The following is a 243,793-nucleotide window of genomic DNA, read 5'->3' as shown; positions in this document are numbered from 1 at the left end:
CGTGCTCTGCGGCCAGCCGGGCCCCGGTGGGCAGCGGGCCCCGGCGGGCAACGAGCCCTGGCGGGCAGCGGGCCCCGGCGGACAGCGGGCCCCGGTGGGCAACAGGCCCCGGCGGACAGCGGGCTCTGGCGGGCAGCGGGCCCCGGTGGGCAACGAGCCCTGGCGGGCAGCGGGCCCCAGCGGACAGCGGGCCCCGGTGGGCAACGAGCCCCGGTGGGCAACAGGCCCCGGCAGACAGCGGGCCCTGGTGGGCAACAGGCCCCGGCAGACAGCGGGCTCCGGCAGAAAGGCAAAGGTGCAGGGCTGTGGGCTGGCGGGTTTTGCAGTTTAAACGCAGTCACTGTGTAAACCTCGGCTTGAGCCGCTGTACACCAAATAGGTAGGTCAGGAAGATTCACAAAACGTGTCTTCTGTGAATTAAGATCAGACTGAATGTAGAGGAATGCTCCCGATCAGACACAGAAATGAGGTTCTCAAAACGTTTTGTACTAAAAGTAGCTGAGTAGCTGGAGCAAAATGTCTACACGGCTTTAAAATGCGCATTGACCTATGAAGGTAATTATATCTCCACATTAACGTCTGGGGACTACCAAAATGGGATTTAAATTATGCTTAAAATAGGATCTCCACAGACAGAGCGAAAAAGGGAAAGGCCTTTCAGACACCTAATTTAATTGTCTAGATTTTAAAGTGCCCAAGAGTTCCCTCTCCCATTTCTGTTCTTGGTGAAAGGCTGCATCAGTCACACCTCCACTGGGAATTAACGTTCACATTGCTGTTACTTCTGTTGATTTCATTTTTCCTCTGCATTTTGTGTAGAAATACCCTCATATTCTGTCTTTATATGGATTGCTGCACACTTCTTTTTACTTTCCAAAGATAGTATTTTTTCATAAAATAAAATTATGTTCCAAAAGTAGTAGAGATTCTCTGTTAACGTGGCCTCCACAGCTTCTACTGCTCGTACTGTGCAATGCAAACCCATGCCCCATATAGAAAAAATGCTGCATCAGAAATTAACTGCAACTGTAAAACACCAGTTTACTTTTTTGACAAGAGTAATGGTTTGGGCATACTTAAAATTAAAAGTAGGCTTTTTCCAAGCTGTCTCATTTTAGAGATCACGTGACAGGAGAAGATCAGTACCCAGGACTGCAGAGGAATATATTTGCACTTGAATTTGGTTCTTGGGGAATTACAAAGATGTTTTCTGAGCAATGCTGGAAGAAACCTGTAATGTTAGTAGGCAGAAGTATAAGATTCCCTTATCAATAAAGGGTAGGCAGAAATTTGTTGCATATATATTTTTTAAATTTTGTAAATAAACTGGGATTGTGGGAAATAGACTTCTGGGAAAACATCGATGCTGAATTATTGTAAGGAAAGTAGGAGAAACTCTGCCAAATAGCAAAAAGCTTTTGCATCTCTTAGGGCATTAATGCTGTAACACTGTTTATGGCTACTGAATATTTTGTCACTTTGCTGTTTTTCATATATGTGAATTCAAACAGAACCTCCTGGCCAAAAGGCAGATTCTTTTCCGTTTGATCTGGCAAAACTTCTCTCTCATCTGTTCACAGTTTTGGCTCTGTAACTAGACAGTATCTTAACAGTCCACACAGCTGATTGAACAGTCAGATTTATGTTTGTTTATGTCCTTGCATATTTTTATAAGGCTCAGAAAGTATCAGGCTTGTCACAGAACTAATAACATTTATGGACTGCAAAGAGGAAAGTTTATTTCATATTAAATTCGTTTTTCAGTTTCAAACATATTTCAAATGTTACACAGCTAAGAGTTGTGAACACAAAGAAAAGGAAGGTATGAAAAAGGGCAGACATAATAATATTACATGACTACTCAACTAAGCTGTATACGTCAAAACAGTTTGGTTTAGACTTACTTCTTTTTCCAGCAGGGCTAACTTAGGCAGGCATGATATTCTGATTCATTTGTATCTCTGCTTATCTGGGCTGTGGATCAGCCATACAGACTATACGTGTGTATCACCATGCTTGAACTAAGGCAAACGCACATCAGGCAATCACTATATGCAATTTGCTAGGTTCTGCTGCTTAACATCAGACAGACCATAGCATTTTATTTTAAGCAAAACAAAGAATGGTGCCTTCAGAAGAGAGGTAGTAAAGCACACAGTACCAACTAAAGCTGTTCCATGAAATACCACATATATCGATTAAAGCCTTTCAGCATGGAAAACCTTCATTGATGCTGTAAAGAGCAGCTTTGCTGTGTCATCCTTTTGAGATGAAGACAATGCTGCAGAGTGCAATGGCTTCATCTAGCCGAGTTCAGGAGTCCAGAGACCTCCTGGAAAACTTGTACAGTAGATTTTTATCTCTTGCTCAGTTGAACACAAACTGAGCAACTAAAATTAAGTAGAAAAGGGGGCAACAGTAAAATCTACGAGCTTGTCAGCAGTGAGAGGAAAGGGAAAGCAGGGGCCCATTACTGAATGGGAAAGGGAGCGAATAACAGATGATGTGTAATCGATTGAAGGATACAACACCCTCTTTTTGTTTCAGTAGAACAATAAAGTTTAACAACGAAGATAATTAATATGATTCTTTTTAACAAGATGATAGTAGCACACAGAATTTGAGTTAAAACCCTTAGCAGTGTTAAATTCTGCATGGCCAGGCAGCATTTGCCCTAAAGTATTTTTTACAAAAAAAAAAACAACAAAAAAACCTCAAGTGAACCGTAACAACTACCTGAAGCAGTCTCTGCCATGTTGAAAGTCATTTCTGAGAAGCTGTGCTGAACAAGAAACCTAGAGGACTTCTGAAAGATTAACAGTCTCCTCTTCAAATGTAGGAAAAATACAGCCCAAAATAATGATAAACCAATTAGCATGACTTCATTCTTTAAAAGGATTCTGGCATAAAAATACATATTTTTAAAATATCTAAAGGATTAAAAAGTGAGAAACAACATAAATTGATGAATCAACTTCTGTCTTTGACTACAGAATTTACTTGATGAAGATGGGGAAGAAGCAGATAATAATTTGACTTTGGTTAATATTTTTGACAGAGTTCGATTTTAAAGGAATACTAAGGAAGCTAGTTGGCTTAAACGATACCAGCTAGACTTATGAATGAACGATTAGACTTTTTGAAAATGCACTGGAGTAATCATTATTAGTTCCTCATTAAATGGCATTTCAGGTGGTGTTCCAGGAGCCTATCCTGGCTCAGTCTTGGTCCTATTCAGTATTTTCATTAATTTTGGTGATGAAATAGGAACTATGCATACAAGATTTGTGACATTGTTCTGGGAAGGATTTTAGTCATGTTGGGAGATGAAAATGAGGGGAAAAAAAATTTTGACAAATTCCGAGTGCGGTCTAAATAACGTGAATTTTCATAAAGTGCAAAGGATTACACTTCAAAAGAGAAAGCAAAAGCATCACTATAAACTGAGAAATAATTTATTATTTAATAATGTATTATTAAATAATATATTATTATTTAATAAATTGAAATAGGATTTGAGAGTTGCAGAGTACCGCAATATAAATAATGAATTAACAGTGAGATGTTACTGTAAATGGACAAATACTACTATAGCACATAAAGAGAGACATGTAATTTGAGAATGGTAGGAAGTACTTATTTGGTTCTACTTTTAATAAATGAGTTCGCAGCTGAATAGTGTATCGAAGTCTAGGTATGATACCTTCAGGAAGACACGTATCAATTGGAAAGACTCTGGGGAAGGAGACGCTATGAGGGAGGCCACGAATTTTGATACAGTCTGAAAAAAAAAAAAAAAAGGTATACCTAAAAACCCACACCCCCACGTACACATTCACCCAACAACTGGTTATGATCAATTGATCTACTCGCCTGCTGAGGAAAAGGAAGTGAAAATCATCATGCAGGAAAGCCGATTTACTTACTTGGCAAAAATCTTTCCAGAGAAAGCAGTTCAAGAGCAGGACCCTGCGGCTGCCCTGGCCCTGCGCCCCATCCCCCGCTCGGCGCCGAGTGCCGGTGTTGCGGGTTCCGATGCAGTTCAGTGATATAGATGATCCTTTCCTGCATCGTCTTTTTGAGTAATCCCTCACAATTCAAAAATCCTTTGAGAAATTCGTTTGCTTCAAAGCGCGGCGGCCCCAGCCCGGCAGCGCCCGCGGCGGCCGGTGGGCAGGGCCGCGCCCCCCCGCGTACCTGGAGAACGCTCGTGACCGCGGCCGACGGCGATTCAGCTCTCGGCCTGCAAAGCGCGGCCGCGCGCCGAGAGCAGCGCTCGGACCCGGTGAGTCCCGACGCAGGGGACAGGGGCACGGGCGCTTCTCCCCGAGCAGGCGGGACTCCGCAGCGAACGCCCGCGCCGACGCGGCGTTTCCGACGCACCTGAGCCCGCGGCCGTGGCGGGGGCCGGGAGCTCCCAATGGCCCTTCCCCAGTGGGGTTCGGTTGCCGCGGCCACCAGGCCAGCGCTCAGGCCCGGCCGGCCCCCAACCCCGCCCGGCCGCCCTGACGTCACCGCGCCGCCGCGCTCGCGGCGCTCTTGCGTCGTGGCACGAGCCCGGGCACGGGCGCGGGGCGGAGGCCGCGCCGCCCTGCCCGCCCCCTCCGGACGGGAGCGCAAAGCCGACCGCGCACGCGCGACCCGGCCGCGGCCGCTGGGGCTGACGAGGGACGCTCCGCCGGGGCCCTCGCGTGAGTAGCGGGTGGCGCCTCCAATGACCGGGTGGGCTGCGCGGAAGTCCCGCCCACTGCTGGGGGGGTATTGTTGTGGGTGACGTCACGGACGGAGGATGCGGGCGCCCCATTGGCTCGGGCTCGGCGGCCGTGCGCTGGGATCTTAAAGGGCGACCGGAGCGCGGGCCGCGCCGGCCGGGCGGGGCCCATGGCCAGCACCAGCAGCCACCTGGTGAGTCCGGACCGTGGGGCCGTGGCTGCCCACCGGCCGCCCCGCGCTGCGGCAAGAAGTAGGCCCGGGGGTGGCCACCCGCTCCCCTCATGCTGCCGGGCGGCGGCGCGGTTTCGCGGGTGGCCCCGTCGCTTGCCGCCCGCTTGGGCGTGGAGGGCGGCCGGGCGAGCGCCTCTCTCTGCGGGGTCGGCCTTGGCGCTGCAGCTCTCGGTGCGCCTTCCATCCCCGTCGTCGTCGTCCCCCCGCCTCCTGGGTCGTCGCGGGCCTGGCGGGAGGGCCCTGCGCCTGCCCTGGCTCCGGCGGGACCCTAAGCTGAAGGTGGGCGGCGGCCCGGGCTGGGCGCGGCGGCGCGGAGAAGCCAGGCTGGGGCCGAGCCGAGGCGGCCGCCCCATAGCCTCTCGCTCTCGGTTCCGGGTGCGGGGCGTTGGCGCGGCGCTGGCGGGCCGCTTGCCCCCGGAGAGCCGGCGCCGCTGCCGGCGGCCCTGCTGCTCTGCCGTGGGAACGGACGCGTGAGGAGGGTCGGGGGGGTCGCGGAAGGGCGCCGTCCCGGTTGTTTACGTTCGTCTGGCAGAGAGAAACTAGGGTTTTGCGAGCAGGGACTAACGTCAGGTGAAGTTGTAGGCGATACGGAGAAGTGGCAATGGTGAAACTTGCCTGGCGCTGTAGATTCCCCGGTTTAGTTAGTGTAGAAATTCCCCTACGGAAAGAGCGTTTCTCACGGAGCTGCCTGCCAGCTCTGCCGGGTGTCGGTGCGGCTGGCTGGAGGCGCGGTGCCTGCTGCCGTGCCCTGGCGTCTCGCGTGCCTCCCGTCAGCCGCGAGCTGCCGAGCCCTTGAAACTTTTTCATCGGTTGGAATTGGCTAAGGAGGGTCTTCCTCGTAGAGACTGGCATGGCTGCGTTGATTCCTGGAGCCCTGTTTTGGTGTGCTCTCCTCCTCGTGCTCAGTGCTTTTTTTCATCAGGGTGTTAACACATGATCGTGTTTGTCGTCTTGAGGATGAGAATCATTATATGGAGTAGCCCTACGGGTGGGGACAACGGGGACACACATGAAATACTGCACTGAGGATTGTGAAATAAAGCAATGTTTGATTATTAAAGGAATTAGTTTTGCTTTCCTGCTGCTCATTGGCATCAGAGATGACTTCTGTTCACTTGGACTCTCTTAAAGTGGGAGTATGCTTCTCTTTGTGCTTCTGTCCTTTCTTGTTGCCTCTCTTTTCAGATTTTTCTTTCCAAAATACTTCAGATTCTGTTCCTTTCCTATATATAGTTTAAGTGCCTGTCTGTAAGAGAAACAGAGAGAGAATGAATGAAGAACAAAGTTGACAACCATTTTTGTTAAAACCAAAATATTTTTTCAGGGTAGCTTATTTTTAATTCCTTCTCTTCCATCCTGTTTAGTAATTCTTGGTTGGTTGAGTGCACTGACTGGCAGTAGTGTATAGACGTGGCTTGATTGAGCAAACCTTTTTGTAATTCAGAAGATATCAAATATTGGAAATTCAGTATTTCTAAGGCTCTGACCAAGTTACTGTTAACATTTGTGTAATGGAGATAATTACATTAATGAGTTCTGTGATTATTTTACTGTAAATGCAAAAGAATGGGGGAGGGGGGGCAGAGCACAGCTTTGAAAAGAGTATTCTAGCATTCCTTTGTCAAAACAGTTAATTTTTATATTCTTGTATGTGGGAACAATTCCTAAAACATTCTGCTATTTTCTGAACACATGGTACCGAAGAGGGAATTGTGCTTTCAAGAAGGAGACCGCTTTAGTGTTGCTTTAGTTGCAGGTGTTAGTGTAGTCTTAGTATTTGCTGTTAATGCCTTCATTATAAGCATATTTGGTCTCATATCAAGAAGTGATCTTCCTCTCAAAATCAAAGAGTTTGGAAGAATGGTTGTTTACAGCTTCATTTTCAGCAACATCTTCACTGAAAGGTGTAGGTACTCGAGTGATTATTAGATTCGATCAGTGTTTCTGACCTGACAAGAGCTATAGTACAGTCACGGGATCTGTCTGAACAAAACTGCCAGCTTTCCCCTCCACCCCCTACCATGGAACTAATATAAACTATGCTTCTTAAATAATTGGATACTTAATAGAGTAAGTTCTGCATCTGTGCTAGGAATTAGACTAACCTGTGGTAAGAGTTCTATTTGTAGTCATTTGTAGTTATAAAACTTCCAGACAGGCTTGAGGAGTTTTCCCTGCATGCCTATCTACTTAATATTCTCTTCTGTTGGGTTTCCAGCATAAAGCAATGACTAATCTTTATCACTTGTGCATAGGCTTTTAACTGCGATATGTTTTCTGTAAATCTCTTCCTAAAGCAGGCTGCAGGAATAGTAAATAGTTAAAGACACGAGTATTGAGAAGGTGCTTAAAGGTGAAAAAATGGAAGAAGATTAAGAGGAGTAACTTTGTATGCATTCATATTTCTAACGTGGGAAGTGCTGGTAGCTAGCGGAAAGGAGAAGATCCAGAGAATAATCTGGGTATAATAGCGATGTTCAACTAAACAATCAATCCACTGTGTGGATAGGCTTTTCTTTTTTTAAAGCAAATTATTCTTTGGGTTATTGGTCTGTTGCTTAGAGTGCTAGAAGTAATGTCTGTTTCATATAGCTCTTGAAACTTTCAAGTAGATTACCGTAGCTGGACACTGAAAGACAACCTGCAAACTCAGGCTCATCTCACTTCCCTAAAGCAAATCAGTTGGAGGGCAGCATTGCAGGGAAAACTCAGAAAGGGATGCTGACTACTGAAGTACTTGCAGGAGTTTTGGTACAGAAGGCATGAAACAAGGAGCACAGTCACTTTGATAGGCTGAAAAAGGTAATAAACTTGCAAAGTAATAAAAATAGGTTTGGTAGATGAGGATGTGAAATGTTTTAGTAATACCTGTGTTTTAATATCTATTTTATCTAATATTTTTTTCCTAGAAAAGCTGTATGGATTTCTGTAGAACTAGTACATTTTTGCCATCCTAAAATATACAAGTGAGAAATTCCTTTTTAATATGGAAAGCTAAAAACTTAGTTCAGAAAACACTATGTTTGAAAGATAAAAATCTTTCTCTAAGTTCCTCATATTGGAGCTTCCTGAAAAATTTGTATGAAGCCAAGGAATTACTGGTATTTCAAATGGGAAAACTTTTTTTGCAGGTGGCTAAGTTAGATTATGTGTTAGATTAATTAAGAAGCAAAAAAGGGGAAGGAGGTGATTTTTCTCCCTCCTGACTTCCCTTTCTGACATCTTACAGGTAAGCTTGTGGAAGGTTGCTAAGGTCTAACTAAATTGCGTGAAAGGACTGAACACAGCATGCACAAAGTTAGCTGTTTGTTTGGTCTAGAACCTTATTTTTTGCACCTTATGGATTCTGCTCAGCAGCGCTGTAGGAAATAACTGGTTTGTTGTGTGACTGAATATTGAAGCTGCTTCCTGCTTTAAAAGACAAGCTGTGAATACTTCAACTGGCAAATATTCTTTAATTCATTATGGTGAAAAATTGCAAGGTATAACTTGCTTAGCACATTCTTCTGGAAGGAAAGTATACATTTGATGTTCATATTTTTTTTAGTGATCCTGCAGGAATTTAATTTACAGCTCTTGACTGTGCTGTCCAGCCTTTGTACACTCCATCTACGTACAGCCACTTTTGTGTAGCTGCTTCTTTGCTCTTCACCCGAAACTGTTCTTTTTGCCTCCTAGAACTGCTGGCATAGGAAGTCCTTTAGTGTTTGTTAGTGTGAGCCCTCATCCATGGTGCACAGAAACCTCTTAATATTGGTGTGCTTCATGTGATGACTGACAGTGTAGAATGTGATCTAGACTCTTGCCATTACAGATGGCTTTTGTTTTCTTGTGAGCTGGCCTAGATCTGTTTGTGTGAAATGAATTCTCAATGGCTTGTTTACATATATAGCTTTTTGGGCCATAGGCTGACTTTAGGTTCTTAGAGATTTTTTTTTTTGTGGTTTCCTGTTTCTGATCTGTTTTGAGGCTCGGGGTGGCAGCAGGTGGGGAGGAGTAGGAGTGGAAGGAGGCCTTAAATAGTCTCTGCTCCTGAAGGTGCTTACAAGTTAAGTGCTTTGCTTAGTGGTAAAGGAGGTTAGAGGGTAACTGGCTGATATGCAGGTTCTTACAAATCCTTTCATTAGCTTTAATCCCTACCTGAATTTGGAATTAGAGTCCTGGAAACTATTGGCAGGAAATAGCACTGTATGGGTAAGGTTGTCAAATTTAGAAAAGAGCATTTGCATTAACTGAAATGTTTGGGTCAACACTGCTCTGTATGTGAGAAATTAATTTCTGTAGAAACAAAATCAGTCTTGTGGATAAAATACCTTTATTCCCTAATGAAGAGTCAAAACTTTCTAACGATGTAGAGTTGTTCTCTGTGCTTCCATTTCCTTGAGACTATTGGTTATATTTTTGCTAATATAACACAGATCTAATTTCCTCATTACTCATGGATTAACTGTTACAGGTTTACTGCAGAAAAGTAAGGAACTGGTGGTAGTGATCAGATATGAAGGAGGTAAAGTCTCAGAGCTGAGCTTTGTTTCTGGTGTTTTGAGATTATTTTATGTGAACAGTACATATGTCTCCCCAAACTTTAAAACACTTCTTTGTATACCATGAACTTAATGACTATGTACATCCAGAAAGCTGAAGAAGAAAAATCAATTAATTTTGATTCTTCTTCAGAGTTAATCTTCTTGATTATATTTTGAAGATAGGACATGTATCTTCCAAAACTGGTCTCAAACATAAGGCAAACAACTGCCAACTAGATAGTAGAGTCATCTTTAACAGCCTACTTGTGCCTTACAGTAATATAAAGAAAAGTCCCTGGAAAAAAAAAAGTCAAATTCTCTTAGGCTATTAGAGCATGGCATTGTCAGGCTTAGCCAGGGCTTTTTTTGTGTGTGTATATATATATTTGGGTTCCCCCCCCCGAAATAATAACTGTGTCTTATGGTGATTTATTGTATTTTCAACATTACCTTCCTATTACGGTAACTCTTCTTTAAAATTTGTTAGGGCTATTAATATATTAAGCAGACTACATCAACCTAAATTCTTTTCATACTTCTGTTTCCCACTATTGCAGAGGTCCCAGCCAGATTAGGTAGAATAGTGTCTCTGAAGAATTATCTGCTCCAAACTTTTCCTTTCCATTAACACTTACAGTCTTTATTCTTGAAATGTATTACCAGGACATTATTTTAAAATGTCTTCTTCTCTTTTAAATAGTGGTCATTTCTATCAAGATGCTTTGCTAAGAGATTTTTTGGGGAACAGTTTTATGCAGTGCTCAATGAATGCTTACCTTCCAGTGTTTGAGAGGTTTCAAATGACACTGTGCGAAGGTGAGCATAGTTGTTTTGGTGGGTCAGAGCCTAAACTTCTTTAATCAGCATGGCAGTCTGTTGAAACAACAAAGTAGCCCTTTTATATGACCAAATGCTTTTGAAATTGGCATGGCTTATTCATAAAAATGGTCTGTTAAGCAACAGTATTTTCATGTGGCAGCTTCCAAGATCAAAAAATTGCACTCCAGATAGGTGTATGACTTCAGATTCTTTTGCAAAACAAATTTATATTTAAATAGCTTTTGTAATTGAAATATGATATTTCAGTCTGTTCTTTTAAATGTAGTAATCGGTAACGATTTATGAATCTTTATCAGAGTATAGATTGTGACAAGTTTTTTGGCTTCAGACTGTTTTGCTGGCTGTAATGGTTGGCTTCTTCAAGACATGGAGTTGATGGGCAATTTGTTGGGTTATGAGCTAGATCTTAAGTTCTCTACTGTAATCTTTGCATACCATTTGATGATGAGGTTTGAAAGAGTGCTGATGCAGCTCTACACAACGTAAACACAAACTACTGCTACAGAAGATTAGTGTTTCATGTTAATGCTTTTTTAATATCTACAAATAACTAATACTTGGAGTAGGGTTTGTTTACTGCAGTTTGAAGAAAATGGCTTACTATGGTCTTCAAAGAAGTTCTCTGTAGAAAAAAAACATTCTGTTGTCCCAGGAAAGTAACTTTGGCATCTTTGTAACCTAGTACGTTTTTTACTAAGTGCCTCATTTGTTTTTTTGGAAAGGAGTGTTTGTGCTTGGAAATACCTGTTGATTTTATGTGTTTGGATTTTCTCTTAGCCATTTGAATTATCTGCCTTAAAGGTTGAATGAAATCTGTCATTTCAATATAAACTTTACTTCTTGTGATAGGTTGAAGATTAATCAGCTTGTTTAATTAACTTAAAAACAGGAGTTGAAAAAAAAAAAGCCTTAATATCACCCCCTTTGATCAGTTTTTTTTACTAGGTTTTTTTAACTCTACGTTTTGCACTCTGCTGCACAGATAAGTCGTTGAAGTATGACTTAACTAGTCTTCTCTCAGATGGAAACATTATTTGCCAATGTCGTATTCAGTTAGAATTATTACTATTTTTAATATATTCCTTCTTTTCAATGGGTGAATGTTGAGTGTGATTCTTTAAAGCCTTTGGCAATGTTTTCCTCCCTCAGATTTCATAATCTGAAAGCGTACTTCTAAGTCAGTTTCCTTACTGTTTTGGTCTAGTGGTATTCCTTCCTGATTAGGGAGATATGTAATCTTCTGTAAAGCTAAAAGTGTGACCAGAGAACATGGTTTTTAAATACCTCCCAATTACTATGGTGCTGTAAGTTAGGGTTTCTTTAACATGGCTGTATGTATTTGAGTGTCAAAGTTAACCTGTTAGTTGGGCAAACATTTTACTGTACTGCTGAGGCTTAATCTGAGTTTTGTCCTGCTCATTACATGCTTGATTTTGTTATAAGACAGTCTGACAGCATCTAGTGGCACTTTAAGGCATATGAATGGTTTTTCTTTTGTTCTTCAGGCAAATATTTAGATTCCTTAAAGGTAATAATAGTGTTGGAAAGTAGATGTTTTATTAAATTATTTAAATTATCTGACAAACTTCTAAGCGTATATTAGTGGAAACTGGCATACAGTGGAGTTTCATAAATTGAGTATATTGTTTCTATATCCACACATATGTACAATTAGTTAATAGAGACAGGATGCTGTTGGTCACTTTAGTAGTCTTGACAGTCCGTTTTTAGACAGAAGTCCAGGCCTTAAATAGGTATGAGCATATAAGGTATGAGAATTTGTTTACTGCAGTTTACGAAGACACACCATCTGTTATTGTTCTGGGTTGCCATTATTTGTGGCAGTCACCCTGATGTAGCAGTGTACAGAGTTTATGAACTGTTGTTGAATATTGATTGGAATCACATGATAATAATTAAACTTCCTGCAAGCCACTCCTGGATGGGGTTAGTGCATAATGGGAAGTGCCACCTGTACTGGAAGGTGAGGCTGAGGCTTCTAGATTTATTTTTGTTGTTCTGAATTAGTGTTTCTTTGTATCTTTAATTTTTTGTAGCTGAGCTACCCTGCTTTTGCCTACATTCTCTTTTTAGGTACTCTGTGAGGAATAGTTTGAGGACATATATTCAGGCCCATCTTAGTATATGACCTGATGAGTTGCTTTTTTCTTTTGGAATATGCTGGGACTTCCAGGGTGTGTTGCACTCTAGCCTTTGAAGCAGAGGCTGTCACAAGTAGGTGTTGGAGAACCTGGAGAAGGTAAACATTTTCAGTGTTGGATATTAAGTGGGAGGAGGCCAATGGAAAAGCTGTGCAAATACCTGTTAATTGCCCCTTATTATGTTCTCTTTCAGATACAAGATGTCAGGTGCAGTTGCTCCATCTTTGTCAACCCTCTGAAACACCAGTGTGCCATGGAAAGTATATACTAAATACAACTGCCTAGCTGTTCATTTTCTTCCCTTTGCATTTTGCAGATAAATCCTTAGGAGACCCCAGGTTGTCAATGTTTAAATTATAAGCAATAAAAAATACATTTCAGTTTCAGATTTTTTGGCTTGTGTGACAATATCATAATGATTTACAAAACCTTTCAGGCCAAGCCTATCTTAACTTAAACTGTCTAGCAAAATCTCAGTGTTGAGAAGTAGTAGCAAGTCAGCTTTATCTCTAAAACTACAAAACACCTGGCTGATGAAAGCAATGACCTTCTCTCAATGTGAAATAAAGGACTTTATTCCTCCTTAATTGCACAGATAAATAGATGGATGTAGAGGAATTATAGGGTAATGAAGCTGGGTTAATTAACATTAATATACAGCTGTGGACTGGCTTCAAGGGGGTGGGTTGGCTGATGTGCATCAGGTGCAGCTGTGGCTGGTTCCTGCTAAGCAGTTAAATAGCTCTAAGGGGTGTATGGAAGAGGAGCAGGTAATGGAGAGAGACCTGGAAGAAGCAGAGGGAGGAGAGAGAGCATCCCAGACACAGCAGAGGCGAGAAGCAGGGTGGACTGGCTTGAAAAGGATGAAGAAACAGCACGGACAGTAGATGAACTTTTGAAACCTTGTGGGGGGTTGGTAGCTGTGCCAGGGCAAGGTGCAGGAACTACTTATTGAAGTTAACTTGGTATAGGGTGGTAAAGCCTTGTTGCAGCCAGCTAGTTTTGGTAGTGCTGTGACAGATGGACTCTATACTTTCACTTGAAGACAAGTGTATTAAATTTGGACATTGAATCTTAGATTCATAGATTTTGGAAGATCTTCCTGTTTCTGTACTAAAAGGGCTATATTTGGCAGAGAGGTAAAAGCTGAGACTGGATACTCGGACAGCTGGGGAGGGTATCTTACACTATATCATGTGGTATCTGCTTGGAAAGCCTCTCAGATTCTATTTGTATATGAAAAGATTAATTCATAGATACCCTAGAGTGCTATGTTGCTTTCTGAATCCTGTAATTTCTTAAGCGGACTTTGTTGATGTAGGGCATAGATGTTTGTGTTGGTTTTCTCCATGATAGCCTGTGACCTTATTATAATTTAGCCTAACACATGACGTACACCACTCAGTAATTCTTAAATCCAGTAAGACTTGTGCTGAATTGCAGGTGACCCTAATTTTTTGAGTTCTGTATTCTCTGATACCACAAAGCTAAAGCAGTCAGATTCTTTAATAAACAGATTTCAGGAGCTTAATCTAGCCAGATGATTAGATGTTTTCACAGGAGTTCGGTGTCTTAATTTTCACCTGAAACTGTTTTGGTTTTGTTCTTAAAGGTTGCACAGTACTAGTGGCAGTAAGACTTTACTTACTCTAGCTGATACTTCCTGGTTTTGTATATTCAGGTGTAGAATAGCTTCAGTTCTTTGTCCACTTGTTTCCCGCCATTATGCATAATTTCTTGAACCATATTTTAATTTGTAGTAATGTTTTGGTAGAAACAAAAGTAAAGTCTCACTGTTTGTCTAATTTACCAAAAGCTGTAGATTGCTTTGTTACACACTTTTGTTGCCAATTGGTGTGTGGTTTTTGTTTTGGGGGTTTTTTGCCCCCTCAGTCTTAGATTTGTGCAATTACTCTTCTTCTTTCAGGCTTTTTGGTCGATCCTGGTGTGAACTGCAATAGATCCTTGTTTGGGCGTGACTATTAAAGTTGTTTAGAATTTAACCAGTGTCACTTAGAATATGTCGTCCTACATTCATTTTTCTCAACAGTATTCTGTATTTCAGACATTATGTAATGTCAGGTCAAATCTTTTGTGTATGTCTGTCTGCATTATTTCATTTAGTAGACCTGTAATACATTTTATCATAAAAAACGTTTATAAGAGGATTGTGGCAATGTCCTAGCTTATACAGTCTCATCATCAGTATTTATAATCAAAACATATATACCAGTTGAGGTGTAGAGCTCATGTTGCTTTGTGTAAATAGTACTTCCTGTTAGCAAGGAAAAAAATTCCCTTATAGGTAAGCTTTTCTGATCATGTCTGCCCTGTATCTTCATGCAGCTAAAGATTCAGTAATAAAGTCAGCAGTTAGACTCAGTGTTACCAGACAAGTGGCAGGTTAGGACCCTATTCACACTGACTTGCTTTGTAACAGAAATGAGATCATGCTAGTAGAGTTTCAGTGGTAGCAAAGATAGTCTGTCATCTTCAGGGTTCAGTATCATGTCAGGACAGAAGTAAAAGATACTAGAAGCTTTGGAACACAGAGTCTCTACAAGTATTTCTTGCTGCTGTTGATAAAACTGTATCAGGAAGCTGTGTTGCATATTTTGCTGTGAGAAAAAAACTAGTAGAGCTGCAGTTTTTGTGGTTGTACTTGCTTTAAAGCAGTGTGTGGTATTTGTGTGATGCATGCTATGTGCTTAGATATATTAAAAATTGTATTAGTAGTGCTTTTGTCAAAAAGCTGAATTGCATTTTTGCAAAAAGGTATTGCAAGAGGTATAGGTCCTTCTAGGCAGCAGGGAGCTTTGCCTGTGACTGGCTTTTCATGCAGAGGGGAGCGAGGAGAGTATAAAAGGAAAAATGTAGTGATATGTAGTGGGCTTTTTGCAGTGATTCAAGTTTCCTTAAAATTTATTTCAGCTGTTTGCAGGCAAGAGGGTAAAAGAACAATGTAAGGACTTCATGTCATGTAAATAAAAAGAAGCCTGACTCTAGTGACAGTGAAAATGAGTTAATGAAGATTTTGATGCATCTGATCTACAATTCCACTTACCTTCCACAGATTTGTTACTTTCATACTTACTAGGTTTTCAACTTCACAGTATGTTGCACTAAGAAGGAAAAAAATTCTATAAATTGGAAACAGCACCCTTGGGAAAGTGCTTGGGAAAGTAGGTAGCATTAGAGATTAGTTTTTAAAAGCGGATGTAGAATTAATAGATTAGTAGTGACCAGTGTGGTCCACAGTGATCCATGTCGTGCAATAGGTAAGTCTGTTTTCACTGTGTGAGGGTCTCTGCTTTCACTGGCTTGCCAACTGAGAAATGTAGATAATTGCTGCAAGTAGAGCATCCTCAAGCTTCTGAGAACTGCAGGTGCAGTTCAGAAGGTTTTTAAAATCTTCAGTGATTGACTTTGTATTTCACTAAAAAAGTCTGTATCTAACAGAAGCAGAATTTTAAATCTGATTTTTGCAAAAGAGTGCTTATATGAGATTAGACTGGATGAGCTAGGCTGTGCTCTCTGGCATATGTGAAAACATATGCAGAAATACGTATAGTCTCTGCAGACATGTTTTTTTGGAGTCTTTCAAAGTAAAACTGACAAGGTAAATAATACAGGATACAAAATACTAAATAAGATTATGTGAAGTGTGGAAAGAAAAGTGTAGTGGTGATCTTTTCTATAAATGTTTGGATTCAACATACCTAATCGTGCATAGTTCTGGCACTTCTTGGGTAACTGATTCTTGAAATCTATTGCATATTCCTCTGTCCTTCTTGTTCTTAATCTTGACTTTCCTTTGCAAAAGTCAGGGGACTAATTGACGTTATACCTTGGCTGGAAATAACCTTCTCTTCCTACAGAGTCCTGTCTGTTCTTCCCTTAGGACTTCTCTATACTGGATATTCATTGTGATTTAGTTTCAGATACTGTGCAAGGAAATATACTGCATTCAACATCTTTTTCACCCTTTCTCTCAGTGCTCTCTGATGCTTTTGTGGTGGGTTTTTTGCTTGATTGTTTGTTTTTTTTCAAGGTGATCTTGCTAGCTGCAGAATCTAATCAGATCTGCCACAATGCTGCTGCTTTATTTACCTGTAAACCCTCAGTTGCTGTAGAATAGCCTGACTGGAAGCCAGTTTGTCATTGAAATGCTAATATTTCATCTGTGTGCATGTGTGTTATTTACTGTATTTCAATTAATAGGATGTTTCTCACATTGTCATCACCTCAGCTGTTGAGCAGTCATGCTTGTGTTGGCCTTGCTGCACGCTTAATAGGAAAGAGTACAATGTTTTTAGTTCTAGTTACTGTTTATACAGGTTGCTGTTTGAAGGAAAGATTCAGTTGAGCTATGAGGATGCTGGTGACAGCAACTAGTTTGGGGAAAGTGTCAGCTACAATATCTGCATAAAAGGAACCGTGACCTACAGCACACATGCTGTAACATGCAGTTTTCACAATAGCAGCATCAATATACTTTCTTCTCCTCAAAGGGAAGAGTGCTGCATAACTGATTCTGAGTAGGGGATGTGCTACTGTCTGGGGGAGTTAATGAACTTTTCAAAAAGCAAAATTCTGCCATCTGTCTCCAAGTCTGCCCTCAGCCTGTCCTCCCTTCTGTCCTCACAAAAGCTGTACAAAATATAGCAAATAGCTATCATTAGAGGCAGATTCCTCATAAGTCTCCCTTGTATCACAAAGCTTGGACACAGGTCTAATAAAAGCTGTTACCTGTTCTTGATCAGCTTGTCCTATTGGTGTAGTCAGTTCTTGGAAAAAGCCCTAAGGAGCAATAGAGATCCTGAAGCAGGTAGGCTGCACTCGGGTTGGAAAGGTGATACTCCCTTAGGCTTCTTGAAAGCTATTGTTTAGAGTAGTTGCTTAATAATAGTTGATTTTCTATCTTGTGGGAATGGGTATTTGCATATAATTTATGGTGAGTGGAGAAAATGAAGAGTTTTAACAGTATCCCTTTTGACCTTGTTATCTTTGTCTTAATTTAGAAGGTATACGTTTGCATGTTTAGAAATATGTTCATATCTCATTGTTCTGTAGTGCCACTAAATGTGTAAGTGAAGTGTATTTCTGAATTGTATCTTACTTGTGAAAGATGTTTAGCAGTAAATGAAAGCTATTTTCTCCTACTGCATAGAGCACAGCCAAATGAGTAATTGCTAATGTGGGACCTAGGTGCTTTAAGCCCATGTGCATGATTGAATGCAAGTCCAATTCCCTTCTAAAGCGGTTTCTGATAGAAATGCAGAAAATTCTTCTGAATCAGATTGAAATTCATGAGATAAAAATTTGTGTCAGAAGCAATGTTTATTTGAATATCAACATGAACTATGTTACAGACTAGGTCAGGGCTGTATAATACATCTGTTTGGAGGTTAGGATATTTTCATTGTCATATAGTTTCATTCTGCTGGACATACTTTAGAATACTGAGATTAAAAAATATTCAGATACAGTGTTAACTTTCTTAAATATTCCCACTGTTTGTGTACCAGTTTTTATTGTCAGAAGTAGTTCAGCAGAGCTCTCCTACTGTCTGTGTTTTCTGGCCAATTTCAGGTAAAACATTTGAAGTAGAATAGAGTAATGGAGGGTGTTACCAACAGGGAGGGAAACAGCTTGACATGTTTCCTTGGTCTTACTTGGGAAAAATTGATAAAAGTATACCAAATGATGGTTTGATTTGTATATTATAAGAATAGGTATTTGGAGTCTTATCTTCATGTACTTGCTGTTTTCTGGGCAATATCTGGTTCTTTGTTTTGGAATCGGGATGTCTTTATGTGATCATATATACAATATAAATAGTATAATCTTCCTTGTTTTGAAAGGTCATGAACCAGAGCATTCCTCAAAAAAAGAACTGAATATTGCTGATTAGTAAACCCTCCAGCTGACCTGCCTTTTCTATGTTGTTCCTGCTTTTCTTCATGTCCTTTCCCAATGTGTATTAAAGAGAAATACTACTGGAGAAAGTGGGATTCCAAGTAAAAATGTAGGAATATATCCTTGGTCTCCATTAAAGTTTTCATGCTTTACTTGCTCATTTGCAGTTCACTGTAACTTGGATCTCTAAACTAATGTCACCTGTGAATACAGGTGTTGATTGCATAACTAGATAATTCTTTTAATTTCAGGAAAACTGCTACTTGTTAAGATTGGACGGATGGCTTTGTCTCCGAGCATGAAATAAAGTTTAATAGATCATGTTACTCACAGGAGAATGTACTGTGAAATTTGATACCTTGGTGTCAGGGAGCATTTGAGTGTGGGGAAAAAAAAAGCATTCTTAAAAGTGTTCAGACTTTTGACTTATGGCTATTTGTGTGTGCACAGCATGACCTAAACAGAGTTGTTTATTTTGGAAATGGCAGCTCTTAATTTGTGAAATACTAACACTCCCTCCTAAAGACATTTTAGTGATAACCCTTTCAAATAGAAGTTTGTGCTGATTGTATGGAAACAAGGTGCAGATGTGTGTGGTAATTACTTGAAGGTATGGGAATAAAGTTTCATTTCTCTTTTGCAGTATGATGCTGTTCCACTCCAGTCTAGTGTGGTGTTATGCTCCTGCTCATCCCCATCAATGGTGAGGAACCAAGCAGATTCCAGCACTCCGTCTGTCATTTCCACCTGTGGCAGCAGACAGGGATCTAACATGGAGGGCACTGCAGCTGAATCAAGATCTAGTTCAAACTCCTTGCAGCAGCATACAGGACAGCAGCCTCCACAGCCTCGAAAGAAACGACCTGATGACTTCAAATTTGGGAAAATTCTGGGTGAAGGATCTTTTTCAACGGTAATTTTACTTTCTATAAAAAGTGCTGAATTTCTTGGATAAACTTCAAAACTTGCTGTGAAAGTAATATTGCTGAGATTTAAATCTGGAGGGAACAGCTTGAAGAGTAGATGGGTGGGACATAGTGATTTTAACTGTTAAAATTAAGTGTTGCAGTAAATATGGGTGCTGATTTTTCAAGTACCTTTTAAACTCCTCAGAAGTTCCATTGTGTCCTGCTGACTTGATGCTTGGATTTTTAGGAGACATTGCTTTCTAATGTAAGTTTGATGTTATAATGGGTCATGTTAAAATTTTATGATAGAAAGGATTGGAGCTGGGCTAGGATTTTGTCATGGTAAGAACTTCTACAGCATGTCTTATCTGTGGCAGGAGCTACTGCCACATGCTTAGGGAAGAAAGTAAGAACAGTGATAGTTCTCCAATACTTTCTCAACCTCTAGTGTCATGGCCCTCAAGGACTCAATGAGCCACAGTTAGTATCTTTGTATTCAGGAGCCTAATATGATTGTTTCTAAGTAGCCTTAAATGGATTGTTTCTAACTTGTCACATCCAAGGCATTGCACAAGAATTAATTACTTGTTATCCTAAAGAACCCATGAAACAATTAATACTTTAATTTGATGCTTTTGTAGTTGCCACATTGTAAGGCAAGTAGTATAATATTTCTGTATCTTTTTCACATGTTGCTTCTTGTATATATTTTTTGGTTGTTATCTCTAAATACTGGGTTTTTCTGGTTCTTCCTGTACAGTCTACTGTGGTGTTCAGGAATCAGGCCTCTCGCAGTCATCAAGAGTAATCTGCGCTTAAGTACATAGTTTGTAATTTGCAGGTTTCCCTAAAGAATCCAAAAGAGTTGCTACCTCTTGGGTATATCAGAACGCTTTTGCTTCAGTGAGACACTTTGTTTCTGTTTGTGGTCTCTGAAAATTAGTACCATGTTCCTTGTAAACAGAGGCATCCATAGCGCCTAGCCAGACTCCAAATAAACTTCTGGTCCAGCATTCTGCTACCTGTTCACTGGTAGATGGTTTTTTTGGACCCAGGTCTAGGTAGCACAAATGCATTTAGATGGGCAGCAGGAGAGAGACAGAATACTGTGAAAATGTTAATCCCTATGTAGCTTTATTCTTTTGAGTTTTACAAGTAGACTTTCAGTTACTGTAATCATCTGAGCCTCAGTGCTAGAGAGAGCATGTTCAGGAGTGAGTTCTTCCTGCTTGTCACCACCTCTGTCAGCTTAGCAGTTCTGGTCTGTTACTGTGGAGCTATGGCTTTAGAAACTGACCAGTAGTTTTAGGGATACCTTTTGTAGTGATTAGACTTCACTGGAAATGCATGCTTGTCTGCTTTCCTTGGCCACTGAACAGGTCACAAACTGTTGCTGAGGGGGGCCTTAACAGTACCTGCTAATTTTTTTAAAAAAAGTAATGCAGTCTTCAGCAATATCTTTTTTTATTATTATTTGAAACCCTTAAGCTCAGGATAATGACTGTAGCCTTCACCCTATAGACTGCATCCTTAAAGAAGGAAACTTGCTTGCTGTTCTTACAGAATCACAAAAGGACTGAGGTTGCAAAGGGCCTCTAGAGGTGATCTCATTCAATTCCTATGCTCAAGCTGGATCACCTAGAGCCAGTTGCCCAGGACCATGTGTGGCTGGCTTTTGAGTATCTCCAAGGATGGAGATTCCACAGCCTCTCTGGGCAACCTGTGCCAGTTACCCTCACAGTAAAAAAGCATTTCCTGATGTTCAGATAGAACCTCCTGTGTTTCAGTTTGTCCCACTGCTGAAAAGAACCTGACTCCATGTTTACACTTCCCCTTCAGATATTTATGTACATTGGTGAGATTTTCCCAGAGTCTTTTATCTAGGCTGAATAATCCCGTCTTTCTCAGCCTTTCCTCAAATGAGAGATTATCTGTTAATAATATTTGAGGTCCTCCTATGGACAGTCTCCAGTAGCTCCATGTCTCTGTTTTACTGAGGAGCTCAGAACTGGACACAGTACTCCAGGTGTGATTTTACCAGTGTTGAATAGAGGGGAAAGGATCACCTCCATCAGCATACTGGCAGCACTCCTCCTAATGGAGCCCAGAATACCATTTGCTGCCTTTGCAGTAAGGGCACATTGCTGGCTCATGTTCAAATTGGTCTCCAACAGGTCCTCTGAGTCCTCTTCTGCAAAGCTGCTTTCCAGCCTGTCAGCCCCCAGCATATACAGTTTCATGGGATTATTCCTCCCTAGGAGGAGGAGTTTGCAGTTCAAAAAAGGGAACTGCATGAGAATCCTGCCTGCTCATTTCTCTAGTCTGTTGAGGTCCCTCTGGATGGCAGCAAAACCCTCTGATGTATCAGCTCAGCACTAGAGCTCTTGTTCTGTGGGGCATGTATCTTTGAGTTGTTATCAAAACATATTTTTAAAATGCGTATACTTTGTTTTTGTTAAATGTGGTTGTAGATTCAGAGATCTGGTTGTACTCCCCAAGATCTTTACTGATATCCTGACTGAAAAGCGTTCATCTCAAAAAAGCAGGGGCCTTTGTGCCTCCTGTGACAGCATCTGTTATGTGGTGGCAGAATAATTCTGATATTTGGGTGGCAGGCATGTTGTCCTGCTCACCGCCTTTTATATGACTGGTACGTATTCCTCACCATCATTCCTTGGTTTTGTCTCCACCTGTAAGTAAAGCTCTTCTTTTTAAGAAGAGGAGTTCTAAGAAGTGTGAGGGTCTGGGCAAAATCAGTTTTTAAATGCAGATTTAATCTCTGGCAACCTGAAGTATTTGTTGACCATGTCAGCTAATTATGTTGGCAATTATTTCTGCTTTGTAGTCTTCTGTTGAGGATTGTCTGCTCTTGCCATTTTACCTTCCTCCAGTTTGAGACATTTAACTACACTTCTTGCCTTGCTGTTGTCTGAATTAGCAAGTTAACACATTTATATGTTCTGTGAATGTTTTTGTGTTTGTTTTGGTTTTGGGGGCTTTTTTTAAGCTGTTGAGGTCTAATTCCTTTCTATAGAATCTACATTCCTTATTGATGTTACTGCTTCTCATAGGTGCATAGGATTCAGGCCCCTGATAGCAGAGATGTGGTATTAACATGTACCTCTGTGGGATTTTCTTTTTTTGTGTGATTCTGCTGGTTTTTTTGTGGATTATTAGTTAGGAAGAAGTTAGGATATATGGTGTACTTGTATTTGTTCAGCGAGAAAGGGACTTGAGCATACCCAAGGTATGCTAGGAGGTAAATACTCAATCCTGTGTACTTAGAACACTGCTGTTCAATATCAGTGTGACTATGTGGGTAATACATCTGAAATCTAATGGTAAAAAAATTTGATACTGCGCAAGGCTGGAGGAGAGTCAGTCTTGGGAGTTGTACAGCTTAATTCAAGTTTCAGCGTTATTAGCCAAGGTATATTTTCACCTGTATCAATTGATCCCTTCTGCCATCTGTGGACTCTATGTGTGTATAAACGGGCAAGATTGCCTCTTGGATTTTTTTGTTTACTGATGGCACTGAGTTGTTTTATGAAAATGTATAAGGATCAATTTCCAAAATGCAGAAAGTGAGCACTATATATCTGGATATTTATTTAACTGACTTTCTGTGACCTGCTGCTGGACCATCTGGTGGTTACCCAGTCAGATGTACATGTCTTTTAACAAAACAGCTGGTGTTAGGCTGAACCAAATTTCTGCAGATGTTTTGCTGAAGCCAGCATAATATGAACACATGATGAAATATTTTGTTGATTGGAGTTGTGATAGCTTATTTTGTACTGTCAGTATTCTAAATACCTACTGGAAGATCAAAATCAATGTTAGTGTATGTCTTTAATGAATGGTTAACAATTTTTTTTTCTCTTCTCTGGCAACAGGTTGTCTTGGCTCGAGAATTGGCAAGTTCTAGAGAATATGCCAGTAAGTATTGACTCCTTCAACATGAACTTTTAAAAAATACAGTATCAGCATAGTTATGTTACCAAACACTTGTTCAAAAGACAGAATCAGTGGTTTTATGGTAATTTTCTTACCTAAACAAAAAAAAAAGACCCAAAATTACTTAGATGGACTTCATTTGGTTGTACCCTCCGCATTTTTTTCACTCTGTCTCTCTTTTTCATTAAGTTAAAATTCTAGAAAAACGTCATATCATAAAAGAAAACAAGGTGCCATATGTGACACGAGAGAGAGATGTAATGTCCCGTCTGGATCACCCTTTTTTTGTGAAACTCTACTTCACCTTTCAGGATGATGAAAAGCTGTGTATCCTTTGTGTTTTTAAAACTTGCTGTAACACTTCCTTAAAAGCAACAATTCCCAGTTTTGCTTCCTTTGAAATATTGTCTAACAGGAATGATGAAAATAGCTTGGGGTATTTAAGATATCTTAATGTTTCTGATGCAGTTTTTGCATTGATGCTTTCAATAGGAATTAAGCAAAGAGAATGAGTGTGCCCCCTCAAAGAGAAGAGTGGGTGGCTTGCAGGATAGGGGAGACTAAAAACAATAACTTATATTGGCCATGTGGTAGATACTGAAGGGCAGCTTGCAACCAATCTAAACTTAAAATAATTTCGAAAAAATAATAATTGGGCGGTGTATGGAGAAACATTTTATAAATGTTTTATTTCTGATATATACAGTAAAACACTGCAGTTCCTGTGTTTAAAATATGGGCAACCAGCTGTATTTACTACTGTTCCTTATTTGAACAATTACATCTATTCATTTTTTTTCTTATGGAAAAAAGTACTTGCAGAATAATCTGAGATGGGAAGCTGAAACTCTTCTGTTTAGGCTATTGTTCCCCAAATTCACTGCGTAGCAGTAATTGCCGAGTGCAGTTTCATCTTGGAAGCTCATTGGTTTGCAGTTAGCTTTTTTTTTCTTGTGAAGAAAACGTTAATCGTGTGCATTTCCTAAACTTTGGTTTGACAGTGTCAAGGGTAAAAGAATAGATCAGTCTGCTTCTGGGGTCAGTAAGAAGTTGTGTTTTTCACAGAGTCTGCTGGCAGTGCTAACAGGCGCTGTATATGTGTCTGTGTACACCCATGTGCAGGCATGCATTAAATAGAACTTACAGGGGCTCTCCTTTATAATGTAAACATTTGCTCATTGAACACTAGGCTGACTTTGGAACTTTGCAGATGATGGGGCAGTTTTACACTTAGGTTGAATGCTTATAATGACTGTATATAGTTTTCTTTGAGGGCAGTTATGTATACAGTTCAAATGAATTATTCAGGTGACTGTGTGGAAGAAGTACAAATTTAACCCTTTATGTTGTTGTTGCTATGCTGAGAGATCGGACCAGAGCCTGTGTCCTGGATTGTTAACATATTTAAGAAATTGTTTTGGATTGCTACCATGTGGAGTTTCAAATTAACCAACTTCACTTCTTTCACCATTGTTCATGTATTTTTAGTAGTATTCTTGTCTTTGGAATGAGGTGTGGGGATTTTAGTTGTAGAATGGTTTAGTCATAGACCTTAACTAACATTCAGATTTTGGGCTTAGCTATGCCAAAAACGGAGAGCTGCTAAAGTATATACGCAAAATTGGCTCATTTGATGAGACCTGTACAAGGTTTTATACTGCTGAAATTGTATCAGCCCTGGAGTATTTGCATGGGAAAGGAATAATTCACAGGTAATACAAAGTTGAAACCAACATGTATTTGACTATGTACAAGGTGTTTTTTCTAGAAATATTCTTTGTGAAGTCTAAAGCAAGTGTGGATTTTGTAGAAAGCTAATGAGAGCATAATAGCATTTGTTAGCATTAGTGCTGCTGTTAACATAGGGAGCTAAACAAAGAAAACTTTAGGAGGATAGTCAATTTCTGTCACTAGACCAACTGTTCTAGCAGGAAAAAGTAAGAAAACTTTTTGGCCTAGAATTAATATTACCAAAAGCTCATTTTTTTTCAAGCTTGATCAGCTGGTGTAAGAACAGAAACTGACTTTTTGTTTAAATAATTTTTTTCTGTTGTCATGTACCAAAAGTAACTAGAATTCTGTTGGTGTATGAATTCATGTGCAGTATGTCATCAAGGAAAGTAAAATTAATGTATGCCAGTTTTCACTGATGAACAGTTGCCACAGAGCCGAACAATAACTAGGTAAACAGTGAAATTTAGCAAAGTTTTTAATAGGACCTTCACATTTGTTCTTGATGTAATTATATTGTCTGGATAAGCATGTTTTGTCATACATGTTTGTTAAAAACCTAAAGCTGTAAGTGTGAGAAGGCTGAGCTGCAGAGTTTTTTGGGTAAGAAATCTATTTTGTCTTTTGGTTCCCAAGCAGTTGTTACAGAACGGTAGATGCTAATTGGCAGAAGCCTGGCTGGTTGTAATTCTGGTAGCATTATTTCTTCTTTCAGTTATATTTAAAAGGACAAAGTATTTTCCTAATACTTTTCTGTGAGGTAATTTGGAAAATAATGTAAGGGGGCTGGACGTGGGGAGTACTAAAAGTATAAAATTTTCTACAGTGAGGAAGGAAGTTCAAGAAGTCCCAGTTTCACATTGATTATATAGGCCATGTGTTAGGCTGGGAGAATACTTATGAAATGAGTATAGCATCATTGTCACTATTACTAAACCTGTATTGGAAATCTTGGTTTGTAAAATAGCAGCTTTGTATTATGTCTTCGTATGTTCACTAAGAGAACAGTGAAATTGTGCAGTTAGAGAACTTATTATAAAGTTTGTTTAATTGTAGACCTATAGCTTTAGCAGTGCCTGAAAGTTCTTGGGGTTTTCTGCTACCTTTAAAGAAATATGACACGAGATAGAATCATTTTAAGATGCCAGGCTACTCTGGAAAAGTTACTGCAGATACATCTTGATACATAGAGAGATATATAGCTATATCCCAGATCCATCATGCAATATTAATATATAAACTGTACGTATATGTGTGCATGGAGTACGGTATATATGCATACAGATGTATATGTAAAAAAGAAAAACAACCCTGCACAGAACTGTTAAAAAAGTTCCATTCCATTCATGAACTTTCTACTTCTCTCCAAGAATAGTTACAGAAAAATGAATGGGATTTTTATGGCTTGTGTGTCATAATTAGTTAATTGCAATTGCTTTCTATGGTACTGCACAGACTTTAAATTGTGCAACTTTTCAATGATGGTTTTCAACAATAGGAGGCGGTATTCTGAGGGATATAATGCTGCACAGTGGTTGATGGAAACAGCTTTGAATTTGCACTGATTTTTCTTAACAGTTAATCAAAACAATTCCCATGCTTCCAGATTGCTTTATGAGCATCCAAAGATACTTCTTAGGAGGGAAGTATGTAGTCTTTTCTTGTCAGTTGAGGAAACTTGGTGCAAAGGAAACTATATCATAGCAGTGTAACTCAATGCTATTTTTTATTTGTTGCTAATGAACCTCTTGACATCTAATTCTGTATTGCTGTATATTGTGTATGTGTTACCGTGAGGTCTGGTTTTATTCAGAATAGGAGGCAGTTTGAAATACAGATTATACATGGATTTGTGTGTGACAAATGTAAACATGCCATTTACAGTTCTTACCTGTTGTGGACGTGTGGGGTGGGGGTGGGATGGAAGGTGGTTGCCATTGTTTGACTGAAATTTTGCACTGAGTAAACAGGCCTAGAAGATCTTACTGCTGTATCAATTTGTCAAATGTTATTTAAATTAAGGCTTGTGAGCAAAGGGTGGGGTGTTTTGTTTTTTTATGGAGGTGGTTGTTGTAGTTGTTGAACAAGTGAGATGCACAGTAGCTTAGGTTTAAGATTATTCTTCATGCCTTTTTATAAAAATGTTAATAGTCTTTCCAAAATCTTAGCAGCGTGCATGATGACAGCTACAAGTCAGAGCAAAGTGGACACAACAATGTTTATAGAATGTCTGCATAATTTATGATAGCATTGTGTGCATAAGTCACTAGGCAGTTTTGCAACTTTAATTTGTGTGCTGTTTAAATATAAAAATCTGCCTTTTCCAGGGATCTTAAGCCAGAGAACATCTTGCTAAATGAAGACATGCACATTCAAATAACAGACTTTGGAACAGCAAAAGTATTACCTGCAGACAGCAGACAAGGTATGCCATTACATACTATATGTGATACAGGTAACTGTAGCAACTGGTCCTTTGAAAGTGTATGTATGTTGTATTTACCAAATTGTAACCTTCAAATATCATTACCTCTTCTCTAACAAATTCACAGAGATCTTGAAATTGTTTTGACTGTCACTGCTTAGATTATGTCAGAAGAGATAATACTTGGTGTAGTGGTATAACCAGCTAGATCACCAAATATAGTGGGTAGTTAAAGTCTTGCAAATTAAAATAATTTGAAGTAGAAGAACACAAACAAATAGTTACTGTGGCTCTGCTGAAACAGTAAGTTTTTACACTGCTTATGTATTTAACCACAGTGACTATCAGAGTTGCTCAAATGTGGAGGTATAGAATTCTTGTGTCACTAGTTGCTTTGTATTAACCTGTGAACCCATGGTGCAGCAAAGAATGCCTAAATAAAATCACTAGGCTTAACTGATTTTGATAAACTTAATTTTTAACTTGAATCTAGTAAGCTTGTGTTGGTAGATTTTATACCTAAAAGTGCCTAGATGCCTAGTTTCTTGAACCAAATAGATATCACTGAGATTGTTTTGTCTTTTCTGAGCAGGTTTTGCATATGGGTAGAGAAATGAAATTCCCATAGGTTCTTTGTAGTGTTACATAACTTGCAATAGTTCACCTTTGAAATTTTTTTTAATTGGGTGTGGGTTCAGGGGTGGAAGGGGAAGGCTGGTTTCTGCATGAGTATGTATTTGCTTATTTCTTTTAATTTTCTTATCAGCACGGGCAAACTCATTTGTGGGGACAGCACAGTATGTTTCTCCAGAACTGCTAACAGAGAAATCTGCCTGCAAAAGGTGAGGACTCGGTTGTCTTTCAGGACTTTACCAACTCTGTCAGGATACTGTCAAATGGTGGGGAGCGGATAAATAAAGCAAGCAAGCTTAGTATTTCAAAGAAACAAGACACTTGAGTATAAATGTTTTTTTAAGGGTTTGAAATATTTTTTTCTTAAACAAGTACTGCTTCTTGTCTGAGTGCTGGCTTCCTCAGTTCATCTACCTTAAGTTCTACAGGCAGGATTAGATGTTGTCAGGAGAAGGCGGTGTGTAATGTGAAGTTGGATTTCTCCTACCTTTAAATAAATCAGAAAAGTTTTTTCTGTTATTGAAGTGATATAATTATTTTAATTCTGGTTTATGTAATCTTGCTCTAATATGGTAACTCCTGCTGTAAAAGCAACAAAATACTGCATTCTGTCAGGGGAAAAGCTACAGTTTTCTTTAACTTGTATTTGGATCAACTTGCAGTTATCTTTGCTAAGCTTTGCTTGGGATTTGCAATGGTTTAAAGCTTATCTCTGTTCCAGGTATGGATGATAACCCTTAAGGGATTTTTTATTGTTTTAATTGGTTCTTAATGGTAACCTACAGACTATATTGTATATCTATTTTATTACAATGATGGAAAAATAATCGTTGACAGATCATTGGGAAAAAAGATCACTTATATGAATAACTGGTAATTTGTGCTAGCATTTCACAAAATGATAGAAATGCCATTAGGCTTTCCACTTTTGTTTCTAGTAAAGAGGTTTTGACTGGTCTGACTAATGGAAAGACTTCATCAGGCTGTCATCTCTTTTTAGAAGTTTCATAATTCTTCAGCTTTATAGAAAACTCTTGTGTAGTTTGATAGTATTTTAGCCTTCCATTAGAATTTCTAAGCATTAATCAAATCTATGTATACTTTACCTCCAGGTGAAATGTTAAAAATACTCTTTCAGGCCAACACATTAAAACTTAATTTTTCTCACCTACATACAACATAGCCTACCTTTTAGTTTGTGTCTTAAGAAAAACTTTAACTCAAAAAGCTGTATTGTGGCTTATTATGCATAAAACATTTAGAGGAAAGGATTTTAATTATGAAGAGCATATGTTACCTTAAGTTGGATGCATCTTTGAATTGCTGTAGTGGATAATTCTTTTTAGTCTCTTTACATAGCCATTAATTACTTTGACTGAGAATTCAGCTGTCTTGCACATGTGCTTGTAGTCAGTTATTGTGGGCTGATTACTACACACTTTTTCTATTCCCTGAAAGTTGTGTTGTTAGCCTACTCTTCTGTCAAGGAATGAAGTGAAAATAATGTGGAAATTATGCTAGGCAGGTTTGTCCAATGTGTTCATGGTATGTTCTAACTAGCAGAAGCTTAAGAACTCTTTTTAAAATTACAGCTTAAAGACTTCTTATAGGGAAACATGCTATATGTTTTTTCCTCTTTCTCTTGCAGCTCTGACCTCTGGGCTCTGGGATGTATAATATATCAGCTTGTAGCTGGATTGCCGCCATTTAGAGCTGGGTAAGAAATTTAAACTAATTCTCTATATGTAGATCGTAAATATACTGACTTCGTTTTGACTTTTACCTTACTACCGGTTCTGAAGTACAACTTCTTATGGTGTAGTGTTGGTGTTAATGTCATGCCTGCTTTTATTTGTCCTTTCGGATGTCATGAAGATGCTTAGACAGCTATAACTAGAGTTCCTGAGATTCCTTAATTTATCCTAGGATTTCACATGTAATATATACTGTAAAGGTTTATGAGGGTATGAGGCACCTCTGTATTGAGCCATTTGAACTTTTCTTGTTATTATTCAAGTATCTGATGCTTACAGGATACTTGGAAAGCTCTGTCCCTTTACCTAGAAAGATTTATGGGAATGTGACTTAACTTGTAGATCTCCTGTTGAATGTTTGTCCACGTTATGCACTGTTAAGGTGAAAGAATGATGGAGAACTAATAATAAAAGCTAATATTATTCTCTTTTGCAGAAATGAATATCTTATATTCCAGAAGATAATAAAGTTGGAATATGACTTCCCAGAAAAATTTTTTCCCAAGGCAAAAGACCTTGTTGAAAAGCTCTTGGTAAATATTTGCTGCTGTTAAATGAGTTGATGACATTGGAAACATTCAGCTTATCCTGAAGTTCCTATGCACTCTATTGCAAACCTTATAACAAGAACAACTGTGAGCATTATTGACTGTATAGGGGAGTGTCTTGAAAATGAACATCCATTATTAAACAGGAATAAATTGGAATTCTAAAGTGTGGGCAAGGAATGTCTCTCAGTGAAATGGAAGCAAATGGTTCAGAGTACTGTGTGTTACAGGCAGAAATTAAGATTCAAGTGTTTAGTATTACATAGTACTCAGATTAATTCTTGTTAAATTGTATAATGCATAGTTTAGGTCAGGGGTCCTTGAACTACGGCCCATGGGCCGTGCGTGTCTGGCCCCCCAGTGTCCTCAGTTTGGCCCCCGGTATTTACAGCCCCCCCCTGCCGGGGGTTGGGGGGGGAAGCCAAGCAGCTGCAGATGACCTCCTGCCCCTTCATCCGTGTGCCGGCCCCCTGTTTAAAAAGTTTGAGGACCCCTGGTTTAGGTGAAAAGTGTTCTGTGCATCATGGGGAGATACATTCATTACAATGTACATGAACTTTGCTTGCATTTTAGCATGCATTTACCTTGAACTTCATGCATGTCTCGGTATCAGCCAAAAAATTACTCGCGTGTGATGTTTGACAGATAAGAAGAAAAAATAGTTCTGTCTCATCAGTGAGATATCCATGACACTTAAATGAATATGCAGAGAACATTTCGGGTGGTATAAGCTTTTTGAAGTTCAGTAGTCTAGCATATTAGCATGGGGCAGGAGGAAACTGTTTTATGTTTGTGAGTGCGTGTAACCATTGTAAAAGACCTAGCAGCATGTTCCTGTGTCAAGGCCAGCCAGTGCCTGTCGAATAGTAAGGTCCAGGTTATGTCAACATTCTGATACTGGTGTAGTTTTAGGGTGCTTGAGAGGTTGATGTTTGACACCAACTATAGCTTCCGCAGCTTCTTGCATCAATAGAATGTTGTGCTGGGCTCTGCTTAAATCAGCTATGCTCAATCAAACTTTTCTGTATATTTACTTGGTTTTGTTTCCGTCTTTAGGAAGAAACAAAGCCAAAAAATTGTGGGGACACAAAGAAGTGCTCCTTTCTCTAGATCTGTGAGCTCTAATACAAAATGTTGCTGGCAAGACATAATGACAAATAACATCTCGTAGTCTCCTTAGATTCTAGATATGTATGCTTAGGGCAGTGAGACCAACTGGTTTTAAGTTTTTGTGTGCTGCTGTGCAAATGTGAGTGGTGTCTTGCACTTCCCTTGTCATTATTTTATGTGTGTTAATTTAATTGTAATCTACTTAGGTTCTAGATGCTACCAACAGATTAGGTTGTGAAGAAATGGGAGGATATGGACCTCTTAAGGCTCATCCCTTCTTTGAATCCATTGTGTGGGAGAACCTACATCTTCAGACACCCCCAAAACTTACAGCGTATTTACCTGCCATGTCGGAGGATGATGAAGACTGTTATGGAAATGTATGTCTATTGATATATTTAGCTCTGCTGCCTGAGGCTTTGATTAAAGCATAATTGCATATTAAATATTTTTATTGAAACTACTGATTAGTTATATTTTATGAAGACTCAATTATTAAAAGTATCATGTAAAATTGCTGGTTAAAATTTGAACTATTCAGCATTCATTTTCTGATACCATTTAGTTTTTGGAAAAAATACTGTTTGGCTTGCTTTTGGCCAAGCATACTTTTTTGGATAAGTGCCTGTTAATCTATAGAAAGTAGGCTGTCTTTTTGCTCAAAAGCATGCTTAAATTTAATTTTGGATTTTAGTGCAAATTAAGATTTTTAATCAAAGAAATTTCACTACTTCATTTTGTTTCCTCCTTTAGTATGACAATCTCCTGAGTCAGTTTGGTTGCATGCAAGTTTCTGGTTCTGCCTCTTCCCATTCACTGTCTGCTCCAGAGACGAGTACACCACAGACATCAGGAGGAAATATTGAACAGTATATTCATGATCTTGACAACAATTCCTTTGAGCTGGACCTACAGTTTTCTGAAGATGAAAAGAGGTTACTTCTGGCAAAACAAGCTGGTGGAAATCCTTGGTAAGGTCTTTGAATATAGCTCATCTGTTACTTGCACAGCAGTAAGGAATCTAGAAGAATAAGTTGATACAAATTAATATTTGTCAAAATCTTCAAGCAAACAATTAGCAACCAGATTTTTCTTCTATTTTTAAAGCAATAGCAGGGGAAAACCTAATACTATGTTTCTAAAATTTACAAGGTCTAGAAGATAGGCAGAAATGATGCTATACCAGTGCTGAGATGTCTTTCCTCTGGAGCCCTAGAACTAGAAAAGGTTCCTTCTTTGTTACAGTTGCTGTTAGGTGGGTTTTTTTGAATGATAATATTCTGTTGATATCTACCCAAAATGCCTATAGACCATTTACTTACTAGTGTTTCTCTTCACTCTTTAGAGGAGTTTCTCATCTGTCACTTTCCCCACCCCTGTCAGATTTCAGAAAAAAGTCTGGCTTGGAATGAGTATGAGTCCCAAACTCATCTAGTTAAAGGTGTTCAGGACGCTTTGGAAAAAGGAGATACTAGGGAGAGACGTAGAAAATTGCTTGATGAAGATAAAAACTGTTTCTGTGGAAGAATTACTTCTGAAGTAATAGTGTGGGGTTTTTGTTGTTTGTTTTTTTTAAGGCACCAGTTTGTAGAAAATAACTTAATTCTAAAAATGGGTCCAGTGGACAAAAGAAAGGTAAGAACTTTTCTGAATTCCCTGTAACAAGATTTGGCTGTCACATTTTTGCATAGTTGCAGCATGGATAAGGAATCTGTTTTAGAGCTTCCTTGCTTAACTTACTTGGAACTGTCAAATTCTTTTGTTTATTTTTTAACAGGTAGTGTTTTCTTGTGAATGGATTGGCTTTTCTTAGTTTAGTGGTGTGCTCTTGATTTTTGAAAAAGGCTAAAAGTAAATGTGCTATTGATGCTTTCATTTTGAGACTGTAGTAAACGAGGTTTTGTTCCCCCTTCTCCTCCCAACCTGATATAGCCCACTAAATGCTTTGTCTTGATGCATGTCTTCATGTGGATCAAGCCACAAATACTGGAAAATAAAATACAAGCCCATATTGTCCTTAACTGTGGTGTTTTTCCTGGATCCAATAAATGCCTGTATCCTGAGAGAGGCAGTGGTGATATTAGAACAGCTTTAATTATTAATTTTAATGTGGTACAGATGAGCAACGATAGTGTGTCAGCTTTGTAGGAATGTAGGTTCTCTTTCATTTAAGTTACTACCTGCTTGTTCCTAGTTTTCTCCACAAAATCATGAGTATTGAATTCTGTGCTGGAATCTTTGACAAATAGATTTTGCTTTGTTCTAGAGCTAGTTGTTTTACGTTTTGTTAGAACTTGGAGATGCTTTCTTAAATTACTACATGGCAGAACACAACTAGTAGGGGTGCACTGCAAACCCCTAAAAAAGGAGTGAAGCAAAGGAAAACAAACAACAACAGTCCCCCAGACTCAAACATCCTATCCTATCACTGAGCTGTTTTACTTCTACCTCTGTTGTTAAATTCAGATATACACATTCAATTTTTCTTCATGGTTTTTTTTGTATTGTTGCTTCTACTTTTCTTGTTAGGGTTTGTTTGCACGTCGGCGCCAGTTGCTACTCACAGAAGGACCCCACCTGTATTATGTGGATCCTGTCAACAAGGTTCTAAAAGGAGAAATTCCATGGTCTTTAGAGTTGCGACCAGAAGCAAAGAATTTTAAGACATTTTTTGTTCACACAGTAAGCAACTTTCATTTCTTTGTAAGTTGTGCTAAGGTCCTTGGACAATTTTTGTAAACTCTTAACAAATAATGTTTCCTGGAGAAGATATAATTCCTTAAATACAAGTGTTGGTAGCCTTAATTAAAAAAAAAAAAATCCTCAAAGAAACAAACCAATGACAAAACCCAAACCTCCAAAAACCAAACCAAAAAATTTATGAAACCCCCAGTATACACATTTCCCACAAAAATACAAGTGTATTTTTTAATATTTGCATGTCAATAAACTATAGGTGGGTTTGGGGATTTGAAGGAAGTTCTTAAGAAGGACTCTTAAAATTTAGCCCTCTTTGTATATAGTGGATCACAAGGATCAACAATATATTATCAGTTGACTGCTTAACAGTATTGAGATGCCAGACGTATGGCTATTCAGTAATACATAATGTTATATAACTGTAATTTAACTTTCAGAAAGTTTAGGAATAGAATTTGAATAATTATTTTATTGGTGGATGTAGAGTAATTACTGCTTTTTTTGTTAAACTGTTTGTGGTACTCATTAAAATGTTGTTCACTTACAGCCAAACAGGACATATTACCTGATGGACCCGAGTGGGAATGCTCATAAATGGTGCAAAAAGATACATGAAGTTTGGCGGCACAGATACCACCAGAATGCTGCTAAATAGTAAAGCTCATCCAAACTTTCCCGGTTTCCCTACTTGCTGCTAGAACTCCGTGTGCAGCCGATCAGAGGAATCTTTTCAACCCACCTATTACCATCTCAAGGGGAAGCATATGTCTGAAATGTTCTGGGTTTTTTTGTTTTTGTTTTTTTACTAAGAAAGAAAAAAAGAAAAGCAAAAACCTAATGGAATTCAGGGTCGCTTTGCTCGCTCTTTGTGCTTCTGTTGAGGCTTCCACATGCATATCACTGCAGTGAAGATCTTGCTTTTGTGCACTTCAGCTCAATTTCTGCTGCAGACTAGAGGATAGACCTTGCATTACCAGCTTCACTTAAGATGAGTTAAAACCAATCCACACGCACACATGCTGAATCATGTACCAGCCTTGCATTTTATGGGGCTGGAGTTTTCTGTGACTTTCAGATTATCATTAAACTGTATTTCATCAGGGAGCTTTTATATGCCTCTCCTAAGCACCACCTCTTTGTTTTCTCTTCCTTTCCTCACAGTCCCCCAGCTTATTGGTATATGGCATTTGTAGCCTGGTCAGTTGCACCCATGTGTAATTCCTAATATAGTTCTGGTTGCAGGATTTATGTGGTACTTTAGTAATTATGTGAATGAATCAGATGTATGTGTCTGGCAGACAGGCTCCAGTGATACAGGTTTTGAGAGAGTGAAATGCTGAGCATGGCACTGAAAGTTCTCTAAAATTGTAATGTTGGCTTCTGAAGCATATAAGATCTTAAACATTCAATTTAAATTTTAATGAATCATGTGTGTTTAATCAAGGGACAATAAACTTAATTAGCATGCTTTTAACTAATGCTAACTAAAGACTTAGCTAGTTAGTATTGGGGGGAAAAAGGTTACTATTGAAGTAGTAAATAGTTTTTCACCTTTTCAGGAGGTGAGGGCTAGAAGCTTTCTTTCCAGGTTGTGCATGTATTGTGCATTTTAGTGGGGCCAGCCTGTTTACCTGGGTAGAGAAGGAAGTGTGAAAGCTTTGTAGAATTGATTACTTGACTTTTTTTGTCTCATTGAATGATGAGATGTACAAAATCCTGTTTTTGGTCCATGGCCAAATATTTAGTAGCTCTGAAAAAAATTTAAGCAATTGAAAAATCAGATCCATAAAGCAATCTAGTTAAAATTTCAAAGGAAAGATATTGATAAAAGGAGAAAATATATGATACTTAAGGCATATCTAGAAAATGAAAATATTTTTCATATCGATATCCTTTATCCTCTTCAAATTAAGGCTTTTTTTGTGGTCAAACATTTCTTGTAATGCTGCAAAGACAAAACTTTCTATGTGCTAAAAACAACTTACCTAATGTTTTTTTCAACATGCTTGTGTTCCTGAACCTTGCAGAGAGGAATGACCTAGGTCTGTACAAAGGCATTCCTTGTTTTAAAAGTGGTATAAACATCACACCTATTTATTTGCCTTCTATGTATACCATCTCTTGGCATTTTGAAGTATCATATTATGATGTGCTTTTCCTTCCACCAAAGAAAGAAATGTTCTCCTGCAATGCTGAAAAACTCATGGGCTACTGTTCTAGAAGCAGTATTTCTAAAAGCAATGGCTTACCAGGATTTTACGTGAATGTTAGGTATTTTGTTGTTGTACAGGATGAAGGCAAGGTATTATTGATCTCTTAAAAACTGTTGTGTGGTTGGACTTGATGCCAGTTCAGCTTTTCCAGTATCTTTCAGTCTTTAAAGAAGAGAGTGCAGTTGTCTTTTCTTTTGGAGGATCTACATTCTTGTAATCTTCTATTATCCCACCACGTACACAGACTTGACAGAAGTAAATCACTGTCTTACAGTGCCTGGTGTTAAGGAAGCTAAGGTGCCCTGTAAATGGCTGAGACAAGACAGACAGAACACCATCCCTTTTGTGTCACGAAAAACTTCATCACGTACAAGTTGCACTCCTTTTCACTAAAATTTTAATAGCACAGTACATCACCTCTCTGTGCCTGTGTTAATCCTGTATTTACCATTCCAAACAAGATGACGTGTACTCAGTTTGTTGCAGTGCTATCCATTTGTTCTCTGGTTGTCAAATTCCAGCTGTACATTGGGTTCCCTGGAGGCAACCCTACTGCTTTTGGACTTAGTCTTTGGTATGGAGATGTCAGTGTACCAGTTTCCAACTTTATACAGGAGAGTTTTGCGGTGTCATGGTGCCACTGCTGTTCAATGTGACAAAACTTGGCCATATGTAAAAAGTCTGGCAAAGTTGTTCTGCTAATACTGAACACCTCAGCTTCATTAGGAGGTGGAGTGACCTCCATTGGCTTGGTCACTAGGTGGAAATCTAGGAATGCTTAAGCATGTTTTCTGTGATATTTAGGCTTGTGATTATTTTGCCATTACAAAGGAATTTTTGCTCTTTCACACCCTGAAAATTCTCTCTCAGAGCACTTCTGTCCTGCCCACCAAAAGCGTTCAGCCAAAGGAATCTTGATAGTGGTAAGCTCTCAAGAAGTTGTCTGGAAGGCTGATGTCTACATTCCGGTATTACATCTTTACTTTGATAATGCTGTCATTAGGAAACCGCGATCATCTCTTGCAGGCATCCCTCTCCTTAGAACTTCAGTGTTCCAAATCAAGCTTTCTTTAGCTGCTGTGTTTTTGGGAAGGGACCAGAACTTTTCTGGAAGAGGTATTTGTCGGTCTTGGACTGTAAGTTGAATCCGTGGTTTTGAAAGATGGCAGAATAGAGTGAGGCAAGACAAAACAATCATGTGCATTTAAGTATGTTTCACTGGGTTTTCTACTTAAATGTGCATTGCCAGGTGTGATATGCTATGAAGGGCTGGTTCCTGTTCTAAATGCTTATATCCAGAAGCAGGGTAGCTTCAGACCTTTGTCCTGAAGATCACTCGTGTGGTTCATGGGAATTCACGGAATTAAATGTACAAGGGAGGTTCTTCAGAGCTGCAGATAAGTCAGTTAATTTCTCTGCTTTTTTTCAAGGTCTTTCAAAGCACAAAAAGGGTTGTTAGGCACTTGAAGACTCTTCTTCAGACTCCTCACTGCAAACCTACTGAAAATCCAATCTGTTGTTTCATTCCATCTTTTGTATTTTGAACAATTGCCAATCACTTATAAAGAATCTGGTCAGTAATTGATTTTGTTTTGCTTGGGATTTGAACTGGAGACATGAGTTATTGCCATTGCCCTTAAAGACTGGTTTTGAGAAGGATTTATATTAAGGCAGGCTTGCTTCAGATGTGATGTGGAGGCATTGTGAGCAGACTGACATTACCTATTAAGATCTCATTTGCTAAGCATTTAGATACTGAAGACATCAAGCCATTGGATAGTAGTACTGTGCTCTGCTTGTCTCCTTCTGGCATGATTTATTTGTGAGGTATCTGCCATATATAAGCCCAGAAAAAACACAGCTCTGTAGGTCAAAACAAAAATTTGGTAATTGTAATGCCTTTTCATAGTTCAAGATGCTTAATGTACTTGGTATTACTATGTTTTGTGCTGGGAACTTTGAAGAATCCTGAGGGATTCCCACATGTACACTTAACAGTTTCCTTTGAATGATGTAGTAAAGCGGAGATAGCTGCTTCGTTTGGCCGGTGGACAAAAATCTGATTTCAACACCTTGCTGAGGAGAGAACTTTATATTAATAGTTGCCTAAAGATGTGGTCTGTGGATTCTGATCATCCTTTCTACTAGTGAATTACATGAATAGGTGTGGTATTTATATCTGAAATTTTGCTGAATGCCTGTAATATTTTATGCAGATATTTTATTAATCAAATGGAAGTGCTCCTGCAAAGCTTCATGACACGGATTGTCCATCAGCTGATCAAGCAAGCTTACAGACAAGTAATTCTCTGACCCAAAATGGCATGCTTTCAGTTAAGACTGGTGATTTAAGAATGTTTCCTCTTTCTTAAAAGAAATGTGACTTCTAACAGCAAACAATTGGAGAGGTCCTTAAGCGCCCCATGACCTGGTCTGTCTGTTCGCATGGCAGTGAATGTAGATGGTTGCCATTTGACAAAGCTTCCTATGACCATGTACTGACTCTGACTGGATGTGGCAAATGTTCTAAATTGTAGCAGAACTTACAATTACTGTATCTGACAAAAGAGAAGAAATAGGAACCAGGAACTATAATCAGTTTTGATAGTTGTATGCTAGCTGTTTTCAGGTTGGTGGCAGTCAGTTACGTGTGTATATTCTCTACCTGGTTTGTAGCTGTAACTGTGATGTACAGATAAAAAAAAAAAAGAAAGAAAACCCCCACCCCCCTCAACAAACACCGAAAAACAATCTCCCCTCCTCCAAGAACTTACGAAAACAGAAGCAAATAATGCAATGATATAAGATACACACTTTTGTATTTTTATTCTTATAAGATTATTTGCTGGCTCTTGTTGGCCTCTAGTTCAGTCTGTGTTATTTAAATTCTAATATATGAATTATTTGGATTGAATTCATGTTCGGGGCCATGGTGTTGTATGTATTGATGTACAGCCTTGAATGTGAATAATTATTGTAAACTATATTTTACACCTTTTTTCTGGCTTTATTATATAAATTTTCTATTGGTCGATGATTTAATCATATCTCATAATTTAATGACTGTTTATTCTCCTCTCGACAGATTTCTGTGCTGTAGATGTGTAGTTAGTGACTGGATGACGGATTTCACTTATGCTTGGTAGTCTGTAATAAAGGCATGTAGGGTCCTGGCCCGGCCTCCGCCTCGTCCTTCCGCGGGGGGGGGGGACCTCCGGGCCAGGGGCGGCGCTGTGGGCGCCATCGGCGGCGGGGCGGGGCAGGGGGGGGCAGTCTCGGCTAGCCGTTTCCGGTGGGAGGCGCGCCCGGGGACCTGTAGCTGGGGCGGACCCTTCCGGCGGCGGCGAGGATGGCGGCGGAGAGCCACTGCGATTTCCCGGTGCCCCCGAGCGGCGGCCTGGGCCCGGGCGGGCCCTGCCGCCGCTGCAGCTCGGCGCCGCCGCCGGGCACCGTGCCCGGCAAGTGGGTGCGGCTGAACGTGGGGGGCACCTGCTTCCTGACCACTCGGCAGACGCTCTGCAGGGACCCCAAGTCCTTCCTCTTCCGCCTCTGCCAGGCCGACCCCGACCTGGACTCGGACAAGGTGAGCGCGGGCCCCGCCGCGCCGCTCCCTGGGCTGGGCCGCCTCCCCGCCGCGCCAGGGAGCGTTGCGGGCGGTGCCGCGGTTCCGCGTGGGAGCCAGGGCTCGGCGTGCCGTGTCCCCTCCCTGCGGGGCGCGACCGCGGGGCCGGGGCCGCTCGCCGGGGCACGGGCGGCCGCGCTGCCTCAGGGGCGCGTGTGCGGGGCGGCGGGGGCGGGCTGGCCCCCCGGCCGGCGGAGCCGTCGCCTTCCGAGTAACGCAGCTGCTCGTAAACACAGCGGAGGGCGTGCAGGGTCGCTCGATTGTCTGCTTGCGTCTTCATGTTGTCTGACCGGGTTGAGTTTTAACGTTTTAATGGAGTGTCTGCCCGCGCTGTCTGTTATTTCTGCACTGTCATCATCCTCTTGTTTAATTTCAAGAAGCAGATCAAAGTACTTCGGGTAATAATCTCTCTCACTTAACCGTAGAGTTCTGTGTTCCACCAGTTCTTTGAGAAAAGTATCATTTATTCGGCATGGACTGCAAATGGGGAGTGATGCTGAGTATTCCGGTATTCATTCTGACTCATTTTTTAGTAGGGAAAGAAAAATTACTGATTAAAATTTTATTTATGGAGTGGTATGCAGCAATGGATGTAAAGTATTTGTATCTAATGCTGACTCTGAAAGAGATTTTGGAACAAAACTGCCAAAAATGGTTTCCCAGTACAATACACTTAAGGAAAAGAAGGGAACAGCTTATAACTCTTGAACATATAGCCAACAGGTGGAAAATAAAAGAGCTGATTTTTATATGTCAACTAATTACTTTTTTTTCAGTGAGACTGATAGTAAATTTTCTCATGCATAACTTCCAGAAAGGATGTTTAAACGCCTAAGAAGATAGGGAACAGAACCTGAATAAAAAAAGTGTTCCAGAATTAGAGAAAATACCTTAAAGCGTGGTGGTGGTGTGGGGATTGGCTTTTGTTGTCTTTGCTTTGGTTTGGATTCTTTTGAAGAGGATTAGCTCAAACTGACCTATAAAAGTCATTTTTAAAATGTAGGTAGTTTGCTGATGTGTCAGAAGCTGGTTTTACTTGGGCAGGAGTAGGAAAGCTTTCTTCTAAGGTTTCTTAAATAAAAGGCACATGTTTCAGGTGTTCTACTGCAAAAAAGGACTTGTTTGCTTGTTCTCTCAATATCATCAGAGACAGCGAGAAGGCATATTTTTAGAAGCAATGCTTTAGTTCTAATTAAGGCATTTGGCTGCCTTTTTTCACCAGTTGATGAAATCATCTTTCACAAGCGCAGTCAGTGAGGTGTTGCTATCTTGCAAAAATTTCATGAGGCTACTAATCTAAACATTTTCTTTTTTACTGTACTTACCTTTTTGGGAATCATAAATTTATGCTCAGATTATTTAGCTATTTGGTAGAATATGGAGAGACGATGAATTCTTTTTCCACATTGGTAGACCTAACGTAGTTATAGTCTTTAATAGCATACATGACAACTTAAAGCTAGCTGCAGTCACAGCTATAGAAATATATCCTTTGCTTACAAGGAACACGCCTGTATTTTATTTGAGCTGCTTAGTTATGACTGTCATCTTCTTTTGCCGTTGTAGAAGTCTATTGAAACCCCTTTAGTAAGCACAAACAAATTGCATTGCCCTTTTGTTCCAAGTAGCCTTTTTTAGAAAATTGTAGCTGGTATAGTTATCTTTAATAGATTATTGTGCAGATCAGTAGCATGAGGCAAGCAGATTTAGAGAAAATCCTGTTATTTAAAGAAGTATTCTCTAGGCTTACAAACCTGGATGTCTTCAATTTGATGTACAAAAAGCAAAGTCTTTCGTGGTTAAATATGGGCTATGGTCTTCTTTTCAGTACACTGTTTGTCAGAGTTTCATGTTCCATTGTCTTGACCGTCTGTGGTCATTGATTTTTCACTTCATTCAGAGCCTGGTTCCTGCAGTCACTTGTCATCTTGGATTTTGTAGAAGTGACCTACCTCTTAGAGTACTGTACCCAAGATCACTTAAACACATAGAGCCTTTCTTCCAAGGATTTGATTCTGAATCTTTAGAATCTTCATCTCCGTAATCTGAGCAGTGCCTTTTTTTCCCCCTCTGAATAACAAATATCATTCCTTTCAAGAGGAAAAAAAGACTTCCCTGACGTCTCACGAGTTTGTGAATGTACCATCTGGTTATGATAGCATATCAATAGATTGTATGGTTTAGTTTTGAAATATCAGATGCCTTTAACTGATGAGCACAGATACGACAAGGGAATAATTGATGGTATTTGTGTTATCATCCTGGACTCTGGTTCTTCTCCTTTGCTACGTGCATGTAAATCAAAATCTCATAGTAACAGATTTGTTTTTTCCCTCATGGTGTTGCTTCTGGGAGTGCAATTATGAGCTGTAACCTGATAGTAAGTTGATATATCTTTCTCAGTCATATGCTAAAGATTACTTACAATGACTACCACATAGCGCAATTTTGTGCGCATAAATCAGTCGTTCTTACAAGGTGCAGCTAACAGATAAAGATACTGCCCTCTTAAAGCTTGGAGCATTAGATCTGGTCTTTGACCTGTAATTCCCTGGGTTTGATTCCAAATTGTGTTTTCTTCCTAAAAATCCCATGGGTTTTAGACACCTAGTTTTAAACTTTAAAGTGAGGATGTGTATTTGAGCTCGTATGTAGGCTGATGCCTGTTAACACCCACCCCAGACATACTTGCCTGTGCCTCCAGATGAGGTTGTCGAGTAGGTGGGGCAGGGAGAATCCTGAGGGATGGGCCAGCAGATGACGTTATCGAAACCAATAGCCACAGCCCTCTGTTTGGAAGAACTAGCCTTAACAATGTATATCATGTTTCCCGTGTGGGGAATTTGTCTGGGATGCACTTCAGTAACTTACTTTGGGAAGTTTTAGGTGTATTTTCAAGAGGTTAATACTGAATCGTGCTCATAATACAAAACACGTTTTATAGTTCATAGGCACGTTTCATAGTCCCCTGATCATGCTCCATGTGATATGTAGCTCGGGAAAAATGAAAGAGGAGGTATAATTTTTTAAGTTAAACCAGCTTGTGGAGACCTCTAATGTTGTCCCAGCTGACAAAAGGGTGTGGGCAGACTGCATATAGAAGCAAGACCAAGCAGAAGAGCCAGTAATTAAACTAACTCGTACAGCAGCAAATATATGTCTGTGAAGATAAAAGTTTGGTTCACACTCTTGTTTTGCAAGATTGCCTAATCAGAATCTTTAGAAAACAAAGCCATGAGAAATGCTTATCTCAGATAAGAACAGACCTGTAAGCAAACCCAAAAATTAATAATAGAGCTGTTTCTGCCTAAACTCAACCAGTGAGGCATATCAAAATTAATCATGTTGATATACTAAGAAGTTCCAAAAGAGGTTGAATGGGTGAGTTTATTAGAAATGAGAACAAGAAACTGAAATAGTTCATGGGTTGCACTTCAGAAGTATCAGTTGCATACATAGTGATTTTCCTCTACTGGAATTTCTACACCAACATGGGGGTTTTTGTTGTTTGCATAAATCATAGGATTTCCTTAATGCTTGCTGTTAAAAAGAATTGAAAGGCTTCAAGAAAGGTGGCACGTTTGCCTTTACATTATCTTCACGTGCTAATGTTGAACAAAGCTGTGCAGCCTGTCTTGCAATCAGGTATGTTTTCAGTTGCAACAGAAGAAAGATAAACCTTGGCACACCCTATGGCAAAACTGGTGTTGAATGGAATGAGGTAGTGATGTTGATTCTATGAATTCGGTACGTTTCACAATGTCGTACGTATCTTTCTATTTAAGACTTCTTTGTATTTAAGACTATTTGAGAATTATTTGAGCAAATGAATGAGTGGTAGTGGTCATCCTGCTGTTCAAAATAGGTTTTGTTTTCTGGAGTATTTAAATCTTGCTTTAGAGATGAGTACGTAAAAATAAGACAAGCAGAGTCTTGCTCACTTGTTCATCCTTGTTTAACTTACTTGATGCTTGTACTGTAAGTTTTACTGCCAGGTATTTCATGGTGTCAGCATCTGCCTATTTTATCTATATACCAGTTTTTCTTTTATAAACTGTTCTATCATTCTTTAAACTTCCCCCTAAGTGAGAAGACTGTCAGCCTTTCTTAATAAGGTTTTTGGCAACAGTATTCACACTTGATTTTTGATGCATTTTTTAAGTTAAGTGTAATTCTACTGAGGTGGAATCTGTTAAAGAAGGAAGAAAGCAAGCACTGAGTGTTTTAGAAGAATCTTACTGGCAGCACTAAAAAGTAACTTAATTGTAGTCATTATTCAAAGATACAACTGAGGTAAACTTATTTGTGCACAAGACTTCTGACTAGTTAGGTGGGTTTTGTTATTAGTGTAGTTTTGATTAGTACTGGCCGTCTGCTGATGCTCAAAGTTTTTAGGTGACGGGAAAGTTTTTAGGAGGGGAGATAATTATTTCTAAACCTAGATTTAGTGCCAGATACTGTTGTATTTCTGTGCATGTTGCTGCCTTTAGTAGAACTTCGGCTTGCTCAGTATGTGTAAGTCATGTCAGTTTTTTAGATACCCACATATCTAAAAGCACACGGCTTTGAGCCAAGAGTTGGCAGTGTGGTTTCGGAGTGTGTCCATTCTGGAAAAGTATTTGAGAAGTCTTTGGACCAGTTTTGACCTCAACGAAGATAATTAACTAGAAATACACTTTTGACATTTCAGCTAGTGTATTAATGCAGTTCTCAGGAAGAAGGTTAAATGGGATTAGGGAGATGTATGTATTTGGTCCTCCTTCTGAGTCCTACTGGGGTCCTGTGCCTGATTCTAGTATTCACAATTCAAGTTCACTGCAGAAATTGGAGAACTTGGAGGGTAGTCACAAGATGTAATACAATTTGGTGGAAGGTTACAAAGAGCAAAACTGGGGATTTTTGTGGCAAGGAGTTTAAGGAGTGACATCTCAGTCCAGAAGTACATACATGGAGACTAGAAATCTTAAAAGTGAAGACTGTGCAGTCTAGCAAAGGTATTGTAAGATCCAGCTAGTGAAGCGTGAAGCTATAGGTGTGCAGGCTAGAAAGTACGTATTTTTAACAGTGACAGTAATTAGTTACCAGAATGGCTTGCACAAAATGGCTAGGTTTCATCATTGCTTTCTAAAGGTTAAATTTCACTGTAAATAAATTGAGTGCTGTGTATGTTTTAAATGAAGATCAGACGTAAGTATTCATTATGGGTTTTTTGAGCCTCAGTCTCTATAAAGGCTGAAGTAGAAATGTTTGAGACTGGAATACATGATCATTTACATGTTTTGGCAATATTTTTCAAATTCTTTGAAAATACATGTGCATTTTGAGTCTCCTGTCTCCATGAATGCTGGACTGTAGATACACAATAGGGTTAATTCTTAAGGGAGAAAGAATATGATTCTGAGCTACGCTGACTTTTCATTGGTATGCTGAACCAGGTGATTGAAAATTTAAGAGCAAGTTATTAGACTTCCTCTAAAATTCCATAGTATTTGTAACTTGGACTAAACATTGGTGTTGGAGAGTGACAATAAACAAATACGGTCTTCACTGTAGCTCAGCAATGTTGTCTTTTAAATGATGTCCTTGTAAAAAGGAGCAGGTATGGGAAAGGTTTAGTACTTATGGACAAGGAAGGAAAAACTCTTGGTAGAGGGAAGAATTTAGTACAAAAATAGAGCTGGGTAAAGATACGAACACCCATGTGGTTAATTACTGCTTTTGTGTTGGATGCACAAAGATGACTGGAGCATTTGCTTTGAGCATCCTTACAAAGAGTAGCACAATTTGTATGGAACACCTATGAGGTTGAAACGTGAGGTGATGTGACTATACTGAAGAGAGAGGAAACTTGAGTTTCAGCTGCTGTTCTGGTAAACATTAATGCCTGTTTGTATAGAATACATCTACAAGAGGGAAAACCGAGATGTTATTAGAATATGGATTTATCTGGCGTTTGTAGTATTCACCTGAAACCTGGGAAATGGCTTCAAAATACCTACACTGGTTGTGTCAGTCAAGATTCAAACTTGCTCAAAGCTTGTAAAAACCTAATTAACTAGTTAGCAGAGGAAGTAGCATAGCTGGGGCAACACAGTCTATTAACATTCAAGCTAGTTTAGGGCTAGTTCAGTTACATTGGCACAAACTGTAGCTACACATTTAAACTGTCTAAATCACATTTGAAGTGCAATTTATTATTCATACCGTACAATAAAACAAAAACGTTTCCTTAGAAAGAGTGTCCAAAAAGCGAATTACAATGAGAATACAGTGTGTTTTCATGTATGTGTGGATGAAGCCAATCCTGACAATATCCCGAAATTGTGCAAAGATTTATAACCCATATTTTGAGTTCTAAGTGGAGCAGATGACTACATTACTATGTCAGCTTTTATTGGATTTATGTTTACATAAACATCTTTAAAGATCTAGCATAATCGGCTTGTCTTGGTGATTTCAGATTGAAGGATAATCAGGCAGCTTACTGTAAAGGAGTGAGAAGGCATTTTCTATAGGAAGATGCCTAGGCAGTCAATTTTGTGTCTCTTTTGCTTGTGCATTCTTTGCATATTTTTAAAATGTTCTTTACATTTTGGGGCTTGACTCTCAGGCTCTAGTCTGCAGGATACCTGAGTTGTAAGGTCCAAAGTCCAAAACACATCATTCTCTTTGGAAGAATGTTAATTAGTGCATGTTTTCCATATCTGTAATATGGGTATGCAAGTGCCCAGTTACTCTGAATTGTTCAGTCTACTCGTAATTCTGCGTGGAATTTACATACTGAAGCGAATGCTGTTGACAGAATTTGGATTGCTCACTGTAAGAACTTAGCCAGAGCTCTTAAACTTTAACTATTGATAATTACTAATGTAAAAAAGAAGTTACTATTACACCATAAATTGTAAGACTTTTGGGTTCCTTTTTTCTTCTTTTTTAATACTTTTTGAAGACATGTTGTTGCTGGAGAGGCTTCACAGAGTAAACTATGACACTAGTGAGATGGCGCTTGATTCGCGTGGTGTAGTACACGTGTTTGGTATAGCATTTGTGTTTATCGATGTGAAGATTAAACATTTTTATAGATTCTAGATGGTAATTTGGTGAGGAAGAAAATTTGAGTGGTCAGGAAAGGAATAGTGTAACAGGAAAAAAAAGGTGAGGAACAATAGCATGGAAAAAAAGAAAGTTTGTGGATGATGAGGAAAATGATTAAAGATAGGTAGAAAACATGCAATTCTTATATTTCATAGAGTGGATGTCATCAGTATGTGTAAAGCATTTTTGGTACAAGTGCTAATAATAAACTCTGATGTGCATGCTAGGCTAAGGAGTTCAGGTAATGCAGTCTGCTGATGACCTCATTAGGCAGAATTTGAAAGAGAAGACCTGACATAGCTTGTTCCCTTTGTGGTTTTGTTGGGAGCTTGTGTAATATACAGAAATCTACTCAGTTAAGAGTAATTTCAGGCACTGTAGTCTGTAAACAGACAAAAAAAAAAATCTGCTTTTTTTATTTGGCCCTTTCGTGTAAGGAGTGAAGTAACCATTGTTACTTGAGATTTCCTGTAGAGCTTTTTAGTTATTTTGCTTCTGTGACCTACCTGTCTGTCTCTGTAATGGCGTAGGGCTGGTGGCCGGCATGACTTTAGAGAGTGATGTGAGAAAACACTGTAGTGTAAAAGATTACAATAATCTTATTGAAGAAGCTTGTTTCTAGAGACTTTATTTCCCTTAACTGAGAGGAATTCCAGTTTTGTAAGCCTGTATGCTTCTTAATTCAGTTCAACTGATGACCAAAGACTGCTGTTTTCTTTAAAACAGTGTTTCATCAGGTTTAGATCTTCCTTTCCAACTTCACTGGTTTCTGTTCCTGTATTAAATAATACTTTTCAGCTTATAATTCATACACTTGTCAGCTAATTTAATTTCTTTGGGTTGTATCTGTAGGTTGTTCATTCTTGAAGTGTTTTGGTACTGTAAATATATTTAAATGTCAACCCTTAAAAGTACACCATTTTATGTACTTCATCTGTCTACTGGGTTTGGTGCATAGTCTTGCTTCTGTGAGACTATGAGTTTAGGTCAGAAGAAATTGTGATTAGACTTCCTGAAGCACTGTATGCTCTGAGTGTAGGTTAACTGACAGCATGTTTTAATATATTACCATTTTCTTGAACAGTTAATTTTATATAAACTATGACACCCCTTCATTTCTAAAATGGCAGTGTGTCTTGAGTGTGTAAAGCATTTAGCTTTTAACTATAGAAGGATGTCTATGTTGTTTGTAGTTCAGGCTGTGGTCTTTCTACGTTCTACCAACTCTGGTTAGACAAGCACTTTTATTCAGAAACTAAATCCATGTGCCTGAAAAGACATCTACCATCCTTTTTCCAATAAAACATTTTAGGAACTTTAGATACTGTTAAGTAGAGAGAGTCTTCAGGTATCATGGTTCAAATCGTACCTATCCACATTAATGCCCAGATGCAAAGGATTGGGTCAGTAGAATGTTTTTTCATGTGGAAGAGAAGGTATTACTATCACATGTAGTTTTGGGGGAGAATGATTCAAATTTAACTAGGATTTGTTGGTAGTACTGATGCTTTTTTAGTATCTTCTGTAAACTACTATAATATTAGAAATAAGAATAAATAAAAACAATATTTGGGGTGCTGCCACATCTCTCCAGCGTGTATCTGTAGGATATCTACTGCACCAAAACTTTAGGTACTAAAGGATTAATGCTGGCAGTGATCCACTGGACAGTAGAAAGGAGGAGCAGCGGATCTATGAGATATCTGTCTTACCAGTCTTCCTTAGACCTCTGGCTAGCACAAAGTATGTCAGTACTGCACTGATCACAAGTGTTCACACACAGTGATCCTAAATTATGTAGGAAATAATCAATTTTGCTTCTTTATCTCTTTGTCAAGAATATCATCTATGCAGGTGAATTTCTTGAACTGTATTTTGTGTTCCACAAAATGCTGTGCAGTGTTCAGTAAACTGAGCATCAGTTAGTTTGATCTATCTCTCTTTGTCTGCGTGAGGTAGGTAGGAACTGCATCTTCAGTATACTTTTGGGTTTTTTAGAAGATGCACATACAACCCTTGCTTGGTACACAGCCATTCTCAGTGGCCTGTGAGTATTTGTACATCTGAGCTAAGACAAAACCAAATGTTTTTAGAACAACCTGTTGAGCTAAGAGAAGATAGGTTTGTTTGCCTTTAATGGAGTTGGACTTGATGATCCTTATGGGTCCCTTCCAACTTGAGATATTCTGTGATTCTATGAAATTAAAAAAAAAAAAAAAAAAAAAAAAGAAGAAAGAAAAGCTGGTATTTGAACCTCACTGGAATACAGCCTTTGTTCTGATTCTTCAGGTTTCCAAACAAAACGATAGTTTCCTGTTTTTAAGTGTTACTTTTAACTTTAATTTTCGGTGTTCTCACTTACTACTTAGATCTTTCATGCTAACAATGTTATTAATCTTTTTATGAGGGCTTGGGGGGAATTGATCAGGTAAGAGAAGTTGTGTAGTACATGATTGAATCAAGTGATCAGTCTGATACAATTACAACTTTGTCGTTAAATTCCTTATAATGTGTTTAATAAATTTGGCTTTAAGGAATGTGACTGTGTCTGAATACCTAATTGCTATTCAGATGCAAAGCTGAATATTAGCTTGAATTCCTGCTTGGATGTTCAAATCATTGTGGGGTTTTTGGCTTTGTTTGTTTGTTTGCTTGGGGGGTTTTTTTGTGTGTTTTGGGTTTTGTTTGGTTTGTTTTTGTTTGGTTGGTGTTTTTTTTTCTCTAATCTAGGATGAAACGGGTGCCTATTTAATAGACAGAGACCCAACCTACTTTGGGCCAGTGCTGAACTATCTCAGACATGGGAAGCTGGTTATTAACAAGGACCTGGCTGAGGAAGGTAAGATGTTACTAAATCTCCTGCTTTCTTGTCACTTGCTTATTATTTTCATTGCTTTTGAGTCACCAAAATTAACTTACAAGTAAATGGTAAATTTTAGTCAGTGTAGCATTTCGATCTGTTTCAAGTGAAGCTGGTGAGTATCATGCAGTTATAGTATATGCTGTAATTTGAGTGTTTTGAGTATGATTCCTGACTTCACAACCCCCATCCCCAGTTAGAAAGAGAGCATAAATATTCAAATATGAGGAGAGATGCCCATTATTGTATAATCTTGTATCTTTTCTGCATGACTGTGTGAAATACTTGGATTCAAGCAAAAGAATACTGGCTGCAAAACAAGATTTAGAAAACGTAAAGCGAAGTAAGAGTGCAGTTCTGGGTTGTTCAGATGTGTGGAATATGCTTTTGAAGAGTAAATTCTGACCCCAGCTTCTCCCTCCCTGTCCCAAACTGATGATCTACTTTACACTAATGGAGGATGACTGTTTTAAACCATGTAGTATTAAAACTGTATTAATAAAGTATTGAAGAAATTGGACAAAGAGAAACACAGTCTAACAATACTAGCAGGAAATAATGTGAAACATAATTTCCATGTGCATTGTTAAACACATAGTATGTGTGGAGAACAGGTAAGGCTTGAACGTGTGAGTGGGAGCAGTCTGCAGTATGTATCTTTAAGCTTTTGTTTCAGGGTTTGATATCTCAAACGACAGGAAGAAAAATTTTCTGCACGCTTGGAGCTGCAGAGCTTTCCAGTGGGATTGTTTTAATTTCTGTTTCTTATTCCAGCCTGAGGCAGGGGCTGAGCTGTGGCGATCAATCGGTCTGCTCTGGAATGGCATTTGTGCTCCTTTTTTTTGTGTCCAGCCTCTCATTCTGTATGTGAAATGGCATCAGTTTTCTTCGGGGTTTTTTTAGGACAGTTTGTCAGAATGAGCTAAACTTTGAACTACATGTGCCTGAACAAAGCCAGAATTGTTAGGCTGGTAAACAAACTTTTACTAGGGCAAGAGAAATCATTTTCTATAGCCATAGAGAAGATAATCTTAGGAATTGGTTGGGGTTTTGGCCTGGAATCTTTGGTTACACTGTCTTTCCAAAAAATGTTCTCATACTAGGTGTACTGGAAGAGGCTGAATTCTACAATATCACATCACTAATAAAATTGGTAAAGGACAAAATAAGAGAAAGAGACAGCAAGATCTCACAGGTGAGGCTGTTTTCTAGTGTGGTTTTGATTATTTGTTCTATGGCAAGTAGTGGGTGGGTTCCATTTTTTTTTTCCTTAACTGCTCCTTTCCCCAGTAAGGTACTGCATGGCTTCCATCACTGGCTGAGCTGGAACTATTAGGATGCAAAGACTAATATTCTAAATTGCCAGTACCTGCTAGTCTGCTTACAAAGGACACAGACGTATGGTTCTAGTTCTTGTTCAAAAACAGAAAACATTCTAAAGAATTGATCAAAAATGTCTGGTAGGAGCAGAATTTGTCATAATATAATTTCTGGAAATAGTTATTTTAGAAAACAGCTTTTGCAGAATATATTTTTCTCATGTTTAAATACTCTGAATATGATGAGATTGCCTACCTACAGTACAACTGTTACTTATACTGTATGTTTATACAGTGTGTTTATACAGCATATGTACTGATGCTGTTCAGCTCCTGTGATACGCTTTTGTAGCAAAGTTAGTTTCTTTATTTGTAGTGCTAGGTAACTACGAAGAATCTGCCTCTTCTCATAGCAGCTCATGATTATTTCTTCATGGAAGTGAATATGATAGGGGAATTGTTAAGTAAAGAAAGTATTCAAGTTTGTTCTTTAGCTCTGCCACTCTGGCCTTCCCTGATAACTGAGCGCTCATGGAGACATTACAAAATCATGTTGCAGATTTCTCTTGAAGTCAGGTTGTGGGATAGCAGAGTTGCTCTCATAGCATTTTCTAAAGGGTTTCAGCTGAAATGGTCCTACTTATTTGTTGCTCTGCATGGGAAACTTTGATAGGGAAAGAAAAGACTTTTGAATCTGGTCAGACATTCCATAAAGTTAGCCTCTGCAGAACCTCAGCCTTGATTTTGAATGATGTGGTTTGCTACCACATGGAATGATAGGTAAGTCTTAAGAATATTTTGTTGTAACTGTTAAGTAGCACTTTTAGTCCCTGAAACATTTGTTAAGCATTGAGTCTTCTGCAAGGTGATTCTGAACAGATGAGATTTCTTTTGAAAGGCAGAGTGTTCAAGGTGTTGTTGTTTACTGTTTCTAAAGAGGAAGGGCAACTTTAGACAAGTCACAAACACAGTGAAGTCCATGTTGTATTGAGCATCTTATGTTTCTTCTTGAAGGTGCCAGTCAAACACGTGTACAGGGTGCTGCAGTGCCAGGAAGAGGAACTCACTCAAATGGTTTCCACAATGTCTGATGGCTGGAAATTTGAACAGGTAAAAAAAACCATACAGGATATAGTTACAAACTCTTCTAAAAATTCCATTATGTGAAAGAGTCACATAAAGTCAATTCTATGCATCTTTTTTAAGTCCAGTCATTTTCAGAAATTGGATAGATAAAGATACATAGTTAAGTTAAAATTTTATATTTGTATTATTGTCAGAGAACAACAAAATTGTAGCTTTCCAGGACGTACATTGTGCTAACTTTCTATAAAAACATCTACATCATGTTTGAAGCTTAATTCTTCAGTGGTTACACACGAGCATTTGAAAGGTGAATAAATTAAAATTAACTACTACAAGTTTATACAAATGGTAGGTCAGATATAAAGAGCTCTGGGTAAAAGAGATTAGCTTGGGAGATGAATGTTTGTCAGGCCCAAACAAGGGTTCTTCAGATAAAGGACGGATACACGTAGGAGGGTGAATGTAACCAGCATGAATGTGAAGCTGGATAGGTGTGAGCTACATGAATGTTTTCATTCTTTGCCCTGCATAAAAGTCAGTTTGTGTGTACATTCAAGAATGTATTGTAAAATTGCAAGATCTCTGTTACCTTTGCTAATCTCTGTAGGTAAGAAACTAAGTGGCCGCTTCATCCTTCACATTTCTAACCTACCAGAATATTTAAACTGCATTGGAGCAAGGAATCTGTTAACTCTTGAGCGAGACACAAGTGCTCGGCTACCAGCACTTTTTGCAGCATCTGGTGCTGGCTGTAGGAGAGGCTGGAGTAAGCACAAAGCTCTTGTCATGTGCAGTCTCGCTCTAATAACACAACAAAACAACGTTTTAAAAAAGTATGGCACACAAAGGTAAAAGAGAATGTTCTGTTTATATTTGATGAAATGTGTAAGCTGCTGGTGTCATGGAGATGGCCATGATCAAATAAACTAAACCAGCACAGAAAAAGCTCCTTACGCTTCAGTCCTCTGGCTCAGGTGTTAGCAGGTCTGTTTAGCATGCCAGAAGCTGAATGTAAGTCCCTAGGAAAAGCTGTCATGTAATACACATGACTATTTCTTGACCAGTACATTGACAAAAATTTTTTTTACGCTCTTCATTGTCATGAGAAACTCGCTTTCATTACAAATACAGATTCTTTACTTTTTAACAGATTAAATGATACTATGGCTTTTACCTGTCCTAAAGCCTTGTATTCCTTGGGGATATTGTATTTGGGAGCAGTACTGCTGTGACAGTGCAACTGCTGAAAAAACTATTACAATCTCTTTTAGAATTTAGAATCTTTTAGAACTGGAAAATTTCAAGTGGTTTTCTTGAACATTATGTCCTTGTTTCATCAGCTTTCTTTTTACATCTTCCGTCCCCCATGTTGCTTTCTCTTGGACGCCCAGTTTGAGGTACATAAACACAACAGCTGTATGGTCTCATAATACTCAGCTTCTCGTTACCTCAGACTAGTCCATCCTTTCTTTTGGTTGTATTGCAGACCTGCTTTTAGCAGACACCATTCATGTGAAACATGATTAGAATATTCTGTATAATCTAAACAGTTTTATTGTTAGGATCTGAGAACACTGTAGCATTTTGGTAACTTTTTATCTTTTCTAAACCTGGGTTGCACAGCAGCATGCTTCCTTCAGAAGCAGACTTTGGGGTGGCACCTACCACACTTCGTACATATTATCATTGGTGGGGTAGAAATCATCAGCTTTTTCAGAGGCGTAATATTACTATGGGTTGAGAGTCCTTGTGCTCTGTGCCACATATAGTATCTTTTAGTGGTTGGTTTTGGTCAGAAATATGTCTTTCCCCTTAACATTTCAAAATTTTCTTGTAAAATACAATTGGATGTGGTGATTAAATAGGACTGGAAGATGTTAATCTTCTGGTGCACTTAGGTGGATGTAATGATGCACTTTTACAAAGAGTAGGAGTGAAAGTGCTGCTAGGATACTGCAGTCATGTATCAGTCCAAGTTCAAAAATTACTGGCAATAGTTGTGCTGCCCCACTTCTGTGATTTCGGTGGGTTATTTTTTAGATGATCTTTTACTTCAATTGTTACCTCTTCAGGCAATCAGAAAAAACAATGTTTTGGCAATACTGCACAAAGAGAAACTTTGGGCTTTACAAAGTTGCTTCATACAAAGGCTTTAGATGCCAGTCATGTAAATTTTAATGCTGAGTGTAACCTGAGTGTTGCACCATAGTGCTGTCTTAAATACATTTACTGTATAGAAGGATGGTATTTAGCTGCTGCCTTCAAAATGATTCACATAACAACAACAGGATAAAAAAAGTAATAATTCATTCTTCATGAGCCTTCTCATCAATAGTAATCTCCAGTTTACTCAAATAGGCAATTTTTTTCTGGTTGTTCACACTTAATTTAAAGTTCTGATCTTTCTCAAGTGCACTGACAGGCTATGCTTTAATTTAAATGAGCTAGGAATTACCATGCATTATTAAGTTAAAATGATTTTTGTAATAAGAAGTTGAGAAATTCAGCTGTGGTTCTGAACTTCTGAGTTATTAGAAATTTGGCAAGTGTGAACAGAGTTCTTGGTACTGATTTTTATGGGAACAAGACAGACAGCTTTTCCCACTCCAGGTATTTTCTTGGATTTTCTGTAAATTGCATCTTCTAAAACCAACTTAGAGCACCAAACTTTTTTCCTCCAGTTGACTTCATATGTTTCCTGAGCTGTATTTTATCAATATCTGGAACAAGATTAAGCTCTTTCATACCCAGCCTTGATATATATATCAGCTTTATATAACACCTTCCAGTCTTATATCCACGTTACCTTCTGCAACATGGCAACTATGACAGGAAAATAATGCTAACTTTCATAATGCACCAAACTGTTTATGTTTTACAGAGTAGTTGGCTACACCACAGTGATGTGGGGAGTTTTCTGACTTACCAGTAATTCTTAACTTCCCTTGAAATTGCAAAGGGCTTTGCAACTGCCTCCATAAATTTGAAGTATGTTGAAATTAAAGTTGTACCTTGATAGCAACCTGTTCTAGTGGCAAGTAAATGTTACCTGAACGTTTCAGCTCATCTGTTATTTGTATGATTTGGACAACAGTATGTGCTTCAGCTTTACAAAGGTTTCTTTTTGTGTTTTGCTTTGATTGGTTATTTCAGCTTGTCAGTATAGGTTCCCAGTACAGCTGTGGCCGGGCCCAGCAGTCAGAGTATCTGCTCATAGTGTCACGGGAAGTGAAAGGGGAAGAGAGATGCTTCCAGAAATGCTGCAGTGAGGTGTGTCACACCTTTCTTTTTGCCCTCACACTGATATGCTTGGCCTCCTTGCGTTTCTGCTGCTTTCAAATCATTCCACTTTATTCCTGGATGTACAGCACATAGTAATTTGTGTGTATTTGTGACTAGCTTTTATTCACAGTATTTCATTATACATTATGAATGTTTATATTGTAAAAATAATAAAACAGCAATCAACAAACCCACCCACCCCCAGTTACTTAGTTAAGTGTTTTCCTTAAGAAAAGTTCTTACTTTCTCAATAAGTGACTTTTCCTTAAATCTTCCTCCAAAGTTAGCAGCCTTTGATCCAAACATTAGGAGCCCTGTAAACAAAGCTTCGAGTTCACTGGGTTCAGAAAGGGACATTTCTTTGTTAATCATTGCCCCAGTTCGAGTGTATTTCATCCACCTAATAGCCAGTTTTGTTCTGAGTTCAAACCCTTTATTTCTGCTAACTCAGAAGTTAACCGCTTTTTTAGGCAGATGAAATATTTTTAAACTGGAACGTCAAATAACAGAATTTTTCAGAAATAAAATGTGGAAGAATGAGGGGAGAACAAAACCAGCAGTTTTAAATCTTGTCTCAAGTGGGAAGAAAGTCCTGGGGGGGGGTTGGCTTTATTTTTTGTTGTTTTGGGTTTTTCCCCCTTGGGAAATTTTCTCAAAACCCAAATGAAGGATCATAGCTTCACTTACTGGCTTTTTGGGTTGTCTCATCCTTCCCCTCACCCTCAGGTCACGGCTTTTTAAATTGCTGTGTCACTTCCCAGTGTTCAAGAGTCTGGGAGGGATTTTTTGCTAACAAGTAACATTGGAGGCAGTTTCCAGTTCTTTAAGTAGCTGTGCTCTGTTTTGAAGTGTCATATATGAATTGGTTTGGGAACCTGGTGTTCTGTGGTATTTTTCATTAGTAAAATACTCTGAGTACTTGTTCTTTTCCTTGCTATATGTATGCTCACTCAGTCTGAAAGATCTGTATAACGTCATGAAGGTAACATGACAGTAAAGTGGCTTGATATGAGCCGAATCTTGCCTATGAGTTCACATGGGCACTTAGCCATGCAATTCCAGATTTTAAACCTGGAATGTTGCCTAGTTGTATTCCAGAATCTGCTTTCAATGTACCAACAATGTAACTGTTTCTTAAAGTTGTAGAGGTAACATTCAAAATGTGGAATTAATGCACTGGGTTTGCAGACTTTCTGGAACTGAGTAGGAAATGTGACCTGTTGTTAAGGATGTGTAGGGTGCAGGCAGCATGATGTTATTCATGCGCTGATGTCCTAGGTAGTTGAAAGTAAAATTCAGCATAATTAAATGGGAGATGAGGAAAGGCGGGTATAAAATTTAAAAAAAAAAACACAAACAAAAAAAAACACAAAAAAAAGCAACTGGAAGGGAATTACTTTCCTTCCTCCTCAATTTGATGTCTGACAATTGCATTAAGAGACCTGAAATAAATATGCTAAATATGCTTGTGATCCTGGTTTCACTCTTCAGTGCTCAGCTTAACAACTGATGTGTATGTATCTCTATAGCCTTTTGCAAATCCTTTGAGAAGGCAGCAGAATGAACTCTAAAAGCCATAGAGTCATTCTTACATGCATATAACCTGTTTCTGTAAAAAAAATGAGGAGAGGACTTTCTTTTTTTCTATCTAAAACCAAGAAAAAGACAAACTTTCTAGTGTACAAGGAATTCACCATGTCTGAAAAAGAACTAATATTCAAATATAAGAATATTTGAATAGAATTTGAGAATAATTGTTATGAACTTTACTTGATTTTGAGAATCAGACCATCACACAAAGAGAAGGAAGTTGGTAGTCATGAAGTAGAAGAGTTAGTTGATATGAGTAACTCCGGTGAGAAGCCAAGAAAGACAGGGATGCTGTTTGTGCAAGTTGGAGTGGTTATCTGTGATGGTAACACTATTGCTAATTTGTCCTGTAAATGTGCTGTATAGATTCTGAATCAATATTGTTAAACTAGTATAGCAAATCTGCATAGGCAGGTTATGGAAATAGCGGCCAATTTTGAGATCTCTCTCAATTCAGTTAGGCATGAAATTTGTTCACTTCAAAACCAACATTCCTAGAATTGATGCACCAACCATTTTGCCTATTCGTAGGGATATTTTTAGGTGTACAGTCATTGATTCAAGACAGGAAGCGATTCATATATTTTGCTGCCATTGAGTAACTTGATGCAGGAATCATTTGACCTGTTCTCTCAGCTATACTACTTTTATCATCTGTTTTTCTTAAATAGTCTATTTTGAAATTTTTGAAATGGAAAGTTATACTCTCACAGAGCTGCAGACTTAGGAAAAGTTTCTCAGAAAGTTACCTCATTATTGTCCCTGAAATCATTCTTAAATCTTTCCTCTTTGAAAAAAAAGCCTAACCATAGCTAGGCATCAGGTAGTCACCATCCACTTTATGTATGCCAGACTGTTTGTGGTTTTTAACTTTGCTCTATCTGATTGTCAGCTTTTATCTTACTTAGAAGTTCAATCTTTATGAGACAGGAACTTCCCTGTTATTTCTTAGTCTTTTCAGGAAAATCCTGACCTGTACTGGCACATAAAGTAATATAATGCAAATAAATATATTTCTGTTGATCTAATTATGATGATAATGATTATAATAATAATTAATATTAGTATTAATTAATGATTATTATAATAATAATACTTCTTTCCATTCCTGTCTTTTTTTAGTTACAGCTGACAGCCTACTAGTGTCAGCACCCTTACTCAGTGCAGTGAATGGATCATGATCTAATAAATTTTCTTTGATAAGTAACATTGGCATTTTTCTGTGCTTGGTTATGACACTGTTGGTGCTCCTGGACGCTCAAGCAGGATCACACTGCTTTAATAAGGAGTGTAATGAAACAGGTCATGGAAGGAAAAAAAACATGAGGAGAAATACATACACACATGTATACAAATTTATATAGAATCAGAAAAATCTACAAAATTCAGAGTTTCCAAATGTTCTTTTTTTCCTCCTTAAGTTCTTGGTCACTAAAACTCTCTACTGGTTAAGCCCCGTGAGCCAAAAAGAGTTTGTCCTTTCCAGAAGTCTGAGAAACAGTAGGCTGGATAATCTGATATCCTTTTCCTGTGCATTGTAACGAATGTTTTGCAGACCTCAGATTACTCTGATTTGTTGTAGGTTCTTTTTTTGGGGGGATGGGGAGGCATGGCAGGGACAGACAGACATGGGGTCAGGGAGTTTAGCAATTCCTTCCAGTTTATCAGCATCCTTCTTAAAGTGTTGCCACCAATACTGGGAACAGTGGGGTGACTTTTGGAATACAAGTGCTAAAATATTACTTTATTTCTGATCAGACTTTCAGACACAACAGTTCAGTTCTAATCTGCAGTAATTTTCCATGGTTTCTTTTTCTGCCATCACCCTTATTACTGCTGATTCTTCGCAAAAAGCTACAATGAAGTTTCTAGCATGCTATTGATACTATGCCAATAATACATTCTTAGTTGCACGTATGTGGAACTGCTTACAAGAGTTATCACATGTTGGAGTTTCAAAGAACTTGTGTTTAATGTTGCAAGAGTGACTATCTTGAAATGCACCAGCTGAGTAGTAATGGCAAAAAGTCATCCAGATGTTTTGCAGTCAGCTAAATTGATAGTGCTGTCCAACTGGCTAATAAGTAATTGGTCTGCCACATCTCTTAGAAAGACATAGGTGCAAAAGGTCAGCTTTTTTAGATTATGAAGCATTAGTGAGGGATGTGAGCAGCTATCAGCCGAGGACCTATCAACCTTCTTGGTCTAGGATTGATGGTTTGGGTCTGGCAGCATATCAACTTTCAGAGAGGTAATTTATTTATTTTGACTGTCAATGAGTAAAGAATTCTATTTCCTTCTGGTAGTTGTTATCATAGCTTATCTGATATCAGATTCTTGCCATTTTGCAAGAAGAAAAGTTGGCTGTATACTAAATCAAAATTTTTCTTCAAACTTCTCTTCAGAGAAGGTAGATTGTGTGGCCTTATTTAAACATGTATCCAGCTTTTTGAATGTTTTCTAGCCTTTAAGTAGGTTAAAATTACTGTTTAAAGTAGTCTTACATTTTATATCAGTAATTGAAGCAGTTACTGTATTTGAATTATATGGTTTGTAATTGCTATATAATATATAGGATAAACTTTACACCACTTCAGCAGACTTAGAGGCAGCTTAACTGCTTTTCTTCTGAAAATTTGTGCATGATGTTTTTTGCTGATAGGGAAGAGAATCAACAAATCTCTCTATATGAAGTAAGTCTGGGTTGATTTTCCAGCTTTTCAGTGGAGTTTCTTAGCCCATTTTGTGCAACTAAGCAACTAGTTACTTTTTGGGGTTTATGATTCTATGTTATACAAACATGCTATGGTGCAGACTACAGAGTATCCCTTGTGAAAGATTAATAGACTTAATGTCTCAAGATAAACGGTGTCTTTGTATTCCAGTGAGGATGTATTGGTGCTTCTAAAAAACCTGGGAGTTTGTATCTTCATTACATGGTTTTGGTGGAAAAAACATCTTTATCGCATTCATTTTTGATCTGCCTGTGTTCGTTACTGACTATGTATGCATTTTGCGAAATTAGAGTGATGTTAGGAGTGGAGGAGGGAGGGAAATGCTTCTGGTGATCACACCCAGACAGTGTAGTTAAAGTAGGCAGGTTGAGAGCACTGAATTCTGCTTGCCAGTGCTGTTCATTGGACGCTGAGCCTTGTATGCTGTAATACCATCAGGGTCCAAAAACTTTGACATTGCCTAGGCCTGGCATCAGGTTGGTTCATTGTGCAGACATACTGCCTGCTGCTCTTTGTCTGTGGAGGTGCTTGCTTGGCTGTCTTACCACAGTGCTGGAACATCTGCACATCTCTCCTCTCTCCTTAAAAGTACTATGAGGCTTTACTTTCTCCCAACAGTGCTATATGGAAGCTGTGTTTAACTTTGGTGTATTTCCACTTTTGTTGGGGGAATAATCTTATCACTGAAGTACGGGTTCTGAACCAAGATTTCATCTTGGCTGCATCTTCCCTGCTTTAAAAAGGCTTTTACTCTGTTTGGTGCTCTGCTAGACTAATGACAGTACAGAGTTTGGATTTAGACAGGTAACTATGGTGTTGCAAATGCTGTTGCCCTAAAAAACAAGTGAATCCATTTCTATGGGGCCATTACCAGAATATTTTAATGATATAAGTAAGAGAGATTGGGGAATAGGACAGCCTGATAACGTGTGGTGACTTGGTAGGTAGATTTACTATAGTTTTGGTAATAACATGTAGATAGAATGTACCTGTGCAATAGGTTGATTTTTAGGGCTTTGATCTGTGTCAATAGTAATAGCCCCATACATTATCTTGTCAGACTTTTGAAGTAAACCTTTAAAATATGTGAACCAGCTACATCTGAATTGATTCAGACTTGGAAAGACAGGCTATGTAAAGCTTCTAGCATTAGTAAGTGTGTAAGGTAAGACAAGTTACATGAAATTTCTGCCATTTGATAAATGTACTGATGATCATACTGATGTTGAGTGTATCCTTCTTTCTCAGTAAATTGTCATTTATGATTCAATACTGAGACTTGTAGAAGCTTGTAAATACATCATGTCTCATTATACATGGCTTCTGCTTGTAGTGCTTCCTTAACTTCCCTGTAGCAGTAGGTATGAACTTCAGATGTTAAGCTTGGTGTCCCACCATGCTGTGTCTTGCTCTTTTCCAACCAAATGAAAATTTTGTCTTTGTCTACTCAAACTGTGCTTTAATAGAAGTACCATTACTCTAGGTAAGGTGGTGGGTATCCCTTCAGGCTAAAGTGTTTCCTGCATGCATCCATTTACATGTTAAATCACGCCACATTTAAGATACCACATACAAACTTTTTAAAAATTAACTTTGGAGGATGGGAAAGTTTCCAGTAAATAACAGAAACAGGGAACAGGCTACTTCTCTACTGGCCTGCCTCTGTAGCCTTTTCTTTCACGGTATAATCATAACCATAAATCATTAATTATGTAAATGTTTAAAAAGAAAAACTATGTTTATCTCATCATCAGAGTGTCAGTGTATTTGTCAACATCAAAATGTGTTTGCATTGAAGTGGAGAATCATGCTTCAGGCACAACCAACAGTCTGAAGGTTGAGGAGTGTTTGTACTAATGACAAGTATTTATGGAATTTTTTTAATGTGGAAATGCAATTGACTTTTTTTTTTTTTTTTTTCTCCCCCCATCTTTCAGCTGGTCAGTATTGGTTCGTCCTATAACTATGGCAATGAAGATCAGGCTGAGTTTCTGTGTGTTGTCTCAAAGGAATTGCATAACACTCCCTATGGCACAACCAGTGAACCCAGTGAAAAAGCAAAGGTAATTTACTAAACGTTGGACTGAAGAAATGGTGTCAAATTGGGTGGGCTTCACTAAGTTGTGCTAGGCCTACCTTTGTTCTGGACCATTATTTAATTGCCTTTTTTCCCTTTCACTTATGATTAATAATGGTTCCCTGTCCATTGTATGAGAGACTGTAAATGGTACAGCCACCTTGCATTTCTTATACCAAATGGGTTCTTTACATGCAATACTCTGTACTGTTCCTGATACCTGTCCTGTTTTTTTGAGTATTGGCAAATGTTTGGTGTTACAGCTGAGAATCTAGGTTTTGTTTCTAACGCATTTGAATGGTTCCTTATTCTGCCACTGTTCAGTCAAAACCTGTTTTTCTTGCTTGAGTTCAGCTGAAGAAGTCTTACCATCAGGAATGGAGGTTGTAATATGCTGTCTCTGAAAAACATACCCATGTAATATGTTATAAAATGAAGGTATTTGTTAGGTTAATATTTTCAGGTTTCTACCTAGTTCTCTACTTTTCTTTAACTGGCTTTATAAAAAGATTGTAATGGGCACAATATCTTAGCATTTTACTCGGTTGTCTTTCAGAGTTTGTACAAGGGAAAATGTAAATACACAACTGAATAGTAGTAAGGCAGACTGCTTACGTACTTAAGTGTACTCTTCAGTGCATATTGAACAGTTTTTATCATTGTATCTACTTTGTATGAGGAGGTGACTACAGATGACTAGATACTTCTGTAGTTGGCTTAAAAGCTTTTGATTTAGTATATGTAGATGGAAAACAATTGGTAAAACATCAAAGATTCCATTTTCAAGAATCTCCTTCAATGAAATTTTTTTAATAGTGCTAAGAATTGATCTGGGTCTTGGCACTGAGGCCTCAAATAGGTAAAACTTCACTGCTTTCTGTGCCTTGTCACTTGGTTATCCAGCTACACATATGGAGACATTTTTGTAAATTGCGCTATAAAAACACTCCATACTTTCTTTTGGATTCTTATTGAAATGATTAATTTATGCTAATGGTTGAGATAAAACTTCCAAAGAGCTGTAAGGGATTAATGTAGTCAAGGGTAAACAGTAAACCTGGGAAAGCCACACTCACTCTTTCCAAAACCCTAGTCAAGGTCTGCTTTTGCCAGAGTGCTTCAGAAAACTTTAGCAGTAGACAAGTTAAAGAAGTGTGTGGTAATAATTTAGGGCTGAGATATGTACCTGAAATAAAACATGGAATTCTAGAACCTAATAAACATTTTCATAAGGAATGGTAGTACATCTTCAGGCAACTTCATAAGTTGCCAGAGTTACACTGCATCCTTAATGTAAAAGAAAATACGGACCAAATGAAACTATTAAATCCTAAATACAGAAGTTCACTGTGCAGTACAGCTCTGTAGATTCAGTCGCTCTGAGAGAAGCAGAATCATTGAAGTGCTTCTTTGTCATTGTTTCAGAGAAGAGAACACAGCATAATTTGACCAGGGTGATGAATAATAATTACTTTATTTTTGGTTGCAGTTATAAACAGTCAGTCTTTCTGCCCTGGAAGAATTGAGCTGTTGCTAGTAATTAATGACAATACTTGAAGAATTATTTTTTATATATTGTGTTTCTAATAGATCAATTTTTTTCTACATATATTGTGCCTGGAAAAAAAAAAAACAAACCAAAAACAAACTTTTTGCTGAGAAGTTTCTGGCAGCTGTGTTCAGGAATCTTGACTGGATAGACCTTGGGAACTCTTGTCTCAGTATTTCCCTCTTAGCCAATGTTGATCCTCTAGTCTGCAATCTGTTCATTAGTGTCAGAGTTGGTCTTTGTGAAGTTCATATGATTGAAAATCTGGTATCCAGTGATATATACAGAACGTATTCATGTACTGGCACTGACTTCTAGAAGCCATGAGAAAGTCTTCCTATCACTTTTACAGCAAGTTAGGTTAAAGAAAACAAAAATCTACCAGTATGTAATTTTTATTGACAAGCACTTCAATTTTAATTTATAATACTGGACTTTCAGAACAGGAAAAAACACTTTCTGATAGCCCATTTAATCAATCTTCACCTTCATTCCTTCTTAGAGATTTTTTTTCTTGTGTTTTCTTTTTTTGGAAAACAATGTGCATAGTAAGTTAGTAGTTGACTTCCACATAACCTTCTAATACAGCTAAGCAAAAGAAGTTAACGGCATTGGGGACATTGACTTAAATGGTTCCAGTGGCTTTTACTGGTAAGCATGGCACTACTGAAAGATAACCTGTATTCACATGAGCATTCTTCCCTTTTATACCACTTTATTGATCTGTCACTCTTGGGACAAATGACCAAAGCTTATTCATAACATCTGCATCCAGAGTTAGATTCTCAAGTGCTATCCTTTCCCTTCCATGGTGAAGAGTTACATGGATTTAAAGTACCAGCTTTGCAGTTTTATTTAAATTTTCTCTATACTTCTGGTCCTTATTGTTTTGTTGCATGGCACTGTTGACTTCTATCTGCTGATTTTAGGACATTTGAAAAAGGAAATTTTAATGAAATCTGTAATGTTCCTCATTGAAATTGCTTGCTGTCATACTTTCTTACAAAGAGAGGGAGTCCCAGATAAAAGTAAATAAATGTCGTTCCCAGATGCTTCAAGTATAAATGGACTGTACTTTGTTGCAGCTCTGACTCACTTGCAATCTCTTCTTTTCCCTTCCTTTCTCTATACTTGCTGCATGCTGCATGCCACTCAGAGTGAGGATGAAGAAACGGATTACGATATGAATGACTCAGATTAAGTGTAAATGTCATGGTGAGCACTAGCTGCCCTAGGATTTTACCCAGATGCTTTTCTGCCCCATCCAATTCCTACCCCCAGTAGTGGTGCCCTTTGGCTAGCCCTGGTGGTGTGTGTGTTTGTGGTTATAGTTGTGGCACGGTTAGCAAAGGTAGTTTTCCTGTTCTGGATATTATTTCTTCAACAGAATAATTAGTGTTACTGTTACAAGCTGTATTGTGATTGGTTCCTTTGAACCAATCTCTTTGCTGAGAAGGAGAGCTCTTCATGTAGATTCCAGGGTCAGAATTGCTTTTCATTTTTATTTTCCATGCACCAGCTTTTCTGTTCAAATGTTGGGGTTTTTTACGTGTTGGGTCATCTGATACAAACTTACAATATACATTTCTGGTAAATGTCTGATTTGGCAAAAAGTTAGCGAACTTGACTGAAGTGCAACATAGTCAAAAGATGGTCTTCTGATAATTTTGGAACTGACAACTTTTGAATCAAGACTTGGCAAATATAAGTAAATATTGTGATCTTGGTGCTACAGTTATATTTGTCGTAGGAAACAACTCTCTCTGAGGAGGGATCAGGTCCTTTCCACTCTAGTATGACATCTTATTGAAGTCACAAGTGGGAGAACACAAAGTTGCATCACAAAGAACAACTGTTTCAACCTTTTTCCGATGTGTCTGCAAGCACTGGTCATATTTATTCTACTATCCAATTTCTAGAAGGTAACTTATCATTGAATGTTCGGTGATACAGTGTGCGGGTAGTCATTTGAGCCTGTATAAATTGAAGATACTTACCATTGCATGAGATGGAACTCCAGCTTCTCATGTATACACCTGAACTTTTTAGTTGTAAAACAACCTTACACTTCTTCTTTCTCAAGTGTTGCTTCCACATGGCTGAAGAGGAACCTATGTTATTTTCTTAACTGATGCTAACAGAAACTACTGCTCAGGTAGAATAAGGTATTTTGCCAAGTCTTCAGGAATGGCTGTAAGGAATGGATCAGATCTGAAGCTTTTTTGAAAAAAATAAACTGGCACTGTGCTGGTATTGAATGCAAGCTTCTTAAGCTGCCTGAGAGACAAACAGTCCTTAAAACGCTATTCTATATGCACCAGATTTATTTTGAGTGGGTGGAAATAGTTATTCTGTTCTGCTTCCCTAAGAAGCAATCACACTCGGGGCCCCTACGATATGAGAGTTCATTCAACATGGTTTAGAGTTTGTCAACTTTGGATGTGGTGCACCTGGAGCAAAAATGGAACAGAAACATGAAAATAAAGAATCTTTTTGTCAGATCTGCGCTAGGGTCAGGTCAGTCCCCAGTATCAGTACAGACCATGTGATGAATGGATTGAGAGCAGCACTGCAGAGAAGGACTTCAGGATATTGGTGGGTAAAAAAACTGGATATGAGCCAGCAACATAAACTTGTAGCCCAGAAAGCCAATTATCTAGGACTGCATCACCAGCGGCATGGCCAGCAGGTCAAGGGAGGTGATTCTTCCCCTCTACTCTGCTCTGGTGAGACCCCCACCTGCAGCACTGTGTCCAGCTCTGGGGTCCCCAGTACAAAAAAGACATGTTAAAGTGGGTCCAGAGGAGGGACACAAAAATGGTCTGAGGACTGGAGCACCTCTGCAATGAAAACAGGCTGAGAGAGTTAGAATTGTTTGGCCTGGAGAAGATAAGGCTCCAGGGAGACCTTATTGCGGCCTTCCAATGCTTAAAAGGGGCTTACAAGAAAGATGGAGAAAGACATTTTACCAGGGCCTGTAGTGACAAGACAAAGGGCAATGTTTTTAAACTGAAAGAGGGTAGATTCAGATTGGATATAATGACAGAATCTTTACTGTGAGGGTGGTGAGGCACAGGAACAGGTTGCCCAGGGAAGGTGTGGATGCCCCATCCCTGGAAGTGTTCAAGGTTGGGTTGGGGTGGGGGGAGCTTTGAGCATCATTTCAAGCATTTCACCTTGTGAAAGATGTCCCTGCCCATGGATGAAGGGGTTGGACTAGATGATCTTTAAAGGTTCCTTCCAACCCAAACCATTTGGTGATTCTGTATTCTAAAGTGTACAGACAAAGGAGCATTATCAGTGAAGTCACCTGTTTAGCTAGTAAAGCACGTTCTCAAATGAAAACTTCGTCTGTGCCTGGTTCTGCTCCAGACATACTCCTCAATCCTAGCTATTAACAGTTTGTGAGAAGACCTGACATAACTGTTTCAAATTTTATTGACCTCTATTAGTGCTGAGCTGTCTTCTTTTGACAGTTTTGCTCAGTAAGCCACCAAAGTTTTTAGGAATAGTCTTATTACAGGGCTTTTCAGGAAAAAAAGGAGGAATTTTGAATTGTAGAACAGAGTCAAGTCACCATTTCAATATTTAGTAAGTACGTACAATTTTGATAGAATTCCTGATAATTGGAATTCAGTTTCTTCTTTTGACAAAGTCACTGTCCATGACTAGTACTCTTTCACACAGTTTCTGAGCAGAGGTGGATGGAACACCTCTCATGGGAGCTTGCTGATTGGAAATCATTTCCCCTTTAGTAAAGGTAGGGGTTACAGAAGAATTACCAAGAAAACTGGGTTAAAATATTGCCTGATCTGATAGAATTTTCTGCTTTACATTGGGTTTACTGGCTCAGTGAAGTGTGCAAAGTTCAGCATCCAGATCTGGCTTAGCTTTATCTTATTGTATATATTCTTGAAGCTACAGAAAATAGTTCTAACTCTTAATCTTAGAAGTACTTTTTGTCTTCTATGAGAGAATAAACTAAGATGTTTCATTTTAAATTGAAAAGATTCACGGAATTAATAGATCCAGTATTATCTTCTCACTGCAGAGGTGCTTGTTTCAGCCGTATTTTTCTCTGTTGGAGATTGTTTCACTTACGTGTTGGCTGCGTCAGACCATTACCCACTGTGGGGACATCTACTCCAGCACTTTGTTCTCAGCTGTGAGCAACAGCAACTACTTGAGGAAAGTATTTTAAGTATGAAGCATATTTATAAAATTAACTCTTGATATATTTCCCCACCTTCCAGTAAGTCTCAGTTTAGGAATTTTGCCTTCAAGCCTGCATCCAGATCATTGTATGAAAGCTACAGTGACACTATGATGCTGTGAGCAGGTATCAGTGACCCTGTGTTCTGTAAGTTTGTCTGATGCCTTTTGGATGTATTATACCAGCAGCTGCTGAGCAATTTTCAGGGCCTGGCGTTTCCTCACAGAATTCACTTACATCTTTCCTACAGTTTCATATGAAATGCTTTTTGCTTAGTACACATAGTAAATTATCTTAATGGAATACACGATGTTTGCATATAAAATATACCCTAAAGCATGTCATGGCCGGCAGGAAACATCTTTCTTTATTTTGGAAATTTGTCAAAGTAGCTACAGTGACAACTGGCTTCCTAACTTCAAAATAATAATACAGAATTTGAAATTAAAAATAACTTTGTATGTACAGAGTGAGATCCAGGTACTGCAGGAAGTGCAGTGAGCAAGTGATAAAATGGATTTTTTAATTATTTTTTTTAAGCTAACACTGAACTGTCTCTGAACTGTCCCTGAGGCACACAAATGGTGACAGGTTCTTTATGAACTCCAGTCCTTAAAAAAAATCCTATGGAGTTGTGGAAAGCAGGTGAGACCCTACTTGACTACAGTCACTGAGAGAGGCGTATTAGGCTTGATGACTGCTAGAGGCTACAATGTTATCAACATTTTAACAATATTTAAAAGAAACCAAATATCTGTACTTTGAATAAAAAAAGCATACATGAAACTACTGTGCTGTGTTAAGCGGTTGCCAATGTTTAACTGACAAGCACAAAGACTGAAGGGTTGGTGTGTGCTGTCAGATTTTGTGGGTCCTCTGGGATGGAATATGCTACTGAGTACTAGCATCAGGTGTTTGCCTTAGTATCAGACTACAGTGAAATCATTGTAGAAGGGAGTTCTTTTTTGAAGACAGCTATGCCATTATCCAGGGATTGTGCCTTTGCTTGCTTCCAGCTTTGGAAATCAAGAGCCCTTGCCAGTACTAGAAAAACTGTCAAGAAGCGAAAGAAAATGAAGTATCATTAGAGATACTTTTACTTTAGAAATTAACATGGTTAAGTACTTGTGCTGGGTGTATTTGAAGCTTTGCTTAATGCTTTATTTGGCTGCTGTCACAATTGGTTCTAGAGTTTGCTTAGGCAGTTAGCTCTACTGTGCAGCCTGAGAGCCGACCTCGTTATTCCTGATTGCCATTCCATTTAGAGTAGCAACATGAGAAACATTGTTGCTTGGACAGTCAATCCTAAGACTTGGATCCTTTCCTCAGGGGAGGAGCCAAAGAGAATTGAAACAGAAAAGGGAAAAAGGAGTCAAATTGGAAGTAGAATAGGCAGTCTTCATGTTGTAAGATGCTATAGTCTAGGGTGCCTAGGTTTTTCAGGGGCAGATGTTTTGTTTCCATTAGACTGAAGTCCCTATATTTAATATATGCCTTTTGAAGTGAATATTAAACAAACCAACTGCTTTTAGGGGAAAAAATCCTTTATTCACTGTAATGGGGATCTCGGTTCCTTGGTAACAGTGGGAGAATCAAATTTCTTAGAGTTCTTAAGAAATACATTCCTCATGAAGTCAGAGCCTGTGTTGCCTCTCAGCTGCCTGGCTTGGTGTTTCAAAGGATAATGATGAACAATGTAATGAATGAAAAGTTCAATGCACTGTGTCCTGTGTCCACATAAATAATTTTCATGGGGGCAAGGATGCCTAAAAAACTTGTGAGATCTTGCATGAACCAATATTATTACTGTAAAAATATTTTTAAACTGCTGTCAGAGTAATACTTATTTTCATATAGCGGGTCAGTCCAACTGATAAGCTTTGTGTGTCTAAACAGCATAGTAAAAGGCTGTGAAGGAATGTAGTTCGTTGACTTTAATTCATGCAAAAGACCAAGCCTGGGCATCTATTTCACATTTTGAATCAGTCTGTTGATGCAAATCTTGCCAGCTCGTAGTCTTGGCCTTTGAAAACTTCCTGTGTCCTCTCATCCAGTGCCTCATTTGTGCACATTTTGAGTTGATAGTTCATGTTTTCAGTGCTAATTTATGGGACACAATTTGCAGCTGAAACTTCAGAGAGCTGAAGACATTTTACTGGAACAAGAAAAATGAAGATTAAAACTGATTTCTAATCAAGTACCCATGTTCATTTACCATACAGGACCTAAGCATCTTCAGAACTAGGATGAGGTGCAATGGCTTAATTTTTACGTCTACCAACCCTTAACCTTTGGTTGTATTAATCGTACTCAATTCCTAGCAGTAATTTACATCTGTTTTAATGATGTTTGATAGTAGATATTGTATGTATCAATCTGTCTTTTTCTAGCCTTGAAGCACAGACTTCAGCAATGTCCTTGAACCAGCTCCCTGACGCTTCATCAGTTATTTGAAATAGTCATTATGTTGCTCTTTGACCTCCGTGCTGTAGGAATGGCATTGAGCGAATTTTCATTTATAGAATTTTTATTGGTCTGTTTCAGATTTTGCAAGAACGAGGTTCCAGGATGTGAAGACAGTATTGAATGGTGACAATTTTTTCTCTTTTATTCCAAGACACAGTGAATTGTCACACTGAAGAGGCTCAGCTGCAAAAGAAAATACCTGATTTTAGACAATTTTCTGTTGATCTGGGTTCAACCATTTTTGCCTATAAGCTGGTGTCAACTGGCTGAAAGCATTGCAAGATTACGCAATGGGAATAGGTGGTGTGGGAGTGTGTGTTAAGTTTTGGTTGTAGTGCATGGTTGTACTCTCTTGTGGGCTGACTGACACTGGTCATTTGAAAAGAAATGACCATGCACGCATATTTTCCTCCGAGACATGTAGCACTTAATGCCTGGTGCTGGATGACCCAATGTTGATCAGTTTGGAGACATTTTCCTACTAATCATTGTAAACGTTTAAAGGACAATGTAATTGGTGCTACACACACACACACTCTACAGCCCACAAATGCAAATAATTGGGCCTACTTTGTTTCAGAATCAGCGGCAGCCCCAGTTGACTGTGTTATACTGCACATTCCTTATGGCTCTGTGACATGCTCTTATATAAGAACAGCCTAGGAGATCAACTGAAATTAGCACGTAAAAAGTTACACAACAGACAAAAGGTTTCTCAAATGGAAGGTTGTATATATTGACTGGATTTATAGCATATTTTAATACCCAAAGGGAAGACTAAACTCAGAGAAAATGGCTTTCATCTGAGTTATTCTTGATGTTCCTTCTGTTAAAACAGTCTCTTCCTGCGAAAGTTATGCTCCAGTCTTAGCCAGATGTTTGGAAGGGGAATCAAAATTCACTTAAACATTCTGTTTCTTTTGAGATATTTGTACTCATATGTGTGTTTGTGCTTTTATAACATGCCTATAAGCATTGAACTCTGTGGATTACAGCAGAGATTTTTCAAGAGCTGAAGGCTGTACAGAAATATGGCTGGCTAGTCCTAGATGCCTATATCTGTGACTGGGATTAAAATCAACCGTGAGTGTGAACACAAGCTCATCCAATTGAAAAACTTAATTACTCAGACATTCAGGATACCTGTAATCAACCTTTCTCTTTCTGTACTGTTTCATCTATGCAGTTAAAGAACACTGACTGAAAACATCTGGTGCAGCTTTATTAGTTTGTCGCTGATGAAGGCTAATACATAAGACTGGAGCTTTTTAATACACTATGTTTTGAGCAAAATCTTTAGCACATCTTTAAAACACTTAATTGACAGTATAAAACTCAGCTTCGTTGACTTATGAAAACAGTGGAAGGGAATTTCAAAAGGCTACAAGATTGTTTTGAATTCTAAAGACATGACCGTTTTCGTTCTCAGTAACTTCAGAATTTATGCATATACTCTAGGTAATCCTTGACACAAAAGCCTGATATTCAAACACCCAGGGTCTACTTTTTTTTTTTTTTTAAAGGACTTATTATACATTGGTAAAAGTTTGGCAGAAACAATTTGTAAAAAACCATTTCTACTAAGCAAGTTAAGTAATGGGCTAAATGTTTTGTCCATGCATCTAATGCTTGAAAGGGTTTGTAATGCATTTTGTGACTTGGATGTGGTCTGCACAGGAAGCTGCTGGCCCCTGCGCAACAACACATAAAAAGTTTGTCTTTTTTTAAGATGTTAAAACTGAATTGAATTTACTAAAAATGTAATTGTGTAGGGGAAAATGTTTATACTTTTATACTTTTTTAGACACCCCTATTTTATCAGCTTAAATTTAGCACCCAAATTTCCCCTAAATAGTAACAGATTATCTTGTGTATCTGAAAATAACTTTAACAGTTGTCTGTGTTAACTGCATATTAAAACATTTCCTCTGCTGCAGTAGTTACTGTGTTTTTAAACAGTATGACTCCACGGAATTCTCTGAGCTCCCTAGCTCATGGAATTGCAGCTAACGATGTTTCTTGTTGTTTTCTTTATGTGTCCTACAGAAGAATTCGGCATTGGTCTAAGTGGATTTTAATGCCTAGAATACCTGTTTTACAATGATCCTTATGAATCGGCATTTCTGTTGTCTTTCTTATTTAACCCAAAAAAGATAAAGTATTTCATAAAGTGAAAATTTCAAGAATGACAGCAGCAAAGCATGAGTAACAAACTGAGCAAACTGAACAAATTTAGAATATGTAAAAGGGTGGGTTTCTCCAAGTATGTTTTTTCACTGGAGTATTTTCAGTTTAAAAGCATGCTTTTATGGTGAGATTTCCTACAATCTAATTTACATTGTATCCTTGTTGTAGGAAATTTTGGGGAAATGAGTGGTTAATCATTTTGCACTTTGTTTCCAGTACCTCACAAAGATTTTAAGGGGGGGGAAAAAAAGGCAAAAAAAAAAAAGATAACTTTAATAGGCAGGTACCTTGTAAATTATTTTAAATATGATGTTGTTTGAGACCACCTGAAATAACTACTTTCCTGTTCTTGCTAACGTCATTATTGCTTTAATTTTTGTGAACATGTGAGGCTTTCAGATAGATGGAAGTGCTACTGTATGCCTTTTTTGAGGCATTAAGAATGGATCCCTATGTTAAGTTTGGTTTCTTTTTATTTGGCTCTTGTAATTTCAAATAAAATTAGCTACGGTAACAAGGTAATTGCATTAGAGTCCAATCTACATCACCAGGTTTTGCAAGCATTGCTTCGTCTGTTACGATCTTGCAGGATGAGGTAATGTACTGGTAGTTTAAGCGGGAGTCCTTTGGTTCTTCTCTGTCATTTGGGGAGTGTTTACCTCAGGAGAACTGCCTGTGACTGTGTAAAGCCGGGGGGGTCACTGGGGAGCTGTAGTTGGATAGCCATGCTGCAAAAAGCCTTTGACGTTAACTCTGGATTTACACAGCTTCTCTGTTCTTAAATCAGAATAGTATTCCAGGTTAGAATTTAAGATCCTGAGCACAGAGAGATGATAGCAGAAAGAAGTGAAGCAGGAAAGTAGAGATACCAAAACATAAGAGTTAATCAAGGTGATCTGTCATGAAAATGTAAATTCTATGAAATATTTAACTTTCAACCCTTCTGCTATACAAATAGTCAGTGAAGTTGTTTGGTGTGTTGTCCATGGAACAGGAGGTTACTTCAGCAGATGATTAGTGGATTTTCAGTGAAATTGTTTAAAGGCTTTTACACAACAAATTTTTGCAGAACTTGTTTAAAAACTGAGAAGTTCAGTTTTACCATAGAAATTTTGTGCTTTGAGTTAGGAAACAGAGAGCATACTGTTGGCCTTAAGTTTTGTCAGCGGCTAATTTTCTGTATTGAAGGTAACATTTTTATATTAAAGGTTTTTGACTTCTTCAAGTGGCAATTATATCAGAGCTTATCTGCAATGAATAAGTCATTCCGAGGCCTCTTAAGATGTGAATGTCACCTGGTCCATAATAACAGTCCAAAAGTGTAGTCTGACTCAGCAGCTCCCACAGAAAATGTGAAATGGATTATTTTGATTTTTTTTTCAAATTAACAAAAGACACAAGTTTACTGGGAATTCTCTCCCACTTACTGTGGGGTTCCTATGGATTATGGCTAATTGCAGTTTGTTACCCCACAGTAACTGAATTGTGTGTCAAAGGCCTGATAGTATTTAGAAGCTTGTATTGATTACCTACTAAAGTTTCTGCCCTCAGAATCATATACTCATAAAATTTGGGAAGTGTACTGTCTTGTTTTTCAAATTCAGCTATGTTTCTTGTAATGATAAAAGTTCCTTTGTAAAATCTTTGATTTGATAAATTTGATAAATCTTCCATTTAGCATTAGTAAAAGAGATTTCTTAAGAAATTGAACTTGGTGTATCCATCCAACTCTTTTGTCTACAGATTTTCTTTAGACAATAGCTGTGTACCTCCATTTCTAGCAGTGTGGTTGCACAGTTATGTTTGATTAGAAACAGGAGTATTTCCTGAAGATACCAAAACTGAATGAATCTCTTCTTTCTCTGAGAGGGGGGCTTTTTTCAGGAGAAGTATGAAAACTAGCAGAATAGCTAAAAGAAAACTTGATTGCAAGCATGCTTAGGGAACAGGTTTGGTGAGTAGCATGATGGTGTTTTCAGAAGACTGCTTCTCAGAGCAGACCACTGTATTCTGTGAACATCTGTTGAGGTTGTTGAGTGTTGTCCGTCTCTTTTTGAGCTGTAGAGAGCTACCACCAGCAAGTTAACACACTAATTACAAATTACAGTTACAAAAATGAACTTGGAGTGTAAAAATACAATAGTATCTGATTGAACAAAATGACCTAGAAAATGGATTATAAAGCTTATTGTCCAGTCATTCAGGTATACTGGAATACTTTGCTTGAGAAGTGAAGTACTGGGCTTTTAATGAAGATCAAAGTCAAGTGAAAGAGAGTCTGGAGATGAAGCTTGGGATTTTGTTCACCTGAGGTGCGATAAAATCATAAATTATTATTCTCCTATTTTATTCTCTCTGTCACCACATCAAAAGTATCTTTGAAGTTTTTTAAATTAACTTCTTCAATCAGCCCTGAAAGGTTGGGGCTTTTGAAAAGGGGATGAGATTTTGTTGTGCTGTTAACGGTACCTGTTAGCTCAGGGCAGTTGGATTAGAACTTCCAGTGGTCATTGGAGAGGTATCTTTTCTAAGACAACAATTTTGAAATACATGCAGTCTGAGGATGCTACCTGTTACTTTGTTATAGTTTAGACTCCAGCTTTAAGGGCAATCTCAGGACGTTACCTGGGTTTGTATGTAGAATTATTCTTAAAATAGTATAAATATTAATTTTAAAAACAATGTGGAAGGCTCTCTAGGGAACTCATTGTCATATAGCCTTTCTTTCTTTTGGCTCACAACAGTTCAGGAGCTGTAAAGGCTTCTTGCAGAACTGATGCTTTAAAGGGCTAAATAGATCTTACTGTTCAGTTTGCCTATAAATGACTGTCAGAGAGAAGGAACTCTCCATTTTCAGTGCAGAAATGCTAAGGGCTAAAATCCTTTCCAGGGCTAATTTGAGGTTTTGAAAGACACATAATGTTTAAGAAGCAGCTTATCTGTTTTTCTTTCAGCTCATGGACTCTAAAAAAATTTTTTACAAATTGCTGAACCAATTGCAGATCGAAGCATTCATATATGGCTGGAATTTCAGTATCCAGCTTGCAAGGAGTACACTAGAGAAGACAGTACACTTGTCCACCACTTTGTTATTGCCTACGCTGAAATGTAACAACTTTTCTGAACGGCACTGGCAATAGAGAGATTTTGAGGAAGATTCTGCCCCAGGCAAGTGTTGAATATTGCAACTTTGCTGTCCTTTACTTCAGCAAGGTCTGCCAAGGCATAAACTTCTCAAAAGTTTAGTGAACAGATACTGCTGCAAATGCAGCTTTCTAGGCCCATCAAATGGTTCTCTTTAGGATGTTGTGTGTTAATAACTACTATAATGAGAGAAAATTCTAGGAAGTTATTTTGCTCCTTTGGGGATGGGTGGAAAGGGAGGAGGTTCTGTAACAGCGGTCTTCTTGCCTTGGAAAGCTGAGCCTAAGTTTTGACCTGACTTAACACCTGTTGAGATTTCCAGGCCTGGTCATCTGAAATGTAAGAGTTAATGTATTTACGTACATGATCATTGCTCCTTTTGAAGATTTTCCAAAAGCTTATGCACAATTTTACTCAAACTTACCTTGGCTCACATGTGCTTGCTAGGATGAAGCAAGTGCCAAGGCACTGTAAGAGAAACATTGCCGACCTGTCTACCTGGACCTGAAGCAAGATCACCAAACTGAAGGAGTATCAAATGGCACCTATTTCTACCTGCTTCTGCCCTGAGCCTCATCTGAGGCTAGCTATGAAAGATCTGTTTCCTATGGACTCTCTTGACCCTCCTACCCAACTCAACAGGTGTTCTTCCCTCCCCCCCCCCCCCCCCCCCCCCCCAAATCACTGATCTCAAAATCAGTTGTGCATGAGCTGTTTGTGTTGCTATCCAAGTGGCCATACTTGCAACATCTTATTTACTGGATAGTGGATTAGCAATAACACTTTATTTTGTGCCAGTTCATTATCTCTGAAGTGTTCTTACTGCAGCAAAGTTTGAGTTTTGATCTGGTTTTAATGCTATTGCATTAGCCAAAACTCTTAGCACAGACATAGACAAGAAACTGAATCCATGGAATTTCCCTGGACAAAAATCTGCTAGGGCTTCCCAAGTCATTTGAGGATGGTTACAGCTAACCATCATTTTTAAAACAAACATACAATTAAAATGTGTGTGGGTATTTTTTTAACCTTCTTTTCATAACACTAGCATATTGTAAACTGCATGAAATAAACCTGTTTTTTTCCTTTTAAAGTCTGATGTCTTACATCTTTTCTAAATCCATTAATGTTGACACTAACAGTGTAGTATCACTGATATTGCTAGTTCAGCACTTCAGATAGAAAATGTAGTTGCGTTTTTGTGCAGTGATTCAAAGCAGGAATACTTTTTCCTTTGTAAAGGAGACTTAGCCTTTTCTACAGCCCCAAAGACTTTGTCACAAAAAAAAAAAAAAAAGTCATGTTTCTTCACATATATATCCACTGGGACATTAAGGTATTTTTCTTTGCATTTACTATGACTACTGCTCAACATTACAGTAGGAAATAGTATTATATGGATATATAATCACACAAAAAAACACATACCAAGTTTAAACTAATCACTTTGTGTACATTTTCTTTCACACAACTCACAAATCACCCTAACATCACAGATTTTAGAAGCCAGTACTGTGCATTTTATTGTAAATGCTTCTTTTGTTTGAAAAATTAAGCTAACTTAAGTTGATACTTTGTAATAAGGCCAACAAACAGTATAAGAAATGTTAAGAAGAAGCCACATAATACGTGTTTGCTGCAAAAATTTTAAAGCTAGAAATGGCAGAGGGAAGTAAGTAAGTACCAAGTGCAAGTTGCTGAAATTACTTGGGCAGTTTGACAGCTGTGCCCTCTAAAAGTATAGAAAAGTTTGTAATTCAGTATTAATATTGAGAAGAGCACTGGACTGCTCCTCTTTTCCAAACTGCTAGTAAAAATTAAGTATGAGAAGCTAAGACCTGTGAGTTCTAAAATCTTAGAGGCTGTACAGTTACATATGAGGTGAACTTAATCTTAACAGTTTAATCAGTTTTAAATGCAAGGTACATTCTAATCTTTCCTTACTTATGCAGCAACTTCAGCAAAATGGGGTCATTTTACTAAAGTGATTTTGGCATTTTAATTGCATTTGGATTTTGCTAAAGTGAATTTGACTCCTTTCTGTAGGTATCAAAACCAAAATAAATTTAAAACCAAAATAAATTTAAACAAGAATATGAATTGTTCGGGGGGGGGGGGGGGGGGGGTGCGGAGCCAACGCAACCTTAAAAGAGCTCTAAGACCACTCAGCACATCCCCTTGGCTGAATTCAGAGCAGCTGCAATGAAAAGATGTGTTGTCTCCTCTGTAAAGCCCCAAGTGATGAAGATTCCATACCTATGCTCTCCCCAGTAGGCACTCCTCTAGTGTTGTAGTATCTTTTGCAGTAGAAGGATATTTTTAATACCTCTGCTCCTTTTTTTCTTGCTGCAGTTTAAGCTGATGACCCCTTGTTCCCTCCGTTATGGTCCATGAATCGTTGATAGTTGCTTTACCGTTTGCAACAGCCTTTCACTTTCTCAGAGACTGTTTAAAGCTCCGTGGTGAAGTGATACAAAAAGAAAAACAAAAGTTTAAGTGGGAATTTTAAAAGCCAAGTAGAACAAAGCATAAACAGAACGGTGCCGCAGCGCCTGGAGCCGCTGGGGGGGCGCCGGGGGCCTGGGCTGCACGGCCCTGGACTTGGGCACCGAGCTGGGTTAAGGCCGATTGGGATTGCGGCGGTTATTTATTAAAATAGTCAATTCTAGAGTTCCTAAGAAGGGAAACAATGTTGAACTTTAATGCTGGATAGAACGCAGTTCAAGAAACACAAACGCAACCAGTGCGAGGCAGGGCTGAGTGGAGGATCCAGGCCTAGAATGTCTTTAAAATTAGGAAAAAAAAAAAAAAAGTCAGAGGCGAGAACAGAACGCGGTCTGTACCCTGCCGCTGAAGGTGCGTTGTCGGACACCAGCTGCCCGCCCCCCGCAACCCGAGCAAACAACGGGGACACGCTACCCGCGGAGGCCGCGGCGCTGCCCCTCACCGGGCGGATGAAACTGCCGGTACGGCCCAGGGGCGCAGCTGGGGAGCTGGCCCGCGCCTCGGCTGCTGCCGCCCCCCTGCCCCGCGCCCCCTGCCCGCCGTCCCTGCCCGCCGCCCCCTGCCCTGCCCGCCGTCCCTTTCCCGCCACCCCCTGAACGCCGCTCCCTGCCCGCCGCTGCCCCGCCGCCGCGGCGCGCCCCGCCCCGCCCCCTTTGACAGGCTCTCGCGCCTGCCAATCACCCCCGAAGCCCCGCCAGGGGCCGAGTCCCCACCCTCCAATCAGAGGCCCGGCCGGGCACAGTGGGCGGGATCTGGGCAGGCTCCAGAGCGTCCTGGGGCAGGCGCCTCCTGCTAGACCCGCGCCAGCGCCCTGCGAGGGACCAGGCCTGTGGGGCCGCGGGTGACGCTCTCAGCGCCCGGGGTGAGACCTCGCTCGGCTTCTCGGCGGCGGTCCGTGGGGGCGCTGGGTCCGACCCACCGCGCCGCCTTCCCTGCGTCCTGTGCGCAGGCGCTGGCCGGGCGCCGCGGGTCCTGTGGCGCGAGGGAGCGCGCAGCGCGGCGGGCGGCTCGCGGGGGCTCAGGGCGCGCGGCGCGGCGGTACGGACGGGTCGGGACGAGGGACACGCGGCGGCGCCGCGCTCCGCGCCCAGGGGAAAGGGAGGGAGCGGGAAGTGGGGGGTGGATGGGGAGGGGGGGGGGGAGGGAAGGGGAGGGGGAGGGAAACTCCGAAACAGAGACAAAGGGGGGGAGCCGAGCCGGGAACATCCGGGTCACTCGCCGCCGCTTCAATCCGGGACACGCGCGGTTGCTGCGGCCGATCACGGTGAGGCCTGGCCGGGCGCGGGCCCTGGGACGGCGGGGCCTAGTGCGGCGCGTAGGCGGCCCCAGGCCCTGCCGGCGCGGGGGGGCCTGGCCTGGCGCTCGCCGTCTGCGGCGTGAGGGGACGGGCGGCCGTTGGGCGGGCGGGCATATAGTGGCCGCGGCCTCGCGGCTGGGCCCGCCGGCGCGTCGTTGCCTGCCCGAGGTGGCTCCGCAGCCCGCCCCCTAAAGGCCTCGGTTGCCGTGGGCCGAGCTCGCCGCGGGGACCCGGGCACCGCCGGGCCTGCGCGGAGCAGTGCCCGCCCCGCCAGGGACTCGCCCGGGAGCCGGCGGGCGGGCGCCTGGGTGTCCTGTTGAAGGCCGCGGCCGCCAGCCCCGCGCGCAGCGGTCTCGGCGGGGCAGGGCCGCCCGGGCCCGGTGACGGGGCCGCTCGGGCATCGGGGCCCGTCGCCGCGCGGCTCCTTTTGTTGTTCTCCCCGCGGCTCCGGCCGCCGTTCGGGCCGCGCCGCCTCTGCAGCCTCTCGCATGTCGCAGGCAGGAGGAGGCTTTCTGCTCCAGCCGGGAGCTGGCGTGCTGTGACTAGACCTCAGCCCTTGGCCTTCTCCGCCCATTCTGAAAAGTAAAGTTTGTCTAGTTCTGGGGCAGGCTGCTCCAGCTGATAGTTTCTTCTCTCAGCATTTAACCTGCAAAGTGAAAATGTGAGGCTAGCAATAAACGATTATTATTTTTTTACTGTTAGGAATTTAAGAACTGCTGACACTTCTTGAGACTGAAGTAGCATGTTGTTGATGTGTTTGGAGTCTTGTCAGGAGTCAGAATTGTGGATGTGACTGCTGTTCCTGTGGCAGCAGAACACTTCTTTGCAAGGCTGGCTTTTACAGGTTCCCTCCTCCCACCACTCAGAGGTTGCAGATGGGTAAAGTGATCTGTAATGCAACACAGTCTGCATTTGTGATGGGTGTGTCAGTTTTGCTTTGTCCTTTTTTTCCAAAATAGGTGGTAGTAACAGCAGCAGAGGCAGCAGCTACTGAGTAAACTTGGAAGTTTCTGTTAATTTTCTAATGAGCTGATAGCAGTAGAAGGAGCATTACTACCTCTTAATGCCGGTGTGTGTTTGGGGGGACTAAACCCAAACAAAATAGGAAGACCGGTTTCTTAAGCTTGTGTAGCCCCTGCAAGGTAGGGTTGATAAAACTCCCTGGTGCAGAATTTTGTGTTCTTTTCAATGATGTCATGTGTGAATATGTTGAGTCTTCTCATTCTGTTCATTAGCAGTAAATTTCTCAGGTGAAGAAAAGAAATTGGATGTGGGACTAGAAAAAATAAAATCAAAATTCTTCAGAACTGGGGTGTTTGGGGTTTTTTCATTTGTGTGGGTTTGGGTGTTTGGGAGTGTCTTTTTAAAAAAAATTAACAATTTCAGGTTAATAGTTGTCTTGCATTTGTGAGGGGTTTCAAAAGCTTGCAAGAGCTAAACTTTAACATACAGATATTTGGGCAAACAACTATTTGGGGAGGGGGTGGAAGCCAAGCAAACAAACTATGCACATAAATTATTGAAGATAAAAGTAGCAGTGAGAATATCATACCTTCAGGTTTAATACCCACTTAGTATTTCACTTCCTCCTGCTACTCCATAATTTCTGAGACCAAAATATATACAGGGATGATTGGTCTCCATTTATCCTCTCACAGGCTCCAGCAGAACTAAAGTTAAATTATTTTACCAAAGAGCTGCTATAGAGTATGTATCAGCAGTTTGTTGATAGGTTGATTTGCCTTTGGGCAGATGCTTACCTAACGGGAACTTCATTTTTTAAGTGGGCTTCCAGTCTTATTTGTCTCTAATCTGTAGTTGGTAGTAGTTTGTGGTGAGGTTTTAGATGCCTGTCTGCTGTTGTCAGGCCTGTGGAGACTATACATGTGAAGCCTGTGCTCTCTTGTGTACAGTGACGTTTTGGATGTAGTCTTATCAGTGCTTAACCAAGTCAAATGTCTCGAGATTTGAAAAAGTATTTATAGAACATAAGAAAACCTTTAATTTACTAGGGCACAGTATAGTGTATAACTAGTTGCAAAAGCAGGTGGGATACAGGGCCTGAAAACCTGCAGGTTTTTTTCTGTTGAAAAGTTACTTGGTTGGCGATGTTTTGTAGGATGCATGTTGTTTATATGCCCTCTGAGAAGCTGGCATTTCTCTTGAGGTACATGTAATTAATTGGCTGTTAGCCACAGGAAATAAAATTCATGTATCTGGAAGCATCCTGCAATGTTTCTTGGCAGAAGAGGTAGTTGAGTTAGTAAACTATTGAAGTATATTTGAATGGTTAATAAGCACAAATAATTTTCTCAGCTTATTTTGGAAGGCTATTATTATTACAGTGGACCACCAGGTACCAACAGCACAACCAAAAGTCGTATATTCAGTAGTTCATTTACAGCTGTTGCATGGGCATGGGCTCACAAAATACTTAAAATTACTCTTTGTATAATGTAGTTAAGGGAGAGGTTTTTCTTGTTCAGGTGGTATCTTTTCAGTGGCTCTGCATCTTCTGCGTATGAACAGACTAAAATCTGAAGTGGTATGTACAGTTTGTGTTGACCAAGTCCTGCAAATCTTCTGACATAACCAAGATACAGATACCTGTGTTGGGAATACTAGGGGAATATTAGGCTGAATGTAGGATTTCTTTGTGTGCGTGAATGGTCCCTTTTTCAAAAACATTTTTCTGATGTGAATTTAATTGCTAGTTTGAAGTTGAAATTATGGATTATGGGTGTCCATGCAAAACTGACTGGGGGGCAGGGGGAAAGCTAGAAGGAGGAATTTGAAATACCAATTTTCCTAGGAACTACATAGAACTCTTAATCTGCTTTTAAAGACTTTAAGGTGTTTGCGCTGCTAGCCACTTTTGACGATGTGTAAATACTTAAATTGGAAGCGTGCTGTCTTTTAATCTTTAAAGGGTATAGCAGATGAACATGAGATGAACAGATCTACATATCTTACATGGAATAGGTCAGTGCCTGGTAAGTCTTTACAGCATTAGCATCATGCTAAAGGGCATAGCATGAACATGTGAGACTTTCAAATATCTTTCTGAGCTACAATTCATATGGTTATAGTAGTAGACTGCAATACTCTTACAAGTAATCTATGCACTAACAGAACATTAATTTTGCATTAATTCTTAACCAGTGTTTAAACGTTTGTTTTAATAGAGTGGTAACACTCCTTTCATTAGTTCTGTGAGCTTGTTTAGTGGAAGAATTCTACTCTCCTGGCTGTTGTAAGGGCTTGTTAGCTAGGTGTGGAGTTGAGAACAAATTGGTATGACTTAATCAACTGCCAGGTTATCAGCTCTTATTTAAAATGTGTAGAAGTGCAGTAGGGAGAAGGATTAAAACCTTCATTGGAGGTTTTTTTGGGTCATGAAACTCTGAGTTTATGTACAGTTTGACAAGGAAAAATACACTCTTGCTCTGACTGCTCTCCTAGGTGAATGGAGAACCCTTCCTTGAATTTGAAAACATCCCTCTGTTGCAACCATCATGTCTGGAGCTGTTCATACATCATATGCAATAGTGACCTGTGCTCTGAGTGTTTCTTCTGCAGCCTCAGTCACCATGCTTGGGTGGTACTAAGGCAGTGAAGGTGCAGGAAGATCATTCAGTTTATACTGGAACTGGAAACCTGCCTCGTGGAATGAGTGGCTTTTCCTCAGCTCAGTTTTCTATAGCTGTCTGTTTCTGCTGCTGTCAAGAAGTTGTGTAGTGGCATCACTGCAAAACTGAGAAGATTTTGTTAAATTCTGTGCCTGTGTTGCTCTTGTGTAGAATACTGGCTTTCAATGGGAATTTACAGTCTAAAAATTATATTCCTTATTGCTGTTCGGCAGAAACAGGAGCAGTAGAGGTGTTTGCCTACAGAAGAAAGCCATACCTTTTGTGGTGTAGTAAGGAGATAGGTATGTGTTCATCAGTCACACAAGTAGGAAGCACTTTTCCCAATACTGCTAGTGTTTCTGTTGTCAAGCTACTGTCAAAGTTTCTGAGATGTGGTTCAAATATAAAACACAAGGTGGGGATACTATTTAGTAGGTCAAGTCCAGTAACAAAGATGATGTTGATGTGAGAAAATTTAGTATTATTCCTGATCTTAACTTCTACAAGGTGCGCAAAAGCCTGTGTCTTGGCTGTAGTAGTGAAAATCAGAGGCCAGGATATTTCCTGAGTAGGGCTTATAAATAGATGATATAATGTGTTGTTTACACTACAAGTAAAAGATTATACTGAAAGCAATTATTTTTATTTTAGAGGGACTCTGAATATGTCTGGCATAGCTCTTAGCAGACTTGCACAGGAGAGAAAAGCCTGGAGAAAAGATCATCCATTTGTAAGTATGAAAGTTGTCAAACTTCTGACTGCAATTACTATGGTGTTCTAATGATGATTTTTTTACCCTGATGTGATTCTTTTTAAATAAAAAAGCTGCTTAAAACTATGTAGCGCAAAAGGAAATAACTATGTAAAGTTTGAATGTATGTCATGAAGTATTCTAAGTACACCTACTGAAATGCTCACCCTTTGGCTTTTTGCCTTAATTCAGGGATTTGTAGCAGTACCTACAAAAAATCCAGATGGCACAATGAATCTAATGAACTGGGAGTGTGCTATTCCAGGAAAGAAAGGGGTAAGACTTACTGTTGTCCTGACATCTCATCTGTGAAAAGTAACATAATCCTGCTTATGTGGTGCACTGACAATTTGGAGTATAACTTACACATAGTTTAATAGAAATGCTTGGGTCCTGCTGCTACTTTAGAATCCAGGTGGAGTAGCCTAAGAATGATACGGGACAAAATACACAATGAGCCTGTTCAGCTGTTGGCACTGACCACCTTAAGAATAAAAGTTTTCAGAGGAGTGTGTAAGAGTCCTGCATTGAGCAAACTTGAGATTGTCTTATGCTTCATGCCAGGGTTTGACTTCAGTTCTTACTAAATGCTGGTGTAAGCCTTAAAGCTTGAAAATTAATACTACCAGAATGTTTCCTCTTCTGGTTTACTGCCAGTACCTTTTTTTGTCCACAGAACAGTGAGGCCCTTCAGTCCTAGAGAAGTGCTGTAGCCCTGTTTTTAACTTTTTTGATTCCATGGAAAATAATTCTGCATTATCAACGTGGAATGTCATCACCTTCCATTTTATGGAATTCTCTCTTTTTGTATTGGGGAAAGAAAAATAGAACTCCCCAATGTTGTTTCTTTTTATCTGATTTCACATGTGCTTCTGTGTCCCTTTCCTTAAAATAAAGAGGGAAAGGAAAAAGTCTGTAGAGACCAAAATTGGGGTTTTTATCAACTTGATCTAGGGGATAGGACAAATGCAAACTTTCAAGTGGAGAAAATCATTAATGCATGAAGGTTCTTTGATCTTGTACACTGCCATTACAACATCTCATTCTGAGCAGGATCTTCTTTCTATTTTTCAAGATGTTAGTATGTAGACATTATTCTTCAATTCATTGGATGCAGTTGTTTCTTCTGAGATAATAGTATTAATTACTCCATCATTTTCATTCTTCGGATTTTTAGTGTTTTTGCATTGGATATGAGACTTTTGTTGCTTTGCCTGTATTACTGCCTCTTGCTTAAGTCCCCTTCAGATCTTGTTTCCTAGATTCTGAGAAGACAGCATGTGTAGGCAAAACCTGCAGATTCTGTACTACTAAGTTTAACACTGAACATGGCATTGCTGTTACAGTTCTAACTTAGCTCAGTATTTGGTAGTTGTTCGCACAGCTCAAGTTAGTTCTTAAAGAAGCATCTAAAAGTCAGTGTAAGGAAAAACTCATCCCCTTGTGTTCTGCCAAAGCAAGGTTAGCCATCATAATAGCAAGTTAAGGTGTCACCTTTAAATACATGCTATACAAAATCTTTATGCTACTGCTTTAAAGTTTTGTAAACCACAAAATGGAGTGAATAAGACTCTTAAAGCCAACTTCTTGCCTCCTAGAAAATGTGTTGCACCAGGAAAAGATCAGTTATGCTCATGTGATCAGTGATATTTTTAAAAATCAGGGGGTTTAATCAGTAATAATGCCATCTCTTTAACAACCAGCAGCACGCCTCACTCATCTCTGCCAGACCAACCAGTTGCTCTCTATTGCCTCTGTGTTTGAAGGCATGCTGTACTGCAGTTGCTTCCCCTGAGACAGATGAATAGTTGAAACCACCAAAATGCTTTCTTGTCAACCAGATCAAAAATGGAAATGTTGTTAATCCTGGGTTGGATACCTCCTTTCACCTTTTTGACAGCAAATCACTTGTTAACTACCTAGAACTCAACTGGAAGAATATCTGCAACCTGTCTGGTAATGCAATATGATCTTGATGGTACTGCTGTCATACTGTTACCATAGTAAGCCTTTTGAGTGTTGGCTGTCTTTCATCTGTAGCTATGTTGCTCTATCAGAAAGATAGAGTAAAAGTAAGTAAAGTAAGTATGTTAAAACTTTGTGTTGACTGTTCTGGCGTTTTACTTGAAGAAACTATTAAAAGCTATTTGTCTTTCCCTATGACTGAAGGCAAACAAAATGGGAAGAGTTTATTCTTCAAAAGGCTCTTTTCTAAAAATGGACAAGTTGTGTCTTCTGAGAAGGTATGGGGAATAGGTATTGCTAGTTGTTGACAGCTGACTACTGCTGTTCAGAACATTTTCTTTAGATACACTGTAGCAAATGTAATCAAACTCACTTCTTAAGACACAGTTATCTTAGTATTCTGTAGCAGGTTTTTCTCCTGTTCTAGCTTGAGACTCTGCACAGAAAGTCCCAGCAACAATGGAGTGCTTTTGCTCTTCTCGAGTGTGGGGTTTTTTCCCTTGTGCTAAAAATCACACAATTCAGGTAGGAAAGAATAGAGGATTTCCTTCTAAGGTGGTCTTCAAACATACCTGAGGATAAGGTTTGATCATTTATGCTGATGTGAGACCATTGTTACTCCGGTTTGTTTTAAAGAATTAACCCAACACTTACTTCTGTTGCAGTATTTCCATAGCAAGGGCAAGTTAGAGAAGTGGACTGAATTTTACATACGTAATAAGCTTTTCTGTATTTCTGTACTTCTTACCTGAAGTCAGTTTGTCAGAAGGTGGGCTTTTTTCCTTATTTCCAACTAAGATGAACATGAAGTATATATTTGAGACAGGCTTTTCTCTTTTGCTAGACATTTTTCCATATTTATATGACCCTTTTGAGTCATGCTGCCCTATTTGGTCTGTTCTGCAGCATGGAACGTGCTCTTGTTAGTGCTCTTCCCAGTTTCTGATGGGGATAAAAAGCTTCTTGGAATTTCTTTTACACAAAAAGATGAAATCTGTCAGACTCTTTGCTACCAACTACAGACGGAGTTAATTTTAGATTAGTAAACCTTACATTAACTGTAGCAGTACTACAGTGGTGTCCAGATTTTTTGTTTATTTATGGCTTGCTTAGACGCATTCTTGTGAGGCAAAATGGGAGCCATTTACATCCACGTGCTTAAGGGGTGTATCCACATTCTATCTTCTCAGACTTCTTTTCAGCGGGGTATAATGGCCCCTTCCTCATTGCATGTGTGTCATATAAAACTAGATGGTTTTGTCAGCTATGATCCCAACTCTATCGATGACTCAGCAATGCTTGCTAGCTGTAATGAAGTGGAAAAGCAGTTTTTTTTTCCTTCAGCTCCTTATATAGGTAGGATAACTTGTCTCAGTCTAGACAGCATGCTGCAGTGTAGAACAGCTATTTTTTGCTATGTAGCAGAAGGATGCCTTGTACTTTGCCTGAGAAACTGTCACCTTGATAAGCTTTTTTCCACGAGTTTTGACTTTTCTTTAATCTAAACTGTACCCCAACTTTTTATAGACACCATGGGAAGGAGGCTTATTTAAACTACGGATGCTTTTCAAGGATGATTACCCTTCTTCACCCCCAAAATGTAAGTAAAATGTTCTAATAAGCCCGTGGTTTTTAGTCAGTGTTAAACTAGTCCATGATGTTCTACTAATGGTTATTAGTTTCCTAACAGATTTTTTTTTTTTAAGAAAAGTTGCTTTTTTTTCCTTTTCCCACCCACCACTTTGCATTTAGAAAGTTGTGATGAAATGAGTGAAGTGCTCAGTATAACAAAACTGGGAGGCGAGGGGGATTGCTGTGTGGGTTTCCTCAGAGTCTGACAGAAGAACAACTGGAAGTGTTTGCTGCTTGATCAGCACTCTTTGGAAACTAATAGGTAGACATGGTTAAACCAAATCCCTTTGCTTGTTAAGTTAAGTTGGCCTTACTCAGAAGCCAAGAACTTAGGGGGAAAAATAATGTTCCATCAACTTCAACTTTTTCATCGACTTGCTCTAAGACATCAGTCTGTTCCTTTTCTGATACTACGTACAACAAGTATCTTCAGATACCTAGTTTCCTTGTTGAGTTTTTGAATTTTCCTTATCCCGTCTCAAACTTGCCTACTTTAGAAGTCTGAAAACACCTATTGCTTTGCCTAGTTTCTTGGTTCTTGAATTGGCTACCGTATCAAGTCAATGACAGTGATTACAAACTGCTCTTTTGATAGGAATTCTTGTTTCATTTTAGTGTTTCAGCTGTAACAGTTGTCTTGGCTACTCCTTTTGTTTATTACTACCTAAATACATTGTGACACAAGGGGAAACATTTTAACTAGAAAATATTTAACATCAGTATCTGGAGAAATACCAACAGGCACATCCTGCAAGTGTTAAATGAACTGTGGTGCCTTAAAGTAAGCTGTGTATGTGATTCCTAAGATTTCTTACCAATGCAGGTTCTGAATTTCTACTGAACTTCATTCAGCAGCTCATGAGCAAGACTTTACTTGTGATGCCAGATGGATTAGAAAACTGCATTAATATGTAGATATCTTACATATTGCTAAACAGGTGTTCATTACATTACTCAAGATAGTGGCTGTTGCATCTAAGTCCTGATTAAAGAAATGCCAGAATATAGATGGAGTAGCAGAAGGGGAGCTGCACAAGCCTACTACTTCATTCAGTCTTGCAGCTTAAACTTGGTTCTTGTTCAGGGCATCTCAATTATAGACAAAGGAAAAGTATAACTGAAAAATTGCTAGGAACTTTGTCATCTTTTTATGGAATGTTTTAAAGTGAGGAGAGAAGAGATGAGTGAAGGGCAGTATCTTTCCTTTATGTAACAGTATGTGAGTCTAGAAAGATAGGAATGTTTTAAAAAGGTCTTTATTATAGAGCTGCTACAATCTGTCAGTTCTGATCCCTAAACCAAAAGATCACTGGTTACAATGATAGTGTTGTGTTGCCTGGACTGATACCACAGATGTGATGGAGTACTGCTTTAAGTGCAAGATAGGTCCAGCAGTTTGCAAGGTGCTTTTTTTTTTTTTTTTCTTTCTTTGGCGGGGGAAGGAGTGCCGCAGGGATGCTGGGGGTGGACAGGGGCCAGGGGCAGGAGGCTTGTCTTTGGCCAGTTTTGGGTTTGTTTTTCTGTCCTAACTGATACAAACCAACTCTCCGATCTTAGTCTTAGCACTGCATGCAAATAATTCTCTCTTCTTCATCAGGTAAATTTGAACCACCATTATTCCATCCAAACGTGTATCCTTCAGGCACAGTGTGTCTCTCCATCTTAGAGGAGGATAAGGACTGGAGGCCAGCAATCACAATTAAACAGGTCATTAATTGTACTTGGATGTATTCTTAGCCCTTTTTATTTGCTTTGCTTGCTTATCTGATGTGAATGAAAAATGTTTGCTGTGTGTTTCTACAGCTGGTTTTAGAAGGCTTTTTTTTAATTTAATGTCTCTTTAGTAATGCCTGTGTTACTTCTACTCCTTTGTCCACAGATCTTGTTAGGAATACAAGAACTTCTAAATGAACCAAATATTCAAGACCCAGCTCAAGCAGAGGCTTACACAATTTACTGGCAAGTATCTTTGTGTATCAATTTGAAAGCTGTTATATTGGTTGCAGCTGTCTGTTACTTATACCCTGATCATTCCTTCATTTGCATGTTAATTTTCTTGACCTTCATGGCTGTGTCCTGTGGTGATGTCTAGCTTGTGCCAAACCAGTAACTTCATGGTGAATAGACTAGTAGAGCTCTTAATAGCATCACAACAGCAGTAAAGTGTGTGAAGACTGTTTCGTTAAGACCATGATTCTCATCACGATTCTAGCCCGGCACAGAATCCTTTTCCCTAAAGGCTGAGTAGTAGTAATGAGACATAATGATTTCATGAGACCCAGTGATAGAGGAGACCAAATTAGGTGACAAGTCCCATTCATCAGTACAGGAGTAAATTCTGTCCAGTAGTGAGTACCTATAAGCACTTGTGCCTGAAGGATGGAGAGCTGCTGTGATTGCTGGAGGAAATATGTAGCACTTTGTGAAAACTAGATCTTCAAAAAGAATAGGTTAAAAAGTACGGAAAGCTTGTCTTGTGGCTTTAGCAGAATGCATCTTGCATCAGTTGGGAAAGATGATCCTTTGTGAGCTAGGAAGTACTTTTTCTTATAGGCTTAATCTTAAAATTTTCCCACCATTAAAAATGGATGGCTGATCAGTAAACTTTAGGGGAGAAGAGCACTTTAAACAAATGCTTTTGGCACTGACGACTACTGAAATAATGTACAAGATGGAAATGTGGAATTATTATTCTGGACAGATGAACAATTCCAGGATAGTACCATGTTTGAAAAATGGCATTTTGTGAGACTTCACATGCAAGCTGTATCAGAAATGTCTGTTACAGGATCCTAGAGAAAAGGAAACATAGGAATGGGTAGTGTGTCTTTGATTTAATTAAAGGCTTCACTCAATGTTGTTTTTTAAGTATCTGCTGAAGACTTGATGGGACTAAGTGCATATGGAGGACAGGTGGCCACAGTTGCAGGTAGCACCTTTAGGAGCCAGTGATGATGAGGCAGGCCCCCCCCTCCATTTTTTAAAAAAGTACTGAGGGAATATAGGGCAGGAATAATATACTTGTATAAGTAGTCTGTGTGTTTTATTTTTCCATTTCATCCCACATGCTTGTATGTACAAGGATCAGTCTTTGCTGGTCTTGTTCCTGTTTTATTGTGCTTCTAGAAAAAAAACCCAAACCTATTGAGAATAAACTATTACATGCTGGTTTTGTTACTTCAGACATATATAGTCTTCCATTTATTCTCTTATGTCTTGGATGTGTAGTATTTCAGATGGGTTGCTATATTTTCTGTAGTCTGAGAGTGTGACTCATTATGAGCAACAGGTAGAAGCACCTCAACAGAGCAGGATTGTGTATGCATCTGTAATTTGGGATAGTTGATAAAATACTGGTGAAGATGCAGTATTGTTTACATAGATGTCTTTTATTCTTGAAGTTTAACTTGACTAAACTTTGTATTCAAAATAAGAATACTTGTTCTCATTCTCAGGATTGCTTTGGTACTGTCATTCTAACTTTAGCACTCCTGATGTGCTAACCTGCTTCCTCCTCTACTGTAGGCATGCAGAGTCTACTATGGCAGGCATTCTTCGTGCAGATTTTGAGGATGTAAGACTTAACAGCTAGGTTGTGTTCTCATGTGACAGTGCAATATAACTTTAAAAAGAAAAATTCCAGAATACAGTTTGTAAGTTTGTTTATGAGAAGAAGCTCTAGTATTTTCAGTCTGTGTGCTGGTAATTGTTAACTGGTTGTGATCAGAATTGGCATCCCTACTTCTTCCCCTCAAACAGTCAAATTCTGAGGATATAATTTGCTGCCTTTTTTTTTTTTTTTTTTTTCACTGCAGCAAGCCTTCATAGCTGAAAGTAAGTTAAGTTTACTGCAAAGCTGTCTGCAAAATCTAGTCACTGTAAACTACCTTTGGCACAAGAGTAATGGTAACAAATTTTTGTCTAGTTCTTGACTGACACTTCTGACAGCTAATACAAAATATGGTGTTGAATGTAAATGGATGTTCTACTAAGCTACTACCATTCCTTGTTGGCCCAAGAATAGAGAACAAAGAATCTGTCCTTGTATTTGTTGAGTCGGTGGCTTAATGACTGGTGTTAGTTCTCTGAAGGTAGTACTTGCTTGTTTAATCAATCCATAGCAAGTATGCTAGACTTAAGTGAACTATAGTGCTTTTTCAAAATGTTGAGCTAGTTGTTTGGGGTTTTTTTCAACTGAAGGTTCGGATAAACCTAATGCCATGTGTCAGGGTCTGCAGAGATAAAGGCTGAAACTGCCATACCATTATCATTTTCCTGTTTCTTAAAAGTGCTTCTCCTCTCTCCCCAAAGCAGTAAAGATGATGCTTTAAAATCACATAAAGTCCACCAACTGTTAGCGAACTGCTCTCGTCAACCACTTTGTGCTGTTAGGATGCTGCAATTTATTTTTAATGACCTCAGGTCTTAAGGGGTAGTGGAAAGCTTACGTTCAGAGGAGTAAGAATGCTTGCACGTAAGGTACAGCTGGCCTTCAGAAAGAGCAAGCGCAAACCTGTTTACAGACCATATCATATGGTATGAAGTCAGATAGTACAATCATTTAATGACAGATAAGGTTTGGGAAGTAACTAGTTAAAGAGAACAGTGCTTCCCTCCAAAGGAAGTTGCCAGACTAATGGTCCAGAAAGGCCTTTAAAGTAGTTCGGTGAATTCCTTTGTTTTGCCTTCAGCAATGATGTAGTTTCATATTGAAGAGAAACAGAACAGTAACTGTAATATGACCTCTGAATTCTCAAGCTGCAATTACCCTTTCTCTCTCTTCTATACAGCCAAAACAGAGTGGAATATGAAAAGAGGGTTCGAGCACAAGCCAAGAAGTTTGCACCATCATAAGCATCTGTCATGCAGCATCTTAAAAAGGAAGGGATGGCAAGAACTTGTTTACAAAACTTTTGCAAAATCTAATGTTGCTATGTACAATTAATATCCACTTAGGGGAGGGGGTTGTATGTGTGCCATTTTCCATATTCGCCACTTGTATACAGTTCTAAATTTGCTGAATTGCCCCCCGTTTTTTCATACAGGGTCTCTTCCTTCAGTCTTTTGTATTTTTGATTGTTATGTAAAACTTGCTTTTATTTTAATATTGATGTCAGTATTTCAACTGCTGTAAAATTATAAACTTTTATACTTCTATAAATTCACTAGTATCTCTAGTTACTTTGCTATCTGATGCAGGCATGCTTTAAAATGTTAGAACTATATTTAGCCTCTAGCTGGCTGTATGAAAAAAAAACATGCCCTCTACCCCCTTCCCTCCCTGAGTTTGTTTTTCTATCTTTCAGAAACTAGGTTGTTATTGCTTAAGAGCCTCTGAGATCCAAAGTCAGCCAGCATCCTTATTCTGCATCACTTCCTTTGTGTTTATATGGCATTCTGTCTGTGTTGCTGTTTAGAGTAAATAAACTGTTTATATAAAGGGCTTTGTTTCATTTATCTTCATTAAAATACTGCCATTTAAATGGCTTTGAACACAATTCAGTGCAAGTCCTGTGATGCTGCACTTATCTTTTTGTTTAGATGTTGCCTTCCATTTCTTTTCCCTGCCCTACCCCCAACAGTGGCCCTTCTTTGGGCCTCCAGTGGTAACTGCGGCTATTCAACTGTTACCTGCTCCTTAAACAGTCTACAGATTTCTCACTAGCTAGAGACCAACTGCTTACTGTGCGTAACTGGATCAACATAATGCTGTGACAGTGTTAACATAAAATAACGTAATGTTAGATCAGTATGAACAATAATAGAAACTGTCCAAGGAATGCAAGGTGACCTGCAGCAACTGAGGATTTTCAATCGTACTTACCAGAAATTCTTCTGTGCCTTCTTCCTTATGTCAATGTATATAGATTTTTAGGGAAAGGACGTGCTCTATGCAATTACAGTTTCCTTCTGTAAAGGAAATCTGTTAAATTATGTAAGTTATTTTCATGTATGTCAAGCTGATATGCCCTCTATTAAACTTTCACTGCTTTTTTTTTAATTGTATTTTTTAGTCAAAATCATTCTGCAAACCAAATGAAGTGTGAAAAGCTTTGTGCCATACAAGCTGTAGCTTCTTCATTGCTTTTGTGATTAAAAAATGGCAACTGCTAGAGACTTCAGTTATTCTAAGTGTGATACAGCTCTGTTCTCAGATCTGTTTTGCTTGTCTGCATTTGATTACAATAGCTTTGTAACATAAAGGCATTTGCCCAAATCAGAATAGCTAACGCACATTATTCTTAGACCTGTAAAAATTGTTTGTGTAGGATTTCTTCCTTACCTTTCTCTTGAAGTCCATGTTAAAACAGCTGATTTAGGAAAGTCTGTGTGTGCTTGGGGTGGGAAAGTGACTAATTGAGTGAAACTTGAGTTAAAGGAAAGATTCCCTGACAAATTCATTTACTTGGGGTGGTTTGTTTTTTTTTTTAAAGGGAGATGGAATACTTGTACCACTGAAACTGCTGCTGTGACTCCCAATTCTAGCTCCAGTAGGGCTGGCATTTAATATCTCTAGTAGAAGAGGGTTGAGGTAAAAATCTTGCTGTGACTCAAAGGACTCGGTATACATGAAGGTAACACAAAGATTTGTCCTCAATATCTCCAGTTCAGCTGAAGGGTTGCTGAAGTTTAGGCTTAAATAAGTTCCAGTTGGGTGCTGGAAACTCAAAAAGAGCATTCAATTTAAAAGTACAGAAAATAACTGCTAACAGCTGCACTTTCACTATACACAAACTGGCAGTATATGGGAAAGTGAACTAAGATGCAAGTGCTGATGAGAGTCTGACTCACGTGTTGTCTGGCCCTTAAATATTTATCTCCCACTTGGCAGAGTGCCACTACAAGTAAGGAGCATTGCTGAACCTGTTACCTTGAAATTTTATGGTACAGTTCTGAATATACAGTGCTAAAACAGTGTATATTGCTTAGGGCTATCTATCAGAGTAAATAAAAAATAGCAAGTGAAGTTACTGAAAAGACATACTGAGATGATACAACAATTCCAGGAATAATTTTTTACTTTTCAGCTTAGATAGATAGTTTACCCTAAACCAGATGAAGTAGTTGAAATACACATGGCAGGTTCAAGGCTGCAAAAAGTCAGAGGCACCTTCTGTGGCAGGGGCACTGAACAGGGCAGTAACTTGGTCAGGTTTCTCATCTGAAATACAACCCAGAAGTTAGAAGGGTTAGTTAATATAGTATTAGGTAAAAATAATCCCTGTAAAACACTTTCCAGACATTGAATAGAATACAGGGCTTTTTTTTTTTTTTTACCTTGTAACTAAGCTTCAGGCTCTTTACATAGTAATTAGCATTTCATGAACTAAAAATTGAATAACCTAAAGCCTTCATGTGTATAAACAGGCCCATAAATCCACATACAGCCCAAGGTTCACCCAAAGGAAGGCATTTGCTAAGTTACAGGTGAACAAGCCACTTCACTTAACCATTTATAAACAAAGTTTTTATACAAGATGTTGCAACTTTTGGGGATTTTTTTTTTGGGGGGGGAGGTGTTTATTTATGTGGTTTGGTTTGGGTTTAGATTTTGTTGTTGGGGTTTTTTCCACTTTCAAGTAGTTCATTTATTAGTGGTTGTTGCAGAAATGTTACAGTACCATGATCTTCTGGACTGCTCTCATCACTGCTTTCAGTGGCATCATCTGAAGTGCTCACGCTGTCTTCCTCAGATTCTTCATTACCTTGTGCTAGTCTGGAAACATTTTTCAGCATTATAAAAGCAAAGCAACTTAAAATAAAAAAAATCGGTATTTAGATTAAATTCCATTACCCTGGGGAACTGATTGGTCTGTTCAGATTAGAAAATTCTTTTCCTGAGTCAACATCAAATGGATCTAGAAAAAGGAGGAAAAACACACACGTTGATAAAGAAGGCTTATTTTGACGGTCTGTCTTCATTTTCATTGTAAGAGAAGATAATGACAGGGAGGGGAAGGCATAGGAAGTCTGGTTCAGCTTTCTGATAAGTTTATCATAGCTGTTTTGTTCAAAAGCAAGCGAGGTGAGAAACAACTGCCAAGTCCTGCCCTCATTCTAGTCTTTTCACTCTTCCCCATGCTTTTTGCGTCCTGTTTCTGCTGCCCACCCCTCCCTAAGGTTCAGTAGCTCTTTGGGGGTAGTGAGAGTGTACATGGAGGTTCTGGAATCTTTTGGTAAGAAAACATGGGTTTTCTCAGAATGGCTTATTTCTAAAAGGGCTATGTAGTTAGTTTGCATCTATGGAGAAGTGAAGTATAGCTGTCCAGGTTTAGCTCTTGCTGAGTAAGGGCAGGGCTAGATTTACCTTGGCTTATAGAGCTGGGGAGAACTGTTGCCTCGGAAAAGTCAAATAAGGCATGATAGCTTTGGTATTACTGTCCATCCAGAAAATACAGGGTCATGGGTGGAAGCGTGCTTTACTTGGTATAATAGTGTTGCCCCTTAAGAACTGTCTTCAAATTAGTGTAACACTAGTTGTGCTTCCACCACACAACAGGGTGATTCCATTCAGCCTAGCACGTCATGGCAAAGAGATCAAAGTTCAGAGAAACTAAAAGCTGTCTACCATCTCCTTGCAGTGTGATCCCCTGGCCTATTTTTGTGGGACTTAACCACTGTGAAAGGAAAACATTAATTAGGAGCATCTCTCTTCATATATTTTGATAATCTCATTTGGCTTGTTTTGTACTGTTTTGAATAAGACCAAGCACTCACCTGTGAATACAACCTGAAATAATGGGGTATCAAGAAGTTACTAGAAGAATTTGGGAATAAACTGTTGTACTTATTAAAGGCCATTAATTATCTTTACAGGTCTGACTTTAAACATCTTGATTAGGTACTATATAAACATGTCCATTAAAGGTCTTACTTAGGTTTACGTATAACTAACTTGCTGTCAGATGTATCCCTGTATTTCTCTTATAGTCCACCTAAATTACTAGTCTTTTTACTTGTATCTGCTTTTAACATCTGTAGGTAAAATGAAGAAGAATCATGTTTTCTTTTTACTCCGATATCCTTAATTTAATCAGGGTAGCTGCTCCACAGCTCAGCTGTGAATACACAACTATATGCATTAAATTGCTTTAGTTGTTTTCATCTTTCGAAGTTGAAAAAAATAGGCAAATTTGCTTATAAAAAGAATACACAGTGTAAAGACAGAATAACACATATCAACAAAACTCTTATCTCTACCTTGCCAATAGTTTCATGAGATTAACAGAAAAGATTGTAAGGAAACTAGTTAGGAAGAGGATGTATGTGGTGTGTCTCTGGGTTTTCTTACCTATTTCTTCGTCTTTTGTTTCTTGGACACTGGCTAAAAAATCCTGTTCAACTCTCAGCACTTCTTCCTCGCAATGACAGGCTGCATATTTTTCCAAGAGATTTTTGTTTAAGTCAATAAATGCCATACCCCATTTAAATTTCCTTAGAAGAACGGTGGCTAGGTCTGGGAATCCTAAAACAGAAAATAAATCATCAGGTGTTTTTTTCAGTACGAGATTTCACTCAGTTTAAAGATTTCTAAGTTCAGTACATATCTACGTATTGCTACAATAGAGAGATGTTTGCCAGTATTTTTCAGTGTTCGGGGATTCAGATTCTTCAAAAATCTTTTCAAATTTCAGTTTAATGTGAAATACCTACCTGAATCTAAGAAAAGGCCTTTTAGTGAGCGTTATATAAAAATGTTTTGTACAGGTAATGAATGATTCAAGCTCTAGCTCCCACAGTCCTTCAGTAAGAGAGCAGCTGTACATATGCTATTTTCAGAAGACAAGATTTGTCTGCGGTACATTACAGCATGTCTCCAGCTGTCAAGAAAGTTCTGTGATGAGCCTGAAACACACCGCAAGGTTCTGTTCTTAACCAGAACCCACCCCATTAACAGGCAGCTGTTACCTCCCATTAAGACAAAGGGGCCCAGGGATTCATGCTCTGTCTTCTCTAGGTTTTTTTAACAGTTTTTCTAACATTAAGTGCCATCCTGACTAAACCAGAATCATCAGTTTATGTGTCCTGTTTAGTAGCTGACATGAACACCCCACAGATACCTTGATGCTGCCAGACAGAAGTGCTTGGAAGGAAGCTAGACAACGTGATTCCCAACTCAACAAAGTGATGGCCAGTGGGACAGCATTACAGTTCGTTTTATCGCAGATCATCTCATCTGATCTATTAAGGATGTAAGAATTGCTGGCAACACATTTCACATCAGACACATTACAGCCTACCAACAATATAAAAAGCTGCAGCAAAAGCTTCCACGCAGGACAGCTTGCATGGCCGGCCATAGTTCACAGGATTTGCAGCCAACAAGTAAGGCAGCAGCCGTAGGTAACTTCCTCTCATTTTATTAAAGGGAGTTTCTTCTAATTTGGCCCATGAGCAATCTATGACTGCAATTCCACTCTGAGCCACGACATGCCTGGAAAAAGAAACATTGCTTTATTTGAAAAAAAATCTTATCATTGTATTGGTAAAGTGAGAATTACAATTGGCACTTTATACTGGCAACAAATTCACATATAACCCCCCTCCCCTTTGTCAATCAAAAAATCTTTCATAGAGGTGCAACGTGAAAGAATAACATCCTTTTCCTGTGGACATGCATATGGCAAAAAAAGTTTATCCATACATTTCAAACTGAAAGTGAAAAAATCTAGGTATAAAAATGTGACAACAGGGTGGTTAATAGAAACATTCACATTCTTAAAAGTACACCAAAATCTGGATTTATGTTCTCCGCTAGCTTCTGAAGACTAATCTTTTCTCTGAGTAAATACACCTTTATAAAAATTCTGCTGGCACGTTTGAAGGAAATTCTCAGCATTTCGTACAAGTAAGTTTTCTAGGTCACGCATTGTGTTGCCTAGCCTCAGAACTTGCACATGGAATCATAAAAGATGCAGTAGCTGTTGGGCCGTGACCCTGATTAACCTACAAACCACACAGATTTCGCATCGGCAGCTACAGGCGCTTTTTCCACCTGGTACCAGTTTGTGTACAAACGATAACCTGGTTTAATAGGAGGGCTGTGCTTCTCATGTTCATGCATCGGTGTAATGTAACAGGAAGGTCAAGTTTATGCCGTAGCGCATGAATCGCAGCACAAAACATTCTCCCTAAGGCACCGTGGCGGCAGCGAGCGAGCCCAGCGCCCTGCGCCCCGCCGGCGGTTTACCTGTCAGCCGGGGAGACGCACTGGGCGGCCAGGGGGCTGAGGACGAGGCCCGGGAACCGCTGGCGGAGCCGCAGGGTGCGGAGCAGCCCTTTCCGCGCCAGCCTCCTCCCGGTGCATTTCCTGGGGTCGCAGTGCCCGAGCTCCCACATGGCAAGAGGGCACGGGAGCTCCGCCGCCGCGGCCTGGCCCTCCACGCAGGCTGCAAACGGCAGGCGCGGGTTAGCGCCCCGCGGCCGCCCGCCCGTCCCCGGCCCCCCGCCCGTCCCGCAGCGCGCTCCCACCTCTCAGCGCGGCCTCCGCTTCCGCCGCGAAGGTGCGGAGGCCGCCGCCGCTCCGCCTGCCCCGCCGGGAGACCCCGCGCCGGCCGCGCTCCATAGCTCAGTGTCGGGGCGGAGCGGCCGCTCCGTGGCCCCGCGCCCTTCCGCTACCGGCGGAAGAGGCGATGGCGGCCGCCCGGCTGCTGCTGGCGGCGCTGGGCGCGGCGCTGGGTGAGCGCGGGGGCGGGCGGGGGGCAGCGGTGGGGCCGGACCGCCCGCCCGCCGCCGCCAACGGCTCTCTGCCCGGCAGGTCCCTTCGCCTCGGCGGGGAAGATGAAGATCGTGGAGGAGCCGAACACGTTCGGGTACGTGGCCACCTGCCGGCCTTGTCCCGCCAACCCCGGGTCCCTGTGCTGCTCCCGGCCCCGCAGCCGCTCCCGGTCCTGGCCCGAGCCCCGCTGCCGGCCCGCGCTCCCGGTCCCAGCTCCCCGCTCCCGGCCCGCGCTCCCCGCTCCCCGGTCCCGGCCCCCGCTCCCGGCCCGCGCTCCCCGCTCCCGGCCCGCGCTCCCCGCTCCCGGTCCCCGCTCACCCGCTCCCGGCCCCCGCTCCCCGGTCCCGCTCCCCGGTCCCGGCCCCCGCTTCCCGCTCCCGGCCCCCGCTTCTGCTCCCTGTTCCCCGTTTGCGCGGGGCGCTCCGGAGCGGGGGCGCACGCGTGACTCGGCCCTGGCCGTGCCCCTCCCCCCTCGCAAGGCTGAACAACCCGTTCCTGCCCCAGCCCAGCCGGCTGCAGCCGAAGGTGGCCCCGTCCGCCCTGTCAGGTACGTGCCAGCGTCACCCGCTGCCCCCGATTCCGGCCTTTAGTGAAGGCCCCTTGCAGAGCAGCCTGCCTGCACTTCATGCGGGCAAAGACGAATGTCACCTGTCATTTTATGAGCGTCATGGAAAATAAGCATGGGCAAATATGTTTTATTGTGCTTCTGAAATGTTAAAACCTAGATTAACCTCTGCGGAGTTCGTGCCCCAGTGCTGTTCAGATTGCTGCTGCGCTGGTACCCACACCTCCTGCGCTGCACATGCTGAGCCAGCCGCAGATCCTTCTGATCCTTAGTAAAAACTTCTTTCTTCTTGAAACAATCCTGACATCCTTGCAATTGTCATATAAAAGCCATCCCGTCATCTGATAGTACTTGGTACTCACAAACTGTTTTTAAAAAAAGTCCTGAGTGGTCTTGGAACAGGTCATGGGAGCTCAGTTTGACACACAAAGCCTGGGTGCTGCAATGTCAGTCCAGCCCTTTAACAAAATAAACAGGAATCTAAAATATTTTAGATCATGTATAGAGAGAGTAGATAAAATAATGAAAGCAAACTAAAAGAAAAATAAATGACAGCAAAGAGTAAGCAAAAGGAAATAACTCTTGTCTCTCAGCAAGCCTTAGGCACAGACTTAAACCCTGTTTAGGTTCAGCAAATGCATTTTGGTGTGGTGACATTGAATGTGGTCATGCTTAATGTGTTCTGTCATGTTTTGTAAATATTTATTTAGATGTATGTATGTGCATATATACATATGTATTTATAAATTCAAATCAAGTGTGGAAATTCTGCATGTGAAAAGTGAGATAGTTAGAAATGTGGTTAGTAAGAGTTATAATGCTGAATGGAAAGATGCCAAAAATAGCAGGAAAAAAGTTAGGACAGTATGCTGGAAAGCCTTCTTTCCTGCATGTGGGAGCTTATGTGTAGCCAAAAATTGTGTCTATGGAACTGGAATCTAGGAGGTGGAATGCTGTCTTGCACAATTATTTCTTTAGTGCAGAAACCTGACTTGTTCTTCTCTTCTACAAGACAGTTGGGGTAATAGTTCCTATAATGTCTCTTCCAGATCACGTGCCCAAGTGATGGAGGCAAGAGTTCAATGCATTCCTCAGGGACATCCCGATTTGCTTTTCTTCCTCTGCGGGGAGAGCATCCTAATCACTAAGGCACAGACTGCAAGCAGTAGAAGGGGCAAACCCTTTGGCCCAGCCTATGATAATCTCTAGACTGAAATGCAAGATCATACAGTCATACAAATGACATGGGAAGGAACCTGCTGGTGTCCCAGCGATTAGGGCATTCCAGAGGGCATGACTCCGGTGGTCTCATCTTCTACTTTGTAGGATTCCTTGTCTAGATCTTTGGAAGAAGTACATAGGCAGTCCTAATAGTGGGGAATTAGAATCCAGGGTGGGGTCTTATTTTAGTTGCTTTGTAATCTCTTTTCTTCTTTCCTCACAAGTACTGCACTCCATGCAAAGTTACCTTAAGCAAGGGACACTGAAATACCCCTGTAGCACGTGGCTCAGAACTTCTGGCCCTTTTTTGAATGACAAGTCACCTGTCTTAGATTCCTTCTACAGCAAGGTTGGAATGGTTCATTCTACAAAAGTAGAATTGTAACTGCTGACCCGTCTGATGGTACAAGGTTTATCTTGTTGAATACTAACTGGATCAGACTGTGAAGTCTAACTGTGAAAAGGAGTATCTAGTTCAGGAATCTCAGTGGAACTTAAATACACAGCACTGTTGACATTCTGAGCTTTACTAGTATAAACTTGAGGAGTCTGGATGACTTTGGGGACAGACAGCTTCCAAACAAGAGTCCTAGTGATTTCAATGTTAGATTTTGGCGAGATTTGCACTGTTGATTCCTCTTATGCATCTGGCCTCCTCCTATTTGTTTGTATACAGGTTTCTTATTTATGTTGTAGAAAGAGGCTTATCTATTTCACTGAGTATTGAAGATGAAAAATGTTAAAGATGCAGAGTCGCTTAAATTTAATTAAAAAATTATTCTTCCTTGATATCATTTTGTGGTGTTTTTAGGCCCTGCACATCTCTTTAGGCTTGCTGGCAAGTGTTTCAGTTTTGTGGAATCTACGTGAGTAATGGATTTGAAAATTTGATTCTATATATTTATTAGCAATTAACTATTTTTTTGTTTCAGTCTGAAACACTTCTTTTTTTCTTTTTATTTCAAGGTACAAGTATGAGTTTTGTCCTTTCCATAATGTCACTCAGCATGAGCAGACTTTTCGATGGAATGCCTATAGTGGGATTTTGGGGTGAGGCTTTTAGACCTTTTAAATTTTACCTGTGTTGTTAGCAGACTTTTATAGATTGTCAAAAAGGAAGCGGTTTTAAAATTATTTTTCTTTTATTTGTCAGCTTAGTTCATTGTATTTCCCAAGACATTATGCATAAAAATACCACGTCTTGAAAAATTCAGATTTTTTTGTTGATAAATACTGAACTCCTGGTTTAGCTGGAGGCTGATACATAACCAGCGCCAACTGCAGGTGTGATATGCCCATGCGAGAAATTCAGTAATGTCTAACTACAGCTTATACTAACCAAAATTTCATGTCTGTTCACTATTTTCACTTTGAGTTGAATATAACCTTACAAAATGAAATGAGTGCTTTACGCCTAGTGGTTGTGTTAAACTTATTAAATAAAAGGTAGTAAAAGACTCGGTGTAGACCCTAAGAAGTATCCCAAAGTATTCAAAGACACCAGAGTATCCAAATCATAAGACCTAAAGTAAATGTAATTATATTATAAACCAGAGAACTGCTTTAAAATTACTGCCTTTCCAACTGTTTTGTATATAGATGTCTCTTTTTCCCCCCCTGCCTATGCACAATAATTCATTAATAATCTCATTAATGAGATAATGAGAGGAAAAGGTACATCAAGACGCTGAGATTGTCGTTGGCTTTAGGACTAGCAGAAGTAGAGACTAGTTTTTGTGGGTGCTCTCACCAGCACTAAAAATCCTGCAGAGTTCCACAGGGTACTTGGCATCATGGAATTAATGGTGGGATTGATCTATAAGCTGTTATCTTACTGGATTTAAACATGGATTTGTAAGTGCAGAAGGTTTGCAAACTGAAAGCTGATCCAAAACTGTGCTCTCAAAGTAATGTTGATGCGCCTGCCCTATACAGCAGCCTGGATTACATACTACGCTGTTTATAAGGTCTTGGCTGTAAGAAATGGGAATACTAAGACAATGAAAGTGAAGTATATACAATTAAATTGAACATGATATAAGGGTATTCCTGTTTTTCTTCCTGAGTGTTCACCTTTTTCTTTCCACTTACTTAAAATAAAATGGTGTCCTATTTTTTCAGAATCTGGCATGAATGGGAAATTGAGAACAACACATTTGTTGGAATGTGGATGCGGGAAGGAGACTCATGTGAAACTAAGAGCAGACAGACAAAGGTACAATAACCTAGATGATGCTAATTCAGACAGCATGACTCTCTACACACACTCGTGACACTCTACAGACTGAAACATTCCTACCTTGAAGAAGTCATAATTCAAGATATGATATAAAGATGAATTTCTGTAGGAGCTAGGTGAATGAATAGAAGAGGGAAGCTAAAATCAGGATAACGTTTTGAAGATGTTTACTTATGTGTATTCTCACTAGTTACTTTTAACTTTTTTTTTTCTTTGATAGAGTATTCTTTTCTGGTATTGTCACTACTGTGGAAACATAGAGTGCTTTGTAGTTTGTGTCAGGAAAAATAAAGAAACAGAGCTATTTGTTGAATTCAAGATGCCAGCCTGTTGTGCTAGGAACGTCCAGGGAGAAGAATTAGCCAGTTAACAGCAGCATGCTGAGGAGTTAGGTAAGGTGTTAAAACAAGAGCAGAGGCCATGCAAAGAGAATCGGGAAGGAATTGAATATATGGGAGTGACAGAGGAACCAACTCAAAGAGAAGCAGATTCTGGTGTGAGTACGTTTTAAAGCAGAAGTAAAAATTCTTGCTTTGTGGAGTGGTTAAAATGTTTCTTTTCACGTTCTAACAGTCTCTGTGCCAAGTTACTATTTATCTATAAGGGTAAGGAAGGGTGTCTGAGACTTGCCCAATGTGTGGCACATGATTTGCACACATCCTTTATCCTTCTATTCATTAATGTTTTTCCATCTCCCATTTCAGTGTGTGATACAGTTTTACGAGTATAATGTATTAAACTTCACATTCGCTGGTGACATAGATTGCTATAGAGAAGAAGAGTTAAAGATACCGTATAGTTCACAACAGGCCTCTTTTCGTGTAGAAGATGCTTAGCTATTACAATGATGAGTGACAATACAATACTTTAGAGAGAGAGATATATATAGTTGGAGTAATAACTAATATGAAGATGGGATAAGGGACAGAATTTCTTGGCCAAGGTGAAAATACTGTAATGGAGGTGCCTTGTTAACATCTTTATCTCCCATAGGGGCTGCAGAAAGAATTAATAGTCTTGTATGACCTTTGATACTGTGATCCATATCTTTCACTGGCATTTAGTTTTGAACAGACAGAAAATACTGGTGCTCGAAGTTGAGAGATGAAAGCAAATTTCTGCAGGCTAGATGTCTATTGTTCTCTTTATTTAGCACAATGGTCAGAACTAAAACTTAATTGTGCTTGTGTCAGATGAGGTTCTAAATAAAGGGTGTCCTATTCACCCTCCTTTTTACTCTTATTCTTGCTGGAAATACAGTGCTTTGGACTCCAAGGAGCAATGGTGGGTGAGGGGATCATTTCCCATTAAGGGAAGCAGTTTTCACATTTGACAAAATAATTTGCAGATGTGCTTGCTATGATTCTTTTTCTGTGGATAGCAGCACTGGAAACTTTGACATGACAGTATGTACAGAGGTGCATCTGCTAGCATTGAAAGATGGCAAATTGATCTGTCGATGCTGGTCCTGTTTCACATGGAGATGTTTTGCTCATCTTTGTTTTTACTCATGTTTAGGTTCACCTTGTTTGCGGAAAGAGCAATAAATTGGCTTATGTGTCTGAGCCAAGTACTTGTGTTTACTCTCTGACATTTGAGACTCCTCTTGTGTGCCATCCTCACTCTCTTTTAGGTAAGATTAAGAAAATTATTTGTGTGGAGCAGCTGGCATGTTATGCCAACCTAAGAGTTATTTTTTAGGTTCTTTGAGGCTGTAACTTCATATAAATGAGTATTAAATGTAGCATAATATGAAGTGTATTTTAAATCCCAATTATATGATTGGGATATATGAGATATAGGTATTTCTCAAATAAATTGTCATTGCTAGTATAGATCCTGTGACTGATTTGGTTGTTGGTTGTTTTTTTTTTTAACTTGGACTGGTCATAGGAATCAGCCCTGTACTATCTGCTCAATTACTTACATTACGAAAAGGGCAAGCTTAGTTAGAATGACATTCAACAAAGAAATACGAGGCCTTCTAGCTGGAAATAAGAGAAAAAATTTTGGTCAGTGGCATTATCCAGAGACTTTAAATATGTGAAGCAGAATTTAAGCTTAGCCCCAGCTCTTGGCAGCAGTAGAGACAATGTACTGTACAGAAAATACAGAGTTCTTAAGACAAACATGCTCGCATGCTACTAAAGGAACACGTAACTAATGCAGGACAGCTGCTGATTTTTACATGGTTTGAGTTCCATTTTTCAGTTTATCCAACTCTGACTGAAGCACTGCAAAGGAAGTGGGATGAAGCAGAGCAGCTTCTGTATGATGAACTAGTAACTGACCAGGTTTGTTACTTTTTTCCCACCTCTTTTTGGTAAAGAACAATTACTGTCAAATAGCCAAACCTGGCTTCTGCAGTTTCTCTTTTTGGAGTGGATGTGTTTATTCTGCAGCTGGCAAATAGTATTTTTTTATGCTTTGTAACTACTATATCAACTGGTAATTGTAATGTTTTCTACAGTGAAGCTTGAGAAGTTGGAATGGCCAGTGCAAAGTACAGGTGGAGATGAGGGTCAGGTGCACTGACTATTATTGTCTTCTGGAAACTTTCTTTTTTAGGGATACAAAAAAATACTGAAAGAGATTTTTGAGGAAGCAGGACTTCTAAAAGCAACAGAAGAAAAGGAAGTTGAGAAACACAGTAAGAAAACAAGTCTGGAATTTGAAACAGTGGAGAAGTGCAGTAAGGTATAGAGCCTAGTATTTACAATATGGAATTAAATTGCCATCTTTGTACTGTATGACAGTATCAGTGTGATAGCATTATATAAATACTCTTTGGATTCAGCTGAAATCTGTTCATGGGATTATGTTTTCTGATTTCAGTATGTAACAGTCTGCATACAGAGCGATTTGATATCTTTAACTCTTAAGTCAAAACCAAACCAGCACAACTGATTGCCCCCAGTAATGGGGGTTGTGTAGGAATTAGTTTAGGTGCTTGGGTTATGAACACCCTGTAAGTACTCTTGCTAGGGAATATCAGTCTGGCAGTATGAAAGAATTACTAATGAAGATAAATGTGTAACCAGCCTTGGGAATGTTGACACTCCTCTCGGTGGGTAATTACCCAGACTTGTGTCAGAAAGCACCAGCTGTTCCATGAGCAAAGGCAGAATGATCTATGCTGTGTCCATTTCTGAATGACTTTCATGTGTGTGAACAGTACTTCTGTTTCAACAGAATTGAAATGAGGAAGATAGAGGTAGAAGGTGTGCTCAGCCTGAAAGACAGCAAGCTGAACATCAAAAAAAGAGGAAAAAAAAAAAAAAAAAAAAAAGGAAGGGAATTAATTCATCGTAATGCAGAAAAGAAACTGCTGTCATTTTATTTGAAAACATAGCAAATGCAAAACATCGTGTAGTAATTCCTGAATATAACCAGATAAACTGTGGTTAACCTGAGTATAGTTATATAAAGATCACCATTTTGATGTTCTAATAGGAGCTGGAATATTCACCTATTTCTTTTACAGTATAGTTAACAATACAGTATTTATTATTTTTTTTCTGGCTTCATCATAGCTTAATTGACATGAAGTTGGCCATTGTGATAACCACAGAATCTTAAGTTAATCTTTAGCTCTTTCTTGATTCGTGTGAAAACCAAAACACAATAAAAAATCGGGGCTTCTTCAAGATTTCATGTGTGGTTTGGGTCTCTTAGTAGGTCAAGAGCTGAAGAGGGGACGAGTTTCCAGACTGTAGCATTACGATACAAAATAAAATAAGGCTGGTCCTGTAGCAAACTAATGAAAACAATTTTCTGCTATGATAAAATGCTAGTTAGAGGATAGATCAAAAATTATTACAGAAAGCACCTGAAGGCTTGGAAAAAGCTGGCTCCTGTTTTGGCAACATAGAAATCTATCTTTTTATACAATTTGCACCTTGTTCTTGGAATAAGCAGTTTCTTTTTAAGATTTTTTTAAGTCAAAAGCTGTAACAGCAGTGGTCAGTCCCATTGTTTTTTATAAACCCCCATTTTATGGTTGCATTTGGAGACTGGGAGACCATTTAAAAATTATTTTCTTTCTTAGGAATACAAGCTACTTTCTAAAGAAATAAAAAAACTTAAAGATTTATTAAATCAGCACGGTATTGCATACAAAGGAAATTCTGGTGAGTTTTTTTGGTATCGTTCTTTTTCTTTATTGCCTATTCAGAATGTGAATACCCAAATACTGTTTTCAGTTACAGCAAGGATTAAATGACCTGTCATATATGGAGGTAAAATTCAGTAGACATATTTTTTATAAGTACTTAAGGTCTTGATTCCAGCTCAAGAGGACTTGTTTTGTCCCCAGGAAATCTGTTTGAGCTTTATTGGGAAGTTTTGTCTGCTGTTTTAAGTGAAGTTTGTCTGCGGTATTTAAGGTGCCAAAGGAAGTTGGTGTTACAGCATTTGTAGCACATAAGCATGTTTTAAGTAACTCCACTTTCTGCATAGTCAACCACAAGCCCTGACTTCCTCAAGAACACTTGAAATGGTCTCTGTGTTTGTTTGAATTGGTTTTATCTTTCTTAGTCACTTTTTTTTCCTCTCTGATTCTGTTAGGTAAGCACCATATCATATGCAGTTTTTAGAAGGAAAGACTGTTTGGTGCTGTATCTGGATTGATTCCAGACAAATTGTTCTTGCTTTTGTTGTTGGGTTGGGCTTTTTTGTCCCATCCATCCCTACCCCCCTTCCAGCCCATCATGCCCATTATTACATGAGCTGTTTGTCTAAGGGGGATTTAATTTCCCTGAATATATATATTTACACTTTTCATGTTCAGAATTGGCACCTCAAGAGAACAGTGAAACTTAGAACTAATTAAATTAACTTAAAATTAGTGACATATTTATTTTTATCTTTTTTGTTTTGAGAAACTAACTGTTTTTTAAAATTGTCTTCTCTGGGGAAAACTCATCATATTAGCATTTTTGTAAAACATTGTATCTGCATGTTTCAACTATTAACTATGTAATTTGCACAGTATTTCTGCCTGTTTGGTAGTTCATTTTAATTATTGCAGATTAGAACTGTATAATCAAAACCAGAATTCACAGCTTACCGTAGATGACCTATTTCAAAACTATTTAGTGAATTCTGTGACAAAGATGTTATGGTGTTTAAAAGCGGAAATAACTGATGTCTTAAACTAAATATTACAGCTGAAAATACCAGTGTTGAACATGGAAGTCACAAGCTGGCAACTGCAGTGACAACTGTTCTTAATGGCTCAAAGGATGACGAGCACCTGCATGGTGATACAGGAGTTTGGAATGACACAGTATGAAGAAAGTTGAGCAGTAAACAGCAAGTTCATACGGAATGTCAAGCAAGTTGAGTGTGTTTATGGTGTCACCAAGATGATTTACCTTCTGCAAATATGCTTGAGTTTCTGCCCCAAAGCCAAGGGAAGGTGACAGTGTTGAGGGTGTTATAAACGATAACAATTAAAACAATTTTATTTTGGGTTCAATCAATTTAGGTTGAGAAACAATAAGCAAAAACAGCGCTGGGTGCGCGGAGAACTCAATTAGTTCCACCACACGCACACCTGAGTCCTAAAAGCATCGTCTTTTATGCCCGGATCTTGACCAATCCCTTCCCGCCGATGTTTGTCCTGCCCTTTCCCCACCGGGCCGTTGCGGTACGCCTTCTCCTCCTACTGGCTCTCCTTTGGCGCGCTTTTCCAAATCTCAAGGTCCTTATCTCCTTCGGAGGGCCTTCCCTGGCGTGGTTTCGCTTTCCTTATCTCCCTTGGCGTGCTCTTCCAGGCAGCGATTGCCTCAGGGGAAGGGGGAGCCATCACATTGTCTCAAAGGAGAACCACACGTGCCCACTCGCCACGACTGCGATACAGGTCCCAGATTTACACAGGGTACAACAATTACACTTACCACAGTACATTCTGTTTTTGACATGAATTACGACTGCGTTTACCACAAGGGCTCGCCATTACTGAGAGCAGCTGGCTGGTTTCTGACGACATATGTAAACCTTCTTTGCCAAGGCTGGCGTTGGGCACTGGTTTACAGATCCTGTGTCTCCGGTCCCAGATGTGTTACTTACTTTGATCGAGCATGGTAGCAGGTGATAAAAATACAAAATAGTTCAGGACCAACGCTGTAGGAAGTTGTATGAAACGTGGTAAGTACGATATTCAGAACATATTGCTTTGCCTGTAGGCTAAAATGTTTTCTGTGCAGACCTGAGCAGAAAAAGGAATGTTTTCGGCCACCACGGTGCATAACACAGGGCTCCACCTGTGTCAGAGGCTGCTGTCATCTCTGGGGAGCAGAAGTTGTGCTGGGCCTGTTGAAAGGTGCTGTGGAAACACCGGACTGAACAGACGCGGTACGGGAATGCACGGCAATGCCTGTGTGTAGTACGGAATAAAATGGACCCTGTCAGCACAGGCTGCGGAGAGGTGACTGCCGGGGTTGGCGGAGGCCGAGCGCCGCTCCCGTCGTTCTGCCTCCTCCCGTGGCAGGCTCGTGCGGACCCCGAGCGCCTCGGCTGCCCACCCCCCGTCCCGGGCAGGCCCCCCCGCCCCCGTCCCCACCACCCACGCCGGCCCGGGCCATTCCCCCCCCCCCCAGCCCCGCGCCGGCCCAGGGAGGCCGCACCCCTTCCCCCCCGCCCCGGCCCGGGCCGCACACACACACCCCACACCACCCGCGCCGGTCCAGGCAGGCAGCCCCGCGCCGGTCCAGGCGGGCCGCCCGCCGTGTGACCCCGCTGCTGCCGTCACCTCCGGTTCCGGCTGCGGCGGCGGCCGGCGACCGCCATGAGCTGGGCGCTCGGCCGCTGGCGGTGAGGTGGGGGCGTGGGGCCGGGGTGGCGGCCGCCGCTCCGCGCTCTGACCCGTGTGTCTTTGCAGGGTGCGGCGGCCCCTGCGCCTGCCGGACCCCCGGCGGTGGCTGGCGCGGCGGCGGGACCCGGAGGGCGCGGAGGCGGAGGGCGGGGTGGCCATCCCCTTCTCTGCCAGCAAGGCCAGCCCGCGGGTGTGGAGCGTCAGCCAGTCCATGGGGAGCGACCACGAGCGGCCGTGGGTGAAGGTGCTGCCGCTCAGCCTGCTGGGCTCCGCGCTGCTGCTCTGGTGCGCGCTCAGGGAGGAAACCGAGATCGACCAGCGGCTGGAAGCGATTTTCTCCGGTCAGAGCGCGGAGCCGCTGGACGTGGCCCGAGAGAGCCACGCAGCCCCGCAGCCGCGGGGGGGGCAGTGAGGGCGGGAGCGCGGCCGCGGTGCCGGTGCTGCCGGGAGGTGGCTGCCGTTGCCCTCCGCGCTGCCAGCCAGCCCGCCCGCCGCCGTGGCTCGCAGGCGCCAGCCCTGCCGGTGCCGCGTTCGGTGCCGGCCCTAACGCAGCGATTCACACTGGCAGCGCCAGGAGTAGCTTCCTCGTGCGTTGCACGGTGGGGATGAGCGGGATGTACTGCTGCACATCAACGTGCCTTTGAAGATACGTTTCATACAACCCATCTCTTTTCCATGGATCGTGTCTCTTAGATGCACGGTGTATTAAACTATGAAAGCTGTAAGCCTGTAAAATTGCCACTGAGGGTGACCTTCATTTGACATGTTGCGAGGCACAGAGTCTGTTCAGCTTCTATTGAAGACAACTGTAAATGTATGATTCATTAATACAGGATTCTTTTGTGTCCTGATTATTATTATTTTTTAATTCTACTAAATAATGTAGAAATTGCCACCTTCAACCCCTTCTTGCTCATGAGTGATTGCTTTCTGGACTGAAGTTTTTAGGCATGGCTGATCGAGGTGGTCATTGTTGGTAGAGGTTCTTGAAGGGAATCAAAGCAATTGGCTTGCACCGCACTGGGGAACAAACCCCTGGTTTTGCTGAACAATCTAGTATGGAGTTGTTTGTACAGATTCATATATATTCAGACTTGGACGCTTGAGACTTCTTGGAGAGGAAGACTCAAAGCTACTAATACGATTTAGTCCCCTTCAAAGGTAGAGGCATTTTTTTTCTTACTCTGAATTTTCAAGTGTAAAAATGCAAAACTCTGTGCCATTAAAATTCCCAAATTTGGCCGAAAGACAAAACGCCCCACAAAAACGAAGAAACCATGCACGGCAGCTCTATCGCTGCAGGCCGGAGCTGCAGGAGCTGACCTAGCGTGCACCTCTGTGGCTCCCCACCTTGCCGCAGGGCACCTGCGGCTGTGACGTGTGGAATTAAACCCTGTAACTCAGGATAGGTTATAAAGCAGGCATGTGTAATTCACCGGCGGGCATCAGGGTGGATAATTCCAAAAGTACCTGCTGCCCCGACTTCTTTGTGCAGGTGTTATTTAAAGTATACGTTTATACATATTCAATAGATGCCCGAGAATAGGTTGGATTAGGATAATTAGTCTACCGAGAAGTCATTAACATAAATTTCGTCCCATTTGCACTTGCGCACTGTCTCCTGGTGGTGCTCGCGGGGGTCGTTGAGGATGAAGGCATAGGAGTCTCCCTCGCTCAGAACTTTTCACCTTCGCTCTTCGCGCAGACTCAGTCGTGTCTTGAGGTTTTTTTCAAACCATAAAACAGGAGAGGTCCAGTTTTCCTATCTCAAGGTACTGATGTTCGCATACCGGTGTCGTCTTATCGGCACACAGAGCATCCCAGGTTCACCTTATCAGTACAGAGGGCCCCGGGACCGGGCCTAATTTGCAAAGTCATACTGTGAAGCTCCTCACCTCATTTGCCAAGTCACACTATGAAACTCCTTTTTGTACACACAATGAGAGTTTTAATTATTCTAAGTTTTCCATATCCTGTTAATCTAGTTATTTCTAAGCATTCTATCAGCTGTCCCGGATGGTGGCCGGCGAGTGGTCGCCGCTGGGCGGGCGCTGCCGCACGGTGCGTGATTCCCTGGGATTCGGCGCTTGCAGCGCGCTGCGAGCGGGGGGCGGGCGGCGGAGCGGCCCCGGGGTGCGGTGACGGCCCGGCCGAGCCGCCGCCCGGAGCCGCTGTTCCCGCCTTGCCGGAGGGGCTGGAGCTGCCCTTGCGAGGCCGTGACAGGCGGTTAATGAAGAGCCCCCGCCTGCGGAACTGCTCTCGTCGTCCCTTGCTTGTAAGGTGCTGGAAACTCGCAAACGGTTTGTCTGCGGCGTCTCGTTACAGGGCAGGGGGCAGCTCCGCGCGCTGACCCCCCCAGACACACTGACACCTCACCACCACCCTCAGGCCTTGGAGGGGCCATGCCGTGCGGTCCCGCTTCTGGCCGGGACAGGGGGTACGGAGGAGCCCCGCGGGTAGGGGCGGCCGTGCCGGAGCCCCGGAGCGGGGGGGCCCGGGGCCCGTGTCGTACGGCTCGCGCGCTGCTGCCGGGGCGGGCCGGGTCCGCGCCTGCGCCGTGCTGACCGACGGGGAAGATGCCGTCGGTTTCGAAAGCAGTGTCGCGGGGCGGCTGGGCCGGCGGGTCCCCGCAGACCGAGCAGCCGACACATTATACGTAGGTACCGCGTCTCGGCGACGCCCTGCACCCCGAGAACCGGCGCCATGCGGGGGGTGGGGAGCCGCAGGGCCCGGGCTGAGGGCCCGTCCGTGTGCCAGGCCTGCTCCGCGCGGCCTCCTGCGCCAGCGGCTCCGTGCGGGGGCTCCGGGCCGCCCCCGCCGCGGGAAGGAAGGCGCGCTCCGGCCCGGCCAGGCGGAGGGCCCGGGCTCGGCTGGCTGCAGCGCGCCTGCGGCCGGTTGCGCGCCTGCGGCCCGCGCTGTCCCCCGCGGCGTCCCGGGACCGCCTTCCCCGCGCCGTGACAGGGGTCGTTCCGCCTCCGCCGGGTGCTGCACGGCCCGTCTCGGCGCCAGCCTCACCCCCAGGCCGCGGGACGTTGCCGTGGTAATTTTTGCGGCGCCCCCCGTGCGGAAAGACAGCCCTGCGCGCTCGCCATCCCCTGCCGCCCCTCCGCCTTCTGACACGCTCTGTAGGGTCCCTGCCGCTCCCCAGCACTGGTGACAGCCCCTCTCCTGCAGGACCGTGTGCTCCCCGCAAATGCAGAATAATTTATCACGGAACTGTGGCATCCCTTCGCTCACACCGCCTTGTCGTCACTTCTGTAGTGCCAGGTTTCCTGCACTAGAACGCAGCCACTTACCCAGACACTGCTACAGCCCCTCCTGCAGCCCTTAACGGCCAAAAATTCTATACTGTATTATTTATACTTTTTTCCCCTCCCTACTGTCCTGGATAATTCAGAAATTCTTCTCTAAACTCAGATGTGCTCCACAACTCTGTGTAATTACATCCCCTGTGTGCCACTTTCAACACCTGAGAACAAAAATGTGCACTTTATTCTTTAAAGTCCTTCCCTTTGCCTGCACCCTTAGCTCCCCTGCAGCCTGTCACACGTTCCGTGTCCTATTAGAAACCTCTGTGAGCTCTGAAGTTCTGCAGAGCTCCAGTATTGCCCTTCTTTTGCAAATACTCCATGAATTTAGCAATGTAATGAACTTGCTAATTGGCTAATAGACATATAAACTGAGGCAGGGGAGATGCTGGTTTATGTCCTTTGACACCTGCTGCAGCAGTGTCCACCTGGTATGATGTCCATAGCCTGTGGAAAGAAGTACCAGCCTTCCTCAGCAGCCTCTGTGCCCTGCATGCTGCTGGCGAGGGGTGGTCTCACTAGCTCCTAGGTAACCATCAAAGACCACAGACTGTCCCAGCACAAATGTCACAGTTGCTAAAGCAAGTTTGCTGAAGTTCTCTCTTGGCCCTTGGTAATAACCTTCATAAAGCTCTTTTGACCATCTAGCCTTTTATATAGCTTGACCACATTCTGGGAATGTTGTGATTGAGGACTAATGTTTAAATTAGATGTTGTGTTTAGCTAAAATAGCCTGTGTAGGACTATTTGGTGTGGTAGCAAGCAATAGGAATGGTCATTCACGTAACTTGTTGGATTTATAATCTCTGTTGGGTGGTTACTAGCACAATATTCTCAATACTGTGCTTTTTAAATTAATGTATATATTTGACTTTAGTTACAAAACATAGTATAATTTGCCAGGCATTCCACTGTATTTTATTAGTAATGCATCTGTCATAAAAAATAAAGTCACTTGTATTCAACAGCTAAATAGTAAATTGTGCATAGGAGCTAAAACTGTATGCAGGTACAGTTGTACAATTTTTCATGGGCTGTGTGCGCTGAATTGTCAAGTGCCCTGTTAATACTGTAAAAATGTGCCTCCAATAAGATAAACTTGTAACACAGTTTAATTTTTTTAGGTATCTAAAGGAATTTAGGACAGAGCAGTGCCCCCTATTTTTGCAGCACAAGTGTACCCAGCACAGACCATTTACCTGTTTTCATTGGCATTTCCTAAATCAGCGTCGTCGTAGACCTATACGAAGGCGTGATGGGACTTTTAACTACAGTCCAGATGTTTATTGTACAAAATATGATGAGACTACAGGAATCTGCCCAGATGGAGATGAGTAAGTGATTTCTTTCAGTCCTAGGTGTTTATAGTATTATCAATGACATTAAGGAAAAATGCTAATTTCTCCTTAGTGAAAATGATCGATAGAATCCTGCTGCAGTTTATTGGAAAACACATTTCTATAAGTGATTTCTCAATTTTTGGCACATACATTTTTATATAAGCATGTATTCTTTAGGCTATCATAGAGTTAGAAGTATGATTTTGCATTTTGATGATCTTTAAAGCATAACACAAGAAAGTAGTGTTCTGCTAGTATTGTTCCTGCACTTTTGTGCTGGTATTGTTGCTTTTTTTTCTTTTTTTCAGTTGTGCTTCCTTTTTCTCTTGACAGCTAGGTGCAAATTGTACTGTATAGAGGTGGTTTCAAGATTTTAAACTTATGTAAGTTTTCTGAAGAATGATGGGTAGTGGAGGAGAATGACTGTTTCATGATACTTCTAGTGAGAACAAGCAAAGGAGTTTGGTGATAGTTGTATGGCTAGCCTGTCTGTGTGCATTTCCATGTACGTGTGTCTCTTCTAGGTGAGGCCTACAGAGGGTCTTCAGTAAACTTGGGGAGGGGTAGAAGTTTTACAGAGATGGAAATGAGCAAATGGTATGGTTAGCAGGCATACGGAGGGGGACTGGGCATGTTGTGGTCATGTCAGAGGAGCTTCATCTGCACTGATGGAAGCAAGGAAGGACTTCTGACAAAAAATATGCAGGAGAACAGCCAGGAAGTATGTAGTTTCTGCTAGTTACCTGTTTTAAAACATTGAAGATTAATTATTTTGGTTACTATATTGCAGAGCAGAACTTGTCCCAGATCAGGTATCTTTTGTGTTACAGGCTGTAGTAACAGAAGAAAAAAGTGGATTTTTCCCAGAGGCTTCAGAAACTGAACAGAGATAAGGGAAGGTAAACAGCAAAAATGCACTGGGCAGCATGACAATTTTGAGTACCAAGCTTAAGTGATATAAACAGCAAAAAATGACTCTGAGGGATGATTTAAAAGAGAACAATTTAGTTACCTTTCCAGGTGTTTGTAAAGCATTCCTGCCCATCCTGGGGCAGTGTGGGCAGTTCTTTGAAAATCAACAGATGAGGATAATGGATGCTTTTGTATGTCATGGATTGGTTGGCAACAAAAATTGACCTTTCATGATTGAGTGATAGATACTGATTCTAAAGGAGAAAAAAGGAAGCCATGTTTTAAAAGGGTATTAGCTGGACAAGATTGAATCGTTAGAAGCAAGTAGTAAGAGAAAATATTTCAATAACTGAGATGTGAGATGGAAACCTTTTTCCTGCAATTGGATTGGAAGAGTTGTCCCCACCAGCTGCTGAAGGTTAGGAGCCTAATGGTTAGAAGCCTAAATGACAAACAGGGTGGTTGTATTGTCTGGTATAATGGAAGTGCAGAGGACTTGGCAGAAGTAAGACCAGTAGTGGGATTCGTACCTCTGGTTTAGCCTGTTGTGCTTACAGTTTGAATTAAATCAGTAGGTTTAGGAGCTATTGGCAAAGGGGTGGTAGTTTTCAGGTTTGTTTTTTGAGGTGAAATTGCCCAGACATAGAAGAGTAAGAGCAGGGACTGAGGCTGGAGTCCTGTAAGCCCTCACCAGAGGCATAAAAGGATGTTGAAGCTGGAAGATAAAGCTCCAGGAGGGATTGAGAGGAAAGCGTAAAGGTAACTGAATTCCCATAAACAAGGAGAACAGTGTTTCAAGGGGAGAAAACTGAGTAAAACAGACAGTAAATTAAGAAAATGAAGACAGATGCAAGCGGAGAAAATGGAGCCTGATTTCTTTGGCTCAGTTATAAGGTGAAATTATCAGAGACATTTGTGAGAAGAGTTTCAGCTGAACTGTGGAGACCTTGTTTTAGTTCTGATCCTGAGAACTGGTGGCTAGAAATGGCTGTCAGCTCTTGTGAGTTGATAGCTGATTGAAGTTAAGGTGGAAGAGAAGAGGCATACAGGGCAAAGAGTTGGGAGAGGCAAGGGAGGTCAAAGGTAACTTTCTTACTGGTAGGTGATGCTGGAGCATGTTGGTAGTGGCAGGAGAAAAAAAAAGGAGGGAAATGCCAACATTTCTGAGGACATGCTTACAGTGTGGCAGCTTTCCTGTTTCAGAACTCAGCAAAAGATTATTTTTTGACCCTGGTTTGTCTTCTGCCTAAAATTTAGTCTTTTATTTGGAGCAACTTCAGATTCTTGTAGAAATAGGTTATAACCGGTAGTGTCAGGACACCTTTGTTTTAAGCTATCTGTGCAACGTGTTGGTACTTTTTTAGCTTTTATCTATGTCTCTGTTCCTCTGTTTTGCTTGTCTGAATACACCGTTAGGTTAATGCAGCCTGTGAGTTGATACAGCGCTAGTGGGAAAGGTAGAGTGATGACACCCATAAGGGTTCTCAGGAACATACTTTCAAGAAAGTTGAAGTAGAAATTGTTGGTTTCACCAAGGCTTGACTGTGGTATATCTTTCCAAAGTTAAACTTGGAATGAAAGGAAGCCCAAAAAATGTAAAGCTGTTTAGAAAAGGGCTTTTCTAAGGGTAACAAATTACAACAATCTGTTCTAAGGAAAGGCCTGTGAGAAAGAGTAGATTACTTGCAGAGTTAGGAGCATATATTTTGAGCATTGAATAGTGTTCCTCCCAATTTCACAAGGGAGAAGAGAATTGATACTTTTTTAAAATCTGATGTGTTTTTCAGCCATTTCAGTCAACTGCAATGTCAGATTCTAAATTAGAAGATTATTTTGCATATGTTAGTATCTGTAAAGGAAGTCTGCTCTAAGTGAATGAATTACAGAAGCCTACTACAGAAGAGCACTTCAAGTAATCATAGGAAAAAATGTTAGTGCTTCAAGGTTGAGCAGAAGTAGAACTATGTAGTTGTTTTCATACACTTAAGAACATCTAGCATTACCCTTTACACTGGAACTGTTTTATTCTTAAAGGATATTTTTGGAATGTTTATGATGTGAATTAAGAAGAGTGTGAAAAGGAAAAACTACATTTCAGTAACCAGTTAACCTTTTATGTTTTTGTGAATATATGTTCTGTTTCATGATACATACATCTACTGACTTTGAATGATGCTTTTACTTTGTGAGATCTGGATACAGAAAACAAGGGTGATTTTAATAGTTGGATGTTGTGTGTAGACTTCAATAATGGAAAAATACAGAGTAAGTAATGTTGTTTACTGATTCATGTTTACCAAGTCAGGATTCTGTCCAGTTATTTTAAACTGGGAGATGGTGTAGAAATATGGACCATGTAATAGATTTATTATTCTGCCTGGAAAGTTGTGGGTTTTTTTTAATAAAAATATTTGTTCCTAAGAAATAAGTGATGTGTGAACAACCTTAGTACCAAACTGTGGTACATGAGAACAAGTTCATCAGTTTGCTGCCATGTAATCTGATGATAATTAGCCATTTTAAATAAAAGACTAGTCTTGTTTAAAACTGTATTACAATGGTTTATGCTCCATTCCATTAATAAAGTGAAGGTAAGATCTAACAACCCTCTAGTTCAGGGGTCCTCAAACTACGGCCCACAGGCCAGATACGGCCCCCCAGGGTCCTCAATCCGGCCCCTGGTATTTACAGACACCCCCCCACCGGGGGTTGGGGGAGGAAACCAAGCAGCCGCAGATGACCTCCTGCCCCTTCATCCGCACCAGCCCCCTGTTTAAAAAGTTTGAGGACCCCTGGTGTAGTTAATTAAAGGCTAAGTAGAACATCTGTTCTGTGGGTGTTTCAGCGCATTGACTTGGTTTGATAATATGCGTAAGTACTATCTGCTATTCTAAAACCTGCTTTTGTTAGGGGCTTTTGCCTTTCTGACTAATGATTCTGTGATGACCTACAGCTGATCAAGATGTCTGTGGTTAATAGCATATGTATTATTGTGGTACTGTATGATTAACACACTTTTATGTAAAACATACACATGCAAAATTGATGCCATCATTTCTGCTCTTTGAGGTTTGCATGCTGTTTAGTCCCCCTCGGTTACCTTTACAACTAGCCCTTTAGTAGTTCTTTACAAGTCTTAGGCAAAATTCAGCTAACAAACTGTCCCAGTCATGCTAGATCACCTCATTAAAGCACTCTGTTATTTTCTGGATGAGGACTTCACCTCTTACGGGAGTCTTTAGGCAGCTGGCAAAATGTGCAGTAGGAAAACTGTGTTTTCAATAAAATTCAGATTTCATTAGTCATTGATGGCACAAGTATTGAGTCTTAGGGCAAACAAACCTAGGTTTAATTCAGCAGAAGAGTCTGGTGACACAGTTTATATTTCTTCCCCAGCTTGTTTTTGGAATGTGTTGTCTTTTTGTGGGGAAAATTGTGACCTGGGTATTTTTCCCTCTGTCACATTGCATACAAGTTGTGGCTAGCTTGTGTGACAAGCTATGTCTTATTGTCTTATGTTCCATTGAATTGTCTTTTTTTTTTTTGTCTTTCCATTGAACAGTTATTTAAAAAAATGGATGGCTTTAACTTTTTTTTTTTTTTTTGACCTCCACTGATAAGAGGATTTTGTTAGGGAAAAATTGCAGATATTTAAGCAAAAATGTTTGCCCTCTGATAAGGAACCATGGACTTAGAGACAAGCAACGAGATGTAAACACCTGTACAGCTCTTGCATGGAAGATAAAACGTTTAATTCTTGTTTTCAAAAGGAACAAGCAAACAATTAGATGAAAATGGAGGCATGAACTTTATGCATAAGAACATGACAGAGTATTCATTCATCTTTGTGAGATGTGCATGTATGAGTGAAAGATTAGAGTTTGTAATTGAGTCCACTGGGAAAATGGAAACATTTGACCACTGCAAAGATTCTGCTAGTGGTGGGACAGTTAGCAATAACAAAAATACAGCCTCAGATGGCGTTTCCTCTTGTTTAGAGTTCCGTACAGGACTAGTGCTGGCAAAAGTATCTGATTGACTCTTGTGAGTTTTCTCATTTTTTCCATATTGGTAGCAATCCTAGAACAGGAGGGCTGCATCAGTGATATTCACACATCAAAAAGAATTTCTCACAAAGTTCCTATGAGGCACTGTAACGGACCCAGCAAAGACCGCATCCCATGTAGAGCCGAGAAGTGTGGAAGAGCTGCTTTCAGATCCCGACTGCAGACTGTGTTCCATCTTACACTGACAAGATGAGAGATAGCGCTGAATTTGGCATACCTAGTCTTCCCACTAATTAATTCTGTTGGTATTTAAAGAGATAGGTACAAATCACTACCTGCAGCCCATTTGTCATCGTTAACAGAATGCTGGTTTTAGATTCCTACCAGGAAGCTACTTGTTTCTCAGAAATCATAAACAATATCAATTCCTAGAAGTCAGCACAAGCTGCAGGTGTTCAGCACAGCAGGAACAATACATGGTTTTGATGTAAATATGTGAATACCAGACTTGTAAGTATTTGCAAACAGTTGCATTTGTTTAGTCTGGTTTCTAAATAACCTTTTTTGAATATAGTAAATAGTGCTTACGCCAGCATAAAGTCTTGTGAGTGTTAAAGTCTATTTAGTGCTTTGCTATTCTCCCTCCATTCAAATTAGTATTTCTGTGGGACTTTTGATTTGTTGCTCTGTATCATTCACTTAAGCTTTTTGGTGCAGTTTCTTTTTACTTTGGGGTGGGGGAAGGTAGTTTTTGGAGATAAGTATTTTTTCAAAACCAGCAGAGACCAAAATTAATTACACTGAAATAAAGTGGGAGAGAACAGACATCCCTGTGCATATATTTTTGTGTGTTTTTTTAAATTTGTTTACTATTGGTAGTTGGAATTATAATCCACACGTGATGCTAGCCATTTTAAAGTACAGACTGTAACTCACATAGTTCTGTCTGAGAAACAGTTAGTATATATGATCAAAGGTGTACTGCCGATATAAAAGTTGTTCTCTGTCTTTTAATAGAAGAGTCATTTTAGATATCCCCTGAGATTGTTCTGTAAGTTCCATGACAATAAAGAGCAGGCAGGAAAAAAACAATCATGCTTCAAGTACCCCTTGATTTTAGATGATAACATTAAAAAAAACCCAACTTGTACCTATTAGTGTAGAAGTTATTTGAGCTTGTATCAGTATGGAAGATGTTGTTCCTTAGCTCAGCTGGTATTGTTGCTTACAGGGGTGCTTGCTAGATTTATTAATAAAATCTCTGTGAGCCAGCCTGCTATAAATTCTTCTAACTTTAGCAGAGACTAAGAAATAATGTTTTTCATTTTGAAGCTGATTTGTGATGGTGGTGTGTTTGGGACAATTTTTGTTTTACAGTCCTGCAAAGTTACTGTTAAAAGTTAGTAAGAGCTAGAGCATAATTCAGAATTACATTAGTAAAAACAAAACTCAAAGCAGTGGTCTAACTTTCCTCTTTCTATTACGTAGTTGCCCTTACCTGCATCGAACAACAGGGGATACAGAAAGGAAGTACCATCTCAGATATTACAAGACTGGAACATGCATTCATGAAACAGATGCCCGGGGTCACTGTGTGAAGAATGGAATTCACTGTGCCTTTGCTCATGGTCCACATGACCTTAGACCACCAGTGTATGATATAAGGTAGTCTTGTTTCAAATTCTTCAGCCTAATTAACAGGAAATACCATGTCTGTTATCACTGCATACCAGAAAATGAAAAATATACTTGTTTCTGTAACTAAACATAAGAATACAGTTCACTGTGTATCATGATAGCAGATAGAAGCCCACTGGGAAATAAAAATACTAAAGTTTTGTAACTTGCAATTTCAAGAGCTGTATATATAATTCTTATGACTGATAAAAAGACCAGATACTCTGCCTTTTGTCATTTATGCCTTGTAAATTTGTGTGTGGTTTTTACATTCACAAGTTTATGATTTTGTGTAAGCCATCTTTCAGGTTTTCAGCTTGCATGTTTGATATTTTGCCTACTGACGTTGCAGGTTTTTTAATTATGTTGTATTTTTTCATGTATAGGGTATCAGTATTCTGCCTCTGCAACTGTATAATCAAGTTATTGTCAAAAGAAGGTGCTTAGTGAATCAGGGTAGTGGTAGGTATGAGTTTTAGCTGGGGCCGAAGCTGGAAGATAAGCATGTTGTTGCGAGGTATTATAAATGGGTGCAAGGGGAGCTCTTGCTACAGAAAGTGGTCTGTATATACTCAGTAGGAAAGGATTCCAATTTCCAGAGAGCTTTGAAGCCTTGGAGGTTCACAAGTATCACTTACTGGACACTGGAAGAGCATTCTGGGGGAGTATCACTATACACTTGCGCTATTCTTACACTCTTCCCTAGGCATCTGCTATTGGCCACTGTTGGAAACAGGATTCCAGGCTAGATGAACATTTGATCTGAGGTGGTATGGCTGCTATCTTATATCCTTACCTTTGTTATCCCTTATTCCCAACCATCTGTTGGGAGATGAAAACTCTCATTTCACAATACTTGTAGTAAAATTAGTGCCTTTTCATTAGTTTCGTAATCACTTAAAGTCATATTTTGCCACAGAATTCCCTGCTGCATTGTCACATACTGTTTAGTTATATATAGCTTTTCTTTCCAGAAGACTTCCTTCAGTTAGCTAGCTGATGGTTCTTCTGCAAGACATCTGTCCATTTTCTTCTTTTTGACTTTTCTTATTTAGCATTCATGGCATGATGCCACATCAATCTGAATACAGAATGCTTAGTATCTTTGCAATCCTTTTTATTGTATTAGGTAGAGGAGCCAACATATAGCAAGACTGAAACCAAGCTCTGTTCTCTATGTGTCTTTTAATGTGTTACGTGATTGTTTATTGGTGATTGGCTATGTATAGAGCATCAGGAGGAGCTGAAGACATTGTGGCAGGAGTCTGTGTTTAACATCTTGAACCTACAAGTAGGCTGTCTCAAACCTCTTTGATATCTGTGAAAAACAGTCATGTGCCATTGCTTCTCCTGATTTCAGGCATCTGGCATTCATAAGGAAGTCCAAAGTGTTGGATCTTGTTTTTTCTTTAGTGGTCGTTTTGCTTTACAATGGGACACAGGTGTTAGGGTTTCTTTATTGTAAGTAAAGAGCAGAGAAGTAACAGTAGAATCACTGATGCGGGCGTTAACTTTATTCGCCTTAATAACCTTGTTCTTCTACATATCCACCTTAAAGAAAAAACACTCCCCAGGAACTCTTTTCCTTCTCATTGCCTGCACCTTTTCTGAATCTGTAAAGGAAATATTTTGACTGTTTGAAGGGTTTTAGACTTGGCTTTATGTCTGTCTTGTCTTCCTTCCCTTTGAGATATTTTTTTTTGGAGGCTACTTGGGGTCTGGGAAGTTTTTGAAATTATATGTAAATTATATCATAACTAGTTACATTATAAACCACCACACCTTTCAGACTGCTCTTCAGAGATCCTGAGTAGAAATATTTTGGTGTAAGAGGTGAGCTCCTTGAATATTTGTGTCTAGAGAAAGCAGTGCCAATTGAAGATAGAGAGAGGCCTTTGATTCTCATAGATCCACCTCTGGTATTTGATTCCTCACCTTGTTTCTCTTTTGCTGCAAAGTACGTCTAATACAATTATGCTATAGTATCTTTTTTTAAAAAAAATAAGTCTTTTGTACTGATTTGCCATTGTTGAATCTCTGTACAGCTTAATTTTACTAAAATCGTGTAATAAAATTGTCTCAGATTTTTGGTAGAGGTTTCATACTAGTCATACAGTACCTTTTGGTTTGGTAGTAGTTGCTCTGCAGCAAGCTTGTGGTTGCTTACTTGCAAGCCAGTTGTAAATTCTTGCAGAAGAGGTTCCATTTCCTTATAACGCTTGCTGTTTGTTACTAGGTCTCCTGAACATCTCGACACTTTTCTTGCAAAATCTTGTGGTGAGCCAAAAGTAGTTCGGCTACTTTTATATGGTGTTGTAGTCAATAGCTATATTTTGTACCTTCCTTCAGTCATAACTTTTCCAAGGCATATAGTCTTTTGGTATTTAGTTCTCCCTCATAAAGCAGTTCTTCTGTATTTCTGATCACCTTTATTGCCCTTTCTGTGTCTTTTTTAGTTCCACCATGTTCTGCGTGGCAGTGGAATATCAGAAATTAATAGCACATTCAAAATGTTAGCACACCAGCACACAGAGGTACATGTGGGCATTGCTGGTACAAACGTCGTCTGTGTACATAATGCCAGCATTCATTCCTTCATGTGTGCTCTTTGATTTGTATGACATGGCTATTCCTTATGATTGTTTGCCAGCTTCAGTGCAAGTAATGGTTTGAGATTCAGGCAATTTACAATTTGGGCTTGTTAAGAGCTGGATTAAATGACAGAAGTTTGATAGACTTGGACAGGTTTATACTCGGGCAGATAGGATTACTGTAGCTATACAGTTTAGCAGTACTATTTTCTTTCCCCCATTCCAGAGAACTTCAGGCACAGGAAACTTTACAGAATGGGCAGCTAGGATGCGGTGATGGCATTCCAGATCTGCAACCAGGAATTTTAGCAAGCCAGGCAATGATTGAGAAGACCCTTAGTGAAGATCCAAGATGGCAGGGTAATGTTACCTCATCTCCTTTCTCAGTTTCCTTACTGATGCTTCTTCATCCAATTTGTTGATCCTGGGTCTTCACCTGGGAGAAGGTCAAAAACCTTTTTTAACAGAGTAAAGAATCGGTTTATATAAGTAATTTGGGTATTTGTGAACAAATCGTATGTCTGTCACATTTATATTCAGACTGCATTTTACAAATATTTTGTTTTGAAAATGTTTAATAGGTCTTTTTCAGTTTATATGATACAGGTGTTGCTAATCTGTCAATTGAATAAATGTTCTTAAGAGTCAGTAGGAGCTCTGTCTTGTGCTAAGTAGTAGTAATGATTAAAGTCTTCATTTTTGAGTCTAGTGGACTGTTACTCTTTGCTGAGCTTGACTAACAGGAATGAAGTAGAATATTAAACAGAAAATTGGAGCAGAATATTAAAACACAAGAATGTCTTGAAAGTGTGATACTAGATTTCTTAAAGTAAATCCAATTGCCCTAGTTCTCTTAAGGCTTTCAAAGCTAGTTTTCATGTTCTTGGTTTAGACTTGCTTATTATGTAGCCAAAGATATTAGCATCAATCAGATATTCTTAGAGCTCTTGCCCATATTTTACTTTAGAAAAGACTGCCAGTTAACAATTACTTTCACAAAATTCATGTGGGGACAGTAATACAGGAAGAGGTCACGTGAAGATGCTGTCTCTAAGGAATTCAAGGGGAGATAATTGTATGAAACTTGTGGCCTCTATATTTTTAAAGTCTGCAGGTAAGTTCCAACTATTTAAGTACTGATAATGCATAGAGCTTAATTGTCAGCTCTAGATCAAAAAATATTGGATGTTTGACGTAAAAAGACAGCAAAATTGAGTAACTACAAGCACTTTTATTGCATTCCTTGCATTGTGACGGGTCTGTGGTTTATAATGTTGTATGGCTTCTGTCAATCCCTGTAAATCTGGTGAGATTGCACATAGTTTTTGGGGATTGAAAATCATCCAACTAGTGATTTCAGCCTGTTTTCCTAAGTCTTTAATAGAGCTTATTGAAAAGAACTGAACAAAGATAGACTCCGTGTGATACTCTGATTAATAATCTTTGCCATTTGAAAGTACATCATTAATGTTTCTTTGAGGATGTTTCATCAGCTAGTTTTCCACAAAACCTACAGGAGTCTTGTAATATTGTGCAGTTTGTTTTTGAGAACATCTTAGGCTAAAAGGTTTGCTGAAATCAAGATACGTGACATTGACTGCTTCTGTTTTACCTACATCCATTTTCCTACCTTAGGAAGAAGTGTGATTGGTTTAACATGATTTACTTCTCACAAACTCATGCTTGCCATTAGCTAAATTGTACCTTCTGATTTCTTTACTTGCTGCATTGTTTTTCTGAATTTCTCTGTTTCTAGACAGAACCTTGTTTGTCATCTCCTAGTTCCTCCTTCCAGGAATCAAAGATGTAGAGACAGAGGCAAAGCTAGAGAAGAGGCTCTAGAATTTGTCCAGGAAGATTTTACCGAACCACCTTAACATGCCTTAACATGAAAGCAGTTTTAGTGAAATAAGGGCTGTCAACAATAAACTTAAGAGAAATCCAGATAAAAAATTGTATCAGTTTTTAGTGTTTTTCTTACTTAAATAAATAATGTATTTTCAGGTATTCATTTAAAAAAAAAAAAGTTAAATGTGTGTAATGAGAATTGCCAGAGGGTTTCTCAACCAATAGGTTGCTAGTGCTTTATTTGTGTACTTTATTGTAATACTGCTATTGAAGATAAAAGTAATGAAGATTGCTTTGCATGCAAATGTGTTAGATTTTAATTTTTAAAAATGCAGGAGTCTTAAGTTTTATAAGAATGAAGGGGTCTGTGAACCATAATTTTTTTACAAAAAGTAATGTGTTACCTAAGCCTCACTAAAGACACTCTGAATGCAAAACTTAGTTGTTTATTTCTCTTAATTGTTGACCTGTTTGCAGACACAAATTTTGTATTAGCTGGCTACAAGACAGAACAATGTACCAAGCCACCCAGACTCTGCCGCCAGGGTTATGCATGTCCACACTATCACAATAGTCGAGATAGAAGACGGAACCCCAGAAAATTCAAATACAGGTACATAAATACATATTGCAAATAGACTCTTTGGTCAGTCAGTTGTTAATGGACTGATCTGTTTTGATTCTTCTGTAATACAATTGGATATTCCTAATGGAGTAAACCCACATCTTTCCCCATACCTTTGATAAAATATTTTTTTAAAAAATATATCTGTTCAGAATGATTTCAAGAAAGTTCTGAAGACAAAACCTGTGAAGCTGTAATGGAAATACCCTTCTTGTGAAGCATGAAAAAAAAATCTGTAGTTCTTAGTGAAAACTGGAGTCACTAGATCAAACCTTCTTTGTTATGAAAAGATCAATTGTAATTTCAGTCTTTTTTTCTGGTTTTGTTCTATAATTTTCCATTTCTAGGCAATATTTTTAGGACCAAAATTTAATGAGTCTCCTCTCTTACTTTTCATTGTTACATCATTTGTCATTACATCATTTTATATCATTCTCGTACACTGTGGGTGGTTTTTTTGGTGGGTTTTTGTGCAGTGATACAAACGGGCTTTGCTTGACAGTCTCAGGACTGTGAATAAATGTCATTAGACAGAAGATAGATAGAATCCTACTAGCTAATCTTTCTGTCCAAAAATTTCCAAAAAGTTAGAGTCTCTCAGAATTTACAACTTTTTAGGTCCCAGAACCTAAGATTCTGAGAATTAGTAGGAATTTGTTTGAGACTTGTGCGAGGAAGCAGATACAACTATGTTCTGAACATGACTTTTTTCTAGGTCTACTCCTTGCCCCAGTGTAAAACACGCAGATGAATGGGGTGAACCTTCAAGGTGTGAAAGTGGGGACAGCTGTCAATATTGTCATTCTCGCACAGAGCAGCAGTTTCATCCAGAGGTAAGAACTATGTTTCTACTTGGGTTTAGTGATTTCAAATGTATTATGGATTAGATTATTGAAGATATTATTTATGAAAAACATGAACATTTCATTCAACACTTCCAGTCGTTGAGGTATTTGCTTAATCAATACAAAATTTGCTAAGAAATAGTTACTTGTACTGTTGTGGTTTTCACTGTACTGCTTATGAAAAACTAATTAATGTTCTCTGGATTTGGGCATAAATAAGTGTGTTCTCTTTTTTACCTAACATCTTGAGTTGGTGATGAAGTCACAATAGTAATTGCTACTCCATAACTTGGGACGAATTTCAATTTTAAATGTAGTTAAAAAAGCTTTATTGTAAATAATTAAGAGAAATTTAATAGGTCAGGAGGAGGTGGAAAGAGCAGAAAACTCCTAGTGGCTGAAGTAACCAGAAAAACAAGGTGATTTTGGATTCCTCTGTAGGCAAAGTCATTCTCACTTTGTTGGATGCTTGAGCATAAATGCTAGGGAAGAGAGCAGTGCCATACTGAGGTCTGCTAAGATTTAATTCTTACATGACACTATGAAAGTATGTGCCAGTTAGTGGAAACAAACATGATACTGAAAAGACATGTTGTGCTAGAAACTGCCTGTACAACACTGGATGTTTGTTTTCATTTTGGGACCTTTTAATGGACATTAAGAATTCAGAGCAGGATGTAATTTCTTGCATTAGAAAGTTCAGTGCTTCGTAAGGTATAAGCAAAACCTTTCCAGCAATGGCTGATTTCTCTTCCAATTATGAAGATTATTGAAGGCATCTCAAGACCATATTAGGAAAGGAATTCTTAGTATTCTAACTCCAAGATTGTTGCAAACTTCATGCCGTACATTCCCTATCATAAGTTGACCAGCTACATCTTTAATACTAAATAGGTGTCAGCTATCTCTACTCTTGAGATGTTGCTCCAGAATGTCACTGTCCTGATTATCAGAGATTTTATAGTCCAGATTTACTGCAGACCATCTAATTTCCTCTGCATCATATCCCAGCCCTTTTCTGTAGTAAAGGTGTCTTCCTGCTTAGTATTGCTACCATACTTTTTATTTATAACAAAGCTATGAATGGAAGTGCTAAAATACAAGGCAGAACCTTGAGTTCTGCCACTAGTTTTGTCTGTTGCCTTCCTCTTTCATACCATCCATTGTTACCTCTCCACTACTCAATTTAACAGCAGATATGTAACATTAGTAAGAGTCATGTTCTTCATTATCTTAATTAATCATACCGCATCCTTTATTGAAGTCCTTACTACAATGACCACATTTCCATTTTAGAGAAGGACCTTTGATTTATCAAAGTTACATGGTGAGTCTACCATGATGTGCCATTGCGAAGTGTACTTTTAATTTTATCCCATTTCTTTCTGTCTTTAATCTAAATGGTGATAGACTGAATAATTAGTGGACATGCAGTGACCTAAGTCAGCTATTTTTGCTCTTCTCAAGTATCTGAGCTACTTAGATGCTCATATAAATGTATGTGGCCCAACTTAAATGCCTCCATGCAAACGCACATAGCATGGGGAATGAACAAGAGGAGTTAGATGTGTGTGCACCTGTGGGGCATGGGATCTTATTGGCATTACGGAGACAGGGTGATGTGGCTTCTCTGACTGGAGTGTTGGAACGGAAGGCTACAGGCTCTGTAGAAAGGACAGGCAGGGAAGATGAGGAGAGGGTGTTGCCCTCTATGTCAGTGACTACCCGGAGTGCATGGAGCTCCGCCTGGGGATGGCTGAGGAGCTGACTGAGAGCTGGTGGGTCAGGCTTAAAGGGAGGGCAGGGACAGGTGACATTCTAGTGGGGGTCTGCCACAGGCCACTTGACCAGGAATCTTGGTTATCACATTCAGGAACAGCTTGATTCTGCTGTTAATAGATGTCCTGGTTTCAGCTGGAATAGAGTTAATTTTCTTCTTAGTAGCTGGTGCAGTGCTGTGTTTCGGATTTGGTGTGAGGACAGTGTTGATGGCACAAGGATGTTTTTAGTTGTTGCTTGGTAACGTTTGTATTAAATCAAGGGCTTTTCAGTATCTCAGGCTCAGCCAGCAAGAAGGCTGGAGGGGCATGGGAAGTAGGGATGGGACACAGCCAGGACAGCTTCCTTGAACTGGCCAAAGGGATATTCCATACCATGGGACATCATGCTGAGTATATAAGCTGGGGAAAGAAGAAGGAAGTGGGGGGACATCTGGCATTATGGCATTTGTATTCCCAAGTCCCTGTTACGTGTGATGGAGCCTGCTTTCCTGGAGATGGCTGAACACCTGCCTGTCGATGGGACGTGCTGAATTAATTCCTTAGCTTGTGTGCACAGCTTTTGCTTTACCTATTAAATTGTCTTTATCTCAACCCGTGAGTTTTCTCAGTTACTCTTCCAATCCTCTCCCCCATCCGGCTGTAGGAGGAGTGAGCGAGTGGCAGCGTGGGGCTGAGTTACTGAGTGGGCTTAAGGCACGGCAATGGATAGCAGCTGTGTTCTTGGCTGTGACTAGGAAGTTAGTCTTCTGTAAAGATTTAGTTCTTTGAGTTTGCTGTCTGTCTTGTAATACTGTTGTGTGTAGACGATGTGTCCATCTCCAGAATCAGTCTTTGAGGTGCAAGCTCTGTCCCCATAGTATTTTGGTATTAGCTATATTAGCACTTCTTATATCTGTAGCATTTACCAGAAGGTACTCCACACCATCTGGGTAGCTCATAGAATCAGGAAGGCTACTTTTTGACTAGGACCTCAAACCAAGACTGAATTGCCAATCACACATCTTTTGTTGAAATTATTTGGAAGTCAGCTCTTCTGATTTTTTTTTTTTCTTTTGCATCATTAGCGTTGTGTATACAACATTAGGGTTTTATATTTAACCAATAAACAGGAAACAGGAAAGAAAGGAGATGGGCCCAGCTAAATTTCCTAGTTCAGGTGTGGTATCCACAATGATTCCTCCTTTTATTGCAATGCCTATGATAGCTCCCGGTGAAAGTTGTGGAAAGATCAGTCCCATTGCATTGTTTAAGCGTGTCATTTGGGTAAATATTTATCTGCAGTATGGATGTTTTGTTGCTTGTTCAGAGTTCAAGGAAAAATAAATCATGTGTAAAGTGATAAACATAGTTTCTCGGATGATCTTTGAGTTATGCATGACTAGTAGTGAATATAGCAACTAAATTTTCAGCCTCAATTCAAAATCACTTACGAGAGGGAAATTTATATAATATGCTTAAAATAGCTCTAAAATAAAGAGCTTACAGAACCAGTTGTTGATTTTTTTTTAAAATACATAATTTCATTTTGTGTGTTTGCTTCAATGCTTAACTCCAAGGTAAATATTTTTTTACATAGCATATGCAAAAATGCCAACAAAGTGGCATTCTGAACTAAGAATTATTACTTACTGAGTCATGAATCACTCAACTGACACTGAAAGCCAAAGAGCACAATACCAAGGTTTGGGGAACAAAAAGATCCCTCTGCTATTTACCACAGACTTAAAAATCAACAGAATTATTTTTCTAAAGAATCTATGTGATTTTAAATAGGTTCTTAATATTGTTCTAATATGATAATATGTCAGCCCCTCCTCCCAGCCTTGTGAGATCCAAGCATCATCAAAGATCCTGGTAGATCAATAGACTGAATCTGGATCTTAGTAGCAATTTTTATAGTCATTACTGTCATGAACAGGCAGTATCACTTCAGTTCTCATGCACTCAGTCAGGTTAGAGAAGGACATTTGAATGTTAGGGTGATTTTGAATATTAGAGGTGTCCTAATGAAGGAACTGTGTTGAGAAAAACCATGCTGGTTGTTTTTTCAGCTGTGTACACTGCTCTGCTACATAATTTCTCCTGGAAGATTCCTTAAAAGTGACTTTGAAAATTTTGTTCCTGGTGTTTGACTTGTTTCTTTACATGGAAAACCAAAGCAGTCTAAATACCGCTTTTCTAAAATATTACTGTTATTTACTATTTATTATTGTACAAAAGAGAGTTAAGATTCTCTTGTCTCAGATTTGCTTTTCTTAAAATTCTGCTCTTCTATTTGATTTTTTAAAACCATCTGAATTTTCTGAGAAAATGGTGTAATATATTTTGTTAGCAAATATTCAGAATTTTTTATTTAAAGGTTTTAAAATTTTCTGTTTTTTCATTATGTAACAAATGTTTAGGTTAACCACCCTTCTGTTTTGTTTAGATATACAAATCTACAAAGTGCAATGACATGCGCCAAACAGGTTACTGCCCACGTGGTCCATTTTGTGCGTTTGCACATGTTGAAAGTAAGTAAGAGAACGGTTATTTTGTATCAGTGTTCATAAAAATGAACCATCATTTCTAAGCATCAGTAGCAGGAGTGACTTAGCATCATTAATTTTAATGCATAAATGGTATTTGATGTCAGTTGTTTTTAGAAATTCATTCCATGTTTTCTAATACTATACATTACCATGGAAGCTTGCATCATTTGCATCAAATTTGCATCAGCAGTAAAACAGGAGGTGCTTTTCTTTACAAATGCAGCTTGTACCTGTAACTTCTTGAGCTTGATTTAGCAATTGTCTACACACATGCTTGACTTTTCAAAATATATTAGCTGTCATATTGAAACCTATAGTAAACTTCTCAGGTAAAAGTTAAACATCCTTGCAAGTATTTGCAGAACTAGGGCCTTAGCAAAACTGAAAAAAACTGCAGAGAAAATCATGTGAGCTGTCCTCTTTCCTCCATAGCCCAAACACATCTTCACTGTACTCAAAACTGTTATGTACAGAAAAAAGGAAGAGGGACTATTTTTTTTTTTCCAAGAGAGCACTCAGTTCTTCAGTATGCAACTATGCAGATGAATTCTGGGTATGCATCCTCAGATTCTTTTTAACAGTAATATCAATTTAAGTTACCCCTACACAGTTCCGGTACTCCAGAATGTGAAGTGAGCAGTTGCTGCCAGAACTATTCATGCCTCCTTTTCAGTTGTGATGCAAGGCAGAACTTGAAGCATTTCTATGTAACTGGTTTCTTATAGGTTATAAATCTTTTCTTTTTTGATTACGTAGGTTTTGCTTGATTACATGATCAGTAAAAACTCATATTTATTTTTCAAAAATTAAAAAAAAAGTCTGCTCCTTTCCTACTTTTTGCCTTCTGCTTCTAGAGCTGAGAAGAGGTATGAGAGACCCTACCTACTTTGGAAAGCTCCAAATTTCTGCAATTAAGTAGTATTTATCTTATGATTCTCTAATGATAAGTAATGGCAGTCTCCTCTCTCTGTCTAACCTGTCTAGGCAAATGTGATGTTCTAGACAACCGTTGTGTCACTTGCTTACCCAAGAGACTGTCAGTGAATGGAGTCAGTCTTGCTGCCCACAGCTCTTGTTTCTGAGAATCTGTGGTACGGTCAACTTGTCTTTTAACTTCTGTGGGATGTTCAATTTTACTTTTCCATGTTTTTTTTACTCAGAGAAGAGGAAGGGTAAAACACCTCCTGTGTTTATTTCAAGAAGCCCATTATTCTAAGACGTAGCAATTCTTCAAAACATTATGACAATGAAGTCAGTGTTGACTGTTCCTTCATGTCTGAAGCAGCTCACTGCCTTCACTTTCATGTTGTTGGGGCTGTCTCCTTAATCAAGTCCTTCATAGTTTGCCAGTGTTGCCAAGTACTTCTTTGACTCAAGAAAGTCTGAAAATACAAATTTGTTACAGAAGTAATTTATGGCATTGGGTTTGCTGTCTCTTTGTATGATAGATGTTTTTTCTTTCTGAAACAACTGAAAGAGAGTGATTTAAACAAATTCACGGCATACATACGGCATGCTATAATTGTGACATGCTACAAAACTCCTATGAGAGCAGACTACATATTCTCTGTTCTCTTCCTTAGAGCATAATGAATGCTGTCTCCCTTCTTGCCTCTCCAGCGTGGAGAGCGTACAGGATAAACTCAGCAGAGCTCTTGGACATTGCGGTTCTTTTGAGACCTCATCATGATCTACTTCTGGGTGTCTTGGTCATTAGTATCTTTTAACAGTCCAGTTGATGCTTGATTCCTGTGAGAGGAATCATTCTCACAGGCAACTGTCATTGACAATAACCAAGGTTTCCATCTCTAAGGAAAAGTTAAGCATTTCCCAGGCTAAAGATAAAAAGGACTGAAGGAGAGTCCAAACTTTATAAGATAGCATGCTGATCTTATTATCCCTAAGGGATACCTTTCTGATCTGTTTCTAATCCTTCTACTACCCCAGTCCCATTCTTTCTTCTACTATGTAGGATGAATTGTTATATTCTTTAAAAATTTCCAGAGCTCTGATAGAATTCCTGAGACATTGAACATGTTAGCAGTGACAACTGAGAAGCAGCAGCTTAAGTTTCTCCACATAGTTGCATTAGACAGAATTTTAGGTCTATCAGAAGAGACTTGTATGACTCAACCAGCATGCTCTGGAACTCCTTAGGTTGCATCATCTGGAATGAAAACTGTATAAGGGAAATCTTGACAAATGAACTTGTAATCTTACAACAGTACCCACCCCCTGTCTCTGGCAGTCTGAATAGTCCATCAGAATTTAGGGTTTTAATTACTGTCAGCAAGAGTGCCTTTCTGCTGTTGGCAACAGCTTTAAGCTGAGTTCAGCAGCTCTGACATCCTGCCTCCTGCATCTGTAGAATAAAATGATTTATGTCCCTTCCATATGAGGGAAGGGGACAGAATGGTTTCAGAGCTGTAGTTGTCATCATCAGTATAAAAAGTGTGACACTCTTGGTTCATGGATCTCTTTGAATCACAAATTGTGGGTGTTCTCCATACAACTTCAGTGAAGCCCTAGCTATGTGGGATGGGTAAAGGAAGATATCCCGCCATTCATACATGTATCTTACCATTTTTTATCATTCTATGTGAAATAATTTGTGGAAGCACACATTCTTTGTAATAGCGTTCCTGGTCTTCCCTCAGTGACTTCCTCAGAACCAGCTGACCGTTTTTTACACTTCTCTCCCTCCTTTGTGAAGATTATGAGGAGTATTACTATTCCTCCAAGACTGCTTTTTCCTTGAGGCCCTCGCTGCAGATAGTATTGTCTTATAAATGTCACTCATTGCTTTTTTCCCCCACTCACTGAAGCCCTAGGTCCAGTGTACTCCCAAAGACACTTCGTGATGACATGAGGGAGGACACCCAATCCTGAAAGGCAGAGAAGCAGTGCAATCTGACGTATCACCCTGACATCCTTTGCAAAACAGAGAATAGCTGGGGTACATTGGGACACTTCAGTAACAGACTCTTAAAATAATGAACACCTCTCTGTGGCACTCATGTGTCCACTGACTGCCTGACTACAACTGGCACCTTAACAAAAAATAGAAATTTTTTGAAACAGAAGCACGAGCAGGCTCAAATCCGCTGGTAAGAATTTGGAAACACTTCAAAGGACACATCTCCTGTACAAGAGCTTCTGTTACTGAAGACATTTGCTTCCAGACTGTTTGTCTGAAATCTGGTCTCCTATTGGTGCCAAGATTGCAATAATGAAAATCCTTACTCCTGACTTCATGACAGATGGGATTCCCCAGGTCAGACTTAGCCTGACTGTGGTAATTGTTACGTTCATAATACTCAAGCCTTGTTAGTGCACATTCTGAAGAGGCTATGTAGCAGATAAAGTTTTATCTCAGAGAGAGTACAACTCTTAGTTGTACATAGCATCCTAGGCTACTGATGCATAATCCCTGAACCACCACTGCACTGGCACTGGAGAGCTGAAGGGTTTTTGAGGGCTCTATCTTAATCTCCATGAGCTTTAGTGATCTCCATGAGATAGGCCACCATGTGAGACTGTTGCTTTTCTGTCTGTTGCAACCTTCCAGGACAGCCATAGGTCTTGGAGAAAATAGTTAGGCTGGGAGAAGTCTACATGGTAGAGTTTGCAACTTTTTTTGTGCAGCTGGCCATGGTTGTTTTTTGTTTATTCTTGGAACAAATCAGAATGATGTAGAAGCACACATTCTGAATTTTTTGTGTCTGTGTGACTTGCTATTCCGCTTACTGGTAGTAAGAACTAATCACGCTGTTCCCCCTAAATACCTTGGAAAGAGAAAGGAGAGATTATTTCTCTTTGAAATGTTTGGAAGGCAGTTTTATACTACCCTTTTAGGATCGTATGACTACTTACATTTACTTATAGAATATTGGATGTGTATGTGGTTGTGTCAGGGGAAAAAAAGCTAATGAAGATTTAAGGGAGAGCATGAATCAGATAGTACTTCTGTGACAGCGTGAGGGTTGACTGGACATAAAGTGGCTGGCTGTACTGCTCTGGGCAAGCAGCTGTACAATGAGGGGATATGTAGTGAGTGAATTACAAAAGGTCAGTGCATCTGTTTCTACCTTCCCAACTGTTCTTTGCACTCTCATTCTGTAGGCAGAATGGCAGAGGTCTAGTGACACCATTTCTGCAATCCCTATGGTTTCTTTTTTTCTTTTTTTTTTCTTTTTTTTCTTTTTTTTTTTTTTTTTTTTGGTGTGGCTGGACTGGACTTGTGAGTATAGGGGTACTTACTAGTAGCTTTTTCCTTTCTCTTTTGTGAGCCGCGTCCCTGGTTTTGTAATTTATGGAATACTGGAAATGTTTGGTAAAGCATTGGACCATATAGTAAGAAGGCAAACACTAGATACAAAGAACCCCCATTGTCAGAAACAATCTTCAGCTATGCTATCTCCTCTAAAGAGGTGTGTCTATGTATCTCATACTCATTCTGTTTTCTACTGTGGCTTGCACTTTTGTACACTCTGTCAGAGCTACTTACTGTTTCTGCTAGAGAGAAATGTTTAAATCTGATTTTTAGCTGTAGTTTATCATTACTCCTTCAGAAATGCAGTAGTGGCTAGAGATGAAAAAAATCTTGCCGTACCTGTAGAACATATTAAGAGACTTTGTTCTCAGTCCTGACTTCTTTACTTTGATGTCTTGTGTGTGTGGATTATGAGGTGAGGAATGTTATTAACTGTAATTGCTTACTAAAGTAAACATTTTTTTATTAACGCATCATTTGCCTGTAAAACTAGAAGTCTCAATCTTGATATATTGCACAGTTAAAGAATCAAATGTCAAAGATGTTTAATAGTTTAACAAAGTAGCCTTTGGCAAACTGTGAAGTAATTGTTCAGTCACCTTGAGTTGAATTTTCTGGTATGAAAATTAACAAGTCATTGGTCATAATTTACGTATAAGTTAAGAATGAACTTTCTTAAAGGTTATTGTTGCTTTTTAAATTAAGTAGTATGAGTCCCATGTTCTCTTCACATTGTTTTATGATTTAAGTCAGTTGGTTCTAGACTGGAAAAATAAAGAACCTTATAATTATGATACTACTGTTGCATTTCCAGTCAGGAGTTCTAAAAATGTTATCTTTAAGCCCTGGTATGATAGAGATTCTAGAAAATAAAGCAAAATCTAGAATACTTTAAATATATTAATTTCAATCTACTTCCCACCAGTTTTGGTTGAGCAAGTAAATAAGAGTATCATATGTTGGTAGCCGCAAATACGTAATGGTGAATTGTATTATTCTTACCTTGCCTTTATGCTTATATTAAAAGAAAGAGATTTCTTGTGTGTGATTGTTGTTTCCACATGATAGGTGCTGTGTTTGGTACTAGGTATGTAATTGTTAAATTCACACAGCTAAGTATCAAATCTGTGTGTAATTTGTTGGGGATTCCTTCAACAGAGGACACCATGAATGTAGTCATACTGCAAACTGGTTGTCAAACAAAGCCAGGCGCTCACCTGTTTTCAACAGACAGCGTAGGAATTGCAAATGAATGGAGCAGCAGTCTTAACTCCACAAACAGCATTACAAATAGCAGTGGGCAGTCTGGAAATGTAAGTGTAAATAATTCTGGAAAAGTTACTAATAATAATCACTGTGCCAATATACAATGTTTATTTTACTTCTTAAATGTCTGGTTTTTATTTATTTGTACTTCAGCAAAAGAGAAAAAAACAACAGCTATAGCAAATATCAGGCAGTAATATTTAACTAGTACTTTAAGCCTAAACGGAATGTCTGCCTTTGGCACCAGATTTAACTATGTATTATTTGTCTTTTCTGTTCTTGTTTTTTGTCTTTAAATGCAGTATTTTGAATGCTACGGAGAGGAACATAATTGTTAATCAAATGCACAACTGTAGGACAGCTTAATTTACATGTCTCTTTTTTTTCTATAGGAAAGGTTTTATTAATGGAAGATCTTGCCTGATTCCAGCCCTCTTCTCTGCCCTAATTTGTTAACATTAGGAATGAATTGATGTCCTACCTGAACATGCTTTATACCTAAAACGTATTACAATGGTGCAGTATATGCAGTGTGTTTGGTAGTAGAAGGCTGTTTGATTACAAAAGTGATAAATGTAGTTTATATTAGCAAATTTTATCAGTTAAGGATGAGGGAGAGAAAGGACAAAGATACATGGCAGAGCTTTTACTGTCTTCCTTTTAGTATCAATTGAAATGGATACTGTTGTTAGATTTTATGTTTGTTGCAAAATAATACATAGCAATAGTGACATCTCTTTCTTTCCTGACTTGTGTTTTTCTTTACCTCATTTGCAGAGTCATAAGTACATACACATTCTCAGAATTTTCACTTCTAGCTTTCCAAGTCTGTTGATCTATACTGTTTCATTAGAAACTAGATAAAAGGACATATTTTAAACAATGTTTAAAAGGAGTTGCCAATAAATAGTGCAATTGTTAAAACTCCTGGGTTTCTTTCATGCAGCTTCATGTTGCTGTCCCGTAGGTTGAGAATAAAGATACCAATATGCCTGTATTTTATCTTTGGTTCCCAGTGCAGAAGTCTGTTTCTGTATATGAAAGGTTCTGAGAGAGGGTCTGTCTTTTTATCTAGGAAGCTAATTTTGTTGTTGCCAAGGTTCTGAAGCTTTCAGGAGACTCATAAAAGCGTCTCTTCTCCCAGAAGCTTCTTAGCCTTTCGTGAATGTTTTAGATACAGCTGAAAACACTAACTATTCTGATACATCTTCCAGCTATGGGGAATCTTCCATATAGATGCATTTTTCTGTTAGTCATTAGTAGTTTGATGAACATTGTGTATATTTTCCATTCTGTGTTCAGTGAGTCTCTGCCTGCACTAGTGTTCAAGTGTGAAAATGGAAAAGTTGACCCTGCTCCCTTCCCCATATTTTCTTCTTGAAGTTTTATTGCAAGTGGCCACCTTTTTTCTGATATTTGGCAAAATATTCTTTCACTTGACTTACCTGCAGCATTGTTCAATGCACTTCTGTTGTCTGGTTCTTTGAATATTCAGTTCCTGATTTTTCATTAGCAGGTTGGTCTTCTGTATTTCCATGTTTAGTTCTTGAGGTTTTTTTGCTAGCTTGCTTTTACCTTCTGCATCTGCTGTAAACTGCTGAATTTTAGTACTTAAATAATCAGTCTTGTTTCCTTCTTCACCCCATTTTCTCTAACCCAGCAACTTGTTTACATTCATGGTTTGTGTTTTTCTCTCTGTTTCAATAAGCTGTCTGTCCTTCTGTCCCCTCCTTTGTTTTCATTCTCATCACTGTCAGACACTGGCTCCAAGTAAACTTAATTTTAGTGGGGTTTATCATGATGAAATTGAAATTGGACTTCCTATGCCTCTCTTCCTTTATGTCTTAAAAACAAGATCTCCTTCTTCATCTTCCAAAATTTATTTCGCACATTCTGTTACAGTGCACTGGGAGAATACCCTACTATTTTATTTGCTTCTAGGGGAAATGGATGATGTAGAATCATAGAATCAGAATGTTTTGAGTTGGAAGGGACCTTAAAGACCATCTCGTTCCAAGCCCCTGCCACGGGCAGGGACACCTTCCACCAGCCCAGGCTGCTCCAAGCCCCATCCAGCCTGGCCTTGAACACTGCCAGGGATGGGGCATCCTGTGGATGGGCAACTGTGCCAGTGCCTCGCCACCCTCACAGTGAAGAGTTTCTTCCATCTAATCTAAATTTACCCTCTTCCAGTTTAAAGCCATTCCCCCTTGTCCTGTCCCTACGTGTCCTTGTAAAAAGTCCCTCTCCAGCTTTCTTGTAAGACCCCTTTAGGTAGTGGAAGGCTGCTATAAGGTCTCCGCAGAGCCTTCTCCTCTCCAGGCTGAACAACCCCAACTCTCTCAGCCTGTCTTCATAGGAGAGGTGCTCCAGCTATTTTCATGGCCTTCTGTGGGCTCGCTCTAACAGGTAGTGCTTGAGAGACCTAAACTCAGTTCTCTGCTTGATCAAAAGCAAAAAATTCCTCTTTGACTGTGAGCAGGTTGCTTAGGTCCCCATTTCTAGAATGTGGCAATACTATTATTGCCAAATTCTATTATATGTGGCAATCTAACGAATTGCCATATTTATAACAAATTATAGCAAACTTTAAATATTAGAAGAATGAGTCCATTAAGATTCTGTATGATCCAGGTTGATAGTGAGGGAGGCTGTAAAACTGTTTTTAAATACATACCTTCTTATCTCACTGATACTGTGCCCTGACATCTTCATTGAAGTTGCTTTGTCAGTTGGACTGCCATCAGTCATTCTTCTGCTTTATCCTTCGCTTACATTTCAGTCAGGAGATAATCTACTTTTCAGCCTTCTTTGGTAAGTGTCAGTTCAGTTTCCATGAAGACCTTCTACACACATCTGTTTCTTTACCCCCATGTTCTGGCTTCTGGTTTGAAGCATCTAATATTATACTTTTGTCAGTCTCATCTCATCACGTGATCTTTGATAGTACTGTTCTTCTCCAGCCTGAGCTCCCTTTGCTTTGTACTCCACCAGCTGTATCATCTAAATGTACTTTACCTCCACGGTGCAGTTTACACAACGTGGTACAGTATTTCCCTTAACTGTAATTTTTCATTCTGATTAGTACTGCTTGTTTCTCCACACTCGCCATTGCCTCTTTTCTTTCTTTTTGTTCTGTTGCTCTAGCAAGTCCTACATTGGCTTTTGTGGCATACACATTTTTTTCTCATATTGCGTCAGAGCTGTGAAGTGCCTCAAGTGAGATTTGGAGTCGTCTTATGCATTGTAGCAACAAATTCACTCATCCTCTTCCCAGTCCTTTGTGTCCTCTTTAGGAGCTGCATTTGTACCAGCAACCTTCAGTTCTTACTGCTTGTTCTTAACCATTACTACTCTTTTGTGCTGTGCTTGGTGTCATCTAATTGCCAGAAGGAGCACTCCTTCTTACTCCTTTTCCTACTACTCCTGGTTTTATGACATAAATCTTGTTTTTTTCAGCCTTTATTTAACTTTAAGAGGGTCTTCCTTATCATTAATCTGTTGCCCTGGTAAAATTAATGTAGCTGAACTCCTCATTATGGGAAATGACAGTAGATTAGGTTTATTGAATATTTCTGTGCATGTAAGTCTTGAAATAGCGTGATCCACGTTTCAGATGCATTGCTTGCACCATTTAAACTTGGATGCCCTACTTGGTTAGTGAAGTTGGTTGTTACCACTTCTTCATATTTGCTTGTATTTCCATTATTTTTAGCATGTCCTTCCATGAATCTTTACCTGTGTAATGTTTCGTCATCCAGTAATCTTTAAGCACCCGTTCTCCTCAGTCACTTTTACTGTCTACCCCTTTCCTCATTCACCTTTGCTGAAAATACCTCTGGCATGCAGTCCTTTGCATTCCATACAGATGTGTCATACTCTGCCACGAGCTTCTGCCTTACCTGAATTTTATCCCTTCATTTCAAGTGTTCTCATTTATATTCTGCAAATATATTGCAATTTAACATACCCAAATGGTCTTCTATGTTGGTTTTTCTCATAATGCCCTAAGAGTTGAATTAATCAGGCTGCCTCAGTGCGTGCAAGCGTAGTCACAGTTGCTGCTTTATACACTTTCTCTAGCTGATTGATTAGCTTTCCAGTGTTATTACAGCAATAGAAAATATATATGATTTTGAGAGACTTTTCAGCCAAAAAAATTCAAGAATCTTATCACCTCTTTAAAACACACTCAGTCATGGGTTAGGGCTATACTGCTGATCTTCTCCATACATCAGGTCTCTTGGTTACTGGTACCAAACTGCAGTGTACCTAAGTCAGGTGATGATATGCAGCAAAGGCCTAGCTGTATGATAAAATCGGTCTGTAAATATTGTTCAAGTTTGTGGCACTGCAAAATTAATAGGAAAACTTGCTGTTTATTCTGGAGATGAAACAGGAGATACATCAAAGATTAATTGCATTTATCAATTGTAGGATATTTATGTTAGCCATTCTAGTTCAAAGTGATAAATCATAGTTTCCTTTTAAGGAGTAAAAGCACAGAAATGTTGGCCGTGATGTCATTATGCCTGGAGTCTGTGATGTATTTAAAAGATTGAATATTTGCATAGGATATATGTTGATTGCAATGAATGGTGATGGGATAACCAGCACCATCTTTTTTTATCAAAGATGTGTAAGTACTTGATCCTGTGTTCGAGTTAGCACAGTTAAGAAGACAGTGCTTGTCAGCTCAGTTGCAGTAAAGATTGTGTGCCTTCATAGGTCATCCTGATTGCAGACTCAGTGCTAACATTCTGTTGCCTTCATTAAGCCTCAAGTTGTCTGTTTTACTTCATAACTAAGATGGCTTGGCTGTGTGCACAGGATCAGTTACCGCACTCATTTGGTAAAGCATAGTTTATTAAGCTGTGATAATGCAGCTGAGCATGAATATGTGTTTATAGTCTAAGTCTTAACAATGGTGATGAATCATGCTTCCTTTACTGTGGTATTGGTGTTCTGAGACAGTGAGGACATAGGAAGTTAGTTGTTGGAGAGCAAAATTAGTTTTACAGCTTAATTAAAAATACCACGTTTCCTCTTCCTGTTGTCTTCCCCTCCACCCCTGACAAACGTAGGCAACATAACAGACATTTAAAGCCACAAAATTGAACACAAATCAAGAAACTCAAGAAGCTGCTGTTTTCCTAGGAAATATAACTAGTTTTATAGGTGTGTTTCGTCATTTTCTTTGTAGAAGTTCAGCTGCAAGCTAAAGCCTTGAGTAGGCAAGAACCAAGGGAAAGAATGTGTCATTTGTTCTGCATGCTCTTTTTCTAAGCAGTTTAGCTGTGGTGAAGGTGACAAATGATTTCTTTATAAGAATCTAAGAGGCCGAGATCTGTGAAGTTACAACATTGTGAGGATGTGACCCTTGTTAAGGCAAGCTTGACATCTTTTGACTTGTGGTGTGTCAGAAATGTGTAGGCATCCTCCTGTAGCATTGAGCAAAGACATAAAGTTGAAAAAATTCTTTTGTAACCTTTGTGAAAGTGAGAGGTAATCTGAAAGGTTTCAAAATGCAGTGTTAATCTTAAAAATGAATCTGTTAAAATTTACAGCTGAGCCTCTGTAAAGAATGTCACCAAATACTGGTCTTTAATTAAAGTAGACTATATCCTTAGGGCTTGAACCTTCCTGTGCTTATGTCTTTGACGATACAGCAAGCAGATTTCCATTTTTAGTAGGGACGCATTGCTGAAGAGTATTTAAATCTGCTGGGCCCTTATCCCACACTCAGAAAATCAATGCTGCAAATTTGAAGTTACCTTTGTAGAGCAGTTACAAAGATCATGTTGAAGGCTTCCTCCAGAGCTGAGGCAACTGTGTGAATTCTAGCTTCTGTTATTTGTACTTCTGTCTTAATAAAGAAGACACCCTCCTCCAAATTAAAAAAAAAATTAAGACTAACAATTGGCATAGATTTTCCTAGCATCAGCAGTGCAGAGGACATTGCTCTTGTTGCACTGATACCAAAATGCAGGTTCTTCAACATTGAAGAACAAAAAGTAAGCACTGATAGTTTGCCTTCCCCCCTCTTGCACTCTTTTTGTTTCTGATACTAATATCACACTCATTTTATGTTAGTACTGACATTTGACTTCATGTTAACTGTGAATCACAAGTCCCTCTTGATACAAAATACATGTTCACTTACTATCTTGACATAAATACTGCATTAAGTTGTATGGCTTTTTCTAGTGATAGGTTTCCTGACATTTCCCAGGTGTTCTTTGTATCTTACTCTGTGCAACGAGCGTGAGAGATGCAAGAGTGGTATACTGTAGCAAGGCATAAGGGATGAATGAATATTTGAGAATAAATTATTTCTTGCCATGTGATGGCAGTGTGACTTACCATGGTTTCTCTGTGCAGTCCACCTAGCCTTGAGTTATAGAGGAGATGAGCTTAGAAGCCTGGACAAAACCAAAGAGGGTCCTGATCAGTGTTGACATTTTGGGCCAGAGCATCTTCACCAGTCTTGGAGGAGTCTCTGACAGAGGAATGGAGTTGGTCTGGAAAATCCTCCATTTACTTCCTCTGCCTCAAGAATTATCTTTGATGACCGTAGATAATGCCCAGAATCAGGTATTCTCCCGAAATATTACCTCCTCTTGCCTCTTGGTAACAGGATATTAGTCTGTGAACCCAACAGGGTATTTCTTATGTTCTTATTAGAAGGATAAAAATACAGTATAGGGGCAGACAGGAGATGAAATCAAAGAATCATTTAGGTTGGAAAAGACCTTTTAAGTCCATCAAGTCCAGCCATAAACCCAACACTGCTAAGGCCACCACTGGACGTCCCTAAGTACTGCATCCACATGTCTTTCAAATATCTTCAGGGACAGGTGACTCCACCACCTCTCTGGACAGCCTGTGCCAGTGCTTGATAACCCTTTCAGTGAAGAATTCTTTCCTGATATCCAATTTGAAGCTCCCCTGGCACAACTTGAGGCTGTTTCATCTTGTCCTATCACTTCTTACCTGGGAAAATGAGACTGACCCCATATCACTACAACCTCCTCTCAGGCAGCTGTAGGGAGCAATGAGGTCTCCCTCAGCTTCCCCTCCTGCAGACTAACCACCCCCAGCTCCCCCCACCGCTCCTTCACAGGGCTGGTGCCCCCGCCCCTTCCCCAGCCCCGTGCCCGTCCCTGGGGCGCTCCAGCCCCGCGGTGTCGGTCTGGGAGCGGGGGGCCCAGCACCGAACCCAGGGTCCCCGCTGCGGCCGCACCAGTGCCCAGCACAGGGGGACGGGCACTGCCCTGGGCCTGCTGGCCACACGGTTTGGGACACGAGCCAGGGTGCTGTTGGCCACCTGGGCACACTGCTGGCTCATATTCAGCTGGCTGTTGACCAAGACTTCCAGGTCCTTTTCCACCAGGAGGAATAAATTCTAAATAATAACTTCAGACCAAAAAGAGTGACTTTTCTGTAGCTGTCTTGTAAGTTGAGGCTAGGTTTGAAATTGATTTTTTTTTCTTGCTTGTCTGTTTAACCTACCATGGATATTGCATGACCCATTTTCTTTTCCTGCTTTATTTGTGTGGGTTCTTTGTATCTTCTTTGCGTGTTGAGTCACACAAATTTTGTGGTGCTGTGTAATCCAGTTATTAAAACTAAACTAACTTCACTTTTCTGAAAAATATTAATGACGATGTAGAGGCTGTCTCTGTCTATTGTCATCCTGGTGGGCTCTTCAGAGATTAAGACCAAAAGCCCCAACATTCATGTAATCAGATAATGCTGCCTGCATCTTTGGGGGTTGAGCAACTGTTTTAGTTTAATATAGTTTTCCAGAGCAAAACTACACAAATTTGTATTGTAAGCTCTTAATGCTTACAGCTATATATACACATTAATACCACCGTTAATACCTGCTCTAACTAGAAGAATCACGTGAGTGGCACCTTGTGGTCTTACCTAAGTCTACATACCTGATATCATCTGATCTTGAACAGTAACTGTGTGCCTCAAGCCCGGTACTTCTGGGTGAACAAGGGCATCGTTTCCCACTTAAGGCTTTGTTCCTTAACGGCTCTCTTCCCTTCCTCCATCTTCCCCTGATCTTCATTAGGTCACAGTGTAGGAAAGCAACCATGATGTACATGTTCCTGTGTCCGTAAAATAATCTGTGTTGCCTGCCTAGCTGAAAGAGTGGACATCAAATATGCATCCAAGAAATATTCTCTGCAGATCAGGGAACTCATCCTTAAATTGAGTCAGTAGTTTATCTAAATTAGTACCTTTCTTTGGGTGTTAGTTTACCTTTGCTGTCCAGTCATTTTATCTTACTTATTTGTCTGCTGCATTAAGCAGTCTTGTGCTACCAGAAGTGTTAAAGGAGAAATTTACACAGACGTGGGTACCACTAGGTTTGCTTTAATCACAACTCTGAGCTGGGTCACCACCCCAGTGAGTGGCAGAGAACCAAGGGATACAGCACAGCTTATTTACACTTGTCAAATCATTAGTCAGCATCTGAAGTTTTTAGGAGTTTCCTTTGGTCTTGTCAGTTCTACAAATCCATCACCTGACCCATAAAGAAGTTTTCAAAAATCTTCTGGTATAGAACTGAATGCCTTAGCATGGTTTTATTGACGGGAAAAAAAATAATTTAATTTCGCTGAAGAGCAATGGTTTTTTTCCTGGCAGTGTCCTTTTATTTTCTTTTTCCCACTAGCATAAAGAAAGGATTTCAGTATTTTGGAGCTGAAATTATGTGCAAACTTAGCATCGCCCTGGACAAGGGCAATCCTCAGTTTTGCATTTAGAGTAAATGGCAACAGAAAGAGAATGTTGCATGTTGTAAAAAGCTTGTGGTCAAAACATGAGTTCTTCAGCCTTTGAATTCAGAAGGAATTTTGTCAGAGCTTGCTGCGGTACCCACTCTTCTACTTCTGTCAGCTCTCAGGGTATATGTACATTTTAGACTGCTCTGTAGAGAAGCTGTTTTTGGATTTCAGAAGCAACCTAATTCCAGAACTCCACACAGATAAGGTTGTGACAGGAGATGTCCTATAAGGATAGGAGTGAGTGAATGTGTAGGTAATACTCTTCAGTGTTGGAGGTGAGTGTTTTCTCACCCTTTTTTGAGGGTTAAGACCTCATCTAGGTTTATGTCTGTCCTCTACCTGATACACAGGAATTTTTCTGAAGTTCCTGCTCAGGAGGGGCGTTTTGGGGTTATACTGTTCTGGGGAGAGAGGTGTCTCCTGTTAAAATCCTGATTTGCTTCAATACTTCCACATTCCTCAGAGCATAGAGTAAAATTAAGGGTTAGGGTTATACCTAAGGTGAGAGTTTAAAAGTAAACTGTATAGTTATTCTTGTTTAGTCTGTCTGATTCAGTGTGTATTTTGTATTTAAACAAGCCAAAACAGCTTTGGCAGAATTTCACTCCATTGTTGTATTGACTAGTTCAGTTCCTCGAGAGCTGGCAGATTCTGTTCAGAAACAGGCACAGAAGGAGTGAAATGTGTATCATCACCGAGTGTTCTCACCACTGAACTGTTCGGCATAAATGTAGGATGCATCTATGTCCATACTGCCTTTGTGAGTCTACTTACAAATTTAGGTTAAGAAAATTGAACAGTTTACTTAAGAAATGTAGAAACAAGCAATATCCACAGTTTCACTCAAACATATTACTGTAGGATGCTGGCACCTGAGTTCACAAATTTCAGAACTGAACTTTTAGTAAAAAAATTGTCTAGACCTACATACAGGTTGTACTTTCAACTTAAGCCTTCTACTTTAGAAGTTTAAAATTCTCTTAAAAACACGTAGCAGAACTAAAAATTATAAATTCAGTAATGTTTTTAAATGTTTTTAAAATGTTAGTTTATTCATCAGTAAACGTTTTAATATTGAGGAATCTCAGAACAGTCTTTTGAGATTTACAAACAAGCACTGAGATTCTTTTTGCCAAGATTATACTTGTCTTTTTCTTTTTGAACTGCTTGACTTGATCTGGATGAATTCATTTAAAAGAGTAAAATGTTGTATAATGCTTGCATTAAACTGTAAATTAAGAAACAATATTCTGGTGTGTACAGATGCATTATCTTTTGAAGTCTGTATATTTACGATAGCTACTCCATGTTACTTCTGTCATCTGCTACTTTTTTAAGCTAATACCAAAAATATGTACAAATAAACCAGTGTTAGTGTTGTATTGGCATGACTGAAATTAATTTATAATTTCAACTGATCATGTTACAGGGAGACTATAGCTGTAAACAAAAAATATCATAGAGTATATTAGACACTGTTTTCTGTCTTCTACAGATTTCCTGTTCTTCAAGTCCAACTGTAACATCAAGTTCTGGTAGCAGTAGTTCTTTATCACCCCTTGGACCTCTTTGTAGACAGAGATCATTAGGGAATGGCGTTCTGTGTTCTGAGTCTAGCACGTCAGGTGTTTCTTCACCAACATCTAGCTATCCAAAAGCACCAGGCTTTGAACGAGAAGATCAGGTATGTGAATAATATGGGTCTAGAAGTACAAATGTAGCCTTCAGTTAAATTAGATTCAGCAGAAAATGTTGTCTGCCTTATGTATCAGCACTGATTTGGGTAATTTAGAACACAGTTTGGAACCCTTTTCTTCAGTGAGCTAAACTGCATCAAATTACAGTTGTCACAGGCCAGGAACACTCATGCAAACAGTCATTGCAGCTCTCCTGACGTGCAGTAAATTCTAACTTTGCAGGAATTAAGTGACTGTCATTTTGAGCCTGTGTTTCCAAGAACAGAACAAGATAACAATGGAAAAAAATTCATATCTAGACTTGGTAGGATTCAGTTTTAATTGTTGAAAATTGATGGTGAAAGGATGAATTACTTTCTCGCTGTTGATACTATTTATGAGTTCCAATCTTAGATTAATTTCAGTCTGTTTCTTCTCCCACCTGCAGCTGCCTCTCTCCTGGGACAAGTTCATTGTTGAGACAGACATAGATGATAAAATATAACAAGCTTCTTAGAGAGAGATATGTAGCATTAGCAATGAGAGGAGAGTGGTTGAAATATAAGTTGGTGAGGAGTTACAGTCCTTTAGTCTGGAGGTGGGGAGAAAACAAGCAATGCTAGAGACTGTTGGGAGAAGGGAAGACTGATATTTTTCAGGGATATGAAACAGCTCTGATAGCCTGCGAGAAAAAAGATGAAAGCCCAGTATTTACCTGTTAAAGTATTTTTTTCTTTCTGTATTATAATACTAGTTACACTTCTAAATTGTCAGAAAGGACCTATTTTAAAGGAGCTCCAATGACACATTTAAATAAGCTGCAGCCAAGCTGATCAGCCGCCTTGCAAACCTGTGACTTGTTGGAATTGATTTCTGTAACCTGAAATACACAGAGAAGTGCAGAAGTAAAAGACAGAAAAAGCACGGAAGGCAGGGAAGTGGATTTTGTAAATGGTAACTTGTTGCAGATGATGGTGAGATCATTACTCTGAAGTTCTCCAGGCAGGGTTGCTTTCTGACATGTAGATGTTCAGATGGACTATAGGTTGGAGTCATATAGGTTGGTCATTGTGACAGAAAAGATTTCCATCTTCCAATATAGAGAACAAGTAAGTGATCATTGGTCAAATATCATGGAAACAATGCAGTTAGATGTCAGCTGGCTGCTTTCTGAACGTGAGTCAGCCATAACCAGAAAATGGCGTAGCCATTGGTGAAGACCTGTTCTGCTTTTTTGGTCAGTTAATGAGTAATCTACTGCTGCAAATAATGGGTCTCGGCAGCAAAAATGTCATGTGCTTGCATTTTAGTGGCCACATTTAATCTCTTTAGAGAGAAAGCAGTGACAGACTTCACAATAGATAAAAAAGTACCTAGAGTGGTGGGAGGCATATAAAGGAGAGTTGTTACTGCTAGAGAGATTTCACTACAAGACACATTAAGAATATCCCAAAGGAAGTGAGGAACAGACACAAGACTGCTCAAAGGCAGCGGGAAGAACGATTTTTTGCCAAAAGAGACAGCACCTTGCAGAGTTTACTGCAATTTGGGAAGTCACTGAAAATTCCTGGCCTGACAAGAACAGAGATCCTTTGATCCTGCTCTGCAAGGAGCAAGGGGGCAAAGAAAGTGCTTAGAATTCCCTTGTATTTAAGTGCGTTGTCTTAGTTTCAAAAATTACTTTACTATAAAATTGTGTTCACAGAAAATCTGCCCTTTTATTTGAAGGGAATTTTGTGTTTGTTTTTTATTTTTTTATTATTTGTAGCATGATCACTTTAAGGGAAAATCAAGACAGTTCCACTCAAACTTTTGGCTACCTCAGGCTTCTATCCCACCAACCTCTAGCAAGAGTATTCCCCACCCAGTGATTGTTGGGGACATGTTATTTCTGTCACAGCATAATGCTAACATGGATACTTATTTTTTAGACCAGAAATAACTTGCATGTTTTCAGTTATGCATATAAATGGAACAAGTGCAACTTCTGTTCCTTTTCCATGTGGCAATTTACTCTGTGATCATTAAAATTTAATACTCCATATGGGACCACAGTAAGGGAAATTAAGTCAGCCTGTTGAAGATATCATTACAGAGATGCCACTGACCCTTCATAAACTAATAATACATTTTACAGCAATGACTTATTAAGTTCATGTATTACAGAGGTTTTCGTCTTTCAGGCAAAGCATCGAAGCTTTCCAGCTGAGAATCAGCAGAAAATAAATGAACAAGACAACAAGCAGGTATTGCCAAAAGCTAAAGATGATCAGGGGGCTGAAACACCTGTGCTCTGAAGAAATGTTGAGAAAGTTGGGGTTGTTTGGCCTGAGGAAGAGAAGGCTTCAGGGAGACCTTATTGCGGCCTTCCAATGCTTGAAAAGGGCTTATAAGAAAGATGGAGAAAGACTTTTTACCAGGGCCCATAGTGATAGGACAAGGGGCAATGTTTTTAAACCGAAAGAGGTTGGATATAATTTCAAAAATCTTTATAAGGGTGGTGAGGCACAGGAACAGGTTGCCCAGGGAAGGTGTGGATGCCCCATCCCTGGAAGTGTTCAAGGTTGGGTCGGGTGGGGGTTTTGAGCATCATTTCAGGCATTTCATCTAATGAAAGTTGTCCCTGCCCACGGAAGAGGAAGTTGAACTAGATGATCTTTAAAGGTCCCTTCCAACCCAAACCTTTCTGTGATTCTCTGGAGGTGTGTAGTCCGTCTGTCCCCTTGTCAAAATAGGGTCAGCTAGAGCAGGCTGCTCAGTGCCTTCTGTAGTAGTGTGTTGAGTATCTCCAAAACTGAAGACTCCACAGCTTCTTTGGGCAACATGTCCCAGTGTTCGGCCACGATTGCAGTACAGTATTTTTTTATGTGTAAGTGAAACTTTGTGTATTTCAGTTTATGCCCATGTTTAAAGAAAAAAATATTCATTCTCATGGTCATTACTGGCCTCAGTCTTGCACTATATCTAGCTTTGAAATAGAAGGTTTCTGTGGTATTTGTAGAAGTCAATAGCATGGATACTACACAACCACTACTTGTTATACAGAAGGCAATGACATGATGTGTTGATTGATTCAGTTACAGTTAAATGTTTTCATTAACTAAAAGATTGGAAGGAATAAAAAAAAAAAAGCAATAAAGGGAATTGAAATACTGGAAACTCTGCACCAAGTTCCTGTAGACTTTGTGAAGTTATTTTCCAGTTTAGAATGTTACATGGTTACATATTGGTTTAGTTTCTTATATTATATAATTCAAATGTGTGATTTGTATGAAAAAAATGTTCAGCTAGAAACAAGTACCACAGGTACAGGTTGTTCATTATATAACGTGATACATGTGTGCTGTGCGGTCATGTTTCTCAGCTATCTAAAGAGAAGATCAGTTTATGCACCAATCGCATTTAGGTTAAATGAGAAAATTTACAGATAAAAAAAATACGTGTATAAATGCAGAATGAAATTGTACAATTCCTCAGTAGATACTTTCCTTTTGAAAAGATACATCAGGCTTCACCTAAAGAATTGTGTTTGTAGGGTGCATTTGCAAGTATTTAAATTCCTTTTTTCTGAAAGCAGAATTCCCTCATATGGTAGTGATGTCTAGCCACACTGGAGAAATGCACTTGCTGGTAAATGATAATGAAAAATTATCCTAATGTATTAATTCTGAGGGTTCCTCTGGATTTCTTTCTGTTGGAATTAAAGTAACTACTTTAAAAAATACTTTCTGTTCATTTAACATGCTTGTACATACATTGGTGTAAATGTGTTTATGTGTGTATACATATGTGGTTTGTTTTTTTTAACAGAACCATCTCAGTGTTTTTTCAGCAGTTAACCCACTTGCTTCAAGTATAACTTCCAGTCTGGCCTCCAGTGTTGGATCAGATAGTTCATCTCCTACAAGTGTCTCTGCTATCAGTGCCAAAGCTCTCCCGTTCTATTCCAGCAGTAACACAATTGAATCGGTAATAGGTAAGTCTTAACATTTAATCTCCAATTGTACATGTGTTGTTGCATTATTTAAGTTCTTATTGTTGAAGACATTAATGTTGTACACACCTACTTTATTGTATGCAATTAAAAGCAGTATCTGAAATTTTATTTAAATGTTCTCACCCAAAATCATGATTCACAAGGTCTTCAATGGAAGTGTAGGAATGAGTGAATGGGACATTTAAACTGGAATTTTGGCATGAGTATTGGCCAGTGATTTAAAAACAATGTGTAAAATCTTTGTAATGCAACTCACTGTAGCTAGAAGTGCTCTCTCCTCAACTTCTGTTTGTAGGCTTATGAGATTTATTTTTAATGAGATTTGTTTTTAATGTTACCATAGCATGTGCAGTTACGGATCTTAACGTGTTTGTGTGAAAATGGGAGATTTTTCTTCAGCTAACTCTGTATTCTCCAGTCTGTCTAGTTACTTATATGATCAAGGACAAAATCTTTTGTTTACACTATGTGGACCAGATCTGAAAGGACACAGAGAGGGGGAGCCCTTGCTTTCTGGGTGCACAAGACAGATTCTGGGAAATACTCACTTCCAAAATTTCTGTTATTAGCCCAAAGCCTTTCCCATGGTTCCAACCAGCTAGACTGTTTATGTGGAAAATGGTAAAAGGAGATAAATACTTCAGTAATAATTAGACACCGGGAACTTCAAAACTGGTCGTGGTACTCCTGCTGTGGTCTCAGAGGGGCTGGATAGAGGGGAATAATCGCTTCCCCTAACTTGCTGGCTACACTTTTACTAACACAGGCCAATGTGCTGTTAACTTTTATTGCCACAGAACATGCTGAACATGTCATTCATCAGAATTCCTAGGTCTGTTTCTGCAGTCCGCCTTTCTGATTGTTTGGCCCTCAGCCTGTACTGCTGCAAGGGTTTACTCTGTCCCAGGTGCAGCATTATTCTGTTTGCCTTTGTTGAACTTCCTGGGGTTTCTGTCAGTCCAGCTCCCCAGCCTTTTGAGGTCCCTCTGAGCCGCAGTCCTGCCATCAACTGTATCAGCTGCTCCCCATAATTTAGTGTTATTCACAAAGTTGTTGAAATTTCTGGCACTTTTACACTGAAAGTGGATTACTGAGGAGGCCGTGGCAGGAAATGTTACGCTTTGAAAGATACTGTATTTCACATTCTGTGCTGTAAGTCCCATGATTACGGAGTTGATGTGATTAGCTGGTGCACTTGAAGCTTTCTGTGTTTAAATCGATGTGTAGCAGCGACCAGGAGACTGCAGGCAGTGAGTCAGCACTTCAGCATGGTAAGTTAGGCATTTGCTCTCTTAATATTTTCAGGAAAGAAACCTATGCAGAATATTGAGTAATGGGTCTCTTTCTTCAGTCTCACAAGTGTATAGCTTGCTTTCCTTAAAGGTTTGTTTGATGATTTGTGTGTTAGATTTGAAAATAACTTTTAAATTATTTTTAAATTTCAGAATTAGAATGAGCAGAATTTTAGTTTAGAAATGCAAGTAATATAATTTCATCATCTTACAGTTAATATTTTAAGGTATACTATGGAATGAAATCATGTTTTTGTCAAGATAAACATTGCTTCTGGCATAAGTAGAGGCTAGTTGGCTGTGACAAGTTACTCATATAACAATAAAAATCATGATCTAATTTCTGTATACCAGACATGGTGCTAATTCAGTATAATTTTAAAATGGTGATATACTGAACAAGTGTTGCAAAGTTGTTTAAACAGTGATATGCTATGTTTCCTGTGTCTCAGTGTGATTGCATTATTGAGCGTAAGAGACTCTTGATTCCTCTGAGTTAAACTATGCTTCTGCTGTCTACAGATGTTTTTCTAAAACAGTTTTCAGTATCTTATGTTTGTTAACACAATATGAATCATAAAATATGTGCCTCATGTATGTATAAGTTAGTTACTTTATGGTAACTGCATAGATATTTTTTTTCCTTAAAATAATATAATATACATGTAAGTTCTTTTTCCAGAGTTCTGCTTTGTGGATATACAGAATGGCATTGAAAATAAACTGCTGCATGTAATCTGAATAGAGCAGAAAATTAAGACATTATTGTAGAACAGAAAATAACTACATAGTGCCCTTGTAGGAAGTGGTAGATTGAAGAGTTGTGAAAACAGGGATAGAAAAAGAGCTGCAGCAAGGGAAGAGGCTAGGTGATTATGGAAAAAGGGGATGAATGGTCTGGATAAAGGATTAGGGGAAATGCAGGAGGGTTGCATTAGGAAGGACTAAGGAATTTTTGTCAGACAGTAGGGTCTGTAGCCCTTTCTGTGGCCCTTTATGTTATGAGGAGCTCCAAGCCCTCTCTGTCTGTTCCCTGAGTAATAGTCTGCAAGAGCTGGGGAAGAGAAGGGTGCAGCGGATTTGGGTATAGGCATATCAATCAGAACTAGTATTTAGCACTGAGGCTTGGGCAATATGTTGAAAACTGAGGAATGATGGAGTGGAAGAAGGTTTATTGCTGCAGTCTACTTCTGTCAGAGTCAAGGGAGATGGGTTGTCTGGTTTTGTTCTGGTTAAAAAAAAAAAAAAAAAAAAAAAGCAGCAGCCTAATCTAAGAACATAAAAGCTGCAGCATGTTTTAAGTCCTGAAAATGAAAGGGAGGTGGGGAAAAAAGATAAATTAGGTCAGTAAAGTGTCAAAAGGAGACAGATTTGGAGAGGAGTAAACAGGGAATGAGCAACAGTGAAGGGAAATGACTCAAGTGGTAGTAGGGATAAGGTGGGATCTTAACATTAGGGGACATCTGCCACCCTGATACTCAGCCCTGTTGTCTGTGTTAGGTTCTGGCTGGACATCCTGCTGGGATGTTTTGGTTGCTTCCATTGCTTTCTCTTGAATACCAGCATGGAGATTTTGCTTGTCTGGGAGACTTGCCATTCAAGGAAAATGGGTGTCTCTCCATTTGCTTCCCATGTGTGCTGTGATCTTAAGATGCTGTCCATGTTTTCTCCCAGTACTCCAATGACTTTCCACCATGTGTGGTGGAATTTGAGAAAGCTAGAAGGTATCAGAAATTAAGCTTCAAAAATCTAGGTAATAAACAGTAAGGAGACGTGCCAGTCCTTGTGGTAGGGGAGAACACGTGTGGCAGAGTGAGTTAAGACCTCATGTGAGGAGAATATCATAGGTTAATGATTTAGTAAGGGTGCAGGCTTAGATCTGACCTCCTATTTGAGCAGTATGATTTGTGTCAGCCTTGTGCTTTGCTCTGGCTTGTTGTACTTACATAGTGATATACTGAGCCAGACACTGCAAATAACTTTGAATGTTAATAACATCTGGGTGATGTGGGGAATTGCAAGAGCTTGAAAAAAACCTAATTTGTTTCCCTTTTGAAAGCTATTGATGGTGCTGAAGGTGGGATTTTAAAGCATCTCTTTCAATCAATGATTGAGATAATTTTGAATTCTTTGAAAGAAAGTGGAACAGTTTCACTTGGTGAAAGTGAGAGGGATCTCTCCCAGAACATCCTGCAGCTTACTGATGAGAGGTTTGCTCTCACAGGTGTCTGGTAGCTCTGCACAAAGGATGTTGAGACAGGGTTCACATGTGAAGATTTATTATAGGGTTGCATAGCTCATGGCACGTAATGGTGAAAATTATTTCCAGATAAATATAGAAGCATAAGAAAAGAGAGAGCGAAGAAAGAGAATGAGAAAACCGTCCCAGTGGACAAGTGGGAAAAAACGTGACAGGCAGAGCAAACAAGCATCCTTCCTCTCTTGGGCATCCTCTCCAGTGCAGCAGCTGATTCTCTCTCACATAATAATTTTCCCATATTAACTGTATTAACTATAGTTTTTCATCAAGACTGTCCCAAACTCCTTATGGGCTCTTCCTGCTTGCAATGTTTCTGGTGTTAATTGGAGCACACTTTGGTCAGTAGATGGTGCTGCGTGCTAGCTGGTTGGTGAGCTGTGTCCAAAGGTATTACCGGGCCCCTCTAATGCAAATCAAAAGCTACCATCAGGAGTAGGAGAAGAGGAGGAAGTGTGTTCTCACACCAGTGGCAATCCCTGCCCTGTGAACCCATCATGAGAATGCTCTGAAGCTGGCTGGTGCCAGATGGCGAGCATAGCAAGATAGTGAGCACGAGAACAAGGAAGGAGACGTACTGTCCCAGAGACGCTGGAAGGCACTGCCAGAGCAGAGGGGTGGAAGAGCAAGATAGGCAGCTTATGGTGTTGCAAGTGAAAGGCCCTAACACACCTGTGAAAGGTAAAGACAGGGTAAGGCTCACAGCAGCAACGGAGGTCCAGAACCTGGTATTTAATCTGGGTTTCACACAGCACTTGCAGCCTTGAGTCATCAGGTAAAAGGAAACTGTCTCTCCCCACCTTACAGTATTGTACAGAAGGGCTCGCTTAGGCAACTGTCTCCAAGAGAAGGTTATTGTTGGAAAACTGAAAACCCAGGGCATATCCCTTCAGGCTAAATTGCAGATATAGGGGGAGCTTCCTCCCCGACTGCTCGACACCAAGCTGATGTATCAGTTCTGCTGAAAGATCAGGGTTACTGTTTGGGCACAACCCCGTACTGCTGAAGTTGTGTTGCTTTTGAGACCCAGACTAGTAACTCTTCACAAAGAGTTGTGTTAACTCTTCAGCTCTCTTTGTCACAGGCATCACTGTGTAGTATGTGAACTTTATCTCTTGACTGGTATTTTGTTCTGGACAGCTTAGGCAGCTTCCTGAACTGGAAGCTCACAGACTGTGGATTCAGGTAGCCTGGTCAACATTGGAAATGCCTATACGTAATAACACTGCAGTGATCTCATATTAATGATCCACATAGTCCTTTCAGTTTCTGACTTGTAGCACTTTTACAACTGTATAGTACTTCTGCCAAAGATTTTCTGCAGTTGACAGTGCCTAATGTTTAGCACTAGGCCATGAGAGATGAATCAGTCCAATTCCAAAGGAATCAAGAGATTCCTTTTGGACCTTCTGAAAACTTTTACACAAGCTGGTGTGTCTTCTGTTTCTGTTTGTACCTTTTCAACTCATTTAGGCTTTGTGACAATTTTTAATAATTATTTTCAACATAAAATCTAAAAATTCTTTAGAGAGGTGATTGCTATCACTAACCACAGTGACTAGGATCATCACTTTCCTCCCTGTAAAATCAGCGTTTATGCAGACTTGTCTCCTGTCTTCCTGACTGTGCAGTTGTTCAACATTAGTTAAAGTATAGGTACAGAGGGGCAAATTACTTAATTATACCTCTATGTGTGCAGAAAAGAAGTTAAGAGGAAGCAGGGCAAAACCGCCCATCTTCTAACACTTTATAAGCAGTGGACCTAGTAACAAGTATACTGATAAGAACTTTTTCTTGACATTGCTTAGAGACATTGTAGACCAACATAAGCATTAAAAGCAAAGGCAGTCTAACTGCTAAGTCTAAACAAAATATGATTTTTTAATTTTATTTCAAAATATGGCACATTTTCACTTGAATATTCTGACATTCCTTAGATCTGTGTACCCTGATACGTAAATTAGTTACCCCGAGGGCTACCTGTTGAAAGGGGCATTTACAGTGCCTTCCCTCAGGTATAATACCTGGGTTTCTTCAGTAATAATAAAAAAATATATTTACATAGGTATCCAAATTTTATTTTTCTTCTTTCTCTGTTGATGTACATCTAAGCACAGCAGGTGACACGGATTTGTGGAAAATCCAGATAGATAGACACCTCTCCTTTATCCTCTGTTCATCTTATCAGTATAAAGAACTGTAATAGCTTTTATATGGAGGTTTTCCCTTTTAGAAAATAGAGAGGATATCCTTCGCTGTGTGTCAATAGTGTGCTTAAGATGATGACCTAGATGTGAAAGGTTCTGCGATGGAAGCACTCAAACAAATTTTTGTTATGGTTTAACCCCACCTGGTAACTAAGTGCCACACAGCCGCTCGCTTGCTTCATCCTCACCCAGGGGGATGAGACGGAGAATTGGAGAGGAAAGTAAAACTCGAGGGTTGAGATAAGAACAATTTACTAATTGAAATAAAATAAGAACAAAAGAACAATAGTAATGATAACAATAACAGTTGTAATGAAAAGGCGGGAGAAGGGGGGAGGAATGAAATCCAAAGGGAAGGGAGGAAAGAGAACCCGTGACGCACGGCACAGCTGCTCACCCCCCGCTGACCGATGCCCAGCCAGTCCCCGAGCAGCGACCGATCGGCAGCCCCAACCAACCCCCCTCAGTTTATATACCAAGCAGGATGGCCCATGGTATGGAAATGCCCCTCCGGCTGGTTCAGGCCAGCTGACCCCGCTGTGTCCCCTCCCAGCTTCCCGTGCCCCTCCAGCCCCCCAGCAAGGCCTGAGAAACCAAGAAGTCCCTGATGGCACTGTTCCCACACCAGATCCAATACACAGCACTGCACTAACCACCAAGAAGAAAATGAACTCTATCCCAACTGAAACCAGGACAATTTTCCTCATTTCAGGCATGACAGTTTTACGGATAATTCAAGGATAATTCATTGATACAATGTTTTGTTTAACAGGTTCTGCTTTAGATTTGCATTTTAAGGATGTGAACGTCGCATCTATAGATAGAGATTTAGAAGATCAAGAAGGCAGTGACCTTGGATTAGCAAGTAAGAGGTCCAGTTCATAAAATTATGTTCGTTTTAAATACCTTTCTTACCTTTCTGAACTGTTACTCATCCAAATAGTTACAGACAGCAAAGACTTTGAGGAAAAGTCCTCAGTTTTTTGTAACTGAGTTTTTTAACAGTTTTTTTGCAGCTGTTTAACTTTGTGGTGTAAGGGGGTTGCACTGCTACCATCCTGTCTGTATTTTGTAAGAGATCAGTCTATTAAATATTTTTTGAGGGGGTAACATGCTTAATGACTTGGGCCCATGGACATGATAGTTAACGGAAGGACCTACATGCCTGTACTGGAAGGCATTATGCTTGGGCTTGACTGCCTGCGTGTTGAGCACTGCCATGTCTGACAGCAGGCAGTGTGTGCTGTGGGGACCAACAAGTACTTCCATGGTTAGGTGGTTGCTGAGAGGGGGAGTGAGGATAATTCTTGAGGAGAAGGAGCTAGCAACCTTTAGGACTTTAATACTTGCAAGTTAGGGACTGAATATTTCTATGAATCTAACCTGGAACGAGCAATTTAGTTGAAGGTTGGGAAGTATTCAGCCATTTGGCCTCCTCTGGGAAAGGAGAGGAAGAAGCAGCAAAGGAGGTTGGTGCAGGGAAGAGACAGCAGAGAGGAAAGGTGAAGGGTAGGGAACATCAAGAAATTAAAATGTCACCTTCTCTTTGTGAAAGCAGAAAAGGGAAAATAATTGAGAGAAAAAAAAACCAAAACAAACAAACAGAAAAACAGGAGGTGAAAACTGAGGAACTATAATTTCATTATCATATTCCTTTGAGAGTCATAAAGCAAGAGAACAGACACGTTTTTATAATACTTCCATTTACTTCCTGGTATCTGTTTTGCTAGCATTTCTTTGGAGGAGGTCTATGGTGATTCTTAAGTTGGTTGTGGGTATGTGTTAAGCTTCCACTCACACAAACAAAACTGTATTCTTGGAGGGCAAACATGTTCCTCCCATGTTTTTTCTTGCCCTGTGGCTCTAGACACAAAGGGTAAAACAACTATAGCTACATACTGTTTTATTATTGTTGACTGTTGCTCCAGGAAGAAAAACTTGCACTTATTGTCTCTATACATTAGGTTTTTCTTCCTTTAAGTTAACAATTATATTTTTAGTCCACTAGCTTTAATGAATATACAGATATATTTCATGTTGTTGGAGTATGTAAGCTGTCACTGGGAGCACAGTGGATAGGACGATAACCCCCCCAAGCACTACAGATTCAAGACTTTGTCATAAGGCATGGAAGTCATTTTGACCCAAGTGAGTATCAAGTGCCCTCACTCCCTCAGGGGAGCATGTATTACAAACAACTGTAAGTTGCTTCTTTTCAGAAATAACACAGATGTCCAGAGAGATTCTGCTTCAAACTTCTCCTTCTTCAAGTGCTTCCTTTGCAGTGAAAGGGGACAGTCCTAGGCAAGTTCACTGATTAGGGTGTGGATACATGAAGCTTCAGAGCAAATGGAATTCAGGAAATTCACTTGGTTGGAAATGGACTTTTTCACTTCATCAGCTTGCTCATTTGGAGGTGGGCACAACAGAGCGACTGGTGACATGCTTCTGTCTTCAGATCTGAGCAGAGCATTTGGGGAGGCAGTTTACAGTTCTTTTGGTGCTGTTGATGTTTTGGCATGAAGTAGATCTAGGCAGATTGTAGCGGTGGCTTCATTATTGATAGCAAGAGCTAGAAGAAACCAACACTGAATTGCACTGATTAAGAAGTTCCTTACACCAAATTACTAATTTCTGAAATCTTGACAACAGTGATACAGGCTCTGGTGCCCCTCCTGCCTTGACTGTGTTTTCTCCAAAGGTTGTTTTTTTGTTACTAGAGGTCACATTTGTGGTACTTGTATACTTCAGGTTATTAGGGGATCCATACAGAAAGACCCAAGATGTCAGTGTCAATAGGTTGTCATCTAGTTTTATGTAGATTCTCATCAGTAATGTTAGTGGGAATATCTTCAGAGGTTTTAGGGCTTTGTATTTATTTTGGTTGATTGACGACTTAAAATTTTCTGTCCAGTGATGATGCTAACAGGTTGTTCCTTTGCCAGAACAGTTTATGTGTTGTCTAATAATGTTTTCCATTATTGTTCGTGATATCCCCTTTCATACAGGCCTGGAAAGAAACTGATAATGTGTGCAGTTTCAAATGTATTTCTCTGCTAGTGATGTCAGGCTCAGCAATTCTCCTGATGCTATAGTTTGTTTGACCGATATTTCATTTACTGCTGTGTTCTATGCTGAAGGAGTGACTGCGTTTCATTGGAAGTACCATGAAGCGTGGAACAGGAAGAAAGTACTGTAACCAGTTTTATTTGTATGTGCAGGATAGTTCATGCAGTGCAATAGGTTGACCTTAGTGGGTAGCCAGACACCCATCCTGCTGCTCTCTCCCTCTCCTCAATAGGACAGGGGGAGAAAATAAGATGAAAAAGCTCCTGGGTCAAGATGAAGACAGGGAGATCACTCACCAGTTACTGTCATGGGCAAAACACACTTGATTTGGGGAAAATTAATTTATTGCCAATTAAAGTAGGGTTGGATGGTAAGAAACAAAGAGAAAAGGTAAACCAACCCCCTGCCACCTTTTCCCCAGGCTCGACTTCATTCCCAGCTCTTTTACCTCTCCTCGTCCCGAGCGGCACAGAAGGATGGGGAATTGGAGGTAGCAGCCAGTTCATAGTGATTCCTCTCTGTTGCTCCTTCTTCCTCACACTGGTTCCTGCTCCAGCATGGGTCCCCTCCACAGACTGCAGTTCCTGTCAGGCAAACCTGCGCCAGCATGGGCTTTCCATGAGCTGCAATTCATTCTGGCAGTATCCGCCTGCTCTGACCTGGTTCTGTCCACAGGCAGCAGGAAGATTTGTGCTTGTACCATAGCCTCTTCCATGGGGTGCAGTGAAATCTCCTGCACTGTGGTCTCTTCCAAACCTTCCATGGGATTCCACAGGAATCTCCACTCCAGGGAAATCTCCACTCTGGCAACTGGAACACCTCTTCCCCTTTCTTTCCTGAACTTTGTGTTTGCAGGGCTGTTTCTTGCTCCCTCCTTTTCTGCCTGTGAGGCATTTTTTTCACCCTTTCTTAACTGTTCTCCCAAAGGTGATCCCAGAGTGGCTGAAGGGTGCAGCTGTGCCCTGCAGCCAGTCTGCCAGAGCCAACTAGAACTGGCTGTGTCGGGCATGGGGCAGCCCCTGGCCACTTCTGCAAGCCTGCCCCCTGCCAAAACCTTGCCCATGGACTCAAGACATGCAGGCAGATTGTATTTGCCAAAAGTCAACTGGATTTGAAGACTACTTTAAGAACCAGAGAAGAGATGGTTCTTCTGCTACCATTTGATACAGTGCTTGTGTGGGGCTTTACTTTGGGCCTCAAAGAGAATTCCTGTTTGGCCGGGTTTTTTTAACTGAACTCCTGTTAAAGGAGAAATTTACACAGACGTGGGTACCACTAGGTTTGCTTTAATCACAACTCTGAGCTGGGTCACCACCCCAGTGAGTGGCAGAGAACCAAGGGATACAGCACAGCTTATTTACACTTGTCAAATCATTAGTCAATGCCCGAGGTTTTTAGAAGTTTCCTTTGGTCCTGTCAGTCCTGTGAATCCATCACCTGACTCTGTCCGAGTTGATTCATCTGTTCGGTTCCAGTCTCTGCTTCAGTTCCACGCTTCTCCTTGGATCGTGATCTTCTTTCTGCCTGGTTTAACTTACATACTCCTTCAAGCACACTTAGTCTCTGAACAAGCAATTCCTATTAATCTTTATTTATTTTTCTAAAGACATCTGCATTTCAGAAAGCACCTGTGTACACAAATTGATCATCTATTGTTTCTCTATTCTCCTACTATTTAACTGGACTGGATTTTAAACCAGCCTTGGATTAGGGCTATACAAGGGCCAAGGCCTGGTTCTGCCACTTTAGCTGCTTCAGCGTTTTAAATTTCTTAATTCAAAATAAATTTTCTTTAACCCTCCCTTTACTTCGTTGCTTCCTTGCTCCTCTTGTGAAGAGCAGTGTACATTTATTGTCTGATACATAATGTACATCTGTGGTTATGTGTCTTGTCTTATATCTTCCTCATATGTTATCAAGGTCATGAGGCTGACCTTGATAACGTTTGCTGAGTATTTCAAGAGACACATATTTTTAAGCCGTCATGGCAGTGCAGCTTGTAATGAACATCCTTGTCTTTTTGTTTTGAAATACTTCCAGAAAGAATGATGTTTTCTCTGATGACATGAATTCACTTGTTTTAAGCAAAACCAAAAAACTAGAATCACAACCCTTGATTTAGGTATAATAATTTGACTGCTTTATTTTTTTGAAGTAAGGGTGATGTAATTTTTAGTTGCTATTCAAACATATTGATGAGTAAAATCTTCACAGTAAATGTTGAACTGTTTCCTGATCAGGAAAATGCACTGCATCTGTGCATGTTTATTTAAGTAATTGCATGACTGAATATCCTTTTTTTAGTACCTATTTTTAATTATTGTAATTATTTTGGGAAATGACAAACAATGCATTTGTTTGACTGAATTATTGTTATTTTTTACTTTGTTTCAAACTTGGTTTTCATAGAGAGTTAAGTAACTTTGACTTTTAAAATCTGAACAAAAGCAAAAGTACATAGAGGAATGAAATTGAGCTATGTGCTGTGTATGATTTTCAAGGTATGTGGTCTCACTTGCTTAACTCTAATGTATGTATTAAAATAGCAATAAAATTTTTCATAATTCTTTACATTTCAGTCCGTTTCTCCACTTGCGTTAGTTGCTGGCTGTAAAAATGAGTAAGTCAAATAACTTGATCTGAAAAGTGTTTTCTCTTTCTTTGTAGCTGAGGATGAGGCCACTGCTGTGTAAAGCTACAAATTCTCTTTTCAGGCACTTGGAAAACTACTTCCAGGTGTTCCATTTTAAAAAATATTGTTGCAGTAGGAGATAAGGCTTTCTTTTTTTAAAGGAAGATATTTGAATATATAATTTAATTTTCATTTTATATATTTTTCAGAAAAATACTTACAGAGAGCTGTGTGTACTGCTTTGGAATAAATCTTTTTTTTTGGTTTTGTTTTTTCCCTCTAATGTATACATAGGTCAGAGATTACTGGGAAGTTCAGCGCCTGTCAGTATTCCAGGTTCTCTTGTTCGTTCCTCATCTTTACATTCATCATCATCCCTTTCAACCTCTCCACTCAGTTCTCTTTCACAATCACTGTCTCAGTCTTTTGTCTCATCCACCACGGCTTCTCACCACCAGCAGCCTCAGCCTTTGAAGACGGAACATAGTATGTTAGGCACCTCAGCCTGTTCTCACAGCTCTTTAGGTAAGTTGAAGGCTGCACTTCGTGTATTGTAACAGGGAACGAACTCTATGGTAGGTAAGAAATGTCCAGTTCAAGGCTTTGCATGTTTCTAATGACTGAATCTGGACAGCAAAGCCTAGCTGTTGTAATTGATAGCGCTACTGATATTGGAGTTACATGTGGTATGTAGGAGAAAGTTTGAGTGAACTCCATTCCTAGTGAAGGGGAAAAAAAGAATTCCTGGAAGAGGAGATATTTACAGAGGCATTTGAAAGGAATAAAATACAACAGTTGGCATACAGGCAGCAGTAATGCATTTTAGCTGCGGCATTTTGCTAAAGGAAAATACAAAACAGAAAGAAGGGGAATTAAAATGAGGTATGAGCTTCTAGGAAAAAGGTTTTTTGTATATAAATGAATTCCCACTCCTCCTTTTGTGGACTGTAGTGTCTCATATTAAAAGCGGCAAGAAAAAAACCCGTACAGGAACTCTCCTGATTTGCTCTAAATACTGTAAACATTTTCCAGTGAAATAATGTTGTCTTGCAGATAAAAATATAAATTTTGCATATTTGGCACATCTGTTTTGTTCTGCATGTGAAACATTTTGCAGCAGAGTATGCAGAGTGATTATTTTTTCTGCCTTTGTTTTACAGGTTTAAATGGTGTTACAGGGAGCATTTGGGACTTTGTAACTGGGAATTTCTCTCCTAGTCCATCCCCAGTACTAAGCAGTGGCACTACCCCCTCAGTAAGTTCAAACACCAGTGGGAATGAATTAAGTCGAGTTAGACAGGAACTTGATGATGCCAAGAGAAAACTAAAACAATGGGAAGAATCTTGGCAACAAGTAAAACAGGTACACTAATTTATGGTAATTTTTTTTTTTTTTTTAAACAAGCAAGCAGCTCCTACTGCTTTTCCTTTTTACAGATCTTCTTATCCTTGGACCCAGAGTTTTATTACAGTCTGTCAAAGGAATGTTTTTTCCATCCTCAAAATCAGCTAGCAACATAAAGGAAACTGAGCTTTTTAGAGGGCAGTTCATCTTCAGGAAGTTGATCTGCCTCTCTAGACAAGGACACATATATATATTCTGGGTAGGGCTGAACAGCAACATATCTTCGTGTTTAAATAACTGAAGATATATATTCCTTCCTGTAACTCTTTCAGATGATAAGCACACAAAAAAAGTAGAGGATGTCCAGCAGCTGTGGTCGTATAGCGTACCCGGACAGTATTTACCCATCTCAGCAGTTAAGCTGAGGTTGTTCATAACTGCCAGCCTAGAGCATTTTCTGTAGGCCTTTCCTTCCCCTCATGTTGTTCTCTCTGTGATGAGGAGTAGTCAAGTAGCTGTACTAAATGTTGATAGGTTTTGATGTCTCTTGACATTAAATTACAAATTTAACATTTAAAATTTGCTCCATTTATAAAGCTCCAAAAAGGCTTTTTACAGACAAGTAACAGTCACATACCTAAAAATTACATTAAGTCAAAACAAGAAGAGATGTTCATTAGAAGGTAGGATAAGCAGGAGGAAGCATTAAATTGACAGTAAATGCATTGTTAGGTCTAAAATTAGAAATTACCTGCATCTTTGAAGGCTTTTGTATTTGGATGTCTGTTGTTAGTTTAAAAAAAAATGTTTTTTATATTCTGGAAATGTCTTTCTCCCAGGCATGTGATGCATGGCAGAAAGAGGCTCAAGAAGCAAAAGAACGTGCTAACATCGCTGATGCGGACAAACAACTTGCTCTTCAGAAGAAGGAGGAAGTGGAAAATAAATTAAAAAAGCTGAAGGTGCAATTAGCTGCTTGTCTGTCTACTACATTACCTTATATGAAAAACTATGGAGATCTAGAAAAGATATCCTTGCCAAAGCTTCGTTCCTTACAAAATCGGCTGCACTTAAATTTAGAAACAATAGACAAGGTGAGTTTCTTCTTCTGCATAACTATTTCTGATTAACTGAAACTGGCAACTCAGTAACATTTAATGACATATTTGTGCCAGGTTTCATTTCAAAGAGCCAGATTGCTCTCAGTGTTAAGTCTTCCTTTTCTGGAATACAGGGATGGTTCAGGTTTCTCAACCTAATGGATTCTAAGTTTTTGATGAGCTATCAGAACAAACTACAAGTGATTCACGAGTATTCTTGGGGTGATGAAAAAAAAGACTTAAAGCCAGCTTTTACTCCCAATGTTTTAGACACTATCTAAATAAATGAAAAGTTGCCCTAAATAAATTACAGTAGTTACATGCTTTTCACTTGTTTAGAAGTTAGGTGGTAAAGTTCCCTGCTAGGAGTTCGTGTCAGAGAGGCCAGGACAGACCTGGAGCATAGAATCACTGACATGAGAAAGGACCTCTGGAGATCATCCAGTCCAACCCCCTGCTCAAAGCAGGGTCAACTCAAGCAGGTTGTTCAGGGCCTTGCCCAGTGGGGTTTTGAGTATCTCCAAGGTTGGAGAGTCTGCCACCTCTGTGGGCAGCCTTTACCAGTGTTTCACCATCCTCACAGTAAGAAATTTTTTGTCACGTGGGTGTGTGGAATTTTCTGTATTTTAATTTATGCCTGTTATATCTTCTTTCACTGGATACCACTGTCAAGAGTCTGTCCCTGTCTGTTTTACTTCCTCCCATCAGGTTACACTTACACTAGTAAGATGCCATCTCTTCTCAAGACTGAACAATTCCAGCCCTTTCAGCCTCTCCTCCTATGTCAGGTGCTTCAGTCCCTTAATCACCTTAGTGGCATATTGCTGTATTTCACCTTCTCTCAGTTTCTGCGAAATTTTAGGATGCTCTTCTGCTGCCAGATTGAGGGCATTTCTCAGGGCTTTCAAAGCTGGAAGTATCAGGTGCCACTCCTCTGAGCACATTGAGGAAGATAATAATGACCGTGCACTGCTCCAGGCACCATACTTCAAACCTTGCTGGGCACAACTTGGTTTGACATTGCTTTCTCCCCTGCAGTCGCAGAGGGCAGTGACATCACAATATGACACCAATTCTTGCTCTTTTTGTTTCAACGGTGACAGCACTGCTCAGACAAAAAAAAAAAAAATTCTTTCACAATGGGGATGGTCTGCTGTATTCTTGTACCTGTTTGAGTTCAGCAGGGTCTTCTCTTGTCTTTTCACCTCCTGTCCAGTGCTATCTGTATCAGTATGAACTACAGCCTTGAAGAAAAAGTCTTTAGAAGAGTTTAAAACATAATGTAAGTCTTTGTCAATAAAGAAGGTGGATTGAGGACGAGAGTTGCTGGTTACCAGGCTTCTGTTATCAAGTATATTTACAGGATTCTGCACTGGATTATAAAACACTATTGTTTTTCTCCAAAGGGATTTTAAAGAGGAGCAAAAGAGTCTTGGGATCTCTTACCAAAAAAGTCATTACATTCTGGAATGGAAGTCATCTTGGCCAGGCTGCAGTGATCAGAACCATTACAATTCTTTCCAGCTCCACAGTTTCTCAGATTTCCTTTACCACTGTGGCCTCTTTCTACCTAACTCTTCCTTCCAGGAGACAGTTGCTGTCTTAGGTAGTGCCACACATAGCATTCTGGGTTCTTTTAGTTTGAACCATGTCTTGCTCTTCAAAAAGTAACGTGGCTTTTAGCAACTTTTCAGTTGTTCTTGTTCCTTAATAGGTTTGACATGGCCGATTTCATGGAGACATTTATTTGCAGTAGTAACATCTTCCCCCAAGTCTGTATCAGTAGCTTTATTCAGTATTGCACATTTGGGATTCTTCCGTTTCGTTCTAATGCAAACATCTCCCATGGCATGAGAAAACCTAACAGTGTTTTGAAATGGCAAAATGAGGGAGTATATGACAATGAAAAAGGCTTATTTCCTTGGTTTTGTTTTTGCTTGTTTGCATTGCTTGTCCCAATTATGTAGAAAGATTTCAGTCCAAAGGTTCAATCCTAGATATTTTCCTTTCTAAAAGCACTTATACTCCTCCAGATGCTACTTTAAAGGTTGCCTGTGCTCTGATCTTATGACCGTCATTCAGCTATCCATCATACAAAACCACTGTCCTTTGTGTTGTTAAATTAGAAGTTTATTTGGGACAGTTATGTGTAAAGCTGAATGCAGCTGTTTACTTTGGAATCATTTTTACTGAGTGCAGTAATCTTTTTTTTACAGGTGATTTTTCAGCTTCAGTCAAAGAAGTGTATCATATGTCAGGAAGGTGACTGTAGCGTTATCCTGAATCCATGTCAACAGTATGTACTTTGTGATCACTGTGCAGCTGCACAAGAAGAATGTTCCTGCTGCAAGAAAAAAAATAATCTGTGGTAACATGCAGGCATAGTACTCATATCATGTTCATGAATTAAATAATTTTATGGTTTTGCATTTTGTATAAGAATTACATCACTCATAATTAATCCATTTAATAGTGCTAGACTGATTTCCATTTTGATGTCAGAAACTTAGTTGCTTTAAGATAGAGAATAGGGCTTGCTCACATTTACATATCAACTGCAGTTATTTGATGAGGTTCTGTAGTCTTGAGGTTCTTTCGTTCCCCCTCCCAGTCCCATCACAGCCTTTTCCGACTTCCACTTAGATTCCTAGTGCACAAGCTACTTAGGTTCATTTGCACTGTAATCACTTTGTATAAATCTTACCATAATGCCTGAATGAAATGTTTATACCTGTTATTTTCATTAAAAGAAGATAGATGCGTAGGGGATACGTAGGTACAGTAACTACACATTTAACAGTACAAACGGTCCCTTTGCCATGTCTGGTGTGTGTAGAAACGCCAGAGCCAGTATTTTGGACTAGGTCTAACACTATGTTTACTTGGATGCTTGAAAAACTCTGATTAATGTAAAAGCACTTTGTAATTATTGTGTTTTGTTAGAAGATATGTTGTAAATTGCTTCAGGCTGCTTTCTAGGTCTTATGTTTATTTTTTAATATGCAATAATATAATGTGTTACATGTGTACTGTGAATTTAAAATATTTCACATGGTTTTACTGTTAAATCACAATATGATTAGATAGAAATGACAACTTATCTATAGGGTTTTTACAGTTTATGTTAACTACATACTGTAGTATTTATAAATGTACCAGTGGAGACAAAAACAGTGAGGCACATAAGCTTTCACATTCAAAGACATGTTTTCAATTTTGTGAAACAGATCAGTTTTAGTAAACAACCGTGCAATTTGCATAGTTCCCTCAGTTTGGGTGTTTGTAGTCTTAAAAGTTTTTGTACATCTCCTAACCTGTGTAGTACTTATCGGGAGCAGATATGAGATATATATTATTACCAAGTGCCTATGCCCAATATCCTATAAAATGGCAGAAGACATAAAAAAAAAACTTTGCAAATAATTTCTATTGCTTAATTTTGTATTGAACAATTTGACAATAACTAGAACACGTCTCTTGCTTTTATAAATATTTAAAAACACACATTTTCAGTAATGAAGTAATGCATATTTGAGAGGAACTACGGAATTATTTAAGTATGTAATGAGGCAGTGGCACTTTGACAGTGATTCTTTTAAAAGGTGGTAATATTCTTACTTCATTCTGGTAGTTGAGAACATGCAATTCAGGAGAAGTTAATTAATCACGGCATGCTAACACTGTGTATTTTTACTTTTCCTACATGGAATAATTGCCTGCATTACTCCTTTCTCTGATGAATTCAGGTGTGACACTAGTACAAGTTAAGACTGAAATGACCTACTACTGTGTTACGTGATTTGTATCCATATTACTGTGTTCAGTATGGAAAGTGAGTTCAGACAGGCAGCAAAGAGTTAAACCTATTTAAAGTTCAGTCATGCTAAAACAAAAGCCAAGATATATACTAAAATCATTGTTGTCTAAACAGAGTTCTTAGAACTGTGTCAGCATTAAATAAAGGGCTCAAGCCAGTAGTAGTGAAATCACTATCATGGTTGGGTTTTAAGATTCTTTGTACAAAGGCTTGAGTTTGCAAAAAATCATTACACATTTTCTGAGAGAACTAAATGTATAGACTTGTCACTGCTTTCCTAAGACATGTCAATCTGCAGGAACGCTGGAGACCTTTCGGGAAGGGAGAAGGAGGATAAAATATGAAATTCATTTCTACTTGTTTCTGTTCCAGAAATTTTGTCTGAAGATCACTTTAAAGAGCAAAGTTGGATTTAATAATGTGATTTTGTTGACTTTAACAGTTTGTCTAAAAGGTTTGTACTGAGAAGAGTATAAAGTTGGACTGTATTTGCATTCTCAAACACACTTTTCTGTCCTAAAATAAGATACTGCCATTTTAGAGGTGTAGCCAGCTTTGGACTTCTAAGAAAAGGAACTTCGAACACAAAGTTTGGCTGTAGGTGTTAATGTATTTCTTGCATATGTGCAGTCTATAACAAAGACTGATTTTTGAACCTTAACAGCATTTTGGACTAAAGCAAATTTAGTGATGTAAGGGGTTTGTTTTGTTTTTAAACAGTGAGCAAATCAAAGAATAATGTGAAATTATAATTTGAAATTATTTTACATGTTTTTCAAATAAGCAATCATTTTGGACACCAGTTTACTGTATTTATCTAGTGTTGGACAGCATTCTGTAACCATTTTGCTTACAAAAACATTTAGAAATATCTTAGTGAAAATTTTTACTTCGCTATGTTAGAGGAAACCAGCTTAGGCCACATTGTGCTGCCCACACGCAGCTATGTGACATTCATTACCCACAAGACATGGAAGTGTGTGTGTGCTGCCCTTCCAAAATTGTAGTTGCTCGTGTGTATTTTAGTGCATTTGCCTGTGTTCTAAGGCTAGATCTTGGTCCTTTTTTTCTTTTTTTTTTTTTTTTTTTTTTTGGTAGTAACAGGCAATTTTCCTAATCTTGCAAGTGCAACTATAAAGGAATGTAAAGAGCACTTGCAGTGTGAATCATCACATTCACGCTCATAGTTTATTTGTGCTGCATTTTTAGAGGCAGTGAACTAGTATGTTTAGTCTGTTGTATGTTTTGTATTTTACAATGGGTCTTGAAAATAATGGTGTCTGTCCTGTGGTAATATCAGTACTGAAAATGTTGCAGGTGTTGCCTGTAAGTTTCTTTGGTGCTGAATTATGGACAGATTTAAAAACTATCAACAAACCATTTTGTGGAGAAGAGGAAAACATATACCAAAGAAACATACCTATTCATGAAATTCACAGACTGGGCAGCTTGCTATAATTGTAGACAAATCCTTTGGTAATCACTTGCACCATACATCATCATTAATACAGTTGTTCTTTGCAAAATTATTTTTGTGAAGAATTACAAGCAAAGTGTTCTGTATCTTATTAAAGCAAGTCAACTGCAAATATAAATAAATACGTACTTTTACACCAGTACTTTGCAATGGAGGATAATAAAATATATGCAGTTGACTAGAGACAGCTATTTGGAAGAAGTCAGAAGTGACACCTGACCTTTGTAAGTATTCATCTTTGTACTATATACACCATCGAGAAACTGGATACATTAAAATTACATTTTTGAAAGGTTACAGTACAGTAATTTGCTGAATTCACAAACTACATAAAAGTAAATGAAATAGATTTTCAAGATTCATTTTGGTATCTGACAAAGCTCTGTGTTAATTTATGTAAGAATATTAATTTTTAATGTGAATTCCATTATGTTGTCAATTATTTTAGCCTGGGGAATAATAGATTAAAGTTGTGATTTCTCAGGGTTTTTACAGTTAGGAGCTGTAATTTAACCAGAAGTATGCTAATTACAGATGGATCCGAAGCTGCATGTTATAGGCTTATTATTAGTCTTCTTTGAATAGCAGATGATTAAAGACATACTTGTTTTGTTCTATATTGCCATTCTGAGTATCCTAGTATTAAATAGAAGTAGTAATATTACTGTCACACTATGCTTGTGTAACTGTGGTCATCATCAGACCCTATATAAATTGGGAATTTTTACTCTATTAATTTATGGAAGCTGTTAACGTTTTGATTGTACAGACAGAAATGATTTTGTGAATGAAATTGTTCTTAATACAAAACATATTATTTATAATGCATACTCATTTACTTGTAGTGAACTGTTTAAAATTGTTAACACTTGTTAAAACTTTTCTACACTATAGCATTTATGCAATGGTTTACAGAATTCATGGAATTATTTTTATTACCAACATGGAAATAAAATTTTGAACTTTATTTCTGAGCCATACTGTGTTTAGAGACTAAAAAATGGCCAGATATGTTTTCCTCTGCAATCTAATTATGGCATTCCTAACCTTTTCAGGCTTTCAACCACTGGGATTGGCATTTACTGTCTGAAGGGAGAGAGGGGGCTAACTGGGATATAAAGAAACTGATTCGGGCTACAAGACAGAGGCTGTCAAAGTTAATTAAAACGTAATCACTTTTCCGTTCCGTTCTTCTCTGTACCGCACGTCCTAGGAGCGCACACGATGTCTCCCGGGCTGCAGCGGCAGGTGCTGAGCAGGAGCGCTTCGGCCCCGCCCACGCCCCGGCTCGGCCCCGCCTCTTCCGGCGGGGCGGTACCGTTGCGCCTCCCCGGCGCCGAACTTCGCCCTTCCTAAGGTGCGAAGAGCGTGACAGCACACAGTGATGCGGGTGGATTCACCGGGGTGTTCTGGAGCCGCTTCTCCGGCCATCCGGATCCGGCCTGGTAAAGCCCAGGGCTTTTTCAGGCTTTTTGTTCCAGACCGCGCACCTCCGGCAAGGCCATGAAAGTGGGTTACCAGACGGTCTCAGCTTACGAGTGGCTTTACGTGAGAAACTGATTTAAAGAACGTCGTCAACATTTCTTAGTGACTAAGTAGCCTTTATTGGCAGCACTGGGTGCATGGGGGATCGCTCCACCAAAGTCATGCACACCGAGGGAACCCCTCAGCCCCCTCCTTATACAAGTCATTCATGTCTATTCGTCAGCTTTCCGGGAACTCATTAACATATCTCGCACCTGGACAATTAGCACATTCCATTCAAGAACCTACTCTATCTTCAAGTTAACAACATTAACATATCTCATGCCTGGACACCGTCCTTGAGTTGTCTCTGCACAGACTCTATTCCTTAGCGGTCACGTTTAAAGTCTCCATCTTCACCACGTTGCATGTATAACAGGCATCTAAGACAAAATGTCCCTTTTTAAAGATAACCAACCCAAGGACTTAGCAGTCTGTGCATCCGTCGTGTTGCAATAAGGGGCCCCGGACATCTCCCGACCCTAACTAAACATAGGCGCGTCATCCTTTAGATAAGTGCTACAGCATTCACCATTCAAAACACGGTGAGGAGGGTGCCGGAGAACTGGGCGCGCTGCCGGCAGGGCGGGCCTTGCCTGGGGGCTGGGGACACACGCGCCTTCTGACGGCCGGCGCTCGGTAACGGACCGTGATCCGCCCCGTCGCAGCCGCCGTTCTGGCGCAGCGGTGCCTGGGCTGCCCGCCTCGCCCGCGCCACCGGGGCACCCGCGGCTCCGCTCCCGGTCCGGGCGGCCCCGGGGCCTGCGGGGGAGCCTGCGCTAGGCGGCCGCGCTCTGCGCCTGGGCCGCCGCCCCGCGAGCCTCGGGCCGCGCCTGGTGCTCCCCGCCAGCAGCCTCTTCCCTGCGGGGCTGCCCGGGGCCCTCCTCCGCTCCAGACGGGGTCCGGCAGACCACCGCTCCCGCAGCCAGCCGACTGTCCCCGCCGGGCCGGGCGCACGGCTGCGGGCGGGCTGGGGCTGGCAGCGAGGGCCGGGCCGGGCCGGGCGGCGGCCTCCGGGGAGCGGCAGTCCCGGGTCAGGGCGGCGGCTGCGGGCCCGGCTGGCGCTGGGGCTGAGCGGCGGGAGCGGTTTTGTTGCCGGCTTCGCGTGGCGGCCGCTGCGGAACGGACCGGTGCTGCAGGCGGGGGTGCCCGTGCCATCGCTGCCGCCCGCCGGTAACGGCGCTGCGGGGCCGCCGCGGCCACTGGTGAGGAGCTGCCGCTGCCGGTCCCCGCTCGGCCGCCTGGGACGGGGAGGGCCGGCGCCGCCCGGTGCGGGCAGGGGCTGCGCTGGGCAGGCCAGTCCCAAGGCCATTGCTGGCTGCCCCCCAGCACCTCCCTGTCGGCTTATGAGGAAGTTTTAACGGTTCTCGTGACCAAGCTCAGCTGTGAGTTTTAAGTATATGTGTATATGTCCCATTTCTGCAATCTCTTGGGTTGCTGAAATTGCTGTATCCTTTTACATGCCGATATGCATGACAGAACTGTGCAGGTTTCTTCCAGTTTAGTACTAGTCTGTTCCCTGCTTTGTGTACATTGTGCATTGTTCAGGAATCTTGGTACAGAAAATATTTGAGATGTGAAGATCTCCAGATCATTAACATGCTTGAAAGGCAGAAATATTTACTGGGCTATTAAGTCATGTTTTTAATGTAGCAAAAGTTGTTCGTCTGTTGGCTGGCCCTGTCTGTGGCACTAGCTAAACTACACGGTGCAGGAAGGATTGTTTAGTGCTTTGGGGTTGTGTGGTTCAAATGTAATGTATTGTCTTGTGTGTCTTGCATGTCTTCCACGTATTCAGCTTGTTGCAGAGCTGAAAGCAAAGAGGATGCCGTCGGTAATACAGAAGACACTACTGTGAGCATAGAATGCATCTCTGAACAACTCCACAGATAGACTGTGCTGCCTCTGAACTGAACACTCCCCCTCAAATAGTTTACTTAAAGAGCAAGAGAAATAAATGATAGCATGTCTTTTGTTTCTCCTGGTTGCTGAGGACTGTTGCCTCCTGTTGAGACTCCTTTTCCTTTGTGACCTGCAGCTCCTTTTGTACATAGGCAACTCTGTTACGGCTGTACTTTGTTCTCCACTCATGTAATAAAGGTGAAGTCTGGAGAGCTGTACACGCTGTCTCCTGAACTAGTTGGACGTAGTGTTGGACACAGGTGAACAAACACAGCCTGCCTTTTAAAAACAAAAGCAAAACCTTTGGGATGCTTCCAGGTACAAATCACACACTCGGTCATTGCTTTGTTGCCACTAAGGGAGTCACTTTTAAGTTCCTGAACTGTGGTAGATTGTCTTTTATTCATTTAAACAGTTACGTTTATTTGATCCCCACTTGAAGCTCAGGAAGAAAACAAATCACGGTTTGGAAATTGTTTAGAAGAAAACTCATGTTCCAACTTTGTAAAAACACTCAGGAGTAAAGGAGTGACACTGGTCATTTAAGTAACCAGCCTTCCCCAGCGCTAGCGGACCCAGAGTTAGATACTATTGCACCACTTTGATAATATGGAGCCCATGCAACCACTGCACGTCTCTTAGCAGCTGAAAACACACCGTCCAGTGTTTTGCACGCCAGTAAGCTGTTTTTCTTTAGGTATAAATATTTTGGCCATAGAATGCAGGGACTTTCATATATGTGTGTGGATATTTATTTTAAAAAAATACAATTGTTTGTACTTTTGACTGTGACCAGTTGGAACTGGCGTGGTGTTTGTGACCACTCTGAGAAGTTCTTCCCTTGCTGTCCTTCACAGGAGGTTATTACTTGAGAAGTGCCTATGGAGCACTTTTGCTGATCAAGAATTTCGAGGAAGAACAGGCTGCCCAACTGCTGAGATCAGAAGCTAGAGATACTCTCCGGCAATGCCACAAGAGGAGTACAACTAACAGAAAAATACCTTCAGTTGATGATTTTCAGGTAGAGCTTAGGGCTGAAGAGAAAAAAACCCACAGGGCATGATTGTTTTGTTGGAAATCTCCATTTGAGAAGTATGATTCATAATGATTTCCTTGGGGCCACAAGTGGTGTGGAGCAGTGCTGAGAATATGGCTGGCAAATTTGCCTCCGTGTTGAAGTCTTTGCACTTCGTAACAGAGTGTGGTTATGATGGTATAAAGAAAACACTAAATAATGGAGCTTTCCCACTGTCCTTTTTATTTAAGTCATGCAGAGCGAGGACAGACTGAATTGTATTTTAGATTCAGCTTCTTCATATGCTTTGCTGTTAAAAAGAGCAAACCCAGATTTCCAGTGGTATAAATCAGCACAACTCCCCAGCAGCGATTGGTGGCTTACTGTGGGTAATAGAGAGGAGACCTGGGAGAAAAGCTTGCCTACAATTTTAGAGTTTAAGCAAGGAGTAGAGTTCTATACTGTGGATGTCTTCATGTTTGTTTGTGGTTTGTTTTGTGGTGGGTTTTTTCTCCCCCCTCTATTTCTTACTGCTCTTTCAGAGTAGGGCAGTAACTTCAACTGAAGACTAACACAACAGTCTAATTACTTCATCTTTTAAAACCAGGTCTGCATGCCTTTCATATAGGAAAATATTGTTACATAGATAAACAGTCTGTTCAGATGCATCAGTTTATGGACTGAAGCAAGGAGGATGTTGGAATGGAGAAGAAAGGATTTACTCCTTTGTGTCCAGTTGCTTACAGTTCATGCCACAGTGCAACGTTGCTGGAGAGGCTAACGACAACTGTCAATAAGTTACGATTTAGCTAAGAACATGAGAAATGAAGTTATGGGGTCATCAGGAGGTAATTAAACCTTTGAGTTGAGGCTCCTTCTGTTTTATCAGTGTCCATGCAAACAACCACAGCACATCACTGAACAGGAAGGAGCTGGGAGAAGCAGCAGTCTCCCACAATTTGCCTCTCTTAGGAAGAGGAGAGTTGACGAACAGAAATTCCAAACTATGGCCAATGCACAAAGCTAGTCCATCTTACTGGGATCCATTTTATATTCTGCTTACTTGTAGTTAGGTGTCACATTCAAGTAGCTTGAGTCTTTGTTCTTCCTAGCAAAACATTACACTTCACAGGAAAATTCATCACCTTTGTGTTTATGCTGGATGACTAAATGACAGATTTTTTTCAGCAGAATCTTGTATTCAGTTCTCTCAGCATCTGAACTTCAGCTAAGCTACCTGTACAGCTGGATGCCGTGCTAGATGCTGGAAGATGCAGGGGAGCTGGCACCACATGCGTCCAGGGTTGCTCCTTTTGTTGTCTTTTTCAAAGAGAGCCTCAAATCAGTAAGATCGCTCCACTTCCAGGCTATGCTTGGTACAAATTCAAGCATTTTGCTGCCTGCCCAGAATGCCAGTTTTCTATCTCCTTTCTCCACATCTGCAGTCCTGAAATGAAGCACCTGCCCTACAATGAACGTGTAACACAGCTTCAGCTCAACCCATCTTTCCCAAATTGAACAACGATGTGATCGCTGCATGTCTGCGGTGCTGTCTCACAGCCTTACCACCAGCTTTTGGGTCTTGGAAGGACCTTCATCCTCCCTCCTTCAAAAAGATGGAAAAGCAAAAAATTCCATATTTTGATGATGATGAAATACAACTTTCTGATACTGCATAAATAATTTCGATATTTAGTATATGAGTTACAGGCATTTGCACAAACCTCAGCCTCTTCTTGAAGCAATCCTGTCCTTCTAGAAGCATTGAAAAACAGGTCTTCTGTGTGTTAACTACATTAGAAATTAAAACTGTAATGTGCTTTGCCTTATTTAGAGCTGACTTGATTTTATTTTTATTTATTTCTTCACACCGGCTAACAAAAATGGATTAGCTCTGCTCAGTCCTAATGGTTTAAAAGCTGTTGCAAAGTTCCAGTGTTTCAGTCTGCAAGCTATCAAAAGTTCATTGAAAATCAGGAGTGCTCTTTGGAACTTACTTGTCATATGAGCATTCTTCTCAGTCTTAGCTTATAACAACTTGTTCTTATGAAAAGTAAATTTTTGCCATTGTGATTTAGCATGCTTAATTTATTCAGCACACAAACCTAAGTACCAGCTCAGTAAATAAACAGGTCTTTCTTACTGTCATTTTTTCCATCTCCTTTTATTTTACCACTTTTAGTTTCTAATTGCAGTTAATTTCTTTTTAAAAAAGCATGTGACAGCAGGCAGCTTTGTTCATGTGTCCAAAAGTGTTTTGTGGTTGGGTGGGTTTTTTTCCAGTTGCTTTTTATTTTAATTTTAAAATACTTTTTGAAAGGTAGAACTGCATTTCTTTGTAGGGCATGTTTAGAATTCATCTATGTTATCAGTTGTGCATGTGGGTGAATTTCAGCAGATAAAAAAGACACAGCTTTTGCCTCATGATCATATGGATTTACTGTAATGTTGGAGAGTAAATTTTTTCTGCCTTCCTCTAAGCCTTTTTTTTTTTTTTTTTTCCAAAAAAAAGCAAAGCTGTTACATGAAACTTGGTTACATCAGGCTCAGACACCAAATTGCCATTGGTTAATGTGATGAAAGTGTCCTACATGAAAATGGATTGCCTTTTGCATGCTGCAGCGTAAGAGTGTGAACTGTTTATCGTGCAGCAACCTGTAGATCAACACCCTTGTATGTTACTGGCAAAGGGTTGGGTTTTTTTTCTTTTTCCTTCTGACGGACATATTGTGTGAAGCTTCTCTTTTATAGTTGTTGCAGCAGCATCTCTTGAGCATGTCTCGGAGACAAATTTTGCCTTTAAGCAGCAAAGGTATTTATTTCGTGCAACATTGGGGAGCTAGCCAGTTCGCACCAGACAAACTAGCCCCAAAGTTTTCAGTGAAAAGTCAGGTAATTTATACAGTTTTCATGAGAGGTTACAACATCTTTACATACACATTCATTTAATTTCAACATCTAATCATCATATTCATAATAGGTGGGGTTTAGGCGGAGCTTGAGGCGGAGTCTTCTAGACTCATCTTTTGGGGAGACTTTTAGGTGGCCGTTCCGTTCTTGGGCTGGAGCTTGCAAAACCTCCTGACTCACAGCCTTCTCATCTCCTCCAAATGCCCACCTTATCTTTATGACTGCTAGATTGCTCAGAGTACATTTCTCCTGTCTCTTACTTCAGTATTGTCAGCAGAACAGAACAGGCTGTACTGTCTCTGTTATATCTCAACATAAACAGAGCATCCCCCAGAGCATGGTACCAAACTCATCCCAACTAATATTTCAAGACCTTGCTCTGTTTCATTCCCCCCTTTTTAGGACTTAGGAATCTTTCGTCAGGTTCTGAAGACAAAGGGTTTTGGTAGACATGCATCATTGATCACATTATTTGTGTTCTTCTGGCTGTGATACTTAGTTTATACCACAGACAGACATTTAAGAGAGATAACAGGATCATTCCTTCCAACATGACTAACATGGGATGTATTAAATAGTGGAATACTTGTGTTGCTTTGGGGGAATGTCCTGCAAAGTTGTCCCACCAGTGATGTTCTCCAACTTGTTCTGCATCGGTTAAAGATGGATTTTATATTTTCAGGGTCACGTTTCTCTTGTCAAAGCACATGTTGGGCCATTCTGTTTATTTCTTGGACCAGTCTTTCTATGTCGGGGTGTCTGAGCATTGCTTTGAAGAGGCTAATGTTCATGCCTATTTGTAATTTAGGTACATCATGATACAGGGTATAATCAGTTCCAATTAACTGTCTGGTAGTTGCAGGAACAACATAATCAAAGTCACAGCCTACAATTCTAGTAAAATTACTTACACAAAAATCAGTACCATTTGCCATTTTGTGACAATTATCAATAGTATTGTTATCACAAGAAGTTCTAACACATTCAGATCCATTTCCTACATAAAACACTTGTGACTGGGCTTTAATATGTGGAAACACTTCAAAAGTACACATAGCCTTTTTGATATCTAAACACAGATCTTCATTCTCTATTACTGCATTTTCACAGATGTATCCCAGTTGTTCCCTGGGGATACATACTTTGGTGTTCGACTGCCGCTTGCCTTTGGTCTGACCATAACTTGCCCAAACATTATGGCCTAGGGGTCTGACAGTGACTTTCTGGTGTATGGCTCCTAGTGTCAAAACAGGAAAGATTGCCTGTTCTTTTGCTGCACTAATTGCCAGCACATACGCTTCAGTTTGCTCCTGTTGTGGGTTGTAGGTGAAGTTTACTAGTTGTCACCAAGCCTGGTGATATTTTTCAAACTGAGTGGTAAGGCTGGTTTTGCCTATTGTTTCCCTTATTTCTTGAGATAGTATTCCTGATGTTCCCTCCCTTAATATTCCTGTGGCTATGGATTGTACCCACTGCTAAGTATTGGACAGCCTTCTTGCTCATGCCCCCAGTCTGATGAGATTACTGCTGGAACCTCATATCTTGGTACTGTTTCTTATAATAGTGCCTTGGTTACTTCTTTGGCTTTATTGGTTCAGCAAGGGTGTGTTTCTGGCCACCCTGAAAAGGCATCCGTCGTGACCAGCAGGTATCGAAACCCCCCTTTTCTTGGGAGTTCTGAGAAATCAGTTTGTCACTGTTGCCCTGCATAATTTCCTTCTCTAACTGTCCCGGTTTGATTCATGTTCTCCCTACAGTTTTGTCAGTCTAAATATTTATACTATGAGTCAGTGCCCCAATGGGTCTTATGATGTTCTTCCTTCCTGGGTGACCCTCTTACAACAGCGGGGGCCATTCCTCACGTCAGGGTCTGGCATGGCACATGTTCCCACTGCTCGGCACCTACTGGGTTGCAGCCAACAGCAGAGTTCAAGATTCTTTGTGGTGGCAAACACAGAGGCCAACCCACTCTTGCCCTTGACTATGGTAGGAGGCACCTGACCAACCTTATTCCTTGTACTTCGTTGTCAATGCAGAGTTTCATCTGTGCATCCCATAACAAGTCACTGTCATGGCAAAACACACAGATTTACATTAGTAGAACTACTACAGAGTTGTGTTTTATTTCAGTTTTCGTGCCAATATTCCCCCCACAGCCCTGCTGACCAAGGGATATTGTTTTACCCGAACTGGGCAGGCCCCCCTCTTCATTTCTGCTGTAACAAGTAAAGCATTTTTCGCCTTACCTGGAATTTACTCCTGGATATACCTGGTTAAAGATTTCTTTTACTTCAGGGAGCTCCTTTTTTCCACTTTTCTGTTGAATTAAAGAGAATCTCAAGATTTCAATTATTTGATCATCTTTATCTTCCATTTCTCCTTCTTTAAACATCTGGATGCTCTAATAAATCTCATCCCAACAAAGGTTTTGGTGAATTTGGCATTCCTATTTGTTTTCTTAATTTGTACTTTAAAGGTTTCAGAATGCTTTTTCCTGGTGGCCAAGTAGCTCCCACAACTGTAACAAATCCTTTCCTCACTGAAGTTTAACACCAAATAAGTTGCTTCTGTGTCCACTAAAAATTCCACCTCATTTTTCTCTAGTCCCCAGCTTTAATTTAACCAGTGGATTCGCTAGGGTGGATTCTCCAGGCCCCTCAGTCTGGGTCTGAACCAGTCACCGGAACCCCCTGATGGTTCTTCAGCTTTGGGCAATCTGGCTGCCAGTGCCCATTTCCCTACAATGTGCCCACTGATCCGGGCCCGCAGGGCAGGGTTCGCTCTTTCATCTCTGCCAGACATCCCTCCTCTGCCTCGTCTTCTCACCTTAGTCCCTCTGCCAGTTTTCACTTTTCCCGAAGCAGTCGCTGTAGCTGTGACTACAGCATGACCCAGCTTTTCTTCTCTGACCTGCTGTGCACATGCCATGCTGCTTCTGTCAGCTTCTCTACATGGCGATTACCCAGTAACAATCAACTCAACCCTTTTTCTACTCCTGTTGGGTCATTCTGATAGTCTTTCACAACCGACTTCGAAGCATCTAAATCGCCCATCAAAGATTCACCTTTACTCGCCCGCCCCCCCGCCCCCACTGCCTGCCCTGAAGGGGCCAGTTCCCGGTCCTGTGCTGCAAGTGCTGCGGCCCTCGTGGTGACATTGTCAGGTCCTTCAGCTCTGGTGTCAGCAGCAGCAACCCCCACCTCCTCGCACTGGAAGGATTCAGGGCAGGAGAGCTCTCCCTGCTCTGCAGCAGGTGCAAGTGCCTGCCTCTGCAACAGCACCTCTGCTTTAATCCTTTCGTACCCTGAATGCAAATCTGCTCCTTGTTGCTTTAAGTCTGTGTCCTTATGACGTACGGAATTAGACTCTATAACTCGAAAGTTATAAAGTAGGTATGTTTATTGCGCGCAGATGCACGGGGGATCGCTCCTCCACAAGCGTGCATGCCCGAAGTGACGAGCCATCTCACATTTATACAATAAAACAAATGAATATTCAATTAACACCTAAATTCGTTACCTAAACCTGCTTACTCTCGCTTCGTATGTTAATTAGCTTATCAGTCCTTTGCCTGGAATGTGGTGGTCTTGCAGGTTTGTAGGTGATTCATGTCCTTGTGACCATCTGATCTTCTCCAGCAAGAAGACTTAGCACTCCCTCCCTCTAGATAACATTGGAATGTCTCTCATCCTTTTCTCATCCTTTTTATAAATAGCCCCTTTGTTAGAGGAAGAAGGGTAGGTGTCTCCTCAAAGCTGTGTGCCTATGTGACCAGACACCGCACCCATGACCAGTCACCATACCCACATTCCTTGAGCAGACATATACAATCACAATCGATGTCCATTGTCCCCATTTCACACTATTTCTCCATATCAGTAGAACAGTAGTAGCTGGTGTGGCATGATCTAATAAGATGTCCAGTTTACTCAGTATCACACTGTCATGCAAAAGCTGATACAAAAGTAAATTCCTCTAAAAAGGAGGAGAAAAAAATTACCTTTTTTTTAAACACTGTGGAACAGGCCACAGGCGCTCTGACTGTGATTGAAGCTGTATCTAACCTGCAGTCTGGGAATCCTGAGTGCTTCCCAGGAAAGCTAAAGCACAGTGCCCATCCGAGCGGTATGGCAAGGCTGTGCAATCCCACCTCTGCTCACGCAGGGTATGCCGGTGCCACTGCACACCCAAGTAGGAGAGCCGCACTCCCTGCAGCGCTCCCGCACCCCAGGGATTTGCTGTATGTACCATTTCTTGCCTACTTTGCCCCGGTTCTTGGAGCAGGGATGCATGCAGGCTCTTTGCCCCAAACTCAATAGAAAAGCATTCCACAACTCGCTTTTTTTTTCTTTTACATTGGACAATTTCTTTTTTTTTGTTTGTTTCTTCCTAGCAGTGCCCATGAGGGTCTTGCAGCCTGTCCCAGCCCAGCCACTCCTTGGGCTTCCCACCCCCTCGAGTGGGGGTCATCTCAAGCCTGGATGATTTTTTTTTGCCTCTAGGCATGGCAGTTAAAGGCAGTTTAGCTCCTCTTTTCCATGAATCTTCAAAGTGCTCTGTAACTTTGGGGAAGCTTTAGCAATGTCAGATAACATCTGTATGTGCAAGGTAAGAAATTCTGACCTCATTTGCACCCATATAGTCCACCATGCTCCATTTGGTGTTTCAGACAGGAGGAGGCTGGAGCCCTAGCAGGTGCCCCGTACCTCACCGTAATACAGGAAACCTCTTGGACCACAAAGGTCAAGGATGAACAATGTATTTTCTTTTTGCTTACAAGACTTGAAATAAATCAACATAGTCAGGAACCCACAATCAGAGATTTCAATCCAAACCAGGACTAAGTAAATGAAGGTAAAATCTAACTAGGATTTAGACACTAAAACTGAAACACATGAATGAGTAACCTCTATCAAACTTGCCAAACCCCTCAGGTTTTTCTCATCTCTAGCCTATCTCCACTTACAATAGTGATGCAAAGAGTTAAAAAAGCAGTGAATATTATGTATATGTTATCTGGTGTTCAATACAAAGGTGATGGTTTCAAAGGCAGTACTGTCTCAGAATTTCAAAGTCGCTGGTGTTCATGTTACATGGAGTATCACTTGGTGGTCATTTGGAAGGTGCTTCTACTTCTGTGTAACTTTCGTCTAGGTTGGGTATAAATATTCCTGGGAGGCTAAACAGAAATGTATTTTGTTTAGATACAAGTCTTAGACACAAGTTAGAAAACTGCTGACTGTAATGAAAATATATCAGCACTTAGTAGTATCCAATAATATAAAAAATGCAATTCAGAGTATCTTCAACTACATATATATGTGTGTGTGTCTATATATAAAGGTACAATACGTACATGCACATAAACACAGATACACAGAAGAATTCACAACTTGAACTGTATTTGTAACCAACCTGAAATACTGCAGCAAAAGTTCATTCTGATGAACCGTTAATATAGTATTTTCCGACTTTGGGCTCTAACCATAGTTACAATGTTAACACAAGAAACTAAACGTTTTGCTCTCTGCTGTCCTAGCTCTTTGCTATTTTTTTTGCTACCCTCATGAACACGTCAGAACCAAGAGCTCCTGTATGGGGACAGTAAGAGGACCCTGCCTAGTGTAAAGCTATGCAGCTACTGAGCATGCTTGCAGCCATGAGCCCTGGGTGCCCGTTGATGGCAATGCTTCGTTGGATGGAAACATTTAGCGTACTGGCACAAAGGGCAGGGAACCTTTGGTGCCTAGGTGCTGAATCACTGCCGCAAGGTTCTGACTTTTGCTGGAGAGGCATTCCCTGATGAGCAGGAATAAAAAGAAGCAGACAATGTGGATGAGATCTTCACAGGGCTCATGGCATCTCCCTCCTGCAGCTTCCAGAGGAGCTCTTGGTTCGTCCTGCTCAGCTGCTTCATCTCCTTCAATTCTTTCTCAATGTATTCTTGAAGATTCGCATTCTCCTCTGACAATTGCCTGGAGAGGGAAGTAGGACAACATGGTGGCATTAACACAGCCAGCACTACACAAGAGGCAGGACCCTGAGCACCTCAGTGTGCTCCCATCCACCTGCCCTCAGGGCTGCAACTGAGCTGCCCAAGCTGGGGCACAGATGTCCCCGGTTCTCTTCACTGCTGGGCTAAAGAGGGATCTCCCCAAGAAACAGCTGGCCCCCCATGCCTGACTGCACCTCTGGCTGTGCCTGTGTCTTTGCTCTACACCCCTCCGAGGCAGCCCAGCTGCCAAAGCTTAGATGGGCTTTTGACCCAGCAAGTGCCTGGGTCAGTGGGCACTTAGGCTCCCTGCATGTGCCGCTCCTTGGCCAGGGCTTCTGTTTCTGCACCAAGAACACAAGGGGCTTCAGAGATCCAACCAACATGGTCTGCCACAGCAATGGCACCTCTGCCGGTGACCACTAAGCAGCACAAAGTGCAGATGGGCTCCTTAAATCCTGCTTTCTCCCCAGCTTCCATGCCTGGCTCCAGCCACCTTTGCCCTGTGGCATTTCACAACCCAGAGGTGCTTGCAATGCTGCCTCATTTTTTTTCTCCAAAGCAGCACAGCAGCTACAGCAGTCCCCAGAGGGGGACAGTCCTGAGTTTGAGGCCCTCTTCTGTCTGACTGAGGATGAAAAGCCAAAATCCCAACTCTGTGGACAGCTGTAACTCTCACCCTTGTTTCTCAGCCCTGCCACCAAAGCTGTGCCGTGAGCTGAAGAGCATTTGTGGAGCAAGAGCAAAGAGGTGAGAGAGAGCAGCTGCATCCCTGACTTTTCCAACCAGCTGCTCCTGCACAGAAAGGGAAAGGAGTATGTGCTCTCCGTGCACTTTTAGCTGATGTCCTGATGTGGGATGCAGCTCAGCTTTGAGGCCTTCCCTCTCCTCTGTCATTGAGGCTATGGGTCCTTCTGCAGCTCCTTCTTCCTTGGTCCTAACAAACCCTCTATTCCTGACTGCATCACCAGAGAAACGTCACCAGTGAGGACCAGGGAGATGTTTTCCCCAGAATGCCCTAAAACCTGATGGTGTTTTGGGAAGAAGGACATAGAAATCTCCTATGGGCACCACAACCTCCGTGAGTCTGTCTTATCTAACCAAGTGACTGCTTTAAAAAGAAATGGGGTGGTGCAGGCAGACTGTGGGGACGGATCGAGATGTGTTTTGGGCATGTGCTGGCACCACCACCTGCTGGAGGATGCACGCAGGAATATCTGGCTTCTGCAGCCCCATTACACTTGGGCAGGACCCAGGTCCTGATGTGATCAGTCTGAGGTAGCTCTGGGCATGTACCTAACCTGTTTTAGGGGAAATGTAGGATTTTACAGAAATAAAGAGGGAGGCGGCTATCCTCCCCCACTAAATATTTCCAGGTTCAGCAGCAGCTGTGTATGGATTTTGGATGCACACATGAAATTCTGGACAACTCCTTTTCTGGCTATAGGCTGACGCCCAAGGAAGATGTCATGGACTGCTGGTCCACTCTCTTTGTGTCATCAAAAGTTTCTGAAATGGTAGGGCTGGCATTTCTGATTTTGTTTAAAAACCATTTTATAAGAATGTCTGCTTTTTTAGCCTCAGTTCCTATGGAAATGGAGCTCAGGTGATCAAGAGTATGTCTGTTCTACCACTCCCTGAAAGTTTTCAGCCATGAAACAGTGGCTAGCAGAGTAGAAGGACTGAAAGACACAAACAGGCAGAAGTTTTCAGAAAGCTGCTTGCCTGGTAGAGTATGAATATCCTATTCATAGTCCCATTGTGGAACCAGCTGTGGCATGAACTCATGGTCTAAGAGGCACGAGAAATTCCACATGGGAGCTCACCCTAAAGAAATAACTCCATAGAAAAAGTCTTGCCACACAGGCAATTACTTCTTTTTCTGCAGCGTCTAACAAGACAGGCCATAAAAGTTATACACAAAGTGCTACTAGATCCTTTTCCAGCCAGCATTCGCTGAGGGGAGAACAAAAGACAAAAAAGCACACATGCCTTCCCTGCCTTTGTGTAGCTGTTAGTGTGTGACTGGCTGGTAAAGCTCGTCTGGGTATTAGGAACAGGCTTGCCGCAGGGGCACGCAGGTCTGCAAGGGCACACCGACATGAGAAGAAGCAGGGGAAGGTGCTTGAGTCATGCCCTCAACTCATGTAAAAGCCTAAACGGCTCAGGTCAGCAGGTGCCTGGGCTATGCTGACAGAGACCAGACACCCTCCTGGTCTCTTCATTTCTAGGGTGCTGAAAACTACCATTCCTCAAACATCCTTAGGCCAAAGGACCAAACCCACGATGATGGATTTGGAGGAAGAATCTCAGATGGTGGGAAATCATATGATTTATTCTAGTGCTTGGGGAAGTCCAAGCAGAGGCTCTGTGGAGCTCCTGTGTCCAAAGCTGGTGCATGACCCACCTGCAAGGCTCATCTCCCTTCCTCTGCACCTGCCCTTGGCTATGATTGCAGATATCTCTGTGGTGCATCCCTCAGTGTCTGCTGCTTCTGGGACCCCCTTCCTGACCGTGCTGCAAAGGCTCCCTTTGCTCTGGTTCCCAGCCCTGCTGCTGCCCTCCCTCCTCCTGCTGCTGCTGGTCTGCCACAGCCGCCTGGGCACCCAAATTGTGAATCCGAATCAGCAGGAATAGCCCTAACTTGCACCGTTCCCCAGCAAGGACAGCTCCCTAAGCTTGTTCATGCCTCTTCCCAGGCAGTGCCAGTACAACAGAAATAAGCAGTCGAGGTGGCTACTGCTGCCAGGAAACTGCATGTTGTAATGACTGACTTTAAAACCCTGCCTGACACTGTCCCTAGAGCTGTCCCCAAACTGTAACAGTTGAAAATAACTGTCCTCCAAGCAGACTTTCTAGGATGACATCAAATTCAGAATTTCTCCCAAAAGATGTTCTTTAAAACCAGTGCTTGCATAGTTACAAGCAAGAAGCAAAGTGCTGCAGCTGGACGCTGGCAGGACGCAGCCAGGAACAGGTAGCTGTGACACAGAGATGCCAGGCACTGAACCAGGCACCCTGGCTGCTGTCACAGGTGTGGAGAGAGACTGCCCCTTCCAGGGCACAATTCATCCAGCCCGAAAGCAGGTGTCTCAAACTGGTCTGGTGAACCAGGCCTTACAAATTCCTGGTTTTCCCTCCCCAGGCACAGAAAGGCTGTAGACACCCACCTCAGACAGTGACATGTGTGTTACAGGCTTCTACACTCAGGTGAGAGGAAACATAATCCTCACCCCAATCTACATCTCTTAGTACAAACAATGCTGCCTTTTGAAAATATCTACATGCAGGAGACAATGAGCCATTAATCCCAGAGACACCAGAAAGACAAAAACTAAAATTAAATCAGAGATGAGATGCTGAAGCTTTAAAAAGACTGCTAAATATTAAATTGCATTTTAGGCCGATGGCATAATCTCTGGCAACATCAGCTAGGCAGCGGGTCTGCTGGGACAAGTTCAGCTCTAGCATCTCCACCTGGTACCCCTGCTGCCGGCTCCAGCTGTGGTCCTTTGCCCAACAGCAGACTATAAACTCTCCGGGGCAGGGACCATCCTACCCTTCTCTATTTCTATACCGCCTAACACAAGGAACCTTGTCACCTTTCTCAAGTTGTGACAAGGGTGCTAACAGACAGTGCAGATGAAAAAAACCCACCAATGAATAACCCCGCCTGGGTGACAGTGGCATCGTTAGGATGTCTCTCCTGAACTTGCCCCATTTCCCATCCTTGTTACCCACTGACTAATGGGTCTCAGGGCACTGACACTGAGATCAGAAGCCACTGGCAACTTGGCCCTCAGCAGCATGTCAAAATCATGGGCATACGCAGACAGACATGCGGCCTTCCTTATGATAAAGTAAGCAAATCCCGACATTAAAAGGATTTTTTAACAAAACAAGCAGATCAGGACGCCAATACATTTTCAAGAGGAAATAAGCTTTTCCCCTTCTGAAATAAGTGTCAGCCTCAGGCAATTAAGATCTGCAGTCTCCTTTCAAGCTCAGATAGGTTGCAAATATCAGCACAAACCTTATGATGACAGTATTTAGCTCAATCCTGGCTCCAAGTTCTTCATTCTGCTGTTGCGGCATGGTGATTTCTTCTACCAGTTTTCTAATTTTTTTGGCCTGCACAAAAGGAAGGTTGGTTAAGTCTGAAGAAAGCCCAACACTTGACCCAAGACAATTTGTTCTTTATCTCGTTTGTCCCTAGACCAACTTGAGACCAGTTTGAGAATATATGGAGACGGTCATCTTGACTGCAGCTGACGCTTAGAGGTCTGACTCACACCACATCATACTGGTGAAGTGGGGTCATCAGCAGAGCCTTGAGTAGGGGCAGAGCTGAACTATCCCTTACTTATAATGCAGGAACAGGAGGGTCTTGGTCTTGTCCAGCACAAATAAAACATCTTCCTCGGTGGTGCCCCCACAACTTTTATCTCCCAGGAGCCAGCAGGACCAGCCATTGTTCTTGGACAGGAAGCTAGTGGCACTTGGGGACCATGGGGATGCCCAGTACGGAAAGGGCACTGTGGTGTGAGTGGTCAGTCTAGCAATGAAGGAGGAGCGCGAGGCAGTATGATGTGCATCATCCAGCTCAACTAACCTCACCAGACACAAATCCTCTAGGACTGTGATTCCCCAGTTATGGGGAGGAAAGCATTACCCAACAGGGCAGATTACACCCAGCAGCAGCCTTAGCCTGGTGCTGCACTCACATGAGGTGGTCTGCGCTTTGGAGACACTCCTCTCCACTGCTGACAGTGTCAGCTTAAATGACAGGCTTAAACTAGACATTTAACTATAAACTACAATTAAGTGCAATGAATCCTATCCCAACTGTAGGTAGCTTTTACTCAGGACAGTTCAAGGACAGAGTTTGAGGATGTCAATAGCAGTGTATTAAAACATCAGTAAGATGTTTATAGGCAGGTACCACAGCCTCAGATGCCCTGTTTTTCCCAGTTTTGAATTTGACATACTTAATCACCTTAGTTCTTCGTTTTCCAGCAGTTTGAATTTTGCTGAATTCAACACTTGGAAGAAAACAAGATACCACAGGGTACCCTTATCTCTGTGTGAGCTTGGTTATTGAATTTCCCAATCTTTTATAAAGAACCAAAATATTGTGCATTGGAGTTAGCAACAACTCACACCTTACAGCAGAGGCATCAGTTTTATGCAGGGGCTTCGTCCATGCATGCAACCATAAGGGATACTCCCAATTCTCAGACATTCTAGCCTAACCCCGTATAATATGTTAGAGCAGAGCAAGGACTCTGGCCCTGTTTTGAAATGCTCTGAGAGAGGAATCACTGTCATGGGCACCTGCTTCCCTAATAGTTTTAGCAAGTAGTAGCTATGACAGCATGAAGCATGGGAGAAGACCTGTGCATCTCCTTCCCTCCCTGATGCAACCCTCACCCTATACCACTCCTCTCCTGCCACCTGCATTTCCAGCCGCCCTTTCGGCAGACAAGGAGCCAAGCCTGACCCTGTGTTTGAAATGCCCTCCTCCTCCCTCATGAGGCACGCCATCTTTCAGAGCATGTGGAGATGCCCTGTAGATGTTCTGGCACTTATGACGGTAGATCTTTAAACAGAAAGCTGTTGTGCCTTTGGACCACAGTAAATTCAGTGTTTGACTGCCATAAAGGGCAGGAGCATGACTGTGTGCTCGTATGTGGCTGATTAGCAAAAGCAGCTAAATGACCAGGAACTATGTAGGCTGTTGTTTGGGTGGAGTTTTTCCAGTCTAACACTACGATGCACGTTTCCAGAAGCTGGCTTAGCTCCAGGAGTGGCATGCTGGAAGGAGCACAGTTAACAAGCCTCAGTTGTAAACAGGCACTTTTCTCTACTCAAGCATCTGTTCAGCAAAATAATCATCAGAGTTCTCAAATTTCCCCGTAAATGGAAACAAATCTTGCTGAATGCTGTGCTGAACCAGCTGCCCTGGCTCCCCAGCTGCGGTATTGCCTCATCCTGTCCCCACACTATGCATGTGCTGTCACTGTAGTTAATGCCTTACAAAATGAATCCCCTTTCCGACAAAAAATGTAATTGGTGGTGAACTGGGGAGTTCTTTGATATGGACCCCCACATGCAAAGAATGGGAAAACAGCGTAGGCTGCAGCAAAGCATTACTTTAGGGTTAGAGAGACCTTTCCTAGCACAAGCCTTGCTAGGGGCTGCTTGCTGAATATTGCTAATTCACACTTGCAGCTGGGAGCGCCCTAAATGCCTGCACAAGCAGCAGCAAGACACACATGGCTCAGCCTTCCTCCAGTTGCCCTCTCCAGACCTGAATGGCTACCTGACTCCCGTAGGGACGTACGGTGCAGGCTGGCGTACAAGATGAAGCCCTGGACTACCACAAAGTTCCCCTTCCTCCATTCTTCCTACACCACTCGCATCACTGTCTAACATCATAGGCCGAGCAGGTATTGCATGGGGAAGCAACACAGATCAATGGATGTGTGGGAGAAGGCAAGGGTGTCATGGGTGGGTGAAGGGATAGGAAGAGATCCCAATTTCTGAGTGAAAACCTGAGACATGGTATAGTAGAAGCAACTCTGTAGGCTGGCAGTGGAACACCACAATATGTGGGCATTTATGAACTTCTTTGACTGTGTCTCACCCCAGCCTCTTGTGTTTTCTCACGTCTTTTTAGTTCATCTGCTGTAACCAAACTTTACTTTATTACCTCTGTGATGCCTCCTCTGGAGGGAAAATGACAACTCACATTTGTTTCTAGCTCCATGATCATCTTTTCCTGCCAGTCAATCTGCTGGTTCTTCATTTCCAGAACATGTTTTAAGTTCTTCAAATAATTTTCTATGTGCAGATATGGAGCTCGCATAATCTAGGAAATATACCAGCGACTAGGGTATCCGTAAGCCATAAATACATTTTCCTCAATGCACCCATTGGTTTAGGAGTCCCTGTGATGTGAACACCACCTGGACGTGGGCCTCCACAGCCCATCTGAACCCTGATATTTTCTCCTAGACCACCCCTTTGACTGGACAGCCTCATGGCTAGAAAGATGGGATGCCAGGTTGTCCAGCAACTTCATTCCTGCTCGTAGCGTGGGAACAGCATGAGGTGGTTTATGCTTGTGCAGGTGTTTTGGCTTGGGACAAGTACCAACATAAAGCTAAGGAAAGCAGACGAGGGGGCCGGAGGTGAAAATGAGTTTTGTGCCTTGCCTGCACCCCTGCACCACAGTGCCTGTTCACAGAGATCAGATCTGCTGGGAAGAAGTTCCTCCTCTGCTCAAGAACTTCAGATGTAGGGGATATTTGGGTTCAACTCACGGGCCAAGGATGCGCTCTGAATTAGACTGATGAAATAGTGTCGCCGAGTTAAGCTCTTCTGGATTCTGCCAGTGTAACTCACTCCAGTGAACTGCCTGGTGGTACTTGGCATTAACATCACTGTGGCACAGCAGAATTTGTCCTTTCACGTAAATTAAATACTGCGGCAGAGGGGGAAAGGAACTGTTGCTACTTGTTTCCCATGGCCAGGCCTGTTTCAGAAATTTGCGCTCCTTTCCTAAGGAGTTCTCTCACCTAAAAACTCACTGAGCCCCTTGCTCATCCCACTGTTTTCATATGTCCCCTTGATCATGTTGATACAGCTGCCCATGGGGTTGTGCTGTGAACCAGCTGAAATGCCCCGAGTTAAAAGAAAACTTTTTTTGGGGTCATTTCAGGGCTGTTTCGTTTCAGATAGATAACTGCAGCGTGTGTTTACTTACACACTGTAGAAAACCAGCACATCCCCAGCAGACAGCAACTGAATATATACTTCATATGACAGGGCTGTTCCCTGCAAGTTCAGAAAAAAGGGAAAGAACGCAGGGATACCAAAGAACTTGGTTCAGAAGGCACAAAAAAAAAAAGAAAAAGAAAAAAGAAAAAAAAAAAGAAATCTAAATGTGAAAAAAAAATTAAGAAAAAAGAGAGGAAGAAAGGAAAGAATAGACAGCAGTAAGGTCATACTAGATGGAGTTAACAAAATGTTTTGGAAACAGATATATTCTGACATTTTCACAGGCTACGTGAAAGAATTCCAGCAGGGCCATTCCGTTTGGTAAACTTCTAAACAAACATTCCATCATTTGAGTTTGATTTATACATTTATTTTTTTTAATTATCTGCTTATTGTGAAGAGATTAACATGGGAGACATGACCTGTGACTGACTCAATTTAAGGCATCTGGTATATACGAAAAGATCCTGTTGGAGGGCTTGGCATTTGAGTGATTACAGGAGATATGGAAAGTATGTTTTCCTAGAATATTTACACTGGATGTTCCATGGGCTATTAAAACATTAAAGGAAAGACAAATCACATAACTGCTGAAGTTGGAAGCAACCTCTTGAGATCACTTCACCCAAGTGCCTGCTCAAGCAGGGTCAGTTGGAACAAGCTGCCCAGGACTGTGCCCAGTCAGATTTTTAATATCTCCATGGATGAAGTCCACAACCTCTCTGGGCAACTATTCTACACGTGTACATTATATATACACTGTATTATATATAAATACAACCCCCACCCCTTCTGTTGTAAACTTATATAAATTGTATACTACTTCTATACCTAGATATGTCTTTTAGAATATACTTTAAGGTTTTGGGGTGTTTTGTTTTGGGAGGGGTTGTTTTGTTTGCTTGGTTGTTGTTCTGGGGGTGGTGGTGTTAATCAGAATATCTGGATGTTGTTTTCCAGGTTCCATTGCTTTCAGCTTAGTGACTATGAAACTGTTGAATTTAAGATGTGCTAATCTATTACTTTAATCAGAACTAAGTTTTCCATTTGTTGTTCTCTAGTCTTCCCACTAGCTGTCTTTTCTCCACTTCATCTCTCCCAACTCTCTGGAGAAAACACTTTCTAAGCACAGTAAGCTACCCATGTACCATTAAGACAAGAAAATGTATGTCTAAATGCAGATCTTACGAGTGGAAAAAGCCTGTTGTACACAGATTCAAGGAGAACACCCCAAATTTCACCTGATTCCCCTATCAAATTTGCAGCTTCAAATCTATTAACTGCACAAAGGATTAAGAATTTGTTCAGAAGGCATAAAGCTATGCCAAGAATGCATGCTATCAGTGCTACATAATGAGGGAGTGGAAGATAAGAGGTAACAGGCAAACTAATATACCCACAACTCTTTTGGATGCCAGAAAAGTTCTTGGTTCATCAAATTTATTTAAGCAATATCATTAGGTTAAGTGTGATGTAGATTTCATTCAGTTATTTTGAGAACTGTCCTGTCTCCCAGCCAGCTCAGCTGGTCCCTTAGGAGGACTCAATATATATATCGTTTGGAGTTTTTTTGTTTTGGTTTGGGTTTTTGTTTGGGTGTGGGGGTGTGTGTGTGTGTTGCATCTTCATCTTAATTCACTACATTTCCACCCCCACAAGCTCTGGTGGCCCCATAGGAAGCTGTCATTCTCATCTGACCTTCAGTGTCTCAAGATCTTTGTTCCTGAGCGTCACTGTTTTACACAACCAGAGGCCCTCATTTCCTTGGGCAATTTCTTCTTATAGAGATTTTACTAGTCTTACTTTAACGTGTTTGCATCCCAAGTTTTTTTTTTTCCTGGCAAAACGTTCAAGACTCTCAGCTTTCTTCTCAATTAGCTCAATTCTGCTGTAGAATATTAGCTGCTAGCCATCAAAAAGCAAGACCTAGCAAAGCCACGGTACGCACATCACAACCTTTTCTACCCCTCTCCAGTACAACCCCAAACAGAACCGCGATGCAATCCTGTATCTAGTCTGATTCTGAGTTTAGAGAAGCACTAGACACCCATTAGCTGGAACAAAACTGCTTCTCCACACAATGCAGAGGACAGAGCAGGCACACGCACAATCTGAAATGATTTATTGCTAAGGCAAAGTGCTGAAGCAGGCCTACAGAGAGCTGAAGGACAGTCAACGGCCCAGATAGGAGCCAACCAGTTCTCACCCATTTTACAAGAATATAACCAGGCTCTCATCTGTGAATGGCGACTGCACAAGAGTAACTCGTGTGCCTCCTTTTCAAAAACTAGCAGCCACAGTCACAAGGAGCTTCTGGCACAGTGGAATAGTCAAGGAAGCCACTGCAAAGCCAAGAGGCTGCTGTAAAGCATTGTAGCTAGGACCTTTTCATTTTACGTGTCCCTTGAAACAACTGTGGTTGCACAGCTGCTGATACCCAGACCTTCACACCTACCTCCACCAGCCAAAGTGGCATACTCACCAATTCTGGGCAAGCACTAATTCAGCGTGCAAAAAGCTCTGCTTTATGCAGTGCTTCCTTTTTTTTGATGGTATCTGCATGTGCAATCCCTTCCCACCCTTTCCCTCTGAAACAGCAGGTTGGAAGGCTGCAAGCAGCATCATTGCCCATCCACCCTCCTGCTGTCAGCAGCAGACAGCCTATCCTTCCCTCCCGTGCCATCTCCTGGCTCTCAGTCAGAAGCCTGTGAAACTGTGGTACAGTGTGTGGGTAGCATATTGTTCTGACTAGTACTTCAGCTGTGCCATGATGCTTGCTACTGTGTCATTCTTCCTCTACTGCAGTCCAACTAAACATAGTCATCAATTTTCTCCCTCCTGCTCCCAAAGGAGAGCCTCATCTCTGTCACTTTTCTTCGCCACCAACCACTGCCCTTCCGAAAGACACAGCATCTTGTCCAAGAAAGCAAATGCAGTGCACACAACCTGGCATCCTTCAGGCAGAGATACAAACTGAAGAGCCTCTTAATGCCAAAACGTTCTGTTTCTCAAACTCCATTCATGTGAGGAGCCAAAGTCCTCACATGGCAGACATCGACTATACACCAGTGGTTGCCATTAGACTGTGGAAGGTGTGTCTTCAGTGTCCAGTCAGTAGGTGGCAAGTGTGAAAAGCAGAATCAATGAAGAGGTAACTTGCTGTTTTTGGCAAGTAGAACAAGAGTTGGCCTCCAGAGAACAGGCACAGCAATATGCTGCAATAAGTGGCACAAATTTACATGCTCAATACATTGTATGTGTTGCCTAATTATCCAGAAAGATGTAGACTAATGAGAAACTGAAATTAATTTCATTAGTAATCCAGTATTGCCCATGGCCATTAATTTGAAAAGAGCTCAAAAGAAAAAGGGGAATCTTAAAACTGTGACAGTCCAGAAGACCAACATACAAAGATGATTCTTTGTTTTTACACCCAAATACATACACAGTGTTACCTTCTACAAACAGTTTGTTGTTCTAACCCCAAACAATTACAGTGTTTGCTTTACAGATGGTTCAGTTGAAGTATTTCAGCCCTGCAATAAAACCTTTATCTAGCAAATCAGCTTGAAAACTCCCATTATTTGCCCTCCTATTGAAATATGAAACATAAATTGGTTAGTATTTGTGTTTCACTGACTTTTTATGATGGGAGACATCTGTCTGAAAAATGACATTCGAGAAGACAAGAATATGTTGCTACCCTACCCCCACCCCCATGGAATTATTAGTTTGTCTTTATTCAGGGAGTAAACATCTGTGTGTAGTAAATGGCTGGAGAAGGTGAAGATGCTGTTGCCTTTAACTGTTTGTTATTGATCCCTCTACTGGAAGGTACAGCCTCTTCAACAGCGTTGGCAAAGCATTTAGGTGTTCATTTGCCAACTCAAGGGACAACAGTTCCACTGGAGCTTACGTCTAAACCATGAGATTTTGCAGCAAAAAGTACTGAGCTATGCTCACTTGAAGTCTTATGCCAGCTTTACTGTATGACTATGATCTCTGGGGGCAGACAAGGCAGGGGAAGAGGAGTAAAGCGTACAAAAAAGACAAGGTGGTAACATCTCAAATGACTGTTGGCTCACCAGGCACGAGCCTGCAATGTCATTGTAGGTTTCTCTTAGCTGCTGTGATTACCTCCATGGTAAACAAAACCAAAGCACTTCTACTGTCATTGGAAAAGCCTGAAATGCAATTTCTGTACTAACCTGTGCAAGCCAGCTTAACAACGGTATGCAGAACAATGGAAGAATAATTCAGCCTTCTACCAGACTACTGCCAAAATACTCATTCAAGTAAACAAAAGGTTTGAAGGATCACTATCAGAGCATATAGTAAGCACAGTGCTTCCTGCATAAAAATATTTAACAAAACCCCTTTAAACATTTCAGAATTTTTTTATGAAGTGCCACTGTATTTCTGTATACTGATATCGATTATGCAGACAGTCTCTATAAAATAGTGACAGGTTAAAATACTCCTAAAGAAATGCAATTTTGGTAAAAAGTAAAAACAAAGAGTAGTAAAGCTACTTTTAGTATGAATCCATCAAGTTCAAATTTTACTTTTACAAATTTTCCTCTTTCATAATTTCTATCAAAAATTTGTTTTAAACCAAATTATCCAAAATCACTACATCTGAAATTACGGCTGAGCAACAGTTTGGGTGCTCTGGAGGATGACAATGCCCAAACCTCTTTCTGTTGTTTTAAGAAAGCAATTTGAACACAAACATCCATTTCTTCCAGGAAAAAAAGCTGCCAGCCAGAATAAAGTCAAATACTGTCAGGTATTTCCCGTAAGGACAGGAGAAAAACTAAGAGGCTCCCCTTAAGTTAATTTAGGAATTATTTAAATACTACTAAAGCAGCATTCTCTCAGTGGCAGGATGATTAAACAACATTAGAAAGATCTATAAAACTGAAAAGGATAGGAATCCGTGTCCATCAAACACTTCTTTATCATGCCTGTCAGACTGTGCTCCTCCAAAAATTCCTCAACTACATGGTTTCTCAGTCTGCCTTGCAGATTGTTAAGCCTTTTCCTTTTCAAAAGCAACAAAGTTGTGCTAATGGCCTTGAAAATAATACCTAACCTTTTGGCCAAGCTCAGCCACATGACTTGGTCTTGTCACAGAAGACACAGATGACATGAGTTCATTATGTGAACTTCATAAAATCTCTTTCTCAAAGATGACATTAAAATCTTTGTGGGAGGCCTGATACTATGGAGAGATGCTCAAAAGTATCCTAAGTCATAAAACGAATTATAATAAATAACAAAGAGTAACAGGGTAACAGTTCCTGAGTCAACTAGCACAGAGGAGTGAGGCAGCTTCTCAAATAATTCATTTTCCCACCACCACTTTACTTAACGAAAATCTCCTCTGTTACTTCAATGAGCCAGAGCCCTTAAGCATTAAAATCTCTCCCTGCTGCCTCTTCTTTGGAAAATAAACAAGAAGCAGATTATATATGAAGACAATACAAAACCTACCTATAAATTAGTTCACTAATTCATGAAAGCACAAAAATATTTTCAAGTTATGGGAAGAATGCCTAAGAAAAGCAACAACTGTCTAATACAGAAAAACTAAAAAAGAAAGACTAAAGAGCAAACATGACTAAGTTTAACTATGTACCGAATTTTACTGCTTGTTTGACTATTAATCTTTATTAGTAAAAGCAGGAAGATAACAAAACAATGAAATTAAGTGAAGGAAATAAATATGTACTTAACACAGTCATAGCAAGGTTTGGCAAAAGAGAAACTAACAAGCTTGCCATCCATCTCCTAAGGGATCTTTCCTGTTTCATTTAGTGCATTCTTGTGGCAGTAGCCTTCAGAAATGAGAAGTTTGACTTAGACTCAACGTAGATACTTGTGTCATCCATTTTGTTTTTTCAGCCAATTAAAAAAAAAAAAGCAGCAGATTTCCCAGAGGTATAGTTACACACAGGATGCATAAAAAACCCACTACATTCTCTTTTCGATGAGATTTACGAGTTAGTTATGTGTTGGAATTTTTAGGTCTATTATGAAATAGCTTTCTATAAATACATGTTTCTGTTGCTTTCTGGATAAAAAGGTAAAATGATATAAGCTATCTTACAACAAACTTCTGGTATAGACATACCTATTATCAATTTAACATCAAATGGTAGCAAACAGAAACCAATGCCTCCCAAGTTACCGGTTTTTCTTCTGCCATACAAAAAATAATTCTTATGGGTGCAGAGCCAAAATATTAATAAAACAGCTGCAGGTCCCTTAGTTTAAAATACTTTGAATATATTGTATCAATTAACATAGTAGTCTGTGTTTCAAGATATGCACACACAGAAAACAAACAAGGAAGTAATTGTACAAGACAAGCTCAAGTATTCCAAGAGGTGGTTATTCCACATTTATGTAATACTAAGCCTAAGTCTCTCCGCTACCGTACTTTCACTTTATTATGTTTTTCATTCTTGGGAGTACTATATAATACTGAGGATGCGTACACAAGGCACCACATAGTCCCTCTTTGTGTAAACAGAAGCATCTTGGTTATAGACAATATTTCATGTCTTTCCGGAACACGGGATACCATGACTTGGACCTGTCCCCAGGTATTTGATATATATATATACAGCCTAGTAACATATATCCCTGTTTTTTCTGCTTTAAAGCCAGGGTATTCAGATAGTTGTTGTTGTTTGCTTTAAAGCCAGAATTTTCAGATAGTTCTTGTCTTATTTAATATTGCTTATACTATTACAGCTGAATTAATCGATAACTGTAGCTAAACTGATTTTAAAAAATGCTTAAAGAATCAAATAATTAACATAATAATGTCAGTGTTCCTACTATTTACTACAAATACTGGAAAACAAATCTTCATTATTAGAAGATACCAGTATGAGAAAAAAAAAAAAACATCAAAAAAAAGGTCCTGCCTTCTGCCTAATAAAAATGAGCCTACATATGGATTCAGATCTAATTCCTCCTGATGCTTACTGTAACAGTGGAAACACTTTTTTTCTAAGTTGCCATGCCAACATCAACAATGAGAAAAGATACTGGAAAGATTTCACCATGTAGATCTATTTTTCTTTCATTTTTCAACCTTGTGAATTAAACTTTCAGGGATACAAAGTGAAACTTCAATTCTGTACTATTTTTGCATAAAAACCCCTGTTCTTGATAATGATCCCTTTTTGTCTGATAATAATACAACCCTCAAAAATATTTAATTAACTATTATACACTAGCTGTGGTTTTAAAACTATTAAAAAATATAAACAACTCCATTCTATATGCCTCAACAGACCCTTCCAGTTGGTGTTTTGAAGTCAGACTTACAAGTTACCATGACAGGTAAAGCTGATCAGGACAGATTTCACAGCAAACACTGCAGCACTACATAATGTGGTTTGGGAAGAGCAGGTGAATAGAGTCAATTAATGTTATTTGAAGAAATCAAACAAACATTATTCCCACAGAAAAAAACTAAGCAATGCAGAGAAAAGAAGAACAATCACTTTTGCACTCACCATTCTTCCGTTCATTGAGAGGAGGTAAGTACTGATTGGACTGCAACGAGAGCTCCTTAAACTCATGTGCAACTGCTTCGCTATGAGGACTAGGAGCAAGCCGTGTTAGTGATCCGGAGTCATCCTCAGCATCTGCCGTCCCCAAGTGATCCATTGTGTTAAACTGTCTGGAGACAGGGAAAGCAAGCAGTCTCTTAATCCCACTATAGTTGATAACACTAATAAAGAAAAAAAAAAATGGAGACACATTACTTGTTTTTTTGTTCGGTTTTTGGTTCTGTCAGTTCCTTTGCACACAAAATTCAACTTTAAAATTATGTACATTATCTATTAATTTCCCACAGATATTAAGTGTTTGCAAAAATATAGTTAAGCAATGTATTTACAAGCAATTAAACAGTTGTTTGGTTTTGAGAAGCAGGACAGTTTCTCCAGTCTCTTTGGCAGAAAAATTACACAGTCTTAAATGCCCCTACGAATGCCCGGAGGTTCCTGTGCCCTACCCTTCTAGCAATGGACATAGCCCGTTTATCAGCAAAACTTTTATTATTTTTTTTCAGTAGCTGATACTAGAGAACGCTGAATTAATGTATGGTAACATATAAATGACTTTTAATATTTTGAAGCACTGCACAAATTTCATATGGATCAAAAATCAACTGGTATTAATACAGGACTTCATACCACCACAGAATTGTATTATTAGAACTAGTTAATCTTCAGTCGCTCCAGCAAGGAAGGCTTTTTGCCATGATTTTTTTCAAATTAATTATATTGCATACTAGCTACTTATTGTAAAATAGTTTACAGAGTGGAATAGAAGTCTCAATTTATTATTTCTTTCCTTTCCATCATTAATGTGGTACTTAATCTACAGTGAGGAGAGACAGAAGCATGAATTACTGGTACAGGCTTTTTATAGCTCACAGAACTCTAAAATTTCAATAAATCATTATGGGTTTAATTGAAAAGTCCATCCCTGGATTCTTGGAAAATTGAACAATAGGAAATATTAACAATTCATTAAGAACCATAAAAATGAAGAAATGTCTTATTATTACATTGTTTGTTTATTTGTAGTTATTTTTCTTAAGAAACACTCCTGCTTGCCCCTACTCAGACTTTAAATTCAACCTTCAGAGATGCTGAATACAAATACCACACATGTTGGAGTGTGTATTGAAAGGTTTTTAAAATGCAACATGTGTTTCAGTGACCATATGCAAAATATTTCAATTAAAAAACATCAAGATGACAAAAAATGCTCATGACCACCAACGAATGGCCTACACTACAAAAAGGGGTAAAGAATCATGTTACTGAAAGTGCCAATTTAAAAATAAGAAATATAAGCAAGTACTGCTTGATAATAAACCTCAGTAGAACAATTATGATGGTAAAGCACGTATTCATTATTATCCAGTTGCCAGCTGGTGCTTTCATATTAAATGAAGACACAGTAACTTAGTGTTATGCAAGTTTTTTTCTTTGTTCTTAGCTTTTAGAATCATAATTTACCCAGCTCTCATTCCATTTCCTGACATTACACTCTCCTCAAACTCCCACTCTTCCATACAAAATAAGTACATTATTAACCAAGCAAGTCTCTTCAGAGAAGAATTTAAGTGAAAATTTAGCTGCTTATTTGCTCATATTCACAGCATTTTATGTACAATTTATGAGCTATGAGTTAAGTCTTGGAGTCAATCTTCAAAGAGATTAAACCACATTAGCTGTATTCAGGCCATTAAATTAGTATGAAATTAATATAAACACCTTCTTGTACTAAAGGTTTAATACTTACTATGTTGCATGTTAGCTTTGACTAACACTTTTCCCATCACAGACAACTAGATATCTTGCTTTAAATTAAACCAGTTTCACTTTTTTCACTTCTACAACACACTGCTACATCAGTTTCATGTCCATTTCTTATTTTTCATTTCGGGAATGTACATAAACATGGTTTTATTGTTCAGATTCAACTAGGAACAAGGCACACAAGAATTATATGCAAGATATTAAATGATACTGCTTGCATCATTGCACTGGAACTCACAACAAGTTGACTTTTCACACAAAACATGCTGAATCTGTGGTTTGAACCTGACAAAATCGGGTTAGAAGGCAACCTTCTGGAAGCCATCTAGTCCATCCCCAATCCTGAGTAGGTCTACCAGCTGCTCAGGAATTTGTCTGGTCAGGTTCTGAAAATCTCCAAAGCTGGTGATTCCAGCAACTCTGGGTAACCTCATTGTGAATGCCTCGCCCACCCCCTTCAAACAGAATTTCCTCTACTGCAAGCTGTGACTGTTGCCTCTTGCTGTTTTGCTCTAACACAGATGATACTGCTGATAGTGACTCTCAGATCCCCGTTTTTACTAGGGTTTCATACAGTACATGAACTTGATCATCAGAAAACCTCTAAAACCACTTTCTTCAATGCAGAACTCCAACCCTAACTTGAAAGTTTCCAATTCACAGTAAAGTCTCAGGTATTGCAAATTCCTTGTCCTAAATCTTTTTGGATAAACAATTTTAACCACTGAAAAGAAAGCAGTTCATGAAAAAAAACCAAACTTGCAGCAAGCCTAAGCATCCACTATTTATCAGTTCACCAACCTTTACTACAGAATTTCACAGGCACAGGACTCTAGGAAGCAAAACCAAAACATGTTGTAGCATCCTCACTGAAATACCACAACTGATGCCTTTTTTGTTTCTTCAAGCAGTTGTCTACACCAATTGACAGAGCAGGATGAGGTCACTACACACTGTTACATGCAGAAGGACCTCCAGTTTTTCACTGCAAGGGTGATGCAAGCCCCTTCACCTATAGGCTGTTAAAAATCCAGGTATTTACTTAAATGATCCTTTTAACACTAGAACAACCCTGTCGCTATATCACCTTTGAAGGAAAGACACTCTAGAATTCCCAGAAAGTCTAAATTCCTCAGTCATATCTCAAATCACAAATCTCTCATGTCTTTTCATTTGTACTGATGAACTGTTATCATATCAGACTATGGAAATATTTTTTAAGCTTAGAGCAATGAATTCTCTTGATGTTCCTGAAAAAACAAACAAAAACCCAAAAAAACCTCACATGAAAACACACACACCTCTACCAACGTTTATAAGTTTTTCTTGGGGGGGGGCGGGGGCAGGGGGAGAAGTCTGTGACCTACATCATCAAGACAGCTCCTTAATGAATCAATGAACAGGACATATAAGCCATATTATAAAGATGACAAATTGAAGACTTACAATAAGGAAACAAAAAATTACTTTGATTCTTCTCTCTTGTTCCACTAGAATCTAAAAGGAGAATTCAGCTGTTCAACTTTCTAAAGACAATTTCTAAACTTTGCATCCACATAATTACTAGTTTGTTTTAGGCATAAGGTTTTCCTTATTAATTGATAAAGTAATTCTGAAACTTAAATAAAAAAAATTTTGATGAATACCTTTCAAAACAAACAAGACACAAGAAAAAGAAAAGGCATCACTATGTAAGCAACATCTTTTTACACTGTTTTATGTATGAGAATAAACCACTACTCTTTTTTTAGCACGCTGATTTTAACTGCTAGAGAAGGTGCATACAATTGCTTTATCATCAGCTGGAGGTTACAGCCAGCAGCATTTACTTCACATGAAACTAGACTCAAGATATGCAGAACATCCCCCATTTATCTTCAGTTTTCAAAAGCCATATTTCATTCTAACATTTCTAATGGAACTGATCGCTTGGACATCAGCAATTCAAACACATAAAACAGCAGGAGAAAACATTAGTTCACCCTGATTAAAGTCAAACCCTGTACAATAAATACTTTGTCCAGTCATTACATGCAAAAGTGAGAAACTTAACCTGATTTAGAATTTAATGTACCATGATACTATCATATTTTATATTAAAGACAACACATTTGCCTCCCTTTTCTTGTTTATTTGAAGCCTTCTCCCTCTTGAAGAATTATTTCATATTCTTTATCTGCATTTACAGATGGCAATCATTATTTATTAACCCCTGACTTTAAGCAGGCCTATACACAAAAATGTATTAATAACATAACCAAAACGCAACAGTAAAAACATACAGGAAAAATCAATTTACAAAAGGAAACTGTACTATTAAAGTCTCAATATTTTACCCTGCATAATCCAAGAAAGCTCCATTGTATACAAGGCTAATCTGACAGACAGAAATCACTTGTCATTTCAGGGGTTTCCACTCCCTTCCTTGAAACTAAGACATCTAAAGGTTTAAGTTGCATGAGTCAACATTACCTTTGATGCAAAAAACATTTCCACTTATCAAGTGTTGGAAAGTATAATACCATCTTATTTGTAGCAACTAAAACAAAACTACTCCACTCTTTCAATAGTCCCAAGGGATTTCAGTTTGGTTCTTTTTTGTTTGGTTGGTTTTTTGTTTGTTTTTTTAAAACATTGAAGTCAGCAAAATGTTTAAAAGTAGTAAAGAGAAAACTAGAACAAAATTTTCCTATTTAACCTTCAGAATAGATGATCAAAATAGAATATGCACCAGCACTGCAAGTAAGGCTTTGGTTCACATTTACTTGACAACTGCATAGGAACGGTGTTCCAGCACTGGCAAAAGAGAACTCCTGTACCATGTATGAGCCTTATGTAAGTGTTCTCACAGATTGTAGGTGGTTGCTATCTTTCTTAACTGCTGAAGACAAACGCTTCTTTTATTTTTAAACATTTTATCTTCAAAAACCAAAGTATATTTCCTTAGAAAAATCTTAGAAGGGAGGGAAATACATACTTCCCTGCCACCTGAGACACTAGAACTGCTATTTTATTTGGCCAAAACTGTGAAATCCAGACGACACTTGGGTAGTAAATCTGCTGTTACTTTACAAGTCTGCTGGCAAAACCAGTTCAAGAATCACAGTGCATTCAAACTCTGGCCAAGTCAAATGGCTAACCTTAACATTAGTCATGCATTCACACACACACCTAGGTCACTATACACCACACAGTTATCAAATTATTAATAGTCACACCAGATTAAATATTAGCAATACCAGGCTCCAGTAGAGAATTTATTACAGAATCATGGTGTGAACGTCAACAGTCAAATCACCTAGGTTTAAGTTTCTCCATGTATAAAACTCAGTAAGATTTTAAGTGACATATATAGCTAGCAGTTTGTAATACAACAGAATCTTTACTGGGAAGAATACTAGAATTGCAAATGTTGGGTTTGGTTTTGTTGGGTGATTTTTTTGTCTTTGTTTTCTTCAGTGTCAAGAAACACTAAAAAAGCTTAAGCACCTCATCCAGCATGTTAGCTTAACAGTTGCCAATGAAGGTCACTTGCACAAAGCTTTTGGATCTCCTCGTCAACGCCTAGAAAGACTTGAAAAATCTGTACAGTGGGGACTATGATCTCTAATAACAGAGCGGTAATAAGCATTTAGGCGACTGTTACAGTCTCAAATATTACTTCAATCTGAACAGTGAGCATTGATGACTTGCATCTGAGATAACGCGTTAAGTCCCAATGTCAGACTAACTTGGCAATCCCTCCCTCCATCTCATAACAGAAGGGCAAGAACTACGCTTTCAGAATGCAGGCTGGCCCTATAAAGTGCGTAGATACACCTACAGCAAACTTCCTTTCTAATCCTCAAATTGGCTGAGTCCCAGTGGTCAGACCCTTGGAATGCCCAGTACCTCCTTTTTTTCTGCAGGATCAATACAAGTAGGAGTCAGACATAAAGATTCAAAATACACAGGAACATTTAGTTCACTGAACAATACGGTAACTGTAAGCTAAGAGAGTCACTTCCCAGAGACAAGAACTGGGGATGAAATACCTGCTTCAAAGACAGGAAAAGTTGCAGTGTTTTTAAATGATGACTCCTCTTGGCATGCAGCCGATCAGCAAGGGGTAAGAAGAAAATTAAGAAACAAATGGTAAGGTTGGCTGCAGGAAATCCATCTCAAGTCAGTTTCTGCAGCAATACCAAATCCAGGTGTGTGCTACAAAACCAGTAATGCTCCGCAGTCCAGTACCTGACGGTTTCTCTGTGCCCTCGAAAATGCAGCACGTTCTGTTTGGTAGACAGTAGCACATATTGTATATGCCCAATTTCATTTCAGCTGTTCTTGCATCCTATTAAACATCTGAGATCTTATTAAATTCCTACATGAAAAGCTACTGGGGTTCCCTTTATAATTGTTCTGAATACCTTTTTCTGCATGTCCATACACCATTTTCCCCCAAACTCCAAAGTTTGTACTCCAACTTGTATTCAATTACAAAACTGAAAGAGAGATAAATAATAATAATAATAGCAGCAGCAGCAGCAGCTTTGGAAATGCTTACAGAATATTTGAAAGTCACTTAAAGCTCTTCCTCCAAATCACTAATCTGGCTTTTACACGAAGTCTCATACATCGGTGTTTGTAAAATAGTAAAGATGTGAAAACCAAAAAATAACCTTTTGCATTTGGTACTGCAATTTTAACAATAAACTGTTCCAGAAAAGTTCTTTTGTTTGTTTGGTTGGTTTTTTTTTCATTTTCTTAGTAGGTTTCAAACCCACTTACTGAAATAGCATCTAGAACCCGTAAAGATGAGTATGTGACCGAGCACAAAAAGGACACAGACTTGGAAAGTACTTGCTATTAATAAACATCCAGATTATCAGTAAATTAACCGAATATGTTCATCCAATTCATTTTTGACATTCATAATTTCACTGGTTGCAGAAAATGTCTCAAATTACGTTTGCCTCTGTTGCAAGAACAATGCTTATTCTGTTGAGATTCAGGCCCCTCATTTCATGTATTCCACAGCGGATTAAAAGACCAAAAGACAATTTTCCTGAAAAAGTCTTGAAAGTATTCAACCATTTTAGTATTCTACTACATCACACAGTATAATCCTGTTCCTTCTCCCAAAGAGACGCAGTGTCAACACCGCTGACAGCTCCATGTTTCTTGCAACTTGTGCAGTTGGTTTCTTACATAGCCTCTCTCATTAAAAGTATTTTGGATACAGTATATGAACTTTGAAAGTAAAACTGACATCAAATTATTAGATTGAAGGAGAAATCATACAGTTACAATACAGTGTTGATATATTAATTAACGAAGATAATTTCTGTGGTAAAAAACACAGCAATAATGATTTAAATCATATATAGCTATTTTTACAAAGGTAATTAGACAAAGCAGAAAAAGATGAGAAACATCACGGCTGACTAACTATGAGTAATCACCTTGGATTATGCATTACCAAAATCTTACTGTTAGCTTCTTTTAAAAAACAGTGTACATAAGTATACGATAGAACTGCAGTCCTGTCATGCTTCTCACCGTATCAGCATTGGAATGACATGCTTCTTAAAGGCACATAGAGTTAAGGCTGGACTGACGTGTACTTCAGATAAATTTCCTCTTTTATTCAATAAAATTACTGAGATTAAATTTTTTGTAACTGTCTACTCCTAATTAAATTAATACCACTGAGCAGACACTAGAAGACTTCCAGAAACTCATTTAACACTTTTGCATATTTTGCTTCTTACGTAGCCTCTCTCATTAAAAGTATTTTGGATACAGTATAAGAACTTTGAAAGTAAAACTGACATCAAATTACTATATTGAAAGAGAAATCATAGTTACACTGAAATTCGCATTGCTAATTCTTGGAAGGAGATCTTAATCTTAAGTCTTTGGACTGATTAAAGTCTGAAAAGAAAGCTACACTAGCAAATACACACATAAACTAACAAAAGTAAAGAAAATTCTTATATCTGCACAGGGGCAGAGGATGAGTCAACAGATGATACATTCCTTCCGGTACCATCTCCAGGGGGAAAAAAAAAAAAAAAAAAAAGGTACCTCATTTGTAACGGGAGATGTGGCCTGCTAAGTGCAAATTAATTACCAGGCAGAGAGTGTGGGTCTGTGATGAACAAAGGTTGCCTCCCACAGCTCCCTTAAGAGCGCCAGGAAGCTAAAGCTTACCCTGGTCACTGTGCAGGGCCATACAGATGATTTACCTACTGTTTTTTCACGTTACTGCCTTCTCAAAACTAACATATTCAAACAACATTTGGTAAAATCTTTTGGGCTTCATATTACCCATCAGTGAAAAGGATATAACTCATAGGAATATTGTAAATCTTAGTGTTTAAATACTTGCATGGTCTCATAAAAATGTTTTAAGTAAATATATTACAATTATCTTCTGTGTTCATACTTTGGAGGCTTTAAAATGCTAATTAATAATAGACTTTATTCAAGATGCTAGACTTCTCACAAATATTTTAAAGTTAAGCAAGCCAAGTTTCAATACGCATACTATTCAAGTCACTAAAATGAAATCAATCCTTTATGATGGAATTAATGTTTAAATTGTCTACTACTGATTATATAAAATTTCTCACGTCTACTACTTTCCTTTAAGAAACAGCTACTTTCATCACTTTGCAGCATACAGAAACAATCTGATGGAGCAAAGGAAAAAGCAGTCTAGGATTAACCGCCTTTTAAAGATAATACACTGTCAACAATCTTCTTTAAAGAAGAGTGTGAACTGCTTTGCTATTCTATCATGTGAAAGAGAGACGTGGTCACCTAGGTAGCTGTGCAAGGTATTTATAACCAAGCATTGAAGCTAGCATCTATTAATCCCTCCAGATAACATGGAACACATCTTTTAATATACCTTTTACCGACACTATACTTTGTAAGTAGAAACTATGTTACACTTTAATTACAGTCCAGTACTGTTCGTAGCAGAAAGTTCATAAAGACTTGAGTCATGTTGAAAATTCTGAATCACAGTAAGAGGACATGTTATTTCATCTACAACTAGTAAGTCTGTCCTTCCTAAAAGCTGCTACCTGAGCACTCAGTAGCACAAGAATTATGGCAACAATACTTGAAAGTGTAATAGATAAGCATTGTCCTACAATTTGGTAGAAGTGAAGGACTTCCAGATACAGTCTTCAACAATTTTTTACTTTTAATCATCTCATGAGCAGACATAATTTGATTTAATCTCATCTTTTCTTAGTCAACAATGCTCATATTGAGGCAACACTAAGTCATTCAGTGGGATTAACTTATTATTTGATCTATTACAGTGCATATTCTCACTACTTCTATTAAAATAAACAGCTTCATAAAAATACTTTAAACTAGAAAGGTAAAACATGAAGTATCTTGTTTGGATGCTACACACATGCTTATGCTAGGCATGGAAATATGCCATTTGCAAATCCTCAGAAAAATCTAAACATGACATTCCTATTTTTTCAATCTATGATGTTGATTGTCAAAATTTTCTATTTGCTTTAGTACTATACCAAAATTTAAAATGCCTGTATTAACACTGGCAGCAAATAAATTTAGACTCATCTTGGAAAACAACACAAAGTCAGTTTTATAATATGTAAATTTAGCAGGACAAAGTAACAAAACAAAAAAAACCCCACCAACCAATAATAAAAAAAACACCAACAAAAAACCAACCATGTGCATTGCTGTTTACAAATTATGCTTCTAGTTTCTCATCCTTGTGCATATCTACACATTTAAATAAGATCTCTTTTTTCAATAAAACATAAGTGACATATCATTTCAGAAGCAATTTAATTCCAATTAAAAAAAATTCAAAAGTTCTTAATACCAGTTTTATTAAGAAGTGCTTAGCAGCAGTGTTCAAATAATTGCAAGATCAACTCAGACTTACCTGGCAAAAAGCAAGTTCAGTTGTTCTGCTGTATGACAGAACTTTGTGGAAGGAACTGGTAAGCTAACATGTGGTCCATGATTTTCTGTGGCCAGCAAATACAAACAGCGTAGCCAGCAGAATCTATTCATGTAATTGAAGTTGACAACATACAACAAAAATTAAATCAAAACACAAGTGTTCATTTTGCTATTATAAAGTGCTTCATAGCTCCAGTCTGGAGTAAGGGTCAAATTTATACTAACACATCATACATTTGCTAAACATTTTAGTGCCCTTAAAATGGGCATTTATTTTAAAAAAGAAAGAGAAAATATACAGAGCTTTTCACAAGAGGTGTGCTCTGACAGTTCAGAAAATAATTAGTTATTTGTATCAATAAAGTGGATCATAATCTTTTAACAATTCCTTTAGGTGTTCAGAGTCCTTTGATAGCCAAAATGCTGATCAATCTTAAAAAAGAGTGTTGATAGAGCATCTAAGGCATTTCAGAAAAGGTTAAATTACTCCATGATTTCATTTGTTTGCGTAGCTAGTTCAAGATGTTCCCATTTGTGACTAAGCTGCAGGTGCTATTCTGTTTATTTTAGTCCCTGTAAACCAAGCCCTTGAATTGAACAAAGCAAGGAAAGCATTAGGATTCAAGTCAAAGAGGAAGGAACTGCAGTACTGTTTCCAGTTGAACATGCTACTTTCTACTTTCCTGAGTAAGCATGACCAAGCATTACACAACCATTTCTAGAAATGATTTCTTGAAAAAGATATACTTTGCTTTTTTTTATTTCTATACTGTTATGGATATTACAAAAATTTTATTGTTACAATATTTGATGTACCAAAGACCGATATTTGACTTAAAAAAAAATAAAAATCAACTTCTATAGGAGAGCATTTAACTTACAATTCACACTCAGCAACAAAATTAACACTAGACACTAATTCAAAATAATGTAGCATAATTAGGGATTACTAGCAACTTCAATTAGGAGGTCTTGCAAATATCAAAATGATTATGTCTGAACCGGAACTCAGTGCACACATACAGATGACACTCACTTAAGCAGTCCCTGCTCAATACCTTCAGACAACTCAGAACATCTCCCTTTCACAAACCTTTTGCCGCATATTGACTTGTACCAACAAAGCTACTTTCAGATATTAACAATGCAAACAATAACTTGAATTAGTTCCCATGGAAACCAGTCAACTTGTTGCTCTTAACTTCTGGAACTAAAACTTGTAAAATGTAATCCACTAATGGACAAACCAAAAAAATTAGGTGACAGATTAAATAAAAAGATGAAGATCAACTTTCTGTACATATTAAGCAGCAGCTGTTTACCACATGTTCTTTATTTGATTCACCTAAGTTCTTAAGAGTTCATCTACAATATTCTCTTTTCTTTTCTGTTCTTTTCTTATCCATCATAACATAACCACCCTGTAAAAATCATAGTAGAACATTATGATACATATTTAACTGTCCAAAATGACTGGTTTGACTTTGCAAGTTACTAGAAAATTTTAATGTTCCATATTCTGTTGATCTTTAAGGTCACTTCCAACCCAAACCATCATATGATTCTATGATTTCCTTTAACTACAAAGGAAACAGAGGCCTAGGACCAAATAATTAACATGTCTGGTTTACAAGTTCAAGGGACCATCTCTTCTTTTCAACAACTCAATTTACACTGGATGATGTGACATGTTTTGTAGTGACAAAAGTACAATTAAAGGCTAATGAAAGGTGGTGATGGAAGTTTTAAGATTTTTTTTATAGTGCTACTGTCCTGCTTAGACAGAACCATTGGGTAAGCTACAACTGTAAGATCCTGGAAGGCTCTCCTAGTGCTCCCAAAGACAACTCACAGTTAGCTACATACATTAAATACATGTATTCATCACAAGCATGTTGTGTGTGCATGAATGCTCATCTTTCCCAACTAAACAGAGGCTGTGACACGAAATTTTGGCAGTCCCATAATATCACTTTATGCTACTGCCAACTCTTCTACTCAATACACATAAATTATTCTCCACTGTACTTGTCATTATCCTAGAGTCAGAGTAAGGACAATATACTTCTCATTTCTTATACCCAAAGCTGCTACTAGAACTGAGCAAATACATTTATTTGCTTGGCTTAGAAGTATTACTTTCTATTACAAACTTTTAAAAACACTGAAAAGGGAAAGAGCACAGTTGTTTCATTACTTATATACCAGCTATCATTTAGATTCACGGCTTCAGGTGCACAACTTCTTCCCTCCAGAATCTTCAACTGATGCTTTCTCCAAGTTACACCTACTGATACAGCAGGGTTAAAAGAACAGTTATTACACCTTACCTGGAAGCAAACGAAACAGCATCCCATAACATTTGGTTACAGTGAACCACTGCTCAACTGCTCATATCCCACACTGTATTGTGACCTAATTTTTTATACAACAGTGACCAAAGGTCTGAATGTGAATGCAATCACATCACTTGTAACAGATTTACAAATTGCAGTATCTTCCCAACAATTAAAGTGTGTGAGTTTTTTAGTGTGCATCCTTATTGTATCTATAAAAATGCTAATTCCATGCATTTAAGTACAGACTTTCAATTAGAAAAAAACCCACAAATCACAACCCCGCAACCCCCAGCCTCCTAAACACCGGAAATTAAGCATAAAGATATACTATAAACATAATATTATGACTTTAACGGAAAAATAAATACCTTTTGTAAAAGCCAAAATAACACTTTACTAAACAAAAGCCAAATTTTTACTACTTGATAAATCAAGCACATTTCTTCTAACATGGCCAATAATACAGTCTGTGAACAGGTAAGGCCACAGAAAGGAATATCACCTATTGTTTCTTTAGAAATACAGAACCAAGATTACAAGTGATCAAACTTAATGCCCAGATCAACATCCATATTCTAAAATAACCTGAAACAGCGTGTTATTAATATGGTGCCTGAAAACTCTTAGGTTCTAAACAGTTTAATGCTGCAATCCATAGTCCGTGACCTCGCTCGATCCCACGCCCCCAATTGATCCCACACCCCAAATCAACTCCATCTCCCAACTTGACCCAATTCCCCACTCGACAACCCCCCCCACTCGACATCACCCCTCGACTCTACACCTTCCCCCCACTCGACCTGACCCGACCCTTAGACTCGACACCACTCGACACCACTCGACCCCAGCCTTCAACTCGACCCCACTCGACCCCACACCCCCACTCGACCCCACCCCCAGCATCGACCCCACCTCTGGACTTGACCCAACCCACCGACTCGGCCCCACCCGACCCCACCCCCGACTCCACCCCACTCCGCGACTCAACTCCAAACCCCTAATCGACCCCACCCCCCGACTCGACCCCACCCCCTCACTCGAACTCACCCCCGACCCCAAAACACCCCCTGACTCGATTCCACCCCCCAACTCAATTCCACACCCTACTCAACACCCCCCCCCCCTCGACCTTAACCCCCGATTCAAGCCAAACCCCCGACTCGACCCCACGCCCCCACTCAACTCCACCCCCAGACTCGACCCCAACCCCCACTCGACCCCCACACCTCCAGTCGACCCCACCCCCCACTCGACCCCACCCCCCACTCGACACCAGCCCCCGTCTCGACCCCACCCTCCTACTCGACTCCCCCCCTACTCGACCTCACCTCCCCACTCGTCCCCACCCTCCGAATCGACCCCTCCCCTTCTTGACCCCACCTCCACCTGGAACCAACCACCCCGCTGAACCCCACACCCCCAATGGACTCCACCCCCTCACTCGACTGCACACCCCAACTCGGCCCCACGCCTCGACTCGACCCCACCCCCCACTCGACCCCACCACCCTACTCGACCTCTCCCTCTGACTCGACCCCACCCCCCGACTCGACCTAACCCCAACACTAGACCCCACCCCCCCACTCGACCCAAACCGCCACCTCGACCGGACCCCCCCAGTCGACCCCACCCCCAGACTTGACACCATCCCCCCACTCGACCTCACCCTCCGATTCGACTCCATCCCCTGACTCGAGCCCACCCCCCGACTTGACCCCACCTCCCAAATCGACCCAACCCCCCATTAGACCCCACCCCCCAACTCGACTCCCCCCCTGCTCAACCCCATCCCCGGACTTGAACCCACTCTCCCACTTGACCCCACACTAACCCTATCCCCAACCCTAACCCTAACCCTAACCCTAACCAAGACACCAACCCCTAACCCTAACCCTAACTCTAACAAACCCTAACACTAACCCTAACCAAGACCCTAACCCTAACCTGACCCTAACCCTTACCTAACCCTAACCCTAACCTTAATCCTAACCAAGACACCAACCCCTAACCCTAACCCTAACTCTAACCAACCCTAACCCTAACCCTAACCTTAACCCTAATCCTAACCGTAACCCTAACTAACCCTAACCTAACCCTACCCTAACCCCTGACCCCTAACCCTGACCCCAACCCTACCCTAACCCTACCCTAACCCTGACCCTGACCCTGACCCTTAACTTCCCCGGAGGAGCTGTGCGCGGGGTGCGCCGCGGAGCACTTTGGCTCCTGCCGAGTCAAACCTCAGCGGTTCCCCACCTCACCGCGGAGAGCAGGCAGCCCAACTCCTGCGGTGCGCTTCACCTGGCTACCGGGGCAGCGTGAGAACTGCCAGCAGAAATCCTCCCTGGCACCTTCTCTGGTCGAACTGCACGTACCTAACCGTGACCCTAACCCTGGCCATGACCCTAGCCCTAACCCTAACTTTAACCCTAACCCTAACGTTTCCGGCGAGCTAAGGGCAGCGCATGCGTAGAAGTGGCTCGATTGCAACGACCCGGCTTCGCGTCACGCCGTCGGTAGGACCTTTCCCGCGCGGAGGGCACGTGTTCGAGCCCCGTGGTCTGGTACCAATTTTTGGTCGCGAGATGGCAGCAGCGCTCCACCAACCGGGCGGCTGCAGTACCCGAATATTTTTCGCTAGATGGCAGCAGCGCTCCACCAATCGCGCTGCTGCAGTACCCAAATCTTTTCGCTAGATGGCAGCAGCGCTCCACCAACCCTGTGCTGAGTACTATCATGGTGCGCACGGGCCAAGATCTTGCAGCCCCGGACCACAAGATCTGCTCGCTGCGGCTGCAGGGTTCACATTGCTCTGCCCTTTTCCCACTCGCAGCCCAGGCACTAATACTTGTTGGCTCTCTATGCAAAAGCATCCCCGTGGTTCAAGCTGTTAAATTCTTTCTGTATGACGCATTCCATTTTGCTGTGGGAAATAGGGGTGCATTTGCTGTGTTTGCATTTGGAAGCACGTTAGAAACAGCAATTTTAAATACATATTTTTTTTAATAGATCTAATTTTGCAGGAGTGCACTTTTTGAGTAGGAAAAAGCGAGTGGTGTGAATGTGTGGCTTAGGAAAACCTCGTACAAGTTTTCCCCTGCACAAGTAAGCCATTATGAGCTGTTGCACGTTTAACCTCTTGAGCTCATAGCCGTTCCCTGTGACGGGAAAGTGAGGTGTTACCGGAGTGAAGGGGTGCAGAGTACGCGGCAGGGCCGGAAGGTGGGACAAGGGAGCGGGTCTTTCCTCCGCCTGCCTCTCCCCCTCCCCCAGGAAGCCGCTCTCGGCACAGCCCACACCCCGCGGGAGGCCCCTGCAGAGACCCGGGGGCCGGCAGGCTCAAAGGAGCCCGCGGCGGCACCGAGCCCCTGCCCGCCCCGGCGCAGAACCGCAGCCGCAGCCGCTCCTCGGCTGGCTCCGGGCCGCGCTGCCCGGCGGGGCGGGGGCGGGGCCGGCGGGGCGGGGCGGGGGTGGGGCCGGCGGGCGGGGGCGGGGCCGGCTCCGCCCCGGCAGGTGGGTTCGTTTCTGGCCCGCGCGGCACCCTGGGGCGGCGGTGGCGGTGCGGGGCTCCCCGGGAGCCTGGAAGTGTGTCGGGCCGGGACGTGCGGCGGCGCGCTGGGTGAGCGGGCGGGCTGAGGGCGGGTAGGGCCGGCGGGCGACCCGGGCGGGGCCGGCGGGCAGCGGCCGGCTGGGGGGTACGTGGCGGGCAAGCGCTCGGCCGCGGCAGGGAGCGCCTGGTGGCGGCGGCGGGCGGGCTGAGGCGGGCGGCCCGGCCCGGGGCCGGCGGGGCTGCCGGCGGTTCGCGTCTCGCCGGCAGTGACGGTGGTCAGCGGGCTCCTCACGGTGCTGCCTTTTTTTTTTCTCGGAGCTACGCTGCTACCTCAGCGAGGAGGTGAGGAGCGGTGGCGGGGTGGCCCCGGTGCTCCCTTGTGGCGGCGGGGTCCGGGAGGGGGGTCGGCCCGCGGCGCCCTGCCGCCCCCCCCGCCGCCTCCGGGCTGCCCGGGCAGCCGCTGCAGCCGCCGCAGCTCTGCGCGGGGCTTTGTCTTTCCCCCAGCCGCTGGCCGTGGCAGCGGGCTGGGGCCGCAGGGGCTGCCTTGGGGCCTGCGGTAACGCTGTCGCAGGGGGGCGGCTCAGGAGCCTCTGCCCGCCCCTGCGAGCGGGCAAGGGAAAGGAAAGAAAGCCGGCGGCGGCGTCCCCACGCCTTGCCCCCGGTTGCTGATTTCTCTAAAAAGTATTACAAAGGGCAAGCGTTGAGCTACCGGGGAGGGTTGGGAGGCAGCAGCTCAGGTGTCTCGCCGATCCTGTGTCTTGACAGTCAGCTTCTGGGCCAGAGCAGCCGAGGGGAAGAGGCCTTTTGATTTGCTTCCCAGTGAAATGGGGCTCTTTTGTTTTTCTTTGTACCTAGGTTCATCGGGAATTGTATGTTGACAAATCAAGGGGAACTAAACTGAAGGTCAGTCTAGATGTTACTTTTCCACATAAGCCTTGTGCTTGTGAGTCAGACTGCGGACTACGGAGGGATAACTCTTGTACTTGCTGAGGGCCCACGAAGCTCCATGTGCCCGCTGCTTCCGAGTGCTGTGCTGCTGCTTGGGCAACAGCCGGGGAGGAATTGGTGGTCCCTTGTGGTTACACAGCCAGGCCTGCTGGGTGCTTAAACCAGTGCGTCCAGTCGGGCAGTATTATTTTTCTAGATTATAAATGAGCCTGAGGCATAAACCCATTTACATTTCTGTATGGCGGTATACTTTGTCAGAGAGCTCAGTCGAGCTGGCAGAGTTCCCTTGGGACTCCAGATTTGACTGTCTTGTTGAAAGGCTCGAGAGCCTGCTTTGGAAGTTACTTGACAAGGCACAGCTTTGCTGTGATTTTTGTATTTGAATTCTGACTGTAATGCCAATGCCACGTGTTAGCCTTTCTTCAGCAGTTATAAAAGCAGAATGAGCATTAAGAATCTGATTACATTTAACTAAATTCAAAACAAAGTTGAGGGATGAAGTGACTGGAAGTCCTGCAAGTCTGACTGGGTATTACTGCCGTGCATGTTATCTGCCTGTCTACCGATCGTTCCTGCCTCTTGTTCTGTTGTGGTAATTCCTTTGGGTAATGCGTTGGGCTCTAGATGTAGTGCATCTTGACTTCTTCCCGACCCCCTGAGATTTTATCGGTCTTCGCCTTCCTCACGTTTAACAGGGCGTGGGAAGGCCAGAGAGACTGGAAGCCTCGGCTGTTGTGTGCGGAGAAGCTGTCAGCCTTCTAAGAGAGTGTGTAGCCAGCAAGCGCATCGTGGTGCTTTGATACCAAGCTGATACCACAGGCTTCAATCTTTTTTTTTGTGAAAACAGATCACAAGGAAATGTGCTGATGTTGAAGGGGGAAAGGTGGCGGGGGAAGAGGTAGGAGGCAGCTTTCAACCAATTTTAGGCTTAACTCCTGTGTTCCTAAAAATGGTTCTGGTCTTTGAGGGGTTTGCTTTTGGCTTTTTGCCTTAAGCACATCTACTTTTCAGGGTAACACTTTCTTGGAAGTTGGAAACGGTCCTTCTTGAACACCAAACCAAACCCCGTACCTGGGAGGACCATTTAGCGTGCTGCACCATGCGTTTTATTCCCTGTCGGTCACTTGACCCTAGCTGTACACGCTCTCCCGGTTTGGCACGTTCTTACCCTGCTGGCCAAAAGATTCTGTCTTTTCACTTCCTCAGCTTGCTACAGGCCATAACAGATATGTGTTGATAAACCACTTTGCTTGATCACTGCTTTCAGATTTGAGCATCAAAGCCATGGATGTAACAGGAGAGCAGCAGCAGGATGTAGAGCACAAGCCGTTTAAACAATGCTTGGATAAAGCTGCCAATCGTGTGACTCCAGAAGCCGAGAGACACAGTAAGATGCTATTCTGCCATTCTTGGATGGATGCTCTCACAGTCTTTCCATCACCATATGCCTGCTATGAGATTTGTGGGAACAAGGGACGGCTGAATTCACAGCGTTTTAAACACCACAAACTCTTGAAGAGTTTATAGGACACAAATCTATTACACTGGCAGATCAGACAAGCTCCTCTGTGTGTGTGTATATATATATTGGTACTTCTGCGAGGCAAGTCTTTGCCTAGTCCCTCTGAAACTGGGACAAGGACTCATTGATGCATTTCAGGAGCAAAGCTGCTGAGTGAACAGGCTTTTCCTACTAGAAATCAAGCAGCTGCTTTGGCAAAACTTGACTTCAGTTGCATCTTTAAGTCCTAGGAGGCTGACAAATGGGATGAGCTGGTTAGAGGAAAGAGCCTCTCTCCAGGGAAGGCTCTGCTGACGTGACCCTTAAGCCTAAACTTGCATCTTACTATGTTTGCTTTGTGTGTGTTAATGCATACCCGATTAATAGATTTCAGTTGATTTACAGTTACAAGTTGGAGTAAGTGGTCCTTGGCTACATAAACCTCTCCTCTGCGTTTTTTTACATGTTACGACTTACTGTTGTACTTCAATACAAACTGGGAGCGATTCTGGTAGTGTTGCAATATAATGGTAATACTGTCCCGACTTTGTCTTTCTAAAACGTGAGGTCCTTATTATCTGTTCTGGGAGATAGTGTAGTTCTGTGTATTGGCATGAACGAAATTTGCTGATTTGTTGTAACTCAGATTTAACTTTTCTGTTCTTAAAAGCTGAAAGGCTAAACTAAGCTAAGAGCTGAACAGCGGGTAGGTACAAGAGCTTCTCCTGTTGTCACAGAAGTGTGGTGATAGCCTTCTTACTGTTGTGTCACTTAGCAGCCTTTTTGTATTCAGAGGCTGTGGCGTGACGAATGTACTGTCTGGGGTCAAACCCCACTTTTCTGTATCTAATTCTCTGTTAACACATGTAGGCCTCCTGCTGTACTTGTGTTGACAGCCTCCACTGGGATTACTCGGTCTGAACCGGTTGCTCTCGCTCCTTATATTATCAAGGAGAGGAAGAGGAACTTGCAGGGAGCAAGCAGTCTCATCCAGGAGAGGCGTTTTGAAAGCGATCAAATTGTATTGCATGCAGCAAGCAATTTCTTCTGCTGTCTGGAAAAAGTATATGGCTAGTTTGATTTCCACCACACGTGTGGCAAGTTAGATTGGAAGAGCACACCCATCTTCGTGAAACGCTATGATTATCAGTTTCTGTTAGTAACACTTGATGTTCAGTTAGTTATTTAAATGGCAACTATACCAGTATTGACTGGTAAAGGAAAAATGCATGCAGACGTGGTTACCACTGGGCTTGCTTTAGTCACGACTCAGAGCTGGGCTACCATCCCAGTGAAAGATTCAAAGGGGAGTGCTGTGGGTAGCAAGGGTCTAAGGGTGGGTGTCACTAGGGAAATTTCTGGAGGCACTTGGACTTTTGCGCATCTCCATTCTCATTGGGTCCACAGTTAACATGCAATAGGTTTGCACGGACATTCAAAGGTGTAATGGAGCATGTGAGCTTGATGCATTGAAATCTTTCAGGGGAGGGTGTGTATGATTGCTAGCAAGTGTCAGGGAGGACTGACACCTAATATCCATATCCTTTTCATATTCAAGGTTAAAACTTTAATAACCTTTGTCTTTTGGGGGATTTTGGAATGTGGTTTTTTTTGTGTGGGTTTTTTTGGTGGTAGGTTTAGTGCTTTATTTTTGAACACAGCTTGTTTTCATGGATGCATACATAGGACCACTGTTGTTCATTATATTAAGGTTTTCTTACCCTCCCTGTTACTTTCTCCACTCAGTTTCTGTGATATGTTTTTATTTCCTACAGCAGCAGCAGTTAGTTCCCTCCCAGTAGACTTGATTCCTTCTTCTCATTTTTATGTCCACTAAAATACTCTGCATAGAACATTTGTTGTCAACATTGGTATGTGATTATGGCTTTCCACATGACTGCCTGTGAGGAAGAGGGGAAATTCAAATCTCTTTTAGGATAATATTTGCTGGTATTGTCACCCATGACAATGAGTTGCTTATTGTCTATCTTATTCAAACAAAAATTTGAAAATCCAACCGCCAGTATGACTGCTTTGTTTATATAGATTCAGGCCTTTTAATGAAAGATTACTGTCTCCTGCAGGTAGCTGGAAATTTCCACTTTGCACCGGCAAAAAGTTTCCAACAGTCTCATGTACATGGTAAAGTATTTTATTTTCCTGCTTATTGTGACCTTTAGCTTCCAAGTGTTTCAGACCATTTCATTTGAACATCTTTGCATTGCTATCTGTGGTAACAGCAGCACTGCTTCAGCAGGGAGGACACTGGTGAAATTTTGTTAGAGATGTTTAGAACTACTGGGAACAAATAGAAAAGTGTTTCCTGAAGGTGCTGCCACATGGGTGTGGGAGAACATGGATGAGAATGTGTCTGGGCAGTCTCTCAGCCTCACTTGTTCTACAAAACTTCGCTTCCCTGCTGTAAAACAACCTCAGGTACGGTGTTCGGTCCAGGACCTGAATATCAGTATCTCTGGAAGGGATGTTTTGGAGAAAAGCTCTTGAGAATTTCAAGGCAATTCGGAACTTTCAGAGTAAAATTTCAGTTGTGAAGGACTTTGACTTCCTCGAGTATATATAAATACACAGTGGCTGGAATGACAGTGGTAGTTTCCAGAATCATAGAATGGTTTGTGCTGGAAGGGACCTTTAAAGGTGCCCTAGTCCAGCCCTCCTGCAGGAAGCAGGGGCATCCTCAACTAGATCAGGTTGCTTACAGCCCTGTCCAACCTGACCTTGAATGTTCCCAGGCACGGGGCATCTGCCACCTCTCTGGGAACCTCTCCCAGTGTTTCACCACCCTCATCATAAAAAATTTCTTCTATCTAGTCTGAATCTACCCTCTTTCAGTTTAAAACCACTAAGCCTTGTCCTATTGCTACAGGCTGCACTAAAACGTTTGTCCCCATTTTTCTTATAAGCCCCCTTTAAGTACTGAAAGGCCACAATAAGGTCTCCCCAGAGCCTCTTCTCTGGGCTGAACAACACCAATTCTCAGCCTGTCTTAGGAAAGGTGCTCCAGCCCTCTGATCTCTTTTGTGGCTCTCCTCTGGACCTGCTTTGCCAAGGACTCCGGAGCCGGATGCAGTGCTCTAGGCAGGTCTCATAAGAGCAGAGAGGCAGAATCGCTTCCCTTGACCTGCTGGTCATGTTTCGTTGGATGCAGCCCAGGATATGGTCAGCTTTCTGCCCTGCGAGCACAGGTTGCTGGCTCGTGTCCATTTTTTGATCCACCGGTACCCCCCGGTCCCTCTCTGCAGGCGTACTGTGGCTGCCTGCTGCCCGCAGCCGGTGTTGGTGCATGCGCGGTGGCGCTACTGGCAAGGCTCAGGGCAGCGCATGCGTAGAACTGGCCTGACGCCTCGGGGTGCGGCTGCTGGTTGGGTGCGTGCGTGACGCATTCGAGATTCGCACGTGCACAGTGGCGTTACTGGCAACCTAAGGGCAGCGCATGCGCGGAGGGGGCTCTAGCCCCGCATGCGCAAAGCGGCCCAGCGCAGAGGCGTGCAGCTTCGAGGCCCGCAAGGGCGGAACTGCGGCGTTGCCGAGCGAAGTGGAATTGAAACCGTGGAGGGGCGCAGCCGCCCCGCACCCCCGCGGTCTCCAGGTTGAGGGGGGGGGGGGGGTGGTTCTCGCTAGGGGCGGGGCCGTTGCAGCAGCGAGGACCCGCAGGCTGCGTTTGTCCCGGGGCTGCAGCGGCGCTGCAGCTCCGTACTCCCGTGTCGAGCGCGTGCTGGCAACGTGCTCGGGGGACGGCAGCAGCGGGCGCCGCATCACCGCCCTACAGGCAGTGCGGGATCGCGGTGCCGTTAATAACGGCCGGCAGCGCCTAGGGGGGAGGCGCCACCGCGCATGCGCGGCGCCAGGGCTGCAGCACCGGCACGTGGCCGCCAGGTGGCGGCAGCGCTCCACCGACCCTGTGCTGAGCACTGGCCGGGCGAGCGCTGCCCGGGATCTCGGCCCAGTTCACACCGCCCGGCCACGGGAACTGCTCGCTGCGGCTGCAGGGTTCGCTTCGCTCTGCCCTTTGCCCACTCGCAGCCCGGGCATTAATACTTATTGCCTCCGTACCAAAAAGCACCCACATGGCTCAAACGGTTAAATCCCTTGCATCTGACAGCTTTAACAGTCGGGTGCTTCTTTTTGTCTGTGCCCCCACCCCATTACCTAGGGAGAGACAGCAGCATGGGGAGCCCATGGCACAAGGCGCAGGGGCAGGGGCTGGATGGTGGAGTCCTGCGGATAAGCCCCAGCGATTGGTGGTGTTAAAGGAGAAATTCACACAGATGTGGGTACCACTGGGCTTGCTTTAGTCACAACTCAGAGCTAGGCCACCATCCCAGTGAGTGGCAGAGAACCAAGGGACACAGCACAGCTTATATACGCTTATCAGATTATTAGTCAAATGTCTGAAGTTTTTAGGAGTTTCTTTTGGTCCTGTCAGTTCTGCAAATCCATCACCTGACTCTGTCCCAGGTTATTCATCTCCTCGGTTCCAGGCTCCTCCTCGGATCTTGATCTTCTTTCTGCCTGCTTTAACTTACACGCTCCTTCAAGCATGCTTAATCTTTGAACAAGCAATTCCTATTCTCGTAGACAATTTTTTCCAAGAACACCTGTGTTTCTGAGAGCACCTGTGTGCACAAATTGATCATCTGTTGTTTCTCTGTTCTCCCACTGACTAACTGGACTGGGTTTTAAACCAGCCTTTGATTAGGGCTACACTAGGGACGAGGCCTGGTTCTGCCACTTAGCTGCTTCATCACTTTACATTTATTAATTCAAAATACATTTTCTTCAACAGACAATACGGAACAAAATGCTAAAACTCCAGGTCTTAGAACAAACAAAAAAAAACCCAAACCCTAAACAGTGCCTCTGAACTGTTTCCCTTTCCATCCAACGGGTGGAAACTTCCTCAGTAAATGACAAGTTTACATGACCACCCAAGTGATCTGTGCTTACTGAGCAGGAAAGCAAACAATACCTTTTCAGCTGGCACATGTATCCAAATATATACCCAAAGAAGCTCCATTAGTGTAACTTGCAAAGAGTTCTGGGATCTTACAACCTTACCTGTAGTGCCCCTCTAAGGAACTGCAGAGCTGTGGACTCTCAGACACACTGGGGCACAATGCTTGGCCTGCCTGAAATGTTCAGGAGGCTCTTGGATATCCAGGCCACCAGAAACTGTTCTGATTTTACAGCAAGGCTGACCACACTTGGGAATTTTCTTTTGCGTGCTCACACCTGGAAGCTAAACCAGAACAGCTGCACACACAGCAGAACAACTGCTCAGCACACCTACACCAACAGAGCTCTCCTAAAGCACACTTGGAGTCATTCATACCCCAAGTCAAATCTACAGCGGAACCTGGCCGCAAGCTTTGACACAATGTCATTTTGGGGTCAAACTGATGCACATCAAAAAATTAGTAGAGCACGTCTCCTTCTCTGCCACATCAGGTATTGCGCTCCTTCAGCTGAGCTGTAACTGTTGCATTATTTCCCAAATGCAAAGCCAAAGAGAGAAAATACAACCACAGCATGCTCCTTAAAAAGCAAATATGCACAGGCAACCGTTCCTTGTGTGTGACCAAGGGATGATGTGACCACAGCCCTTCAAACTTTCAGGAAGCCTACGTGGGACTAAACAGTGCTTGTGAACAAAGAACATGCCTGCTCCTTAAGACAGGCTGGTCAAGTTTACCACCAAAACTCTACATCAGCATTTGCCAACCCTGTCCAGCTTTGGGTCGCCAGAGCTGCACTCAGATCACTTGAAAGCATCTCCTAGTAGCGGCCAGTACTAAGCTCAGAACTGTACCTCCCTGACGCCTACATGGAGGAAAACTCAAACCGTGCCCCCTTCTCCTTAAGGTGCCTTAGAGCTTGTGACAGGAATTTCATCCCACTGCTTGGAAAAGCTCCAAGGTTGCAGCTTAAGGGAACTGGAGTTCCCTGGGTCTCAGAGTAATTCCAGAGCTAAAGTGGTGACAGACATCAACCCTAGGTCAGACAATACATGCCAACACTCATGACTGACCCAGGGTGGCAACCTCCTCCTGTCCTACCCAAAGGTTTCAAAGCCCACACACTGTCTTCATACTGCAGGAAGCTACCTTATTTATAATTCCTAACACCATTAACATGTTCCTTGAGACGGGACTACAGATACATTATGCAGACAACCAAGCCGCCGTTGGGAAGCACCAGAGCCTTATGGTGAGAAATTTATTCTACAACGGAGAGAGCTACAGTGAATAAATCAGATCGAGACGTGGTCCTTTTTCTTCAAGGGAAAAGCACGCACCAGATCAATGACTGTTGAACAGACAGGCAGAATTCTCAGAAAAAAGCAACCCCTAACTCTGAACAACAAAGAGAAAATTAATCCTCTTAATAAAAGCACAGCTGCACTGAAACAACACCTAACGTACTCACCTGTCCTCCTCCTAAATGAAGGTGTATAGGCAACATGTTTCCCTGGACATGATGTGCTCAGGGCACTAGGTTTTCTTACCCCATCCTTTCACAGTGTCACCTTTAAAAACCACCAAGAAAAGGTCAGTTGTGGTGTTGCCTTGGGAGATTCCCGTGCCTGGGGGAAGTCAGGAATTCTACAGTAGTAAGTGCCTGTTTGGACACAGACCTTCCTGAGGTGCCCCCTGCCTCCAGACATCTCCCTGGTCCCTGAGCAGCACATACAGGTGCAGAGAGGAAAAGGTGTACAGGTGCAGGGAGGAAAAGAATGACAGGGAATAGACCAGAGAAACTGGGGGGAGACAGGCGGGCGGGGGCAGCGAGAAAACCTTAAAAGAGATGGATACACATGAGGACAGAGACGTAAAGGGAAAACCAGCCCTGGGCTGCAGGACAGACGGAGAATGAAAAGAAGGGGAGAAGGAGAGGGAGTAGGACAATGGAGGAGAGAGTAAAAGAAAAGGGAGCTGCAGAATGAGAGATAAAGGCAGAAGGGAAGAGGGAGCAGGACAGAAGAACAGGATGGAGAGCTACAGGGAATCAAAACATGATGGGTTTGTATGGCAAGGTTTGGGGAGGAGGTGGAGGAAAAAGAGGAAGAAACAATGTGTGATCAACTGACCGCAGCTGCCGTTCCCGGTCCCCCTGCGCAGAGGAGAGTGGGAAATTGGGAGTAAATTAAGCCCAGTAGAAGTGAGAGCTGGAGGGAAGGTGTTTTTAAGATTTGCTGCTCATTCTCCTGCTCTGATTTGACATCTGATAAATTGCACTCATTTCCCCAAGTTCAGCCTGTTTTGCCTATGAAGGTAATGGCAGAATGATCTCCCCATCCTTATGCCGACTTGCAAGCTTTTTGTTATATTTTCTCTGCCCTGTCCAGTAGAGAAGGGGGAGCAGTAAGAGCAGCTTCCGTCCAGCCCAGGTCACCCCATCACATACACACACACAAAATCACAGCAGCGCAGGAAAAAGGTGGGGCCAGAGGAAGGGCGGGGGGGGGGCTGGGACGCACAAGAGGGGAGACAGGGTCCCACGGACCCAGGACTCACCACAGCTCTCGCTTTTAGTACCGCTGTGAAAATGTGACAGTTCAGACGCGCCTTTCCCCCTCTCTCCTCCCTCCCTCCCGCAGAACGCCGGCCGCTCGGCTCCCCCACCCCCGGCAACCCCCGGGTGTCTCACAGCTCTTCCTCGCAAGACGCGGCCTCCCGGACACGGCGCGTCGCTCCCTCGCGCACCGGGGGCCGCCCCAGGCTGTGGGTGACACACGGACCCCGCTGTGCACGCTGGCACCCGGCTGCTGCGGGCTGCGGGGCTGGTGTCCCCCCCCCCCGCTGGGCCAGGCTCTTTGTGCCCGCAGCAGGAGGCAGCCGCTGCCCGCCTGCCCTCGGATTCCTTCTTCGCCTCTCCCCGGCCGGCCCGGCTCCTGCCCACAGCCGGGCCGTGCCCCCCGGTCCCCTCCCGCAGGCCGGGCAGGGACAACCCCCGCCAGCCCCAGGCGGCGCAGCCCGCGGCGGCCTCAGCGCGGCCCCCGGCAGAGGGACAGAAGCACAAGTGACCGTGACCGTCGCCGCTCGGCCCTGCCCGGAGCCGCTCCTGCCGCAGGACCTTCCCAAGCGGCGGCGGGGGGCCGGCTGGCCGCCGCCACGGCAGCGCCGGGGGCACCTGGGGCTGGGGCCCGGCTGCGGGGGCGATGCTGCGGCGGGGGCAGCGGCAGGCTCGGCGGGCCTGGCGAGCTGGGGAGGCGCCCGGCGCCGGCTCCCGCGCCCGGGGGGCGGCTTCCTGCTTCCTCTCCTCCGTCCCCTCAGCCCCCGGCCATGGCTCGCCGCCAGCGGATCGGGAGCCTAACGCAGCGGGCGGCTGAAGCTTCCCCTGCCGCCCTCCCCCAGGCGGCCGGCGGGCAGGAGCTCGCCTCCTCCGCGCCCCTGGCGCGCCACGGCCCGCACCCGGCGCGCCGCCATGCTGCTCCTGCAGCGCGCGGGGGCCAGCGCTGGCCGCGAGCGCCGGGATGCAGTTCTGCGCGCCGAGCGCCTGTCGGCACCGCGCTCGGGGGACGGCAGCGGCGGCGCCAGCGCCGTACCGGGAGGCAGCAGCGGGCGCCGCAGCACCGCCCCGCAGGACGCGAGGGATCGCGGTGCTGTTAACGACGGCCGGCAGCGCCGAGTGGGGATGCGCCACCACGCATGCGCGGCGCCAGCGTTGCAGTACCGACTGCTGGCCGCCGGGCGGCAGCAAAACCGCGCGCTGCCGCCGGCTGCCGATGTGCCAGCACCGAGCTGGAAAAGGATGTTCAGTTTGTGGCACCCCAAGACCCTTCTCCGAAGTCTGCCGGAAGGCTGTTAAAGAGCAATAGCCTGATCATCCATCCATCCATCCATCCATCCATCCATCCATCCATCCATCCATCCATCCATCCATTTACTGTGCGTGATTACTACAGTTACTATTATTGAAAGCACCCAGCCTTTTGCACAGGGCAAATACTGACTTTAAAAACTTTTTGTGGTTCCACAGAATTGCCTTTACTTTTGATATGTTGCCAGCTTCTTCAAAATGAGCCGCAAGAAACATTTTGCCTTCGAGGCCGAACCTCCTGCTCCCCCAGGATTTAAAGACAAAACTGTGCTTCACTATTTTCTAATGTTAAGTGGTAAAACACTTTCTCTAAGGGAACGAACTACTCTATCCCATTCATGGCAGGTTTCTTAGTATCCTGTTGTAATTTGCTTTAAATGTTTTCACACAAAAGACAGACATCAAAATGAGGTATTACTGGATTTAACCTTTATTATACACACTAACCTGGTGCCATGTAGGACCTGTTTTAAAGCATCAGAACATACAATTTTTGCACTCGATCTCAGGTATGCCCACACATAAAAAGCTATGAAAAGGTGCCATTAGGTAACGAATCTAGACAAGCAGTTATTGACTTCAAACCTTTGGTCCTTGGTACTTCCACTGGACATAGTCAGAGATGTCTTTTTCACATTATACTAGCTAGGCCCTCCCCAGAAACTCCTGCAAGCATACTACAGATGGGATTTAAAAGGTAGAAATTAAAAACTAAATAAAAACAGAAATAGAAAAACTGAACGCATTGCAAGATTAGGACAAACTGGATTTGCACAGAAACCACAGACCTTTTCATACAGTCACAAAGGTGCTTCATATTAGCACCAAAGGAAATAGGGCATCTAATTACCCTTGGGTCTATAAGCTTTTTCAGTTTTAAAACAAAATGAACAAAAAAATAGCCAGTCCTGTCCTGTTCTCCTCTCCGAGAAAAGACACAACAGAAAGACACAGATAATCTTGTTAAAAGAATAGGAAAAGAGACATGTGATGTGCACAGCACTCAAGACACAATCCTTAGACAACCGCATACACACACCAAACACAACAAAACAACCCACACCAAAACAAAACGCCTATGTAAATCTGTCTAAATTAGTCTGGATTGCCCAAAAGCATATCTTCTTTGTGTCACACTACTGCCTGTATGTAAGCAGGCTGCCTCTCCCTGCTATAATGACATCTAATACCAGCAAAGAAACAGTGAAACATCTAGGAAACTACAGCATTTACCAGAAGCATTGCCAATACATTTAGGAAACTATTTAAGAAGATTGCAAATAGCCATATATAGCAAATAGCAAATATATCCAGAAATCATACTTTGCACAAGGCTTGAACTTGCCAGCCCAGGGAATGGATCATGTACTCGTTGACTGTGAAGCCCATTTCCAGAACATGAATTCTCATGTTTTTACTGAATATATCACTGCCTATGAAATACAGTGCATCACAGTAAACCTGATTTGGGGGCATAAGTCTGGAGTAAGAATGAATCATAGAATCAAAGAATAGTTTGGGTTGGAAGAGGCCAAAGATCATCTAGACCAACCACCCTCTTATGTTAGGAACACCTTTCACTGGATGAGGTTGCTCAAAGCCTGTCCAACCTGACCTTGGACACTTCCAGTGATGGGGCACCCACAGCTTCTCTGGGCAGCCTGTTCCAGTGTCTCACCACTCCCATTGTAAAAAATTTCTTTTTTTGCATCCAACCTAATTATACCCTCCCTATAGTTCAGAACTGTTGCCTTTTGTCCTGTCACTATAGACCCTGGTAAAGTCTCTCCCTGTCTTTTCTTATAAGCCCCCTTTCAATATAGAAATTGAAAGGCTGCAATAAAGTCTTCCTGAAGCCTTCTCTTCTCCCAGCTGAACAACCCCAAGTTTCTCAGCCTGTCCTCACAGGAGAGGTGCTCCAGCCCTCTGATCATATTTGTGGCCCTCCTCTGGACCACCTCCTCTGGACCTGCTCCAGCAGGTACATGTCTCTCTTGTATTGGGGACCCCAGAGCTGGATGCAGTACTCCAGATGGGCTCTCGTGGGAGTGGAGTAGAAGGGGAGAATCACCTCCCTCAACCTGCTGGCCACGCTTCTTTTGATTCAGCCCAGGATATGGTTGGCTTTCTGGGCTGCAAGAGCACATTGCTGGCTCACATCAGGTTTTTCATCTGCTAGTATCCCACAGGGCTGCTCTCAATCCATTCATCCTCCAGCCTGTATTGATACTGGTGATTGCCCTGACCCAGGTGCAGGACCTTGCACTTGGCCTGTTGAACTTCATGAGGTTCACACGGGCCCACTCCACAAGCCTGTGAAGGTCCTGCTGGGTGGCATCCCTCCCCTCTAGAGAATCGACTGCACCACGCAGCTTGGTGTCGTCTGCAAACTTGCTGAAGGTGCACTCGATCCCACTACCTGTGTCACTGAAGAAGACATTAAATAGTACTGGTCCCAGTACATACCCTTGAGGGACGCCACTCATTCCTGGCTTCCACTTGGACATCGAGACATTGACTGTAAGTCTTTGGATGCAAGCAATCAGCCAATTTCTTATGCAGCTAACAGTCCACCCATCAAACCCATCTCTCTCCCATTTAGCAGCAAGAATGTTGTGGGGGACCGTATCAAAGGCCTTACAGAAGTCCAGGTAGATGGCATCCACAGCTCTTCTGTTGTTCACTGATGCAGTCAATCCATCATAGAAGGCCACTAGATTAGTCAGGCATGATTTGCCCTTGGTGAAGCCATGTTGGCTGCCTCTAATCACCTGTCTTCCATATGTTTTGCCACGTCTTCCAGGAGGATCTGTTCCATGATCTTACCAGGCACAAAGGTGAGGACGGCTGGTCAGTAGATCACAGGGTCCTCCTTTTCATGCTTTTTATAAATGGGTGTGATGTTTCCCTTTTTCCAGTCATTAGGGTCTTTGGCTGACTCCCATGACTTTTCAAGTATGATGGGGAGTGGCTTGGCAACTACATCAGCCAATTCTCTCAGGATCCTGGAAAGCATCTCATTAGGTCCCATGGACTTGAGTATGTTCAGGTTCCTCAGGTGGTCCCAAACCTGATCTTCACTTGCGATGGGAGGGACTTCATTCCCCCAGTCCCTGTGTGGAGGTTCAGAGGCTTGAGAGATGTGGGAAGAGAGATTGCCATTAAAAACTGAGGCAAAAATATTACCTCAGCCTTCTCCATGATGGCTGCCACTAGTTCTCCTGTCTTAATTATTGGGGTGTGGTGGGTGTGGTGTGTGCATTTTCCTTCATGTTCCTTTTCTGCCCAACACACTTGTAGAAGCCCTTCTTATTCTTTGAATCCTTTGCCAAATTCAGCTCCAGCTGTGCCTTGACTTTCCTGATCCCATCTCTACACATCCAGGCAGCATCCCTATATTGAAAGAAAAGTATACATTGAAGACAAGTGTGAGGTTACAGGCCATTTGGAATTCAGCTATCCAGACATTCTAGATTTACTGCCTATTTAAGTTGCAAGAATGACATGCATATTCAAGAATGCACAACTGCCCTGACCTATAGATTTCTGGTGTTCAACCACTGCCGTTACACTGCTGGCATTCATACTATGAAGTAATGTCAAAACAGCATGGCAAAGCAGGACATAATTCTGACACTGGATATGAAGAGCCATCTTCCAGTTGTGAGCTGAAGTACACTATTCTCGCTAATCAGAGATTATAGAGACCTGCAGCTGTACAGTGTCTTCCATACCACACAAAGAAACCAGATATCTAGTAAATACCAGGCTTGCAATGTCCAAGTAGCTATTGGAATGTAGAACTTCAAACAAACGCCTATGATGTACCACATATCTAGTGTATTCTTAGCTTTACTGGCTAACAATTCTTTTGTGTGGATCTTGTGCTTCATGTTGTTTATTTGGCAGTTGAGAGACACTGTATGAGGAAGCAAAGAAAGCAAGAAAATCAAAATGAAATTAACCAGATTTGAGATCTGTCTTACAGGATTTCTTGATTGATTCCCTGCCCCCTAACCGGCTTTTGAAATGCACATTTCCGAATACATGTAGTTCTGTGATCACTTGTATACTGGAAAGGCTAATAATAAATGGCACACGTTCAACAGGCATGAAATTGTACACATAAGCCTCAGAACTGTATAAACTGAAGACAAAATCAGAAGTCCTGTGTTAAAGGTTTCCTAAGCTCTTTGTTTCCCTCAGAAGCCGGAAGCTTTTTGAATGCCAACTATAATGTCAGCTACTCCAGCTGACATTCTCTTATAAGGTCCCAAGCACTGCTTCAACTCAACAGTTATGAATGAATGACCTGTGTGTGAATGACTACCTGTACAGATGTATCTCAGTCATACACATGCAGACAGACCGTTGAAGGGTTAAAATGAATGACGTTCTGAAATTCTCAGGTTCCCCAACCCTCCTTCCCTAGCCCCTTCCCCAGCGTCTGGGTGAGATGAAGCTGTTCTGTTGATCATGACTGTTCATCCTCCAGAGGCAGATGCTGGAGTGAAAGGACAAAGCTAGCAACTGCAGCCTCCTACTAAGCAGCATTCAGCCTTTCTGCACTTACACAGCTGCAAATTCACTTTTGCCTGCTCAGGGCTTGAGTCGGGGCAGGCACATAACAATCAAATGTTCATTCAAAGGCAGAGGCCTTCTGTCTATGTTCATTATTAATCCACCTACTCTTACTAATACTAGATGTCTATAATTTTATAATACAACATTTATAGAATAATACAATACAGCTGCCAAAAATGTTACTATTTGGCATAGAATATAACTGAGAAATTCCAACATCTCACAGCCCTGCTAGCTCCTGTTTGTGACACCTGATGTTAGGGCCAAGGCAAGGGACCAGCTCAAGCCACAGCTCCCTCCTTTGATTTTTAGAGATGGGATTTCTTTTGGGCTTGCTGTGAGCTGGACAGGAAGTCAGTCTAAAAACCCACCTTCTCAAACTGATGCAGGAGCTGTCCATATTCTTGGCCAATCCACAACTGAGCCCATACTTTGGCACCCCTGTAGATGGAGAACTGAGAAACATGGAGCCAATTGTAAGTACCATCACCCTCATCCCACTGGTGTGTTATTGCGCTTATACTGGTAACAAATTAGGGGCCCCTCCATTTAGGTTCTAAGACATGTTTTTTTTTACCCAGGCTCAAAGACATTACTTGGCCTCAGTATCACCATACATCTATATAAATTTGATTCTCATTTTTCTTTTTTTCTTGCTTCTTTTAGTGCTTCTTCCACCTAAGCCTGAATTTCTTCTTTAGTCTCCTGTAACGTTTTTCCCATTCCCACTGATCACCTTCAGGACCCTTAGGGTCTTATGTATGGGGCATGGGCTGTCCAAATGAACATGACACGAATGTAAATTGGTGCACGAGTTGTTGCTGTTTCTTAAAGCTGCTAATATTGCTAGTAGTTTTTCAGTCCATTGCTTTGGATATTGCCCCTGAGTTTATTTTTAATAGTCTGATTCCTTCTCTTTACCGCTCCATAGTGCTGTGGGTGGCAGGATCTATGCAGCCTTTCTTTAATACCCTGTTTACTTAGGAAGGCTGGAGTCACTTCACTTAGCAGATCTTCTCCTCCTTTTCTATCTCTAATTTCCTTAGACTTTTTTTTTTTTTACACTTCAAGCTGATGTGTTTCTTTTAGTGGGGAGTCTTCAACCCATCCCCAAAGGATTCATGTGATGATAAGCAGAGACTATTTCCTTAATTCAGAGCAGTTTATATAATCCGTTTGCAGTTATTTACCAAGGTCTGCAGCTTCCCTGATGCAAGAGACGGGAGCTCAGTTTTATTAGCTGGGTTCAGGATTCACTACAGCAGCGAAAACGAGATGGCAGGAAGCTCCTCGCAGCCGCCCAGGGCTCTGCCTCCACTCGGCGCCCCCCTCCAGCAGACGCCGACGAATGCGGGCCGCTCCCGCGGACCCTCGGGCCAGGCCGCCCGCCCGCCCTCCCTCGCGGGACCCCCGCCACCCCGCCCTGCACCCTGCCCTCCGCGGCGGCCCCGCGCCCCGCAGCTCCGGCCCGCGCTCGCAGCTCCCCGGCGCGCAGCCCGGCCCCCGCACAGGGCAGGCTCGCCTCCCGCCGGGGCGGCCCGGGGGCACCGCGCCGAACCCCGCTCCCGCCCCTGCCTCTGCCTGGCGCCCGCCCCACGGCGCCGAGGGGGAGCGCACGCAGCGGCCCTGGCTGGAGAGCGGCCGCCCGAGCAGCCCCTCGCCTCCCGCGCCCGCGGTGCCGACGGCCGCGGCGGGCAGGGAACGCCCGAGGCCCGCGGCCGGCCGGGAGCGGGGGGGCGCGGCGGCCCCAGCGGCGGCGAGGCGCACCCTGCCGGTCGCCGGCGGGCCCTGCTCCCTGCTCCCTGCTCCCGCCCGGCGGTCGGGCGGCAGCGGCGGCGCAGGCCGCGACCCCCCAGCGCCCCGGCGGCAGCGAGCGGTGGCGGCGGGATGGGGGGGCTGGGCCGGCAAGGCCGGCCGGCCGCTGCCCGGTGCGCGACCACCGGAGCGGCCGGCGACCAGGGACAGCGGCCGTACCCGTCCGCAAGACGCTGCGAGGGCGGGCACAGCGCGGGAGCCGGGTGGCCCGAAACGTGCTGCGGTGGAGAAGGGGGCGCAGAAGAGGTGGCGGGGGTTCTGTGTCCACGACACGGCAGGCGCGGGCTCTCTTCTGGGACGCCACGGCCGCCGCCCCCTGTCCCCGGCTGGCAGCGCGGGTGCTAACGTGCTGCGGTGGAGAACGTGGGGCCGTCGGGGCAGCACGTAGATGCTGAGGGAGAGCAGATCCAAGAGCCCTGAGCAAAACAGGAAAGGGAGGACGTTTAGTCGAAACCTTTGCATTTGTATTTTTTTTTCTACCGCAGAGCGAGGTGGTTCCTTTTTCCCTTCCCCGCCCCCCCCCGTCTGCTTCCCGACTGTTTGTCAGCAGATGTGCGCTGCAGAGGAAGCTGCTCTGCAGGGGCTGTGCCTCCAGCGGAAACGGCTGCAGCGAAGGGCGCTGCCGGAGCGCATCGGCACGCCTGCAGTAAGATGGGTCACTGCCTGGTGGGCGGTTTCAAAGTCAGGTAGAGCAGGAACTGAGGGGGAGGGAAGCCGGTCTCACGCCGAGGTCTCTTTGCAGCAGGTTCTGGACTGAGAGGAGCTGGGGGTGGGTGGAGATGGACACGGCCAGGATAAAGCAAGAGGCCGTATTGATGAAGTCATACCCAGCTTCTTCAGTTAGTAAACAGTGTAAGTGGGAAAACGGGAAATCAAACACATGCAGAAATTGGATCCGGTGAAAGTTTTTTTCCTCATGTATTTCAGCTTCTTGGGAGATCCTTGCATCAAGTGCTACACTTAACATAGAAAGGGAGGACAAGCTGTAAGGATAGTCTGGGCACTTAATGGTGTCAGCTACCCTCACCTAGTGAGTTCTGGTTAGGAGCCTCCTGGACGTGCTGGGGATTTGAAGGGAAGCCAAGACATTTCCATTCACTCAGGAAAACCCACTGGTTTGATCATACTCTGGGTTGAGGTTTGCAACCACACCTTATAGATTCAGCCACACCATGGGAAACCATCCCCTTGAAGCCTGCACTACTTGGAAACCTTTAATTTCTTTGGTGTCAATGGCGAACATAAGATCTTTACCACACTGAGGTCTTTCGTTGCTGATCTGAGGGATCTGCAAGGAAGACTTTCCAAGGCTGATCGGAGCTCAAGGCTGAAACTCAGAAGAGCTGAGCTATTAAATAGTAGCTGCTGGTCTCAATCTACCATGGAAAGCTTTTCCTTCTCTAAGCCTCTCTGACAGGCAAACATTGCTCTGCTTCTCCACATTTCAGATTAGGGTAAAAATATGGTTGGGATTTTGTTGACAATTTGCAGAGCAGCTTACAGAGAGGGCATTCCAGCATTCCCCAAGACAGATGCATTGGAGCAGGCTGTTGAATCCACTAACACACAGCCTTATTTGCAGTCTGTCATAGTTCACGTGACTGCAAGGTGCTGGTTAGGCATGGGCAAAGCGTGAGGAACACCTCCTAGAGGCTTTGCTTTGTATAGAGACAGGCTCAGTCTGTGAATGGTTACGCTTTCCAACGCCTGTGCATTTGCTTGTACAACTTTGATCGTCTTCAATACCTTGTATCCAAAGCATGTCTGCTTTAAGGACAAGATCCTTAGAGGAAATGAGAGCTCTTGCTTCTGGGGGCCAGCAGTGTGTATAACTGCTGTTTGGGTAGCTAGAACATGGTTTCCAACAGCTAAAACAGAGTTTAAATCTGAACCTAAATAGTTGAGTCTTCAAGAATCTTCCCTTTATTCAGTGGCTGAATCACAAGGGGTGTGAGCCGAGTCATCAAAAGAAAACCAAGATAAAGCAGTACATTAAATGACAGGTCAGACTCAAGGCATTAAAGGTAAAACCAGCAGCAGTAAGTGAAAGGCAGCGTGATCCAATGATTAGTTGACCAGTGGGTGGCTAAGTCTTATGAGGGCAGCTGGGACTTCCTGGAAGTGTTGGACTTCCCATGCTTACTCTATGCTCACAATAGAAATCTGCATGCTCTGAAGACATGGAAGTCAGGCTGAGTCCATAACAGAATCCTGCACTTTGGAAAACCTTGAACAAAATGAAAGATGAAGAAATCCCTTCAAATTCACCAAAAAAAAAAAAAAAATTCTCTGGAAAAGCAGTAGCTGCCAGGCAATAGGACAATATAAGAGAATCCTCTGTTTCCATACATGCTTTCCCATCATGATAGCAAATGCAAACTCTTTGGTCCCATGAAGTGCATTTAGGACACCTAAAGGGTTAATCAGGGCCGGTATATAGGAATCACTTAGTAACAACAAAAAACCCTAACCCTGCAGCACATACTACTCCTTTAGTGATGGCATGAGCATTCTGCATTTTTACAGGAACCTTGCTCTACCAGTGACTTAACAGTTACTCATTTTTCTGGTATTCTTTGTGCTGATAATTCTCTGTGAGGCAGGAGTGAGGACATTCAGTGTTCACACACACAATAGCAGAAGGGTTGCCTCTTCCACACATCAAGCTTGCTGCTTTTGGGCCGGATGTGGAGACCACTGTGGCCTGGAACCTGTGGCCTTGCGCTAGATTGATAGTAAGGAAAGTTAAACTTCCACTGTGGAGCTCAAGTTTGCCCGAAGGGACACTTAGGCTTCTGTCAAACCATGGTATTTGAAACAGCACCACTGGCAGGAGCTGCTTAAGAAATTGCAGTGCTTGGCTCATGTGTACACTTTTCTCTCAGCATCAGACATTTCCATGTGCACAGTGCTCTGGGCCAGATAGTTTACTCATTCCTTACTTCAAGCAACCTTTGGTTTTGATTTCAGCGGATGTTTTCCTGAGAAGGGACAGCAGAGATAAGGGGATACTTTTTCTGGTGGATGAGTTACACCAGTATTGTTATACCAGAGGATGTTTTTCACTTTCTTCCAAAGCACTCAGTAGTTGGAGGCATTACAAAATAGATGGCCTGGGAAATTTGTCTGAGTGTTCCAATTCTTGTATCTTGATGAATTTAACATTGAAGAATTACCAGTATCTGTCTGCCCATACTGTTAAACTAAGTCTTTTAAGCTCCTGCAGGACAGAATTTTAACCAAAATGTTCACGTAGGATGGATCAACTTCTAAATGTCTTCACACTGGATTGGGATGCCATGGCTAGCTCTAAACAAAGCTTTTCTCATTGAGGAGTGACGGGTAAGGAGAGGCTGTATAGTGAAAGAATCAGCATATTTGGTAAACAAACAAGGGGTGTGAGGGAGATGGGAACAGATTTGTATCCACCTTGTGATGAAGATGTGTTGAATCAAGGTTTTGTGGTGAAGAAAGGTGAGAGATTGGAGATCCTATTTAAACCTGTATCAAAATTGATACATTTTAGTTGTTGGTCGGGTGGCCAAAGCAGAGATGGGTGACACAAATCAGCCCCAATTGGACAAGATCAGAATCATTATAATGATGTAGATATGGAAGGCTATCTTGATGTAAACAAGGCCAGAGCAGCACTTACTGTCCTCCTATCTGATCAAGGCTAGTGTGGGATATTTCAGAAATACAAAATCCCAACCACATTCTCAGGGACAGGCAGTGAGTCAGGAATATGAAAGCCCAGCAGACATTTTCTCTTCTGTTCCTGTCATTGTGAGCAGCATGGGGTGGCAGCCAGAAAGTTAGCAGATCACTTGTCTAATAGGATGCATTTGACATAGAAAATGAAAGATGAGCCTTAGGTTCAAGATGTATCCTAGTTCTGTATAAGCACTCATGATCTCATTTTTTGGTTTAACTGTACTAATACTGCAACAGTATTTCTGCTGTTGAAATGAAAGAAAATGGCATTTCCCTATGTGTCTCATGCAATGAACAACCTCCCTTCAGTTCCATTGGGACTAAGGAACTGGGTTATCCAGTTTATGTTTCAGGTAGTGATAGATTATGCATTGCACACTTGTTGTAAGTAAAGTCCCTGAGTTTCTACTAGTCTACAAATTTGGCTGCAATACATTACCAGAGTGCCAGGAGCCCCAGCCCTAAGCTGCATTCATGCCTATGCAGTCTGTCAGTGTCTCTGTCTATTGCTGTGAATAATTGAGCATAGTGACAGAGGCTGGAACTTTGCTAATAGTTAAAATGCTTTTGAACTAGAGCAAGTAATGGAGGGAGGAGGAGCCTGTCTGTACAGATTACTTTGCTCTTTGCGGCAATTGTCAGAGCAGTCATCCTCTTTACAGGGAAAATTACATGTAACAGGGTTATTAAATAGGATTGGTAAATATTTTTCTACTAAATCAGGTTTTGACAGAAAATGTGGTTCTTTATGGGAAACTTTTAATTAAAAGAAAATCTGGAAGACATTTGGTTGAAAATCAACATATCACAAAAACAGGTGTCTCCCATCACCTCTAGGTATCAAGCAGGGATTTAATCTTCCACGACCCCTCTGAAGCTCCGTCTCTTAGTTAAGAGCAGACTGCAGTTTGATAGGAGAACTGTACTGCAGCATGAGCCTGCACTGTTGACATGGTGACAAGGATGAGAACTCCCAGAAAGTGCAATAATGGCATTCCCAAACATATTGGATCAGATTTAGCAGCAATATTTCAGTTTTATATTTCCCTTTTTCTGGAGGTTATATTTTTCCACCCAATCAATTGTACTGATTTTCCCAAGGCCAGAAGGCAAGTTGGTGGCAACACTGAGAACGAAGATCCCCTCCTGTCTTTCTGTCATTTCCAACCTCCAGCATCTAAACAAGATGGCCATCACTTGAATAACATAGAAAAATAAAGCGGGCAAAGATCATTCATTGTTCCTGTGAGAAAAAATTGCCTAGAATGCATCTCTATGATTCGATTTGGTAGCTTGTGTCCAATACTTAAACAGCAGTGATATAACTAGCTTTCTGATGTATATGCAAATTAACTGATAAATTAACTGGGTTTTGTTTATCAGTACAATCCTGTTCGAGTCATGCCAGTTCAGAGTGTAATTGCTTACGTTTTGCTGTTAGCAAGAAACACCTACTCTTAATGTCAATAAAACTTCTGTAATAAACAGTAATACAACCACCAGTAGCTTATACTGCTGCTGGGAAATTAAAAATTTACCTTGTGATGGCAATATGGAATATGCCCAATGTATACCCTTGCTTTACAGGAAGGCAGCAACACCCTCACAGATCCTGAGAATGTATCTTCAAAATTTCATTTGCAGCTACTAACCTAAGGATAAGTTTAGTTGTGGTGACAACAATTGTTATAGCTAAGCATCTCATTACATTGCATATAATAAGTATCCACAGGGACGGCTGGATTGCTGGAAATTGAAGCCATTAACTCTCAAATGGAAAAAGCAGTAGCTTCATCACACAGCATCACCAGTTGGATGTCCAGATCTCCCCTGATAGCAGAAATCTCTGTTGCTACAGCTACAGTTCCCTTTGTGGCTTATTGCAAGAGAAATTTCATTTTGTTTTATCAGGACAATCATAAGTAGAATAAAGCAAGGAATGACAGAGAAAACCTAAGGCCTTTCTGCCTGTGAAATCAGATATCTTTCAGCAAGCCTTGAACCTCCACAAACTGTCCTACAAAGCAATGTGATAAAAATACAAAGAAAATGGTGTCATATCCACTAATGCCACAGGGCCCAGTTAATAATGTTCCACCTACTGGGTCAAGATGTAATACAGTCCAAAAGGCATCTAGCTTGCAGAGGCTTCACTACACACTAAAAAGAAATGCAGCTGTAATCAGCAAACACTTACAGAAATCAGGCTGGGCCCATCATTGATCCTGGTGGCCTCTTTCAAGAATGGCTTTACATTAGTAACAGTGTGTGTCTGCTGGAAATGTGAAAATAACAAGATTTAACAAGGAATGAAAGTTGAAAAAGACTGAAGAGAAGAAGGAAAACCTCTGAATCAACTCTTAGAATATTTACAATTGTGTTCCTTGTCTACCAGCAAAGTAGTACCGCTTTAACGGACTCTTGTTTATCACTTCATCAGCCAAAACTATCAGCCTGCATTAGTTTTACGAAGTTTCATTTCTAACTTCACCCTTTAGAAAACTTTTAGAAATTAGGCTGATTGTATAACTGTCTTGAGACAAGTAAGGGTGTAAAGAACTACTCAGGATCATACATCTGAAAAAGGAAATTATTGTGCCCAGCAAACACCAGTTTGTGTTGATCCTCTCTCCTCTCCCATCCTCTGTATTGTTCTCATGTATTCTCCTCCACATCTTGTTTTCTTCTCCATAAGCACTGCTCAAACAGAGCCTTAAAACCTTGCACTGTTACCAGTAGCCTGTCTCACTGAAGTCCTAGCCATTGTTTAGTTGTCCTACAATAATAAACTGTAAGTTCCTTCTAATTCTTTATCAACATAGATCTCACAGGGCATCACAGGAATAGATAAACACCATTTTATCCATTTTACGAGAAGGGCTCACTTAAGATACCATGATGAGTCACTGGCATAGCTTGAATAGCATCCATGTTGTGTTCTCCTTGCTGAACTCTGGCTCCCTCATCACACGCTCCTGAGAACCTCTGGCAGGATGTAGCCTCATCTAGGAGGAGGAACAGATTGCAGTTCCTGCCTAGAGGATGAAGCAACTAAGGCCTGGCTTTGTTTTAAATTATGGAAGTGTCCTCTTCAGAGAGCATAGCCGTTGCTCAGAGATGTGACATAACTCTAGACATGCAGAACAAGTGCCATTCAATTTCAAAGCAAATATGGGGTTTTGGTGGGAACAAGATAACTCAAGACCTTCAAGAAAAGGGGGGATTGTGGGTTGTGGGTTTGGGTTTGGTTTGGGGTTTTTTTTGGCTTATGGTTTCTACCCAGCAAAAATCTTTCCTTTTTTTCTTTACAGTGACACTTGGTCTCACCTCTTGAAGTGCAGAGATAGATGCTTGCTTGCTTGCTTATTTATAGAAGCTGCATACAAGACTCAAAACTGTTTTAAAGGGTAGCTGCCCAGTGACATTGGCTCTGAATCATTAGTAACTGCAGTACAGGGTGACAGGAGTGCAACTAGTACACTTTGACAGACTCCAGTTTCTGAAGATGCAGCAGCCTCCAAGAGACAAATTCTGAGCCCTGCTGACTGAATTTCAGCTTTACACACTTGTTAGAAATATCTCTATATACTGCCAGCAGTAGTAAAATGCCAGCGTTTCCATTAACTCCTCCACACACAGTCTGCATCCCTAGCCTTCAGCAGCTGGCTTTATTATAAGTCATGCCCTTTTCAAGTTAATGTATATTCCTATGGGGCTTAATCTATCTCTTCCACCCCCTGGACTCACCCTAGTAATGGATCATCACCAGTTGTTGACATTAAGGTTTTCCCTCTCCAGCTGAGTGCCCCTTGGAGGATCCCATGCACTATCCATTTCTCTGGGAGTGGAGGAGTAAGTGTTTCCTAGGGCATCAAAAACATTTTGATGGAAGTTTCTTTCTCATGGCTGTCTGGAAGAGCTGACATTCTCCATTTCTCTTCCAGCAAAATTATAATTTTCTTCCTTTTCATGGCATACTTTTGGCTGCTACTTTTAAATGGAGTCAGTCAAGAAGTGAAGGAGCACAGTTTACTTTGATGGTTGAAGGCTGGATGAAGCCAGATAAGATGTCTTTATTTTTAAAAAAATTTTTCAGTGTGGAAGGCTACAAGTCAGCCATCACCAGCCCTGGAAAGGAACTTTGTGGTGGCTGTTTGAGAAAGGAGGAGCAGAGAAAATCCTCAACCACCTTAACTATTGAGTGACAAAACAATTTTTTAAAAAAGCACAACTTCAAGATCTGGGTTCAGGTGCAGGGACAGCCCAGGCTTATAGTAGCTGGCATTACTACAGAGTCAGTTGGCCTCAAATGGGAAACTGAGGCTAAAATATGACACATGGCTCCACAAACACACCCCTGGCATCTGAACCACAGAAGTCTCTCAGCTATTGATAGTAGCTGGTCCATCAGCTTTGTTTTGAGCCAGGTAGTTTTTTCACATAGTATATTTTTGGCTGACCTGGACATGGATACAGCTGACACTAAAGGGGGGTTTAATGTGAGGGGGAGGGGGTTGCCAGTTAAATTGTCTACTCAGATGAGTTCCCACTCCATTTCACCACACAGCTACACAAAGGACAGCATAGATGTGAGGGATGGTGCAAGCATGGGATGAGTGAGCAAGTTTGCTGGTTTCAGTTGCAGCATCAGACTAATGTTGGCATAAAACATACATTGAACTGAGGTATTTTTATTTAACATTATCTTTGGATGGAGGAGGAAATGGTTAAGGCTCAGCACATTATTTAAAGGGACACTGATTTTTGAACACACACACAGACACCTGCCCCAATATGTATTAACCAGCCTTGCCTACGACACCTCAGGAATCTTTAAAAAACCCACTGTAAATATTAGACAACATGACCTAATTTAGTGTCAGCAACTCAGTCTGCTGAGGAAGAATATTCCTGTTTCATGTAATCATTCCCTAATAATGTTGTGATTCAAGGGAAAACAACATTGTCTTAGGACGTCTGGGATACAGGACAGTGAAACTAACTGTAAATGGGAAACTAAATTGATATATTTTGTTTCTGGTTCCAAATTACATGAAGTCTAAAAGGGAGGAAAAGGAAGGAAAACACCATAATTGGAGGAAAGGCACCAAGTTTGGGTTTTTTTTGTTTTGTTCATTTCAATCTATAGGTTTGGAATTTGTCTCATATTACACCCCATCATGTTGTTATTTCTGCACTGACAGTATCCTTTTAATTTGCACATTTAAAGGTCATCAAAAAAAGTGAATGCCAGGGAGTGGGTATAAGTGCATTTTTAAAGAGCAAATGCATGTTGTGCAGAGAGTAAATGGCTAATGCGCACACGCCTGCAAAAGCCCCATCCTTGGGGATACTCAGCTCCTCCATAAAGGTGCTGAACATCCACAGTAGCCCAAGGGAAACTTTGAATGCTCAGGACTTCTTGGGAAACACTCAGCATTTTGCAGCATGAGGCCTGTCCTAGTGTTTATAGGGAACACCTCTATGTTTTAGTAACTGAGGGAGGGCATAGGGCTGAGGAGAGGCTCCTGCTGGCAGCTTGTTGTGCTGATTTTATTCTTGGCTTCATCTGATTATTTTCCCTGTCATGTTTTGTAAGAATTTTCAAGGAAGAAAATCAGTGCCATAAACTATCCATCAGATTATAAGTTGCCTTCCAAGCTATAATTCTCAATTATTATCCAGCTGCTACATACGTCCTGTGGGGAGTGAGAATGCAGATGGTCAAGGGATTGCAATGTAATAAACAATTGTCTAAAATAGGCTGTGACTTTTATCCCTTTATTATTTTTTTCCCTACCTCTCCCTTTTTTATTTCTTTTTGCTCCTTACGGAGTAAATGAGGAATCTTTAAACAGAATGAAGGGCACACCAATAAATACTTGCCATGAGAAACACGCTTGTTGAAATGGCACAGTGCAGCACAAGCTGTAGTGCTAGAAATTGTGTATTTAAAGTGCTGACCTTTTAAATGTTGATTTGCCATCAGCACTGCATGATAAGTAGCAGGGCTGTCAGGCCTGCCTGATTGCAAAAACCTATTTTTTAATGTATAGTATTTTGCAGTACTATAGTGCCGTTGAGACAAATTATTAACCCCATTTCACAGCTAGAGGAACTAAGTAATGCATCGGTTAAGATATCACCAAGGTCAAAGGCAGTCTCCAAACCTGGCTCCTGCTCAGTGGTGATGTTTTGGGAAAGCATACTGACCTGGCGTGACGACTTCCTCTACCACTTTCTTTTCCCTCCCTTTCACAGTTGGGTTAAGACCTCAGGCCTGAGTGATAGCAGCAGTGCAATCAGCTGTTGGTTTTTTTCCGCAAGTCCTCAGACAGGCCCCTAGACACACAAAAGAGAAATTCTGACAGAGCAGTGTCACCTTTGCACTGCATGGTCTCATGAACCAGGTGCAGATGATGACAGAGGAACTCATCGTAAAGAATTCACTGGCCACAAGCAAAGGCAGTCACTCAGCGAGGCTTGCAGTTTGTTGTAGGCCAGGATGTGCTGTGGTCAATTTGTCTCACCATTTCATGTCTCTGCTTGTGACACTTGCCTGCTGAGTTATGACTCCAACTGAGACATGTATAGGCTTCAGAGTCAGCTGTGACTAATTAAATGTGCCCTGCCCTTATCTGAGAATGCCTCGCACTGCATCAAGAACTGGAGAGCAGGTTTCTAGTAAGTTGGCTCTGCCAGGGGTCTGACAACCATTTTGCTCAAGGAGAAGAAGGTTATCCAGGGAAACACTGCATATATTTGCACTGTAAGTGCCTATCTTAATGGACTTTTAACTAGATCTTAAAAAATACATATTTTTCACCCAAAGGAGTGTGCCTTAAATGGCTTTGAGCTAAAGTTATGTAGTTCATCACACTTAGAGCTTGTGCACATTGAAAGGGAGACCAGCAGACTGAGATGGGTAGCAGTACTAGTCTTTCACTGTATGGGTGGCAAGGATGCCGGCAAAGATTAGCTTCTGTACTGGGCGTCTAGCACCATCATTACAGGGCTGTGTTACCTGCACAGGAAAATACTTAAGCACTGTGGAGCTACATCACTCTTATTTCCACAAGGGTTTCATTCCCGTTTCTCTCAGGCTAGTCATGTGGGACCTTGGTTCCAACATGCACTGAGAAACACATCATCAAGGTCCTGCAGCCAGAGCATGAGAGGTGGACATGGCAGGGACAGGATTGGGGACATGCTTTCAGGGAGAAATTACATCAGTGAGGTCCAAGTTTGCAAATGGAGAGAATGACAGTGAGCAAAGTTCTCTTCTTCAGCTTGCTTAGCTCCTAAGCCCTTTTAGGAAGCTAAAGGTCACAGAATAAATGATTTTGCGAGCCTTTTTCCATGGACTAAATTAATCCTTTTGATGCTTCTAAGGATGATCTTTAATGATTTTTCATATAGAATATTTATTCTATTAAATTCCAAAAGTTCTGGGGATGCAGAGAT

The 243,793-nt window shown here is 41.3% G+C and overlaps 9 protein-coding genes and 3 long non-coding RNA genes across 34 annotated transcripts in view; 6 read left to right on the top strand and 6 right to left on the bottom strand.

Annotated features, from left to right (window-relative positions):
* Window positions 1-1,016: 1,016 nt before the first annotated feature.
* LOC308063699 (uncharacterized protein) lies at window positions 1,017-4,883 on the bottom strand (the record flags this gene model as incomplete). The annotated part of the gene is made up of 4 exons (XM_080387000.1): window positions 1,017-1,231; window positions 3,704-3,781; window positions 3,927-4,747; window positions 4,849-4,883. The coding sequence occupies 4 exons, from the start codon at window positions 4,881-4,883 to the stop codon at window positions 1,140-1,142; spliced, it is 1,026 nt and encodes a 341-aa protein (XP_080243126.1). The 3' UTR covers window positions 1,017-1,139.
* PDPK1 (3-phosphoinositide dependent protein kinase 1) lies at window positions 4,762-72,203 on the top strand. 5 transcript variants are annotated; one of them, XM_080387631.1, is made up of 20 exons: window positions 4,762-4,905; window positions 12,666-12,728; window positions 19,035-19,304; window positions 23,196-23,238; window positions 23,446-23,583; window positions 24,824-24,968; window positions 27,315-27,412; window positions 28,179-28,254; window positions 29,694-29,762; window positions 30,236-30,332; window positions 31,664-31,837; window positions 32,211-32,428; window positions 33,035-33,092; window positions 33,987-34,139; window positions 49,818-49,926; window positions 51,051-51,142; window positions 52,281-52,376; window positions 55,506-55,622; window positions 61,897-62,022; window positions 70,343-72,203. In XM_080387631.1, exons 1-20 carry the CDS (start codon window positions 4,882-4,884, stop codon window positions 70,370-70,372), a joined length of 2,196 nt encoding a protein of 731 aa, XP_080243757.1. In that variant the 5' UTR covers window positions 4,762-4,881; the 3' UTR covers window positions 70,373-72,203. The 5 variants fall into 5 exon arrangements, with proteins under 5 accessions (XP_080243757.1, XP_080243753.1, XP_080243754.1 ...); XM_080387627.1 differs by lacking the exons at window positions 49,818-49,926; window positions 51,051-51,142; window positions 52,281-52,376; ... (1 more) ...; window positions 61,897-62,022; window positions 70,343-72,203 and adding an exon at window positions 34,705-39,544; XM_080387629.1 differs by lacking the exons at window positions 4,762-4,905; window positions 49,818-49,926; window positions 51,051-51,142; ... (2 more) ...; window positions 61,897-62,022; window positions 70,343-72,203 and adding exons at window positions 4,912-5,223; window positions 34,705-39,544.
* A 1,620-nt stretch (window positions 72,204-73,823) lies between these two features.
* Window positions 73,824-78,898, bottom strand: LOC308063961. The gene is made up of 2 exons (XR_013928142.1): window positions 78,814-78,898; window positions 73,824-78,379 (listed from the first exon to the last, which is right to left on the bottom strand). It is a non-coding gene; the product is annotated as an uncharacterized lncRNA (long non-coding RNA).
* UBE2I (ubiquitin conjugating enzyme E2 I) lies at window positions 78,830-92,817 on the top strand. 3 transcript variants are annotated; one of them, XM_080387665.1, is made up of 7 exons: window positions 78,830-78,962; window positions 83,678-83,756; window positions 83,970-84,053; window positions 87,270-87,342; window positions 88,972-89,081; window positions 89,254-89,333; window positions 92,165-92,817. In XM_080387665.1, exons 2-7 carry the CDS (start codon window positions 83,691-83,693, stop codon window positions 92,226-92,228), a joined length of 477 nt encoding a protein of 158 aa, XP_080243791.1. In that variant the 5' UTR covers window positions 78,830-78,962; window positions 83,678-83,690; the 3' UTR covers window positions 92,229-92,817. The 3 variants fall into 3 exon arrangements, with proteins under 3 accessions (XP_080243791.1, XP_080243793.1, XP_080243792.1); XM_080387667.1 differs by lacking the exon at window positions 78,830-78,962 and adding an exon at window positions 79,004-79,138; XM_080387666.1 differs by lacking the exon at window positions 78,830-78,962 and adding an exon at window positions 79,262-79,364.
* A 1,558-nt stretch (window positions 92,818-94,375) lies between these two features.
* TSR3 (TSR3 ribosome maturation factor) lies at window positions 94,376-98,983 on the bottom strand. The gene is made up of 7 exons (XM_080387661.1): window positions 98,847-98,983; window positions 98,566-98,764; window positions 97,616-97,809; window positions 96,667-96,840; window positions 95,170-95,233; window positions 94,997-95,091; window positions 94,376-94,536 (listed from the first exon to the last, which is right to left on the bottom strand). The coding sequence occupies exons 1-7, from the start codon at window positions 98,938-98,940 to the stop codon at window positions 94,460-94,462; spliced, it is 897 nt and encodes a 298-aa protein (XP_080243787.1). The 5' UTR covers window positions 98,941-98,983; the 3' UTR covers window positions 94,376-94,459.
* Window positions 98,927-108,601, top strand: GNPTG (N-acetylglucosamine-1-phosphate transferase subunit gamma). 2 transcript variants are annotated; one of them, XM_080387658.1, is made up of 11 exons: window positions 98,977-99,053; window positions 99,133-99,187; window positions 99,573-99,640; window positions 101,691-101,745; window positions 101,846-101,929; window positions 103,001-103,094; window positions 104,637-104,751; window positions 105,330-105,412; window positions 105,687-105,815; window positions 107,167-107,248; window positions 108,287-108,601. In XM_080387658.1, exons 1-11 carry the CDS (start codon window positions 99,008-99,010, stop codon window positions 108,409-108,411), a joined length of 936 nt encoding a protein of 311 aa, XP_080243784.1. In that variant the 5' UTR covers window positions 98,977-99,007; the 3' UTR covers window positions 108,412-108,601. The 2 variants fall into 2 exon arrangements, with proteins under 2 accessions (XP_080243785.1, XP_080243784.1); XM_080387659.1 differs by lacking the exons at window positions 99,573-99,640; window positions 101,691-101,745 and having other exon boundaries at window positions 98,927-99,053.
* On the bottom strand, window positions 108,555-109,736 carry LOC308063959. Its single transcript, XR_013928140.1, has 2 exons — window positions 109,330-109,736; window positions 108,555-109,244 (listed from the first exon to the last, which is right to left on the bottom strand). It is a non-coding gene; the product is annotated as an uncharacterized lncRNA (long non-coding RNA).
* Window positions 109,737-109,806: 70 nt separating this feature from the next.
* Window positions 109,807-110,784, top strand: UQCC4 (ubiquinol-cytochrome c reductase complex assembly factor 4). Its single transcript, XM_080387670.1, has 2 exons — window positions 109,807-109,934; window positions 110,002-110,784. Exons 1-2 carry the CDS (start codon window positions 109,909-109,911, stop codon window positions 110,345-110,347), a joined length of 372 nt encoding a protein of 123 aa, XP_080243796.1. The 5' UTR covers window positions 109,807-109,908; the 3' UTR covers window positions 110,348-110,784.
* A 129-nt stretch (window positions 110,785-110,913) lies between these two features.
* Window positions 110,914-171,579, top strand: UNKL (unk like zinc finger). Of its 6 annotated transcripts, none has more exons than XM_080387579.1 (16): window positions 110,914-112,215; window positions 114,368-114,577; window positions 120,991-121,167; window positions 123,997-124,130; window positions 126,096-126,231; window positions 126,959-127,076; window positions 131,298-131,382; window positions 136,832-136,986; window positions 147,239-147,427; window positions 149,603-149,665; window positions 151,230-151,395; window positions 157,945-158,037; window positions 163,168-163,398; window positions 164,034-164,128; window positions 165,058-165,312; window positions 167,535-171,579. In XM_080387579.1, exons 1-16 carry the CDS (start codon window positions 111,851-111,853, stop codon window positions 167,688-167,690), a joined length of 2,628 nt encoding a protein of 875 aa, XP_080243705.1. In that variant the 5' UTR covers window positions 110,914-111,850; the 3' UTR covers window positions 167,691-171,579. The 6 variants fall into 6 exon arrangements, with proteins under 6 accessions (XP_080243705.1, XP_080243703.1, XP_080243706.1 ...); XM_080387577.1 differs by having other exon boundaries at window positions 164,034-164,236; XM_080387581.1 differs by lacking the exon at window positions 110,914-112,215 and adding an exon at window positions 112,222-112,591 and having other exon boundaries at window positions 164,034-164,236.
* A 25,318-nt stretch (window positions 171,580-196,897) lies between these two features.
* On the bottom strand, window positions 196,898-212,446 carry LOC308063951 (uncharacterized protein). Its single transcript, XM_080387672.1, has one exon. The coding sequence runs from the start codon at window positions 199,424-199,426 to the stop codon at window positions 199,229-199,231; it is 198 nt and encodes a 65-aa protein (XP_080243798.1). The 5' UTR covers window positions 199,427-212,446; the 3' UTR covers window positions 196,898-199,228.
* Window positions 212,447-214,880: 2,434 nt separating this feature from the next.
* On the top strand, window positions 214,881-217,923 carry LOC308063953. 8 transcript variants are annotated; one of them, XR_013928127.1, is made up of 4 exons: window positions 214,897-214,998; window positions 215,785-215,872; window positions 216,573-216,775; window positions 217,145-217,923. It is a non-coding gene; the product is annotated as an uncharacterized lncRNA (long non-coding RNA). The 8 variants fall into 8 exon arrangements; XR_013928128.1 differs by having other exon boundaries at window positions 214,901-214,998; window positions 215,785-215,832; XR_013928129.1 differs by lacking the exon at window positions 214,897-214,998 and adding an exon at window positions 215,014-215,271 and having other exon boundaries at window positions 215,785-215,832.
* Window positions 217,924-229,442: 11,519 nt separating this feature from the next.
* Window positions 229,443-243,793, bottom strand: part of LOC308063937 (uncharacterized protein) — a 40,783-nt gene continuing 26,432 nt past the window's right edge. The window contains exons 1-2 of one of the 4 annotated variants that reach the window (XR_013928120.1): window positions 231,172-243,793; window positions 229,443-229,609 (exon numbers count right to left, since the gene is read on the bottom strand). The exon at window positions 231,172-243,793 is cut by the window's right edge and continues 2,008 nt beyond it. Coding sequence is in view for 3 of the 4 variants with exons in the window: in XM_080387655.1 (XP_080243781.1) it covers window positions 232,037-233,077 (1,041 nt within the window). In the remaining variant the exon portion in view is untranslated. The other 3 variants (XM_080387655.1, XM_080387656.1, XM_080387654.1) reach the window with 3 other exon arrangements.

This window comes from Falco punctatus (genome assembly GCF_963210335.1).
Source record: "Falco punctatus genome assembly, chromosome: 4".
Classification (NCBI taxonomy): Eukaryota; Metazoa; Chordata; class Aves; order Falconiformes; family Falconidae; genus Falco; species Falco punctatus.
The sequence above is the reverse complement of the archived record's forward strand: the minus strand, read 5'-3'. Positions and strand labels throughout refer to the sequence as shown.

Excerpts from the sequence above, each read along its gene's own strand:
- LOC308063951 (XM_080387672.1), bottom strand. The coding sequence starts at position 199,426 with ATGGATCACTTGGGGACGGCAGATGCTGAGGATGACTCCGGATCACTA.
- GNPTG (XM_080387658.1), top strand. The coding sequence starts at position 99,008 with ATGGCGGCCGCCCGGCTGCTGCTGGCGGCGCTGGGCGCGGCGCTGG. Across the intron at positions 99,188-99,572 it reads GAGGAGCCGAACACGTTCGG|GCTGAACAACCCGTTCCTGC; the intron begins GTACGTGGCCAC and ends CCCCCTCGCAAG. Across the intron at positions 104,752-105,329 it reads CCATCCTCACTCTCTTTTAG|TTTATCCAACTCTGACTGAA; the intron begins GTAAGATTAAGA and ends TCCATTTTTCAG.
- TSR3 (XM_080387661.1), bottom strand. The coding sequence starts at position 98,940 with ATGGAGCGCGGCCGGCGCGGGGTCTCCCGGCGGGGCAGGCGGAGCGGC. Across the intron at positions 95,234-96,666 it reads AACAAAAGACGAAGAAATAG|ATCCATTTGATGTTGACTCA; the intron begins GTAAGAAAACCC and ends TCCTTTTTCTAG. Across the intron at positions 95,092-95,169 it reads AGACCAATCAGTTCCCCAGG|ACTAGCACAAGGTAATGAAG; the intron begins GTAATGGAATTT and ends AAATGTTTCCAG.
- UQCC4 (XM_080387670.1), top strand. The coding sequence starts at position 109,909 with ATGAGCTGGGCGCTCGGCCGCTGGCG. Across the intron at positions 109,935-110,001 it reads TGGGCGCTCGGCCGCTGGCG|GGTGCGGCGGCCCCTGCGCC; the intron begins GTGAGGTGGGGG and ends GTGTCTTTGCAG.
- UNKL (XM_080387577.1), top strand. The coding sequence starts at position 111,851 with ATGAAACTCCTTTTTGTACACACAATGAGAGTTTTAATTATTCTAAGT. Across the intron at positions 158,038-163,167 it reads CAGTGACCTTGGATTAGCAA|GTCAGAGATTACTGGGAAGT; the intron begins GTAAGAGGTCCA and ends ATGTATACATAG. Across the intron at positions 164,237-165,057 it reads CTTGGCAACAAGTAAAACAG|GCATGTGATGCATGGCAGAA; the intron begins GTACACTAATTT and ends TCTTTCTCCCAG.
- UBE2I (XM_080387665.1), top strand. The coding sequence starts at position 83,691 with ATGTCTGGCATAGCTCTTAGCAGACTTGCACAGGAGAGAAAAGCCTGG. Across the intron at positions 84,054-87,269 it reads CTATTCCAGGAAAGAAAGGG|ACACCATGGGAAGGAGGCTT; the intron begins GTAAGACTTACT and ends AACTTTTTATAG. Across the intron at positions 89,082-89,253 it reads CAGCAATCACAATTAAACAG|ATCTTGTTAGGAATACAAGA; the intron begins GTCATTAATTGT and ends CTTTGTCCACAG.
- PDPK1 (XM_080387631.1), top strand. The coding sequence starts at position 4,882 with ATGGCCAGCACCAGCAGCCACCTG. Across the intron at positions 23,239-23,445 it reads AAGTTCTAGAGAATATGCCA|TTAAAATTCTAGAAAAACGT; the intron begins GTAAGTATTGAC and ends TTTTTCATTAAG. Across the intron at positions 32,429-33,034 it reads CAAGCTGGTGGAAATCCTTG|GCACCAGTTTGTAGAAAATA; the intron begins GTAAGGTCTTTG and ends GTTTTTTTTAAG.